Consider the following 288,358-nt stretch of genomic DNA (forward strand, 5'->3'; position numbering starts at 1 on the left):
TATCCCCACTCCCCATACCGGTTCCATTGGAGCCGGCTGTGCTCGCGTATGGCCTCAAGTGAAATTTGAAAACTTGACGTCATCATTCTTGTGCGAACTATGGTCGAGGCATCATCGGTTCATTTTACGAAATAACACGGCAAAATGTTGACTTGTACTATGAAAACTTGTAAAAATAGATGTGAAAAAGAGAATAAACCCAATTGTCGTATTACATTCCATATATAAGCATTATTTTACTTTATTTTAAGCATATTCACATCGTATAATATAGATCAGTTTTAGAAACATATACTATCACATCGAGAAACGTCTGGACGCGAAACACAAAGCTGGTTGGTTGCTGGGAAGTAAATTATGAACATTTATAAAAGTGTCTTAACTAAATACTCTGAAACTAACTACGACTCTGAATATAGAAGCTGCCTTACTTTGCCGAATTTGGACTTCGCAAATTTGTTCATAACGTGGCGAGTAATTTGCGCTCCCATGTAAAAATGTCTATTCATTCAAAGCAGATTTTACTTTTAAGAAGTAAATGGTGATATTATAATGCGAGATGCCTATTTACTGTCAGATTGATTTATTGACGAATCACAGTCATCTTCACTCCCTTCGTTCTTCAACAGTTGATTTTACCCCTCGCCTTTATCTTCTCGTCTATTAATTCCTATGTCTGTGCCTATTACCTACAATACAAGGTATACCAAGAATATGCACATTTTTGGCTTGTAGCTTGCTCTTAACATTCATTTTCCCATACAGAAATAAAAATAAACGCACAAATTCTAATTTACAATTTCCTGGTTACGAATAAAACTGAAATATGTTATATATTGAAAAACTACTTCCGTCATACTAAGTGGAAGTGTTACTCTTGTCATGATGGAGGAGGTAACCCGACGCCTTTGAAAACTCAGCCATTAACCGTCAAGATTGATATTTCATTTGTCTTTGTGTTTGATTCACATGCTTCAATTCATCCGTAATTAGTATTTTTACATCATATTATGACACATTTCACATTTTATAAACTGTTGGGAAGCTTTGTAGATGTACGCACAGATGGCAGTGCATAGAGCTTGCGTGGAAGTCCGCAAGATGGAGCCAGTGGCCAGTTTTCGCCAGGGCCAGTGCGAAGGCTCTCAGACAATCTCACTGTTTCAGATTCCAATTAGCCAGCTTATAGTTAGGTCGACTATCGAGTCACCAATATAATACGCGGATTATTAATAAATCGTTGATTAATATAAAAGAACCTATTATTTATAAAACTCCTTCCAAGACGAGTTGGAGACTGTTGGCTGTGCGAACACAAACCCATTTGTGAAAAATGGTTTTCAATCATAGACATATGAATATTAGTAGACCTGCCCTAAGTGATTAAAAGCGTATTATCCCCACTCCCCAGACCGGTTCCATTGAATGAATAATAATTTTTGAATGAATAGACATTTTTACATGGGAGCGCAAATTACTCGCCACGTTATGAACAAATTTGCGAAGTCCAAATTCGGCAAAAAAATTCGGTTCTATTTTCAGAGTCGAATATTTCGTTTTAGTATTTAGTTAAGACACTTTTATAAATGTTCATAATTTACTTCCCAGCAACCAACCAGCTTTGTGTTTCGCGTCCAGACGTTTCTCGATGTGATAGTATATGTTTCTAAAACTGATCTATATTATACGATGTGAATATGCTTAAAATAAAGTAAAATAATGCTTATATATGGAATGTAATACGACAATTGGGTTTATTCTCTTTTTCACATCTATTTTTACAAGTTTTCATAGTACAAGTCAACATTTTGCCGTGTTATTTCGTAAAATGAACCGATGATGCCTCGACCATAGTTCGCACAAGAATGATGACGTCAAGTTTTCAAATTTCACTTGAGGCCATACGCGAGCACAGCCGGCTCCAATGGAACCGGTATGGGGAGTGGGGATAATACGCTTTTAATCACTTAGGGCAGGTCTACTAATATTCATATGTCTATGGTTCCGTACTTTAAAAGAACTAAGCTTACAAACAGATAGACGCGGATAGCGGCTTTATTTCATACTATTTAGAGATTACTCTAGTATTAATAACGCAATAAACACTTAACGTAAGTCGTATTTTTTCAAAGAATTGACAAATTATATTCAGGATCCAAATTGACAACATTATTACTAAAAAAAAGTTGGGATATTTAAAGATAAATGACGTATCGTACAGATCGACTAAAAACATGGACCTAAAAAGCCTTAGATAAAGTATTGTTGTAATTTTGTACGAGCCGCATCGAGGTCAAATTTAAAGTGAGGGGAAATTGTCTGGCAGCCATCTTGTATGACAACCTTTTGAAATGATTTGTATGCAAAGTTGTATATAATTAACTATTTTAACGATATTTTTCTATTGATAATGCAATTATAACAGCTTATAAATATTTTTGAGTATTTGACGAGACAAGGAATGAGATATAATATAAAAATTTATGTAGATTTAAGCATTTTCACACTTCATATTCTCCCTCATCCCTTGGCTTCATTTTTTTCTTGAATAGTTCCGTCCTGGGCTTGTTAGATCCATGACTAAAGAGATATAAAGTAACTATTTTTTAAAACCGATTTTTTGTAATATACACTGATAGTACCTAACGACATTTTTATAATTATTTCCTGGCAACACAATAATACATAGTACTTATTGTCTATGGTAAAATTATCTCCTTTTTGTCTGTGACCGTAATCACCGGAACCAACGTGAAGATAGCCGATAACCGGTAGTTCAATCGATTTTAGCATCAAAACCTTGGAGAAAGGGTGGTCATAATGACTATTATTGCTTCAGCATCAATAAAATTCCTATCCTTTTACTCACAAAGGTATTACTCAGAGAATTTGGATCGAAATATCTATGAATTTACCTGTAATTAGAGACTATTTTCGCGTGTTGCTACTCATTTCATTTTGCTGATGTTATTTGTAATTATTGCTGAGGGAATTTAGATCTTAGCGTATAGAGATTTGACTATGCTTAAAGACTTTTTTCGCGTTTCAGTCCCGCATGACTGGTTTAAGTACCAACAAAATTGACTCACACCAATTTGACGTCGCTCACCGTTCTAATGGTTGACACACCCGTTGATTATATTGTTTTTATTTGAAAACCCCCACAAACAAGCCATTATTAAAGTGATTTTACTGCAGTAAACTAGTTTTTGGATCAATTATTAACTCTGCCAACTCTTTGGATATTAAAACTGAGCAAAAATCACGTAAGTAGTGATAACATTTCTATCAAATGTCATTGTTTTTAAAAATCTCAAGCTCGGTTTTTACTGAAATATCTGCAATTAGTGCAGTATTTTTATGATAAAATCGCATCTTGACTATTACACAATGCTTGGAACATAATTTGAAACTATTTTGCGTTAATTTTTTCCATTTTTTCTTATGTTTTTAAGACGAAAACGAAACGTCTATAGTTGCTTTGTAGCCATCGCGATAAAAAATGTTTTTGTGCAAATTAATAACTTAGTACACAACCAATTGCGAGTATTATCGTTTTAATAATCTTATCGAATTCCGCTGCACGCTTAATACGCAAAAAAACATATAAATAGCACCTGGTTTCAGTTACTACAAGAAACAACTATTTATGTGGTGGGAGATGGTAAAAGATTAATTAAAGTTCCATTTTTCTCCAGTTATATTTGAAGGTTAGGAAATACGCACAAATTATTGAAATAACCCAAACTACAACCTATTTTGTGCGTGTTTACTTAAACCCCTTGCTTAAATAGTTATCTCCATTAGATATTTAAGTTAAAATCAAGTATTGTTTTTTTTAAGAGCCTTTTCCATGCAGCGGAATTCGACAGGCTTACCATTTTTTCATTTGGATTTTATCTTATCTTTGAAGTATGTATTTACATTGTAAGGTACGATTGATTTCTTTGAAATAGTATTTCAAGATATAACATATCTACTGATTACAATACAGTGTGGAGAGTCTTTTTGAAGAAAGGAAGAAGTCTTGAAGATACCCATGTTTTAGGTGGGATTTTGTATTCCACAGGCGAGCAGTTAAACACAAAAATAAGTAATAAAAACGACTTGTTTTTATATGACAATTTTAATGTCAGCGGTGTACAATGTGCACCAGTGTCAACGGGATCAGTGACATTAGTTCCTCGGAGTATCTCGCTTTGAAATACCCATAGAACAAGTACTACATTCCCATCTGAAATCTGTGCTTATAACACTAAGTAGACAAAGGCTGTTTCTCAGTGACGTTGAAAGGACATCGCTGTGGGAAGTGTATAAACTTATACTAATACTAACTATCCAACCATCATGTCGTTTACCCCAGGGGTAGGCAAAGAGGATGGACCGCCAAACAACTAGGTCTTGGCACACACTTCTTGCCTCATTCACATTCATACATCGTCTCATCTTCTTCTATTATTCTGACTTTTGACATGGCCCGACTCGAGTATCTGTTTCACTTGGTCGTGCCATGTCTTCCTCGGGCGTCCCCGACTTCTGCTACCATTCGCGTCCTTTCTTCGCTCATTCGCTCTACATGCCCAAACTAAGTGTCCCTTGTGTACATTGTGTTATTCACTTAAACTCTAATGGGGTTTTTTCACAAACTATGAATACTGTTATAAATATGTGGGAGATTTAAATGTTATATTTCTGATTATCATTATCCTACTAAAAATATGTAATTTCAATATTTTCATTAATTGAATTAAAAAAACAATCTAAAACCTCACATTTTGAAATGGTTCCAACTGGCTACAACCTCATTATGACATAGAAAACGTTAATGTCTGGTAAGACGGCTGCCACCAACGTCGTCCGGAGTGACGTCAAAGCCCCGGAATTCACAAATAAAACGAACATGTCGTTTTGGCGGCAATTCGATAATGGCACATTTTAAATCATTTAAAAAATATTTGTCCACATAAAAATAAACCAAAAATACCTTCATTATCGTAATTTTATTTTTAATTATTATTAGAATATAAAAGCAGTGAAAATACCCTATTGCATGACCACAAAAATAGTTATTTCCTTTGTAACCCTTCAGTAATTTCAACACTTTCTTTCAGTTTGCAATGTTTTCTATGTATTTGAAATGCGCTATATATATTTTATTTTTCAATTTACCGTAAAAACAAATACTGTTTTAGAAACTAGATAAAATCTCTTATATGCATTTAAAATTAACATTACTATTTCTAAATAATAAACGTTATAAATATCAAATGTGAAAAATGTTTTCGAAAAAGCTTACAACATTTTTACCTAATTTTACTCCAATCGTAGAAAAATTGAGAGAATTCGATATTTCGAAAACACATTCGTTTTGTTTGGGGAATTTCTTGGAAAACTGGAAAACTAAAAAATAAGATATAATTTTTAAAGTTAACCCGATTGTTACGATAGCTGCGCGAAATATGAATTATCCATTTTGGCTATTTTTAGGATTTTATTAATGGCATTCAGTATATATATTTGAGGCAAACTGGAAAGAATTATTATTTCTCTTTCTAACATCAAAAAAATTATGTATTTCCGCATGATAGAAAAAAAACACTTTCATAAAATATAGACACCCGGTCAAATATGACCATCAAATGCTGGAGGGATTAATGTTGTAATTGTTTATTTTGTAGCTTAGCTAGCCATGCAAATCAGCTACCTTAATTTACCGCACACTCATGCTTTTTATTATTATTAAAAGAGTGACAAAGCTTTCCAGGTTACGAATCATTACGTTTGTCTACATCAGGGGCTCCCAAACTTATTTATGTTGCGCCTCCTTTCTATCAAAAGAAAATCTACGCGCCCCTACGCATTTAATTTTACGTTGAGATCAGGTTAGAAAAAATAACATCAAAGTTCTATTTATTGCTTATTAACCTTTCCTTATCTGTGGTGTGTATTTACTACACATTGCTTCTAATAACTTTAATAACTCTATAAATATAACAAAATTCTAGGTTCAGGTTTTAGGTATTCCTCCGTTATACATTTATGCACTGAATTAAAAAATAATATATTACATAGTTTTCAAATTCAATTAAAAATCAGAGTTTATTGTTAAAAATCGGGAACAAATACACAATACAATCAACCGTGTGATACTAAAACGCGAAGAGTGTGCGAGAAAATGATACGCTATTGATGTCCCGCTTTAATTCGATATGCGGGAACATGAGACATCCACATTTCTGCAGTTGTATTTTGATTTAGACCATCGATACCTACGACCGCACAGCTGTGTTTGTGCCAGCCGCCAGCCGCTAGCCAGTTGGCCGCGAACCGTCGTTAGATGTGGACCCCTCGCACGTTTCTTTAGCATCTGCCGATAGTTTTTTCATGTTTTCAGCAATTAAATTATTATCATTTTTGATATAAAATATTATAAACATAATCGATTAGCTATGAATATTCATATTTTTCCGATATTAAATGGCTTATTTTAAGATGTGTATTGACTACACAGCACCGGAATGCGTGTATTTTTTTAGCACAGTAAGGGAAAGGTTAAAGATACACAAAAAACTATTGGCTTATACTTAACAACTTTAGGGGGTTTTTCACTCTCTCTGATTATGTTCTGACCAAGCACTAATCCGCGGATTAGTCATTTTTTCGTTTTCACTATATCTGAATAACGCCAACGCTCGGGTTAAAGTTAGATTTGACTAATCAGTGCTCTAACCAGACGTTAGGCGCTATTCCTCGAATCAAAGATGGCGTCAAAACATTCCGAGTTTAACAGCTGAGAAGTGAGTCGAATTTTGTAGAATGAATTTGAATGCTTGTATGATCCATCCTGAATTATTTGATTGTGTTCAAAATAAGAAACATTGTATTAATTCGACACGAATCTATCTAAAATGACCTGATAATCAACATAACATAACCAAAAAAATGCACACTTTGCGGTGTGCGGACTGTGACGCATGACAGCCGTGGCAGTAGATGGAGAAACAGCAAACATTTTGCGATGTTGTCAGACTATTTCGAGTGTTATCTATCCGGCAGCTCGAAACAATGGTGAAACGGTCGCCGTTGAATAACGAAGTTATTCTGAACTTTAAAGCCAGCCAACGGATAGCTATTCAGATATTTAGCCCGACATAGTGAAATACCCCCTTAGTGTGATGGTTTACGAAGTCTCCGATTCTTGGCTTAGCATTAGAAATCACACAGCGTAAATCGCTAGCAGTATTAATATTACTTCAAGAGACTCCAATTCACCTATGGTGACAATGTCCCGCCCTGTTGGGAGCAAGGCGCAGATACCTGGGGAGACATACAGTAGAACCAGAAGACATAGCCACATACCCAATAACAACCCTGGTGAACTTTATTAAAGGGACTGGGTTGTTGTTAAAGGATTGAGGTAAAATGAGAGGTAGCACAATGGGCCTATGGCCTAAGTGCTCACGGGAACTACATGTAGACTGTCTCCGCTCTATAAAAAAAAAGCTTACTTCTCTTTCTTTCTCTGCTATTTTGGGTAAAACTGTGAAATAATTGACCCAAAATAACGTTTTATCGATATTTTAGAAATCGTATTTGGCAGCAGAACAATTTTTCATTTTTGAGGCTCGTTCTTAAGCACTTCTGGCGCAGCATCTACGTTAACATGGAATGGATCCGTCGCTAGTCAATAAACGTTTTCATCACACGAGTTAGGGAAATAGCGGTGAATGAACTCATCAGTGAGGCGCTGAAAATGATTTGATATTTATTTATTATTATTACACGCCCTAATGGGCTTTTACACACTACCAAGTTTAATCGAGTATCACAGTTATTATAAATTCTACAAAATTAAAACAATAAAGGAAACATAATACAACGAAAAAAGAAAAAATATTAAATGTTACAACAAAAGCATTCAAAAAAATAAGATACATTAGTAAAAATGATAAGAAGTCTCACATAAATAGATATTCAAAATAAAAATATATATATTGCGGAAATTATAGATGTCTATTTGTGTCTCGATATATAAAAGAATTGAAATAAACAATATTTATATTGATTATTTTTAAGATGAAATATATCTCCCAGATCAGAGTATTTATTTCCGAGACTGTGAAGTCTTGGAATCGGGGAATTTTGATAAGACAGTGTCCTGGTGTTGTAAAAATAAAAGGGTAGTAAATTTCGGCAAGATCTTTTGGGTATGTGGATGCTGATTAATTGGAGTAACTCAGGACAGTCAATTTTGTAATGAAGTATTTTATGTAGTGCTATTAAGTCTGTGTTTATTCTTCTTTCTGAAAGTTTTAATAGGGACAATTTATCTAGTAAGTAGTTATAATCAATGTTTTCTACAGGAATGTGCAATTTATAGTTTATATACTTCAGGAACTTAAGGCGGCGATACACATGCCTGTAAAATGGAACAGTAGCTTGCATGCATGTTAATGGCATGTACAAGTTACTGGCGCAATGAGAATACACATGCAAGTTAAACTTGCATGCAAGTTGCGTCCTTGCATGCCTGTATTTGCAAGACGTATACACATGCCAGTCACTAGACAGTACGTGTCTCAAATCACTCTGAGACTGAGTAGTCTCAAGCTTTTTGGCAATGGAAAACATTCGAAGTGAATTAAATATCATCGTATTGCAATTGGCAGTACAATGTGTGGCTAATTTAATGAGAGAAAAGCTACTGGCATGCCCGTACCTGTCGCGACGTTCACACATGCCGGTTTCATAGCCCCCCTCGTCCCCTCCCTCAACTTGCATGCCAGTAAATCAAATGTTGTGCAATCTACTTGCAAGGCAGGTACAGGCATGCAAGTTAGCGTATACACATGATAGTAGCTGGCATGTGCAAGGAGCTTGCATGCAAGTGTGCCAGCTACAGGCATGTGTATTCCCGGCTTTATGTTGAATCTTTTCAATGTTATCGGAATGAATATATCATTTATCCATATAAATAAAAATGTTTGTTTGTTCAAAATCTTAAATCTCCGAAAGTTCCTCACCAATATTGCTGAAAATTTAAAACGTTATTCTTATTAGTGCCAGGAGTGTTTATAGAGTGGTTATGAATGGTAAAAGAAGACGGGGGACGCCCGAGGTATACTTAACGTAATATCTCTCCACAGGAATGAGCTACGGAGACGAATTAAAATCCATGTAATGTAGTTTTTTAACAGTAATATTGTCATATACAGTAGTAAATGGTGGAAAAAGTCAGACACGCCCGAGAAAGACATTAGCTATTTGTTGGACGTACAAGCAACACGAGCTATTGTTTCTCTATCCGTACAGAAAGACTGAACCATAGCAACGGGTAGCGGGGTACAGCTAGCAGTGTTGCCAAGTTAGCATATTATATGCTAAATTTGGCATAATTACTCCATGTTTAGCATAACTATTATGCTTTTAGCATATGGCATATTTATTTGGCTTATTTTTACAGAAACATGAAAATAATAAAAACCAATTTTTTAACTAACAAAAATGATATCGATTGAAAAACTGGTGTCTCAATGGAGAATCATAGTTCACATTAAATGGGAATCCTTGACTTCCGCTGTAGAGTTTTGGAATGAAGTCATGCAATATAAAGATGCAGCTAATAATAACTCCTTCGGTGATTTATGTCAGTTTGCAATGTCTATTTTAACATTGCCGCATTCAAATGCGGACTTTGAACGTGTATTTAGCCAAATGAGTCTGGTCAAAACAAAACTCCGAAATCGGCGGTGAGAACCCTGAATGTCATTTTATACGTGAGATTTGGCCTAAAGAGAGCAGGAAAGTGCTGTTATTCTTACACTGTTCCTGACGAAGTACTACGCTGCATTGGGACCAAAGAAAGTTACGACTCCGTCTCTCAGCCTTCCACATCAGCCGCTGTTAATGAAGAAGAAGAAGATGAAGATATTGATATTTTATTTCACTGATTTTAATTCTAAGTTAAATTTATGTTAGCTTTTTTTGGCATTTTTTAAAGTAATTTAGCATTTTCTGGCATATTTTTCCCATCACTCTATTTCTCAACAAATACTAAGTTAAATTTATGTTGGCTTTTTTTTGGCATTTTTTAAAGGAATTTAGCATATTTTGAAGTAGTTGAGTTGGCAACACTGACAGCTAGTATGTAAATAAGATCCATAACTACACTTTTAAAACCCTGGTCTACATTGATATAACTGATTGTTTTTGCATAACTCATTAACACATTTCAGCCTGGTATATTTGCGCTGGCACTATGCTGAGTCCAGCGAAAATAAAGGTCCTGTGCGAATTTCTTTAATTAGTTTTAAATCTCTATATCTTCGGAAATAATTAAAATATTTTAATATAAATTTCTATATAGTAACTCAGCATACCCAAGCTATAAAAGTACTAAACGAATTCAAATATTATTTGAAATGCAACTTAATTAACCTTGTATTATGTTTATTACGGTCCGCATATCGGTATTTGCTCATACCTGCTTTCTTTAAATATGCCCGACATCTTTCGCTCGCTTGCACATAGGAGTTGAGTGGGTGCGGAACATAGATAGAGATTTGAATCGGGTTTCACTGTCATAAAAATCCTCATTCCAGGAATTGAATTATTTCACTAACAAATAATATTCTATCCTTTTGTTGAAGTGCCGATGTAAACGAAAGGCACGAAAATAAATTTAAAAAGACTTGCATTACGATTGGATAATTATGTACATATTGTTGGGACCTTTACAAAGAGATTGGTATATAATATTCATGTAAAAACATTGAATAATTGCGTCTTTTCTGCTGTAGCAGCGTGTTTTGTATAGGGCTGCAATTAGCTGTAATTTACGGCGCCTGCCCAAACCGTAAATTGTGTTCAGGAGATGGGAGATTGAAACGAGTGTCTGCACAATTGATTTAGTTTATTCGCGAGGACGAATATTATAATTTATACAGAACGCGGTGACGGTGGCAGAAAGAGTGGTAGTACTGGCGGTTGAATCGAACGCTAAAACAGGAATTAAGATTCCTCTTCTCATGCTCGCTTGCGTATAGCAGCGGATTAATTCGCATTAGTATTGCCACATGGGGGGACATAAAGTAGTCCCACACTGCCATTGAAATGAGGCCGGAGCAAAAGGTAAAAATACCTTTCCCGTCCTTAAGCAACAATCGACCGAACGGGTAGAAATACCTTTCCCGTCCGAAGTGTGTTAATTTTATGTTTATGCCTTATAACTAGTTGCAATCATCTATAGATCTTACCCCACTTTGCCCCTTGTCTCCTTTCCTGCTAATCCGGGCCAAACGAATAGGTAACATTATCATTGCATTTTGGTCACCACGAAAATTTCACATCTGCCCTGATGATGGACACTGCAATGCTGTCCGAAATGTTGGCTAAAGAAGGAGTTAGCGCAACACGGCATAACACCCCAAAAACAAATCACTATAATACACAAGGCAACTGTAGGTCTAGTACTGCCATCTATGGTTGAGATTTTAAAATGATTTTTGCCGTGAACGTAAATGGATTTATGGCGTATATTTTGACAAAAATGGCAGATTGATGATTTAATAAGCAGAGCATACAGGCTTCTCGGCTTCGTAATTAGGAACTCATATCCGTTTCGTAACACAAAAACACTGACTTTATTATAAAACACACTAGTCCTAAGTGTACTTGAATCAAACTCGATCATCTGGGCTCCACATGAATTAACATACACGTAACGCATTGAAAGAGTCCATAAATTTTTTTTAAGGTTTTTATTCTCGCGGCTCTTTGGACGTTACCCTTGGCTTTACCCATCGATTTATATATTAGGCATGACCAATTACCACTCCGTAGAGACACGTAGAGATATTGCTTTGCTTATATATTTTTTTCAACTAATAAACGGTCACTTATCTAATAATGACATTCTGGCCCAATTAAATTTTTTTGTACCAGAGTCTCACTCTCGAGGACGTCATCACAATCTTCTATATAGTAGAGCAAGCCGCACTAATTTATTTATGAACTCACCTGTGGGGAGAGCTACGTGCTTTTTGAATGTGGTAGATAAAAAATTTGTATCCTATAGCGAATTTGCGAGATTTTTGGCATTGCATATACACTGCATAAATGGTACAATTATAACGTCTTAGGCTATATTACCTGTAATTGTTATAAATAAATGTACAAATTATATACAGGGTGTATCGGCACTAACCCGACAAACTTTAACCAGCTATTCCTTAGCACATTTGGAGTAAAAAATGTTATGGGCACTTTGCTGTCCGGTAGCATTTTTTTTTCAATTAAAAACAAAATTAAAATTTCCACACTACATCACTGTCATTGGCATTGCGTTTCGTGTTCAACAGCTGTTATAAGCAAGTATGTCAAAAAGCGTCTTCGCTCTTTCGCACACACTAAATAATAATAGTTAAAAATGAGACGAATGGTGCCGTGCCATTTCGTTGTGATTGTAGAAGTGCGCCAATATAGGTACACACGTGCATTATTCAACGGAATTCGAATAAAATATTTGCCAGATGGGTTTTCAAACTTTGACAAAGGTTAAAACAGTGGTGACATGTGGTGAAAATATGAATAGTAAATTTTTTATTAAAAAAAAACGTTACCGGACAGCAAAGTGCCCATAACATTTTTTACTCCAAATATGCTAAGGAATAGCTGGTTAAAGTTTGTCGGGTACGTGCCGATACACCCTGTATAAGTAAATAAATAAATAAATTACCGAAATAACTCAGTTTTTCCGCATTAAAGCTCAATTTCATTATGATTTGTATGTGTATAAATTTGATGGTTTTGTTTGCACATTTCCAGTGAAATCTCATCTCCTTGACTGATCAGCCGCTTCTCCGATCGCTGCGAGGATGCTGGGAGACGGAGTGAAGATGGACGGAGGCACTCTCAGCCTCAAGTGGGATCCCAAGAACCTGGAGATCCGCACCATGTCGGTGGAAAAGACGCTGGAGCCGCTGGTGCTCCAGGTCACCACGCTTGTCAACACCAAGGGACCCAGCAAGAAGAAGAAAGGTAACCTAGAGCTACACTTATAAGTCTAAGGGGGCATTTCACTATCTCTGATTATGTTCTGACTAAGCACTAATCCGCGGATTAGTCATTTTTTCGTTTTCACTATATCTGAATAACGCTAACGCTCGGGTTAAAGTTCGATTTGACTAATCAGTGCTCGAACCTCACGTTAGGCGCAATTCCTCGAATCAAAGATGGCGTCAAAACATTCCGAGTTTGACAGCGGGGAAGTGAGTCGAATTTTGTTGCGAATTATTATGGATACCGAGGTTTTTGATTTACAGAAGCAGGTGAAAGGGCGGCGATGCGAAGGCCGCGAGTTTTAAGAGCTCGAATGAATTTGAATGCTTGTATGATCCATCCTGAATTATTTGATTGTGTTCCAAATAAGAAACAATGTATTGATTCGACACGAATCTATCTAAAATGACCTGATAATCAACATAACATAACCAAAAAAATGCACACTTTGCGGTGTGCGGACTGTGGCGGGAAACTTGTCAATTGGCGTTGACGTTAGCATTCCATAGACATTGCGGCAAAACATGACAGCCGTTGTAGTAGATGGGGTAACTGCAAACATTTTGCGATGTTGCCAGACTATTTCGAGTGTTATCTATCCGGAAGCTCGGCAACAATGGTGAAACGGTCGCCGTTGAATAACGAAGTTATTCTGATCTTTAAAGCCAGCCAACGGATAGCTAGTCAGATATTTAGCCCGACATAGTGAAATACCCCCTAATTGATACGTTATAAGTATAAGTGATAATTAATAAATGATAATTGCCTGTATGGAGGTCAAATCAACTTGGTTCAGAGTGTTGATAGATTAATCACCCATTTACCGTACAAGATTTATTCATTAAATTTTATAAACATTTGGGAAGTTAGTTATACATAAAAATTTTAAGGTTATTTAACACTTCTATATAATGGCAATATAGCTGTGAATGAGGAATACTTGGAGCAGGTGGATGAGTTTGTGTATTTAGGAAGTATGTTCTAGAGAGATGGGAAGGCTGACAGAGATATTGAAACAAGGGGAAATGCAGGGAACTCCACTCATGGAGGACTGAACGCAGTTGGCGCTAACTAAACATTGTCCAAAGAAGCGAAGCTAGCAGTCCACAATGGAGTGCTGGTACCTTCCCTGATGTATGGAAGTGAGGCATGGAACTGGCAAAGAAAGGATGAAAGTAGATTGAATGCTGTTGAAATGAGATCCCTGAGGCGTATGTATGGTAAAACCATGTTTGATCGTGTGAGGAATGTGGAGATCCGCAAAGAGTGCAAGGCTGATTGTAAGCGTAATGAGTAAGATTAGAAAAGGGACGCTTTTGGGTATGTAGAGCGAATGAGCAAAGAAAGGAGTGTAAGGAGAATATACGATGCAAATATGAATGGTAGCAGAAGTCGGGGACTCCTGAGGAAGACATGGCACGACCAAGTGAATCAGATACTCGAGTCGGGCCATGTCAAGAGTCAGAATAATAGAAGAGTTAGTATGAGACGATGTATGAATGTGAATGAGGCAAGGAGTGTGTGCCAAGACAGAGTTGTTTGATGGTCCGTCCTCTCTGCCTACCCCTGCGGTGAAACGGCGTGATGGTTAGTTAGTTATATAATGGTGTTAGAAAGAGAACACACCACGCTTTATGTTCAAATCTAAAAATTAACCATAGAAGAATTAAAATGTGCACCTTTATGAAACCAAAGGCTCCGAATGCATTTGAAAAAATAATTATTATACTTTGTGGTTTTTTTATTCATTTTTTTGCTTTAATCTTTTTATTTTTAATGATAAAATTTGAAAGACTATTTTATCAGTTTTTAGTTTTCGGATACGTTCAGAAATAATCCATTTATCCGATCTTCCGTCAAAATATGGCAGAGGTCCGAGGAGTTAACGAGTAATTGGAGTAAAGAGAAATTTCATTAAATATCGACATTCTTCTCGTCATGCTATGTTGTGCTAGAACATCTGTTCTCCTGTGTGGTATCTTGAACATGTCATGGTGACGACTACTACTGAAGTTTTCAGGCATGCAGACACATTTATAGTGAATTGTCTATAGTCGGCTGCGTCTACACTGAGTTAAAACTTATCATCTACTACTGTCATACTAAAATAAAGTCCGCGTCTGTCTGTTTGTGCGCTTAGTTCTTCTAAACTAAGCAACGGATTTTGATATGATTTTCACTATCATTTAGAGAATTTCTTCCGGAAGGCTTACGTATATAAAACAAGCATATTATATTTATAGAAAGTAGAGAAAAGTCAATGTTTTGAAATCAAGTCGCAAAAAAAATATTTTCGGGCGCTTACATTGCCAACGCTGGCTAAACCTCATGAGATATATCAAAATAACGTAGTACGGAATTGTATATCATAAAAAGGCCTATAGAAAAGTCCTCTCAGCAACGCTGGGTGACGGGTTCACGTCAGCTAATAACAAACTAAATTAAATTGAAACAATGAATAACGGTGTATTAAAATAAATAGCCATGAATGCTGAAAAGCAGCCGTAGGCCTAAAAATATAGTTTGATAGGATTCGCCTAACGTTTTTGCTATGATTGTTGTTTTCAGGCAAGTCGAAGCGTGCCAGCGCGTTAGTCGGCACCGTGGAGAAAGCCACGGAGAATTTCATCGAGAAAGGGGAGATCATCGCCTACGAGAACCCCGACATCACGCAGGAGATGCTGGCTGCCGTCGAGGAAGTGCGCAAGACAGGTAAGGACCCTGTTTATTCATTTATTTGTTTACGAACTGTATTTTTTTAAAAGACAGAACATTTCTGATAACGAATAATCTGAGAATATGATAACTCCTAACTACCGTCATTATTATTATTATTTGATAAACAGACAGTATTCTGTTGATGTGCTAATGTTTAATTTCATTTCAATTAAAAAATAAGTCAATACTTTCTTCTCTCCAAATAATAATCCAATAGAACATATTATATCGGGATGTTCTATATTAGCACCGTCCGAGTATACATTTAGGCACAATCAAGTTTTAAAAATGATTCACCAAAATTTGGTAATTAAACATAACTTGATTGACTGCCGTAATGTAGTACCATATTATGAATACGAACCAAATTCATTTTTAGAAAACGAATTTTATAAAATATATTATGATAAAACTATACAAACAGACCGAACGATTAGTCATAATAGACCCGATATAGTTTTACATGACAAAATTAAAAAAAATAACTTGTATCATTGATGTCGCTATTCCAAATTCCTGTAATATTCAAAAATCTGTTAATGAAAAAATAAGAAAATATACAGATTTAGGAAACGAAATAAAAAGAATTTGGCATTCTCAGACTATAAAAATATTACCATTTGTTATTTCGGCTACTGGAATCATACCTAGCTCTCTCATTCAAAATTTAGGCGTATTAGATCTATCAAAAAATTTATATATAAAGATGCAAAAGTCGGTCATTTTGAATACATGTAGGATAACGAAAGATTTTTTAAATATTTATGTTGAGGGATCAGTAGGATTTATAGGCCCTGTTAGGAGTTCTACCGAGCCGAACCCTCTGATATGAAAATATCTGGAGTCGGTGAATTATTTTCCCATTTGATCTCTGGTGAGTTGACGTGTTGTTCTTGTATTTATTTTGCTTATATTAAAATGCACTTGCATAATGTTGATTGACTTGATGATCATTTGTGGAAAAGTGTGTGGAAGGGTTTAGTTTTTCCTGTGGGGAAGATTTAACCCGTACATAAAATCGGAAGTTATTATTTAGACAGATTATATCTTTGTACAGATTTATATAAGGAGCGTAGATGGCACGTTGTGGAAGTTTGATCCATGCTTCCACTGCTATATCTGCAAGGAAGTGTCTCCTAGACATTCAGGAACAACACATATTTATTTATTATTTATTTATTTATTTATTTTTCATGTTCTCCGTAAAACGGTTATTCACCAATACATTATGGAGAAGATTACAAATTAGACAAAAAGTATAGCAAAACACATAAAAAGGTCAGTTTCACTACTTTGTGACATACGTCAAAAGATAATTGTTAAACTGCCTGTAGGTTACGTTAAAAATGTTGATGGTCAATGCAGACTCGTTGAGCAGTTCAGTCGCTCTGTTGACTGGGGCGTTCTGATAGGCAGAAGTCCTCGCTTTTGGAGCATAAATGGGATAAATTATGGGACCTTCCACGAGTATACTTGTCTGGGACATATAAGTTAATCTCTTTCAAAATAGGTGGATTATGTATAGTTCCAGAGATTATCTTAAAAAAATGTTTTCCTAAAAATATTTTTCGGCGGGCTTCTAATGTATTAAGATCGAGCATTCCTGCTAAGAATAAGGATGGATACAGGAAAGGGTAGTACATATATTCCCTCATATATAGGTAACGCATGAATCTCTTTTGTACTTTTTCTATTTCGAGAATATGGTTTTGCTCAGAAGGGGCCCAAATAATGGAGCTATATTCCAAGATACTGCGAACAAGTGCTTCATACGTCTTCATATGGTCTCACAGAAATTGTTATGTCTCCCTTTCTATTGTGGTGAGAAATATGATCTAGATCAGTGATTCCCAAAGTGGTCTATATCGACCCCCAGGGGTCTATGACAACCTGCAAGGGGTCTACGTCAGCGAAAAAAAAAATTGGGGGTCCATGAAATGATAATGGGGGTCCACGATAGTGGATCTCAACATACACTGATAGTACCTATTTACTTACACTTAACCGACACTAAAGGTGAATCAATATTTCATGTTTTGAAGGATTACTTCATTGAAAAAGCAATCCCTTTATCAAATATAATGTCAGTAGCTACAGATGGAGCACCTGCCATGGTTGAACGTTATCGTGGATTTATAAGCTATTTAAAACAAAATGTGCCAGGGGTGTTATCAATACATTGTGTCATCCATCGACAACATTTAGTTGCTAAAAATTTGAGTGTTAGATTACATGATTCTCTTCAATCAGTCATTGATGCAGTAAACCGAATCCGAAGCAACGCGTTTAATACGCGGTTATTTGCGCAGTTGTGTAAAGAAAATGACGAACACTTTCATCAATTACTCCTTCACACTGAAGTACGCTGGCTGTCGAAAGGCAAAACTCGTAAATAACACAAAAATTATCACGTTTTGACAGTTCTCAAAGGAACACATAGTAGATAAAAGTCTTTGTCTGAGAGGTTAATGTTACGTTTATTTTATATAACAGATACAAAATTTTATTTTGAGTAGTTTTAATTTAAATTCAATTAATAAATGTATAAAACTGAAAATGTGTTTTTACTTTAAGTTTTTAACACTAAACTTCACTACAGTTAGAAATTTACAAAAAATCAATATCAGGTAAGTAGGGGGTATACCAAAAACAGAAAAACATTGCAAGGGGTCTACGACACAAAAAAGTTTGGGAACCTCTGATCTAGATAGTGTTAGAAAAAGAAAACACCACCCTTTATATTCAAACCTAGAAGTTAGCAATAAATGTAATAATAACTAGTAATTAAAATGCACGCCTTTATGAAATCAAAGGTTCCGATTGCAATTGGCAAAAACTTGTAACACTTTATCAATTTTTTTAAAATTATTTTTATATTAAATCTCAAGAAAGTGAGGTGATTTTAATATTTGTTATACATTTTTCTAAAAAAATATGTGTGTTTTTATTTACAGTTTTAATTTTAGTTACAAAAAACGTAAAGTGAGCCAGTTTAATTTTTTTTAATGTTTGGATTCAAAATTTCAATATTTCAAAAAATATATATGTATTTCTAATAATAAAACATGTTAATAATAACATTTTAGTTTTTGGATACATACAGAAATATTACATTTATTTGGATTTTATTGCAAAGCGGAAATTCTCCGACAGTCTATCAAAATATGGCTGAGCAACTATAATCTCAATCAAGTCACCCCTTTCTCTTCTTTCTTTTAACATTGGTATCCTTAGTTCCTCGAGTCTATCTTCATATTACCGATGTTTCAAAGCTCTTAGTGTTTTTGTGAATCGCCTAATCGGAAATATTGCTAGTGCAACGATGGAGGAATTTAACAAGCAAGTGTGTTTCCAGGAGCCGCCATGTCACTGGCCGCGCGCGAGTTCTCCGAGGAGCCGTGCGCGTCTGCCAAGCGCGGCGCCATGGTGCGGGCGGCACGAGGCCTGCTGTCGGCGGTCACACGCCTGCTGGTGCTGGCCGATATGGTGGATGTGCATCTACTACTGAAGAGCCTTCGCGTGGTAAGTCACCGTGGGAAGGATACACTGAGCGCTTACACAGACGTATTCAGTGTGACTCCTTAAAATTGTACGCAAATTTGGAGTTAGGGCATGTTTATTCTGTGTCAGTGGATGCGGTTTAGTAATGGGTTTTCCAATAAGAGTTGTTATTTTGAATAGCCCGCTATTTCGGTAGATGTTACTTTTGAAGCTGTCATTTTTTGACATTTGACAATTAAAAACTACGCCATTAATAAAAATGGAACGATACACGCTTCAACAACGCATTGAAATTATTAAAATTCACTTGAGTGAATCAAATGCAAATCATCTTGAGTGATGAGGCCCATTTCCACCTCGGTGGCTTTGTCAACAAGCAAAATTGTCGCATCTGGGGCTCGGAAAACCCAAGAGTTATTGTTGAAAAGCCTCTTTATCCTCAACGTGTGACTGTTTGGTGCGGTTTATGGTCCGGCGGAGTCATTGGACCTTACTTTTTCGAAAATGAGGCTGGAGCAACAGTTACGGTGAATGGATTGCTCTATCGAGAGATGATTAATGATTTTTTATGGCCGGAATTGGATGGTATTGATCTGGACAACGTTTACTTTCAACAAGACGGCGCTACGTGCCACACAAGCAACGAAACCATTGATCTTTTATGATTGAATATCAAAATAACACCTCTTATTGGAAAACCCTGTAGTTCGTCACCTTGATTGGCAAGGTTTTAACTTCACTTTACCTTGTTTTGAGATATGAGATGTCAAAGTTTGCAAAGACGATCTGTCATTTTGAGGTCTTAAGTATTTTAGTTTAACATTTTTAAACAGGACGTATACGTACCATTTTAGAACATATCTAAACGTGCAGATAGAACCATATGGGGTTAGGGCATAATAATTCATTGCATAATGTTCTAACTGCATTTCCCTAATGCCATTTCAAGAGAGGGCCCTGTTCTAAATATTTTCCTTTAAAATATGTTAAAGTAAAATACTTAACACAAGATTGAACCTCAAAATCAGAAAATGTTAAATAGATTACGAGAACTCGTCTTAGCAAACTTTGACACCAGAACATGGTAAGTGACAAACTACAGTGTGTTCCGTAAAAACAATCATATGTCAGGTTATTTATTTTTTTATAGAGCGGAGACAGTTTACATGTAGTTTCCGTGAGCACTTAGACCATGGGACCATTGTGCTATTTCCCATTTTACCTCATTAATTTAACAATAAACCGGTCCCTTTAATGAAGTTCACCAGGGTTGTCATTGGATGTGTGGCTATGTCTTCTGGTTCCACAATGTGTCTTCCCAGGTCTCATCTCTCGTCTCCAATACCCCTTGGTTCCGTGAAGGCCCCACAAGGGAAGTTTTCACAGAGGTGGCTTCATCTCTCCTCTCCACTCGTCCTTGGTTCCCTAAAGGCCCCACTATGGAAGAGGACTTCGTCTCTCCTCTTCGGTCCTGCTTGGTTCCCTGTAGGCCCCACGACGGAGGAGTCTACTCTTCCTTGGTTCCCTGAAGGCCCCATGGCGGAAGAGTCCACTCCCCCTTGGTTCCCTGAAGGCCCCACTATGGAAGAGGACTTCGTCTCTCCTCTCCACTCCTGCTTGGTTCCCTGTAGGCCCCACGACGGAGGAGTCTACTCTTCCTTGGTTCCTTGAAGGCTCCATGGCGGAAGAGTCCACTACCCCTCGGTTCTCTGAAGGCCCTACGAGGGAAGAGGGTCTTAAAACTCATTAAAAATAACATATAGTATATTTGCGGCACGTTCAAGAACGGAAGATATTATCAGATTCGCCCTAGTGTAAGGCAACCGTTCAGAATTGAAACGTTGCTTGAAATGGCTTTGGCGGCTGTGTTTGGTGACCAAATCTGAAAAGCCACATACATCCCCACCTTCCTCTTACCTATCTTCTTCTTCTCGCCACTATCTTCGACCTCACAACACACCCCAATTGAGGATGCCATAGTCTCACTGGCTCCAGACGGTTGGGAGCAGTTGGGACTGATTTAAAAAATATAAAATTCATCAGTTGCATTAAGCAAGCCTGTTTCAAATTACTTCCTCATCGTGTTTTTGTTGTGTAATTTTAATAATAAACTTTTTTAACTCTACTGTTATACAATATATCAACACCTGTAACTGTCGGTGAGTTTAATATCTAAAATGGTGACCCCGATGTGATCATAAATGTGTAAAAAATATAGTGAACTGATATTAAAATGTTGACAAATTGAGACACATACACCTTTTGCTAATTTATTAAAAATCTTTCTGTTTTATTCGTGTTCCTTTTAACAACGGTATTGTAGGCAATTAAACACACAATGTTTGCATTTCATTCTGATATATTATTAAGACCAACACAGGTGGATGAACGCATGTTCCGATATTATTACAAATTTACTTAATTTAATTTATCAGGAAGTGGCTTGCAGTCCCTATTTTAACAGGATGTCTAACAATTTGAAGAGATAGTAAATCAGCATTAGTAATTTTTCTCCGTGTGATTACTGAAATGCTGATGATGCTTTTGTTATGTCTGCAGGTGGAGAACGACTTGGACAAGTTGAAGAACGCCTCTTCCCAGGGAGAACTGCTGGAGAACATCAAACAGTTTGGACGCAACGCCAGTGAGTACTCTTTAGTTCTAGATTCCTAGTGTCGAGCATATTGCCTGGAGCACTCCTGTCCCGGTGAGACCGGTACATCAGGAGACACTGATTTATTAGGACTTGGAACACGTGCTTTGAGGATTGGAAGGAGGTTGGAGTTTAATCGACCGGTATACAGGCAAGCTAATAAGCCAATATTGGAATTTAGGATGGGCAGGAATAAAGGAATTGATTGAACATTCTTTTTTCCCTTATGTCTTAATTCTTCTTGCCTCTTTTTGGCTTTTCTTGGCTCTTCCTGGTTCTTCTCGACTCTTCTTGTTTCTTCTTTGCTCTTCGTGTTTCTTTTTAGTTCTTCTTGACTCTTCTTGGCTCGCTTTGACTTTTCTTGCATCTTCTCGCTCCTTCATGTTTCTTTTTTACTTTCTTGCTTCTTCTGGCTTCCTCTTGCTCTTCATGCTTTTTCTTGACTCTTTTTGGCTTTCCTAGTCTCTTCCTAGATCTTCTTGCATTATTCTACTCTCTCTTTGTCTTTCTTGGCTCGTCTGGGCTATTCCTGGTTCTTCTTGACTCTTCTTGTTTCTTCTTGACTCTTCCTGGCTCACCTTGAATTTTCTTGCATCTTCTCGCTCCTTCATGTCTCTTCTGGACTTTCTTGCTTGTTCTTAGTTTTTCTTGCTTCTTCTGGCTTCCTCTTGCTCTTCATGTTTTTTCTTGACTCTTCTTGGCTTTCCTAGTCTCTTCCTTGATCTTCTTGCATTATTCTACTCGCTCTTTGTCTTTCTTGGCTCGTCTTGGCTCTTCCTGGTTCTTCTTGACTCTTCTTGTTTCTTCTTGACTCTTCCTGGCTCGCCTTGACTTTTCTTGCATCTTCTCGCTCCTTCATGTCTCTTCCGGAATTTCTTGCTCGTTCTTAGTTTTTCTTGCTTTTTCTGTCTTCCTCTCGCTCTTCTTGCTTTTTCTTGACTCTTCTTGGCTCTCCTAGTCTCTTCCTGCATCTTCTTGCGTCATCCTGCCCTCTCTTTGTCTTTTTTGGCTCTTCTAGTCTCTTCTTCAAAGTCAATTAGGAGAAGAGAATGAGAGAGTGAAGAGGATTTATTGTGTAACGGAAGAAATGGAGTATTGCATGCAGTAAACATGCTGTGTTGTTGCAGACGAGCTGATGAACCAGGCGGCCAAGCGGCAGCAGGAGCTGAAGGACCCGCAGATGCGGGATGACCTCGCCTCCGCCCGGGCAGTGCTCAAGAAGCATTCCACCATGCTGCTGACCGCCTCCAAGGTCTGTATACTCGCAATCTTCCTTGTTCTTTAACTGCAGACCGAATAAACAGTCAGGCCATAGGCCCATTGTCAATTACATCGCAACATATTATCCATTCTACTTGTTGAATTCTTATTTGGAGAGAAGAATGAACTTATTTTTTAATTTAAAACAACTCAATTACTATGTATTAGACTTTTTGTGAAATCAGATTGTATAGAGTAGTTGCTTGTAGGAAACAGCATTAATGGAGGACTGAATGACATTAATGCGGTTGGCACTAACACAAACTTGTCCAAAGAAGCGAAACTAGCAGTCCACAATGGAGTGCTGGTGCCTACCCTGTTGTATGGCAGTGAGGCATGTAACTGGCAGAGGAAGGATGAAGCAAGACTGAATGGTGTAAAAATGAGATACTTGAGGCGTATGTGTGTAAAACCATGTATGATTGTGTGAGAAATGTGGAGATTCGCAAAGAATGCAAGGCTGATGTAAGCGTAATGGGTAGGATTAAGAAAGGGACGCTTAGATGGTTTGGGCATGTAGAGCAAATAAATGAAGAAAGGAGTCTAAGGAGAATATATTATTATTATTATTTTTTTTTTTTAACTTCCGATTTAGTTGTCCGGGTTAAATCTTCCCCAAAGGAAAAACTTAACCCTTCCACTCACTTTTCCACAAATGATCATCTAGTCAATCAACATTATGTAAGTGCATTATATAAGCAAAATAAATTTATTATTATTATTATGTGCAGAGCAGGCAGCATTCTGCTGATGCGCTCATATCTAATTTCACAACAAGTTTGCCAGTAATTGAGTTGTTTTAAGTTTGAACTAAGTCCTTTCTTCTCTCCAAATGTGAATCCAATAGAGCTTTGAATTGATTTATATTTGTTGCATCCATGACATGTTGTGGGAGTTTGTTCCAAGCATCCACTACTCTATTTGCAAGGAAGTGTTTTCTAGGATTAGATGCAAAAGGCGTTTTGGTAATGTGAAGATTTGTTGGATGCTAGGGCAACTGTAATGTCCAGATAAAAGTCTCGATCAAGTCACCCCTTTCTCTTCTTTCTTGTAAGGTTGGTAATCTTAGTTCCTTGAGTCTATCTTCGTATCGTAGATCTTTCAGAGCTCTTGGTATTTTGTCTCTGTACTCTCTCTAACAGATTTATATCCTTTGCGAAGATAAATCTTTTATATATGACGCGAATGGTAGAAAAAGTCGAGGACGACCGAGAAAGACATGGCACGATCAAGTGAACCAGGTATTTGAGTCGTATCAAGATGATGTATGAATGTGAATGAGGCAAGTAGTGTGTGCCAAGATCGAGTTGTTTGGCGGTCCGTCCTCTCTGCCCACCCCTGTTAGTATTCCTATTGAATTGATCTCTGTTCCAGGTGTACGTGCGCCATCCCGAACTGGCGGCCGCTAAGGCTAATCGCGACTACGTGCTGCGCGCCGTGTGCTCCGCCGTGGGCGCCATCGCTAACGTGGCGCAGGGTCGCAGCGCGCCCATCACGCGGCCCCAGGGCCCCGGCGAACTGGCCCACGCTCTTGACGACTTTGATGTGAGTTCCTTTCTTTATCTTGTCTATGCGACTGTCGCATAAGAGATCCATCGACAACTATAATTGCGGAAGTGTCATATGTGATAAGTTAAGTTTTACTAAAACACATATGTTGTGTGGGATAGATTGCATTGAAAGGTTGATTAGCTGGAAAAACTACAATATTTCAACCCATCGAGTATTTTTGTGCCCTTTATGGCACACACTGAGGCGGACTCATAAAAGTTTGCCCAAGTTTGTGCCATAAAGGGCACAATATTTCAACCCCTTGAGTATTTTTGTACCCTTTATGGCACAAACTGAGGCAGACTCATAAAAGTCCTTTTGTATTGCAGTGAGATGTACAATTGAAGCAGTGTTAGAAAGTGACAACAACCCATACAATAAATTTGTGGAATTAAATATGTAATTTAGTTTCGTATGAAGTGCCATTTTATAGTTTACAAGAAAAAAAAAAGTCAGTAAGCGACAATCTTAAGAAAACTCTTGATTGTATATCGTATACAGGGTGTCCGGGGGTAAAGTGCGCTAACTTCGAGAGGTGATTCTACATGATGGTAGAAGTAAAAAACACAAATAACTTTTTTCGAAATTCCAAAGTTCATTTTCCTGTTCAAAAATATTATTCAGAGAGTAGAATCATCCCCCGAAGTTAGCGTAATTTACCCCCGAACATCTTGTACATTGTCTTTCAACTGTTGTCTAAATCAGTTTTTCGTTTTTGCGTACATTCGAAAACTGCAAATCTATTTGAAAACTAATGTTAACCGGGAATATTTTTAAATAAATCATGAATCTGGGAAGTTACTCAAAGTTACTTGACGATAAGGCGTTAATTTTATGAGGAACATATTATGTGTGAGTCAGGAGCAGTATATTGCTCCCCACCGGGAGAAGCATTAACTGGCAGTCCGCAGGGTGAAGATTTCCCCGATGATAGCTATCCTCCGATAGGACCAGAAAAAGACTGGTCTGCTAGTCTCGTTGCCAATGTGATAATATTGATTGGTGTGTTCTGGTATTGCAGGAACGCATGGTGATGGAGCCTCTAGCCTACAGCGAGGTGAGGACCAGACCTTCGCTGGAGGAACGCCTCGAGTCCATCATCTCCGGAGCCGCCCTGATGGCCGACTCTTCGTGCACCAGGTATGTGCTAGGCAATAAGTGATTCTTTGAGGTTAAGAATATCTCATCTTGTTCAGACATTTGAAGTGGCTATTAAAAGGTTTTACAAGGGAACGAAAAACAAATCTTCTTGTGTAGTGTTTGGTAGGACACGATTTCATAATGAAATATTTTGGTAGGACACGATTTCATAATGAAATATTTTGGTAGGACACGATTTCATAATGAAATATTTTGGTAGGACACGATTTCATAATGAAATATTTTGGTAGGACACGATTTCATAATGAAATATTTAGGCCCTGAGGAAAATAATTTGTCTCAGAGCCTATGTAATCTTTGGGGATGCTGTGTGGAGGGTCTTTTTAAGGAGGGGAAGTTCTGGAAAGAAAAAAGGTATGAGGGGTGGGTAGGAATTTAGGGGTGATAGACGTATGAATCTAGCCTTTAGCAAACCGCTTGGGGTGACCTATGGCAGAGGTGTTGGTTATCCAATAAATGGTGCCCGAGGCGGCGGTAATCATTCACGCCACCCAAATTGTAAAGTTTGTACGAGGTATTCAAATACTGAAATAAGGTGTTGAGGTGTCCTGTGAAGTTAAAATCCTATCTTACCAAAGTAACGAATTAGGCCTCGTAAAAATGATCAACTGTCAGATACTAGCAAAAAGGCAATTGCAAAAGGTTCAAAGTGATGTTAACCACTCAGAACATTAGAACGTCAAAAGACGTAAATATGATAATAGCGGTCAAGACATTAGAACGTCTTTTCACGTAAACGCGCGAGATTTTACAAAAATCGATTTATTTCCATCACTAGTATACGGATTGCCATGATTTAAAAAACAGAGTATCGATAATGAATAACGCTACGCGTCTGTATTCAAGAATATCTATGGAACGTAGAAGTGCATTATCTAAGCCGATTGAATCTGTCATCTTGTTCGTTCATAATTTATTGCGTTTCTAAATAATTTATTAAAAATATTTTAGTTTGGACGGTTGATATTTTGAGGTGACTAATAGTTTTTAATTATATTTCTTCAATATATAAAGTGTTATTTCTTTATGATACTCAGAAAAAAGTACATTTTTCACGGCTTTGAAATAATGGTAAGCGATTCTTACATATTTTTGACGTTTTCATAAAATGTATATTTAGAAACGCAAATATTTACGTATAACAACACAATGCGATAGTGGATTTCATAATCTTTCCAAAACATTTTTTAGAATGAGACTACGTTTCCCAAAACGTGAGTTATGAAGCTTTTAGCAAAACTCGTAAATAACACAAAAATTATCACTTTTGACAGTTCTCAAAGGAACATATAGTAAATAAATGTCTTTGTCTGAGAGGTTAAAACCTTTAAAATAAATGAAAGTTTTAAAAACTTGTTGTATAACTTCGTCATACAAGTATCTACGGAAATATGAATCTCTGACAGCCATGAATTGTTAATGCCAAGTTGCGATGCCAACTCAGCTATTCCAAGTACAATTAATTTTGTGGGTAACAATAAACTCACTACTGACTATTATCATAGACATCTCATACTTTGACTTAAGACAGGTCTTATACAAGCCTAGTATAAAGTAGTTCAACTATTGTTACACTGGTATATACATATTGCTTTTGAATTATGCATTGTCTTACTGCACTTATACTAATAACTAACTGCATCTCTTGCAATAGTGTTTTTTTGTACACATTAATTGCAACTGTACGCTTGTAATTCGATTATCACTGTATTGTAAAAGCCATTTTATGGCGTTTGAATAAATAAATAAATATAGCACAGCAGCTCTGAAAATTATTTTGGCTATAGTAATTAGCAAAAAAAAATGGTTTTACATTCAAAGGTCATTTATAAATAAAAATGTCAGTTAGAACCTTGTCCAAGTAAGGTGATGATATGTAAATTACCCACCTCGGAACAGACTTTGTGTCTAGAGAGGCGGATAACGAAACAATGTAAACAAATTTGTATTGCAGCTTTTTTTTATTTTTATATTTCTAGTTCTAGGCCATCATTTCAAATTATAGAGAAAGGGAAGGTGTATTTATGTATTAATATTGTTTAAAGGGACGAATTTCAAAATTATATGGAAGATTGGAGTCAAATTCAGACCTAGAAGAGATGTTGAATGGAGGGGAGGCAATTTTAGATAAAGCTTGATAGAAGAGTTTTAAAATATTAATTTATTGTTTAATCTTCTATCTATTTCTACACTTCCTTTCAATTTCTTTTCTTTTTTATATATTTTTGATTCTCTGTCGCATTAATTTCACCAAATCAAAAGTAAGATTTCACGGAATGGTTGAAAAGCTTACATGTTTCTATTTTTTTTTTTAATAAATTTATATATACATATACTTTTTTCTTTTTTTGCATATTTTTTAATTCCCTATTTTTATTTTTTTGCTTATTTTTATTCTCTATTTTCTTTTAATTTCAATTTGATAAACTCACATGTTAATAATTTTTTACTACATATATTGCTATTTTTGAATTATCATATTTGAATGTTCTTTTAGTCTATTCTCTACGTTTATATTATTTAAAATATATAGTCAGCAACTTCTTGAATCAACCAAGAAAACTTTTCAAATTATTTATAAAATGCAATAATTAAGTAAAAGTCAATACACTAGACAAAATAAGAATTGCATTTAATAAATCTGCCTATTTCTGACTGTCCTAAAACAGGTTAATCTCCTAGTTGGACAGCCAAAGATCACTGTAATATATAATGTTTTTTAAAAATTAATAAATAAATAAAAAAAAATAAAGAGAGGATATTTGTTTAAAGAGGGGCAGCCAAAAAATATGTAATCTAAAGTTCCCACTTCTAGACCACAGAATGTACAGTCTGAGAAGGTGAGAAGGAACGGAACAATGTCCAATCCTGATTCGAATAAGTGAGGAAATTTATTTTTTGGAGAAATGGGGGAGTTGTTGAAAGCACGGTTTTGTTATGGTAATCCTTTGTATTGAGGCATAGCAGGTTCTCTAGGATTGACTAGCAATGTGCCAGTGGCCGGTATTGAAATTGATTTTATGTAATGTATCGTTGTTTTTAACACGTTTGTGATTTAATTAGTAATAATATGAATTATGTCACGTTCCAGGGATGAACGTCGTGAGAGGATTGTGGCAGAGTGCAACGCCGTGCGCCAAGCGCTGCAGGATCTGCTGCAGGAGTACATGACCAATGTGAGTAACAACTTGTTAGTTAAATGTCCACCAATCTTTTGAGTTAACTGTTAACCTTAACGAGTTACCGTTAACCTTAAGAGTTTCTGTTAACCTTAACGAGTGCTATACAGTAGAACCTCGTTAATTCGAAATCCAGCGGACATCAAAAATCAAATTTCGAATTAACGAATTCCCACGTAATTCGAAATTTTAAGAAAAAAAAAAAAAAAAAAACGCCGAAAATCGATTTTCTCGGCCGCCTCTTCAAATCCGGGTGGTATTTTATTGTAAATTCGTATTCATACCAATTATTTCTTTATTTTCGCTGTCGATTACCGTAGCGGCCGGCCCTGTAAATTCAGATATTCGAAATAAATTCATAAAAATGCTATATATTTACGCGTAAAATGCTATATATTTGCTGCCGATTTCGGTCGCGGTCTACCCTTTAAATTGAGATATTCGTAAAATTACGATATATTTCCGCGTAAATCGAGATTTAGCGGTAATTTTCCGTCGCGGCCGGCCCTTTATTTCAAATATCTGAATTTGAATTCGTAAAAATACGATATATTTCCGCGTAAAACGAGGATTCGCGGCCGTATTCCGTCGCGGCCGGCTCTTCAAATTCAGATATTCGAAATAAATTCGTAAAAATATGATATATTTCCGCGTAAATCGAATTTTGTCGGCAGTTTTTCGTCGCGGCCGGCCTTTTAAGTTCAGATATTTGAAGTAAATTCGTAAAAATATGTCATATTTCGGCATGGATCGAAATTTTTCGGCCGATTTCCGTCGCGCCGTATTTTTTCAACGCAGATACCGAAGTAAAGTTAGTAAAAATACGATATATTTACGCGTAAATCGAAATTACGCGGCCGAGTTTCGTCGCGGCCGACCCTTTAAATGCAGATATTTGGCGTAAACTCGTAAAACTACGACACATATCCGCGTAAAATGTATATTCTCGGCCCTTTAAACTCGGATATTCGAAATAAATTTGAAAAAATACGACATTCCAGTGTAAATCGATTCAGATTTACAAAATAATAATACTAATTAGGACGATGTATAACCACGTAAAAATACATTTTTCGGCGTTTTACCGCCACGGCTGACTTTTAGATTCAGATTTACGAAATATTATGATTTATTTTCGCAAAAATCAAATTTTTTCGAATTACACGAACAAATTTTCGTGCGCGGACAAAAATAAATTTCGAATTACGAATTAACGAATTTCGAATTAAAAAAAAATTTGTATGAAAAAATTTTTCAGCGGAAATTTTTTTTGCGAAAATTTCGAATTACGCGTTTTTTCGAATTATCGGGGTTCGAATTAACGGGGTTCTACTGTAATATTATTATTATAATTTTTTTTAATGATTAACTAACGTTTATAAGACAAGGTTTTTATGCATAGCACAATGGATAACAAATTATTATAAGCAATAATTAGTCACTTGAAATATCCATACAAATTGAAAATATCTCCTGAGAAATTATTGCTTTTATTAATTATTAAAATTTATTTATTTGTCCAAGTTATTGCATTTTTATTTACACACATACCTACATGCAAAATAAGCACAACACTAAAAAGTTCATTGTAAGGTTAATTTGATTTTAAACGTTTTAAGGGTACATTGGAAAACATCAATATCTCTTTTTTTTTGTTTGTACATATTTCGATTTGAAATGTTGCATATAAAATAAGTATTTAATCGTTTCCATTTATCTTCTGGAGTGAGAGATAACCGAGGAGACGAGAGGAGCCTCTCTCCTTCATTCCAGAAGGATTTTCGGAACTTCAGGCGTTATTGTTGCATTATTTTGCAGCACCTTCTTGTATTCAGTGTTGCAATCTCTCGCTTAATTTTTGTATTGTTATATTTGCGATGCCAGATGTTTATGTGGAATATGTTTGCAGGCTGGCAACAAGGAGCAGTCGGACGGGCTTGATCGCGCCATCGACCAGATGGGCCGCAAGACACGTGATCTCAGGAGGCAGCTGCGCAAGGCTGTCGTTGACCACGTGTCCGACAGGTATGTCTTCCATCGTTGCACACGCAACTTTTTCCCATTGCAATAGAACACCGTCGATTTATGCGAAAATAATTCATAAAATTTCGTAAACCTGAATCGAAAAGACAGCCGCGGTGGTAAAATGCCAAAAGATTTATTTTTACGTGGTTATACATTGTCCTAATTAGTTTTATTATTTTGTAAATCTGAATCGATTAACACTGGAATGTTGTATTTTTTCCAATTTATTTAGAATATCTGAATTTCAAAGGGCCAGCTAGGACGAAAATCGGATGGATGTGGAAATATATCGTATTTTTACTAAATTTACCTCAAATATCTCTTGTTAAAAGATCCGGTGCGATGGATATCAACCGCAAAATTTCGATTCACGCGAAAATATGTCGTTTTTTTAGGATTTTACTTCAAATATCTGAATTCAAAAGGCCGGCTGTTACTATATTTAATTTTATCTGCCGAAAAAATTAAATTTATGTGAAAATATATCATATTTTTACGAATATTTCAATTTAAAGGGTAGGCCGCGATGGAAATCAGCCGTAAATTTCGATTTACGCATAACTATATCGCACTTTTACGAATTTATTTAGAATATCTGAATTTCAAAGGGCAGGCCGCGACGGAAACGAGATGCGAAATTTCAATTTAGGCGGAAATATATCGTATTTTTACTAAATTCACCTCGAATATCTCTCGTTAAAAGATCCGGCGTGGCGGAAATCGTCCGCAAAATTTCGATTCATGCGGAAATATGACTTATTTTTACGAATTTGCTTCAAATATCTGAATTTAAAAAAAGGCCGGCCACGACGAAAATCTGCCGAGATTTTTTACGAATTTACTTTGAATAACTGAACTTGAAATGCCGACCGCAGCGGAAATCGTCTGCGAAAATTTTATTTACACGGGAATAATTCGTATTAATACGAATTTAAGTATTCATATTGTTGGCTTGAATACGATTTCATAAAAAAGTAACATTTGTGTCAAAGTCACCAATATTTATGACAAATCGCGGGCTTTAGGTTCATAGGTGAATAGTTGATTTCTCTATGTCTGAGGTTCTATTGAACTGAACCAATTGAAATTTTGGATTTGTACCCAGAATGGGTATTGAGATTAGATTTTACTCACAACTGTTAGAATTAAAATTAGACCTCCTTAAACTGCCTTTTAGAATTATTACACATGTTGAAAACATTTATTTTTTTAATTGGTTTAAATTTTAGAGAGTATAATGCTGCCTATACATTCGCGAACCGTAACGCGAGATGAGTCTCAAATTATGGGAAGGGAACGAAGCAACCGCAAACGGTGTTTCGCGCCATTTGCTGTTGCTTCGTTCCTTTCCCATAATTCGAGGCTCGGCTCGCGTTGCAGTTCGCAAATGTATATGCAGCATAATATGCCATAATCTTACTGGCTCCAGATGGTTGGCACTTACAGCATTCACATGAGAAAAAACAATGCAAAATAAAATTTAAATTGAAAAAAAAATTTTGGCTATGTTTCTTTTTGACGTTTGTATTTCCTGTAGGTGTAATTTAAGTAAATGTAATTATTCTTTCCATGTGTAATTTCATCCGTGTGTAATTCCGGCAATCTGAAATTCACATCTGCGTAATTTTTTCATGTGACCCTAGGAATGACGGTCTGAGAAATATTTTCCTAAAAAAATATTTGTAAAAATTTCATCAATTTTATTAACCCTTTCACACCCACATTATTGTTTCCACACATTTAAAATATGTAATGCTTGATAATAAATACCTCAGAAAATTATTTGAAAATTTTTGGCATTTAATTTTTTTTTTTTTTTTAGAAATTTTTCTATGTTAATTTGGATTAACGTTGGGCGTCAGAGGGTATTTTTTACATAGTAACGTAAAATAAACATAACACAAAAGTAATACAAATAACTGTTTCATGTCAAAAATGCACATTGACAATGTAGTGATAATCATTAAGGTACAAACAAATATCATTTTAACTAAAATTCATTCATAAATAAAGAAATAATCTAGGATAATAAATCTTTAAAAATTCGCCACTGTGCCAGACGTAATGTGTGACACACAAGACTGTAAACAGGGCGGTGATCCCAATCCGTGGAGGCGTATGATGCCTTCCTTCAGTGGCGTGGAGGGGTAGAACGGGGCGTCTCTGTAGCCGTTGTAGCTGGTCCGATGCTAGTACTCGTCCTTGCTGTAGAGTCCGGGTCTTTCGTAGGGGCAGAGAGGTCCGGGGTGAGGCGAGGGTCAGAAGAAGAAGAGAAGGCGAGTAGAGTCAGAAGTCGGAGCGAGGTAGAAGGCTGAGCAGAGAGAAGTGTAGAGCTGGTGGTGGTTGCTGGATATCTAATGTTTCAAGGGACTGTTCCCGTTTTATAAGACCCCGGCGGCCTTCGCTGGCCGAGCGACGCTCACACGGGCCTGCTTTCTCTTTGATTCCTGGAATCGAGGCCCGTGTTTTGTGGCGCGCCCGCGGCCCGCCGCCGGGTTAGCTACCGCCTCTCGGCCGGTAATTTCGGGCCCTGTGGTCGAACGTGACCACGGCCTCTCTTTGTTCGGGCACGGTCCTCAGAATCGCGCTGGTGGAACGTTCGGGCGGCAAACCACCTCGTACGCTATGACGGCGCACGGCCCTTTGCTTCGGGTCGCGGCCGAACGTTCCCTCTCGTATAAGCACGATTCTCATAACCGTGCCCGAATTAAATGCTATACTAATTAAATGCTACTAATCCACCAGCTCTCTCGGTATACTTCTCTGCCCGTGTCTCCTAGCCAAGCTCCGACGTTTCATTTATTGTTTATATATTCATTTACATTACATTTTTACAAACAGAGGGTTATACAAGTTATCTTTTCATACATTGACATTTTCATTTTTACATAATTTACTCCAGTTTATTAAATTTAAAGACAGGCAAAGTTAAGGAAAATAAAGGATTTTAATATGGGGCGACCGCGTCCGATCACGGAGCAGTACGTCCGTTACAGCCACACTAGTCGAAAACATGTCCGTCACTACCAGTGTTAATTTGAATGAAGATTGAAATTCATTTACAATATTCTGTGAAATGTCTGCGATCAGTGAATTGAACTGATGTTATTATTATAGAACACATCTTTATGAGTGAAAATATTTGTAATTCGAGTAGAAAATATTGATATCTCACCTTAAATTAAGTAATCAATGACGGCAGAAATTCAATGAAACTTACAATCAGCAGATGTCAAAATATTGATCGTTGTTGTGGCGAGAATAAGGATTTCAACGGAGCGGAAAAAATAGACGCCACAGAAAAGACTACAAACTATAATAAAACGAAAACATGGCTTTTCTAAATCGCTACAGTTACGGTAAAAAAATTCACAAAGTTCATGTTAATTTGAATTAACACTGGGGCTGAAAGGGTTAACAAGCTCTCTTGGGCCTTATAAGCCTAATGATTTTACCAATGTTCCTTTACAAGGTGATTAATTTGGTTATGTTCGTTTGCAGTTTCCTGGAGACCAACGTGCCGCTGCTTGTGCTGATGGAAGCCGCCAGGAACGGGCAGGAGAAAGAAGTCGAAGAATACGCCATCGTGTTCACGGAGCATGCCAACAAGCTGGTCGAGGTACGTCCTATGCCCTTCTTCTATTCTTTACGAAACATATGCTCATGCGTACATCACTCGTTCATCCTACATAAAAAAACCAAGCACCGAATCTAATCGTGGTGTCTTTTAAAATAATTTCAAAGCTCCACATCCAATGAAGAGATAACTGAAGTGTGTGTTGCAGGCGTTTCTCTGTACCCAAAATAAGCTCAATTTTATCTTGCCTCGGTTGAAATACATCAATTTTATCTTGCCTCGGTTGAAATTGATCACTTTTATCCTGCCTCGGTTGAAATTGATCATAAGAGGTAACCGATAGAAGTGTGTGTTGCAGGCATTTCTCTGTACCCAAAATAGGCTCAATTTTATCTGGCCTCGGTTGAAATTGATTCCTTTTATCCTGCCTCGGTAGAAATTGATCATGAGAGATGACCGATAGAAGTGTGTGTTGCAGGCGTTTCTCTGTATCCAAAATAAGCTCAATTTTATCTTGCCTCGGTTGAAATACATCAATTTTATCTTGCCTCGGTTGAAATTGATCACTTTTATCCTGCCTCGGTTGAAATTGATCATAAGAGGTAACCGATAGAAGTGTGTGTTGCAGGCATTTCTCTGTACCCAAAATAGGCTCAATTTTATCTGGCCTCGGTTGAAATTGATTCCTTTTATCCTGCCTCGGTAGAAATTGATCATGAGAGATGACCGATAGAAGTGTGTGTTGCAGGCGTTTCTCTGTATCCAAAATAAGCTCAATTTTATCTTGCCTCGGTTGAAATACATCAATTTTATCTTGCCTCGGTTGAAATTGATCACTTTTATCCTGCCTCGGTTGAAATTGATCATAAGAGGTAACCGATAGAAGTGTGTGTTGCAGGCATTTCTCTGTACCCAAAATAGGCTCAATTTTATCTGGCCTCGGTTGAAATTGATTCCTTTTATCCTGCCTCGGTAGAAATTGATCATGAGAGATGACCGATAGAAGTGTGTGTTGCAGGCGTTTCTCTGTATCCAAAATAAGCTCAATTTTATCTTGCCTCGGTTGAAATACATCAATTTTATCTTGCCTCGGTTGAAATTGATCACTTTTATCCTGCCTCGGTTGAAATTGATCATAAGAGGTAACCGATAGAAGTGTGTGTTGCAGGCATTTCTCTGTACCCAAAATAGGCTCAATTTTATCTGGCCTCGGTTGAAATTGATTCCTTTTATCCTGCCTCGGTAGAAATTGATCATGAGAGATGACCGATAGAAGTGTGTGTTGCAGGCGTTTCTCTGTATCCAAAATAAGCTCAATTTTATTTTGCCTCGGTTGAAATTGATTCCTTTTATCCTGCCTCGGTAGAAATTGATCATGAGAGATGACCGATAGAAGTGTGTGTTGCAGGCATTTCTCTGTATCCAAAATAAGCTCAATTTTATTTTGCCTCGGTTGAAATTGATCACTTTTTTCCTGCCTCGGTTGAAATTGATCAATTTTTAGTTGAACATGTGTGAATTTCATTAGCTTGTCTGGGACTGAGAGTCAAAAGGTCAGCGGTTGATGTGGGCAAATTGAAAGTTAGTCGACATTCAAATCAATAGTCGACCCAATCAGGGAAAGAGGAACAAACCAACTTCTCGGAGTGCAGGAGGCAGCATGACCTTCCCACTTTACAGGCAACTAGTATCGTAATATCACCATTTGGTCCTCATAAACAAAATCTGCTTATGAATTACTAGTCCTTTCCAAATGGCATGCAAATTGCTGGCTGTGTAAAAAACAAAAGTTCGGGATTGTTTCAAAAATATTATATTTTGTTACACTATTTAGTTTATTTTAGACACTTTTACAAATGTGTTATAATTTACCAAACTCACTCAATTTTAGCGTCACTACGCCGAACATTCTGATCCTATGCAGAAAAGTCCCACATTTAGAGAGAGTACAGAAAAGATTTAAAAAAATACAGAGAGCTTGGAAAAACATCATCTTCACCATCAACACAAATATAAATATCCATGGACACTCACACAAAATTAATATAACATCTTTTCATCCAATCCTATGAAACACTTCCTTGCAAATAGAGTTGTGGAAGCCTGGAACAAACTTCCACAACATGTCATCCATAGAGTAGTGGAAACATGGAACTAACTTCCACAACATGTCATCCATAGAGTAGTGGAAGCATGGAACTAACTTCCACAACATGTCATCCATCCTACTAATAAAGTAGTGGAATCATGAAACTAACTTCCACAACATGTCATCCATAGAGTAGTGAAAGCATGAAACTAACTTCCACAACATGTCATCCATCCTACTAATAAAGTAGTGGAATCATGGAAATAACTTCCACAACATGTCATCCATAGAGTAGTGAAAGCATGAAACTAACTTCCACAACATGTCATCCATCCTACTAATAAAGTAGTGGAATCATGGAACTAACTTCCACAACATGTCATCCATAGAGTAGTGAAAGCATGAAACTAACTTCCACAACATGTCATCCATCCTACTAATAAAGTAGTGGAATCATGGAACTAGTTCCACAACATGTCATCCATAGAGTAGTGAAAGCATGAAACTAACTTCCACAACATGTCATCCATCCTACTAATAAAGTAGTGGAATCATGAAACTAACTTCCACAACATGTCATCTATAGAGTAGTGGAAGCATGGAACTAACTTCCACAACATGTCATCCATTCTACTTATATAGAGTAGTGGAAGCATGGAACTAACTTCCACAACATGTCATCCATTCTACTAACATAAACCTATTTAAACTCCAATAGATTCTTATTTGAAGAGAGGAAAGGATTAACTTATTTTAAATTTATTTTTGCATAATATTATAATTTATATTGTTAACGGAAATGTATGTAATCCATCATTGTATTCAATTCCTAGGAAATGTATGTAGTTCCTAAAATCGCCTGGAAATGTGTGAAATAAATTATATTCGACACATTTCCTAGGAAATCTATGCATTTCCTAAATAGCAATCTGAAATGTAAAACATTTAAGATATCAATGGGTACGCGGGGATAGCGGGGCAAGGGGAGGGTATTGCATCGTCTGATCAGGCGATTGCGCTAGTGCCGCGTAAACCTAACCTAACCTAACAGGCTGAAAAAATGTTGAAATCGAGTGAAAAGAAGTTTGCCCCTGTACCTATTGGCACTTCTGTACAAATTGCAGTTCCAGAGGTTGATAGAGGTTATAGAGTTTATACATTTCCTAATACGATATTGGAATTATATACAATTTTTAAAACAATATTTTGTACATTTCCCAAATAGCTTCGAAATTGAATACATTTCCTAGGAGTTGTATACAATTCCTAGATATCATACATTTCCGGTAAGGGGCCGTTCAAGTATTACGTAAGCAGATTTATTACAATTATTTACCCCCTCTTCCCCCTTGTCACCAAAAGTAAGCAAAGCTCTTACACCCCCTCCCATGCTTCCGTAAAAATTGGTACCTATATGCATTTTTCTGTTAATGCATTCTGTTTTTTAAGCGAGTACCTAAACGTATTAATTATTTGTGGGAATCCCCGAATATGTATTCGGTTTTCAAACATAGACAATGTGTGGGTTGACAATGTGTAAAAAAAAATAACTACTGCTGAGCAGTGCTGACGTAATCACTATCTCGACCCCCCATGTCATCAAAAATAAGCAAAGCAAAGACCCCCCTGTCCCCCTATAGTGCTTACATAATACTTGAACAGCCCCTAACGTATATTCATCTTAGGACGATCGTCGAAGACGTCGCATTCATCCCCTCGCTGGGACGGCGATACATACTTTTGCTAAATTATTTTGGTGTTCTGTCATACAATGATTGTTTGTTGTTTAGGTGGCCAACCTGGTCTGCTCCATGTCCAACAACGAGGACGGCGTGAAGATGGTGCGCCATGCTGCCACGCAGATTGAGAACCTCTGTCCGCAGGTAATAACACCGCCATCTTACCCTATTGATTAAGTTGCTTGCATGACGGAGGACTTAGCAGAGAACCTGCATAGCCGCAGCGGGAATCCTTGGCTTTGGCTACTCTTCCGACTAACCGATAGTGTTAATATAAACAGCAGGGCAATACTAGAAGCTATTCTGTCCTGCATTGTGAAAGTAAAGCTAGCACAGAATTGAACCCACAAATGAACCAGAAACCAGAGGCAGCCGCTCTCTCGGGTAATATGGTCAATGATCCCCCAAAATTATAAGACAACAATAAGTTAATGCTGTGATGTCTCAGATTACAGTTAGAGCTGCTCATCATAGGACATTGGCCTCATTAACTCTTTGCACGCGGCTGTATCAACTGTTGTTACGGCAAAAAGTCCATACTCACACGCGGCTGTATCAACAGTTGATACTGAAACTTTGACGGCCGATATTCCAGCGCTCTTTCATCATAAATGTATTTCTTGCTCACTTGGACATTCGTAGAACTATCACGATGCTGACATCTACAAGAATTACTCAAAAATAAAATTGTATTTCATAAAAAAAGATCGATAATCAAGTGCGGCTCTTCACGCCTTTTAGTCCTTTAGTTTACATTTTTGTCAACGGATGGCGTTAGTACTAGTATGTCATTCACAACTTTTCATAACTAAAATGATAAGTGCTCATGGTGTCCCACTTGTGTCTATCACCTAAGTACACACACGCCGAGTGAATGGCGGGACCACATTCATAAGATACGGTACGTCTTTGTATGAAATTTTATGTTTTTGTTTTTATAAACATCTAAGAGTGTTGACACACAAGGATTTGTTTTCATATTGTGGAGAATAATCTGTTCTGTCTATATAGTCCAATAAATCATGCCAGAATGCTATAATTTGACATTTAATTGCGTGCATAGGTATTTGAAAACATGTACCGCGTACGGGTGTAGATAAAACGGAGCAAATTAACGCGTTCAAAAGGTTAAACAATACTCCTTTATATTCATAAATATAAAACACAAGAAATAACAGCATATCCAACAAGCATCAACAAATACAATATTTGGGTAAAATAGCTTCCCGTACTATGGCACTAAACTCTACAACAAAATCCCACTCTCATTTAAAACTCACAACAATATTTTAAAATTTAAATCTCTAATGAAAACGCTGGATACAAAATATAGGGAGATCAGAAATAAATAATATACTGACACTAAATATGGACTGAAACCGAAACCACTCAACTGAACAAAAAAAACACCATGTATGTTGGTATGTTTATAATTATTTCAGAAAAAAACACTATTTAAAATATTTTATAATTACTTTATATTATCCATACTGCTAAATTAAAAAAAAAAAATGTAAATGAAATCCTCAGCACGGGAGATCCCTATGAAGATATCATTATATCTCTTTCAGAGATGTGCAAAATGGGTACCCAAAACCATTTGAAATGCAAAATGGAAATGGGTCAAAACTTTTCCATTTGAAAATGCAAAATGGTTTTTAGAAAAGCATTTCAAATGCAAAATACCTATTTTCAAAATGCATTGAAAATGCAAAATGGTTTCTCAGGTCAAACAATTAAAATAATTATAGAATTTTTAAACAATTTTGTCATTTAATAATGGACATCAATGTAGAACAAACATATTACATGATGGTAAATCCAAAAACACCACGACTACAGATTATAAAACCACAAAAAATTTGAGCGTGACTAATGTTGCCAACGTAAAAACATAGAAACTGCTATCTAACATTTATTACAGCGTCATGGCCCCATGTTCAGTATTTTTTGTAATGGTATCACTCAATTACTCTCCTACCAGGGAGCAACTTGACAAATGTAAATTATCTCTCATAGCGAGGTTGAGGACCGACTGATATTTGGGGCTTATGAAAAAAAGATGAGTGGAGATAGTAGGAAGAATGTTGCAAAAAAGCATTTAAAATGGAAAATGCATTGAGAAAAGCATTTAAAATGCAAAATGCAAAATGGTTTTTAGAAAAGCATTTAAAATGCAAAATGCAAAATACCCATTTTGCATTTTGAATTTCCATTTGAAATGGATTTATTTGAAATAAAGCACATCTCGGATCTCTTTGTTACAAAAAAGGAAGATAATAAAATATTTATTATTATCATCACAAACAATTCACAGTGTTATGTTGATCGTGGAGTTTTTTTTATCACAAAGTTAAAACAAACGAAAATACTTAATGATTCTGGATTTATTTGAATACCGCCAAATACGTAGTGAAAAGCGATGATTAGTGACGTCTAACATGTCAAATAGAAGCTCCCATTTTCACTTATGTACCTAAACCTCGCTGGGTTAATTTATTCATAAAATTTGCACAAATATGATTTCTTACATACCATAAACGATTACTGCAACGGCATTTATGCCAGCCTTCCAAAATATCAAGTTGACAAGCTTCAATTAGTGTTTAATGCAGCAGCGCGGCTCATAACTGGGATTTCTAAATATTCGCACATTTCAGAACACCATCGTAACCTTCACTGGCTCAAGTGCCCTGAAAGAATCCAGTACAAACTGTGCTGGATGGTGTTTAAATCCATCAATGAAATGGCCCCACCCTACATCTCTGAACTGTGCGTCCCGGAAAACACTGGTCTGAGGCAGTCAACTCTTAGATCAGCAACATCATCAGCTGTAGGCAGACTGATGGAACCTAAGCGCAAGCCAAATACTAAGTTTGGTGATCGCGCTTTCGGAGTATCTGGGTCGAAGTCTTGGAATAAACTCCCTCCGGAACTAAGATCCATAACAAGTCCTACAGAATTCAGGTCTAAACTAAAAACTTACCTTTTTAAGCTGTCGTACCCTTAAATTAAATGTACCATTCCTAAGAGAAAGTCCAGTTATATTAAATTTTCCAATTATGTCCTAAATCCTGTATCTAAATTTCGCAAATAAACGATTATATAATGTTAATTAAGTGTTAATCTCAAATGACCTACCAGGTAAGTTTGGTACTGTATAATATTATCTCCATAAATAGTTAAGTAATAACATAGATCACTGTAGAGATGTATTATAAGTTTGTACAGCGCCCTTGAGGTGATTTTGCACAAAAATGGCGCTATACAAGTCATCCAATTATTATTATTATTATTAACGTGTCAAATAGAAGCTCCCATTCTCACTTATGTACCTAAACCTAGCTGGGTTAATTTATTCATAAAATTTGCACAAATACGATATCTTACACACCATAAACAGACACTATTTGCAACAGACATTATATTTGTATATTTCCGGCAGGTTTAGGAGTGGAAGATGCCCTCAGTATCGCCGTGGTGTAAGACCACCATTCAGAATTGAAACTTTGCTTGAAATGGCTAGCTGTGTTTGGTGACCAGATCTGAATACCCACCTTCTTCTTAACAACTTCTTCCCCTCGCCACTACCTTCAGCCTCACAACATACCCCAATTAGGGATGCCATAGTCTCATTGGCTCCAGACAGTTGGGAATCTTGTGCAGTATTGACATAAAAAAGTAAATAACTAATTGATTATCTCCTGTGTTTGTTTGCAATAGGTGATAAACGCGGCTCGCGTGCTGGCGGCCCGTTCGCGTAGCCGCGTGGCGCAGGAGAACGCTGAGGTGTTTTCGCGCGCCTGGGAGCAGGGAGTCAGGGTGCTCACTGACGCTGTAGATGACATCACCACCATCGATGATTTCCTGGCCGTCAGCGGTAAGTTGATGGTTTTAAACATACATTCAAACATATATTGCAGTCTGTGCAATCTTTCGACAAAACCGAAAGTTTACCTGTAGCTAACCTAACTTTAATCTGTGCTGGTTTGTATTCCAGAGAATCACATTCTGGAGGACGTGAACAAGTGTGTGGTGGCTTTGCAGGAGGGTGATGCTGATTCTCTGGACCGTACTGCCGGAGCCATCAGGGGTCGAGCTGCTAGGTAACCTATTCTTAATATTATTATTGTAAGCCACCGTTGTGTCCACAATGGAGTGCTGATGGAGGCATGGTGTAGCAGTCTCGCTTGTTAAGTACCTACCGTACCGACAGACAGCATTCTCAAGTTGCCGTCTTGTTTTGCGATCTAGTCTGAAGGGCGCTGCGCAGCATTTGGAATTTGTTCCGTCAGTTGTGGCTCGAGACTCGTGTGACAAAGAACGGTGCTGAAGATTTGCCGACCGTGGCGGACCTTGAATATACGTAAGAGGCCCTCTAAATTGAGATTGATATTTTATACTTTAGTTTCTTAGGGATTACTCTGATAATATATAAATTTGTTCAGAATTATCTAATTCTGAGCTGGCGCCCATTTAATTCATATAGCATCATTTATTCTTTCGTAATTTTCAACTGACATGACTTGCATTTTTAACTATCGAGATAGATTTCTCAGAGAAAGGAGCCAAGTAGACTGAAGCTGTAGGCATATGTGTGATATGTGACCGTAATACAAATGTGAGAATCTTAATAAGATGAAGGATGGGTTGTATTTACTATAGGGAGTGTTGCGAACCTATCGCTCGGCGAGTGTAAACGCATTCTGCAATAGCCAACCGAAGCAAAGGTATGAGCTACTGTGCTCAGGCTGGATAACTCCCTGTACAGTGTTACAAACCATGCATTCTGAAATACATGGTTGCATCTCCCATCATTTAGATCTCACCCGAGCAGTCGGGGCTCTGCTGGGATGAACCTTCTGTTCAAAATGGACATTCAAACAGAAAGCTAACAACGATTGGCCTGTGGGGAACCGGAGGGGGAGTGAAGAGGAGAGCTGAAGCCACCTCGGTGGACTCTTCCCTCTTGGGGCCTTCAAAGAAGGACTTCTTGCAAAACTCTTGCTGGGAATAAATTCAGAAGAATAAGGTGAAATAAGACAGGTCTCAGTGCTCACGGGAACTATCCGTAAACTGTCTGAAAGTTTGTTCTTATTAGTGCCAGGTGTGTTTAGAGACTGGTTTAAATGGTAGAATAAGTCGGCGAATGAGGGAAGAAAGGAGTGTTAGGTAAATATATGACCATATTGTAGAAGAGGTCCCAAAAACCTGATAAAGATATGATGCAATCAAGTAAATGAAATACTTGTCAATGGTGAGTAACAGAAGAACATGTAAGAATATATTAAATAAATGAAACGAAAATGCTTGGTTTTAGGTCACTTTTTTTGATATATTTTCACTGTCTACCGAATAAATCATCACATCTTTAAAAAGTTATATAAAGTCATGGAAAGTTATGAAACAAAAACCTTATTAATATGGTTAAGTAGGTTAGGTTAAAAATTTTTTTTTCATTGTTTCTAATGACTTTATATCACTTTTTAAAAGTGTGTTGAATTGTCACTGTGTTGAGTTATCATTGAACCATTTTCACTGTCTACCGGTTTCGGTACCTCCGTACCATCATGCGTGCTGTTAAAATGAGATCCCTGAGGCATATGTGTGGTAAAACCATGTATGATTGTGTGAGGAATGTGGAGATTCGCAAAGAGTGCAAGGCTGATGTAAGCGTAATGATCAAGATTAAGGAAGGGACGCTTAGATGATTTGGGCATGTAGAGCGAATGAGCAAAGAATGCAGTGTAAGGAGGATATATGATGCAAATGCTAATGGTAGCAGAAGTCGGGGACGCTCGAGGAAGACATGGCACGATCGAATGAATCAGATACTCGAGTCGGGCCATGTCAAGAGTCAGAATAATAGAAGAGTCTGTACGAGACGATGTATGTGAATGAGACAAGAAGTGTGGGGTGTGGCGGTCCGTCCTCTCTGCCTACCCCTGCGAAGAAACGGCGTGATGGTTAGTTAAGAAATCCACTGTTAGTAACACACCGCCCTCTCCTCGATTTTATGGTATTTTGAACCTTAAAAACTCCCAGCATACTAAAATAAATGTTATTTACATGGCAAAGAAATAATGTACCTTAACTTTTTCTGGCTTGACATTTCGTCACTTGCAAACACGGGTTTTTTATCTGAATAACTAATGAGTATCGCAAATTCCGCGTCAAATTTTTAATTCAAAAGTCATAGTACTGTATTTTTTACAGGATAACCTCATATTAACATCTACGCTTATTTAGCTGGGAAATATGTAAAAAAATCTCGTATGTACAGGGTTTTCCAATAAGAGGTGTTATTTTGATATTCAATCGTAAAAGATCAATGGTTTCGTTGCTTGTGTGGCACGTAGCGCCGTCTTGTTGAAAGTAAACGTTGTCCAGATCAATACCATCCAATTCCAGCCATAAAAAATCATTAATCATCTCTCGATAGCGCAATCCATTCACCGTAACTGTTGCTCCAACCTCATTTTCGAAAAAGTACCAAACAGTCACACGTTGAGGATAGAGAGGCTTTTCAACAATAACTCTTGGGTTTTCCGAGCCCCAGATGCGACAATTTTACTTGTTGACGAAGCCACCGAGGTGGAATTGGGCCTCATCACTCAAGATGATTGCATTTGATTCACTCAAGTGAATTTTAATAATTTCAGTGCGTTGTTGAAGCGTGTATCGTTCCATTTTTATTATTGGCGTAGTTTCCACTTGTCAAATGTCAAAAAATGACAGCTTCATAAGTAACATCTACCGAAATAGCGGTCTATTTAAAATAACACCTCTTATTGGAAAACCCTTTATAAACTTCTTCATTATATTAGATATATTTTTTATAACATCAGAATTTTTTTTTTGGGTGAATATATAAACACATTATGTGGGAAAACGGTACAATTTACAAAAAAAAAACTAGTAAGGTATTACGAAAATAGTGTCAGCCTGTGCATGACGGACTGCTTTGTTTGTAAAAGACTCTCTCACTGTTGCCTAACTTGTTGTGTGTGTCTCCTTCCGTCCAGGGTGTGCTCCGTGGTGACGCAGGAGATGGACAACTATGAGCCGTGCATCTACACTAAGCGCGTGCTGGAAGCTGTGAACGTGCTCTGCGACCAAGGTAGGACTTTTAGCTTTAACGTCAACGCAACTTACCCTGTGTTATTATCTACAAATGTTTTATTTTATAGATAATAACCCCTTGGGCAATTTTGGGAGATGTTCTTCACAGTGAACAAACATCCGTGCAGTCTTTTTGGGAGGAACATCTCCCAGCCTGACACGGTCATTCAAAAGTTTACCATAGATGTTCCCGAAAAATTTGAAATAATTCTATAAAACAACATTTGGGATTTGTCGAGGTTTGGTTCATTTAAAGTAGTAATTACAGTTTACACCAGAGGTTCCCAAAGTGGTCTATATGGACCCCCAGGGGTTGATATCGGCTTGCTGGGGGTCTATGTCAGCGAGAAAAAAATTTGGGGGTCCACAAGATTCAAATGGGGGTACAAATGAGCGGACCCCCATTTACCTCAAGTCAATATTTAGGAGTTCCGTAAATGACATAATAGACCTAATGCAAATATACTAGACTGAGAAATTACTTATTTGATATTTGTATTTTTATATTTCGTAAAGTTTTTAATTGGGGTATATAAATAGAGTCTACGTTCCTTTTCTCGTCAGAATTAATATATTCAAGCAAAACATTGCACATTGGAAGCCGCGAATTTTCCTAGATCCCCAACTTGTTTTTGAAAACGTCCAGGGTAATAATGACGTTCAACATTTAAATGCACTTCACACAGACTTCAAAACTAAGTTTGAGGACATTTTGGCTATGGAAATGGAATGTTGAAAAATCGGATATCATGTGACAAGAAGAACTCACCGGAATAAGCACTGACAAAGAACTTAAGGGGCAATTCTGCAGGACCTACAGAAAGCTACAGAAAGAAATTCACGTTGCTTATCCTGCTTCATTTTCATTTGGTGTAATACCTCACAAGGGTGCCCCTGTCTGCACAATGTAAAGACAGAGGAACTATATCGCCATCCCGTTGTTGGACAGGCAAGGGAAGGGAATCTTTTTACGAAAAAATAAATGATTATCATATGGGATGTTAATAGTTTTAAGAAAATTCAATATTCGGAAAAAATTTTTTTGCAAGTGGTCTATGGGGCAAAAAAGTTTGGGAACCTCTGGTTTACACGATAAAAACCATCGGTAAGGTATTTCAACCGTTTGAGTGCCAATCGTCGATTTTCGTCGATTCGTGTTTTAACGAAGATTGCCGATCGTCGATTTCCGTCGATTGCGTCAGTCGTGTTCTGATTCGCGCGTACGTCTGTACGTAAAATTCTCATTTTTTCCAAACGCCTGGACTTCGGGATCCTCCTCCGCGTGATTCTAAACCAATATTCTTTAATAAATCACCGAAAAAATCATCGAAATCATTGAAAATTCAAAGAATTTATGGGGTTTTAAAAAAATTTATAGTTTCATAAAAAATAATGTTTTTTTGGTGGCATTTCACAAGCAACTGTATGAATTTTTTTGGCACTCAAACGGTTAAAAACGAAAAAATTTGATTTTCGATTTGTAATACAACAATCTGCTTTCGAAATCATTATTTTATTTTGAAAGTAGCTGAACTCCGCCACGCGTTGCAGTGGCTCAGTTTGTCTGTGCAGATTGAGAAACATTAGCGTGCGTTGCTTTTATGTTCAATGGATGGCGCTGTTTTAAAAAAAAAGCATGTTTTTAACTATCGCGTATTCGAATGCAACGTTGTGTCAAAATTTCAAAGCAATCGGAGAAGAACTTTTGGAGATTTAAGATATTGAACAAATGAACATTTTTATTTATATAGTTAGATAATTCAGCGTGCGTATGTTTGTGCTACGGCAAAACTAGAAAAAAGCAGTCGACTGATATCGCTGAAAGTTGTTTGAATGGGAGAAGAAATCGGGGACGCTCGAGGAATACTTAACGCAGTATTTCTACACCGGAATGAAATACGGAATTCAATTAAAGTCCATACAATGTAGTTTTTGAACAGTTACATTGTGGTTTACAGTAGTGAAAGACTTGTTACAACATAATAACAAATAACACAATGCAGAAATAAAACTTTATCGCCGTAATAATTTATTTAATCTGAAAGTATGTTGCCTGTTGTATGCTGATGATGCGGTGCTGATTGCTAACAGTATGGAAGATCTACAGTCTCTCGTGTCTAGGATAAACCAAGTATGTATGAAGAATGAGTTAATGATGAATGTAAGTAAGTCTAAAGTAATGGTGTGCGATATAGCTGTGAATGAGGAATACTCGGAGCAGGTGGATGAGTTTGTGTATTTAGGAAGTATGTTCTAGAGAGATGGGAAGGCTGACAGAGATATTGAAACAAGGGGAAATGCAGGTAACTCCATTCATGGAGGACTGAACGCAGTTGGCGCTAACTAAACATTGTCCAAAGAAGCGAAGCTAGCAGTCCACAATGGAGTGCTGGTACCTACCCTGATGTACGGAAGTGAGGCATGGAACTGGCAAAGAAAGGATAAAAGTAGATTGGATGCTGTTGAAATGAGATCCCTAAGGCGTATGTGTGGTAAAACCATGTATGATCTTGTGAGGAATGTGGAGATCCGCAAAGAGTGCAAGGCTGATGTAAGCGTAATGAGTGAGTTCAAGAGAGGGACTCTTAGATGGTTTGGGCATGTAGAGCGAATGAGCGAGGAAAGGAGTGTAAGGAGGATATATGATGCAAATGTGAATGGTAGCAGAAGTCGGGGACGCCCGAGGAAGACATGGCACATAATTTATTTATTTATATATATATATATATATATATATATATATATATATATATATATATATATATGCCTAAAAAGGCTTTTACATAAAAGTGATACATGATGCAGTGTACATGGGAGAATATCTGTATTATACAGGAGATACTGACAGTAAATAGATGTAATCCATTGTAAAGTAGGTACAAATACACAATTGTAAAATTGTGATTACAAATATAATGAGAAAATATTAAGAAATAATTAAAAGAAAAACTCAATAAAAAAAAAAAAAAACTAAATATGAAGCAATATTAGTAAAACGTAAGAGTAACATAAAGTAAAAAAGAAATTACAACAACACTACATATAAGACAAAACATTAAAACTAATTTACCAACGCTACTCTAATTTGTAGGATTCGACAAAGTGTTGGTATAGATTATGCTTAATTCTATAAATGGAGTCAATAAATAAATCAATAGTACCCCCAATCTTGTTGCCCAGATCATGCATCCTATTGGTCAGTGATTGTGTCTGATGGTTGGCCGTGTATGCATTGCAGAAGAATGTTATATTTTGTCTTGTATTCCAAGTCGGCACATGTAGTGTAATAATGTCACGTATGCCAAGTGCCGATCGCTTAAACCGTCAGTTTCAATCAAGCAATGGCCGACTTTTATTGAGAGCGCGTCACCATTGGCTTTGTACTGTCATCTGTGGTTAAGACTTTAAAACGATTTTTGCTGTGAACATTGTTGAATATATTGCACACAATTTGAAGCGTCACAAATTAATTAAATGAATTTTACTTGCGCACACAATTAACTCATGTCACATGTTTGTGAATTGAAATAATTTTTATTGCTTTACATTTTTGCATTCGCATTTTACAGTGGAAGATGCTCTCAGAACCAATTTTCTAAGACAACATTTATAATAAAATATTGCATATCTATACATTTTAATCAATCACGACAGATTCATAAATTGCATCGATAGTCTGTCTATGCAGATGGAGAAACAATAGCGCATGTTGCTTTTACGTCACAGATGGCGCTGTTCTTTATAAAAGCATTTTTTTTCCTGTCACAGATGACATTTATATAATATAGGTATGTAAAAACACATGCGTTTCCAAATTCAACGTTGTGTCAAAATTTAACCCTATATAACTAAACTGTTTTCATTGTTTCATTGTAACTACACTTTCGTCGAGTGAACTACGCAATAAAACACTAGAAATAAATCAAAAATATTTAATTAAGGCGATGCACTACGTCGTGTAATATTTTAAATTGAGCCGCTATCAATAACAACCCTATGGCGATAAGGTTTAAATTCCCGCTTAACACCATCCGCCTGTTTTGATTTATGCAAGAAAAAAACATGGCCAAAAATTGCCTTTTATTTTATTTTGTGGATGTTCAGGCATAAATATTTAATTTTTTTTCTATCATTTTATAAATAACTTAATTTGCCACATTATACAATAAAATCACAACCGAAAATGGGTTCGTAAGTAGGAGATTTTGAACTTTAAAGCAGTTTTCATAGGCCTTTTCACTATTTTTTTCTGGGCTTATAAAAAGACTTATGTAAAAAATACTGGATTGTTTCAAAGGCCAAGATGTATTCTACTCGCAGTATTTAATTAAAGTATCTGAAACATTTCTAGGTAACCAAATTTTCAAACCAAAAACACATGATTTTGCATTACTACGTATGGCATCGCCTTAAGATAGGAACTTGTTACATGGCACAAAAGTAAGGTTTATAATGAACAAATTAATATCAAAATATCAGTCTACACAGTGACCACACATGTCAACATTATGTGGACCACAAATAGCCTTTCTAGATCTGGTGCAACGGTGTTTGGTCACCCTCCAGGCCTTGGATGGACACATGTAGCAAATGTTAGGCACATTTGACGTAGATGGAACCAGAGCTTATATTGTAGAAGATTCACCAACATTAACAATAAATTTAAGAATATATGAATGTACGTACCTTAAAAATAAAAATTGTTGTTATAACTAAAGTTTCGTCCAGCGGACGACGAGATGGTAATAGGGCACGTCCTAGTATGCGTGTGGCCGCAATCGCGTCACGTTTTACACTGTTTACTCAAATGATGAAGGTAATGAAAGAGTCAAGGTCGTGGAGCGGGGGGAAGTAGGTGATTTCGAATTTCGCCGAGTAGCGCGTCGTCGCCTCGACGAGCAATTAGTTATCTATGGTCAAAAGCAATCAGCGAAGAACTTTCATAGATTTAAGATTTTGAACAAACAAACATTTTTATTTATATAGAAAATAAATAGATTGTTTTTGCTTCAGTGAATTGTCAAATTCGGTATCGACATAGTACCTAATCTTTCTCTTCCCTTTATCCTTTACTAGACCAGATCTCAATAGGCGGGTTCTTATCAACTCCATCTTCTTCACTTCCCATTATAAGCCTTACAACATTCTTCTGAAAGTGCATTAAACTTATAAAAAACATAAAAATTAAACAACTTTTTTCAGTATCAGAATTATTTTAATCATTAATAGTTAAAATTACATACAAATAAACATGTAAATAGTTCATTTATCAATTCAACCACAGACTTGCCATCTATGGGGAAAAAATAAAATTATTATTTACAGTAAATATTATATATATATTTTTATAGCATTATTTGGCGTATGGTCGTGTTTTGGGTATAGTTGTATCGGGGTGTCCATCGTTTAGAACTTCTTTGGGCCCTTGGCTTCTTGTTGCTGGATGAACTCGAGGGAGCGCAGGATGTAAGCGGGGATGGCTGGAATGTGGTCACCCTGGTGGGAAAAAATGTAACTAGATTAGTTTTATATTCTGGCAATAGATAAATTAAGACTTCGTTGAATTGCTTTGGAGAAAGTATGTAAGGCCTGTTCAAGCATCGGTATTCCTGGTTTCCAACAAACTGGACGTCTTGTATAGGGTTAGCAGGTTCTTCGATAGTGACCAGCTGCTAACCGTGTGCAAATCAAGCACCAGCATCCAAATGCGCGCCTAACGTTTGTATAAGACTAACATTTGTCATTGTTCTTGAGTTCAAAAGCTCGGCTGTGGAACGATTTGCCAGCCTCTGTGTTTCATTCCTCCTACAACGTGGGTCTCATTTTGTAGGAGTTGTGTCCTAAAAAAAAAACCCTCACAGCATCACCAAAGTAGACAGGTGAAGAAAAGTCCCCTGTTGGATTGTTAAGTAGTTGCCTATAAGTTACACAGCTGCCGTTAAGTAACACTGTTGCCTATAAGTAACACCATTGCCTATAAGTATTACCGTTGCATATAAGTAACATATTTAGTTGCCTATAAGTACACAGTTGCATATAAGCAATACAGTTGCATATAAGATATACAGTTGCATATAAGCAATACAGTTGCATATAAGCAATACAGTTGCATATAAGCAATACAGTTGCATATAAGCAACACAGTTGCCTATAAGTCATACAGCTGTTATGAAGTTAAGTTACACTGTTGTCTATAAGTGAAACCGTTGCCTATAAATATTACCGTTGCATATAAGTAACATGTTTAGTTGCCTATAAATTACACAGTTGCATATAAGCAACACAGTTGCATATAAGCAATACAGTTGCCTATAAGTAATACAGCTGTTATGAAGTTAAGTAACACTGTTACGTATAAGTAACACCGTTGCCTATAAGTAATACAGCTGTTATGAAGTTAAGTAACACTGTTAGGTATAAGTAACACCGTTGCCTATAAGTAATACCATTGCATATGTAAGTTACACAGTTGCGTATAAGCAACACAGTTGTCTATAAGTGACCCCGTTGCCTATGATCAACATGGTTGCCTATAATATTTAATATTTGGCTAATTTATATAGCGCCGTTTTCGTGAGAAATCACCTCAAGGGCGCTACTCAAAGCCACAAAGTAACATATAAATAACACCGTTGCCTATAAGCAACACAAATGCATATAAGTAACAACGTTACATATAAGTAACACCGTTGCCTATAAATAATACTATTGCATATGTAAGTTACACAGTTGCGTAAAAGCAACACAGTTGTCTATAAGTGACCCCGTTGCCTGTGAGCAACATGGTTGCCTATAAGCCACATAGTAACATAAATAACACCGTTGCCTATAAGCAACACAAAGGCATGTAAGTAACAACGTTACAAATTAGTAACCCCGTTGCATTTAAGTTACAACGTTGCTTATAAGCAACACTGTTGCCTATAAACAACACAATTGCATATAAGTAACAATGATACCTATAAGTAACACCCTTGCCTATAAGCAACACTGTAGCCTATAAGCAACACCATTGCGGATAAGAATCCCAGTTGCCTGTATGTTGCACAATTGCTTATAAAAGTACTGGGTGGTTGCTCGCTTACCTGTGCACGGAAACCGTTCTCATCAGCGATGTAGGTAAGGGTGATCTTTTGGCCCCCGGGGGCGATGTAGGAAGATTCTCCAGTCACGACTGCGGGTCCAACTTCTCCCTTCTGCAATGGAAACGTTAGCGTTAATTATTGTTGTTTTTATCAAAAGCCATAACGGGCCGAGAAACAAGTCGGCGTCAGTCTCACCTGGGTCTGCTTGAAGGTGCCGACCTCCTGCGCGCTGATCTTGTTCTCCGTGTCGAAGGCGAATTTGTAGTTGCCATTCACGTCGGAGTCCACTTGGGACTGACGCAGGATCTGCGCATGCTGCTCAGGATTCTTCAGGAGGGACACATCAGCGCAGGCAGCCGCCACGAGGCACAGGACGATCAGGAACTTCATCTGGAATCAATGACGACATCAAGATTGAAATTGATCCCCCAGATCGAAAATTGGAACTGAAATATTGTGACGTCATATGATTGCCCAACAATATCCACCAATGAAAAACTCTGAAAGTCTGGAATAAACTTTCAGAGTTTTTCATTGGTCTATAACATAATAGGTAGGCTCTGAATGAGAATTTCGCTGTCTATATATTGGCATATCTATGGTTTTTTAGGGCCAATTTGTTTCATACGAAAAGCCCGATGTTAGCACATTTGGAGTAAAAAATGTTATGGGCACTTTGCTGTCCGGTAGCATTTTTTTTTCAATTAAAAACAAAAAAATTTAAAATTTCCACACTACATCACTGTCATTGGCATTGCTTTTCGAGTTCAACAGCTGTTATAAGCAAATATGTCGAAAAGCGTCTTCGCTCTTTCGCACACACTAAATAATAATAGTTAAAAATGAGACGAATGGTGACATGCCATTTCGTTGTGATTGTAAAAGTGCGCCAATATAGGTACACACGTGCATTATTCAACGGAATTCGAATAAAATATTGCCAGATAGGTTTTCAAACTTTGACAAAGTAAAACAGTGGTGACATGTGGTGAAAATATGAATAATAAATGTTTTATTAAAAAAAACGTTACCGGACAGCAAAGTGCACATAAGATTTTTTACTCAAAATATGCTAAGGAATAGCTGTTTAAAGTTTGTCGGGTACGTGCCGATACACCCTGTATATAAACCTTCCGGAAGAAATTCTCTAAATGATGTGAAAATCCGAAAAATGAAAATACAGGAAGACAGCAGAGAAGACCGACAGAAAAGAAAGCATTTTCTAAAAAATGGGCAAGGCATGCCGCAAGGTTCGGATAATAGAACTTTCTAAAATAGGCTTCTTTATGATAAATAACGAGCTTTTAGAGTGAAATTAGTAGCGAATCGCTAATATTGTCTTCAATAATTAAATATTACAATTTGAGGTTGTACTCAATAAAGTTATTCCGAAAAATAAATATTCATTCTAGACTTGCAGAAAAGTCAATAGATGTCGCACATTAAAAATAAAAAAAATAAGATAGGTTTATCTAAAAAGACGCTGTCTAGATTGCACTTAGTTCGGGTTGAATCTTGCGATCATACATAAAGATAGTTGCCAGTAAAAATGTGCGGTGAAAAAATGAAGACAATGTTGGTAGTTCTTATTCGAAGTATGATACAGTTAAAAGTGACCGAGGGGGATAGGGTTCCATTAGCTCAGTGGTAGAGCGGTGTCCCGGCAAGACAAGGGTCCTGGGTTCGAGTCCTAGATGTGACCGTATCCTTTTCTGATTTTTCTGTTTCAGATTTTCGTTTAGAAATCGCTAATATTGTCTTCAATAATTAAATATTACAATTTGAGGTTTTACTCAATAAAGTTATTCCGAAAAATAAATATATATGTGTGTTATTTGTTTGTAATGTACTTACTACAACACGTAATACCTATCATAATATTAATTACTTATAAATAACTACAATAATGGTGCACTCCTCTTCCAAATACAAGCTAAGGCTTCTATGGAAGAGTAGTATTCAAATCTCTTAATATGTTAATGTAATACTTAGCTTCCTTGGAATATAAGAAATTAGAGGAAGACAGCAGGAGACTGGCAGAAATGTAGAGATTTTTTTTTAATTTGGCAGGGCATGCCACAAGGATCGGATAATGGACCCTTCCAAAATAGGCTCATTTATGAAAAATAAAGAGTTTTCATAGGCCTAAGATTTAATAAGACGGTATGGAAGCAAACGACACAGCATCCTTGCAAGAAAAGAAATTAGAAGAAGACAGCAGGGGATTGTCAGAAAAGATTTCTAGGGCATGTCACAGAGATGGGATAGAACCCTTCCAAAAGAAATAAGTTTATTAAGTTAATATTCTCCAAAAATATTTGCACTTTTAGGTTGTGTAAATTGAGACTTGATGATGATTATTTGAATGACTTTGACGCACAGTAGAAAACAATAGAACATTACCTTAATGATACTGAATTCACAAACTTCAAATTGAAACTGTACCTTCTAACAAAATGTCAACCGAATTTATACTAAAAATCTTCTTTCAGAAACATTTAATTTATGCTTCATTTTTTTTAATAAAACCTGCTCGTGAATTTTTCAGACCAGATCTATAATTTATGAAATGACAAATTAATTTTCATTATTCGCTTTTACCACTGAATAGATAGTAATTCTAGAATTTTTTTTAATTGAATTTCGCACAACAGTCCTAATCGCTCCCAACTGTCCAGAGCAAGTGGGATTTCGGCATCCACAATTAGGGGTATGTTTTTTTTTTAATTTCTCTGAAATGTTCTTGGTTTTCCATGGGACACACATGTCAAGTGTGTCCATCTATTCGATTTCCGATATCCTTCCAATTACAGTCCTTCCCAAACATGAAATCACTTGCACCATCCTACAAATTACCCAACAATCAACCCACCTAACATCAAGCTACTTTACAATCAAGACACACACAATCACAATACTCGGAATGACAATAAAATACGCATTACTCTAACACACTACGAAATATGGAATAAAATCTATTAACTATATTGCCTACACACTCTATAACTCTCTTCCAGATATGTATAAAAACAGCAAACAAATACAAAAAAAATCAAAGTAAGGCTTTAAAAGAACATTTATTTAAAACGAAAATACGTAATTCTTGTCGTGTTGTATTTTGTCTTGTTTCTTTCTCTCTCCTTTCCTATTCCATGTACCTATTTGTAATTGAGTACAATCTATTTTTATCAATGTATTAGTGGGTAAGTACCTTCTTATAAATTCCTACGTTGGCTCTGTGCTTATGTGTATATCCCTGTCTGTTTCCTTTTTTGTTTGTTCTTGTTTGTTCTACTTAACCTCCCCTTTTCTATTTGTGTACTGTTTTTTATGTGAAACTTATAATTTTGATATCAAAATACCAATGTAAAATTGTACCTATTAACTCTCATCTCTATGTATTGTAAGTTCCTCTCGCCCTACAATGAGTTTTGTAACTCATCGGGATTGCTCTAGCAAGAAATAAAATTCTCCCAGATAATTGTCGATTATTTCTATCTTTTGTTGTCGTTTATTTTTATGATATGTAGGTACATTTTAAACTACATCTAAAACGTATTCTTTGTAGCATTTAGGCATAACCCACGAAAAGTTGGAAGGCTTTTAGCTTCTTTAACATCCATTAGTTATTGAATAACTTGAATTCTTTAAAATAGAGATTATTTTAAGTTACAAAATTGTTTTCGTAAGTCTAAATTCTCCACAGCTTCTCGTGTGGTAGCAATGTATTTAGAAATTATAATTTACATTCTTAAACATGCATTTCGGGAGCATCGTATTTTTAAGCTTAAATATAAATGTTAATTATTCTGTATTTAGGGTTACTGTATGGAAGGTCTTTATCATAAAAGCCTATTTTAGAAAGGTCCCTTATCCGAACCTTGCGGCACGCCTTGCCCATTTTTTAGAAAATGCTTCATTCATTTCTGTTGGCCTTCTGCTGTCGTCCTCTATTTTCATTTTTCCATGGCGATGGGTCGAGGGAGTCCGGCTGGAGAAGTCTTAAGGACTCCCTCGACCAGTCTCTCGCGATCCGGTCCGCCACGCAGCAGGTGGGCAGACCTAGACAAACCTCACTCCAGTAACCCGGGCATCCCTACCATGTCACCAAACGTATCAAATCACCTGTGGGCTGACATATGGCAACTAAATGCAATTTAGATAGTGTATTGGATAAATATTGACTGATTTTTTTTTTGATTTTTCCGTTTCAATTTTTCGTTTGAGAGTTGGTAATATTAAAAGAAAAATTGAGATTATTTCTGTGGCACTGACACGCCCACGACGCATTTCTATCGGCAAATCTCTTCAGTGGTTTTTATTTGTCTGTAAAGTGGCAGTTGACCTTTTGACAGAGTTAATTTATTGCTTTTATTTTATGTTTTTTATTCGGCACATTATTTTTTGAATGAATATTGTTTAAATTTTAAAAAGGATGTTTTGTAAAAAAAAAATACCGTTCGTATGTAGTTCTAGATGAAACCGATTTGTATAATTCGTTGTTTAAAATATGTCTGATTTCAAATTATTACAAGCAATAATTAGTGGCCTGTAATATCAATACAAATTGAAAATATCTCCCGAGTAAAAATAAATGCCGCCGACGGGAATTGAACCCGCACCTTCTGATGTCCGGTCAGGTGCTCTGAACCACTGAGCCACGTCGCCTTATTTGTAACCCACCAAATAATTCAATATGTACTAGTACCTCAATCAACAATTTCTGCTTATTATATTTTTTCACCTGTAAACAAACAACTTTATTTTTGTAGGAAAAGCTTTGTTAGTGCTAAATATCCCACTAGATGGCGTCGAGACATATTATATCTACATTTGATGGTGAAATATTTTGACTTGTCAAATATTATTATTTTTTTTAATGATAAAGTAATGTTTATAAGACAAGGTTTAATGCAAAGCATAAGGAAGAACAAATTATATATTTATTTATAGCTTATAATAATTTGTTATTATTGGTGCTATGCATAAAACCTTTTCTTATAAATTAGTTTATCATTAAAAAAATAATAATTATTGATATTATAATTGAAATGGAAAGTGAAATACATCGGGAATACCCGAGGAAGACATGGCGCGATCAAGTGAATCAAATGGGGTCATGTCGAGAGTCAGAATAATTGAAGTGTATCGGTAGGTTAGGCTCTCGACTAGGAATCTGGAGGTCGCGAGTTCAAATCCCGGCGTGCGCAAGTAAATATTATTTGTTTTTTTTATTGCACAATTTGCTCATTTAAATAATACTCGTATATAGTATATTTATATACACTCAGTATCTCCCTGGTGTAAGATCACAGTTCCGCTTTGGCCGTTGGTGACCACGTCTGAATAGCCCACTTTCCTCTGCCCCATCTCCTTCCGCTCCCCACCATCTTAAACCTCACAACGTACCCCAATTGGGGATGCCATAGTCTCACTGGCTCCAGACGGTCTGGAGCAGTTGGGACTCTTGTGCGGTTTCGGATTAAAAAAATTAGTGTGTGGTGTGACAGAGTTGTTTGGCGGTCCGTCCTCTCTGCCTACCCCTGCGGAAATCGGTGTGATGGTTAGTTAGTTCTCTAAACATTATCTGCACGAAACCAGTTTGTATATTTTTAAATTTTTTGCCAAGCTATTTTTGGTGACTTAAGAATATGTCCGGATTCGTGGGGAGGTCTTGGCGGTAGATGCGTCTGCCCGCCAGCTGCGAGGCGGGCCGGATCGGAAGGGGAATGGGAGGGATGGTTGCCCTGACACCCAGATTCCTACCCACCCCTCATATCTATTTCCTCTCCAGAACATCATCGCCTTTCTATACTTAAAAATATCCTCCACATAGCATCCCCAAAGATGGCAGAGATCCTGGCTACGATTCCCAGTTGCAATCACCACCTTTTTTTTATTTTCTGTGTCTTGTTGTGTTTCATGTTTATTTTAGATTTATTTATATTAACTTCTTCAATGATAAAAAAAATATTCAGTGAGTTTTGGAACAAATTGTAAAAACCGGGTTTTATTCCCTGGTGCCGACCTTGGAATAGAAGACGAACGCAATTCAATGATAAGATATTATCCAACTTCTTATGTAACATTCCTGAAATAACACCAATCTAAAACCGGTTTGCAAATGTATTTTGAAAGGTTAACCTAATTTGGAAAAACGTAATAACGCCATTATAAACTGAATCAGCAACATATAATATACCTATTGTGGGATTTATATGATCGCCAGTATTTTTTTTGAATGTTTTAATTGGTTTAATAATTTAGTAGTGTTTTTTAAAAATTAATTAATTAATTTGTACGCTTTTGAGAACAGCTCATAGAAATCATTGTGTCTTTCTTACTGTCATTGGGAGAAATATGATATAAACGGTGTTAGAAAGAGAAAACTCCACGCTTTATATTCAAATCTAGCAGTTAACTATAGAATAATTCAAATGTACACCTTTATGAAAGCAAAGGTTCCGACCGCAATTTGAGAAAAATTTATGAAACTTCTTGAATTTTTTATTAATTATTTTTATACTATCTGACGTACCCGGCGTTGCTAGGGGTTATCCTCAGGAGACTGGCGGACTTTTCTGCAGGCCCTTTAAAGATATACAATTCCGTTCTACATTATTTTGATGTATCTCATAAGGTTTAGGTAGGGTTTGCAATGTAAGCGCCCGAAAATATATTTTTTTTGCGACTTGATTTCAAAACATCCACTTTTCTCTGCTTTCTATAAATGTGATATACGTGTATTATATACATAAACCTTCGGAAATAAGTTATCTAAATGATAGTGGAAATTTTATCAAAATCCGTTGCGTTGTTTAGAAGAACTAAGCGTACAAACAGACAGACGCGCAAAGCGATTTATTTTATGATATTTAGAGATTAAACGATAAAAATGAGGTGACAACACAGACATAGGAATTAATAGACGAGAAGATAATGGCGAGGGGTAAAATCAACTGTTGAAGAACGAAGGGGGTTAAGCTGACTGTGATTCGTCAATAAATCAATCTGACAGTAAATAGGCATCTCGCATTATAATATCACCATTTAGTTCTTAAAAGTAAAATCTGCTTTTGAATGAATAGACATTTTTACATGGGAGCGCAAATTACTCGCCACGTTATGAACTAATTTGCGAAGTCCAAATTCGGCAAAGTAAATTTCTTCTGTTTGCAGAGTCGTAGTTAGTTTCAGAGTATTTGGTTAAGACACTTTTACAAATGTTTCATAATTTACTTACCCCAGTAAACAACGATGAGCACACTTGAGAATCGCTACATTGTGATGTGATAGTATATGTTTCTAAAACTGATCCATATAATACGGTGTGAATAAGCTTAAAATAAAGTAAAATAATGCTTACTTATGGAATGTAATACGACAATTGGGTTTATTCTCTTTTTCACATCTATTTTTACAAGTTTTCATATCACAAGTCAACATTTTGCCGTGTTATTTCGTAAAATGAACCGATGATGCCTCGACCATAGTTCGCACAAGAATGATGACGTCACGTTTTCAAATTTCACTTGAGGCCATACGCGAGCCCAGCCGGCTCCAATGGAACCGGTATGGGGAGTGGGGATAATACGCTTTTAATCACTTAGGGCAGGTCTACTAATATTCATATGTCTATGGGTGACAACAATGTTTATAATTCATTTGTCTAGTAGCATGTGTGTTTTTCTATATCAGCAGTAATTTTAGTTCACTATTTAGACCAAAAATACTAATTTTTAAAACGTTTTTATGTTTGCATTTAAAATCTTATTTTTTAATATATGTTTATGTCTAATGATAACATTTGAAAGCTTATTTCATCACCTTTCTAAATTAATTTTTAGTTTTCGGATACGTTCAGAAACACTCCATTTATTTGCATTTCATTGCAAAGCGGAAAAACTCCATCCTACCTTCTAACACAATTTTCTTGAGGGGACACAATACCTGATTACGTAATTAATAATATGTATTGAAGAGATTGACTTGTAGAAGTGGTTTTTTGGCGTGCGTTGTCTTGCATGGCGCGGTTTATTATTATACAGATTAAAAAAAAAACTAGGTTATATATGCAACTATTTAACCAAGTTTTTATTTCATCACTTTTCATAATTTTATAGCACTTTTTGGTTCCATGATATTTCATCAAAATGAAAATTCAACACACTTTTAAAAAGTATAGAGTCATTAAAAGCGATGAAACAAAAACTAGGTTTAATAGTTGCCTATGTTACCCATTTAACTTAGTATTTGTTTCATCACTTTTTGTGACTTTATATCACTTATTGTAGGTGTGTTGAATTGACATTTTGATGACTATCTATGGTATTCGTATCGAGAGACTATGGCATCCCCAATCGGGGTATGTTTTGTGGCTGAAGGTAGTTGGAAGGGAAAGAAGTTAGTTATTATGAGGTATTCGTAGGAATGCGTGTTAAATAAATAGCTAAAAGATGACATTAAAATTTGGGATAATAAATCACGCACTCCTTTCGCAGATGACAATATGTCTGACATTCTCGCTAGCCATTGTTTGATTGTTGGTTCAGCTTTTTTTTCACTCGTGCGGTCTGATTATGATATGATGACCCTAGGAGCGGTGACGTAATCGCTACATGTGGTATTCGTAGGAATGCGTGTAAAATAAATATCTAAAAGATGGCATTACAATTTGTGATAATAAATCACGCACTCCTTACGCAGATGACAATATGGCTGACATTCTCGCTGGCCATCGTTCGTCTGTTTTGATTAACGCAAAAATACATCGCCAAATGCATGTTTTATTTTATTTTGGCGTGATTCCGGAAAAAATATCAAAATGTTTTCCAATTATATTCCAAAGAACTTAATTTGCATACAATAAAACCATATGCGAAAAAGGTTTTGTAAGTAGGACATTTTCACTTCAAAGCGTTTCTTATAGGCCTAATACTTTATTATGGCAAATGCTGAGATGTGTTCTACTAGCAGTATTAATCACTATTTTCGATTAATTGGTTTACATTATTGTTGTGTTCCCACAAACAGTTCTCCAACTCGTCTTTGAAGGAGATTATGAAGAATAAGTTCTTTGTGTTAAATCAGGGATTTATTCAATACTTCGCGTATTACAAGAGTGACTTCGATAGTCGACCTAACTAGAAGCTGGCTAAATGAGATCTGAGAACAGTAAGTTTGTCAGGGAGCATTCCCACTGGCCCTGGCGACTACTGGCTACTGGCTGCCATCTTGCGGACTTCCAAGCAAGCTCTTTGCACTGCCCTCTATGAGTGCATATTTGAAGCTTTTAGCTAACTCACTTTCCAACAATTATGAACACCGAAAACAATGCTACAGATTAATTGAAGCTTTGCCTATCGTCTCCCTTGAGTAGAAATCAAATAAAAAATTTAATTACGCAATATAAAATTAACTACTAAACAATGTATTTTTTCAATAGAAATGTATGAACGCATAAATGAAACAACTTTAAAAAATACAATATTATGGCTAAAATTATCTGTGACAGTTTCCCTTGATTCACTTTTTTGCTTATAAAATTGTTTACAAAATAAATAAAAAAACCACATTTTCGCTTGAAATCGAGCGATTCTAGACTGTAATTGCCATGCGATTTTAATGTCTATTACCTATGTTCGTGAAGATATAAGGCATACCAAGAATAAACACATTTTTGCCATGTAACTTCCTCTTAAGGCCCCGCAGTAAGCGCTCAAAGATGGTTTGAAAGGGGGATATGGATAATAATCAAGCAAATATTGTGAAAATATTTAATAAAACACGAATCGTTTGAAATAGAGCAAAAATCTCTCGACAAATGCTTTAGTTGTATTTAAAGATACACTGTGAATTTTTTCATGCCTATAACATATTAAATAACAGAACAAAACGTGTTTTTAATCATTTTTGGAGCTTACTTTGCGATTTTTTTTCTATCGAGGGATATTCATATAATTAACGTTTCGGCATAACAAATTTATAGATATTATTTTCAAAAATAACATATGTATTTTTGTAACTTAAAACCTTAAAGAGTTAACGAGAAACTTGTTATAAATCGGCAGAAATTAGGTATGCGGGGCCTTAATAAAAAAACATCTATAATATTTCTGAACGATCAATATTTCACATCAAAAAGACATGATTTTGCGTGGAAATAAATACATTCATAAACTGGTATTATGCGTTTTGTAAATTGTGCATTTTAAAATTCGAGCTGTTGTCAACTTTGAGTTTAATTTGGGATTGGCATTTAAAAACAGGAACAATTATAATAAATTCAATCTTTATTAATATTGCGGATAGTTATTTGTTTTTTTTTCTACCGTGGCTCCGCTGTCGTGTTGCTAGGGAGAAATTATTGTACAAATAATTTTCCCACAGGAATTAAATGTTTTTACGAGTAGAAAAGTATCCTATATCACATTCCAGTCCTCCAACTATCAGTCACTCCGTTGCGACGTGAAAGAAGGACAAACATTCCCCTATTACGAAAAACATGACTGTATGTATGAATTCCTCCTTTTAATATCATAATAGTGGGAAAATTGTTGCTTGTGCAATGATGGAGGACTTAGCTAGCAGAGGATTGAACCCACATAGCCGCTGTGGGAACCTATAGACTTGGACCACTCGGCGAATTAGTTAATGATGAATAATTTTATTATTGCTAATGGCAGATTGCGTTTGATTGAAATAACTTAAACTTGCGTATACTTTATTACTTAATAGAGAGTGGTAGATACTTTCAGTATCACCTTGGCGAAAGATCACCATTCAGAATAGAAATGTGTTATGAAGTGGCTTTAGTCGATCGTTTTGGGAATGCCACAATCCCCCTGATCTTGGGCAGTTGGGACTATTGTGTGGTATTAAAAGACTACGTGGAAGATTGAACCAGAGCATCCTAGCTATAAACCTGTGGTTTTAGACTTCTCAGCTAGAAAAGAAGGTTCTATTGAAAGATTCATACTTAAGGCGAAGCTTAATGCCAAATCACTACTTTGATTAATCTTTATAACGAATTGGTGTACATTATGAATACCAAAAATATGCTTTAGATAAATTGAAGGTTTTCTTATCGCTTCGCTGGAGTAGAATACAAATAAAAAAATTAATTACTCAATAAAAAAATAATGCAAAATAGAAATGTATGAACGCATAAAGCAAACGACTTTAAAAAAATACAGTATTATGTCTAAGATTATCTGTGACAGTTTCACTTTATTAACTTTTTATCTTTCTTATAAAAGTATTTACAAAATAAATGAAAAACAGTTTTTTTGCTTGAAATCGAACGTTTCTAGACTCCGTTTGTCAAGCGATTGTAAAGCCTATTACCTACGATATAAGGTATACCAAGAATATTCACATTTTAAGCTTGCAGCTTCCTCTTGTTTTTTTCGACAAGAAATTAATTATTGCCATTTTAAAATAAAAAATACCAAATCAATATGCATCTTAATTATTTTATTGTAATTATATATACAATTTTTACGACCTGTCTTGTATATGATACAAAACTGGTCATATTTTAAATTTGGATTATTTTTATATATACATATAATATAATACATTTATATACTGGTACATATACATGTAAATAGTTTTGCAATCAATAGTCCTTTGTAGAAAACTGAGAGGAACAAAAAATGAATGTTTGGAAGAATTTCATTTTTTTATTTATTTTGGTGTTTAGATGTTTTTTCTTCTATCGTATTTTGTAGTTTTATAATGGTGTTGAAATTTTCCCAAATTGTTCTTCGACATCTTCTGCTCAATTTTCGTTAGTATGTTCTCAGTTTGCTTGGACTACATCCTGGTTTGTTTGTTTGAAGGACGTTTTGGCTGGTGTGTTTGTTAGAAGGACGCTTAGTTCTTGATCTGTTCGGGGTGAGCCTTGTTGTACTCGATGGACCTCAGGATGTACTCTGGGATTGGGGGAGGGGTGGGCAGATGGGATCCCTGAGAAATGCAAAAAAACAATATTATTAGATAAATAAAAAAAAAATATTTTTTCTGGAAAAACAGTTTGAAACAACCATGCAGTGCTCGTCATTATGTCAGGTGAATTGTTATTATCTTTCCTGATGATGGACGATTCAAGATTATCCAAAAACTTGGCTCAAAAATAAAGATTACACTTCTTTGTACTACAAGTTTTGGTGTTCCACAAGACACGTTTCTGGGTCCTAGTATTTTTCGATAAATGTAATGTATGTATATATCTTTTGATTATATTTTCAACAAAACGGTATATTACAACATACACATATCATGTTAAATATGATTTGATGAATTTAAGCATAATTTTTAGTATTTTTACCCTGTTTAATTACAATTTAATGCTGATAAACTATGAAATTTGAGAGTTGGTTCTGGTCTCACCAGGGGTTGTTGGAATCTAATCTGTTGATGATATTTTAGACCACATTGTCATTATTTGGACATCCAGAAATACGATTTGAAGTGTTGAAATAATTTTTTACAACATTTGGTGCTGGGAGCACCAAATATAACATAAACATATAATATAAACACAAGGTTTACTAGGTTCTACTGTTAAAATAAGGTTTGAAGGTTTTTTAAGTCTCACCTGTGGTTGGTATCCGTTCTCATTGGCGACGTATGAGAACTGCACGTTGGTACCATCGGGGGCGGTCCACTGGGCTGATCCCTGGACGTTCTCGGCTTCTCCGTCCTACAACACGAATTATACACTCAGTTAATCATGCGCCATGGAGTTTTTAAAAAATTATTGTGTATAACAGACTGCGTCCATTTACTATACATATGAACAGTAACGAAAATATTAAACATACTTATTAAAGTTCAATGAACTTGTAATTTTCAAAATTGGAACTGATTAGTATAAATCGTATCAGACGAGCGATAAAGTAGAAACATATATTATTTTCGCTATTATTATATTTTATTTTGGTCGTTCGGATCACTAATATATTGGTCCTTCTTTCTGCGCTGGATGGTGATGCGATTCATATGGGTTGGTTTTATTTACGCGGTGTTCCCCAAGGTACCTATATGATCCTTAATTTGTTTTATTCGCGTAACCAGGAAATCATTAATGTTATTAATGACCATAACAGTCAAAAGAAAACTCACGGTTCCGGGGTTCTTGAGCTCGCCCTGTTCTTGTGCTGCGATGCCGTTGCCGGTCTCGTAGGCCCACTGGTAGCTACCTCCGGCGCCGACGTCGATGCTTTGCTTCAGGATGGGCGCCGCGGCGTCTGGGTTCAGGTGGGACACGTCGGCCACCGCCATTGACACGCACACAACCAGGAATACGGCGAGGAAGTTCATCTAGAGGAGAAATGCTAATTATTTAAATCTCTCTTCGTCTAAGTTGTGAAAAAACCCTTGAATTTACTACCCACCAAATTGAATTATTTTACTGAAATCCAAAATATCTTGATGAGTGATAGTTCAGAGTCATATTTTCGATTGTCCGTGCGTCCCCCGTAACTCTGGCTCAATAAACTCAAATCTGGTTTGAATTTAAGTTGTCATTAATAGGAACTTATTTGTCAAGAATTCAGACGATCCCGTAAATTTAAGCACATAGTCAAAATTGGAACTGATTGTGCAAAGAATTTAGACAAGCGTTAAAACACCTACCCATAATATAATATTTGAAATTATTTTAATTTGTTTCATTTTGGACAATTGGAACTGATTTGTCAAAAATACAGATTATCCCTTCTGCGCTAGTTATAACATATTTTTTAATTCGATTTCTAAGATAAGTCTGCAGATACATTTTTAAAAATATGTATAAATCTTGATAGCCGGGAGCATGTTAAGAAACCAGAAAATCGGCAAAAATAAAAACGTTTTTGGCAACCCTGTTTTAATAAAAATAAAAATCGTTGATTGCGAATTTAATTATTGTTTTAATGTCATCTTTAAAAGCTGACATTAAATAATGCAAGTTTTGCGTTGCACCTTTTGAAATGCATTGGATGTTATGTAATGATATTAGAATTATAATTATTTATTGTCTTGTGATTAAATTTAATTACTGAAATGAACAGTTGAAATAAATAGTTGTAATGAAGACCTACCTTGATGCTTGAGTTGATACAACTGTACTTTTAATAATTTTGGTTGCACTATTTATACCCTGAAATATTGGAGCTAGGATTTTGCCGAAATCGCCAATAATATTTTTTTACATACCTATACATGATATATATAAATATGAGATTTACTTGCTAAAGTTTTTGACCTTTGTGTGTTTTCGTGTGTTTAGTTTTTGTTAAAAATATCTGTAGGACAGCGTTTACAATTATGACAATTTTAATATTGTTTTCGTGTGTTTGTTTCATTAATATGTCAATCAGGGAGAGAGGAAAAAACAAGTTGCGCAGAGCGCGGGAGGCGGCGTGATCGTCTCCCTTTCTGTAATTTGTCAATATATGAATCTCACAGTATACAGGCAACTCGTATTGTAATATCACTATTCAATCGTACCTACTTTTTACAATGGCGCTCAAATTGCTGGCTGCGTAAAAATACTATAAATCCCAATTCGGGTAGACAAAACACCTTTACAAATGTGTTTTAATTTACCCACCTCACTCATTTTAAGCGGTTCGTTTCAAAACGAACATTCAGATCCTGCGCGGAACGGACTGCGCTGCAAGCCTTTGTCTTACTTTGGATCTCTGTAACAAATGCTCTTATAGATTTTCGAGAAAATTTTCAGAAATTATAAATTCTTCATTACCAGGGGCGGTTCTTCCCTTAGGTCAAATTGTTTTTGACCCCCCAAAATTATAAGATAACAGTAATAATAAATTATGTGCATCAAAACAACAGGTCTAATTCTTAATTTATTTGAAATGTACCGCGAAACAGCAGAGCTGCGAGCGGGGGCGGCGAGTGACGAGCAGTGACATCTATTGTCTCTAATAGAAGCTTTCATTCACAAGTCCACATGATTCGCTGGGTCAATTTAAAGAATGTCCCCGGCTTTGGCATATTTTGTCCCTATGCGCGCCATAGAATAAATGAGATGGCACTATGTCTTTCGGCTAAGTAAAAATTAGGTACCAAAGCATGGTGACACAAACATATGTCGGTTTTTCATTTCACACGCTTGTCGTGCGTGGAACAATGGCTGTTTTTCGATTGGACAGTTCGGGAAAGGTTTTAAATAATTTTTTATGCTGTTATCGATGTAGAATGAAGCTGAAAAATGAACAAAACAAAACAATAAAAGATCATTGTCAAATAGAATCGTCTAAATTTAAATGGAATTGTTAAACGTCGCGTCGCTTCGCACCACAGAACCACCATACTCTTAGCTTCGCACCCAGTATCTTTGGATACTTCGGACGAACGTTTCAAACTCTTATTATGTCTTTAAAATAATTTGCCGTCAGTACATGGATTGTGCAGTTTTTTCCAATTTACTATATTGACATAATATGTAGTTTGAGTTGCGGACTCATGACGTACTTACCTACAAATTGATATAGATACCGATTGACCCCCCAAAATTACAAGACAACATCAATAATAAATTATGTGCATCAAAACAACAGGTCTTATTCTTAATTTATTTGAAATGTACCGCGAAACAGCAGAGCTGCGAGCGGCTGCGGCGAGTGACAGCAGTGACAGTTTGAGTTGTGGAATCATTACGTACCTGATACAAATTGATAATATATGCACATTTTTCACAATATCAAATAAAGAATTTTTTGCCTCTGATTATTGCCATGTAAAATTTCGCCACTTATTGTATTGTTTAAATTTTACTAAAGGTCGTCAAAGTGATGTGTTTCTGAATTGATTTGGATTATTTATCTCCGCAGAACTTGTTTATTAAGGAACTTTTTTGTTATTTATTCAATAATAATATTATTTCAAAAAATATGTATCGCGTTCTACAAATTTAAACTCTAAAACAATACAAATAGTATATTTTGATAAATTTGCTTAATGAAAGGTATCCCCGCCCGATCTGACATCCCACGGCCCATATGTTTGATACAAGTTAGATAGTTGTACCGCAGATATTTCTGCCAAATGGTTGTTCGTCAAACAAAAAGAATTACACATCATTTTTTGTTACTTTTTTTGAAGACTTGACCCCAGAGTGCATCACAATCACCTATTATACAAAGGAAACATGTCCATTTATATTATTTTTTAAAATAATTAAAATATATTTATCAAGCGGTTTCGCTTAGATTTTGGATTATTGTAAACAGGGTTGTCGGAAACTAGTTGTATAAGCGGGAATCAAAACATTTTTTTTCGTTCTGAGTATTTCGAATTTTTAAAAAGTTTTTTCCCTAGTTTCTCGCTTGTACTACGAGTTTCTGGATACCGTGTATAAAATATATATAGAGCATTCTGAAAATATTGGAATAATATACAGCGTTACTGTTAAGCGCACTAATTTCGGGATTTGATTATATAATGTGATTGCAGAAGTAAACAATGTAACCAACTTTTTTTAAATAAATTTTTTTCTCCCGTGTTAAAATATATGGAAGAATATGTTTTATCCGTACAAATTATTAAACTTTTTTTTTTAAATTTTACTTTAGTAATTTGTACATTTAAGGTTAGGTACAAATTACTAATTAATTGTCACATATAAATATACTATATTTTTTCTTGCTTGATGTGGCTCCTACACACCATCTTGAAATTTCCAATAGGGGCAGACTTTAGGTTTTCCGGCAGCGCGTTATAGTATTTCATCCCTTTATATAATATACTATTCTGAGTATTCGCCTTGTCCTTTTTTGGTAGCCTGATTTCATTGCTCGTCCTTGTTTTATGTATGTGTATGTCCTTGTTGTATACAATTTTATTTGAAAAATATTTCGTTAGCAGGTTGTTTACTATTTTATGTATAAATATAATCGTCTTCAAGGGCAACATCCGTTTCACCGTTCCTTTAACATTTTATTTGCTTTTGATTATCTATTTCTCCCAAGTATTGTTCTCATTGCCCTATTTTGGAGAATTTGAAATTTATTTTGTTCTCGGTCGTTACACAGGAAAAGGATAGTTGAGCAGTAGTTAAAATGTGGAGTAATAATGGAGTTATAAATGGTGATTGCAGTTTTCCGGACAGTTTTTGGCGAATTCTTCCCAAAAATTATATCTTTTTTCCAATTTTCTTTTGAGTATATTCAGCATGTTTGTTAAAGTTGAGTTTGGAATCTATTATAACTCCTAAGTATTTTATATCGGTAACATTTTCAATAATTTCACCATCAATTTTTCGGAAAACTTATTCTTTTTTTCCTTTTACGTCCGTGTAGAATTTCGTCCCGAAGTTAGTATAGGTAATTTACCACCGGACATCGTTTATAATAAAAATGAGACCCCTGAGGCGGGTGTGTGGTAAAACTGTCTGTGACTGTATTACAATTTTGGACACCGTGAAATAATGCCACACTTATGTAAGCCTTATGTAATGGACTGAGAAAGGGACCAAAGAATATAGAATAACATAGAAATGACTTCCATATAGATTTGAAAGGAAACCAATGTCGACACTACTGACTTAAGATCCTCTTTTTTTAAATTTCTACCGAAATATAACATTGTTTTTAAGCTCTTAATTTTTTTTATTTCTTGCCAGAGCAATCCCGATGACTTACAAAACTCATTGTAGGACGAGAAGAACTTACAATACATAGATGGGAGTTAATAGGTACAATTTTACATTGGTATTTTTATATCAAAATTATAAGTTTCACGTACGAAACAGTACAAAAATAGAAAAATGGAGGTTAGGTAGAAGAAACAAGATGAAACAAAATAGGAAACAGATAGGGATATACACATCAGCACAGAGCCAAGGTAGGAATATAGAAGAAGGAACTTACTCACTAATACATTAGTAAAAATAGATTATGCTCGATTACAAATACAGGGGATAGAAAAGAAGAGAGAAAGAAACAAAACAAAGTACCTACAACACGACAAGAATTACGTCGATCATACATGTTTTTAAACAATATTCTTTTAGGGCGAAGCTTACTGCTAAATCACTATGTTGAATAATTTTTATAACGAATTGGTGTACATTATGAATACCAAAAATATGCTTAAGATAAATTGAAGGTTTTCCTATCGTTTCGCTCGAGTAGAATACAAATAAAAAATAATAATTTTTTTTTTTTTCAATAGAAATGTATGAACGCGTAAATGAAACAACTTTAAAAAATACAGTATTATATCTAAGATTATCTGTGACAGTTTCACTTGATTAACTTTTTCGCTTTCTTATAAAATTATTTACATAATAAATAAAAACCAGTTTTGTGCTTGGAATCGATCGTTTCTAGACTCCGTTTGTCAAGCGATTTTAATGCCTATTACCTACAATATAAGATATACCAAGAATATACACATTTTTGGCCGGTAGCTTCCTCTTAAAACCTTACTTTGAATTTTCGGATTATGCTGGCTGTTTTTATACAAATCTGGCAGAGAGTTATAGAGTGTGTAGGCAATATTGCTTATTTAAGCGCGTTTCTGTATTATTCGTATTTACATATCTCCGTTTAAAATCTTCTTCTATGTTTTAAAGCTTTCTACAGAGCTTCAAACAATTTGTTTATTCCCCATTTAATACGCGATCTACCTCTCATGCCAATCCCATTTGAATTTCATAATGGTGATGAAACACAGTTTTGTATTGGTAATTCATGGGCCGATTGACCAGACTTTTGTAACACGAAACACACCCACATCGCATTTCTTGAGTTCTTCTTTATTCTATGGGTAAATACAATACTTGTGTAAAATCGAACTCGGTACCTTTCCGCTCTGATCGCCCGCTAGTTCAGAAAGGTCACATTTGGCCAGGACTGTAGATTGGGAGGCTGTATGTTGAATGCTATCTCATCTCGGTTTTTAGCAATTCTAATCGGTGGCTCATTGTTTGTCAAGGTCATTCAAAACCAACCAACACCTGCCTGTATTCTCAGCTAAATCTTTTTTTAACTTTTATTTTATTTTACTCCTAACAAGAACTCCCGTCTGTACAGTGTAAATACAGGAATACTACATGGCCACCCGGTTGGGTGGCGTTGTGAGGAAGGTTATGTTAAGGGCTGTATGAAGTTATTTTATCTCCTTCCCTTACTTCAAAAGACACTCCTCACAACTTATCATCTCTTACGTAGTCTCACGTCTCGATTACTGCAACGGCATTTATGCCAGCCTTCCAAAATATCAAATTGACAAATTTTAATCAGTGTTTAATGCAACAGCGCGGCTCATAACCGGGGTTTCAAAATATTCACACATGTCAGAACACCTTCGTGACCTTCACTGGCTCAAGTGCCCTGAAATAATCCAGTACAAACTGTGCTGGATGGTGTTTAAATCCATCAATGAAATGGCCCCACCCTACATCTCTGAACTATGCGTCCCGGAAAACACTCTGCTCTTAAACAGTCAACTCTTAGATCAGCAACATCAGCAGCTGTAGGCAGACTGATAGAACCTAAGCGCAAGCCAAATACTAAGTTTGGTGATCGCGCTTTCGGAGTATCTGGGCCGAAGGCTTGGAATAAACTCCATGCGGAACTAAGATCCATAACAAATCCAACAGAATTCAGGTCTAAACTAAAAACTTACCTTTTTAAGCTGTCATATCTTTAAATTAAATATACCATCCCTGAGAGAAAGATCAATTATATCCAATTTTCCAATTATGTCCTAAATCCTGGATAAAAATTTCGCTAATAAACAATTAGTTAGTGTTAATCTCAAGTGACCTACCAGGTGCATTATATATTTGTACAGCGCCCTTGAGATGATTTTGCACAAATACGGCGCTATACAAATCATCCAAAAAATTGACAAATTATTCGTATTTTTGTTAAAAACGAGACTGCAGGCCTTTAACGAAAGAATTGACAGGTTTCCTAGCAAACTGTCGGTAAAACACAAATATAGTAGTATACTGAGAAAAGTTACCGGTATGAAATATTGTAAATTTATTAAAAGATATTTGACAAATTTCATAACAAAGTAAAACACGAATATGTCACGAGGAAGTCGGAACACGTGTTCTTCAAAATAAATATATTTTCACATCTCGTCCATTATATTTATTCGGACAAGAGCACTTGCGTTCATACGTGTTTAGATATATTTAAGATATATGTAAGTATTGTGCTGTATATTATCTCCATATATAGTTAGTAATGACATGGATCATTGTAGAAATGTACTATAAATTTGTACAGCGCCCTTGAGGTGATTTTCCACATAAACGGCGCTATACAAATCAATTATTATTATTGATTATACAGGGTGTCCGGAAACTCGTAGTACAAGCGGGAAACTGGTGAATCTACATCACATTTGGAGTCGATTTTGTAGTATATATTTTTTTTATTTGAGCTTTCGTTATCGAGTAAATCGAGTTTGAAGTTGATTTTTTTAAATTTTTTATTTTTTTTTTAATCAAATTCTTATAAATTATTACTGAAGATCAAAGAACCCAACTAATTAAAACTATTTGAAAGTAAAACAAATGAAGAAACTCGGATTTGAAGCATTATTTTGAAATCACCCTTCATTTAACCCGGTGTAATCATAAAATATTTCTGCTCTGCAGGGTTAAAACATCTGTTATTCAACCCTAAACACCAGAAAAAACTTTAACCCTAAAATAGCCGAAAAATATATTTTTTTGGTTTTTTTTTTTTTTTTGAAAATGCTCAAATCAAAAAACTTTATGTTTTTTTGGGTTCCCCATGTGGTGTAGATTCTCCAGTTTCCCGCTTGTACTACGAGTTTCCGGACACCGTGTATTTATTATTATTATTTTTTACATTAACCCCAACAGGTATATATCTATATCATATTTGGGGATGCTGTGTGGAGGATATTTTTAAGGACAGGAAGTTCTGGGAAGAAAAAGGTGCCCAGAAGTGACGGACGTATGAATATATCCCTCCCACTGCGGCGCAAGGCGATGGGTCGAGATATCAGTTGGAGAGGTCAAAGGGTCTACCTAAACAGACTCTCCCGATCTGGCACGCCTCGCAGCTGGCGGGCAGGCGAATCCTGAACATACTTCAGAAACTCTGCTAAACACCAAACGAATCGTACCTCTGGGGGGGTTACCTATGGCAGAGGTATTGGTTATCCAATAAATGGTTCCCGGGGTGGCGGTACCTATAACCCTCTTCCCGAATTGAAAAACGTACATATATTATTGACATTGAGCAATAATGAAACTATTTTCATCAAGGCCTCTTTTGTGAAGTGAATGTAAACAAGTGTAAAATGATGAATCGAAATATGTATTTGAAATTTGAAGGTCACAAAAATATGAGCATATATTCAATTTATTAATCAGCACTAGAATTTGCATATCATTTAAAAATGAATAAATAATTTAAAACATTCCGCAAAATGTAGCTTGGGTTAGGTTACCATTCATTTTTCATGTTAATTCCGGAAGAGTCTCAGTTGGCCAAAACCAGGGTCATGTTAAGAGTCGGAATAACAGAAGAGTATGCATACATGTGCAAGGCTCTCGATCCGGCCCGCCACTCAGCTGGTGCGCAGAAACACCCACCGCCAAGACCCGGGTAGAGCTTACCACATGAAACCGCGCGTCCATGCTAATTTATCTGCCCTAGCTTGTCACTTGAGGTGATCAAATTATATTATATTTACATTAAAATAAATACACGAATGTCTCTTTCATACTTATATCGATGAAACACAATTTTGTATTGGAAATTTAAAGACCGTTTCGACAGACTTTATCACGAAATACGCCCACATCGTATTTCTTGTGGTCTTCTTTATTCTGTGTTTCAGTTCCATATATGTATTTCTTAAATTAATTATTATTTATTACCACGCATTATTCATATCAGTCGTGTTGTGTGCTATGCGAAGTGAGATAGGGTTGTCCAAAAACACGGAACAAATATTCAACGATGACATGATTCCCTCAAGTAAAACTACTTAACTAACTAACCATCACACCCTTTCTCAGCAGGGGTAGGCAGAGAGGACGGACCGCCAAACAACTCGGTCTTGGCACATACTTCTTGCCTCATTCACGTTCATACATCGTCTCATACATACTCTTCTGTTATTCTGATTCTTGACATGGCCCGACTCGAGTATCTGATTCACTTGATAGTGCGATGTCTTCCCCGTCCCCGACTTCTGCTACCATTTGCTGCTACCCTAAAGTATTTAAGAAAAAATAGGTACCCTACCTATTGGGGAAGTATGTTTACAAGAGATGGAAAAGACCATAGAAATATTGAAAGAAATGTAAATGCAGGTAACTCCATTAAAGGAAAAATTATCCAAAGTAGCGAAGTTAGCAGTTCACAATGGAGTGCTGGTACCTACCCTGATGTGTGGCAGTGAGAAATGAATTTGATTACATTCTTTATAAATGAGATCCCTGAGGCGTATGTGTGGTAAAACCATGTATGATCGTGTGAGAAATGTGTAGTTTGAGAAAATGCATAAAATGCAAGGCTGATATAAGCGTAATTAGTGTATTGAGTACGATTAAGAAAGGGACGCTCAGATGGTTTGGGCATGTAGAGCGAATGAACGAAGAAAGGAGTGTACCGGCCACGTCAAGAGTCGGAATAATAGAAGAGTATGTATAAGACGGTGTATGAATGTGAATGAGGCAAGGATTGTGTTTCAACACTGCGTTGTTTTGCAGTTCGTCCTCTCTGCCTACCCCTGCAGGGAACGGCGTGATGATTAGTTAGTTAGGTACCTATCTAGATGAGTTAATATTCAGGTGAGAATGCTTACCTTGTTATACAAATCACAATTGCTTTGAAAATTTCACACAAGGTTGCATTCATGTAACCTGTAACAGGTAAAAACATGATTTTTTAAAAACCAAGTTAATCTTTGGAAAACATATTTATAAACAAAAACAAAACAGCGCAGCTACTAAGTGATCTAAAGTAATTTAATAATCTAGTTTTTGTTTGACTCTTTTCATACTTTATATTACTTTTTGAAATTGTGTTCATTTGTCTTTTTGATCCGGTCACCACTTTTGGCAACCCTGTTTGTACGTAAAATGGCAAAGGCTATATGAACGGACCGGTTATCAAAAATTAGTTAAATGCGGCCTTTATTAGTATTTCTGTACTCTGAACCAAATGTCAAGGATGATCCCACTCGCCTGGACATCATCCTCGCTACTTCATTATTAATAAATTTGATTGATTTTGTCAACATCTTCAACAACCACAGAACAGATAAAACCCTAGAAGTGTGAACTGTAATATATTTATAATCTAAGGCCATTTGGAAGAATTGTTTTGGTGCCAGTGAGATTATGGCATCCTCGATTAACATATGTGGGAGCGATGAGTCGTTTGTGAACGAACGTACTAGGGCTCAATTGAATGCTTACTCTTTTTTTATCAGGAGATATTTTAGAAAAATAGCGTAATTAAAATTATCCAAGTCTTACTTGTTCCATACATACTCAGTGACGTGACCGTGACGTCATATGTACCTAAAACTAATAACTACCTAGCGTCTTATCCGCTGCCAATACATCTAAAACTCATTCTTTATAGTATTTATTTATTTACTTGGCAATTTGTGTAGCGACGCTTTTGTGAGATATCACCTCAGGGGCACTTTACAGTTGATGCAGATATTACAAAAAGAAAGTGAAGTTAAGTAAAATGAAGTACAGGAACATGTGACAGGAATATAGAAGATGGAGACTCTGCAGCAAGAATTTTAGGTGGTGAAGAAACTCTACAAGCTGCTGCAGCGAGAGAGTCCACCACGCCGACCAACAGTGCCAGCACGAGGTTCGTCATCCGTCCAGGTATGTGTCTGCTGCTAATAAAGCGCTGACACAATATCCTCACATAGGAAAACAAACCTTGGCAGCATCGCTGTGACGTTCGGCGAGTCCATCATTCATATCCATATAATCCTGTTCCTGGCGATTGTGTTAGTTAGTGGTGCATTGTGCCCGCAATAAAAGCGACGGTCGGCATAATAAATTATCCTGGGCTTAGCAAAACACTTGCTAGGGCCTTCAGAGTTTCCGCATTTAGGCATAACCCACGAAAAGCAGCCAGGCTTTTAGCTTCTTCGGTAATTCATTAAAAATCTTAATCCTTTAAAATAGCTCCCGCTCTTAATAAAACGAGTCATGAACCATCGCTAGTATGTAGCGAGGCTGAATGAAGTGGGGAAGGGAGAGAGAGGAAGGTGTGGGAGTACCCGGATATTCAGATCTGTTCATCAAACACGGCTAAAGTAATTTTAAGCGACTTTTCAATTCTGAATGGTGGTCTAATACCAGGGCGATACTGAGAGTAACTTCCACCCTAGAACGTGCCGTAAATTTACTATTTATTATTAAATAGCTGACGTGTACCCGGCGTTGCTAGGGGTTATCCTTAGGAGATAGACATATACCACAGCAGACTTTTCTGTAGGCCTTTTTAAGATATACAATTCCGTAGTACATTATTTTGATGTATCTCATAAGGTTTAGCCAGCGTTAGCAATAGTGTAGTGCCCGAAAATATATTTTTACGACTTGATTATAAAACATCGACTTTTCTCTACTTTCTATAAATATAATTTGCATGTATTATATATGTAAACCTTCCGGAAGATATGTTCTAAATGATAGTGAAAATCCTATCAAAATCCGTTGCGTAATTTAGAAGAACTAAGCGCACAAACAGACAGACGCGGATAGCGACTTTATTTCATACTATTTAGAGATGTTGTGAAAAACACAAATTAATCAAATAAAATTTAATTTTCGTACGCCAGGATATGATTTAGATTGGTCTTGTTCTACCGGTGATGCAATGTAAGAAGTTCCGAGGAACTGGCGTCATCTCGGTGTATTTCACACTTCTAGGAATGATTTCTTCAGTGGTATTACAGCATAGGATAGTATTATTTATAGTTTTTTTATAAATACATCATTCGTGAATATATTAAGCAGTCACCACGGTAACATATTTACTATCGTAAAATTCGTCTTCTAAAAGTAAAAGTGGTTTTGAATGTTTTTGAAATATGTTTTGAATTAATTAAATATTGACTTTTACAAACTAGTTAGTGTAAAGTTCGCTAGATGGCTAAAATATGACGCTGTTTATGCCAAGTTCACACGAGTACAATACAATATTGTCTTTAATTGTAATTTACAAAATAATTTTTAAACAAATTCTGCTGTGCTTTTCTTTTTTTTCTCGACTTTTAGTCCGGGTTAAATCTTCCCCACAGGAAAAACTAAACCCTTCCACACGCTTTTCCACAAATGATCATCTAGTCGATCAACATTATGTAAGTGCATTATATAAGCAAAATAAATATAAAACAATACAAGAACAACACGTCAATTCACCAGAGATCAAATGGGAAAATAATTCACTGACTCCAGATATTTTCATATCAGAGGGTTCGGCTCGATAGAACTTCTAACAGGGCCTATAAATCCTACTGATCCCCAACATAAATACTTAAAAAATCTTTCGTAATCCTACATGTAGTTAAAATGATTGATTTTTGCATTTTTATATATAAATTCTTTGACAGATCTAATACGCCAAATTTTTGTATGAGAGAGCTAGGTATAATGCCAGTTGCCGAAATAACAAATGGTAATATTTTTATAGTCTGAGAATGCCAAATTCTTTTTCTCTTTTTTCCTAAATCTGTGTATTTTCTTATTTTTTCATTAACAGATTTTTGAATATTACAGGAGTTTGGAATAGCGACATCAATGATATAAGTTATTTTTTTAAAATTTTTGTCATGTAAAACAATATCGGGTCTATTATGACAAATCGTTCGGTCTTTTAGTATAGTTTTATCAAAATATATTTTATAAAAATCATTTTCTAAAAATGAATTTGTTTCGTATTTATAATATGGTACTATATTACGGCAGTCAATCAAGTTATGTTTAATTACCAAACTTATTATCATTATTATTATGCGTGACAGCTGTTTCGCCTTCTGAAGGCATTATCATACTGTTGAGTATATAATACATAAAACATGATAACAATACATTTTTAAATAGTAGAACAATGTCGCTATCTGCGTCTGTCTGTTTGTGCGCTTAGTTCTTCTAAACTACGCAACGGATTTTGATAGAATTTTCACTATCATTTAGATAACTTCTTTCTATTTTTTAATTTATATATATAATACATGCATATTTTTTTATTTAACGGCAATATAAAGTTAAGTAAAAAAGATGCAATATTAAGTAAAATAAAGATATAAAGTGATGTAGTTTGTTCTCAGTCCTTCTCAATGGGTATTCCTGTTCCGAGGCGGACTGTAGTTTGTTGTATTTGTGTTGATCATGATTTCCTCATCTTCTAATTTATTGGTTCCCACAAAATATAAAATAAATTAAGCAAAAAGTATTTATGTTTGTTGTCTGTAGGTTGCGTTGGGGTTACTTGATAAATTTAATGATTTCCTCATCTTCATGTTTAGTTAGCCATAATTTGAAGTCTTTTTTAAACTTTTCTATATCCATGGTGTTTTTAATTTAAATAGGAAGGGCATTATATAATTTTATAGCATGGAAATAGTGGTTTTTCTGGCCGAAAGATGTATTTAATTTTGGAATGTTTAGTAGATTTGAGGATTTCGTCCTTGTAGTGTAGGTGTGTTGTTCAGCAAGGTACTCATATTTTTCTTTAAAATTGAGTAGTGCATTTTTTTAGTACAGTTTTATAATGCTGAACACGTTAAATTTATTAAAACTTTCTTTTGATGGAGTCCTTATGGGTATAAAATTATAAATATATTATTAAAAATATTTTCGGGCACTTACATTGATAACGCTGGCCATATTTTACAAAAGTATTTTTATCTTTTCTTTCTATCATACGAAATTACATATTTTTTGACTTTAGAAAAATAAATAATAATTCTTTCCTGTTTGCCTCAATACTGCAATCCTAAAAATAGCCTAAATGATAATTCATATTTCGCACCGCTATCGTAAAAATCGGTTTAATTTTAAAAATTATTTTATTTTTTTATTATATGAACGAGATAAAATTGAAGATAGAGTTTTCTTACAAATTCCTTAAACAAAACGAATGTATTTTCGAAATATCCAGTTTTCTCATTTTTTTCTATGATTGTAAAAAATTAAGTAAAAATTTGGTTAGCGTTTTTGACAACATTTTTCACGTTTGATATTACAATTTTATTATTTAGAAATAGTAATGTTTATTTTAAACGCATACACCGACCGGAAATGTAATTTTATCTAGTTTCTAAAACAGTATTCGTTTTTACGGAAAATTAAAAAAAATGAGATGTATATATATAGCGCATTTGAAATACACAGAAAACTGAACAATTGTGATCAATGTACTAGAATAATTTTTCCAAGCGACATTACCAATGACAGGTTATTTCTGCATCTCGATATATAATCTGGTATACAGGTATGTACGTTCAGAACGCTGTGATCAGTGCACAGAAAGGATATAACCTAGATAATACCTGTAGTCTTTAACCCCGCAGGATAATTTGTTCGGTTTCGGGAACAGACTGTTATTACCCGTAGACTCAAATTGTTCGCCTTTGGGAACAGCTTATATGGTCGCATTGAAATCGTTGTATCTCTCTTACTGCCATTGTGAGAAATATGACCTAAACGCTGTTAGAAAGAGGAAACACCACGCTTTATATTCAAATCTAGAATTTAACCACCGAAGAATTAAAATATACACCTATATTCGATCGGTCGGTGGCCGAGTTGACATCGCGTTTGGGTCCCACCCAGGCTTAGTGTGTTCAATTCCTCGGCTGGCTAAGTCCTCCATCACAACACAAGCAACATTTTCAGCTTACTGTGGTGGTAGAAGGAGATTTTCAAATATTGTCAGGTTATTCGTAACCCGTAAATGTTTGTCTTTCTTTTAAAAAATAAAAAAAAATATGAAAAAAATTAATTTATTAATTACTAGCTGTTACCCGCCACTGCTGTGGTTCAGACTGTCTGTTCAGATAGAGAAACAGTAGCGCGTGTTGCTTTTAATCCCAACAGATGGCGCTGTTTTTCACATAAAACATGTTTTTACCAACAGGTGATATCTATATAATATAGTTGTATAAAAAGACACGCGTATTCGAATGCCACGTTGAGTCAATCATTGAAAAAAACAAACATTACATTTTTTATTTATATAGATTTTTTTATATGCAATGTTTAAAAACTGAGGTGAGAGTAATGTTTTCAATACATTTGTCTAATAAAATGTGTATTTCTTTTTTCGTTATCAGTAATTTTATGTTTGCATTCATAAAATTTGAAAACATATTTAATTAGCTTTAAAAAACAGTATTTGGTTTTCGGATACCTTCAGAAATATTCCTTTTATTTGGATTTTATTGCAAACCGGAAATTTACACATATTTTCCGATATTCTGTAAGCGATATAAAAAGGAGCCTGAGAGGTTAAGATATAAATATCTCAGAAACTAGTAAGCAAAATCCACTTGTCCCAATATTGTTGATCCATATAAAATTTTCTAACCCGTAAATGAAGGGTGTAATTGTGTTCATAGAATGGTTAATTAATAATTATGAATAAAAACAAAAAAGTAATTATTAAATCAAATATTTTAATTTGTATACATATATACACTTTGTATTTTTGTTTCGATATAAAATATAAAAACTATTTACAAAACAAGATATTATATAAAACGGTAGAAGATAATCAACGAGAAGATCAAATCATAAAAAAATAATAATTGGTAAAAGTAGATAGACATTGAAAATAAATTGTATAAAACATATTATCACTTTATGCCTCGTGTATGACACGAGACATTTCAACACATAAAAAAAATATACATAAATATATCAGTTACCAATTCATCGTTTTTATACGAGTGCGATAGAGTTTAGAAACAAACGGTTCGAAAATTTTGTCAAAATCGACGGATAATTTTGTTTTTTAATTGGTTGTTATTTTGGTTTTGGTGTCTGTAAAACATCCAACGCAACAAGGTCTAACTAATTATGTAAAAAAAATTGACCTTGCTTTATTGGTTCGACCAATTTCAACTTTGGCTTGTGAGTTCTTGTTGGAATTCTCGTGTTGTTTTCGAGTTTTTTGTGATGTTTATTCTCTGCGATCGATTTACAAATCATTGCTCTATCAAACGCACTCATCATTTCCTTGTTTTCATTGTTAAAAACAACATTCACATGTATATTTTTTTCAAAACTGAACACTGAAAATTAGCGTTTTTTCTTGGAATTTCTCACTGGTCCTTGTCATATGTTCTTGAATAGTTTTGAATCCGTGTCAATTTGGTTGGGTCGTCTTTCCGCCTGGTTTCCGTGCGAGTGTAGTTTGGGTGAGATATAGACTAGGGCGAGTAGTTTACTTGGTGTCGGGCTTTGGGGGGTGGGTCCTGATGTACTCTAGAGCCTTGAGGATGGCCTCTGGGATTGGGGGAGAGACGGGAAGATGAGCTCCCTGAGAAAAAGAAAAAAAACAAACAAATTAACATATAGAAAAAACGAAACGTCATTGTTGAAGATCGTTCAAACTGGTTTTTTGTTTATGAACAGTGTTCAACCTCTAGCATTTATTAGAATCGTGAAAAGTGGTTCTTTATTGATTTTAATTTTATGTTATTCCGGATTTTTGACCTCGAAACCTTTTTTGATTTACCAATTGAATTTGAGATGTTCAATATTTAAAAAAAACGTTAATGTTGATATTTTTTAATATTAATAATTCCTGCTCAGCTACCATTTTCAACTCAAGTTATTAAATATAAAAAATGTCACATTAAAACTGAGTCAATATTTTTTGACCCCTTCAAAAAAATCAACGGTTTTTCGCTCCACGTAAAAAACCAAGCTGACGATTTTTTATTCCGTAAAAAATTTAGATGACACACTTTGAAACTTAATGTCTTTAAGGAAAGTGTTTTCGACACCGTATGAAATGGATTTAACATATTTTGACCAAATTTGGTTGTTACCTGTGGCTGGTAACCGTTCTCGTCAGCGATGTATGTCAGGGAGATGACTTGTCCATCGGGGGCGGTGTACTGGTTGCTTCCCTGAGCGGAGATAGCGGCTTCCTGCAAACAACGCAAACAGACACACACACTCAGTAACAATTTACATAAACAACAAACGTAGATAGATTGGTTTTCTTCACAACAAACCCAATAGCAATGAACTAAACAAACAGCTTTTTAGAATCTCCCCAAAATAACGATAATGTCTTTAGATAGAATTTTTAAAATTTTGTAACCTTTGGAAAGCTGTGAGAGAGTAGCCGCCACATTATATTGCCATCATTTGTAAGGGTGCTGAATTGGTATCCTTACCACATACTGTCAATTATAATGTGCAGCTACAAATCATGGATATTATCTTTTGACTGACGCTGTCAATGTGACTCTGTGTCAGTTGTACGTGAATTTTGGCGAATTCGTCATATTTTGAAGGAAGTTTTACGCAGAATGCAATGCAAAAAATCCGGTAAATACTTTTAATTGAGTAATTTGTATAGTTTTAAGTTGATCTCTAAGCGAAAGTCTATTTTATAATAAGCTCTAAAAGAAGGTTCATGAAAATATGATTGTTTTGTTGTTTCTGTATCATTTTATTATAATATGTAAAAAGGAAAAGGTAAAGGGAGATTATTTACAAAATTATGTAATTGCAATATCTATCAGGACTTCTAAAGGTTTCAATATGATAACCACGCGAGAGAAACGACTGCTCAGGCCCAGTGCATCTATGATGGGATCCCCGACGAAGGTAAAGGGATTGGGGAAGGCTGGGATTTGACCACCAGGCTAATCAGATAGCTTAACACAATGACTAAAGCCGTTGTTAGCAGTTTCGATTCTAAATTGTGGACCAACTTTGTTCGATACTATGCAGACGTTACAACAACTGGATGCCATTTGCATCGATTGTAGAAATGCCATATTGATTTGTAGGCGAGGTGTTTTATTGCGCAATACCATTCAAATGCCCATCTCTTTGACCTTTCACAGTAGTTTAATGCCGGCGCACCATCGGCGTTGCGATTGCGCAACGGAATGTTATTTCTAATAAACGTTAACCATCTCAGGAATAACGAAATATCGACATTTGACATTTATAATCGAAGAGTTGGGGTCGAGCCTTGACCCGCATCGAGCCACTAATCGACCAGTATCGGCTAGACGGATTTATACGCATCGTAGAATAAGAAATTTGGCGTATTGATTGTTACATAATTTTTCACCAGTCTTTGCGTGAATTTCACATGCAGAACTGTTGTGTTGTTTCATCATCAGTCATCACTATGAAATGATGGCTTTATGCTGCTAAGGATAGGGACTATGGGTCATGATATAAACCTTTACTGTAATATATATATATTTACATCGATTAGGTTAGGTTGCAGTTAAATTTGTTGGTTATGTCACTAAAAACTTTTCAGCTTTTGTGTGGTGTTAGGATTTTCAAATTCTACTTTTTTTTAGTTTTGTAAGTCACAGTAGGGTTGCATTTTTACAAATTTTGTTACTTTTCAAAATCTACACGTATTAGTAAAGATGCATTTACAAAAAAAAATCAAGTGCATTTTAAAAAAAAATATTTTTTGAATAAATTATTAGTAAAATTTAGTGTCATTTTTACAATTGTTTTTTTAGTTCTGTTCTCCGAATAGATAATCTGGTATGAGTATGTTGTGTTGGCAGTGTAGGCCAGTGAAATTAATTGATCATCTGCTCATGAAAAAATTTCAATATTTTTAATGGATTTCTGCAGAAGTAATTTGGGCACACCGAAACCGCCCACAACACATTTCTATCAGATTACCTCTTCAGTGTTCAGTTACCTAACTCACAAATGATTAAAATCATACATAACAATATTAACTCTTAGATGTACAAAAAATATTAACGTAGAATTTAGCCTTTAGCGATTATTATTATATATGTACATTTAAAATTTTTACACGATCGGTAAAAACCGCAAGTCACGGTTCTTATCTATTTTTAAGCACGAAGGTAACTTGCGTAGTTAGGGCGCCGGCAATCATCTATCTAATATCAATGTTATGATTGTAAAAAACACTTGTCGTGTTTCTGGTGGCTAACTTGACCCCTTTGTTGTTGCTTCAACACAAAACATCCATCCAAACCACTTTCGATCTTCCGAAACCGGTTTGCGATGATTGCGACCTTCGAAGGCAGACAAACACCCAAGTCGTAATAACGTATTAATTGCTGTATATCAAATGAAGAGGATTTTGATACGTTCGAAAGTGAAAACGATTCCTTGTTCTCCTTGCATTCATTGAATCTTTATCGTGTCAATAATAGACACAATTTTACTTGATTACTGAATTAATGATTGATATGAAGCTAAAACTGTTAGATTAATATTGATGTGTCTAAAATAATGCCCAAATAACTAAATAATATAGTCTAAAATCAAAATACAACCTTGTATCTCCAAACAAGATGTAAGTAAACCCTAATGTATTTGTATATTTTCTATAAAACTAGCTGACATGTACCCGGTGTTACTCGACTTTTCTGCACTTTCAATAAATATAATATTCATGTATTATATATATAAACCTTCCGGAAGAAATTCTCTAAATGGTAGTGAAAACTATATCAAACTCCGTTGCATAGCTTAGAAGAACTAAGCGCACAAACAGACAGACGCTAGTGACTTTGTTTTCTACTATTTAAAAATGAACGATTTTGGTCAATTACTCGTCTTTAACGATATTTATGAAGCTATAACTTGTAAATTAAAATGCTTGGCCATTAGGTGCAAATATTTATAAAAAATATATTAGAAAACGTGAAGTCAAAAACTCGCGTGTCCAAAAATTTTCCGCTGGTTGATGAATTTTCTTCAATCACTGCCTTAAATTTATGTATTACCTATGAAGATAAAAGTAGTATATACAATTTGTAATTTCCCCATGTAACGCATTCTTATCACCTTTTATCATCGTGCAATTATCGATATTACGCATGATGTGATAATATATACAAACGAGATGAAATCTTCGGGAATTTCATTGCAATATTAGTTGGAAATGTTACGCTGTATATTTTGTTCGTTGCATAACTTTAAATGTGTTGATATTGGCTTTCGACAATAAATTAACAGAACATCTTCAAAATGTGAAAGTTTTTGCAGGACTTTGTATACGTTTTTAATTTGAACTATTATGTGGACTTATGTCACATATCTTTGCTTTGACCTATTTGCTTCTAGGATATGTCATTTTTAATTATGTTAATTTGGGTTAGATATGATAAACCCATTTTTGACTGTTTGAAGACTTTTGTTATAAAAAATGTTTAATTTTTAGTCCTTGGATGTTAGATTGGGTCGAATTTAACAGTTTGGATCTTATTTTAGGTCATTTTTAGACCTTCGAAAATTGGTTAGGTCATTTTTCACGACTTCGAACTTGGGTTAGTTCAGTTTTCAGACCTTCAAAGTTAGGTTAGATCGTTTTTCAGATCATTGAACTTAGGTTACTTTAATTTTATAATCCTTCAAGTTTGGTTATTTTGCAATTAGAGACTCTATCCGCAGTTTCTATTGGATGTATAAGATCTCCACATGTTCGTTTAGCAGTTAGTTGGTATAGGTAATATTGACTTACGTTTCCTACGGTCTTGACAGCTCCCTGTTCCTGGGCTGCAATGCCGTTGGAGGTCTCGTATGCCCATTGGTAGTTTCCTTCGGGGCTGATGTCGCTGGCTTGCTTCAGGATCTGGGCCTGAGCGTCCTGGGACACGATGTGGCTGACATCGGCGTTAGCGGCCACGGCAAGCAGCAAGAAGCAGAGGAAGAACTTCTGTGGGAATAACGTTCAGGTTTTTAAAATCAATTCCTTAGTAAGGGGTGGACGTGAAAGGGGGTCCGTGATTTGTAGTCCACACCAGGTAAAGCCTCCGACAGCATAGACTGTTCTATCTCCCAATCTGCAGGACTAACTGATAATGCCAATTGTCATGCCGGTAGAAGAGCTATCTTGCTGTTTGTTACAAGCCAACGTTGGAAAGTATAATTGATCTCAAAAAAGTTAAATCATTAGGATTTTTTTTATTTTAGGAATAAAAAGTATTTTTCAAATTTGTCTGATTTTGATTTTAATGAAATTGTAAAAAAATTATGTATTTATTTTATCAAGTTAAATTTGTAAAAAAAAATAAAAAAATCTATTTTAAATTTTTATACATAAAATTGTGATAATTTTATTTTTGATATTATTTGGGGTCGTTTTAAATTATTTCTAAGTTATAATAATATAGACTTATTCGTTACTTATTATAAATATATGTAAAGGACTAACCATGATTGTTTGATTGTTAGAAGCACAAGACACTAACTGTACCATCTTCTGTTTGGACCGAGCTTTATATAGCATTTCCTTTGAGATCCTAACCTTACGAACTCGCCGCACACTCGTATCCGACAAAGCACGCGAAACTCGCCGCAGTTACGTACAAAATGTTCACTAACAACGCTCAAAATCGCTTGACAACACGACGAAAACTTAAATCGTTATGGTTTGCTAACCTTACGAACTCTCAATAAATGAATGCACGTAAAAGCTCGCTAAAATCGCATAAAATTCATACAAAATGTTCACAATTAAAGTACAAAATCGCTTGCAGACACACGCGGAATTACAACGTTTTGTATTTGTGAATAATTCACATCTGAAACACGTTAAAAAAAGCGGAAATCGCTTTTAATTTCATACCGTCCTTTGGTTATTACGGTCCAAATTAGCATGAAGATGATTGTGCATTTACGACGTTATGCTTTCGCAATGTGTTTGAGATCTTTAACAAAATTACATAACTATCGACATTGTAGTTGCGCAATAACACGCTCTGTGCCAATGGGCATAAAGGTTATTTTGGCTTACAGGTTTGCTAATTACATCATTGCTTTCGTTAGTTCATCTCCGTTTTATCCCATTTCAAAACCGGTCATGTTAGTTTTACAGTTCAACCGATTGTGGTCGTTAAAGATCAATTGAATTAAGACCAAATTAGTTTTCCTGTGTTATGTGCATTTAATTTCTTGATATTTGATAGATTTTTATGATTTGGACGTTAGATTTTTAGCTTAAAAAATCATTTCAGTAGAACGAGTTAGTTAGAACATGCGAATTAACACCTTTACACCCGATAAATAAAAATAATATTTTATTTATTTATTTATAATATGGAGACGTGGAAGATAAAAATGAATGGTGAAGTACATGACTTTTCAGATCTCGTCACGAAATATGGCTAAAGGCATTTCAAATAACCCTTAGCTACCATAACCTAAATTTACCTACACTTTTTAAACATTTTTTTTTAATTATTGAAGACAATATTAGCGATTGACAAACGAAAATTTGATAAGTTATTCGAAAAAATAAAAAAAAGTTAATTTTTTATCCTGGTGAAGTTTGAGCCAAGCGAAACCGGTCAGCTCGCCGAATATTGTTTGTATACGACTTCATGTCGTTAAGGCTACACAAAGACTCTAATAACGGAGATTTGCTCGACGCTTACATTTTAATTATTTCAGATGAACGTATTACTAAAATCTCTAATATTTCTAGAGAAATCCCTACGGATGTAAATTATTTATATTTAAGATTAATAAAAACAGGATATAACCATTCAAATATTTGATGTAAAACTGTTTGAAAATATAAAATTAGTGGTTTATTTTTCTAGACGATGAATTAGTAACTTCCCGAGGGATCTCTCTAGAAACATTTGAGATTTTAGTAATACGTTCATCAGAAATAATTAAAATAAACACCACGGAGAGATTGATTTTCTAGGCCTGCTGGGGAAAAGTCGTCTTTAGATCGCGTCCATTAAACCGGTCCACTTGTCGAATATTGCTTTTACTCAATTTCATCACTTAGGGGCCATTCAAGTATTACGTAAGCAGATTTATTACAATTATTTACCCCCTCTTCCCCCTTGTCATCAAAAGTAAACAAAGCTCTTACCCCCCCCTCCCATGCTTACGTAAAAATTGGTACCTACATATATGCATTTTTCTGTTAATGTATTCAGTTTCTTATTGATTCATAAGCAGCACTTATAAAATAGACTTAGGATAGAGGACTTTAATGCACATGATATTCATTTAAACAAACTTTATTGACACAGTGGGAATCCCCGAATATGTATTCGGTTTTCAAACATAGACAATGTGTGGGTTGCCAATGTGTAAAAAAAAATAACTACTGCTGAGCAGTGCTGACGTAATCACTATCTCGACCCCCCCACCCCCCATGTCATCAAAAATAATCAAAGCAAAGCCCCCCCTGCCCCCCTATAGTGCTTACATAATACTTGAACGGCCCCTTATGTCGTTAAGAATCCCACTTTATTTTAAAGATTTGTTAGGGCAAATTCAACCGTATGTCTGTCCCATACACCAGGGTCGTGCGTCGCATCTCTTTGTGCACGGCTGCGTCACTTACGTCGGATTCTTGTAATTTGGTGGTTAAAGTGTTGATGCGTTTAATGTCAAAGTTCACGTTTCGCCCAACTGAAATCACGTTGTATAATCCGGCCATCTGTTTCCCTCACAATAGTAGGATGACATTATTGCAGATCCATTATTGTCCGTGTTTATTAAGGTTAAACGCAACGCTTGTTATATTCTACGTGTTCATAGATGGCGTTAATTAAATAATTTTATTAAAATACGCTTTTGTATGGGAGATGTCAGTGACGAGCACGGCGAACGTTTTCACCAGGACATTGCGGATATGGAAAAGTGATACCAAGGAAAGTGGAGTCCATCTATGCTAGCAGACTATTGCTGGACCCTGCAGAGAGACTCTCAAAATACTCACAAGCGCAAATCAGGAGCAAAAAAAAAAAAATTGAATTAGTTTTGAAAAGGTTAAACGCAACGCTTGTTATATTCTACGTGTTCATAGATGGCGTTAATTAAATAATTTTATTAAAATACGCTTTTGCAAAGTATTTCTTTACAATATCAAGAAAAATCATTTGTTTGCGCCCGTATATACGCAATATGAATATGAATCAATAGTTTTGTTCGTTTAAAAACTCAATTCTTTCGAGAAAGGCATACAAATACAATATTGTACCGATTATTCAATCCAATATTGTATTTGCATGCCTTTCTCGATAGAATTGAGTTTTTATATAGACAAAACTATTTATTCATATTCATATTGCGTATATACGGGCGCAAACATATAATTTGTCTTAATACTGTAAAGCAATACCTTGCAAAAAGCGAATTTTGATCAAATTAATTAATTACGCCATCTATGAACACGTAGAATATTACGAGCGTTGCGTTTAACCTTAAGGCGATGCCATACGAAGTAATTCAAATCACGTGTTTTTGGTTTGAAAATTTGGTCGCCTAGAAATGTTTCAGATGCTTTAATTAAATACTGCGAGTAGAATACATCTTGGCCTTTGAAATAATCGAGTATTTTTTTAGATAAGTCTTTTTATACGCCCAGAAAAAAATAATGTATAAGGCCTATGAAAACTGCTTTAAAGTTCAAAATCTCCTACTTACGAATCCATTTTCGGTTATGATTTTATTGTATAATGTGGCAAATTAAGTTATTTATAAAATGATCGAAAAAAAATTAAATATTTATGCCTGAACATCCACAAAATAAAATAAATGGCACTTTTTGGACATGTTTTTTTCTTGCATAAATCAAAACAGGCTGATGGTGTTAAGCGGGAATTAAAACCTTATCGCCATCTACGTAAGGGTTGTTATTGATAGCGGCTCAATTAAAAATATTACTCGACGTAGTGCATCGCCTTAAATGGTATTTTCTTAAACTACAGCGAGATTATAAGTCACGGATGACCGAGGAATGACATGGCGCGATCAAGTGAACCAAATATTTGAGTCAGAATGACAGAAGGGTAGGTATGTACGTATGAGATGATGCATGCATGTGAATAAATAAAATGGTTGAGTGATTACGATTCTCAGCTACGAATTCGGATGTCGCTGGTTCAAATCCTGGCGTGCGAAAGTTAATTTCATTTGAATTTATTTATTTTTTTAATTCACCAACCAAATTTTTATTTATTTTTAAAATGGCTGACTGAGGATTGAATCTTTCTGCCCAGGAACTGGAGTGGACAACTTCACCAACTCGCCAAATGCCGATCGGGTAGGGCCGTTATTTATTTCGTATATTAACTGTTGTAATTTCATCCGATTGCAGATAAATGCATGTCTGTGTGTGTGAATATATGTCCGCGTGTGTTTGTACGTGATTGTCATCAAAATAATGCATTGTCACATATGTCATCTATCGTCGAGTCTCTCTGCCGAGTTTCAGCTTGTTCGGATGTCGGGAAGTGGGTCAAGATTTGCAAAACGAAAACAAAAGTAAATTTCAAAAAGGTGTATTTAAAAATAACACATTATATAAGTTCTATATTTGCAGCGGTAACCGGATAAATCATCAAAATGATCATTCATCACATCTTTAAAAAGTTATATAAAGCCATGGAAAGTGATGAAACAAAAACTTTATTAACTGGGTTAAGTAGGTTAGGTTAGGTTTAAATTTTTTTTCATCGTTTAACTTTATATCACTTTTTAAAAGTGTGTTGAATTGTCACTGTGTTCAGTTATCATGGAACCATTTGCAGTACACTAATGAGTGACAGATACTTGCAGTATTGCGCTGGCGAAAATTGCCCTAAATTGCTTTAGCCATGTTAGATGACTAGATCTGAATTGCAACCTTCATCACCTCCTTCCTCTTCCCATTACCTCCAGCCTTACAACATCCAGTCCGGTTCATCCTCTCTCCGTTCTCCTACGGCAAAACAACGATTGGTTAATAGTTTTTCGGGTTTCGTTCTGACCTCTCGTTGACATAATTTTCCTTGTGTAGCTTTTATTTCTGATCGTTTTTATTTTTAAGTTCATTGATTTACTACTTGGTTTCGCCCGAATTTGAACACCTTTTATTGTTTTCTTTATTATTATTTTCTTTTTTATTTAGTAAAAGATTATAGATTTATATACATTATTTAAGAAATGTTTTGACTGCCCAACTAGGAGGATTCCCGTTTTAGGACAGTCAAATTAGGATGAGTATTAACATTTTGATAAGTTGGTTGATAAGTATAGTATTAAAATAATATTGACATAATAGGTATATGTACTTTTAACTGGTGCCTTAGCCTACTAACATATTTTTTATAAATATGAATAACAAAGAGAAGAAATAGAATAAAATAAAATATCCAATTAAACATAAAATAACTGCTGCTTGGGTAGCATTCTACTTTAAAAGTAAAATTAGAAATAGAATTTTGTGGCGAACGTCTAATTAGTGTAGAACGGAAAATGAACGAGAATCCATTTTAGATTTATATTTATTCATCTCGATCATGAGTTCTGGCTTCGTGAAATTTGAACAGCCTTTCTCCATGCAATGTTGTATTGATCAACCATTTTATAAAACCGATTTTTATATTGTTTGTTTCAATTAATATAGTTTAATATTTAACTCTTTTGATGGCCCATTTCTCTTAGAATTCTACGGCTTATACATAGCTGAGTGTTTAATATACCACACCTCAGAACATATGTTCTAGCACAGCATGGCAATGCAAGAAGTGTGGTGTTATCGAATGAAATTTCTAAAGCAGTGGATTTGATTAATCACTCTTTAATTACCTATTTATTATTTATTTTTGGGGTATTATGCCGTTTGCGCTAAATCCTTATTTAGCCAAAGTTTCCGACAGCGTTACAGTGTCCATCATCAGGGCAGTCAGATGTGTGCTTATGCAAGTAGATGTGATACCGTGTTGCCATCTCTAGACCTCTAAGATGCGTGCGACCCGGCGTAATGAATTTTCCCTGGCAGGCCTGGAAAATTGATCTTTCCGTGGGGTATATTTTAATTATTTCTGATGAACGTATTACTAAAATCCCAAATGTTTCTAGAGGGATCCCTCGGGAAGTTATTGATTCATCGTCTAAAAAAATAAAATTTGGTGCTTACCGCCAATTTTATTGTTGAAAAACGTTTTATAAAATTTTCAAATTATATATACAGGCTGTATCGACGTACCCAACAAACATTAACCAGGTATTCCTTAGCACATTCACATCACTGTTCACGCATTGTTTCTCGTGTTCAACAGCTGTTATTAGCAAGTGTGTCAAAAAGCGTCTTCGCTCTTTCATACACACTAAATAATAATAGTTAAAAATGAGACGAATGGTGCCATGCCATTTCGTTGTGATTTTAAAAGTGCGCTAATGTAGGTATGTACGTACATTATTCAACGAAACTCGAATAAAATATTGCCAGATGGGTTTTCAAACTTTGACAAAGGATAAAACATTGGTGACATGTGGTGAAAATATGAATAGTAAATTTTTTATAAAAAAAATGTTACCGGACAGCAAAGAGCACATAACATTTTTTACTCCAAATGTGCTAAGGAATAGCTGGTTAAAGTTTTTCCGGTACGTGCCGAAACACCCTGTATAATATATTTACAAATTCGTTGGAATTTCATTCCGCGAGAAAAATCCCGTTATTAGAGTATTGTTTCGCCTAACACGTCCACTTAAATACATTTTAGGGTTTTAAATTTTGGGTTAACCATATTCGTAACAGGTAATCCTGCATAAAAAAGCATAACGAAGTATAACACAAATATAACGAGATCGAGTTATATAATAATTATTTTAAGACACCCGTTTTTACGTAGGTTTCGTTCGTGACCTTTCGTTGACACGACTTTCTTAATCGAAACTTTCGATTGCGATCGCTTTAATTTTTATTATTTGCTTTCTTCATGGAGTTCCAGATATGGCTTTCTGCTAAATTATTCGTCATGATAATGATGGAGGTCATTTAAAATTTCAGTAATGAAGAAATAAGATAAAGAAGATAAAGATGATTGAACTATTCAGATATGGCCATCGAACACTAGTATCCCCAATCAGGGATGTTTGTGAGGCTGAAGTTAGAGGGGAGGGGAACTAGGTAGAGAAGGAGTTGAGGAAGTACCTGGTTCTTCAGATCTGGTCGCCAAACATGACCAAAGCCATTTAAAGCAACGTTTTAATTGTTAATTGTGGTCTTACACTTCTTCCACTCTGGAACGTGCCGCAAATATACTAACTAACTAACCATCACGCCGTTTCCCCGCAGGGGTAGGCAGAGAGGACGGACCGCCAAACAACTCGGTCACACCACACACTCCTTGCCTCATTCACATTCATACATACTCTTCTATTATTCTGACTCTTGACATGGCCCGACCCGAGTATCTGATTCACTTGATCGTGGCATGTCTTCCTCGGGCGTCCCCGACTTCTGCTACCATTCGCATTTGCATCATATATCCTCCTTACACTCCTATCTTCGCTCATTCGCTCTACATGCCCAAACCATATAAGCGTCCCTTTCTTAATCTTACTCATTAAGTTTACATTAGCCTTTCACTCTTTGCGGATCTCCACATTCCTCACACGATCATACATGGTTTTACCACACATACGCCTCAGGGATCTCATTTCAACAGCATTCAATCTACTTTAATCCTTTCTTTGCCAGTTCCATGCCTCACTTCCATACATCAGGGTAGGTACCAGCACTCCATTGTGGACTGCTAACTTCGCTTCTGCGCCAACTGCAGTCCGTTCAGTTCTGTTCGTTCAGTCTATTATTATTTATGTATTATTTTAAATGAGTAATTAGTCAAATAATATTTACTTGCGCACGCCAGTATTTCAACACGCGGCCTCCAGCTTGCGCGGAGAAAACTTACGTAAAATATTGTTAATTTATTAAATATCTGGTGAAATTTTTCGTTTTCCTGTTAAAAACGGGACTGGATGCCTATAACAAATGTAGATATTGAAAAATTTCATAAACAGTACAGAACGAATAAATATAAGGAAAGTCGGAATACGTGTTCTTAAAAAAAAAACAAAAATTTAATCTCGTCCGTAATTATTCGGACAAGGCCACCTGCGTTGAACACGTGTTCAGATATATTCTGAATGGCTAAAATTTTACTAGGATTTAAACAGTATGGTCGTGCTCATTTTTCTCCGTGTGCTAGTCGAAGGCCTTATACCTTGACCGCGGATGCCATGGAGCAAAAATGTTTTTTAAATTATGCTTTTCTCACAAGGAAATTCACTTGTCGATAATGTCATAATTTAAGTGGATAATTAATCGATTTTATTATGTTCGCATAAATTATATCTTGGACTGACACACTACGCTATAATCTTCCTCAGGAGAGGGGGTCAGATAAATTTGCAGGACTGCCGCGGAATATCATTTCTTTGTATAGGATCTGTCACTTTGACAAATGACAGCCGCGTAATTATGGCGCTCCGTAAATTGTTCTGACCACTTCCCCTAGAGGGGATCGCATAATTTTCAAAAATAGCCTGGCTAGCAGGTCACAGCGCATACCGTCGCCACGCCCACACTTATAGCACATCATCTTTTTAGGTGTGACAGGTCTGTATGGGATTGTTTGTCTAGCAATATGGAGTTACATACAAAGCTTTGAAATTGTAGCGTAATCTTTCACCCCCTTTAATGTCGCTAGGACGTTTTCCTTTTGCGGCAGAGGTGCCACATCGTTGGATGTATCGGTGCACTATGTTCTTCGGACATGGCATGGCTTCGTCTTCCATGGTGCATAAGATATACTGACGTACTGATGACACACTCGTCAGTATAGCCACCACAAACTGATAGGCTGTTCCAAATATCTACATGCGCATCAGTAATGGGGGACTTACGTACTTTCCAAAAAAGAATTGATAAATGCATCTAATTCTAACATCTTTACTATCTAATCTTGACCCGTGACATTTTACGCAGATAACAACCGACCAACGGGTCGGCCTTGTGGATTTCAGCCTGTGGATTGTGGAGTCACCTTGATGGTTTCAATATATGTATTAAAAATATCATCGATGTTTGGACTGCCTGTCTCTGTCGCTTCTGCCCAAATCACCTTTCTACAATATCATCCATTCCATAGTAATGTTGGTTGCAGTCAGCACCATCTTCTTCCTTGCGTTATTAATTAAATTAAATGTCTTCTTCAATAATTGTGAAATTACTTTGTGGCGTCATTTAATTGAAATAATATAAACCAGTTCAGACCGTTACCTGTTTATGTCTTGTTCTGTTTCATGTTTCGTTTATTACAATCTAGTTGGAATATTAATAGAAAAACAGGTACAGACAAAAATATTTCAATGGCGGTGACTAGTAAATTACTTATTTTTATGTAATAAAAAAATGTATGAAATAGTTTGAATTATCATAAAATAGGTAATTATTGCATTTATGCATATGTTACAGTGAAAACACAATTTTAGTTAGAACGCGTTCTTACTAGTTACATCTAGATTTTACTACATTATTAACTAGTTTTAACTAGATTATTAACTAGTTTTAACTAGATTATTAACCTATTTTAACTAGATTTTACTAGATTAACTAGTTTAAACTAGATTTTACTAGATTATTATTATTAGCTAAAGAAAACGCGTTCATATAAAAACCGGTTTTGACTGCAAGAAAAAAACTTTTGTAAACTAACACATTTATTAATACATCAATAACTTTTATAAACGAACATATTTATGTATACATCAATAGCTTTTATAAACGGCCGGCATAGTCCAGTGGTAACGCATTTGACTGCCATTCCGAAGGTCGCGGGTTCGAACCCGGCGTGCGCAAATAAATTTTATTTGATTAATTTGTGTTATTTCACAATTAATTAATTAAAATAATATATAGTATATTTGCGGCACGTTCCAGAGTGGAAGATACTACCAGTATCGCCCTGGTGTAAGACCACCATTCAGAATTGAAACGTTGCTCCAAATGGCTTTAGCCGTGTTTAGTGACTAGATCTGAATAGCCAGGTACTTCCCCACCTTCCTCTTTCCCTTCCCCACTTACCTTCAGCCTCACAACATCCCCCAATTGGGGATGCCATAGTCTCACTGGCTCCAGACGGGAGCAGTTGGGACTCTTGTGAGGTATTCACTATAAAAACAAAAAAAAAAAAAACTAACTCGTGTATGTTTACATCAATAACTTTTATAAACTAACTCGTGTATGTTTACATCAATAACTTTTATAAACTAACTCGTGTATGTTTACATCAATAACTTTTATAAACTAACTCGTCTATGTTTACATCGATAACTTTTATAAACTAACTCATCTATGTACACATCATAATCTTTAAAAAAATTAACAAAACATAATCAAGAAGTAACTAAGATGTTTAAATAACAAAAATGGAAAAAAAAATATCAAAGAGAAGATAAATTAAAAATATATGCACATGACACATGCGCATTTCTCTGAAATTCGATGACAGTGCAACAGTTAATATACGTAATAAATATCTGTCTTATCAAATCAAGATTTGGCTCAGTTGGTCGACTCCAGATCGTAGGTAGGAAGGTTCAATTCTTAGTCTTTAGTAAATTCGTCATACATCGGAACACGTGTTCATGCACCTGAATTGATAATTCACAGTAACGAAATGCGGAAATATTGAGATTTTTATGAACATCGTAAGAAGTTTATAAGGAGACATATAAATTCATTCTTTAAGGGCCTAAAATCCCGTTTTTAACAGGATTATAAATAATTTGAAGAGAATCTTAAGAGGAAGCTACAAGCTAAAAATGTGTATAATCTTGGTATACCTTATGTTGTAGGTAATAGGCATTAAAATTGCTTGACAAACGCAGTCTAGAAACGTTCGATTTCAAGCACAAAACTGGTTTTTATTTATTTTGTAAATAATTTTATAAGAAAGCAAAAAAGTTAATCAAGTGAAACTGTCACAGATAATCTTAGCTATAATACTGTATTTTTTAAAAGTTGTTTCCTTTAAGCGTTCATACATTTCTATTGAAAATATATTTTTTGTAGTAGTTTACATTTATATTTTTTATTGAGTAATTTATTTTTTATTTGTATTCTACTCAAGCGAAACGATAGGAAAACCTTCAATTTATCTTTAGCATATTTTTTCGATTGCCCTCATCTAGAAAAAACAGAACAAATAAAGTATCTAGGAATCGTAATTGACTATAACCTTAGATGGATACCTCACATCAAACAAATCACAAATAAACTTCTCAAAACAATACACATTTTCCTAAACATAAGAAACATATATAAAATAAAACAATTGAAAACAATATATTTTGCACTTTGCCAATCAATAATAGAATATGGAATTGTTGCTTGGGGAGGAGCAACAAACTCGTCTATCAATTACATAGAAACCGCACAGAAAACGATCTTAAAGGTAATACTAAAAAAACATAGACTGACTGATACAGACCAAATATTCAACAGCTGTGACGTACTAGATATACGCCAATTATACCTTAAAACACTACGAAACTACATTTTTGACAAAAAAAATAATTTTCAACATACACAAAATAACACTAACAGACCAGTTGGACAAGCGTACAAAGAAAACTTAAAAACTCCGACAGTAAATTCAAGCTTTGGACAAAGACACTACCAATACCATGCTATAAAAGCTTTCAACAGTGTAAAACTTGAAATTAAAATTGAGGAAAATAAAAATAAATTCACACACAAAATTACAAAATGGATTAAAGAACAAAAAAGACAATATTACCAAAATGTCATAGCATAAAATAAAAATAAAACCTACACGTAACACACAAAACCAATATAAACACACATCACTCACAAACACACAAGATTATTTTCAATGTTATTATTTTTTAATTTTAAATATATTATTATCATAGACATATGAATATTCCTATGTCTGTGATTATTATGTATTTTTAATTTTAAATGTATTATTTTCTCTTTAAATGTATTATGTAGATTATATTTTCTTATTATAAAATGAAGGCCTCAGCACGGGCAAGCTACCCAGTGAGGCCTACATTACTGGAAAACTTATAATGTAAAAAATATTGTGCCAAATAAATAATAATAATAATAATGTACACCAATTCGTTTTAAAGATATCAGAGAAGTGATTTGGCATTAAGCTTCGCCTTAAATTAGCAATATCCAATATTAGTCATTTTTCTCTTTCATGTTTCATTGAGATTGGTTAATAATATCGTCTCCAATGATTAATTTAATAAATCCCTGACTTACGACCCCCCTGTATCTATAAAATGATAATCATGCTATTTGAGCAAACATTTATCAGCCGATAGTTTGTGCAATCAAATTTGTATAATAATTATTCTCTAATTTTCTAAAGGCCGATTTTTTTAACATTTGAGAGGTGCTTAGAATGACCGCCACTCTTGTATTTTTATCTCAGTTGTGAAATCCTGTAAAAAATCACGGGATATTATAATTGCAGGATTTGTGAAGCTGACAATATTTGCCTCAGGGTTGAAGAAATTTACTACCTATCCGAATTTTAGTAAACTTGAACAAATTACGACATCTATTCAATGACAATTTACACAGAGAAAACTTACTGATATCAAATATTGTTAATTTATTGAGAATGACGTGTACCAGGGGTTGCTGGGGTTTATCCTTAGCAGATAGACATATACCATCGTGGACTTTTTTGTAGGCCTTTTTAAGATGTACAATTCCGTAGTACATTATTTTTATGTATCTCATAAGGTTTAGCCAGCGTTAATAATGTAAGCGCCCGAAAATATTTACGACTTGATTGTAAAACATCGATTTTTCTCTACTTTCTATAAATATAATGTGCATTTATTATATATGTAAACCTTCCGGAAGAAATTCTCTAAATGATAGTGAAAACCCTATCAAAATCCGTTGCGTAGTTTAGAAGAACTAAGCGCACAAGTAGTTAGAACTAGTTTTTAATTTCCAAAAAAATATGTTATTTTTGAAGATTATTAATCATATGAAATTACCTCGATAGAAAAAAATCGCAAAGTAAGCTCCGAAAATTATTAAAAACACTCTTTGTTGTGTTATTTCATATGTTATCGGCATGGAAAAATTCACAGTGTATCTTTAAATGCAACTAAAGCATTTGAAGATAGATTTTTGCTGTATTTCAAACGAGTCGTGTTTTATTAAATATTTTCACGATTTTCGTTTAATTATTATCGTTTTTTTATTATATTTATATCTCTCTTTCAAACCATCTTTTAACGCTTACTACGGGGCCTTAAGTATAATTTAAAGAAGCCTTGTAAATTTTTTCAAAACTATAACATTTTAAATAACAGAATCTTATGTGTTTTTTGTTTAATTTTCTGAGCAAAATTTTTTCTATCGATTTAATTTCATATAATTAATTTTTCATCTCGTCATTGAATATAGTGATTATCTCAAAAATAACATGGTATGTTTTTTTAGGAGCTTAAAACATTAATATTTTCAAGGGAAGTAAGTTATATTTCCTTAGAAATTCGGAATGCGAGTCTCAAATAGGACAGCCTTATAAAAACGTGATTCTTTTAATTTTTTTGTTATGCGGAACCAAGGCCCCGATGAGAGCGGAACGGCGTTTCTACATGGAGGGCAAGGCAGTCTGGTGGGAGATCTCAACCTGCTCAACTGTCTAATGATGATTAACCTTTCGGAGAGAAGTGTTAATGTACCAATCCCACGATATAAAAAATGCTAGATTGGTCTTTGGCCTAATAAAATTGACATAAACACTCACCGTCAGAATAATGACATTATCAGTTTAAATATTTTATAATAAACCATATTCTAAAACTTCTTTTATATTCTAATACCTAATCAAAAAGTAAACAACACGATCGTATTTGTACTGTAGTGAACTCTTCTTCTGAAGTTAAGGGGGTATTTCACTATGTCGGGCTAAATATCTGACTAGCTAGCCGTTGGCTGGCTTTAAAGATCAGAATAACTTCGTTATTCAACGGCGACCGTTTCACCATTGTTGCCGAGCTTCCGGATAGATAACACTCGAAATAGTCTGGCAACATCGCAAAATGTTTGCAGTTACCCCATCTACTGCCACGCCTGTCATGTTTAGATAGATTCGTGTCGAATTAATACATTGTTTCTTATTTTGAACACAATCAAATAATTCAGGATGGATCATACAAGCATTCAAATTCATTCGAGCTCTTAAAACTCGCGGCCTTCGCATCGCCGCCCTTTCACCTGCTTCTGTAAATCAAAAACCTCGGTATCCATAATAATTCGCAACAAAATTCGACTCACTTCTCCGCTGTCAAACTCGGAATGTTTTGACGCCATCTTTGATTCGAGGAATGGCGCCTAACGTGAGGTTCGAGCACTGATTAGTCAAATCGAACTTTAACCCGAGCGTTAGCGTTATTCAGATATAGTGAAAACGAAAAAATGACTAATCCGCGGATTAGTGCTTAGTCAGAACATAATCAGAGATAGTGAAATACCCCCTAAGTATCTCGGTGTGATCATTGATCAAAACCTGAAGTGGAACAGCCACATTACAGAGCTTGTAAAGAGAATCAGAGAAGAGAGAAGTAAAGAGAAAGAGAGAAGTAAAGAGAAAGAGAGAAGTAAAGAAGTGAAAACAATAAAAAATGTGTACTATTCCCTTGTCCACTTTTTGCTTATCTACGGAATCATAGGCTGGGGAGGATCCTATAAAAATCTCAACTCTGTAAAAGTTTCACAAAGAATCATCAAAAAGGTAATACTAAAAAAATCTACCTTCTCAACAGAGTCACTATTTAAATTGTTTCCAGTACCAAATGTCAATGACATATTTAAGCAAGCTTTTCCATTGTAAAAATGTCCAAAGAAAAACATAACAAAGAATACCAAGAATTTTACAAACTAAAGATAAATAGAAATCAATTTCTTCTTCTAACACAGCAAACTTATTTTGTGGCACCATTTTAATTGAAATTAGTAAAATACTTCGTTTTTACCACTTTTATTATTTATTACCAACATGTTTCATGGGCAACGCTCACTTCTTCAGGGTTTTTTAATAATAGTATTATTACGCTCACTTCTTCAGGGTTTTTTAATAATAGTATTATTAAAAAAAACTGAAGAAGTGAGCGTTGCTCATGAAACATGTTGGTAATAAATAATAAAAGTGGTAAAAACGAAGTATTTTATTAATTTCAGAAATCAATTTATTACACCTAATTTTAAAACAACACAAATGCAAAACCATTATATTTACCAAGCCATAAAAAACTACAATAATCTCCCTTCTGAACTGCGCTGTATTGTCAACCAATCAGAACAAATAAATGAAATAAACATTAAACATTACATTGAAAAATCTATATTATTACAACATAAAACCTATGTAAGAATCGTGGCTCCCATATCAGGCACAAGAACTCCTCTTTTCTGATGAGGTGTACATAACCAATGATGATCTAAAATCTAATATTGTTAAATATTTGTGTATCTATATTCCTTATATTACAATAAAAAAAAGTTTGGTTTCGGTTGCCTCCTTATTGTACCCTTTTTAAATGTCTGCTCAGAACATTCTCATTTTTGAGCACAAACTGCCTCCTGTTTTATATTATGTTTTTAGTTTTAATATTCTTGTTTTGTCCTGTCCTGCTGTTATTGTTATTCTAAGTTTTGTCATCACTTTGTATAAACAGTATATTTAGTGTTATAATATTAGATCTGTATTGGGTAAGGCACACTGTAGGAATAATTTAAAAAACATGACCATTTATACTAAATTACCGTTCTTAAGTTTGATATAGTTAAGCGCACTTGAAGTGAAATGACACTAAACTGCGCTATATAAATGCCATGTTATTATTATTACTATTAATATCAGAATTACACGGAGACAAATGAGTATGGCTGATTTATTGAAATTGTGTTAAAAACTTGATTGCAATTCATTTCCCAAAAATATATTTGTCTATTAAGAATATATCGGAATGCTGTGCTTTTCCTGATAAATTTAATGACGAAATGCGACAATATTACAATTTTTATGAACACGTGTTCCGACATCCTACGCGGAGAAAAATTGGTACAACGTTTTAAAAATCAAAATACTGTTAAATGCATGACTGCATGATCATTTCCCAATAAAATATAAGTAATTTTAAATATATCTGAACACGTGTTAACGCAGGTGCTTTTGTCCTAGTAAATATAATGGACGAGATGTGAAAATATTTTTATTTTGAAGAACACGTGTTCCGACTTCCTCATAACATATTTGTGTTTTTCTTTGTTATGAAATTTGTCAAATATATTTTAATAAATTAACCATATTTCATATCGGTAACTTTTCATAGTATACTAATATATTTGTGTTTTACCGACAGTTTGCTAGGAAACCTGTCAATTCTTTCGTTAAAGGCCTGCAGTCTCGTTTTTAATAGGAATACGAATAATTTGACCGTTTTTTTGGATGATTTGTATAGCGCCGTTTTTGTGCAAAATCACGTCAAGGGCGCTGTACAAATATATAATACATTTCTACAATGATCTATGTTATTACTAACTATATATGGAGATAATATACAGTACCATGCTTACCTTGTAGGTCACTGAGATTAATTAATTGTTTACTAGCGAAATTTAGATACAGGATTTAGGACATAGGTAATTGTAAAATTGGATATAATTGAATTTTCTCTCGGGAATGGTATATTTAATTTAAAGGTATGACAGCTTAAAGATGTAAGTTTTTAGTTTAGACCTGAATTCTGTTGGACTTGTTATGGATCTTAGTTCCGGAGGGAGTTTATTCCAAGCCTTCGACCCAGATACTCCGAAAGCGCGATCACCAAACTTAGTATTTGGCTTGCGCATAGGTTCTATCAGTCTGCCTACAGCTGATGATGTTGCTGATCTAAGAGTTGACTGCCTCAGACCAGTATTTTCCGGGACGCATAGTTCAGAGATGTAGGATGGGGCCATTTCATTGATGGATTTAAACACCATCCAGCACAATTTGTACTGGATTCTTTCAGGGCACTTGAGCCAGTGAAGGTTACGAAGGAGTTCTGAAATGTGCGAATATGTTGAAACCCCGGTTACGAGCCGTGCTGCTGCATTAAACACTGATTGAAGTTTGTCAATTTGATATTTTTGCCATACATCAGAGTTGGTATGAGCACGCAATCGTAGACTGCCACCCTAGTGTTTATAGCATTGCTCCCACATAAATATTACAGACAAATCTTAAATAACTATATTTATCCGACATCGATATTCGTTAATTCCACAGTGATGTTACAACTTCTCTCTAGCCCCGAAGATGTGGGCGAGGCTGCGTTGCGAAACGCAACAGCATCTAAATGTTAAGACGGTCACATTTAGCCAGTGTTTCCTCGTTTCGGTGAAGGCATAGTTTCATCATCGCACCAGTTGATCAATAATACTTAGAGCAATATAATTTTAATATAATTACTAGGCGATGCTGGGGGTTATCCTTAGGAGTTAGACATATACCATAATATAATTCTCTGTAGGCCTTTTTAAGATATACAATTCCGTAGTACATTATATTGATGTATCTCATGAGGTTTAGCCAGAGTTAGCAATGTAAGCGCCCGAAAACAAATTTTTACGACTTGATTATAAAACATCGTCTTTTCTCTACCATCTATAAATATAATATGCATGTATTATATATGTAAATCTTTCGGAAGAACTTCTCTAAATGATAGTGAAAACCCTATAAAAATCTGTTGCATAGTTTAGAAGGACGAACCGCACAAACAGTTTCCTGAAAATTTATTCAGGCCTATATTCCCGAAATGAATCTTTACTAAAAAATAAGTTTAAATTATGAAAACCAAAAATATTATTTGAATAAAATGAAGTTTTTCCTATGGTTTCCTTCGAGCAGAATTCAAATAAAATTATAAATTAATAAATAAAAAATAAAAGCGTAAACTACTAAATTTTTTTTTTTTAATTAAAAATTTCAGAGAAATAAGTATATCTCCTCGTGTGTGTGCGTGATTGCCACCAAAAGTAGATAGAATGCAATGTCGCCGACAGCGAGTCTCTCTGCTGAGTTTCAGCTCGCTCGGAGGTCGGGAAGTGGGTTAATTTCCAGTTTCAACATATTATTACATATTATTGGGAATCCGGTTAAAAACGGGATTGCAGGCTTTTAATGAATGAATAAACAGGTATTATAATAAATTTCGAATAAATTATCACGATGTCAAAACACTAAGGACGGGTTGTTTCGAAGAATTTGAACAATTCATCAAATTTCAACGTTCATTTTCCAGTTATGCGAAAGATTTTTTCAAGTTCTGTTTTCATTTCAGTTCTGACAAGCAAATAGCCTATAATGATATGTTAACAGAACTTAAATAGGACTTTCACAGAACCCGGAAATAAACGTTGAAATTTGATGAATTGTTCAAATTCTCCGAAACAACCCGTCCTAGGAGATTTTTAATAAATCAGCAATACTAATTTTTCTCCGTGTAAATACGAGTATTATTTTAAAATAGAACATAAGACGGGATAATACCCTAAAATAACTTCAGAATCATAACGACGTACGTGAAGAAGCAGAAATATGCGACGCGCGGTCCTGGTGTATTGGACAGACCTACGGTTGAGTTTGCCTTAGCAAATATTTAAAATAATGTGGTAATCTTAACGGTCATAATGAAGTCGAATTTATCCTAGCAGCACTAGAAATTTGATATTGAACGTATTACTAAAATCTCAAATGTTTCTAGAAGGATTCCTTAAGAAGTTACTGATTCATCGCCTAGAAAAAATAATCTGGTGCTTACCGTTAATTTTGTAGTTGAAAAACGTTTTATTAAATTTTTAAACCGTTTAAAGAAATATATTTTAATTGTAAGGTACAGTTTTTATTAATCTTAAATATAAATAAATTACATCCGTAGGGATCGCTTTAAAAAATACGTGTATTGTCGTTACGAATTCGTCGGAATTAATTTATTTATTTATTGCATCTCACTATACATAAAACACTTTTTTTTCACATAAAAATCAACCTCACGAGGACTAAGCCTGTATCGAGGTTAACAATTTACATTTGAGTGAAGCAAACATAAGAGTATCACAAACATAAAGTAATTCTACATACAAACACAAAATATTTCAAAATTAAACAAAAAATGAGTATTAGATGTGTTACCAGATGGGTAATTTGACAGTATATTGTAACAATATTTGAACCATAACTAATCATTATTCAAAAAAAGAAGCAAAGTAGATAATAAAGGCAGATAGGGTGACATTCTGTTTGCAAATGGTACTTATATAAAATCTTATTATTTAAGAAAGGACAAGGATGAAAAAATATTAAGACAATCGTCTGTCAATACATAAACCTAAATTAACTTTTTAAATTTAACTAAGGAATTGGTAGACTTAATATGATTTGGAAGAATATTAAACATAAGTGGTGCCTGATATAAATAATTTCTTTGACCAAAATAAGTTTTAGTATGTACCGCCACAAAGTTCAATGTAGAGCTAATTCTAGTTGTACGCATTTGTTGTGTTCTTTCAGCTAATTTAATATTGATAAAAAATCGACAGTGTATTTGAGTGATATATAGCTGTTTTATGCACATAACATTACATTCCTTATAAAGTAGGTTGGATGGATAACAGAATTTTTTTTGTACATCACTTTAAGGATCAATTTTTGAGTAATATTTAGGGGGTATTTCACTATGTCGGGCTAAATATCTGACTAGCTATCCGTTGGCTGGCTTTAAAGATCAGAATAACTTCGTTATTCAACGGCGACCGTTTCACCATTGTTTCCGAGCTTCCGGATAGATAACACTCGAAATAGTCTGGCAACATCGCAAAATGTTTGCAGTTACCCCATCTACTGCCACGGCTGTCATGCGTCACAGTCCGCACACCGCAAAGTTTGCATTTTTTTGGTTATGTTATGTTGATTATCAGGTCATTTTAGATAGATTCGTGTCGAATTAATACATTGTTTCTTATTTTGAACACAATCAAATAATTCAGGATGGATCATACAAGCATTCAAATTCATTCAACAAAATTCGACTCACTTCTCCGCTGTCAAACTCGGAATGTTTTGACGCCATCTTTGATTCGAGGAATAGCGCCTAACGTGAGGTTCGAGCACTGATTAGTCAAATCGAACTTTAACCAGAGCGTTAGCGTTATTCAGATATAGTGAAAACGAAAAAATGACTAATCCGCGGATTAGTGCTTGGTCAGAACATAATCAGAGATAGTGAAATACCCCCTTAGTTGTTCAACATTGAATTAAAATGTGAACCTCGTACAAAAACCCCGTTGTTATAGTCGGGATTTGAACCCGCGAATTCCGAATTCGTACACACGGATTGTAATTTTCTATAAACGTACATTTGATAATAGCATTCTTGGGATGATATTTAAATTCTTGTGGTTACAAACATTGACTATTTAAACCGCATTGTGTGAGTGTTCATTATTCATCTGCGCTCGTCGGTAGATCGTTTTTACCATCTTACTTCTTATGGGATTTTTTATGTGAACACCTAGTCCCAATTGCTAGGAGACGGTGGGACTACTGCATCCACAATTGGAGTATGCCCGAGGGCGAGAAGAGTGGGGAAGGGAAATAACTTCCTGGTTAAATTTCCTTACTAATAATAATAATAATTGGATGACTTGTATAGCGCCGTTTTTGTGTAAAATCACTTCAAGGGCGCTGTACAAACTTATAATACATTTCTACAGTGATCTATGTTATTACTTAACTATTTATGGAGATAATATACAGTACAATGCTTACCTGGTAGGTCACTTGAGATTAACACTTAATTAACATTATCTTATTGTTTATTGGCGAAATTTAGATACAGGATTTACGACATAATTAGAAAATTGAATATAACTGGACTTTCTCTCAGGAATGATATATTTAATTTAAGGGTACGACAGCTTAAAAAGGTAAGTTTTTAGTTTAGACCTTACTAATAAAAAGCACGTCACAATCGTCAAACAGTGTTTTTGTTACATATTGTATAAAGACTGTACAATTTCTATTTCGAATTATTCCTAGTAAAAAATGTATTTAACTGTGCTGCGAAAGAACTGGCAACATTATGGCGAGTTTCTCTGCAAATTTCATTCAGACTTGAAACGATGCTTGAAATAGCTTTATCGGTGATCGGTGACCATATCTGAATAGCCAGGTACTTCCCCACCTTCCTCTCCCCCATCTCGTTCCCCTCTCCGCTACCTTCAGCCTTACAACATACCCCAATAGGGGATGTCATGGTCTCGCTGGCTGTAGACGGTTGTGAGCAGTTGAGACTCTTGTGCGGTCATCTAAATATTTGAATTTTGTGTAAATTAGGCAATAATATTATGGTGACCTTTTCGCTGTTATAAAACCAACAAATTAATTTATTATATAATATTTATTGCTGTATTATGTCACGTGACGTCTTAGTTTTTAGCCCACCTGTCAGTTTTGACATTTGACATTTTGGAATAACGTAATTTTGAAAATGGAACCGCGCGTTCTATTTTTAAACGTTGGCCGCTGATTGGCCGTAGCCACTGAACATGTCATTCATAGAAATGTGATTTATGTCCTTATGAAAGAAAACATTTGTCCACAGTTTATAATTTAAAGCCCCGTAGTGAGCGTTCAAAATGAAGAAGAAGATGGTTTGAAAGGGAGATAGGTAAATATGAATGATCATAATAATTTTATATGAATTCTGTACAAGAGTCCCAACTTTTCCCAACCGCCTGGAGCCAGTGAGACTATATATTATTTTAAATGAATAAATTATGAAATGACACGTCTAATTAATCAAATAAAATTTACTTGCTGACGCCGGGATTTGAACCGGCTACCTTCAGATTGCTAGTCGATAGTTTTACCCAACAGCCACGGAGGTCGTCGATTACCGTAAGCGACTTTAATAATGGATTACTTATTTAAAGTGAGTACCATTTAAACAAGATTAATCAAAATAGTGATTTGGCTTCGCCTTAAGGTGATGCACTACGTCGTGTAATATTTTAAATTGAGCCGCTATCAATAACAACCCTTACGTAGATGGCGATAAGGTTTAAATTCCCGTACACCATCCGCCTGTTTTGATTAATGCAAGAAAAAAACATGGCCAAAAAGTGTTTTTTATTTTATTTTGTGGATGTTCAGGCATAAATATTTAATTTTTTATCGATCATTTTATAAATAACTTAATTTGCCAATTTATAGAATAAAACCATAACCGAAAATGGGTTCGTAAGTAGGAGATTTTGAACTTTAAAGCAGTTTTCATAGGCCTTTACATTATTTTTTTTCTGGGCTTATAAAAAGGCTTATCTAAAAAATACTCGATTATTTCAAAGACCAAGATGTATTCTACTTGCAGTATTTAATTAAAGCATCTGAAACATTTCTAGGCGACCATATTTTCAAATCAAAAACACATGATTTTGCATTATTACGTATGGCATCGCCTTAATATAAATGTGTTTATCTGGAGTGACCAGCTGAGTAAGTATTTTTTGTTGTTTTCGTTTGTAAATAATTATATTAGATAGAACGGGTTGTTTCGGAGAATTTGAACAATTCTTACAAATTTCAAAGTTAATTTTCAAGATCTGTGAATGATTTTTTCAAGTTCTGTTTTTATTTCAGTTCTGTCAAGCTACTAGCCTGTAATGATATAATAACAGAACTTAAATGGTACTTTCACAGAACTCAAAAACGAACGTTGAAGTTTGATGAATTGTTCAAATTCTCCGAAACAACCCGTCCATAGAGTAAACGATAAGCAATAATTATTAGCCTGAAACACTCCAACAAATGTAACAAGCAGTAATTGTTGAATGAAACACTAGTATATATTGAATTATTTCGCGGATAAGAGATAAGCCGCCATAGCTCAGTGGTCAGAGCTGTCGACCGGAAATCGAAAGGACACGGGTTCAAGTCCCGTTGGCGTCATGTATCCTTTATCAGGAGATTTTTCAATGTGGATGAGTGTTTCAGGCTAATAATTATTGCTTATAAAATAATTATCGATTTATTATTATAATTTTTTTAAAAGTATTTGTGTGCAATTGTGCGCAGCGGAGAGGGGTGACAGTCTGGCGCATGCGCAGACGTGGGATTCAGATTCAATATGGCGTTTACCCGTATATAGCGTGTTTATCTTGGCCCATGTTATTAAAAATGTTTCTATTCCCACGTATGCAAGAGTTTTTATTTTGTAATGGGTAGAATAATTTGTTGTAATCTTAATTACTGTGGATCACGTGATCTTTTAATGCGGCTAAATTTAGAATTTATGTTCAGATGTTTTATCATCATGTCACAATAAAAAAGCTAACATTCTTGCAGAACTTAATGATGGCATTATTAACAGACATTTACAGGGTGTATTTACTGATGTAATTGCATCCTGATTGCCACCAAAAGTTAATAGAATTCATCGTCATCGAGAACGAGTCTATCTGCCGAGTTTCAGCTCACTCGGATGTCGGGAAGTGGGTTAATTTCCACTTCCAAGATTCCACTCATTCATTTAGGCTGGCCGCATACATACGTTTTTCGTATTCGATTTCCGAATTCGTTTTCCGTATTCGGACATCCGAATGCACGGAATCAGTAGAAAATACATTAACTGCCGCACACGTTCGTTTTAGTTCCGAACGGAACAAATTCCTTACGCACGTTCCGAATGCGAGCCGGCGCGTTCGGAGAAACCGAATGGAAAAAACCTAATGACGTCATAAGCTGGGTCCAGACATGTTCTTTTGTCCGTACCGTACCTCCGTTTCGTACCAGCGTCGCGATCCAAAAACTCTGGACGCATCATCTTTTGTCCGTACCGTACCTCCGTTTCGTATCCGCGTCGCGATCAAGAGCCCGTATCTCCGTAACGTCGCTCCGATCATCGCGTGTTCATTTCCTCCCACCATGTCGTCGACTGTGGAAGTGTTTGAGAATTTTACGATTGCTTGCGCGTCCTTCATTGTTATTCACAATAATATAACGAAAAAAAAACAAAAAAGGCGACGTTGGTGGGAGTTAGAATTGTTCAAAAACAGAGAAAGATGTAAGACGCCGCGAACACGTCCAGACTGGCGCAGACCCGTACCGTATCGCCTTTGAACGGGTCGAAAAACCGACTCGCGATGGATCGGAGCGTACCTCTATCCGTATCGAGACGCCGTACCACCGTACCGTACCGAACGGGCGTCCAAACTAGCGTTCTTGATCGCGACGCTGATACGAAACGGAGGTACGGTACGGAGAAAAGAACATGTCTGGACCCAGCTTTATGGAACGCAGCTATTGCATACAGTTTGTTTGTGCCGACGCAAACGTACGGAAATATCCGTTCGTAATTCAGTGTTGCCAACGGATCTTGACCTAATATCGCCGTTTCTCATACATAAGGTAGCGTAAAGTAGCCGAATTTGCTGTTAGGTGGGACATGTTTAAAATTGATGTTTTTGAAGTAGCTTAATTGGCGACCAGTCGCCTTTTAGATTTTTTCGGCGCCGCCGATTCTCGCATTTTTTCGGCGCCGATTCTCGCTCTGAGTAGCCTAAATGGCGATATATCGCCCTTGTTGGCAACACTGGTACTGACGTTTATACAGTCCGAATGAAGAAAAACGAACGTTTGCGCTAGTCTCACGGAATTCCGAATACGGAAAACGAATTCGGAAATCGAATACGGAAAACGTATGTATGCGGCCAGCCTTAATCGGGAAAACAAAGTCGAAATTCAAATATATTCCTATATATTATAATATTTCAGCCACAGAAGCGTTCATCGCAATGAGAACAATTGGAGACTTAGGATCACAGGGGTCTAACTACAAAAACTGCGGTTTTGAGTTAACCCTTCAGGGTTTTAAATATTTTTACCAACGACATGGTGAATTTTCTGGGAATTTCGGAAAACTCCCGATTCATCTAAAATGTGCTACACATTACTTATTTGTGAAGTTGTCTTTTAAAGAAATGCTATTTTAGAAACTAGATTAAATTATTTGCATTTGAAAAAAACCTTGATCTTTCTAAGCAATACATTTTTAATATCAAACACGGAAAATGTTAACAAAAAACTTACCAGGATATTTTGACTCGGAACGTCCATAATTTTGAAATAATTCGATATTTATAAAACGTATTAATTTTGTGCAGATAATAAGTAATAAAAGCATCACTTCACTTTTTATAGCGTTTATACAATAAAAAAATATAAATTATTTTTAAACTTTCAATTGTCAATGAAAAAATGCCTAAATTCATTAGCATGCAATTTTGACAATTTTTTTAATTTTTATCCATGTAATAAAGTATAAATATTTGATACAAACTGTGAAGGATTATTATTATAGAAAAAGAGATAGAAATACTTTAATAATGTATTGACGTCCCGGTCAGATTTGTCCTTCAGAGGCTTTAATGGAATATAATGTTTGTGGCTAGATATATATATGTCCTTTAGATAAATTGAAGGTTTTGCTATCGTTTCGCTTTGAGTAGAATACAAATAAAAAAATAAATTACTCAATAGAAAATATAAATGTAAACTACTAAAAAAAACACTTTTTTAATAGAAATGTATGAACGCGTAAAGGAAACAACTTTAAAAAAATACAGTATTATAGCTAAGATTATCTGTGACAGTTTCACTTGATTAACTTTTTTGCTTTCTTACAAAATTATTTACAAAATAAATATAAACCAGTTTTTTGCTTGAAATCGAACGTTTCTTGACTCCGTTTGTCAAGCGATTTTAATGCTTATTACCTACAATATAAGGTATACCAAGAATATACACATTTTTGGCTCGTAGCTTCCTCTTAAGCTTGGTTTTGGTTTACATACAATTATGCATGAGTATATTGAGTATGCCCATCTTTATTTGCGTTTATTTTAAAACTGTTTTTGTAGATATGCCCCATGATGCTTTGATGCGGAATTATGACATTTTGCGACGCGCTTTTTCACAGATAAAATAAGCACGTTTGCGAGTGTCGAAACGACGAGCTGGAAAAAATATTATTATTTTCTTGCCAAGCGAATAAAACATATTTTAGTACGCTAGGAGCATTTTTTAAGGTTCAAAATACAATAATATCGAGGCGAGTGCTAGCTATTTCACGGTGTATTTTTTGCATTCACACAAAGCTCATACTCCTTGCCTCATTCAAATTCATACATACTCTTCTGTTATTCTGACTTTTTACATGGCCGGATTATAGTACTTGGTTCACTTGATCGTGCCATGTCTTCCTCAGGCGTCCCAGACTTTTTCTACCATTCACATTCGGTCCATATTCGCACTCCTTACTTCGTTCATTCGGGATTAAATTAAACTAGGAACACAAGACAAAATGTAACATTCTTCTGAACCAAATATCAGACAACTTACCAACCAATAGGTTGCATGATCTGGGCAATAAGTTTGGGGGTACTATTGACATGTTTATTGACTCCATTTATAGAATGAAGCGTAATCTATACCAACACTTTGTTAAATCCTACAAATTCTAGTTGCGATGGTTATGTAGTTTTAGTGATTTGTCTTATATGTAGTATTGTTCTAGTTTCTATATTATTCGATGCAACTATAAAGTAATTAAAGTAAATAAAGTGATTCTTCATATGTTGTGTCTGTATGTTGCTTCTGTGAAATGTTTTGTAAATGTTTTCTTCATACATTGTGTCTGCACATTGGGTTGGGTTGGGTCTAATTTTTCTGTACAAAACTCTTTTTTTATTTTTTTACTCTTCTATTTCAAAACTACCAATTGGCGATCCCTTAAGGCGATGCACTACGTCGTGTAATATTTTAAATTGAGCCGCTACCAATAAAAACCTTTACGTAGATGGCGATAAGGTTTAAATTCCCGTTTAACACCATCCGCCTGTTTTGATTTATGCAAGAAAAAAACATGCTCAAAAAGTGCCTTTTATTTTATTTTGTGGATGTTCAGGCATAAATATTTAATTTTTTTTCGATCATTTTATAAATAACTTAATTTGCCACATTATACAATAAAATCATAACCGAAAATGGGTTCGTAAGTAGGAGATTTTGAACTTGAAAGCAGTTTTCATAGGCCTTATACATTATGTTTTTCTGGGCTTATAAAAAGACTTATATAAAAAATACTCGATTATTTCAAAGGCCAAGATGTATTCTACTCGCAGTATTTAATTAAAGCATCTGAAACATTTCTAGGCGACCAAATTTTCAAACCAAAAACACATGATTTTGCATTACTACGTATGGCATCGCCTTAATGAGTTTGATAACTCATGGGAGTGCAACATCGTTTGTTGTATGTTTTAAAAAAAAAAAAACTGTTCATGTTTACTGTTACATACTAATATTGTTTCATATTCAGTTTATCAGTTTACTGTAAAATCATTCTTTCAATTTTTTTTTATTAATTTTCGATAGCTCACTAGGAATATTATGTTCTTAAAATCCACATAAAAGCCCGACTTGGCGTAAAACCAAATTTTAAAAAATAGTAAGAGGTTCACCTCTTCAATTTTCTAAGAATGGTTATAAAACTTTAGTCAAGGTTACCAATAATAGTTAATAGTTAGTGTGTAAAAATATTTAAGGTCATGGCCGACCAGTTTGACATGTTGTCACTTCTCTTCTTTAGATTTTCTTCTTCCTTTTCTAATCTCAACATTTGAACGCTGTTGAAAATAAATTTAATTTATTGCCAATTTTTATTTTTACGATTTTTTGATTGCGTTTTATTTTGTCTCGTGATTTGCATAACGGGTGTGAGAATGACATTGTTTTAATAATTCCCCGCCTTCCTCTTTCCTATCTCCTGTTCCCGCATCTTTCGGCCGCACAACTTACGTTTCTTCTGGTAACCGGATAAATCATCACGATGATAATTCATCACATCTTTAAAAAGTTATATAAAGTCATGGAAAGTGATGAAACAAAAACTTTATTAACTGGGTTATGTAGGTTAGGTTAGGTTAAAAAAAGATTATTTTTTCATTGTTTCTAATGACTTTACATCACTTTTTAAAAGTGTGTTGAATTGTCACTGTGTTGAGTTATCATGGAACCGTTTCATCTATGAAAGGTGCATTGAAGAATTATTATCGTGATCCTTTCAATTTGGGTCAGAAAGATTAAATCTGTAATCAGGACCTGGACGAAATTCCGTGTCTGTTTTACTGCTATTTTAGTGAATGGTGTCTTAGACTAATCGCACTTCTTTAAATTTGACTCATCAGAACGATAAATACTCTCTTTTTTCTTCAAGTGACTTAAGCCGTGTTTGTTGACCAAATCTGAATAGTCATTTAATTCCTAACTTCCTCTTCCTAATCTCCTTCCTCTCCCCACTATCTTCAGGCTCAAACAATACCCTAATTCTCTTGCGGTAGGTACTCGCATAAGAAATACCAAATACAGATTAACCTTTCAGGTTAATTTGTTCGTTTTTGGGAATAACTCACAGAAGTCGTTGTGTCTCACTTACCGTTGTGGTGACAAATATGATCTAAACTGTGTTAGAACGAGAAAACACCATGCTTTATATTCAAATCTAGCAGTTAACCAAAATAGAATTAAAAGGTTCACCTTTACAAAATAACAGACTCCGACCGCGATTTAAAAAAAAACTCATGTCTTCGTGAATTCTTCATTGATTATTTTTTATTTATGTTATTCTGTTGTTTTCAATTTAATTTATATGCATCTCGTTTTTAGATTTTCGTTTAGGAATCGCTAATATAAATATAAAATTCAATAATTAAAAATTACAATATGAGGTTTTAATCGTTAAGTTATTCCAAATATAAAAGAATTTATAATCATTATGGCCCGGTATATCAGCCAGTCCTTATTCTCGCTATGTTCGAAATTCCTCGATCAAATTTAAGCGCGCTAAATCGGATAGTTCCCTTTGTACGCACCGAGGCGCTAGCAGTAACAAATGGCAAATATGACGCTTACGTACTTCCATCGAAATGTATGGATATTGTATAATTTTAGCAATTGGACTGTTTTATATTCATCGAGCGATTGGGGATGTTGATCTTATTAAGAGGAAACTACAAGTCAAAAATGTGTATTTTTTTGTATGCCTTATATCGTCACGAATATAGGTAATAGGCATTAAAATCACTTGGTAAACGGAGTCTAGAAACGCTCGATTTCAAGCGCAATACTGGTTTTTATTTATTTTGTAAACAATTTTATAAGAATGCAAAAAAGTTAATCAAGGGAAACTGTCAAAGATAATCTTATCCATAATATTGTATTTTTTAAAGTTATATGCGTTCATACATTTCTATTGAAAAAATACATTTTGTAGTAGTTAACATTTATGTTTTATATTGAGTAACAACATTTTTTATTTGAATTCTACTCAAGGAAAACGATAGAAAAAGCTTCAATTTATCTAAAGCGTATTTTTTGGTATTCATAATGTAAACCAATTCGTTATAAAGATTAATCGAAAATAGTGATTTAGCAATAAGTTTCGCCTTAATTTATAATCGATGTAAAATAGACAAATAGTCTTGTAAGGTATTATAAGATGAATTTTTAACATCATGACAGTGTTTTCAGCGGTCTGTTTTTCATGATTTCATGAATAGTGCATTGACTAAAGAAAACAAATACGACGCTGATTGAAGTGGAGAACTTTATTAACAAAAAAAAGTCATTTGATTTTTCGAAAGCTCTCAATCTCCCGAAGACATTAAAGAGCAAAGATGTACAACTCACGTAGATAGTAATATGGTTTTACATAGATAAAATATTAACATTTCTCTATTAAAATCATAGACAACACGTGTAATATTACTAATATCTAGGTTTCCCACGTATAAACGGATTATATTCCAAGCCGCGCTAAGCTCGCATTCCAACCAAGCCTAGCTTAAAATCAACCGATATACCGGGTAATGTAAAAACCCAATAGATCCAGATTTAATTCTTTACAAGCCATTAAACTATTATACGTATCTCTAGTAAGAAGTCTAATTGAATATAACTCAGTAGTTTGGTCTCCATCTTACAAAATTCACATTTACAACATTGAGCGAATACAAAAAAAAAATTCTATGTTTTATAAATTTGAAATTAAATATCCCTGTCGAAGACTTAAAATACAATTTCTTATTAAATACTCTAAAAATACATACATTAGAAGATAGACGTAAAATAAACGATTTAACGTTCTTATTCAAAATACTTGACTCTAAATTCGACTGTTGTGAACTCCTGCAACTTATAAACATACATACACCCACAGTAACAACACGACAAAATACAATATTCTACAGCAGCACACATAAGCGTAACTACATTGCCCACTCTCCGATACAACGACTTCACACCATGGGAAATCATTACTTGGGTGATGTTGACATATTCAATACCAACTTGGCAAGTTTTGTGGATCATTTAAAACAGAGGTTCCCAAAGTGGTCTATATAGACCCCCAGGGGTCGATATCGGCTTGCTGGGGGTCTATGTTAGCGAGAAAAAAATTTGGGGGTCCACGAGATTCAAATGGGGGTACAAACGAGCGGACCCCCATTTACCTTAAGTCAACATTTAGGAGTTCCGTAGGTGACACAATACACCTAACACAAATAACACAGTTTACGTAATACTAATAATAGACTGAGAAATTACTTATTCGATACTTGTATTTTTATATTTCGTAAAGTTGTTTATTGAGGTATATAAATAAAATTATACGTTCTTTTTCTCGTCAGTATTAATATATTGAAGCAAAACATTGCACATCGGAATCCGCGAATTTTCCTAGATTCCCAACTTGTTTTTAAAAAACGTCCAGGGTAATAATGACGTTCAACATTTAAATGTACTTCACACAGACTTCAAAACTAAGTTTGAGGACATTTTGACTGTGGAAGTGGAATGTTGAAGAATCGGATATCATATGACAAGAAGAACTGATCGGAATAAGCGCTAACAAAGAACTTAAGGGGCAGTTCTGTAGGGCCAGCTACAGAAAGAAATTCCCGTTGCTTGTGCTGCTCCATTTACATTTGGTGTAATACCTCACAAGGGCGCCCCTGTCTGCACAATGTAAAGACGGAGCAACTATACCGCCACCCGGTTGTTTGACAGGCAAGGGAAGGGAATCTTCTTACGAAAAAGGGAGATGATCACACGGGACGTTAATAGTTTTAAAAAATTCAATATTCGGCAGGTAGGAGGTCTACGGAAAAAAATATATTTGGCAAGTGGTCTACGGGTCAAAAGAGTTTGGGAACCTCTGATTTAAAACATTTATTTCAACCATACTCCTAAACACATCATGTAAACCTACAAATAGCTGTAATTTTCTGTTTTTGTTTCTTGTGTTTGTATGAATTGTTGCATAGCTTTTATCAAATGTAATTTTATTCTTATTTTTTATGTTTCAAAGTATCTGTCAAATTAAAATTATACTACCAACCATGTATTAGAAGATAGACGCAAAATAAACGATTTAACGTTCTTATTCAAAATACTTGACTCTAAATTCGACTGTTGTGAACTCCTGCAACTTATAAACATACATACACCCACAGTAACAACACGAAAAAATACAATATTCTACAGCAGCACACATAAGCGTAACTACATTGCCCACTCTCCGATACAACGACTTCACACCATGGGAAATCATTACTTGGGTGATGTTGACATATTCAATACCAACTTGGCAACTTTTGTGGATCATTTAAAACATTTATTTCAACAATACTCCTAAACACATCATGTAAACCAACAAATAGCTGTAATTTTCTGTTTTTGTTTCTTGTGTTTGTATGACTTGTTGCATAGCTTTTATCAAATGTAATTTTATTCTTATTTTTTATGTTTCAAAGTATCTGTCAAATTAAAATTATACTACCAACCATGTAAAAGCCCTCTGGGCGTTAAATAAATAAATAAATATCGCTGAAAATGTTCTTATTAGTACCAGGAATGTTCAGTGCGTGGTTTAAATGGCAAAAGTCGGAGACGCTCGAGGAATACTTAATGCAATATTTCTGCACAGGAATGAGACACGGAGTGGAAACAAAGCCAGTGTAATGTAGTTTTTTTAACAGTAAAATTGTGATATGCATTTAGTGAATGCTGGAAGAAGTCTTAGACGCCCGTGAAAGAAATAAGCAATAGCGGCGTCCACTAGTAATTTATTCCAATTTGATTCGGTTGGATTAATCAGTAATAGGTCGATTAGAGATGAAATGATCAGTCGGTGATGAGTGTTGCATCATTGCCGAGTGGGTGTCTTGTGTCGGGTGTCTGGTGCGGGGGTCAGGAATTAGAAAGGAGGTATTATTGTTGTCTGTCTGCTGTCTGGCGAGGTCAACTTGCCATCAAAATCTCTAATTAATATCTATGGGATGATTAACACCTTCGTGGCCAAACATCCATCTATATAAATATTTAAATTTAATAAAAATTTCAAAGTTATCTATTTGTAAACCAATTGTGCTTGTGTGTTGTGGATTTGCTCAATGAAGCAATCTTTGGATTGGCCTTGTTCTACCGGTGATTCGATAATAATAATAATAATAATAATTGGATAATTTGTAGAGCGCCGTTTTTGTGAAAAATCACCTCAAGGGCGCTGTACAATTTATTTCCTAGGATCTACATTTATTATTTAGAAAAGATACCAAAACATACTTACCTGGCAATGTAAGAAGCTCCGAGGAACTGGCGTCATCTCTGTGTATTTCACACTTCTAGGAATGATTTCTTCAGTGGCATAATGCCTAATATAGTATTATTTATAGTTTTTTTATGAAGACATAATTCGTGAATATATTAAGCAGTCACATCGGTAACACATTTACTATCGTAAAATTCGTCTTCTAAAAGTGGTTTTGAATGTTTTTGAAATATGTTTTGAATTAATCAAATATTGACTTTTATAAACTAGTTTGTGTAAAGTTCGCTAGATGGCTAAAATATGACGCTATTTATGCCGAGTTCACACGAGGACAATACAATATTGTCTTGTCCCAGCTACGTCATTCAATTTACAAAAAAACTGTTCATTTTTAAACAAATTCTGCTGTTGATATGATTTAAGATTTTCACGGCCAAAAGTATTATTGTTATTTGTTTTTGGGGTATTATGCCGTGTAACGCTACCAACGTTTCGGACAGCATTGGAGTGTCCATCTTCAGGGCAGATGTGTAATATAAGGTTGTGGCGTACGTATGTGTGTTTATGTACGAAGATACGATACCGTGTTGCCGGCTCCAACCCTCTAAGAGCTGACATTAACATAGAATTTTAAAGTGGTTGAATTGATGGCTACACCAGAACTAAACGGAGAAAACCATCTATGTCAGAGTCAGAATAATGGAAGAGTATGTATGAGACGATGTATGAATGTGAATGAAGCAAGGAGTGTGTGGTGTGACCGAGTTGTTTGGCGGTCCGTCCTCTCTGCCTACCCCTGCAGAGAAACGGTGTGATGGTTAGTTAGTCAGTTAGTTAAATAACTAATTACTATTACCCTCCATATTGCAATTATTAAGACTTGAATTACATTAATTTATTTATTAAGGTTTGAAGCTAGACTGAACCCCGTTGTCCTACTTATGTTTCACTGATTATATGATAAGGCATATCATATTAATCAGTGAAATTATCTATTGATATGTTCGACACCAATCAGGATTTAAGGCGAAGCTTAATACCTACTAAATCACTATTTTGATTAATCTTTATAACGAATTGGTGCACGTTATGAATACCAAAAAATATCCTCTAGATAAATTGAAGGTTTTTTCCTATCGTTTCGCTTGAGTAGAATACAAATAAAAAATAAATCACTCAATTAATAATATAAATGTGAACTACTAAAAAAAATATATTTCTTCAATAGAAATGTATGAACGCGTAAAGGAAACAACTTAAAAAAATAAAGTATTTTAGTTAAGATTATCTGTGACAGTTTCACTCAATTAATTTTTTTTGCTTTCTTATAAAATTATTTACAAAATAAATAAAAAAAACAGTTTTGTGCTTGAAATCGAACGTTTCTAGACTCCGTTTGTCAAGCGATTTTAATGCCTATTACTTAAAATATAAGGTAAACCAAGAATATACACATTTTTGGCTTGTAGCTTCCTCTCAACTAAACAAAGGCTTCTGTCAGTGCCTTTGGTTATTGTGTATCGCGGAACAAGGTAGTTCTCTTCAGAGCTGGCGGGGGACCGAGCCGTCCTTTAACTGGGTAGTCATCATGTGAATTGTTCCATTGTGAATAAGCTCTGACGAATATTTAAAAACTTCTTGAAGTGACTTTAAATCCTAACAATTTAATTATAATATACTAAATTTAGTCACATTTTTCCGGGCCTCAATGTGTTTATCACATTAAAAAAAACACGTAAAAATCAAATGTCAATATTTTTTAGTAGAATTTTGAAAATGAACATTTTTTCATATAATTATTATAAATATATAATGTGACCTTTTGCAGACGATTTATGTCATTCGGTTAACATTGCATCAGATAAAAGATACGTGCTTTTATATTATATTTATAAAGGAATCACGATGGTAACACGTGAACAAACAACTTTATTTCTTACTAGATGTACTCCGCCACGCGTTTCTGTGGCGTAGTGTGTCTGTGCAGATAGAGAAACAATAGCTCGTGTTGCTTTTACTTCCAACAGATGGCGCTGTTTTTTTTAAACATGTTTTTACCTGTCACAGTTGACATCTATATAATGTAGGTATATACAAACACGCGCGTATTCAAATGCAACGTTATATCAAGATTTCAAAGAAATCGGTGAAAAACTTTTGGAGATTTAAGAATTTGAACAAACGAACATTTAAATTTTTATTTATTTAATTTGTTATTTTTTTGGGGTATTATGCCGTGTTGCTTATAATACCTTTGGCCGTGAAAATCTCAAATCATATCTGATCTTTATTTCTTTTACGCGAATATCACAATCCCATCTGCCCGGAGCCGGGGGGTTTTTTCCACCTCAATTTGTGGTGTTTATTTTTGCAGTGGAGAGGGGAAAGGAAAATGAAGGTTGGATAGTACCGGAGTATTCAGTTATGCGGTTACTAAACACGGTTAATCCCTCAGGCCTCTCGCATATTCTGTCAGAATTTGTGTGTATTTACGCTTTGCAGTAACATCCAAATTAATGGAATAGTTCTAAACCTGTACGAATATTATAAACTGTTTTTGAAAGGTACGCTTTCAAAATAAACAAATAAATTTTAAAATATTAAAATTTAGAAAACATAAAAAAGTTTTATAAATGGCTCACTTTACGTTTTTTCGTCTAAACACTGGACTAAAATTACTGATAACGCGAAAAAAACTCACGCATATTTTTAGACTTATGTATTATAAGCATTTTTTTAGACAAATTTACTATAAACATTTTATTATACAAATGTATTATAAAAGTTTTATTAGACAAATGTATTATAAACATTTTATTAAACAAATGTATTATATTTTTTTTACTAAACAATTGTATAATACACATTTTATTAGACAAATGTATTATAAACATTATTGTCACCTTAATTTTGTCGTATAATAATTATTAATTAATAAAAAAAATTCACGAAGTTTCATATTTTTCTCGAATTGCGGTCGGAACCTTTGATTTCATAGATGTGTACATTTAATTTTTTTTGTGGTTAATTTCTAGATTTGAACATAAAGCGTGGAATTTTCCCTTTCCATCAAAGTTTAGAAGCAACGTTTCAATTCTGGAACGTGCCTCAAATATACCATGTATTATTTTTAAATAATAATTTGTGAAATAAGACAATTTAATCAAATAATATTTTAAATAATGATGATAAAAAAACAACAGCCTTTCTGAAATATACACAACTATTTTGTACCTAATAATGGATTACATCTACATATTGTTATTTTTTCCTATATAATACAGATATTCTCCTCTGTACACTGCATCATGTGTCACTTTTAGGTAAAAGCCTTTTTAAGCGCAACAATAAATAAAAAAACATAAAACACAATTTCTGAAACAATCATAAGATAAAAAGTTTTTTTTTCTGAAACAATCATATCATAAAGAGACCTTTTTCTGAAACAATCATAACACAAAGAGACATTTTTCTGAAAAAATCATAGCATAAATCCTTTTCTGAAGCAATCATAACATAAAGAGACCTTTTTCTGAAGCAATCTTAACATAAATAGACCTTTTTATGAAACAATAATCATAAAGAGACCTTTTTCTGAAGCAATCATAACATAAAGAGACCTTTTTCTGAAGCAATCTTACTATAAATAGACCTTTTTATGAAACAATCATAAAGATACCTTAAATAGACCTTTTTCTGAAGCAATCATAACACAAAGCGAACTTTTTCTGAAGCAATCTTAACATAAATAGACCTTTTTTATGAAACAATAATCATAAAGAGACCTTTTTCTGAAGCAATCATAACATAAATAGACGCTTTTCTGAAGCAATCATAACATACAGAGACCTTTTTCTGAAGCAATCTTAACATAAAGAGACCTTTTTATGAAACAATAATCATAAAGAGACCTTATTCTGAAGCAATCTTAACATAAAAAGACATTTTTTTGAAACAATCTACAGAGACAAAAACGCCACATGTCAGTGATATAATGTTAGTTTGTTTGTTTGTTGCAGTGATGGGCAAGTTCGCGGCGCGCGTGGAGGTGGCGGTGCAGGCGCTGGGCGGCGCGCCACCGGGACAGGCGCCGCCAGTGGATGAGAACGACTTCATCGACGCGTCGCGCCTCGTGTACGACGCGGTGCGCGAGATCCGCAAGGCGGTGCTTATGAACAGGGTGAGTGCACCATCTTTTTTTTTCCTTTCTTTCTTTTGTTTTCTTCTTCTTTTCTTCCTTATTCACTTAATTCCTTTCATTTTCAAATATCGAATTTCTGTCTTGAAAAGTTGATCAATTTCATTTGCCTGTCTATGGTCTAGCAGTCGAAAAGTCAGATGTAAATTGGTAGTTCAGACTATTGTGACACAAGAGATGGAAGACCAAAAATGTGTTGAACTGATCAAGTACCACAGGTTTCTGGAACGTCGGCGATCACAGCTATAAGTAGTGGAGGTCCCAAGATGCTTCCTTGAGGGACGCCATAGTTTATTAGAAGAGGGTTCTTAAACTCTTTTGTTTGCCCAATGAAAACTTCTCTATCCTTTTCTTCTCTTTAAAAGCAAAGGTTCTCAATTCTCAGCAATGCAGTAACGACTCAATAAAATGATTGGGTTAGGTTAAGTTACTTTACTAAACAGCTCTTTAGTAATATAGTAGTCCCCATACAGCGCAGGACCGTGAGGAGTGTGGAAGCCTGTTTTATTAGGGCTGTTGGAGTGGGGGGTCACGATTCACGATCCTCATCAATAAGGCAACAACTCGGAAAGATGTGCCGCAATGATTTGCATATTTTATATCTGTCCCTCTGGTGGTAAAAAGGCGAACCAAGCGTTGTTAACGAAGTTCTCCATTTTACCAACATTTTGAAGAGTTATAAATACATCCGATTTATGTATTTGTGCTACTGGGCGACGGCCTGGACGAGAGTGCTCTCGGATATATTTACCGTTTTCTTGACCAGTGATTGACCTTCTTATCTGTTCCACTGGGCTACAGCCTGAACGAGAGTATTCTCGGATATTTAACTGCTATGTTCATGACTGGTGACTGATCCATTTCCAAAATACAGGATGACGAAGACCTGGATCCTGAGGATGTGGAGCTGGATGAACACTATACTGTGGAAACAAGGAGCAAGTGTAAGGCGAACACTTACAGTTACACTTAAAGTGCAAGTGTGAGGCTAATTGCTGCATGTGTTGCACTCACCAAGAGTTGCGAAGGTCCACTGCTTTGTCCGTGTCCTGGGCTAACAACAACCAACCATTTTCATTGTTGTTATTTGTGCTATTATTATTATTATTTGTGCTGTGTTCTTAATTTAAATGTTTTTGATTGATTGAGATGGGACCATTGTCATTGTTGTTTGTGCTATCATTTGTGTTGTTCTTAATTTAAATGTTTTTTGATTGATTGATATGGGTATTGCCATTGTGTTTTCTTAATTTAAATGTTCCTTGATTGATTGAGATGGGACCATTGTCATTGTTGTTTGTGCTATCATTTGTGTTGTTCTTAGTTTAAATGTTTTTTTGATTGATTGAGGTTGTCATTATGTGTTCTTAATTTTGTTGGGACCATTATCATTATTATTTGTGTTTATTTGTTGAAATGTCTTTAAAAATTTGTGCTATTTTTTTTATGAATGATGATTTCTTGTAACCAAATGTGTCCTAAACTGTTTTTTTGGGAGAATGATTATTATGTGTCTGAAGGCGTCATATAATTGTTTGTTAAGGTAATGAGATATGGAATAATACTTTATTGTGTCCAAACTGTTTGATGAAGGAATGACGCTTTCATGTGTTCAAATGGGTCCCAACTATTTGTTGAGGAATGATGTTTTCATGTGTTCAAATGGGTCCCAACTATTTGTTGAGGAATGATGTTTTCATGTGTTCAAATGGGTCCCAACTAGTTGTTGAGGAATGATGTTTTCATGTGTTCAAATGGGTCCCAACTGTTTGTTGAGGGAATGATGTTTTCATGTGTTCAAATGGGTCCCAACTAGTTGTTGAGGAATGATGTTTTCATGTGTTCAAATGGGTCCCAACTGTTTGTTGAGGGAATGATGTTTTCATGTGTTCAAATGGGTCCAAACTGTTTGTTGAGGGAATCATGTTTTCATGTGTTCAAATGGGTCCAAACCGTTTTCTTGAGGGAATTTTCATGTGTTCAAATGGGTCCAAACTGTTTGTTGAGGGAATGATGTTTTCATGTGTTCAAATGGGTCCAAACCGTTTTCTTGAGGGAATGATGTTTTCATGTGTTCAAATGGGTCCCAACTGTTTGTTGAGGGAATGATGTTTTCATGTGTTCAAATGGGTCCAAACTGTTTGTTGAGGGAATCATGTTTTCATGTGTTCAAATGGGTCCAAACCGTTTTCTTGAGGGAATTTTCATGTGTTCAAATGGGTCCAAACTGTTTGTTGAGGGAATGATGTTTTCATGTGTTCAAATGGGTCCAAACCGTTTTCTTGAGGGAATGATGTTTTCATGTGTTCAAATGGGTCCCAACTGTTTGTTGAGGGAATGATGTTTTCATGTGTTTAAATGGGTCCAAACCGTTTTATTGAGGGAATTTTCATGTGTTCAAATGGGTCCAAACTGTTTGTTGAGGGAATGATGTTTTCATGTGTTTAAATGGGTCCAAACCGTTTTCTTGAGGGAATGATGTTTTCATGTTTTCAAATGGGTCCAAACTGTTTGTTGAGGGAATGATGTTTTCATGTGTTTAAATGGGTCCAAACCGTTTTCTTGAGGGAATGATGTTTTCATGTTTTCAAATGGGTCCAAACTGTTTGCTGAGGAATGATGTTTTCGTGAGATGTGAAATGATGCTTTCTTGTGCTCAAATGCAATAACATTATGTGTTTCACATGTCATTAATTACATTGTTGGAGATTGTTGAATCAAATGTCCAATAGGTCCCGCACGCAGCTTCTGTCCATGTCTTGTGTGTGTAACAATAATGTCATTATAACAATGTATTCTGTGTTTCGTGTCTTGTTGTGTTGATGTATTCCTACACTTTCAAAAGCAATATTGCCATAAATTGCCTGAGAATGTTATGAAGCTATTTGAAGCGGAGACGCGAAAATAAAGTCTTCCCAACTCAAAAAATCACTTGAGTTATTAGCTATTTTGGTAACTTAAATGGCTTCAACCCTCAGTATAGCCCTAGTATCAATATTATTGAAAGTTTCGCAGAATATTTCAACACAGCACAACCCATTTGTCATATTTTTGCAACTACACTGAAAAAAGTCAAAATATGTATTATGTCACACTGGGATGAAAATTAACATTTTTCTATATTAGTCCAAAGTTATTGTTTTTCATTGTGGTGTCACTTGTTTAACTTGACAGGCCAAGACGCCAAACAAAACGTCTGTAACCAAGTGGGTCTTACGACGACCCCATGCATTTTTCTTTCTTATGGGCTTTTAAACTATAGAATTCCCAATTATTCAGTCAATTATTAATGGTAACTAATGTATTTGCAAAGAAATATGTATAATACTAAAATGATATGTCAAGTATTTAAGCTAATATAAGGAGTAAAGTAATTTTGGGTACTACCTACTCCCCCACATAGTTAATCCTCTGCTAGCCATGTCCTTCATCAATGCACAAGCAACATATTCGTAATAAAATTTTAGCAGTAGGATGAATTCTAAGGCCTCCGCGGTTACGATCCTTGGCTACGAATTCAGAGGTCAAGGGTTCGAATCCCGGCATGCGCGTTTAAATTATATTTTATTAATTTGTGTTATTCCACAATTTATTAATTGAAAATAATATGCATGGTGTCCGGAAATTTGTAGTACAAACGGGAAACTGGTGATTCTACCCAAGTTTTTGAACTTTTTGATTTTTTTTACTTTTTTGAATTTTTGGCATCTAAAGGGTTATGAACAATATTGAAATACTTGAAAACTTCTAAAAATCTATCTCTATATACTGCACATTGCAGTGCATCTGAAGGTAGTCAAGATTTCACCGAACTGCTATTATAGTTGGTCGTATACTAAGGGTTAACTAACCCTCAAATATATAATATTAATAACACTATAAAAACGTTCTGTGTATATTCTATAATCCCAGTCTGATACAAATTTTGACTTTTGGCAATTTAGTTGTATTCATATAAATATTATGTATTGTGCCCATAACCCGCATGCGAATGTGTTTGTGTGTTGTACCGCTCTGTGAGTTAACCTGTCTGTGTCCTCCTTCATGTGGGCGGTGTTCCTTGCGTCCACAGACCAGCGAGGACCTAGACACGGACACGGAGTTTGAGCCCGTTGAAGACATGACCATTGAGACCAGGAGTAGATGTGAGCCCGCTTTGTTATCATATTACTCCTCTGCATGAAGAAAAACGTTTTTGGACGAATTGAAGGATATTCTCATTGATCGATTAATTAACTAGAATTGTCGGATTATACTGTTAGTTAAAATTAAAATAAACAGTTGCATCGACACGCTCAATGGCGCTATAAGAAGTTAGCTGGAGTATGCTAGTTGTGTGTGGACTCCGCATTTAACTAAATATGCTGGAACTTATCCGAGATTCATATATCTTCACCTTCTTGACTCACTTGAGGCAACAGATAGATTTAGCCTAGAAATCAGATATTATGCAAATCTTGCAATACTTAGTTATAAAATAGTTCATAACTTTCAATATACCACTCAGCAGAACAGAACATTGTACAACAGAACATTCATTCCAGTTATAGTACAATTTTACATCATAAAATACAGTACAATTTTACATCACATCAACATTTAGCTAAGTGACTCTTCAATAATTGTTTTAGGTCATTTAGAGAACAGTCACTTACATCTAAAAACCCTTGACTCTGTGCAGAAACGGGCGGTCCGTTTGATAGATTCCCCAATCTTAACAAACGGACTGCAATCTTTAGAGCACAGGCGTCAGGTAGGTATGCTGTCCTTGTTCTATCGGTATTACAATTGAAGATGCTGTGAGGAACTAGCGTCATTGATCCCTTCGGCACCGGTGCGTAGTCGGGATACACGCCAAACGCGCGCCCAACATTTGTACACGGTTGACATTTGTCACATGAGAACGGGTCGCTTCTACGATTCGTTCTTACGTTCAACAGCTCGGCTGTGGAACGAACTGCCGGCCTCTGTATTTCCTCCCTCCTACAACATGGGACTCTTCAAGACCCATGTTCACTCCTTCCTCTCCACAAAAAGACCCTCCACACAGCATCCCCAAAGATGACATAGGCCCTGAGGGAAATTATTTTCTTCAGGGCCTCCTGTGTGGAGTTAATATTAAAAAAAAAATCTAAATTCTTTGCTAGTTCGTTCAAAAGCACCACTCCCCTCGTCATGCTATGCTTTGCCAGGACGTCGGTTTTGCCTTTTGGTACTCTGAATAAGTCATGGTATCGACTTCGGCTGTAGTGGTCTGGTACATATAAATGATAGCATCCCAAGAGGAATGGGCTATCGATAAACAAATTTTGAAAGACATAATGGCTAGACTTGCTTTTCGTCTAGTTCCCAGACTCACAGAATTAGTTTCCTCAAGTAAGTCGATATTGTGCATGAACCTGGGATAGGTTCCATGCGTCCGCATATAGACATATCTGAGGGATTTCTTCTGGATTTGCTCTATCATATCAATGTACTTCTGGTGGTACGGTGCCCAAACATCGCTCACATACTCCAGCTTGCTTCTCAGTATGCCATCGAACAATGCTAACATAGCATCTTGGTTATTGAACTGCTTGCATGTCCTAATGACGAACCCAAGAAGTTTGTAGCAAGACTGAGTGAGCTGCGATACGTGGATGTTCGTTAGCACAGCATCATAATATCCGCTTGCTGGCATTTTTTGAATGAGCCGCAATTTGCATTTTGCTGACATTTCTTAAAGTTCTAGAAAAAGAATTGCCAGATTACTAGAATTGGTCAAATTACTAGAATTTCCGTATTACTGCCATTTCTCGATTACCGTTTACTGGCATTTCTGGATTACTGACATTTCTCGATTACCGTGCACTGGCATTTCTGGATTACTGACATTGCCCGATTACTTGAGTTTCTAGTTTACGGGAAATTTCCGATTACTGGAGTTCTCTAATTATATGAACTGCCAACTATGACATAGCAGAGAGCTGTAAAGGATTTGCATGTATCTATAAATTACCATTTTGCATATTTTTAATGAGAAAAACATACAAAAGATTTTTTTCTTCTTTTTAGTTATGATAATATATAGAAATATATCACACAAATTATTGCCTACTTTACAGAAACTTATCTCTAATCTCTAAATAGTATAAAACAAAGTTTCTTTCCGCGTCTGTCTGTTTGTGCGCTTAGTTCTTCTAAACTATGCATTGGATTTTGATAGGATTTTCATTATCATTTAGAGAATTTCTTCCGGAAGGTTTATATATATAATACATGCATATTATATTTACAAAAAGTAGAGAAATGTCGATGTTTTGTAATTGAGTCGTAAAAAAATATTTTCGTGCGCTTACATTGTTAGTATTGGCTAAACTTTATGAGATACATCAAAATAATGTACTAGGGAATTGGATATCTCAAAAAGGCACTACAGAAAAGTCTTTGATAGTATAAGTCTTATCTCCTATGGATAACCCCCACCAACAGAACCAATTAAACCAATTAATAACCAATTAATTAACCCCCCACCCACTCGTCAGCTAGTATATATATATATAAAAAATTCAGCTTGCGTATGTTCCAACGGCTCGGAGGGCTTTGAAGCAGAGAATGGACGGTTATCTCGAGAGTATTTACTCCTGGGGTAAAAATAATCTCAAGACCCAATCCTGTCTGATTACGTCTAAAAGGGATCCAAATGATAATCTAGTCTCCTTCAACGGAAGCAATCTTCCCAACAGGCCTTCCATTGATATGCTTGGTGTAACTATAAGTGACCAGCTCAGGTACGGGGGCTCCATCGAAGCCAGAGTAAAGTTGGCCTCTCAGAAGCTGGGCGTACTGTACAGGGCCCGCAGATACTTTAATAGTACACAACTGCTGACCCTGTACAAATCGCAAGTGCGCCCTACTGTCGAATTTGGCAGCCATCTCTGGTCCGGAGCCCCTAAATACCTGAAAAAAACCCTTGACTCTGTGCAAAAACGGGCGGTCCGTTTGATAGATTCCCCAATCTTAACAAACGGACTGCAATCTTTAGAGCACAGGCGTCAGGTAGGTATGCTGTCCTTGTTCTATCGGTATTACAATGGAAGATGCTCTGAGGAACTAGCGTCATTGATCCCTTCGGCACCGGTGCGTAGTCGGGATACACGCCAAACGCGCGCCCAACATTTGTACACGGTTGACATTTGTCACATGAGAACGGGTCGCTTCTACGATTCGTTCTTAAGTTCAACAGCTCGGCTGTGGAACGAACTGCCGGCCTCTGTGTTTCCTCCCTCCTACAACATGGGACTCTTCAAGACCCATGTTCACTCCTTCCTCTCCACAAAAAGACCCTCCACACAGCATCCCCAAAGATGAAATAGGCCCTGAGGGAAATTATTTTCTTCAGGGTCTCCTGTGTGGAGTTAATATAAAAAATAAAAATAAAATGTTTGTGCTCGCAAAAACTCGAAAAGCAGTTGACCGATGTCACTGAAAATTTAAAAACTTTGTTCTTATTAGTGTCAGGAGGGTTTAGATATTAGTTTGAATGGTAGAAGGAGTCGGGGATGCCCGAGGAATACTTAACGCACCCGATGAGATACAGAGTTGGATAAAAGTCTATATAATGTAGATTTTTAACGGTAACATTATGGTTGGTATGCAGTAGTGAATGGCAAAAGAAATCGGAGACGCCCGAGATAGATATTAGCCACAGCGAAGCGTGGCCGGGTTTAGCCAGTAGAGAATAAATTCCTTTCAATGAAATCCAAAAAACTGTTATTGTTCTTAAATTGATTTTATTTATTTATTAATGTCGCTTTTGTAACAACTAACCGTAGCATGCTTTGCTTGTCGATCATTTATGTGTTCTGTGTTTTTAATATTTACTTTTTTCCTCTCATTTATCAACATTATTTCACTAACTTACCGCAGTAAATCAGTTTTGATATTGCAATTGGTTGCATTATTTATGCCTTGGTTACAATTTTATAGGAAAAATATGATAAATTCATTTATTTATTAAATCATTACCATGTAAACAATAACCTTGTTTTTTTTTTTTTTTTTTTTTTACTAATTCCACACAGGAGGCCACGAGGGTAATCATTTATGTGTCATCTTTGGGGATGCTGGAAGGAGTGAAGGAGAATCTTGTAATAAGCATTTTAACATTCCTGGCTTCCTCAGATTGTATTGTCAGACTGAATTTAAAAATACTTTATGACAATGTATAAACATTTAAATAGATTTTTTGAAATTAATTTTGTTAGCTTTTTATTAATTGGGTTTTCAATAAAATCTTTTTTTTTTTGCTTTACCGTAAAATTGTATCAATGGCAAATAATATTATAAAGTTTTTCCATCACTGGACAGAATTGTTCAAATACGTCTTTTATGTGTTGTTTTGAGATATAATTTGAGTGAGTTGTTTTTAAGATGTTTTCATCTTCCTGCAGCCAGCGCACACACCGGGGAGCACGGAGTGGACGAATATCCAGACATCAGCGGAATTACCAATGCCAGGGTAAGATATTATTTTATTTTGTGATATTAAAACCTCCAAAGATTCAATGTCCAAAGACATAATGTCCAAAGATACGATCTCCAAAAACACAATACCCAGCGACATGTTGAAAAATACAATGTCCAAAGATACAATTCCCAGAGGCATAATGTCCAAATACCCAATGTCCAAAGACACAATGTCCAATAATATGAATTCCAGAGGCACAATGTCCAAAGACTCAATGTCAAAAGACACAATGTCCAAAGACTCAATGTCAAAAGACACAATGTCCAAAGACTCAATGTTAAAAGACAGAATGTCCAAAGACTCAATGTCCAAAGATACAATGTCCAAAGACTCAATGTCCAAAGACACATTGTCTAAAGATACAATGTCAAAAGACTCAATGTCCAAAGACACATTGTTAAAAGATACAATGTCAAAAGAAACAATTTTCAAAGCAATGTTCGAAAATGTGAAATTTAAAGACGCCATGTCCAAATGATGTCTACATATAATGTAATTCAATTGAATTCTGTTTATTCATTTCAAAAACATTACAAAATTGTTAATTTCAATGCGTTTTTAAAATATTTTTGTAATAAAAATTCTTAGATTAATATTAACAGTGTGTATATCAACTATACCAGTAATAATAGAGCTTGCCTTTTAAAGGAATGATATATATTATCACATTCGACTTGTCACAAATCAACCATCAGCTCCTTTTTGCATATTTTTGACATTTGAACGGTTCCCTTTAACAGTCGATTCTCAGTCCGACAAAAATCTGCAGTTTGTCAATTTTTTTGTTGGGTTATTAGATCAGCCACTTATTAGACTAGCAAGCTGGAAGTCACGGGTTCAAATCCCGGCCTGCGCAAGTAAATTTTATTGTAATAATAATAATGCGGCACATTCCAAAGTGGAAGATACTCTCAGTATCGCCCTGGTGTAAGACCACCATTCAGAATTGAAACGTTGCTTGAAATGGCTTGGTGATCAGATCTGAATAGCCAAGTACTTCCTCTTCCCCATTTCCTTCCCCTACCCACTACCTAACGAGGACCTTTCAAATGTCTAAATATTCTGAAGGCTCTGTTCATCACTGAATTAGTTTTTGTTTATTTATTATTTTTTAAATTCAATAAAATTTGCTAAATTGAAAATATTTAATTGTTTTGATGTTGTAATCGCAAGGCGAATCAAGAATGGACTGTAAAATTAATTGTGAACTTGAAGTTGACACAACGATGGTTAGAGATGGTGAACAGGGAGTAAGGAAGGAATCCGACTTACCCCTTTGATGTTCGTCAACGATGTTGCTGGTTGGTTTCACTCACAGGAGATGATTTATTTCACACGCAACTTCCACAACATCTGGGTTGGGTAAGAAACACACTGATGGAACCGAATATGTTCACTGCACAGTATTCTACCCCGAGTTGATATCAATAAAAGCACTGATCATAAAGAGATGTTCATCACACCGGCTTCATCAATAAACTGATTTGACAGTTACGTTTATTGTTGTAAATGTCACACAAACGTGGGTACAGTCGGATAATGACAGGTACTTGTAGGTAATAGGATGGGAAAATTTCAAGGACAATGTTAAAGGAAGATAGTTGCGTCAACAGATGTTATTTCTTGATCTTTTGATGAACTCTGGCTTTGGAAATTTCCAGGAAGCCATGAGGAAGATGACAGACGAGGACAAGCAAAAGATCCTGCAGCAGGTGGAGCTGTTCCGCCGGGAGAAGATGACCTTCGACTCGGAGGTTGGCAAGTGGGACGACGCCGGCAATGACATCATCGTCCTCGCCAAGCACATGTGCATGATCATGATGGAGATGACAGACTTCACCAGGTACGTGTGTGCCATGCGTGGTAGAACCTACGTTGTAAGAGGTAATACGATGGCGTAAGCAATGTGGCGAACCCATCGCTCAGGGAGTTGAAATTGGTTACTAACCTTGGCTCTATGCTATCGACTTTCTTTTGGGTATGCTCGAAATGTACACATTGCTACACATCTCTTCAGACTGATTCGTGGATGGTTTGAAACCTCTTTCATCATTGAGCAGTGGCGGTTCGTGGTCTTTTTAACAGGGGGTTCAGAAATTCAAGAGAAGATAAACATATCTAATTAAAATTTACTTACTGTTGTCCTTCGTCAAATAGTCGAATACGGCAGCAGTCACACAACTTAAATAAAGTTAGTGGGAGGGGTACCTACATATTATTGTTTTTAAATCACTTTACACTAGACACAAATATTAGATAATGAGAAAAGTTTTATAGGAATTAAATTGTTTAATGTTTTTATAGCACTCAATGTATGTTGCTAATTATTATTGTTTTTTCGAGAAGAATAATTTCGTAGAATATATAATAGATATTTAAAACATTAAAAAAAAACAAATAAAGGTGGCACGAAATAAATTTACTAAGTCTACTTCAATAGGTAGTAGATTTGCAAATGCCATAAGCAAACGGTTGGAGAAATGCAGAAACAAGAAAACAAAAATATGTACAAAAATGACTACAAAGTTAAATACCATAATATAACATAAAAAATAACACTTGCTTCCCTATGGTTCAAAGTTCAAACGTCGACCGCGAAGTTCTCGGGTTTCTTCGGTTACATTCGTCAATGTTCGGAGGTCACGTGATAACATAACGCGTGTTCGGCGCACACAATTTGTCTTACTTTTGCAAAGAAAGACCAAATTTTGTATATGTCACCGTCATAGGGTATGTACCGGCTAAAATTCTTTTGTATGAAGAGTTTGGCGCGGATTACAACTCGCACAAAGTTGGAATATGTATCGTATTTTTCGGTGGCGCGGGTTTTGAAGGCGAAATTTTAATAGCGTGCTATCTATAATGTGCTTATATTATTATAAAACAAGTTTGTTTTATTTTCTCATCTTTTTAATGGGGGTTCGCCGCACAAACGCACTTTAGAGAAAACCGCCACTGTCATTGAGAGCATTCATTTCGATGATTCCGATGATTATCTCCATTCAAATTTTTATAATTTTCATTTCTAAGAATAAAAGAGAAGCGAAAATACCCACTAATTCTGACAGAATATGCCAGAGGTTTGCGGGATTAATAAATAATGTATAATAAGAAGTAACTGATGTATTGCTTGTTGATTGCAGAGGTCGCGGCCCTCTGAAGACCACCATGGACGTGATCAACGCGGCCAAGAAGATCTCGGAGGCGGGCACCAAGCTGGACAAGCTGACCAAGGAGATCGCCGAGCAGTGCCCCGAGTCCTCCACCAAGAAGGACCTGCTCAGTTACCTGCAGCTGATCAACTTCTACTGCCACCAGATGAACATCACCAGCAAGGTCAAGGCCGACGTGCAGAACATCAGCGGGGAGCTCATCGTCAGCGGGGTCAGTATAGTAACACATTGTGGATTGATAATTATGGATGATTGATGATTTCTGATGCGTGGCGCTTGACGATTGACGATACCCAGAGTGGAATATACTCTCAGTAGACCTATATACCACCATTCAGAATTGAAACATGGCTTTTGCAATGTTTGGTGACCACATCTGATTAGCCAGGTACTCCCTTACCTTCCTCTTTCCCATCTCCTTCCCCTACCCACTGCCTTCAGCCCCACAACTTACCCCGATTGGGGATGCCATAGTCTCACTGGCTCCCGACGGTTGGGAGGAGTTGGCTCTTGTACGGTATTCACATAATTATGGTGATTGATGATTTCTGATGCGTGGCGCTTGACGATTGACGATACCCAGAGTGGAATATACTCTCAGTAGACCTATATACCACCATTCAGAATTGAAACATGGCTTTTGCAATGTTTGGTGACCACATCTGATTAGCCAGGTACTCCCTTACCTTCCTCTTTCCCATCTCCTTCCCCTACCCACTGCCTTGAGCCTCACAACTTACCCAATTGGGGATGCCATAGTCTCACTGGCTCCAGACGGTTGGTAGGAGTTGGCTCTTGTACGGTATTCACATAATTATGGTGATTGATGATTTCTGATGCGTGGCGCTTGACGATTGACGATACCCAGAGTGGAATATACTCTCAGTAGACCTATATACCACCATTCAGAATTGAAACATGGCTTTTGCAATGTTTGGTGACCACATCTGATTAGCCAGGTACTCCCTTACCTTCCTCTTTCCCATCTCCTTCCCCTACCCACTGCCTTGAGCCCCACAACTTACCCCGATTGGGGATGCCATAGTCTCACTGGCTCCAGACGGTTGGTAGGAGTTGGCTCTTGTACGGTATTCACATAATTATGGTGATTGATGATTTCTGATGCGTGGCGCTTGACGATTGACGATACCCAGAGTGGAATATACTCTCAGTAGACCTATATACCACCATTCAGAATTGAAACATGGCTTTTGCAATGTTTGGTGACCACATCTGATTAGCCAGGTACTCCCTTACCTTCCTCTTTCCCATCTCCTTCCCCTACCCACTGCCTTGAGCCCCACAACTTACCCCGATTGGGGATGCCATAGTCTCACTGGCTCCAGACGGTTGGTAGGAGTTGGCTCTTGTACGGTATTCACATAATTATGGTGATTGATGATTTCTGATGCGTGGCGCTTGACGATTGACGATACCCAGAGTGGAATATACTCTCAGTAGACCTATATACCACCATTCAGAATTGAAACATGGCTTTTGCAATGTTTGGTGACCACATCTGATTAGCCAGGTACTCCCTTACCTTCCTCTTTCCCATCTCCTTCCCCTACCCACTGCCTTGAGCCTCACAACTTACCCAATTGGGGATGCCATAGTCTCACTGGCTCCAGACGGTTGGTAGGAGTTGGCTCTTGTACGGTATTCACATAATTATGGTGATTGATGATTTCTGATGCGTGGCGCTTGACGATTGACGATACCCAGAGTGGAATATACTCTCAGTAGACCTATATACCACCATTCAGAATTGAAACATGGCTTTTGCAATGTTTGGTGACCACATCTGATTAGCCAGGTACTCCCTTACCTTCCTCTTTCCCATCTCCTTCCCCTACCCACTGCCTTGAGCCTCACAACTTACCCAATTGGGGATGCCATAGTCTCACTGGCTCCAGACGGTTGGTAGGAGTTGGCTCTTGTACGGTATTCACATAATTATGGTGATTGATGATTTCTGATGCGTGGCGCTTGACGATTGACGATACCCAGAGTGGAATATACTCTCAGTAGACCTATATACCACCATTCAGAATTGAAACATGGCTTTTGCAATGTTTGGTGACCACATCTGATTAGCCAGGTACTCCCTTACCTTCCTCTTTCCCATCTCCTTCCCCTACCCACTGCCTTCAGCCCCACAACTTACCCCGATTGGGGATGCCATAGTCTCACTGGCTCCAGACGGTTGGTAGGAGTTGGCTCTTGTACGGTATTCACATAATTATGGTGATTGATGATTTCTGATGCGTGGCGCTTGACGATTGACGATACCCAGAGTGGAATATACTCTCAGTAGACCTATATACCACCATTCAGAATTGAAACATGGCTTTTGCAATGTTTGGTGACCACATCTGATTAGCCAGGTACTCCCTTACCTTCCTCTTTCCCATCTCCTTCCCCTACCCACTGCCTTCAGCCCCACAACTTACCCCGATTGGGGATGCCATAGTCTCACTGGCTCCAGACGGTTGGTAGGAGTTGGCTCTTGTACGGTATTCACATAATTATGGTGATTGATGATTTCTGATGCGTGGCGCTTGACGATTGACGATACCCAGAGTGGAATATACTCTCAGTAGACCTATATACCACCATTCAGAATTGAAACATGGCTTTTGCAATGTTTGGTGACCACATCTGATTAGCCAGGTACTCCCTTACCTTCCTCTTTCCCATCTCCTTCCCCTACCCACTGCCTTGAGCCCCACAACTTACCCCGATTGGGGATGCCATAGTCTCACTGGCTCCAGACGGTTGGTAGGAGTTGGCTCTTGTACGGTATTCACATAATTATGGTGATTGATGATTTCTGATGCGTGGCGCTTGACGATTGACGATACCCAGAGTGGAATATACTCTCAGTAGACCTATATACCACCATTCAGAATTGAAACATGGCTTTTGCAATGTTTGGTGACCACATCTGATTAGCCAGGTACTCCCTTACCTTCCTCTTTCCCATCTCCTTCCCCTACCCACTGCCTTGAGCCTCACAACTTACCCAATTGGGGATGCCATAGTCTCACTGGCTCCAGACGGTTGGTAGGAGTTGGCTCTTGTACGGTATTCACATAATTATGGTGATTGATGATTTCTGATGCGTGGCGCTTGACGATTGACGATACCCAGAGTGGAATATACTCTCAGTAGACCTATATACCACCATTCAGAATTGAAACATGGCTTTTGCAATGTTTGGTGACCACATCTGATTAGCCAGGTACTCCCTTACCTTCCTCTTTCCCATCTCCTTCCCCTACCCACTGCCTTGAGCCTCACAACTTACCCAATTGGGGATGCCATAGTCTCACTGGCTCCAGACGGTTGGTAGGAGTTGGCTCTTGTACGGTATTCACATAATTATGGTGATTGATGATTTCTGATGCGTGGCGCTTGACGATTGACGATACCCAGAGTGGAATATACTCTCAGTAGACCTATATACCACCATTCAGAATTGAAACATGGCTTTTGCAATGTTTGGTGACCACATCTGATTAGCCAGGTACTCCCTTACCTTCCTCTTTCCCATCTCCTTCCCCTACCCACTGCCTTGAGCCTCACAACTTACCCAATTGGGGATGCCATAGTCTCACTGGCTCCAGACGGTTGGTAGGAGTTGGCTCTTGTACGGTATTCACATAATTATGGTGATTGATGATTTCTGATGCGTGGCGCTTGACGATTGACGATACCCAGAGTGGAATATACTCTCAGTAGACCTATATACCACCATTCAGAATTGAAACATGGCTTTTGCAATGTTTGGTGACCACATCTGATTAGCCAGGTACTCCCTTACCTTCCTCTTTCCCATCTCCTTCCCCTACCCACTGCCTTGAGCCTCACAACTTACCCAATTGGGGATGCCATAGTCTCACTGGCTCCAGACGGTTGGTAGGAGTTGGCTCTTGTACGGTATTCACATAATTATGGTGATTGATGATTTCTGATGCGTGGCGCTTGACGATTGACGATACCCAGAGTGGAATATACTCTCAGTAGACCTATATACCACCATTCAGAATTGAAACATGGCTTTTGCAATGTTTGGTGACCACATCTGATTAGCCAGGTACTCCCTTACCTTCCTCTTTCCCATCTCCTTCCCCTACCCACTGCCTTCAGCCCCACAACTTACCCCGATTGGGGATGCCATAGTCTCACTGGCTCCCGACGGTTGGGAGGAGTTGGCTCTTGTGATTGTGATGATTGATGTTTGACGATTGATGAATGATATTTACTGACGATTGATGCTTGATGATTGATAATTATTTATGATTTGATCATTGATTATTGATGTTTGACGATTGATGCTTGATGATTGATGCTTGATGATTGACAATTGATGATTGATGTTTGACGATTGATGAATGATATTTACTGACGATTGATGCTTGATGATTGATAATTATTTATGATTTGATCATTGATTATTGATGTTTGACGATTGATGCTTGATGATTGATGCTTGATGATTGACAATTGATGATTGATGTTTGACGATTGATGAATGATATTTACTGACGATTGATGCTTGATGATTGATAATTATTTATGATTTGATCATTGATTATTGATGTTTGACGATTGATGCTTGATGATTGATGCTTGATGATTGACAATTGATGATTGATGTTTGACGATTGATGAATGATATTTACTGACGATTGATGCTTGATGATTGATAATTATTTATGATTTGATCATTGATTATTGATGTTTGACGATTGATGCTTGATGATTGATGCTTGATGATTGACAATTGATGATTGATGTTTGACGATTGATGAATGATATTTACTGACGATTGATGCTTGATGATTGATAATTATTTATGATTTGATCATTGATTATTGATGTTTGACGATTGATGCTTGATGATTGATGCTTGATGATTGACAAATGATGATTGATGTTTGACGATTGATGAATGATATTTACTGACGATTGATGCTTGATGATTGATAATTATTTAAGATTTGATCATTGATTATTGATGTTTGACGGTTGATGTTTGATGATTGACAATTGAATGCATCGCCCGAATAACGTTGCAAACAACAAAAAATCGTAAAGTGATTTTTTGGTGGAATAATGTTCTTTATGTGTATACCTATCTATCCTACTCTTACACATCATGAAAAAAAAAATCTATCTACCTCTTTTAGTAGCATCCAAAGTGCGCTGGGGAGCCAGTCTCAGTGGAATAACGTTGCGCGAGCCGACATGCCGTCTGTACAGCAGGTAGTTTCTGTGTCTCCGCGTATGTTATTTAATATGAATAAAGGGAAAAAACGTAAAATTTCTTTTGAAAACTGGAAGGATAATAAACAGAAGGCATCAAGAAATTCGGGTAAACCTTATACAAGTCGTAAAGGCAAAGCGGTTAGCGGCAAATCGCCCCCAACACAGGTTAGTGGAATAACGTTACACTTATATTTCTTATGTAAATAAGTTTTGTTTGGTTTTTTAATACAAATTTCTTAAGTACTTTGTTTATTATTTACATTATCAAATATTAATATTTTTAAACAAAGTATCCACTTCATTATATTATATATTTTCAAAACTGACATATTTCTATCTGAGAGATAAACAATTCCTTGTCTATTGTCAAGTTATTCAATATGTTTTTATTTATTTCTTATTGACATGTTTTTTTTTGACGTCTTACTGTTGTTGATAATATTGATTTAACTGTTTTTTTTACAGGACTTTATGTGTAAATGTCGATACCCAGATTGTAAAACTATGACGTTGCATAAAAAAAGGAACTTTTTGACCTTTTTTACACTAAAACATACAATGACCAGAACCTTTTTTTGAAAAGCTGTATTGAAGTGCTGGAGCCAAAACGAAGAATAGTACCCGAAAATGTATCGAAAAGACATTGCTTTGTCAAATACTTACCAGAAATCAACAGAAGCTTTTATGAAAACCTACCGGCTCAGTAAATGTATGCACTACAGTGGAAAAACGTTGAAAGTGGCAGCTTAAGCAACGTTATCCCACATTTTTTTTTGTTTTATTTCGATTATTTCCTTTATTTTAATGGTTTTTTAAAATATTTTTTCACATGTACCCTTGTTTATGTCTAAGTAATATAAAACTTATTGAAAAATTGGATGTTTTCAAATAAAAAATCATTTAAAAAACGTTTTTTATTGTTTCTGAAAAATCTTGTTTTTGTTGTTTGCAACGTTATTCGGGCGATACATTCAAATGATGATTGATGTTTGACGATTGATGTATGATATTTACTGACGATTGATGCTTGATGATTGATAATTATTTAAGATTTGATCATTGATTATTGATGTTTGACGATTGATGCATGATGATTGACAATTGATGATTGATGTTTGACGATTTATGATTTGAATCAATCAAATCAACCGATGGTAGCACAAAACATGTAATTAAGTTGACCATTGAATATATTTCAGCTGGACAGCGCCACGTCTCTGATCCAGGCGGCTAAGAACTTGATGAACGCCGTGGTGTTGACGGTCAAGTCATCCTACGTCGCCAGCACTAAGTACACGCGCCAAGGCACCATCGCTGTAAGTTCACACACTTTTTTCACTAATTATACAATATAATTTCCTTGTGCTTACACGAGGGTGACATTTTCTACATTGGAACAGATAAGACAATTATTTTTATTCTTGTTTAGAAATTTAAATACTTTTTGATTCTGCAGAAATAAATTAGTCAAGTATCATCCTGTGATTTTTCTCCCAACTAGCAATGATAACTAGCGTAGACCTGTGAAAAATCACGGGATATAATAATTGTAGGATTGATAGCGTTGTTGATCGCTCGACACCGGTGCGTGGTCGGGAAACACACTAAAAGTACGCCCGACACGGTTAACATTTGTCACATGAGAATTTACCGGCCTCTGTGCTCCCTCCCTCTTATAGGTCTTTTCAAGACCCTCCTCCCCCTCTACTAAAAAAAGAACCACTACACTGTATCCCCAAAGATTAATTATTTACCTCAGGTAAATTATTTTCCTCTCTCCTGTGTGGAGTTAATGTAAAAAAATATGTAATTGCATGTTAGCTAAAAAGCGCAGCCTCATGAAAAATCACAAAATCTGACTTTACTTGTCAAGATTAACTGTAACAAATTTAAACTAAAGAAATACACATTACAAAAATAAAATTAAAATAATTTTTTGATAAAAAAATAATTTTGATGTAGGTAGGTACTTTGTTGCTTGCCTAAATTCTTGACACATCCGTCCCAATTTTGAAAATGACAGTTTAAATAATTTTCTGTTAATTATTCTATTATCGGTAGGTATTTTATCACATATCTGAATTTTTCACACAATCAGTTCCAATTTTGAAAAATTCTGAGTTCAATAACACAGAATGACAGAGATTAGTATTTTTGATGTTCAAAGAGTGAAAAATATGAAATTAACATTGTCTTGTCTTTTTTAATGTTACATAGTTAAATTAATATTTTTGCTATAGTATAATTATTGCAAAATTCCATGGAAACTTGATGGTAATGACATTGCAAGCTGAAAATTGTTGCGTTTCCCATAATAAAGGATGGGTTGTTTCGTTCAATTTGAACAATTTATCAAATTTCAAAATTCATTTTCAGGTTCCTCAAATGTTCTATTCAAGTTCTGTTATTATATCACTGTAGGCCAGCTACTTGACAGAACTGAAATTATAACAAAAGCTGAAAAGAACTTACACAGAACTTGAAAATTAACTTTTAAATTTGACGAATTGTTCAAATTTTTTTAAACAACCCGTCCTTAGATATATACCTAGTTTGTCAAATCTATTTTTTGACATTTTTTTGGAAATTTACTTGTTCGAAAATCCACCACTTTAGTTTCAAATGAATAGAATATAGAACACCAGAAATGCCTGCCAAATAGATTTGATTGGAAAATATATTTAGCACGCACTCTGTCTCTCTTACACTCGTCTAACATCCTATATCACCACCCTCTTTGAATTTTGTAATGATAGTGAAACGCAGTTCTGCGTACAAAATCTAAGCGGAGAATCATCAAATTTTTCGATCATGAAAAATGACACACGGCATTTCTTGTTCTTCTTTATTCTATGTTCAAATTAAAACTGACGTAATAAAGTTTAGGGGCCGTTCAAGTATTACGTAAGCAGATTTATTACAATTATTTACCCCCTCTTCCCCCTTGTCACCAAAAGTAAGCAAAGCTCTTACCCCCCCCCTCCCATGCTTACGTAAAAATTGGTACCTATATGCATTTTTCTGTTAATGTATTCTGTTTTTTTAAGCGAGTACCTAAACGTATTAATTATTTGTGGGAATCCCCGAATATGTATTCGGTTTTCAAACATAGACAATGTGTAAAAAAAAATAACTACTGCTGAGCAGTGCTGACGTAATCACTATCTCGACCCCCCCACCCCCCCATGTCATCAAAAATAAGCAAAGCAAAGACCCCCCTGTCCCCCTATAGTGCTTACATAATACTTGAACGGCCCCTTAACAATAATTATAAAATTTCTGAAATATACCTGCAGATATGATTTGAATTTGACAAAGTACAAGACACAGCCAAAAGTATTATCAAGATTCATTTTTGGGGTGCTATGCCTAATTAAACAAGAGTAGATAGGCTGCGCTTACTTGCCTTGTGTTCACAATGTGACCAACAGAATTGCCAGGATACTGAGAAAAGGAATCGTCTAGACTGTGTTCGGAACTACAACCAAAATACTAGACCTTCTGGGGCTTGCAAAATCCAACTTTCCTTTCGAGACAGATGGAGTTTAAATACTGGGCTGCTCCGGATGTGACAATATGTATTTAGGCCAGACAGAACGGGCCATATCCAAGAGGATATCAAAACACTTTCGAGCAAGCAAACTCGGCCATCCGGACAAATCGGCAATTGCCGGGCATTTAATTGAAACCTGCCATTACTTTGAATTTGTTTCTGAAGTCCTGGGAAGATCCGAAACGCATCGAGCACTCCTAATTACGGAGGCAATCGAAATCTGTAAACATCCCATTAGTATAATTAACCTCTCAGACAAAGACTTTTATTTACTTTGTGTTCCTTTGCGAACTGTCAAAACGTGAAAATTTTTGTGTTATTCACGAGTTTTGTTAAAAGCTTCATAACTCACGTTTTGGGAAACGTAGCCTCATTCTAAAAAATGTTTTGGAAAGATTATGAAATTCACTATCGTATTGTTTTGTTATACGTAAATATTTGCGTTTCTAAATATACATTTTCTGAAAACGTCAAAAATATGTAAAAATCGCTGACCATTATTTCAAAGCTGTGAAAAATGTACTTTTTTCTGAGTATCATAAAGAAATAACACTTTATATATTGAAGAAATATAATTAAAAACTATTAGTCACCTCAAAATATTAACCGTCCAAACTAAAATATTTTTAATAAATTATTTAGAAACGCAATAAATTATGAACGAACAAGATGACAGATCCAATCGACTTAGATAATGCACCTCTACTTTCCATAGATATTCTTGAATACAGACGCGTAGCGTTATTCATTATCGATACTCTGTTTTTTAAATCATGGCAATCCGTATACTAGTGATGGAAATAAATCGATTTTTGTAAAATCTCGCGCGTTTACGTGAAAAGACGTTCTAATGTCTTGACCGCTATTATCATATTTACGTCTTTTGACGTTCTAATGTTCTGAGTGGTTAAGGCGAATTTAACCCGTATGGGGCGGCAAAAAACTTTAATTCATAATCTTGATAAAATGACATTTTTATTTTTGTCTTTAAATAACCCAGTGGAGACAATATACAAAGGCAAAATGAATGTACGAGGTCGACACTGCGATTGCAATACTTCTTACCGTGCGTGTGATTCTTCAACACTGCAAATGCCCTAGGCGTTAATAGTTATTGGTATCCGGTAATTGACAACTACACCAAAAACTATTTTAAATTATATTGTAAACCAGCTCTTAGAAGATTGGAGCGCGCAACAAGGTATCGCATCTACTTACGCAAGCACATATTTCACCACAATCTTCGATTACACGTCTACCCTGATGATAGACACTGTAATGCTGTCCGAAATGTTAGCTAAAGAGGTAGCGCAACACGGCATAATACCCCAAAAATAAATCAGCAGATACCTGCAATAAATTTGATTCAATGTTGCAATCATAACACGCAATTGGTATTTCTATGTCGTGGCGCTGTTTCTACCTGCAATTCGACTTCAGAGCCAATACGTAAGTACAGTTGAAGCTACGATCTCTCTAGAAGGCACTCTCTCTCTCTCTCTCAATACGCACCTATTCACATTCTTAACATACTGATCCGATGCATTCTATAAAAAATATTTTCAGTTCTGTTATAATATTAAATTATTATTAACTATCAGTATTTATTTATTTTTAATTTTTGCACTACATAATCATCCAGTTACTGTCCAAGATTTTACGTTATTAGAGTAATTAAATAGATGTACAGTTTTAGATATTTCATTAAATAGCACCACGCTTCTTCTTGTCATGTTATGTTGTGTTAGAACATCTGTTCTGCCTTGTGGTCTCATGAACAAGTCATAGTGACGACTAAAGCTGAAGTTTTTAGGTACGTTACAAGAGGAATGAACTTATCAATGGTGTTATGTACTATTTTAAAACTATTTTTTGATTATTATGTTTTATTTGATTCGGTTTTGTGCCCAGCTGGGATTTTACCCAGTGAACTTTCTAAAATTATTCAAAATAATTTTAAAGCACGATATAACAGTAAACTGAATATAAAAAAATATTAGTAAAACATGTAACAGTTGCATCAAATAATATAGATACCAGAAAAATACTACATATAAGACAAATCACTAAAACTACATTACCATCGCAACTAGAAGTTGTAGGATTTAACAAAGTGTTGGTATAGATTACGCTTCATTCTATAAATGGAGTCAGTAAATATATCGACAGTACCCCCAATCTTGTTACCCAGATCATGCATCCTATTGGTTAGTTAGTGTGTCTGATAGTTGGTTGTGTACGTTTATAACATTACACAAGAATCGCACTGTTAGCATTCACTGCATCTGTTTCAGGATAAGGGAAAGAAGAAGGGGAAGCTTGGGAAGAACCTTGCTTATCGGATCTAGTTAATAAACATAACCATGTCCCTTCTGCCTTACAACTTTGTAATTAGGTTGTCACAGTGACATTGGCGTTATGCAGTGAAACTATAGTATGAAAAAAAATATGTGCGAATTAAATTCGTTCCACCTTATCATGTGGTAAAATATGTCGCAAGCATATTATATTTCCACTTACATGTGATAAAATATGTCGCAAGTATATTTCGTTCCACTTTAATGTGGTAAAATATGTCGCAAGCATATTATATTTCCACTTACATCTGGTAAAATATGACGCAAGCATATTTCGTTCCACTTTAATGTGGTAAAATATGTCACAAGCATATTAAATTTCCACTTACATGTGGTAAAATATGTCGCCAGTATATTTCCTTCCACTTTAATGTAGTAAAATATGTCGCAAGTATATTTCTTTCCACTTTAATGTGGTAAAATATATCGCAAGCATATTTCGTTCCACTTTAATGTGGTAAAATTGGTTGCAAGCATATTATATCTCTACTTACATGTGGTAAAATATATTGCAAGAATATTTTGTTCCACTTTAATGTGGTAAAATATGTCGCAAGCATATTATATTTCCACTTTCATGTGGTAACATATATCACAAGCATATTTTGTTCTGCTTTTATTTAGTAAAATACATCTTAGCGTATTTTTATTCACTTTTGGGTGGTAAAATCTATCACAAGCATCTTTTCCTCATCTTCAATTGATTTTGCACTATCTTTGTGACAAATATGTCACAGTCACAACTTACTGACAAAAAAACAAATTCTTACAAAAGCATGTTATGTACATATATATATGTATATATATATATATAGTTAACACCTTATCAGCACCTTAGCACTCTAAAAAGATTTTTTTTGTTCATGGCTCGATTTTTGAACACTGCAAATGCATGGCTCCTGCCGCTAGGGGTTAAATCAACTCATTATAGATTTATTCCATTTTAAATTTCACATATAGTTAATGAAAGCAATAATTAATTCATAATTGTTCAATTTTATTGATTAACCACTTGAGCGATAGCTGCGAATACCAAAAAGATGTCACTGATTTTTATCTCCTTTAATCATATATTCTATATAATGTTTTGTACCGTGTACTCTGCATGTAGACGTCATTTTGAATTATTTTCTTACAATTAAACATATGCGTCAATAATTGCATTTTTTAAATGTCGGTGACTATAGTCGTTTCCAGTAGATCATAGACAATATACAGAAATTTATATTTACAATTAATAGTTCAATTCAAATGTGTAGATCCGCAAAGAGTGCAAGGCTGATGTAAGAGTAACGAGTAAGATCAAGAAAGGGTCGCTTTGATGGTTTGAGCATGTAGAGCGAATGAGCGAAGAAAGGAGAATATACGATGCAAATATGAATGGTAGCAGAAGTCGGGTACTCCCAAGGAAGTCATGGCACGACCGAGTGAATCAGATACTCGAGTCAAACCATGTCAAAAGTCAAAATAATAGAAGAGTATTATTAAGAGTGTGTGGTGTGACTGAGTTGTTTGGCGGTCCGTCCTCTTTGCCAACCCCTGCGGAGAAATGGCGTGATGGTTAGTTAGTTAGTTAGTTAGTTAGTTACAATTAATAACATTACATTAGTTATCATTACATTTGAGACACAGCTTTATGTTAAAATAAATAAATTATTGCAATTCTGATATTAGTGAAGTTTAACTGAAAAATGTCTACCTTAGACGAAACGTGGTTTAAGAGTGTAGTCATTCTCCGCAAAGGCATGTTTGTCTGCAAAAAGCCTGTGCTGCCTAGCTCTGGTGAAGTTATCGGCGACATAAAGCGTAATACGTTACAGAATGCGTACATAAATTGATTGATTTATTTTTAATTAACCTTTTAAACAGGATAGACGGTGGATAAATAAATATAGGTGGATACATTGGCTTTAACCTTTTGAACGCGTTAATTTGCTCTGTTTTATCTATACCCGTACGCGGTACATATTTTCAAATACCCATGCACGCAATTAAATGTCAAATCATAGCATTCTGGCATGATTTATTGGACTATATAGACAGAACAGATTATTCTCTACAATATGAAAACAAATCCTCGTGTGTCAACACTCTTAGATGTTCATAAAAACAAAAACATAAAATTTCATGCAAAGACGTACCGTATCTTTTGAATGTGGTCCCGCCATTCACTCGGCGTGTGTGTACTTAGGTGATAGACACAAGTGGGACACCATGATCACTTTTAGTTATGAATGACATACTAGTACTAACGCCATCCGTTGACAAAAATGTAAACTAAAGGACTAAAAGGCGTGAAGAGCCGCACTTGATTATCGATCTTTTTTTATGAAATACAATTTTATTTTTGAGAAATTCTTGTAGATGTCAGCATCGTGATAGTTCTACGAATGTCCAAGTGAGCAAGAAATACATTTATGACGAAATATCGGCCGTCAAAGTTTCCGTATCAACTGTTGATATGGCCGCGTGCAAAGAGTTAAACAACAGTAAGCAGTTTCAATGATTTTTTTAATGAGCGCGGCTGAATCCAAAACCGAAAGCCCGGAAAAATGTCTGTCGCTCAAGATGTTTTTTTTCTTAAATACGCTATCGCTCGAGTGGCTAAACTTACTTAGCTAAAATGTTTTCTTTTGATGTTTTTTTTATTGTTTGTGAACATGGTTGAAGCAATGAGAAATAACATATCTGGTAGTGGTATGGGTGGGGGATTTGTTTTTAACCTTTCCCTTACTGTGCTAAAAAAATCCACGCATTCCGGTGCTGTGTAGTCAATATACATCTCAAAATAAGCCATTTAATATGGGAAAAATATGAATATTCATAGCTAATCGATTATTTTTACTATATTTTATGTCAAAACTGATAATAATTGTAATTTAATTGCTGAAAGCATGAAAAAACCATCGGCAGATGCTAAAAAAACGTGCGAGAGGTCCACATCTAACGACGCTGGCGGCTAGCACAAACTCAGCTGTGCGGTCGTAGGTATCGATGGTCTAAATCAAAATACAACTGCAGACATGTGGATATCTCATGTTCCCGCATAGCGAATTAAAGCGGGACATCAATAGCGTGTCATTTCCTCTCACACTCTTCGCGTATTAGTATCACACAGTTGATTGTATTGGTGTATTTGCTCCCGATTTTTAACAAAAATCTCTGATTTTTAATTGAATTTGAAAACTATGTAAAATATTATTTTTTAATTCAGTGCATAAATGTATAACGGAGGAATACCTAAAACCTGAACCTAGAATTTTGTTATATTTATAGAGTTATTAAAGTTATTAGAAGCAATGTGTAGTAAATACACACCACAGATAAGGAAGGTTTAATAAAGATTTTAAAAACAATTTTGAAGCATCATAATGCGTGCAATTATAATTCAGAATGTTATAAATACTCCTTACTTTGCGCAGAAAGACCCTCCAAAATCATCCCCAAAGATGAAATAGGCTCTTGAGATTGATTCGCAGGACCTGAGATTGATTCTATATGACCCTAAAGGCCGTCTGCCACTTGGGATAAAAGATTTCAGGAATTATTCAGATTAATATTTTCAGTTTGATTTTATGATATTCTTGATGGTTTGTTGTGTGTTTGCAGTCCCCGATAGTGGTGTGGCGCATGAAGGCTCCGGAGAAGAAGCCGCTGGTCCGCCCCGAGAAGCCCGAGGAAGTGCGCGCCAAGGTGCGCCGCGGCTCACAGAAGAAACAGCCGACACCCATACAAGCGCTGTCCGAGTTCCAGAGCCCCACAGAGTCTGTGTAGATTGGTACGTCTCCATATATCTTAGGATTTAATTTTAAGTGATGATCCATTATGTGCTAAACCGAACGAAAAGATAACGATTTACTATGACTACAAAACGCCTGGTTCGATGAGAAAATATGGAAATGCGAAAGTGATGCAAAGTCTCTCCTTCATAGAAGTAAATTTTTTTAAAAACCTAATTTATAGAACTACATATAAGAGTACTTAAAACACCAAAGTGACAAACGACTCATTGATGAAAAGAACAAGCAAACCTAACCTAACCTATACTTTTATCATGTTCTGTTCTATTTTATCTATTTATCATATTATGTGACACTTTACAAGAATTTATTTCATCTTAAATATTATTTTTCTTTATTCCCCAAGGATCTCATCTGGAACCGCTGCTATATATTTTTTTTAACAGTGACATTGTGTCTATAATATCAAGCTCTGAAGAGATAAATCGATAGAAGTGTACTGTGGGGGTGCCTGTGTGCCTGAAGTAAGCTCCATTAACCCCTACTTCTATTCTGTTATTTGTTTTTGGGGTGTTATGCCGTGTTGCGCTAACTCCTTCTTTAGCCAACGTTTCGGACAGCATTGCAGTGTCCATCATCAGGGCAGATGTGTTATTATTATAATAATAAGTTTTTTTTCTGTTTCAGAAGGCGAAATGTCAATTCTACACAGCAGACTGGAAAAAAACTAAGGAAAAAATAATAATAATATATATAGTATTTATATACCTAAGTTGTGATTTTTTAAATTTTTTACCTGGCAACTTTTCAAAACGGTTTACTTCGATCCTTAATAATTTTTTTATAAAAGTTTATAAATTTAAGGACCCATTTTTAAAGTACTTTTAGCAACTTCTTTACGCCACGGAAAAGGGAATTTAATTTGACGTTCATTTGCTACCAATGCAAGTGATGCCAATTTTTTTAACATATAAAATTATCGTGATCGTTTTTTAGAAGCATAAATTTAATCATGTTTTTTTTTGCAGTTGTCACTATTGTTTTGTTTAGGAACAAAAAAAAGTGGTCAGACAAAATAGACATTTTGTATTTATAGGCAAAAAAAAATTATTATTGCAACGTTTTTAGACTGAAAACTTATTGTCTTTGTCACATTTTTAGGCACAGAGTTTTTTCTTGTATTTTTTATACCTACACATAAATTGTATTGATAGAATTTTTAGACACAAAAATTGCTGTCAAGGATTTTTGAACATAAAAAATTGTATGTCTTTTTTTATGTTGTCCCTTCGTTTTATCAGATTTGTCTGATTATTAAAATATTTCAGAAGCGGCTAAAAGTCCATTATATAAATTAGTTGACATAACTCCACACAGGAGGTCTGAGGAAAATAATTTTCTTCATGGTCTGTCTTCTTTCTAATGGAAAAGTAAAATAATTCTAGTATTGAAAACATATTGTTTGAACTAAATTTCAACACTTATGGGTCCGAAATTTCATCCTTAGGCGTAAGGAACAAATGATGTGCCAAGTTAAAGCTTCCTAAATTTGTCAGTTTTTGAATTACAGAATTGAAATTTTACTTACGAAACCATCTGCAGTCACAGTAATCTCAACAAACAAAAAAAAAATCATTCAATGCCCGTGTAAAAAAACTGACTTTAGAAGTTTAAGGATTAAGGAAGTGAAATGTGATGTGTATCATTGGTCGCTGACGAACATTTGAATTTAATTCCCTTTTTTGTGGTTGTGGGTTATGAAGTTTTAAATTACAGTGAAACTCTCTTATAAGGTTTTCTAAGGAACCAGACAAACTTGTTAAAGTAAAAAAGATAAATAAGTTTTTTTGAAATTCCAACATTTTGAGGTAGTTTTTAGTTAAAAATTGTTTTTACGGGAAAATAAATATTCTTCTATGGAAAAATATTTTTGTATTTTAAAACATTGGAATTTCGAAAAAAGTTATTTATCTTTTTTACTTCTACCGCCCTCCCGAAGTTCACACTTTATATAAACACATTATTCTGGTAAGACTGTACAGTTTACAAATACATCATTTTGCACAATGCAAGTAAGGTATTACGAAAATAGAATCAGCTGGCGCCCGGCGAAAATTTAGTATTGGCAATCAAGAAGTTAAAGATTTTGCATTTTCAATTTTAGAGGCAGCTTTGGCAATTTAATAGGAATTAAAAAAAACAAAAACATTGTAAAAAAGGCATTGTTTCGATCAATTTTTTAATTTATTTACGTCAAATTTGTGTTTCAACTTAAATCGGTCATTTTTAATTTAAATCTAAGTTTGTCAAATTTTTTTTAAATTTTTTTGTGGGGCTGGAAAAACTTCTTCTATGGGACAAATTATTAGACCATTGTTTAGTCTCAGTCTTTCAAGGGAATAATCAAATAAAACTTATTAAACATGATAACTTCTTATGTGGGGAATCTTATAAGAGGATTTCACTGCGTATGATTATAGATTTAACCTGCTTTTTTATAAAAAATAAAACTGTATATTAGTTTTAAGGAGTTGAAAAATATTTAATTTTCCGTGCACTTTTTATGTAGACGGCAATTTTCCTCTTATTTTGAACGTCAAGTGTGCAAAATTTCATCAAAAAGTATCAAAATTCTGCTTTGAGGGACATAATTTTAAGTTATCTAAGCATTTTGTCATTATCATTATTGAAATGGATACGGTTTGCATGCTTGCAAACATCAGGCCATAGGTTGTTCATAATTATTGTACGCAAGATTTGAAAGGTGTAGGCTTGGGTGCGGAAATGAGCAATCAGAAACAGCGAAACAAATTTTGGCGCCATTTTGAATTTTTATCATTTTATCCGTCCTCTTTAAATGCTTATTATTCTCGGTCCGTTTCAGCTTTTGATCAAATTGCGATCAACTGACAACCATAACAACATGAACGTTGTGCTTGATAACTAATCGGAATCTAACAAAGACAATTAAAATGTCAAAAAACAAAATGGCGCTGGATAGATGGATACAATGGCTTTTCTTCAAAATTAATAATATGTATATTATTTTGCTATAGTTTATTTCTTGTGTTTTTGAATTACATTAGATGCCATAGTTTTTGTCGTTAACGAAATTTTAAGCCAGCCGAAGAATGGAACGATCAAGTAAAATTTGATTTTTGTGTCCAAACAGATTAGTGAAATTCGTTTTTAATTGAAAAAAATTCAGTACTTACAAAATATTTGATTAATTTCAACTATGATAAAATTGAACTCACTATTTGAAATAAAACTGATGTTGTCAGTTAACATGAGGCATTTCGACTCCTAGGCCTCAAACAGGCTGAAGAAATATTATATCTGATCCAGATATATGCATACTTCGCTGCTAAGCCAGTGGAATTGATAGTTTCATCAGTAATATTAAAAAATAAAACTTATTATGAGGGAAAACTTTATATGTAACAACCTTATATGAGGGTTCCACTGTAATGACGGATTATCTGCTTAACCTTTCAGCGACAATGTGCTGTGGCATTTGTTTTACTGTAAATATTAAATATAGTCGACTAATATATCAATCACACTGTAACGAATTATTATATTATTGTAATTCGCCTAGCTGCGATTTGCCAAATTTTAAAGACGGATTTTGCTAAAGTAGAATTTTCATACGAAAAATACTAAATTTAATTATAGCGGTTCTAGTTGTAAGTTATTAATCTTTGACAAAGAATGCACTGGGCTATCAAGAATATATGCAGTCTGTTCTACTGGTATTTCAATGGAGGGCGCTCTGGAGAACTAATTTTTGCAGAGCGATCGCTTCACAATCAAGAAATAAGTGGTTATAATTTTTTGCTGCGTTCTTACCGGTATTTAAATGGAATGCGCTCTGGAAAACTAAATTTTTGGAACAAGCCAATAATGTTGCTTACTAAACTCTTGATTTCATGTGCTATTGCATTTACATTAAAAGATAAAAATTCATGGCAATCATTTTCTGATGAAAGTTGCAGCCTGTTGATGGCCAACCTCCGATAGGAGAAAGCATAACAAGAAGAAGCAATACTCTATTGCATTTTGCTTTAAAAATATGTCCCATAAGAACAGCAACAACCTTTTTTATATGTGCACAGTGAATCCCTTTTATAAGGTTTTCCGAGGGAACGGAATTATTCTAATTTGGAAAAACGTTGTACATGGGATGACTCAGACTTTATATGTACATACGAGTCAAGCCCTCCGTGCATTCTTTGTCAACTAAACTAAAATAAGTATTTTGATAAAAGTTTTTACAAACTTTACTAATTAAAAATATATTTTGCAAAACCTTGCGACAGTATGTATTATTATTTGTGAGATTTTTTAATTTAATTTTGTATTTAAAAATGTAATTACAGTGGAACTCTTTTATGAGGTTTTTCTAGTGACCGAAAAAAAAGGTTTCACTGTATTTTTTTTTGAATTCTTAATTATTTATCGACAATTTGACTTGGTTTTGGCTTGTGTTACCTTAAATTAATTAGATTATTTAAAAAAATATATATTTTAGTTATTATACTACAAAAATGCTGAAAAATCTGTACACCATACAAATTCATAAAAAAATTTCTAAATTTGTATACTGCTTTATCGACACTGAACAGATAAATTCTCTAGAAGTGTAATCTAAGGCGACTTAAAAATTTATCTTTCCAACTACTAGGTCATCAGTCTTCAAGCACACAGCTTAAACCACTAACTAACCTTAACGCTGTTTCCTGCAGGGGTAGGCAGAGAGGACGGACCGCCAAACAACTCGGTCTTGGCATACACTCCTTGCCTCATTCACCTTCATATTATTAGTTTTATTCTTATTATGTCTTCTATTATTCTGACTTTTGACATGGCCCGACTCAAGTATCTGATTCACTTGATAGTGCCATGTCTTCGTCAGGCGTCCCCGACTTCTGCTACCATTCACATTTGCGTCATATATTTTCCTTACACTCCTTCTTAAAACACACTTCTATGAATAATTTATCTCCTCAACGTCTATCAAGTATTACACGCAATTAGATTTGATGCGAACAATACACATGTCTTTGAGAAAATTCACTGAGAAACAGCCTCTTGTTTGCTTACGCATACTTATTACGCGAAAATAATAAAAAAATGTACAAATGAAAAATACAGCAAAACTCTTTTATAAGGGACTGCAAAAGACTTTTTAAAAACCTTATATAAGGGTTACAATGTTTGGCAATTTAAAATGTGGAAAATTTTCTCATGTATGGTGTATATAAAAAAAATATTATTTATACCTTAAATATATATTGTGTATCTACTTTAATATTGTGAGACAGTTGATGTTAAAAATTAATTTGACTGAGTTTGTAAACAAAATGCTAGAAAGCGTTTCTTCTTTTAAATCATTCCATTTTAAACCATTTTTTTCTTTTCCAAAAATACTTCAATAAATCGAAACAACAAAATGTAACAAATTTTGCAATTCAAATGTTAAATGTTAAATTGACAAAATGAGTCACAATTGATGATTTTCTTATACATATAAGAAAATCTATAGATTTTTCTATAAAAAAATAACTTTTTAAGTGGAAACCTTATAAGAGGGTTCCACTGTAATTTTTTCCAAATTTTTTATGTAATAGTAAACACTCCCTGATAAAAATGTAATAATTTAATCAGTATTAAGTAAACTCGCATTAGAGTAGTTTTAGCATAGTTTAGTATTTGTAACTATAAACAATATGTACTACAATAATTATTATTACTGTAAAAACTTTAAAAATAAAAAAAAAATGAAAAAAAAAACCGTAAAAATGTGTTTGATATCTCAATTTTGGATAACCTAAGTATGAACTAAACCAACTAAATAACCATCACGCCGTTTCTCCGCAGGGGTAAGCAGAGAGGACGGACAGCCAAACAACTCGGTCTTGGCACACACTCCTTGCCTTATTCACATTCATACATTCTCTTCTATTATTCTGACTCTTGACATGGCCCGACTCGAGTATCTGATTCACTTGATCGTGCCATGTCCTCCTCGAGCGTCCCCGACTTCTGCTACCATTCGCATTTGTATCATATATCCTCCTTTCTTCGCTCATTCGCTCTACGAAAAGCGTCCCTTTCTTAATCTTACTCATTATACTTACATCAGCCTTGCACTCATTGCGGATCTCCACATTTCTCACACGATCATACATGGTTTTACCACACATACGCCTCAGAGATCTCATTTCAACAGCATTCAATCTACTTTCATCCTTTCTCTGCCAGTTCCATGACTCACTTCCATACATCAGGGTATGTACCAGCACTCTATTGTTGACTGCTAACTTCGCTTCTTTGGACATATTTTTGCTAGCGCCAACTGCGTAACTAACTAACCACTAAGCCGTTTCACGCAGGGGTAGGCAGAGAGGATAGGTAGGCTTCATTCACATCGAAAGATCGTCTCGCAGTCTATTATTTGCAATAGACATCCAAATGGACATCATCAAATCTGGGTATCATTTCGAAGAGTTGGAGCCAAACCACATGACCATATTTTTGGCACCAGGAAAGCACGAGAATATTTTGAATAAACTTCGACAACTGTCGAAGTGCAAACATTGAAATAACCGTACCCTTCGTAGAAAAGTAAGGCAAAGCTTTGCAGCACGGTACATTGTGGTACTTTTCTATGCAGGATCTGAATGTTCATTTTTGAACAAACCGCCTGGCGTAGTGTAATACATTATAACACATTTATAAAATAAATATATTTAAATTTCGGGAACAAGCCCATAGTTTTGTTTGCCCGATATTTAAGTTTTTACGCCGCCAGCAATTTGCGCCCCATTGTAGTAATTAGTAAACAAATTTTATTTTCGAGGACTGAATAGTGATATTACAATGCGAGTTGCCTGTATACTGTCGGATTGATTTATTGACAAATCACGGAGAGGGAGAACGGTCACACCGCCTCTCCGCTCCGCGCTTGTTCCCGTTTCCTCGATTGGCCTTTGATTCACTTGGTCGTTCCATGTCTTCCTGGGGCATAAACCGACTTCTTTGTACTACTCCTCTCATTGTTCATCCACTATACATGCAAAAACTAAGAGCCCCTTTCTTAATCTTATTCACTACACTTTCTTCCTACATTCTTTCCGGATCTCCAAATAAACATGGTTTTATCACACATACGTATTAGGGATCTCATTTCCAATTCCATGCCTCAATTTCATACGTCGATGTTGGTATCAGAACTCCATTGTGGAATGCTAGCCTAGCTTTTTTGGATAAATCCAATAAGGAGAGGTTACAATAACATAAAACATAAATAATTCTATTTTTTTTTATTTTTATTATCTGGTATAAGTTCGTTGCGAGTTGGATTGCATAGAATAAAGAATAACATAAGAAATGCAATCTGAACGCATTTCACTATCAAAATGTCTGATCATTCTTCGCTTAAATTTCTCAAATACAGAACTGTGTTTCATCATCATTACGAAATTTTCATTTTGGTGTCAGGCAAATGTAAGAGAGACAGAGTTCATGCTAAATGGGATAGAAAACATGCTAGGAAACGAGAGTACTTTATTAATTTCCCCTAGGACACATGTCATCTTTTGGGATGCTGTGCGGGGAGAGGAAGGAATGAATGTGTTGTAGGAGGGAGGAACTGTTTTAAAAATAATTTGCAAGTATTTATGATGTCCATTAAGTTAGGTTTGTTTGTTATTTTTCTTCACCTATCTTCAGTGCCCACAACGTACTTATGTTTATCAGTTCAGTTTTCAGTGTCTAGATGGCACTATTGTCGCTGGCGTGCCGATACTCGGAATAAGTGACGAAGCCGTCCTTGTCCAGGTCTATGACGGAGAAGGCCTCGTCAATGACGGTGGCGATTTGCTTGTCGGTCATCGGCACCCGTAGTCTTTCAGGCATCTCTTCTCCCGGTTCTCCTGTAATCACACAGCAGCCATAATATACAAACTTTAATTAAGATTATTCAACTAGGCAATTACTACTAGGACTATTAATGGAACAATACCACCTCCGGAGAGATTTGGGAGTGAAAAACACCAATAGATGAAGGAAATGTGAAGAGGCTGAAGAGACTCCAATTCACCTTTGGTGCCAATGTCCCGCTCTGTTGGGAACAAGGCTCAGATACCTGGGAAGACACATTGAGTCATTGCCACATATCCAATGACAATCCTGGTGAACTTTATTAAAGGCACCAGATTACTGTTTAACTCTTTGCACGCGTCCGTATCAACTGTTGTTACGGCAAAAAGTACATACTCACACGCGGCTGTATCAACAGTTGATACGGAAACTTTGAATGCCGATATTCCAGCGGTCTTTTGACATAAATTTATTTTCTACATTCGTAGAACTATCACGATGCTGACATCTACAAGAATTTCTCGAAAATAAAATTGTATTTCATTAAAAAACATCGATAATCAAGTGAGCCTCTTTGTGCCTTCGAGTGCTATAGTTTACAATTTTGTCAACGGATGGCGTCAGTTCAATTTTGTTATTATATTAAGTGACATAAAATTTAAGTGTCCAGTTTTAGAAAAAGTTTTCATAACTAAAAATGATAAGTGCTCATGGTGTCCCACTTGTGTCTATCACCTAAGTACACACACGCCGAGTGAATGGCCACATGTGACCACATTCAAAAGATACGGTACGTCTTTGTATGAAATTTTATGATTTTGTTTTTATAAACATCTAAGAGTGTTGACACACGAGGATTTGTTTTCATATTGTGGAGAATAATCTGTTCTGTCTATATAGTCCAATAAATCATGCCAGAATGCTATAATTTGACATTTAATTGCGTGCATAGGTATTTGAAAATATGTACCGCGTACGGGTATAGATAAAACGGAGCAAATTAACGCGTTCAAAAGGTTAAGGAATGAGGTGAAATGGGAGTGAGCACAATAGTCCTGGGTGCTCATGGGAATTGTCTACACTTTATTAAAAACAGGCTGTACTTGTATAAATGTATGCAAAAATTGAAAGACATAGTCTTGGGTGCGAAAATGAACAATCTGAAAGATTGCTGCCAGATGATACGGAAGATCTACAGTTTCTTGTGTCTAAGATGAACCATGAAGAGTGAGTTAATGATCAAGGCAGACCTGCCAAGGTGCTGATAATACCTAGCATCTAATATCAGTGCCCTAGATATTTTTACTAGCGCCAGGTGCTGTAGAATCAGGGCTGGCCCTGTAAATGATAACTAACCAATCAACCATCGAAACTGGATGATGCACCGCCAAACAACTCGGTTTTTGCACACACTCATTGCTTCAGTCACTTTCATATAAATCCATTAGTTTTCTGACTCTTGACAAGGTTCGACTCAAGCATTTGGTTTACTTGATCGCGCTACATCTTCTTCGGACGCCCCCGACTTCTTCTATCATTCACATTTGTGTCACATATTCCTTTCTTCGTTCATCCGCTCTACGTGCCCAAACCATATAAGCATCCCTTTTTTTTCATTCATAATACGGGCGTGTGTCTAGTGTGGTAGTCGAAAAGCATGTAAAAACTGTACACATTAATATTTCATGAATAAAGGAAAAAAAAAAAAAAAAAAAATCTTACTCATTATCCTTCCAATGCACGGTTTTACCACACACACACACACCTCAGGGATTTTAATTCAACATCATTCAGTTATAATTCAGAATTAGAGATGGATATAAATAAGTCCAAAGTCATGCTGTTTGAAAGTGTGCAATATGGTTGTGAATGAGGAATACTTGGAGCAGGTGGATGAGTTTGTGTATTTAGGAAGTATGTTCTAGAGAGATGGGAAGGCTGACAGAGATATTGAAACAAGGGGAAATGCAGGTAACTCCATTCATGGAGGACTGAACGCAGATGGCGCAAGCAAAAAGATGACCAAAGACGTGAAGCTAGCAGTCCACAATGAAGTGCTTGAACCAATCCTGATGTACGGAAGTGAGGCATGGAATTGGCAGAGGAAGGATGAAAGTAGACTGTATGCTGTACACCTATGCTACCTATGTGGAGATCTGGAGAGAATGCAAAGCTGATGTAAGCTTGGTAGATATGTTAGAGAAAGGGACGCTTAGATGGTTTGAGAATGTAGCGCAAATGCATATAGAAAGATGTCTAAGAAGAATAGCAAAGTCAGGGATGTCCGAGGAAGACATGGCACGATCAAGTGAATCAAATACTTGCATTGGGTTATGTTAAGAGTAAGAAAAACAGAAGAGTATGTATGATACGACCTATGAATGTAGATGAAGCGAGAAGTATGTTGCATTCCTCTTTACTTTAGTCAGCGAGTCAGAAAATTAAATACATTTCAAAAAATTCAAACCAAAACCACAAACACTGAAAGCAAGACGTACCAACCTTTATCCAAAGACTGCATTGATGATGGAGCACAATAATTGTAACAATACCATTGTCCTGGTTTTCTCCATATTCCAGTTGCCCACAGAATAATGATTATTTAAGTTACCCACCTCCAACCAATATTTTTATTATTTTTTATCTATATTTGGACACTGTTGAACCTTAATAAATAAAATGTATATGATTAGATGATAAGAATTATTTATGATACTATCCTATTTGAACAATAATTTATGAAATGATCATAACCGAAGGTTTGTTAAAGGAATTAGCAATAGTAATCATAATAGATGAAATTAATTAACCTAATTCCAACTAATAAAATTAGATGAAATTAATGAACCTAATTACACTGGAAGATGAAATGATAGCAATAACTAATCTTATTAGTTGAAATTAATTAACCTAATTACACTGGAAGATGAAATGATAGCAATAAATAATCATATTAGATGAAATTAATGAACCTAATTACACTGGAAGATGAAATGATAGCAATAAATAATCATATTAGATGAAATTAATGAACCTAATTACACTGGAAGATGAAATGATAGCAATAAATAATCATATTAGATGAAATTAATGAACCTAATTACACTGGAAGATGAAATGATAGCAATAAATAATCATATTAGATGAAATTAATGAACCTAATTACACTGGAAGATGAAATGATAGCAATAACTAATCACATTAGATGAAATTAACTAACCTAATTACACTGGAAGATAAATGATAGCAATAACTAATCATATTAGATGAAATTAATGAACCTAATTAAATGAAATGACAGCAATCACTAATTATATTAGAAGAAATAAATTAACCTAATCACACTGAATGATGGCAATCACTAATTATACCAGATGAATTAATGAACCTAATTACACTGAATGATGAAATGATATCAATCACTAATCATATTAGATGAAATTAATTAACCTAATCACACTGAATTATGAAATGATAGCAATCACTAATTATACCAGATGAAATGAATTAACCTAATCACACACTAAACAAGGAAATGACACAGTGTAATCTTGATCCTAATTAAATGCTGAAAGATGAAAATAATGATTATGTATAAATATACAAAATTTTATAACTCACAGATAATGAATAAATAACAGATTTTTTTTGAAGAAATAGAAATAATAATAATTAATAAATAATCATTTAGACTACATTTTAATTAGCAATATATTGTCATCTACCCAAATATATATAAAACAAAATTATACAAAAAAAAACAAACAAAAATTTTCGTTTAATATTTTTATTAATAAACAATTGACTGTTATTTTGCTTTCAGTAAAACTTCCGCCACTGAAACATTAACAGTTGAGCTTTTTCAAAAATACAAAATCGAAATAATTCATTTTTCTGGCTTCAAAAACAAACCATTTAAAAGAAGAAAAATTACTTATAATAAAACAGAATCTTAGACAAGCGCAACTTTTTTTTCCTATTTATGTCTTCAGTGTCAAATTACCAAAAAAAATTGAGAGATTCGTAAATTTATAAAATAATTAAAAATAAATATTTAAACCAATTGGAATGTTTTAAAGAAGTAAATCTATACATGGTGTTCAGAAACTAGTGTTAAAAAAAACATTAACCAAGCCCTTATGCAGAAAAGCAGCGTAATCGAAATAACGCTGTTTTTCACCGTAAGGTTTCAATTATTTACTGACTGGTAAGAATGCTATAACTTTTTAGGTACCTCTAGTATGTGATATTGACAGAATTTCACTAACAGAGTTATAAAAAGGTTGTTATCGATTATCGTATTATAATTTATTTTTTTTAACATGTAGGAGTTTCTCCACTAAAAATAAAAAATCCATAAAAATTTCACACTAAAATATTTGAAAATAAACAACAATAAAAAAACTGTGTTTATAATAATCTAACTAAATCCGAATTGTAAACAATAAAATTTTACTAAATCAGTTACAAAAATAAACGAAAGATTTAAAAATAATTTTACCGTTTCATTTTTATTTTTGCAGCTGACTGTATAAACAAACAACCCTTGCTTTATATAATACACTGTAAATATGTAATAATAATTATAAAAATACATATATTAAATAACAAATAAAAAATATTACTCATGTTAAAGTAATTTAATTTGAGAATCGGAGTTTTGTTTCAAAATAAACATTTTTGTTCACAATCACAACCAGTCTGTAATTTCAAAATGTTTAAGAATTCTCAACACAACAAAACTTCACACCTCGCAGAGTACAGTAACAAAATTTTAATAACTTCTTCTCGGAACAGGAATATCCATTAGCTACCGATTGATGCATGGATTTTTCGTAACCATCAAATTTTATTTAATTTGATCCAATTTGTCTTAATTAGTTGACGAGTCATCAAAAACATCTGTGATAAAACTGTTAAAATAATAACAAAAAATGTTTACACTAATTGATAAATTGTTTACACCAGTTGACATATTGTTTACATCATTTGAAAAATGATTCACATTTGTCGAAAAAACATTTACATCAGCTGTCAAACAGTTTACATTAGTTGATGAGCGATCTACATTAGTAGACAAATTATTTACACAAGATGATCTTTCGTGCACACATATGAGAACTTGTTTACACAAGATGATCTTTCGTGCACACATATGACAACTTGTTTACACAGGTTGATAAAATGTATATAGTCTTTCCCATTAGTCACACAGTCCTTTAATAGAAATTAAGACATCACCAATATTTATTGACACTTTCAGTTTGATATTTACATCTGATAATCGGGTGCATGTGATGGTTAACAAGCTGTTGAATACCATTGACAGGCTGACTAAATAATATCTTGACAACAAATTGTTTACATTAGCTGAATAGTTGCGAAAATCAGCTGAAACATTTCAATATTTGTCAACAAACTCTACATTTAAGTGAACAAGTTACCTAAGTCATTTACATCAGTTGAAAAATTTATTACATCTGTTGACAACTTGTTTACATTAGATATGATTTGAGATTTTCATGGCCAAACGCATTATTGTGATTTATTTTTGGGGAATTATGCCATGTTACAACGTTTCAGATAGCGCTATAGTGTTCAACGTGAGGATGATAAACTTTGGCTAAAGAAGGATAAAGAGCAACACGGCATAGTACCCCAAAAAAGAATCACGATAACTTGTTTACATTGATCAACAAGGCGTCCACGTGGATCAAAGTTTGCCTCCATTTATCGACATATTGTGCATAAGTAGACAAGCTGTCTAGATTAATTAAAAAACTTGTTTACATCAGTCTTAATCCATCAACAGCTTGTCACCATGATTAGACGTGCCAAATCAGTTCTTCTCAGAAGACTGAGCCTTGTGCTGAGCACGCACAAACTCCGGATAGTCTATGAACCCGTCTTTGTTTCCATCGTCCATAGTCAGAATGGGATCTATGAGGTTGATCAATTCTTCATCAGCAAAGATCTTTTCGTCTATCTGGTTGGCATGCTGCTCAGATTCTTTGTGCTTTGCACCTTGCTCTAACGTTTCAAATGTTCAATTTTCAACAGCCAAAACAAAAATTTTATCATCGCAAATTATATTGACGATTTGAAAGCAAAATTAGACAACAATTTCAACACAACATTAAATAAAAAACGAAATCAGCAACAGTGACATAAAAAACATATATTGGACGAAACAATAATGAAAATATGAATAAATAAATGGACCATATTATACCAGATGTTTGGATCAATCGGTTGACGGCGCGATGACAGCAAAATATACCGGAAACAAGGGACACAACAAGGAATGACATTAGAAAATGGCCAGGCAGATAAATCATTAAACCACAACAAACACAATAGACACAAAAACAGGGAATTTGGATTTGATGAAATTGGAGAGACGGAAGATAGGAACATGGAAAAAAATTGTAAGTTCTGTTTCGTCAAGTTCAGTTGTGAGTAGTGCTCTCTCAGTAATCCGCCACTTGATTATTCAACACATGTACTATAATCCACCTTTAGTAGAAAGGCCGTAAAAGCCTATAATTGGCAAGTATTTGTACGTCAAATTCAGTAATCCTTGACGTGCTTAGACTGGAGCACAAAGCCAAGTACACTTAGGGGGTATTTCACTATGTCGGGCTAAATATCTGACTAGCTATCCGTTGGCTGGCTTTAAAGATCAGAATAACTTCGTTATTCAACGGCGACCGTTTCACCATTGTTTCGAGCTTCCGGATAGATAACACTCGAAATAGTCTGGCAACATCGCAAAATGTTTGCAGTTACTCCATCTACTGCCACGGCTGTCATGCGTCACAGTCCGCACACCGCAAAGTGTGCATTTTTTTGGTTATTTTATGTTGATTATCAGGTCATTTTAGATAGATTCCTGTCGAATTAATACATTGTTTCTTATTTTGAACACAATCAAATAATTCAGGATGGATCATACAAGCATTCAAATTCATTCAACAAAATTCGACTCACTTCTCCGCTGTCAAACTCGGAATGTTTTGACGCCATCTTTGATTCGAGGAATAGCGCCTAACGTGAAGTTCGAGCACTGATTAGTCAAATCGAACTTTAACCCGAGCGTTAGCGTTATTCAGATATAGTGAAAACGAAAAAATGACTAATCCGCGGATTAGTGCTTAGTCAGAACATAATCAGAGATAGTGAAATACCCCCTTACTCTAGTTGTATTATTCGTACACACGCAGTCTCTATACCTCCGAGTCTAACTCGCTAAGGCTGACCATTTTAGCATTTATCACCAGAATTTATTTTCATTCGGCCACATTTACAAATCGGGCGCAGTTTACAAAATGGAGTCTTCTTACAAGCGTAAAAACTAAAAAAATGTAAATTTTACGAAAGATCGAGAGCAATTTTTTTTGGTTTATCAAATATCTCTTCTAATTTTTAGCTTATTTTGTATATATGCCCGGTTTTTAGTGTGGTGGATTACTGAAATAGTACTGTACTTGCAACTCACTGGAGAGATAAACCGATAGAAGTACGTTTGAGCGTGTTCGTTTGCCAGTTTTCCTTACAAAGTTTCTAATTGCACTGTCTGACGCCTAAGAGAAGAAACCTCTTATGTAAACTGGTGATATCAGTTATTTCTTCTAGCCATTATCTGTTCAGTGTTGCTACTAGGTACCGAAATACGAGGTGACTTTTGGATTGGGAATCATTCTCACTTAAACTCTATTCGTTTAAGTGATTTTTTTGGGCAACGTGGATTCAATGACGCTTCGAAAATAAATGTCAAATTAGTTGGTGTGTAATATCATATAAGATATTATTATAACACGGAGAAATATGCAAATCAATTTAAATTCAAAGTACGTCAGTGTCTATCCATATATACAGGGTATAACAGCACGTACCCGAAGGATTTTAAATAAGGATTCCTGGACATATTTGAAGTAAAAAACGTAGATGTCACAGACATAGGAATTAATAGACGAGAAGATAATGGCGAGGGGTAAAATCAACTGTTGAAGAACGAAGGGGGTAAGGCTGACTGTGATTCGTCAATAAATCAATCTGACAGTAAATAGGCATCTCGCATTATAATATCACCATTTACTTCTTAAAAGTAAAATCTGCTTTTGAATGAATAGACATTTTTACATGGGAGCGCAAATTACTCGCCACGTTATGAACTAATTTGCGAAGTCCAAATTCGGCAAAAAAATTCGGTTCTATTTTCAGAGTCGAATATTTCGTTTAAGTATTTAGTTAAGACACTTTTATAAATGTTCATAATTTACTTCCCAGCAACCAACCAGCTTTGTGTTTCGCGTCCAGACGTTTCTCGATGTGATAGTAACAACTGATTCATATTATACGATGTGAATATGCTTAAAATAATGCTTATATATATGGAATGTATTACGACAATTGGGTTTATTCTCTTTTTCACATCTATTTTTACAAGTTTTCATAGTACAAGTCAACATTTTGCCGTGTTATTTCGTAAAATGAACCGATGATGCCTCGACCATAGTTCGCACAAGAATGATGACGTCACGTTTTCTAATTTCACTTGAGGCCATACGCGAGCACAGCCGGCTCCAATGGAACCGGTATGGGGAGTGGGGATAATACGCTTTTAATCACTTAGGGCAGGTCTACTAATATTCATATGTCTATGGTAGATGTCATTTTGCTGTCAGATGATTTTTATTTTCAGTTAAAATTTGTTTGTCATATATCCCACCATCACTACAGAATCACGTGATACGCGCTCTGTCTCATCTGTTACCGTTCTACTGAAACGAGATGGAGTGCGTGTAACGTGATCCGATAGGCTGTACCCAACTATTCAGTTATGACGTGTAATGGAATTTTTTGTTTTTAATTAAAAAAATATATACAGTAGAACCTCGTTAATTCGAAATCCAGCGGACATCAAAAATCAAATTTCGAATTAACGAATTCCCACGTAATTCGAAATTTTATGAAAAAAAAAAAAAAAAAAACCCCGAAAATCGATTTTCTCGGCCGCGTCTTCAAATCCGGGTGGTATTTTAGTTGTAAATTCGTATTAATACCAATTATTTCTTTATTTTCGCGGTCGATTACCGTAGCGGCCGGCCCTGTAAATTCAGATATTCGCAATAAATTCGTAAAAATGCTATATATTTACGCGTAAATCGAGATTTTGCTGCCGATTTCGGTCGTGGCCTACCCTTTAAATTGAGATATTCGTAAAAATACGATATATTTCCGCGTAAATCGAGATTTCGCGGTAATTTTCCGTCGCGGCCGGCCCTTTATTTCAAATATCTGAATTTGAATTCGTAAAAATACGATATATTTCCGCGTAAAACGAGGATTCGCGGCCGTATTCCGTCGCGGCCGGCTCTTCAAATTCAGATATTCGAAATAAATTCATAAAAATGCTATATATTTACGCGTAAATCGAGATTTCGCTGCCGATTTCGGTCGCGGCCTACCCTTTAAATTGAGATATTCGTAAAAATACGATATATTTCCGCGTAAATCGAGATTTCGCGGTAATTTTCCGTCGCGGCCGGCCCTTTATTTCAAATATCTGAATTTGAATTCGTAAAAATTCGATATATTTCCGCGTAAAACGAGAATTCGCGGCCGTATTCCGTCGCGGCCGGCTCTTCAAATTCAGATATTCGAAATAAATTCGTAAAAATATGATATATTTCCGCGTAAATCGAATTTAGTCGGCAGTTTTTCGTCGCGGCCGGCCTTTTAAGTTCAGATATTTTAAGTAAATTCGTAAAAATATGTCATATTTCGGCATGGATCGAAATTTTTCGGCCGATTTCCGTCGCGCCGTATTTTTCCAACGCGGATATTCGAAGTAAAGTTAGTAAAAATACGATATATTTACGCGTAAATCGAAATTACGCGGCCGAGTTTCGTCGCGGCCGACCCTTTAAATGCAGATATTTGGCGTAAACTCGTAAAACTACGACATATATCCGCGTAAAATGTATTTTCTCGGCCCTTTAAACTCGGATATTCGAAATAAATTTGAAAAAATACGACATTCCAGTGTAAATCGATTCAGATTTACAAAATAATAATACTAATTAGGACGATGTATAACCACGTAAAAATACATTTTTCGGCGTTTTACCGCCACGGCTGACTTTTAGATTCAGATTTACGAAATATTATTATTTATTTTCGCAAAAATCAAATTTTTTCGAATTACACGAACAAATTTTCGTGCGCGGACAAAAATATATTTCGAATTACGAATTAACGAATTTCGAATTAAAAAAAAATTTGTATGAAAAAATTTTTCAGCGGAAATTTTTTTTGCGAAAATTTCGAATTACGCGTTTTTTCGAATTATCGGGGTTCGAATTAACGGGGTTCTACTGTATATCATCAGAGAGCAAAATGACGTAAACATTTTTTACTACAAATATGCACAGGAACTGCCAGTTAAAATCCTTGAGGTACTTGCTGTTACACCCTGTATAACTATTTGATCATTTTTTATCATAATTTTTTGAAATTGATGTATTATTGTAATACGCTTATAAAATTTGACATATCAAAGTCACCCCACTACGAAAGGTGATTTTAATCACTCAAACACAAACTTTTTTAAAAATATGTATTTCGATAGTTTAAAGAGGTGCAATAATAAAAACTAATAATAATTTTTTTTTGAAAGAAACGTTTTTATAAAAAAAGTTGAAATTTGATAAAGTAACCCCATTCTACGTTACTTAAGATTAAACCGTTTTTTTAAACTGTGTTTTAGGTAAGTACTTACCGTGCCAGTGAATGAGTGACTTGATGAGTTCGCACCCGTCCAGTTTGTTGTTATTGTCTGCGTCGTGCATCTTGAAATAGTGGAATTGTAGTTCCTGCTCCGACATCTTGCTGGTGTCGATGGGAACGTCCATGTGTTCAGCTATGTGCCTGCAATGCGTACAACAAACTTATATTTAGAACTCCTGCAAAATAAGCCGCCATAAGTTGAAAATAGAGTGATTTGAGTTAAATATCACAATATTTTGGACTTTATGTCCGGGTTAAATCTTCCTCGCAGGAAAAACTAAACCCTTCCACACACTTTTCCACAAATGATCATTTAGTCAATCCACATTATGCAAGTGCATTATATAAGCATAATAAATACAAAACAATACAAGAACAACACGTCAACTCACCAGAGATCATGTAATGAAACGCTGTTTGATCAAAGATGGAGAATAGACTATCATTTATTTCATATAAGTTTACATATTAAATACATAGATGGCAGCACTAGTCTTATATTGTTGTTATCATTTCAACACCCCCACTATAACTAACAATATAAATACAATTAAATTAAACAATTTGCACACCTAGTTTATCCAAAAATTCATAATGTTTTGTGGAACCCAAACTTTTGGTGAACAAATCAGCAGGCATTTCAGCTGTTGGCAAATACTTAACATTTACAATATTATTTGCTACACATTCTCTACAAAAATGATACTTAATATCAATATGTTTGGTGCGCTTATGAAAAACTGGATTTGCTGTTAACTTTTGCGCACTCTGATTGTCATTGAAAATATCAATAGTATACATTTTTTGAGTTATTTCATATTGTAAATTTCTCAAATAAATTGCTTCTTTGCAGGCTTCGGTGATGGCCATATATTCAGCCTCACTACTAGATAGTGCAACAGTATTCTGTTTTTTTGTTTCCCAAGATATAACACAACCAGATAAAGTAAAACAAATTCCAGTGTATGACCTCCTATCTATAATGTTTCCGCCCCAATCAGCATCTACAAACCCTTTTAATATTGAGCTTCCACTAGCGGAATACTTTAAACCATAATCTTTAGTACATTTTAGGTATCTCAATAACCTTTTTACATAAGAACAATGTTCTTTGGAATAACAATTATTAAATTGGCTTAAAAAACCAACCGTATATGCAATGTCCGGTCTGGTTAGAACCGCTAAATACATAAGACATCCAATTATTTGTTGATATGGAAAATTACCAACACAATGTTCATTTTTTGACACATTTAACTTTGTTTCCATTGGAGTCTGTGCAGGTTTACTTTGGCTCATATTAAACTTATGCAACAGCTGATCAATATAATCTTTCTGACTTAATATTATTGTTTGCTTAGATTTGTTAACAGTTATGTTAACACCCAGACATTTCTTTATTTCTCCTAAATCTTTTATTTTGAAATGACTTGTTAAGACATCCTTTAAATGCTTAGTTTCATTAGTATCATTTGAAAAAACAAAAAAATCATCTACAAACAATGCGACAATAGTTTTAAACTGATCTTTCATTTTTGTATACATACACGGTTCTATTTTAGATCTAATATAACCTATGCTTAACAAACATTCATCTACTTTTTTATACCAAGCTCTTGAGGATTGTTTAAGCCCGTAAATGGCCTTTTTTAATTTAAGTACTTGACCATTTTGTGTTTTTTCAGAAAAACCTTTTGGTATTTGCATGTAAACAGTTTCCTCAAGTGTACCATTCAAGAAAGCCGTTGTTACATCAAGATGTGTTGTTTTCAAATTTAGTTGTACTGACAATGCAAAAAGTAATCTTAATGTAGTATGTCTCACTACAGGAGAAAATGTTTCTGTAAAGTCCACACCTTCAACTTGTGAAAAACCTTTTGCCACTAAACGTGCACGAAAGCGGACTTTATTTTCACTATCATACTTTTTACGAAGCACCCACTTGCACTGTACAACTCTTCCATCTTTTGGAGCATCACTTAACTCCCACGCATCATTGTCTTTGAAACACTGCAACTCTTCTGTTATAGCCAACTCCCACTGTTCTTTTTCTGGTCCATTTAAAGCGTCATGCAGAGACAAACCAGCCGCATTATCATATGTTTCACTGTCAACGCACAGATTTGATAACCCATACCTCTCTGGAATCTTCCTCTCCCGGTTAGGTCGGCACTGCGGGCTTTCTTTCTCACTGTCTGCATCTTCATAATCACTGGGAACATATGTTTCATCATTATCTATAAAACTGTCCATGAAACTTGAGTGTTCTTGACTAGGCACAGGTTCAATTTCACATTGTTCTGTATCATCAAGTTCCTTACTATCCCCCACTGAATCAACATTCTGACCACATTGTTCTGTATCATCAAGTTCCTTACTATCCCCCACTGAATCAATATTTTGACCTTGCACTTCCATTAAATTTTCAGATTTTGATTCCTTCTCAATGATGATCACATCTCTACTAGTCGTTACATTCCTTGTTTCTGGATTGAAGACCCTATTTCCTTTTATATTATCTGGATATCCTATGAGAATACATTTGGTTGTTTTTTTATCCCACTTCTTTCGCTTTTCTTTAGCTACATGGACCATCACAGTGCTACCGAAAACTCTGATATGACTTATATCCGGTTTGGAGCCAGTCCACAACTCATATGGAGTTTTATTTTCCAATGCCGCTGCCACAATCCGATTCTGCAGGTACACTGCCGTATTGGTGGCCTCACCCCAGAACTCTTTGCCTAACTTTGCATCAAAAAGTAGACATCTTGCTTTTTCAACTATTGTGCGATTAAATCGTTCACACAATCCATTCTGTTGTGGGGTGTAAGGGTTGCTTTTCTGATGAATCACACCGGCACTATTCAGGAAATCATCAAATTCTTTATTGCAATACTCCAGTCCGTTGTCACTCCTTAATACTTTGACTGTTTTTTTTTGTTTGATTTTCCACCTGAGCTTTAAAAATCTTGAAATACTTCAAAGCCTGATTTTTGTGTTTTAAGAAATAAACAAATGTCATCCTACTATGATCATCCACAAATAACAAGAAGTATCTCGAGCCGCCCATAGACACATTCTCCATAGGCCCACATATGTCTGTGTGCACAATATCTAGGAGATTACTGCTTCGTTGGCCACAGCTCTTAAAAGGTAACCGGCATTGTTTGCCTTCACAACATGTTGTGCATGAAGATTTGCTTATGTCAACTTTTTTATCAAGTGACATACCATGCACAGCTTTTTCCATCTGATTCAAATAATCTTTGTTTATGTGTCCTAACCTTCGATGCCAAGTCATTTCTGACACAACTGATGCTGCTAAACAGTCTTGTTTTAGCAAATTCACTTTATATACTCCATTGACCAACACTGCCGTAGCAACCAACTCGTTATTTTTATTATAAACTGAACAACCATTTCCAGTGAAAGATACACGGTTACCTTTCATAATCAGTTGGCTAACAGATAATAAATTCGTTGTTAGACTTGGTACACAATATACGTTTTTCACCATGATGTCATACTCGATTATCTGTTTTAGTCATGATTTTTACATCGCCAGAACACAATACTGACACCTTTTCACTGTTTGCGACAACAATTATTTTTTCTTGTTCATACTGCGCATTTATAATCCAACTTTCATTTGCTGTCAGATGTACACTCGCGCCCGAGTCGATATACCAATCGTCTTTGTTAAAATTTCCACTCAGGAACACTGCGCTAAACGCATTAGACTGCATTCGATCCTTATTTATCTGATTTGACAAGTTATTTTCTGTATTTGTACACTGGTTCTTGTAATGCCCGATTTGTTTACATCTGTAGCACTTTATATGCTTGTTGACGTTTGACTTTGACAAGCCAGTGCTGCCATTGCTGCCAACATAACTTTTGCTGGCCATAGACATATTCGTATTATTTTTTCCTTTGTACTTTGAAGTTGAACGAATTGCTAAAGCTCCGCTAACTTCACTCCCGTCATGACTTGCTGAATCCATATCTAACAATTTTGTTTTTATGGAGTCTGTCGTTATAGGAATTCCTGAATGTTCTAATGCCATAACCATCGGCGAGAAACGATCTGGCAAACCAGCGAGTAGCAATGATGCTGTCCATGTGTCATTAATTTCGAATCCCGTTCCTGAAAGCTTCTGTGCTGTATCGATAATCTGCGTCACATAAGACGTCATCGAACTGCAATTCTCTCGGCGAATCGAAATTAAATTTCTCAGCAAACTTATTCTCCGTGAAAATCCGTTGTCGTCGAATAATTTTTTTAATTTATCCCATAACTCTTTACTGGATGTAGCATCTTTTACGTGAACATATAAAGACGAGTCGATTGTCATAATCAATTTTGCTTTGGTTTTTGCATCATCTGCAGGTTTTATTTCAATCCCGACTTCTGGCTGCACACAATGCTTCATGCCTTCGAGGATTAAAAAATTCTGTGCCGCAAAACACCATATGTCGTAATTATCACGTCCCGTTAGCTTGGGTACGTTGGCAAGATAGTTCGCCGACATTTTTAAACTGCGATATACTTAAGTTGTACACTTTTATTATAACAATCCGTCACGACACAGTTCAATCGCGTTTTGTAATCATGTTTTTTATACTGGTCAAACAAAAAAAACAACAAAATCGCGAAGATTTATAAGCGAACGGCCCATAACCTGTAATGAAACGCTGTTTGATCAAAGATGGAGAATAGACTATCATTTATTTCATATAAGTTTACATATTAAATACATAGATGGCAGCACTAGTCTTATATTGTTGTTATCATTTCAACAGATCAAATGGGAAAATAATTCAACGACTCCAAATATTTTCATATCAGAGGGTTCGGCTCGGTAGAACTCCAAACAGGTCCTATAAATCCTACTGATCCCTCAATATAAATATTCTAATCAAACGTAATAATTTCGGTTGTCTGTGCGTCCTGCTTGAAATCTGGTTCAATGATATCAAATTTGCTTGAAATTTAAGTGTCATTTCCAAAATTGGGACTGATTGTGCGAAGAGCTTAGACAAGAGATATAGTAGATGCCTACCTATAATATAATATGATTTTAAACTGAAAATTACTTTAAATGCAATTTGTAAGGAATTCAGACTATCTCTGCGTTTGTTAGAACATATTATTTGTTCAATATTTTATAAAATTTAACAATTATTATTATTAATTTATTTTTACATTAATTGAAGAGATTTCAACGATAATTTGCAATAACGTACCCAATTTAGCAATGACCGATTTTATAATTTTTGGCCAAATTCGACAAATTTTTAAGTTTTCTGACTATTTTGAAGTTTTCTGACCTGTTTGGTGGTTATTTTACCAGATTTTATAGACAGGAAGAATTTAGAATCAGAAGATGTACTCACTCGGCTTCGTGCTGCATGTTGGAGGGATTGAGGATCTGTGGGTTGTGATGTCCCGACTGGTGGCCCCCGTGCGCGTGGGGCTGCTGCGCCTGCTGCGGGGGCTGCTGCGCTTGCTGCTGGGCCGGAGGGGGGCCTTAAACGGTCACAGTGATTGGTTAAACACGGCAAAATGATGGTGGTCAAGGTAAACGTGATGAAAATTTCACATTAACCTCTCAGACATAGAATTTTATTTATTATGTGTCCCTTTGAGAACTGTCAGAACATGATAATTTTTGTGTTATTTACGAGTTTTACTAAGAGCTTCATAACTCACGTTTTGGAAAACGTAGCCTCATTCTAAAAAATGTTTTGGAAAGATTATGAAATCCACTATCGCATTGTGTTGTTATACGTAAATATTTGCGTTTCTAAATATACATTTTATGAAAACGTCAATATTATGTAAAAATCGCTTACCATTATTTCAAAGCCTTGAAAAATGTACTTTTTTCTGAGTAGTATAAAGAAATAACACTTTATATATTGAAGAAATATATTTAAAAACTATTAGTCACCACAAAATATTAACCGTCCAAACTAAAATATTTTTAATAAATTATTTAGAAACGCAATAAATTATGAACGAACAAGATGACAGATTCAATCGACTTAGATAATGCAGTTCTACGTTCCATAGATATTGTTGAATACAGACGCGTAGCGTTATTCATTATCGATACTCTGTTTTTTAAATCATGGGAATCCGTATACTAGTGATGGAAATAAATCAATTTTTGTAAAATCTCGCGCGTTTACGTGAAAAGACGTTCTAATGTCTTGACCGCTATTATCATATTTACGTCTTTTGACGTTCTAATGTTCTGAGTGGTTAAAGCTCGTAAGAGAACAGTGACGGCATCTGTAGGTAAGTGGTTATAATTCTCGCTTGGAAGCGGGTAAGCGTGCATAAGAAATTTTTATTTCACATATTTGCTACTACAAATTTTTATAACATTAGAGATTTAAAATCTAAGGCCATTCGTACATGCAGATACATACGCGTCGCTCGTTAGTATTCGTCATACTATTTTGTTAGTGTTCGTATAAGACGCAACAAATTTATTTACGGACAAATAGTCCATTAACAATATAATATTTTTTACACGAAAGAGAGATGTCAGTGAAAGGAGAGAATATATAAATGATGAGCAATGACAACATACATAAAATATAAAAAGTACAGATGGAAGATAATTACAAGTGTTACAAGACAATTACAATGCACGAAGAAGGTTTAGAGAGCTTTAAAAATTACACATTACGTATCGACTGTCGAAATTCATTTAGGCTTACACCAAAAAATTCAATGCTTTGACTTGACGTTGAGTTGACAAGTCTCGCCATTCTGGACAAAGGAGAATATAGGTATACATACAGGTTTGACGTCAGTTTTTTTTTATTAACAATATAAAGTTTTTTTACAGGTTTTTTTTCGATGTCGTCTCACTAGGATAAACCTGTGTCGAGACAGACGTATTGAGTACAGAAATTAATGTTTACATATTATTTCATAACATAAATAACAATGTGAAAATGATAAAAAATAACAAATAATAAATGATAAATTGGTTAATCAGCATCTAGTACATACTTATGAGGGATTTTTATAAAATTTTTGATCTTGGATCTATCTTGGCTGATGATCCAAGACTTGATGTCTGTTTTATATTTCTAAAAAAATTCGTTCAGTCTAATGGCTAATGGGAGAGCATTATATTGCCATGTTGCAAAATATCTAAAATTTCTCTGGCCAAAAGTTGTTTTAGCGAAAGCGATTTGTAAGAGATTATGTCCTTTGGTTCTAGTATCATGAGCAGTTTGAACATTGTCAAAAGTAGTTTTGTGTTTGAAGAGGTATGCTAGTATGTTTTTGGCATAAAGTTGCCTAGTGTCCATAACACAGATTTTCCTAAAGATTTCATCCGAACTGCTTGTGATTGGTAGTTTGAGGATAATCTTTATTATAAGTTTCTGAGCTTTAGATATTGGATCAATGGCGGCAGCGTTTGCTCCTCCCCATGCTATGATACCATCCTCACGTAGTTCCTTGGCGGCGACGAATGCCCTACAATTAAGATCTATTTCGTTGCATGGGTTAGCCTAAAACATTCTTTTAGATTGTTTTTAATGCTATATAAAAACCTTCTATATATTGTCTTCGTCGCTAGAGTCACTTGATATCATATTAATTCCACGGCTGCAGTTGAAATAATAATCAAGTTCAGTATAATTGGGGTAGCGCCGCATACAGAAACTAGCTTTAAAGAGTAGCTACTTACGGTTGCGTCACATAGCTTATAAGTATCTTTGTGTACGAAGCAGAGATGTGCTTTATTTCAAATAAATCCATTTCAAATGGAAATGCAAAATGGGTATTTTCCATTTTGCATTTTAAATGCTTTTCTAAAAACCATTTTGCATTTTAAATGCTTTTCTCAATGCATTTTCCATTTTAAATGCTTTTTTGCAACATTCTTCCTACTATCTCCACTCATCTTTTTTTCATAAGCCCCAAATATCAGTCGGTCCTCAACCTCGCTATGAGAGATAATTTACATTTGTCAAGTTGCTCCCTGGTAGGAGCCCTGGCAATTGAGTGATACCATTACAAAAAATACTGATTCAAATACTGAACATGGGGCCATGACGCTGTAATATTAAATATTAGATAGCAGTTTCTATGTTTTTACGTTGGCAACATTAGTCCCGCGCAAATTTTTTGTGGTTTCATAATCTGTAGTCGTGGTGTTTTTGGATTTACCATCATGTAATATGTTTGTTCTACATTGATGTCCATTATTAAATAACAAAATTGTTTAAAAATTCTATAATTATTTTAATTGTTTGACCTGAGAAACCATTTTGCATTTTCAATGCATTTTGAAAATAGGTATTTTGCATTTTGCACTTGAAATGCTTTTCTAAAAACCATTTTGCATTTTCAAATGGAAAAGTTTTGACCCATTTCCATTTTGCATTTCAAATGGTTTTGGGTACCCATTTTGCACATCTCTGGTACGAAGGACCTAAGTCGTTATAACTGTATCGCTTATACAATGTTTTTTCAATGCCTGTAAATGCATTATATCATATCGATCTTTTGATTCGCTCCATTTAAGAAGTACGTGGCTCTCAGTGAGAGAGAGAGAGAGAGAGAGAGAGAGAGAGAGAGAGAGAGGTGAGAGATCATAAATAAATTGGTGCGGCTGGCTTCACGGTAAAAGGGGGTTATGACGACGTCCTCGAGAGTGAGACTTTTGTATAGGGAAATTTATTTGAGCAGGAATCTCCTTGTTCAATGTACATCTGCATATTAAAAGATAAAAGATATTTAATCAGAGCAATACCTCTACTTGTCTCTAACGGCCGTTGTTCCCAACATTTCGAACGATCAATCTCAGGGTCCGATCAGCCAAGTGATTTATTCAGTAACGTTCGATTCGCCTGTTTCCAAACATCTTTACTGTTGATTATCTTAAGTGGCCATGCCCACTTTCATAGACAATAAAATGACATCAAAGTTAAAACTTTCAATGCTAAATTAACATTGACAAATTAATTATTGTATTTATTATTAATGCATATATTTTTTTAAGTACTGTAATACGTAAAAAGATATTTAATATTTAACCTCTCAGAAAAAGACTTTTATTTACTTTGTGTTCCTTTGCGAACTGTCAAAACGTGAAAATTTTTGTGTTATTCACGAGTTTTGTTAAAAGCTTCATAACTCACGTTTTGGGAAACGTATCCTCATTCTAAAAAATGTTTTGGAAAGATTATGAAATTCACTATCGTATTGTTTTGTTATACGTAAATATTTGCGTTTCTAAATATACATTTTCTGAAAACGTCAAAAATATGTAAAAATCGCTGACTATTATTTCAAAGCTGTGAAAAATGTACTTTTTTCTGAGTATCATAAAGAAATACCACTTTATATATTGAAGAAATATAATTAAAAACTATTAGTCACCTCAAAATATTAACCGTCCAAACTAAAATATTTTTAATAAATTATTTAGAAACGCAATAAATTATGAACGAACAAGATGACAGATCCAATCGACTTAGATAATGCACCTCTACATTCCATAGATATTTTTGAATACAGACGCATAGCGTTATTCATTATCGATACTCTGTTTTTTAAATCATGGCAATCCGTATACTAGTGATGGAAATAAATCGATTTTTGTAAAATCTCGCGCGTTTACGTGAAAAGACGTACTAATGTCTTGACCGCTATTATCATATTTACGTCTTTTGACGTTCTAATGTTCCGAGTGGTTAAGCGTATGAAATATGTTAAAAATAAAGTATTAGTTTGACTTTAATGCCACCGTGCCTTGGCCTCGCAAATATGTTCCACTCTGTTGACACTTTTTATAAGTAGTCATTTACTGAGGCAAGCTTAATAATCCAGTAGTTTGGCTTCCTTAAATTGGTTGATCACTCAGTTGTCACTTTTCCGTTGGAAAGAGCATAGTTGTGCGTTTGAGCAGTGTTGAGCCAAAATTTCGGCTCAGCAGTTGATCAGTAGGATTGGGAAGAACGGCCGTAAGGGGTGGTAATTGATCAGGCACAAAATATAAATAGATGAGTATAGCCAGGGGCAGGGTAGGCACTGTGCAGGCGCATTTAGAGCAATCCTTTCCATGCGCCAACGTGCCAAGGAGCTACAGCGTTGAAAATACATTACATCTAATACAGCGCCAGGTGCTGTTTGGCTCCGAGCCGGCCCTGGCCAGGGGTAACATCCATAGAGATGCAAAAATAAAAATCTTATAAATTTCTTGTGGATTCTTTCAATGCAAAAAATGTACGTTAGTTAGTGTGGGGCACAGGTGATGGAATTTGACTCCAATACAGTTACAGACTAATGTGTCCTCAGTGTTTGCGCATTGTTAAAACTAATTTTAATTTCTAACTGCGAAGCCTAGAAGCTTGAATGCTTTGCTGACTAAATGGTTGATATGTTAGTGAAAATTTAGTGGGTAACTGGTGAAGCCACATCACATTTCAACGGCCTCCGCGGTCGAGGTGTAAGGCTCTGGACTAGCAAGCCGGAGGTCTAGGGTTCAAATCCCGGCGTACGCAAGTCAATTTAATTTGATTAATTTGTGTTATTTCACAATTTATTCATATACATTAATATACAGGGTGTATCGGCACGTACCCGACAAACTTTAACCAGCTATTCCTTAGCACATTTGGAGTAAAAAATGTTATGGGCACTTTGCTGTCCCGTAACATTTTTTTTTAATAAAAAATTTATTATTCATATTTTCACCAAATGTCACCAATGTTTTATCCTTTGTCAAAGTTTGAAAACCCATCTGGCAATATTTTGTTCGAGTTTCGTTGAATAATGTACGTACGTACCTACGTTGGCGCGCTTTTACAATCACAACGAAATGGCACGGCACCATTCGTCTCATTTTTAACTATTATTATTTAGTGTGTGCGAAAGAGCGAGGACACTTTTTGACACACTTGCTAATAACAGCTGTTGAACACGAGAAAAAATGCAAATGACAGTGACGGAGTGTGGATTTTTTTATTTATTTTTTGTTTTTAATGGAAAAAAAATGTTACCGGACAGCAAAGTGCCCATAACATTTTTTACTCCAAATGTGCTAAGGAATAGCTGGTTAAAGTTTGTCGGGTACGTGCCGATACATCCTGTATAGTGTATTTGTGGCACGTTCCAGAGCGGAAGATACTCTCAGTATCGCCCTGGAGTAAGGCCACCATAAACGAAAAGTTTCTTGAAATGGCTTTAGCCGGGGTGACCAGAACTGAATAGTCAGATATTTCCTCACCTTCCCCAAACCATCTCCTTCCCCTCCCCACTACTTTCACTGTCACTTAGTGGCTATGTTATAAATCTAATGAATGTTGCTGAGATTACTACCTAATTATTGTCATTACTAACATCGTCATTGTTTTAGTGTTGCTGAGATTACTACCTAATTATTGTCATTACTAACATCGTCATTGTTTTAGAGTTGTTGAGACTACTAATTAATTATCGCTACTATTGAGAAAACTTCTGCTGTTGCCGAGATTACTAATCTACATAAATTACTGCTACTGACCTCCTTGTTGTTGTGGCGCATACTGCTGCTGTTGCTGCTGTTGCTGTTGTTGCTGCTGTTGTTGCTGCAGCAACAGTTGCTGTTGCTGTTGTTGTTGTTGCTGCAGGACTTGCTGCTGCTGTTGTTGCACATGCTGGGGCTGTTGCTGCTGATACTGCGGCTGAACAGGAACTTGCTGAAAATAAAAAATAAAAAAATAATCTTCTCTATCCATACAAAAAGATTGCGTGTGGGTTTGTTTTATATACAATCCTACAGTTTTACTGCGAGATTGATGAAATTTTGCACACATGACCTTTAAAAGAAAAGGAAGGTTACTGTGTATATGAAATTTTTAAAAAAACACTCTCATCCCCATTATCCACCCCTTAACATTTTGTTCGCCAGCATATCCTTCAATGCAGCGCTTTCACTCTGTAAGAGTTACTCACGAATATTGCGACGCAGCGCTATGGCGCTGCATGCTTTAGGGTGCGTTTGTCGGTCCTCGGGAGAGCGCGTGTTACATTTGGGTGCGTTGTATTGCGGTTGGCGCTTGTTTATCCTGTTAAACTAAATACACCCTAAAGTGAATCGATATTTTTCACCATGTCAGATGTTAGTTGTATTGCGAATGAAGTATCAAACGACAGCGGCACTACGAAAGAGATCTGTATTTGATAAGATGTTTTTGCAAAACCAACAACCTATTTCAATTTTTTTTTCACCTCATTACTTCTTGAAAATATTGTCAAAACACAAACCGAATTCACGCACACAAAAGTGGACACCAACGACTGTGAATGAAGTACAAGCATTCATTGCCGTCTTACTGGAAACGGGGATAACAAGACGAGCCACCATTTTTCTTATTGGAAAAGCGATTCCAACGAGTTATGGAGATTCAACCTCATATGCGTTCACAGTAAAAAGAGACTAAATGGACTTTGTGCGGGAAAACACAATTGCAAAGCGAAATAATTTTATATTTTACAATATTTTTTATAGTTGTAAATGATTAGTTTTTTATTATTGGAAGCATAAAATATTGTTCTTTACTTGTTTAATTGCAAAATCAATAATTGAAATATGTTCAAGTTATTAAATTCTTATTTAATACAATAATTTTTTTATCTAAAATCTAAAGCAATCTACATACATACTTGCAAAATAACCATAATGCTAGAACGATTAAATTACTTATAGTAGATTATATACTATTTTTATAAATATATATAACACATTACCTGAAAAGACATGAAGTATTGAATTGTAAAATTACTTACTTGGTGCTGGACTGGCACTTGGTGCTGCGGATGTTGCTGGTGCTAGAAACAGAAAAATAACACTATTAAGTGCCATAAATAGCACAGTAGAGCGAATGAGCGAAGAAAGCAGTGTAATGGTAGCAGAAATCGGGGACGCCTGAGGAAAGACATCAACGGCACGATCAAGTGAATCAGATACTCGAGTCGGGCCATGACAAGAGTCAGAATAATAGAAGAGTATATATGAATGTGAATGAGGCACGAAGTGTACTCATGTTGTGACAAAATGTCAACCGTGTAAAAATTTGGAAGCGCGTTCGGCGTGTTTCTTGCGCAATAATTTCATTGAAATACCAGTAGAACAAGGAGATCATTTCCACCTGACGCATGTTCTCTAAATGTAGCCTGTTTGTTAAGAAAGGGGAATCTGTCAAACGGACCTCCCGTTTCCGCAATTAAGGAGATTTTCAGGTAGAGTACCAGACCAGAGGTGGCTGCCAAATTCTAAAGCAGGCCGCAGTCGAGAGCGGAAGAAGACAAAGTAAGAAGAATATTATCTTTCACATTAATTTGTCCTTTGTAGTTTAGAGTATAATCAGACATAAAGTAAGATGAAAATGCAGTTCAAGCGTCCTTTTCTTATCCTCACCTGGTAATTTTGCGGTGGCACCCCTGGCGCGACGCGCTGCGTTAGACATCCCGCCAGACAACTTAACGTCAACACAACGTAAACAGCGCAATGCATTCTGCGGTCTTTAAAAGGTCACCTGCAATAGTAGTTCATAATAAATGTTTTATTAAAATTTCAAATAACAAACAGCACGGTCCTCAAAGTGTGTAGGTAATGTGTATTCACAATTAGAATTCAGTTTGTTTAAACTTAGAATTCAGTGTATTCAAACATAGAATTCAGTGTATTCACACTTAGAATTCAGTTTGTTTAAACTTAGAATTCAGTGTATTCACACATAGAATTCAGTTTGTTTAAACTTAGAATTCAGTGTATTGACAAGTAGAATAGAATCAAATTGAGATTCGTATAAACTATGCAACGGATTTTGATAGGGTTTTCAGTATGGTTTAGAAAATTTTTTCCGGAAGGTTTATATATGAGTCATGTAATTTCTATACCCGCTATATCAACTTTCATTGATTTGGAGAAAACCGCAAACAACTGTCACATCTTTAGCGTACATAAGTAATTGCATTACAATTTTTTATATAATGAATTGGAGTAATAAAATTTCGAAAAGCATTTATTTTTCTATATATGTCTAGCAATAATTAAGTAATTTCGATAAATAAAATGGATAAAGCGGATTTTGATACTCACTTCGTGATATAGAGGCTTTTGAAAGTCAACTGAACCGACATGGCGGGTTTAGAAACACACGCACCTTCCTCTTTCTCTTTCCCACTTACCTTCAGCCTCACAACATCCCCCAATTGGGGATGCCATAGTCTCACTGGCTCCAGACGGGAGCAGTTGGGACTCTTGTGAGGTATTCACTATAAAAAAAAATAATAAAAAAAAAGATCATTTTGACACACGAGCGTGGCGTCAGAGCGGCGGCCATATTGTATTTTGGCAAAATAACTGCTTGTGATTGGTTGAATCCGATATAGCGCGTTTAGATAGTAACTTTCTGTATGATATAGCGGATTTGGTTTTTCACTCGCAGTTTTAACATGGTTTTTGGTCGTGATAAGGAGGGTTTTGAAACTCAATTTTAGGTTCCTCTTGTTGCTCGCAAAAATGTGAACAAGATGTCATACTCAGATCATTTTGTCAAAAAATCGGATATAGCGGGTATAGAAATTATAGGATTCATATATAAAACATGCATATTATATTTATAGAAAGTAGAGAAAAATGGATGTTTTGTGATCAAGTTGTAAAAAAATATTTTCATTGCTAACGCTGGCTAAACCTTATGAGCAGAGATGTACTTTATTTCAAATGGAAATGCAAAATGCAAAATGGGTATTTTCCATTTTGCATTTTAAATGCTTTTCTAAAAACCATTTTGCATTTTAAATGCTTTTCTCAATGCATTTCCATTTTAAATGCTTTTTGCAACATTCTTCCTACTATCTCCAATCATCTTTTTTTCATAAGCCCCAAATATCAGTCGGTCCTCAACCTCGCTATGAGAGATAATTTACATTTGTCAAGTTGCTCCCTGGTAGGAGCCCTGGCAATTGAGTGATACCATTACAAAAAAATACTGATTCAAATACTGAACATGGGGCCATGACGCTGTAATATTAAATGTTAGATAGCAGTTTCTATGTTTTTACGTTGGCAACATTAGTCCTGCGCAAATTTTTTGTGGTTCATAATCCGTAGTCGTGGCATTTTTTGATTTACCATCATGTAATATGTTTGTTCTACATTGATGTCCATTATTAAATGACAAAACTGTTTAAAAATTCTATAATTATTTTGATTGTTTGACCTGAGAAACCATTTTGCATTTTCAATGCATTTTGAAAATAGGTATTTTGCATTTTGCATTTGAAATGCTTTTCTAAAAACCATTTTGCATTTTCAAATGGAAAAGTTTTGACCCATTTCCATTTTGCATTTCAAATGGTTTTGGGAACCCATTTTGCACATCTCTGCTTATGAGATACATCAAAATAATGTACCATGGAATTGTATATCTTGAAAAGGCCTACAGAAAAATCCACCAACCATATTTTTTAACATTAGCCCCAAACAGTAGGCCCTGAGGAAAACAATTTCCCTTATGGCCTATTTCATCTTTGGAGATGCTGTTTGGAAGGTCTTTTTGAGGAGAGAGGTCTTTTAACACGAGTTGGAAGAGCAGCGCCCCAGCCAGGCAAAGGTCCTAGATTTTTCGGTCAAAAACTCGCTAATAATTTTAATAATTTTATTAGACTTGCAGAAAAGTCAGTAGATGTCGCACATTAAAATAAAAAAATTTGATATATTTATCCAAGATACTATCTAGATTACATTTAGTTTGTGTTGAATCTTGCGATCACACATAAAGATCACCAATAAAAATGTGCAGTGAGAAAATGAAAGATAATGTTGGTAGTTCTTATTCGAAGTATGATACAGTTAAATATGACTGAAACAGATAGGGTCCCATTAGCTCAGTGGTAGAGCAGTGCCCCGGAAAGGTGTAGATCCTGGGTTCAAATAATAATAATAATATTTTGATGATTTGTATAGCGCCGTTTTTGTGCAAAATCACCTCAAGGGCGCTGTACAAATATATAGTACATTTCTACAATGATCTATGTTATTACTAACTCTATATGGAGTAATATACAGTACAATACTTACCTGGTAGGTCATTTGAGATTAACATTAACTAATTGTTTATTAGCGAAATTGAGATACAGGATTTGGTCTCACATGCAACCGTATCTTTTACCGTTTCAAATTTTCGCTAATATTATCTTCAATAATTAAATACTTAATATTTTAATGAGAGAAAGTGCAGCAAATAAAATAAATAAATAATAAAAAGTCATGTTAAATGTGTTTACAATACAAATCAAATCAAAACCACTGAAAATTATTTGATCAGCATTTTGTAAACAGCCAATTATCAAACGCCGGCATATTGTAGCATTTAAGTTCAAGGGAAAACTGACAAAATCAAGAGAAAGCTGAAACATCTGTTCAAATGAAGCGTTATTTGTACAGAAGCCATATGCCAAAAATTACACAAAAGACAACAGAAACCATTAATTATTATTGTGTATTTAAAAATGTATGTTTTTACCTTCGTTTATACAAATTCCACGTTAACATAAGAGCCGCCGCGAAAACAGGTGAAAAATTCATACAATTTATTCTTTTTACCACGTCAGTGACGTTTCTACACCATAGAAAAATAAAGTTTCACTTGATACAGCAATCTCATGCAATAATAAACTGTAAAATTACTGAATAAAGTCTATTATCGTATGACGTCTCTGTAAAAGATAGATCTTTCTTGTTCTAAGGGATCGGTTTGTCAGATACAACGGTAATGACACTTTGTGAGTGAAGCTTTGATAGAATGTTGTCCGCTCTCCTTGCACGCGTATCGTTTTGGTGGGGTAAAAAGAGACAAAAGATTTTCGACGAGTTGTCGAGTGTTTGTAAACAGGTTTCACAAATTTCCGAAATATACAAACGTTGCAATATTATGTATTTTGTTATGAATAAAGCAATGCGTGACGGATTTTGTATAAAAATAATTTTTAAGTAGGTACTTTATCAAAGCCATAATATTTTTTTTATTTATTTGTTTTGTAAATGTATTTGTTTTTATAAAGACGAAGGACCGAACACTACTCTTCACACACACTAATTACTTCATTTATATGGAGACTTCGTCTTATAATAACCGGTCTATGTTTTATTAATTCGTGGACCCTGAATTAATAAGGTTATAAAAGCATAACCCTTTTAGTTTATTTTCATACTTGAGGAAAACTCTAATACAATCAAGTTTAAGATGAATTGTTAACCAACACCTCTGCCATAGGTTATTCCAAGTGGAAAACTATTGGTGCCTGGGTTCATGGGCTGAGGTTTGTCAAGGTCTTGGTGGGGGATGGACGCACCAACTGCGTAGCTGGTTGAATCAGGAGATACCAGTTGATGGAAACTCCTTGACCTCTCCAGCCGGACTCTCTCGACTCATCACCTTGCACGGCAGTGGAAAGGATGGATTCATACGTCACTCTCAGATACCCTAGATTCGTTCCCCAAAAAGACCCTCTGCGATGATATTGGTCCTGAAATTATTTTGCTCGGGGCTTCCTGTGTGATGTCAATAAATGTATTTTTATCTCTCGCAATACCGCGCTGCAGACTCCAAAGTTATGGACGCCTGTGATACTTGATCATTGCAGAGCATCGGTGATATTTCTCCGTCTCATGCCTTTTACCATGCAGTGACCACATTCCAATAAAGAGTAATAACTACAGTAATTGGCTTTGAAGATAGAGCGCAATAACTAATTTTATGTATCTCAATTTTCATGTAAATATCTATGGTAATATTTGATAATTTTTGACGTTTCATTTGACGTTTACAATTTTTTTCTGTATACATCAATGTCAATACCAAAATACTTAAAATGTTTCAAATAACCTGTAAAAAAAATAAATATAAGGTTTATATTTACAACGGTTTTACAATAATGGCAAATACTGTCAGTATTCTTCTGGCGTAAGGCAATCATTCAGAATCTATACGTTATTGCTTGAAATGGTTTTAGCCGTTTAGTGATCAGTTTTGAATTGCCAGGTACTTCCAAACCTTCGTCTCTCCACACCATTCACCCTCACAACATATTCAAGCAAATCTTATGCGGTAATAACATAAGCAAAAACATTCATCAAGGAAGACTTCCTAGCTTTCGTATTGATCATCTCTTTCTCCTCTCCAATCGCTTCAGCTTCACAACATAACCCAAACTAGGGTTGCCATAGATACACTGGCTGTTACACCGAAAGTGGTATTGACCCCTGTGCTGTATTAAAAAGTCAATATATTAAAAAAATGGCTATTTCAAACGAAGATATTATGCCTATCATAAAATCTGAACATTTAGAAGAAGTGATAGATACATATGATAAACAAATAAAAGATAAAGATGATAAACCTATAACAATAAAGATAGAACCTTGGTATCCAGAAGAACAAAAGGATTATGAAATTGGTTTAATTTCTCCCAATAATAATGAGGTACTTGATGTAAAAACCGAACCGGGGTTGCATAAAGATGAAGAAAATAGATTGATATACATAGATATAGAATTAAATTCTAATACAGAGTTAAAGAATGATAATATAAGCACATGGAGTGATACAGAGATAAAGACAGATACACAGAAAAGAAAGAATAATAAAAACTTAAAGAAGAAAATACAATTAAAGAAGTGTAGAGAACCTAAGAAAGATAAAATTGGTATTTATATTTTTATTTATTTATTTATTATTATTAATTAACTTGGAGTACTGTTTAGGGCCCGCAGATACTTCAATAGTAAATCCGTTGACCCTCCACGGTTGAATTTGGCATCCATCTCTGGTCTGGAGCCCCAAAATACTTGAAAAAATCCAGACTCTGTGCAGAAACAGGTGGTCCGTTTGATAGATTCTCCTATCAGTTCGTACTGTACTTGTTCTACCGGTATTTCAATGGAAGATGCTCTGAGGAACTGACATCATTGATCCCAAATGGGTGCCAACACTTGTCCATGGTTGACAATTGTCACATGATCAACGGATTGTTTCTATGATTAGTTTTTGAGTTCAACAGCTAGGCTGAAAACGATTTGCCGGCTTCTGTGTTTCCTCCCTCCCACAATATGGGTCTCTTCACTGCTTCCTCTCCTCAAAATGACCCTCCGCACAGCATTCCAAAAGACAACTGAGGGAGGTTAGCCTCCCGTGTGGAGTTAATGTAAACAAAACAAATTAAACAGAAAGACCAATAACATTCCCGGGTTTCAATTAATCTGACAAAATTAGAATTTTTCTTATTGGCATCATTATAATGGGAAAATGTTGCTTGTGCAGTGATGGGGAACTAGCAGAGGATTGAACCGAGGAACCCATCGTTTGGACAACTCGATTAACTTACCGGTCTATTTAATATCTATTATTTTCTAGATTTTACAATAGTAAATTAAGAAAAATGTTTCCTTTGATACTAACATAATTTATTTAGCTTAATTTTAGTAAAATCTCACCTTTAGAGCCACATTGTACAGGTCAATTTTTTACTTGTGCTTTTCTTGGGTTCAAATCCCGGCATTTAATTTCTATGTTATTATATTTATGTGTAATTAATTCATTTCCCTACTTGAATGGCGGTAAAGACATTGATGTCCGATAATTTTATATTAATATTGTATACCAATCTTTTTGTGCAGGTCCCAACTACAAATATGTATATGTATGATACAAGTCTTCCATTTTGTTATCTTTTTGTTTCTTGTCTCTCGTCTCTCGTCTCTCATCTCTCGTCTCTTGTCTCTTGTCTCTTGTCTCTTGTCTCTTGTCTCTTGTCTCTTGTCTCTTGTCTCTTGTCTCTTGTCTCTTGTCTCTTGTGTGGAAGAATATTTAATCAAAAGGAAAATATATGAAACCTAAATATGTAGAATTAGGGGGTATTTCACTATCTCTGATTATGTTCTGACTAAGCACTAATCCGCGGATTAGTCATTTTTTCGTTTTCACTATATCTGAATAACGCTAACGCTCGGGTTAAAGTTCGAATTGACTAATCAGTGCTCGAACCTCACGTTAGGCGCTATTCCTCGAATCAAAGATGGCGTCAAAACATTCCGAGTTTGACAGCGGAGAAGTGAGTCGAATTTTGTTGCGAATTATTATGGATACCGAGGTTTTTGATTTACAGAAGCAGGTGAAAGGGCGGCGATGCGAAGGCCGCGAGTTTTAAGAGCTCGAATGAATTTGAATGCTTGTATGATCCATCCTGAATTATTTGATTGTGTTCAAAATAAGAAACAATGTATTAATTCGACACGAATCTATCTAAAATGACCTGATAATCAACACAACATAACCAAAAAAATGCACACTTTGCGGTGTGCGGACTGTGGCGGGAAACTTGTCAATTGGCGTTGATGTTAGCATTCCATAGACATTGCGGCAAAACATGACAGCCGTGGCAGTAGATGGGGTAACTGCAAACATTTTGCGATGTTGCCAGACTATTTCGAGTGTTATCTATCCGGAAGCTCGGCAACAATGGTGAAACGGTCGCCGTTGAATAACGAAGTTATTCTGATCTTTAAAGCCAGCCAACGGATAGCTAGTCAGATATTTAGCCCGACATAGTGAAATACCCCCTTAGAATGATAAACTATATTTATCTAAGACACTGTATTTGCATTTAGTCAGAGTTGAATCTTTCGATCATACATAGTTCTTATTCGAAGTATGATACAGTTAAATATGACCGAAGGAGGTCACTGGCAAGGCAAGGGTCCGGTTCTAGTCCAAAAGTCAATGTTTTGTAATCAAATCGTAAAAAAAATATCGGGCGCTTACATTGCTAACGCTAGATAAACCTTACGAGATACATCAAAATAATGTACTACGGAATTGTATATCTTAAAAAGGCCTACAGAAAAGTCTAACATGGTATATGTCTATCTCTTAAGGATAACCCCCAACTTTCTTTCCAGAATTTCTTCCGCATATTATATTTATAGAAAGTAAAGAAAATTCGAGCAACACTGGGTACTCGTCTGCAACTTAATACATATTTTTTTAAAGGTGCTGCAGTGAAGATAGAAAAGCGGCTGCTAAAGGATTGTGATGAATTGGAGAAGCAGGAGTGCGACAGCGATGTGGAATTTAGCCGACCAGGTGTGGTTGTGAAAAAGGAGCCAGGATCTCAAGAAGAAGAGGATGAGAAAGGACACGGAGAAATACATTTTGAACATATTATCGTGGGGCCCGCAGCCATCAAACAGGAGCTTGCGATTAAAATGCCTAACACGGGTGAGAAAAGAATGTTTTATTATTCATTTTAAATTGATGGACGCATGTCACGTGTGTCTGATTTTATAAGCTAGATCATATTTCAAACATGATTGAGTGGTTACAATTATTGGCTACGAATCTGGAGGTTGATGGTTCGAATCCCGGTGTGCGCAAATACAGGGTGCGGCAGAGAGGACGGACGATTTAAAAAAAATCATAAAATAGTTAATTTTTACTCAAAAACAAGTTTATTGATGGAATCAGGTTCGCGAAGAAGCATTTGAAACAGTCAAGTGCGTAAAATCACATCAGGCATGTGGTGGCCGAAATCGTTGATGCAGTGCTGGAGGCGTTCTTGGAAGTTCGCGTAGACTCCCTCCAACATCGCTCTCTCAACTTGGGCTACTTCCACGCGAATTGCGTCCTTCAATTCGTCCAGAATTCGGGGCTTGTTCTCGTATACTCTAGCCTTGAGGTGTCCCCATGTCCTCGTTTTCAGGAGTTCGAACTGTTCGCGGAGCTCCTCTTGGTCTTCTGTTGATCAGTTCACCACGCCTGCGAAGTGATTCAACCCAACGAAGGATGGTGTTTCGAGAGGGAACAGCTCTATTCCGATGAATGTTGAAGTGGCGACGAAACTCACGCTGTACGACGGTGACTGACTCATTATTTCGGACGAAACAATCATAGGCCAAAACGTGGTGCTCCACCGACCACGGCTCCATGACGACAACTGGTAAAACAATGCTAGGAACTAACGAGTCAAGCCGCACCCCCCCCACCTCTCTCGTAGATGGAGGGGGAGAGTACTACCCATCTCAAAAACGTCCGTCCTCTCTGCCACACCAAGTACATTTTATTTGATTAATTTGTGTTATTTCACAATTTATTAATTTATAATGATATATTGTATTTTGAGCGACACATTTACAAGTGGTAGATACTCTCAGTAACGCCCTGGTGAAAGATTACCATTCAGAATTGAAACGTTACTTGAAATTGCTTTAGCCATCAGATCTTTGATGGTTAAAGCAATTCCAAGAAAATATTGAAAATATTTCTCACAATCAAACACGAGGCTACATTTTTTTTTTTTTTTTTTTAATATTGTTAAAGAGTCCTGACTGCCTGGAACCAGTGAGACTATGGCATGTTGTGAGGCTGAAGGGTGTGGCGAGGGGATGGAGATGGGGAGGAGAAAGGTGGAGACATGTGGCTAGCATATCGCTAATCTTATCGTAAAACTTTCATTTCTTGGTTTAAAGATAAGGTGTCATATTTACATATGCAAGAAGACTCCATTTTGTAAACTTATTAACCTTTCCAACAATAATGTCCCCTGGTAAGTGGTAAAATGGTCAGCTCTAGCAAGATATACACGGAGGTATAGAGACTGTACGAGTTAGAAAACCAGAGCATGTATACTTGGCTGCGCCCTTCTGTCTAGGCACACCAAGAACTACCGAATTGGCATAAAAATATCTGTAAATTATAGATCTTCATTTTTTGCTTTCGAATGACAAATACTCGGAGCAGATGAATGTGTTTGTGTATTTGGGAAGTATGTTTACGAGAGATGGGAAGGCTGACAGAGATATTCAAAGAAGAGTAAATGCAGGAAACTACATTAATGGAGGACTGAACGCGGTTGTACTAACTAAAAACTGTCCAAAGAAGCAAAGATAGCAGTCCTTAATGGAGTACTGGTACGTACCCTGATGTATGGAAGTGAGGCATGGAACTGGCAGAGAAAGGATGAAAGTAGATTGAATGCTGTTGAAATGAGATCTCTGAGGCGTATGTGTGGTAAAACCATGTATAATTGTGTGAGAAATGTGGAGATTTGCAAGGGCAGGTTGTTTCAGAGAATTTGAGTTTATTATTAAGTTCTGTGGAGATTCTATTCAAGTTCTGTCATCATTTCAGATTTGTGAAATAACTGGCTAGTAATGATATAATAATAGAACTTGAATAGAACCTCCGCAGAACTTGAAAATCAACTTTGAAATTTGATGAATTGATCAAATTCTGTGAAATAACCCATTCCTAGAAAAGGACACTTAGATGGTTTAGGCACGTAGAGCGAATGAACGAAAAAAAGAGTGTAAGGAAAATATATGTTGTGAATGTAAATGATAGAAGTAGTTGTGAACGCCCAGGGAAGACATGGCACGATCAAGTGAACCAGATACTTGAGTCGGGCCATGTGAAGATTCAGATTAACAGAAGAGTATGTATGAGACGATGTATGCCTACCCCTGAGGGGAAATGGCGTGATACTTAGTTAGTAACTAGTAAAAATAAATAAAAACTTAAATTAAAATAGTAATTGACTGATAATCGGGGAGATTGAAACCGTATAATTTTCTTTTTTCAGACTGTCCGAAAGCGAAAGATGCCGAAACTGAAGAATTAAATCTTTTCCCCGCTACGACCAATTGCCTGAGCAAGAAGGCAATTCAAAACAAACGAAAAGCCTTCAAGTGCAGCCAATGCAGTTATGCCGGCACAGCCAAAAGCAAATTTGAAATGCATCTCGTCGTCCATAGCGACGAAAAACCAGTTTCGTGCACCAAATGTAACTTCACTTGCAAACTGGAGAAGTATTTAAAGAACCATATGAGAAACCACAGCGACGAGAAACCATTTCAATGCCCGAAATGCAATTATTCGTGTAAACAAGAAAAATACATGAAGAGTCATCTTTTAATTCATAACGATCAAAAACCATATTCGTGTTTAGAATGTAATTATACGTCGAACACGAAGAGTAATTTAAAAATGCACATGTATAGACACACTGGTTTGAAACCCTTTCAATGCCACTTATGTGCCGGCGCATTCTCAACGTCGAGCGTATTAAAAAAACACGTATTAACGCACAATAAAGATAAGTCTTTCACGTGTAAGCAATGTAACTTTGCATGCAAAACGGAAACTATCCTAAAAACGCATTTATTAACGCATAGTACCGATAAACCATTCAAATGTTCGCAATGCAACTTTAGATGTATATCGAAGCGTTATTTGCAAGGACACATGTTAATACACAGCGATGTTAAGCCATTTGTGTGTTTGCAATGTGGTTTCGCGTTCAAAATGAAAAAGAAACTAAAGCGGCACATGTTAATACATATCGTAGTTAAACCTTTTCGATGCTTACAATGTAATAAAGGGTTCAGGTCGAAGAGGAATTTAAAGAGTCATTTGACGAGTCATAAAAGCGAGAAATCCTTTATCTGTGCGCATTGTTCGCAGGCTTTTCGCATGAAACACACGCTGATCGTGCATCTTTTGAATCACAGTGATGCAAAACCTTTCTCGTGTTCGGAATGTACGTACGCGTGCAAAACGAAGAGTTATTTGAAAATTCATATGATTTCTCATAGCAAGATAAAGCCATTTCTTTGTCCATATTGCAATTTTGCTAGTAAACTAAAAAGATCTTTAGAAATTCATAAAATTAATATGCACTATGGTACTGTGAAGATAGAATAATAATAGTGTTTGATATTGATTTTTAGAAAAGAAAGATTGTTAGGTTAGGAATAACCTAACAATATTTGAATTTTTTCCTACTGCCTTCATTATACTGCGAAAATGTTGCTTGTGCAATTTACAGAGTATGTAGCTAGCAGAAGTTTCAACCCGCAATACCGCAGTGGGAACCTAACGCATTTGCCAATTCAGCTACTAACTGTGTTTAGTCTTCTTCTTCTTTCGTATGGTGGGGGGGTCAGAGGGGGACATCTAGGTCTACGAGCCATTCTAGGGCCTCAGGCGTCGCCATGTGAACCTCATCAATCCTGCCGGGGAATGAATGGAGCGGGCATTCGTTGACCATACGTTCGGTGGTCTGTACCGCACCACATTCACACATCGCCGACTCTTTAAGGTCCCATCTGTGCATCATGTGGGCACAGCGGCTATGGGAGCACCTTAACCTATTGATGGCAGACCAGGTTTTGCGAGGCAATGAGAACCCAGCCTGTCTCTCGGTGGGGTCCTGTATGAGGTGGGCAGTCAAGGGAGTCAAGGTCTTATGTGGATCGGTGACAAGAGTTTTCTTTCAAATCGGTATAGTACTCACTTCTAAGAATTATTTGTTCACTGCTTTTCTTTCTTTCGCCTTGCTTAAGCACTTGTGAAATAAAACGAATAAAATCAGTATGTAAAAATGTTTTATTTTATTTTCTTAAATATCTGGAGTGTACTGTTTTTTTTTTTACCTTTGAATTGTTATGGTGTTACCATATAAAGCAATTTATATTCTGGAGCAAGTGGGACTATGGCATCCCAAATTGGGATATGTTTTGAGGAAGGAGATAGGAAAGATGAAAGTTAGTAATTAACTGGCTATTCAGATCTGGTCACAAGACACAGTTAAGCCATTATATAAAGTTGATTTGTCAAGATTTTCGGGCAAGGTTGTCATGTATTCCCTTAGTTTTCGATATTACGGCAATTTTGCCAGACCAAATCTATATCCCTCTCGCTCTTTTGCGCATATATGTTTGCCACCTATCCACTATCAAAACTGTCATAATTTCAAATGCGAATAATATCACCTTAATTTCGATTATCAGTACGTGAAATTATTCATATTCAATGAACTCTCGAAACTCAAGTTAGCTTTGAATTTAAGTGTAATTTTCAATATTGGAATTGGTTTTGTGAAGAATGATTCAAACAAGTCATTAGTATTTAAAAATATTTCAAAAGAAAATTATTTTGATTGTCTTTTTAAAAATTGGAATAAAATATAAATATGTTAGTAATAATTTCGCAGTTTTGCTTCCAAGTTTATAGATCGTTTTTTTGTGTTGTGAATTTGTCTTATGCATTACGGCAATCTTGGTGGACAGCCAAGACTGTTGACGGACAAGGCAATAGGCAATAATTGGCAATTTATCTTCGTCTCATTTGTGCTCGTTTGAGTTTAATAATAAGTACTTATATAAATCCATCATCGTACTTATTGTAAGTGTGTAATTTAAATCGGTCAGGCGCAAACAGTTCCCTTGATAGCATCTTCCACTTTAACTCTGAAAAAAAAACAAAATAATTATCTTAATGCACTCTGATTATACAGGGTGTATCGGCAAGTACCCGACAAACTTTAACCAGCTATTCCTTAGCACATTTGGAGTAAAAAATGTTATGGGCACTTTGCTGTCCGGTAACATTTTTTTTCCATTAAAAACAAAAAATAAATAAAAAATCCACACTCCGTCACTGTCATTTGCATTGTTTCTCGTGTTCAACAGCTGTTATTAGCAAGTGTGTCAAAAAGTGTCCTCGCTCTTTCGTACACACTAAATAATAATAGTTAAAAATGAGACGAATGGTGCCGTGCCATTTCGTTGTGATTGTAAAAGCGCGCCAACGTAGGTACGTACGTACATTATTCAACGAAACTCGAACAAAATATTGCCAGACTGGTTTTCAAACTTTGACAAAGGATAAAACATTGGTGACATGTGGTGAAAATATGAATAATAAATTTTTTATTAAATAAAAATGTTACCGGACAGCAAAGTGCCCATAACATTTTTTACTCCAAATGTGCTAAGGAATAGCTGGTTAAAGTTTGTCGGGTACGTGCCGATACACCCTGTATACCTTTCTTATTCTTATTCATTCTACTTACATCAGTCTTGCATTCTTTCCGGATCTCCACATTTATAATAATAATTATTTCTATCATTTAATAAACAAACGGAATTCTGCTGATGCCCTTATATCTGATTTTGCAATACGTTTAACAGTAATTGAGTTGTTTTAAATTTAAAATAAGTTAATCCTTTCTTCTCTCTAATAAGAATCCAATCAAGTTTTAAATAGGTTTACATTAGTAGAATGGGTGACATGTTGTGGAAGTTAGTTCCATGCTTCCACTATTCTATGTTATTAGAATTGATGACATGTTGTGGAAGATTGTTCCATGCTTCCACTACTCTATTTGCAAGGAAGTGTTTCCTAGGATTGGATGCAAAAGGTGTTTTATTATTTCTTTTGAGTGTCCACGGAGATTTATATTTTTATTGGCAACTATAATGTCCAGATAAAATTTTGAAAGTCTCAATCAAGTCACCCCTTCCTGTTTTTTCTTTTAACGTTGGTAATCTTAGTTCTTTGAGTCTATCTTCATATTTCCGGTCTTTTAAAGTTCTTGGTATTTTTGTAAATCGTCTCTGCACTCTCTAGGTATTAGATCTAGTCGCAAAATATTGGCTTCAAATTTTGAAATTTGTATTATGGTCATACATGCTTCACTGCAAATGGACTAGCACACGAGCAACTTTCGCTGCGGATAACTGGCTGCAACAGTTGCGTCGCTGCATCAAAATCCATTAGGTATCTTAATTATGCGACACTAGAGAAAGTTTTTTGAATTTGTACGTATTTTGAAATTGCCGTGAGCCATTGCCGCAACTACAGTGGCTCGTGTGCGTTTGGACTTAAAGATGTGAAGTTACGTTTTACTCCCGAAATTTACAGTTTGAAATTATTTGCAAGAGTTATGTGTACATGGTGTCCTGGCGTACACTCTTGGTACAATCGGGAATCTGGTTAATCTACATCACATTTGGTTCGATTACATAGCATAACGTTGATAAATTACCATGTTCCCTGTAGACCAACTACACTCAAGTCACCTTATTATTGCAACAATACTGGAACTAACGCAGAACAAAATTCAATAATCCATCGCTTGCACAGATTAGGCAATGAATATTCCAACATCGATCACGCTGATTGTCTATTATCATATAAAAGATGCATAAAACAAAAATTGTCGATTAATACCATACCATCATAATGATTATGTACTTCACATTAAAAACTACTAGTACTCGATAGATAGAAGCTGATATCAGTGCATTATTATTATTATTATTTTTTTTTATAGTCGGAGGCGGTTTACTTACGTTCCCCGCGAGCACTTAGGCCATAGGCCCATTGTACTATCTCCCATTTTACCTCATTCCCTTGCCAGTAACCCGGTCCCTTTTATGAAGTTCACCAGGGCTGTCATTGGATATGTGGCGATGTCTTCTGGTTCCAGTTCAGTGCATTATATATCATAGTCATCATATGTACTATGTAAAACTTTATCGGACTGTCAAGCGGTGTCGCACATTATTATTATACACGCGATTCTCCTGGTAGATTTACGTAATTTATTACTTTTGTTTCCTTTTCATATTATAATAGTATATATTTTATTCCTTTCATTTTCTAATAGTATAAACCCTTCTAATATCATTTATTTTATTTTTTACAAACTCTTAATGCCTTTTAGACATTTTATAAGCACTTCATTCTTCCTTATACTACTTTATTGTATATTTTACATATAATTTCTTACTTTGACTTATTACTATACTACTGATTGCTACTTATATTATATTTATATCTCTTTGTTTTTTCATACTTTTAACCTTACTTACTATTTACCGATTATACCATTATACTTAGGGGGTATTTCACTATGTCGGGCTAAATATCTGACTAGCTATCCGTTGGCTGGCTTTAAAGATCAGAATAACTTCGTTATTCAACGGCGACCGTTTCACCATTGTTTCGAGCTTCCGGATAGATAACACTCGAAATAGTCTGGCAACATCGCAAAATGTTTGCAGTTACTCCATCTACTGCCACAGCTGTCATGCGTCACAGTCCGCACACTGCGAAGTGTGCATTTTTTTGGTTATGTTATGTTGATTATCAGGTCATTTTAGATAGATTCGTGTCGAATTAATACATTGTTTCTTATTTTGAACACAATCAAATAATTCAGGATGGATCATACAAGCATTCAAATTCATTCAACAAAATTCGACTCACTTCTCCGCTGTCAAACTCGGAATGTTTTGACGCCATCTTTGATTCGAGGAATAGCGCCTAACGTGAAGTTCGAGCACTGATTAGTCAAATCGAACTTTAACCCGAGCGTTAGCGTTATTCAGATATAGTGAAAACGAAAAAATGACTAATCCACGGATTAGTGCTTGGTCAGAACATAATCAGAGATAGTGAAATACCCCCTAACATTTATATTGTTGGATTCCTTATGTTGCTGTACTATTCTCTGTTAAATTAGTATGTGAATGGCACATGTTGTGCCGTATATGTGAAATAAGTAAATAAATAACGTTGTCAAGTAAATTGAGTCAGAAGTTCCGAGAAAAAAACATCTGTCACTAGGGAGTTAATATAAGCTGCTGTTTTTTTAAAGTGCGTTGAAGGGTAGACCTGGCTGTAAAGATATTTTCAACCCTTTTACAACAATGAGCGTTGGACATGGCCGGTCCTGTGCAGGAACAATTGGAGTAGTCAGCTCCGGGCACCATCTTGCCAAGGATCCAAAGAGCCAAGACGCTGATACTTAACACCTAATACAGTGCCTGTGAGGTTTTTACCAGCGACGGGCGCCGTTTAGAACAGGGCTGGCCCTAGCTTTGGTATGAGGAGCGTGCTTACTTGTAAAGGCGGAAGTTGACAATCTTAGGGTTCAGGGCGGAATAGATGAACATGGGGAGCTTGTTTGTCATAATCCATACGTTGTCTTTCTCAATCTTTAGATCTGCAACAACCAAATAAACAATTAGTTAGTTGACACACAGTGCCGAATTACAAATCAACAGACTTGGATATTTTTTCAGCGTCTCTGTCTGTACAGTGTAAATACATTCTTGGCATTAACCTTTTGAACGCGTTAATTTGCTCCGTTTTATCTATACCCGTACGCGGTACATATTTTCAAATACCTATGCACGCAATTAAATGTCAAATTATAGCATTCTGGCATGATTTATTGGACTATATAGACAGAACAGATTATTCTCCACAATATGAAAACAAATCCTCGTGTGTCAACACTCTTAGATGTTTATAAAAACAAAAACATAAAATTTCACACAAGACGTACCGTATCTTTTGAATGTGGTCCCGCCATTCACTCGGCGTGTGTGTACTTAGGTGATAGACACAAGTGGGACACCATGATCACTTATCATTTTTAGTTATGAAAAGTTGTGAATGATATACTAGTACTAACGCCATCCGTTGACAAAAATGTAAACTAAAGGACTAAAAGGCGCGAAGAGGCGCACTTGATTATCGATCTTTTTTTATGAAATACAATTATATTTTTGAGAAATTCTTGTAGATGTCAGCATCGTGATAGTTCTACGAATGTCCAAGCGAGCAAGAAATACATTTATGACGAAAGGGCGCTGGAATATCGGCCGTCAAAGTTTCCGCATCAACTGTTGATACAGCCGCGTGTGAGTATAGACTTTTTGCCGTAACAACAGTTGATACGGCCGCATGCAAAGAGTTAAAGAAGCCCGGATTATAGAAGGAGGAAAAACAGATATTATATATAAATGTATTTTTTTTTTTTTTTTTTACAATATGTCCACACGGGAGGCCCTGAGGAAAATGATTTCCCTTAGGGTCAATGTCATCTTTGGGAATGCTGTGAGGAGGGTCATTTTGAGGAAAGGAAGGAGTGAAGATGGGACTTGAAGAGACACATATCGTAGGAGGGAGGAAACACAGAGGCCGGAAAATCGTTCCACAGCCGAGCTGTTAAACTCAAGAACGATTCGTAGAAGCGACCCGTTCTCATGTGACATAATGTCAACCGTGTCCAAATATAGGTACATTCTGATATTATACCAGAAAATTCGCGTTATTTGCCTGAAAATTGCGAATTTTGCGTCACTTTCGTGAAAATGATAAAATAAGTGTTTTTCACATTAAAATTACGAATTTCCTTACCGCAAACGAGGATTTTTCAGATCTCTACAAATTATGCATAATTTCGTCCACGAAGCGTAAATGTTTACATTTTTAAATAAAATGGAGACGGTTTTTCTTAGATCCTGTAAGAAAACTTGGAACATGGGCCCATTGTGTTGTCTCCCATTAACAAGGTCCTTCTGATAAAGTTCACCAGGGTTATCATTGGATATGTGGCTACGTCTCCTGGTTCCACAATGTGTCTTTCTAGGTATCTGAGTCTTGTTCCCAACAGAGCGGGACATTGGCACCGAAGGTGAATTGGAGTCTCTTCATCCTCTTCACATTTCGTGTAACTATTGGTATTTTCCACTCCTAACAACTGCAAATGTCTATCTGTCATTCGTACAAAATAATCTTAAGTTATATGAGCATCTGGGTATCCTTTAACAGCGAGTAATATTACCAGAAGGGTACATGAACTTGAGGGCATCCTTGGCCACGATGCCCAGGGTCTTGGGGCTCAGCTCCTTGTGGGTGTTCCAGCACGACAGGGCAGAACTCCCAACCATGGCACCAAACATGACGCCGCTCTCGGGGTGGACGGCATGCATCGTGGTCTGACTGTTGGGGCCACGGTTGCCGATTTGCTGGAAATAAAATCACTTATTACACGAAAACAGATTGATTAGTACTCCATGGATCGTATTCTTTGTGATATTATTAGTTCTGGGTTCCAATTACAATTTGGAAACAAGTACCTTGTTTGCTCAACAATTATATCTGCGGACAAGGCAGTAACAACATCAACTACGCGAATGAAATGGTACTGCTGGCATCATCAATTAAAGTAATGAGATGTCTTATGCATTGTGTTATGATTCACTTTGCTATTCATCGAGAGATTAAGACAATACAAACCCTGAAATCTGCTTCGTGATACGCCCGTGTGGAGGAAGTTTCATTGCGCAGGATCGCAGTGCTCACGGCGCGCTCTCGGTAGCTGGCCATTGCGTGAAAGTAGGCCGTCCTGAAGCCGTCTGGGTTCACGGGACCTAGAGCGATACTGAACACACCGTCGTTCCAGGTGAAGCGGATACCTGGAGGAGAAAGTCAACAAACAAACATTTTATCATTGAAGAAGAAGATAATATTATACTAAGGAAAATAAAGAAGATAATGGTAATGGTCACAAATGGTAATCGAACTCAAGATTTCTATCTTACCGAGACAATGCTCCTAATCAAATACTACCTTCTGCACTTGTGTGCTTTGAATTGATACTACTGCAGTCACGTGTGGGAATTTCTTCTGGCTATTTCAGCGTAAACATGTCCGCTCAGTTTGCACCAAGGAGGAACGACAGCCGGTGATCCTTTTCTCTGTACAGAGGGTGTAAAAGGGAATAAAAACTACTCATGTCCTCGAACGACAGCTATAAAAATTCGGGTTGCTCCTGCCTCTGACATTTTGCAATGTACTTCTCATGTGTGATCTGTCAGAATGCAGATTGCTTGGAAAATATTTTCACATTACTTTAAATTTCAGACGAATTTGCTGTTTTTGAACGTATTTAAAAATAAAATACTGTTCTTAAAAGCAGATAAAAATCTCTTTCAGATTTTAGTATAAACAAATCGAGATATGAAATTAAGAGTATAAGTTTTTGCATCGGCATATTGCCCGCCCCATTACCCATACTCTGGTAGTTAACAATAAAATTTTAAAATATATAAACGCACAAAGAGTGTTTAATTTGGGGTAATGGAGGTGCAATACGTGTATGCACAGATGATGTCACAAATAAAAATTAGTACTCCAATGGGTTTATATTACATATTAAAAAAGTTACAAACTTTGACTTTTTTTTAATATTGTTAAATATTGTTTCATCTCTACATAGTTTCTAAATAGTACTATCCACGTCTGTCCGTTTGTGCGCTTAGTTCTTATAAATTACGCAACGGATTTTGATAGGGTTTTCACTATCATTTAGGCTAGCATTACACTTGTAAGTTTTTTCGTAAATTTACGACTTCTAGCCAATGGGCGCATTGGATTTTCAAAATGCAAGATGCCCATTGGCTAGAAGTCGTAAATTTACGAAAAAACTTACAAGTGTAATGCTAGCCTTCGAATATTTCTTCCGGAAAGTTTACATATATAGGGTTTTCCAATTAGAGATGTTATTTTGAATAGAAAGCTATTTCGGTAGATGTTACTTTTGAAGCTGTCATTTTTTGACATTTGACAAGTAGAAACTACGCAAAACTACGCCATTAATAAAAATGGAACGATACACGCTTCAACAACGCATTGAGATTATTAAAGTTCACTTGAGTGAATCAAATGCAAATCATCTTGTGTGATGAGGCCCATTTCCACCTCGGTGGCTTTGTCAACAAGCAAAATTGTCGCATCTGGGGCTCGGAAAACCCAAGAGTTATTGTTGAAAAGCCTCTCTATCCTCAACGTGTGAGAGTTTGGTGCGGTTTATGGTCCGGCGGAGTCATTGGACATTACTTTTTCGAAAATGAGGATGGAGCAACAGTTACGGTGAATGGATTGAGCTATCGAGATATGATTAATGATTTTTTATGGACGGAATTGGATGGTATTGATTTGGACAACGTTTACTACAATGATTTCTGTGAGATCATGTTAGTTGGCCGAATCTCCGAGGAGTATAAAATCAGTGCAAGACTTACCGTTGAGATTGAAGTCTCCTTCCTCTGGGTTCAGATAGAAGTAATTGTGACGCACCCTCCAGGACGTGTCATCCTTGAGGCTGTAAACCACTACACCGTAAGTGGCGAGGTCGGGAAGGTATGCAAACGCATTGGCGCAGTCGGAAGCGTCTACATCAACAGTCACGCTGGCAAAACCTGAAAGAAAACAGATTATTTTTTTTTTATTATATACTAAAAAATACAATTAAAGAATAATGAATCTTTGACAGTCCAACTGGGAAGGTTTTCTTTTTCAGGACAATCAAATTGATAGGTTTAGTTCACATGAAGTAGGTAATGTAACCAGAGATGTGCTTTATTTCAAATAAATCCATTTCAAATGGAAATGCAAAATGCAAAATGGGTATTTTCCATTTTAAATGCTTTTTGCAACATTCTTCCTACTATCTCCACTCATCTTTTTTTCATAAGCCCCAAATATCAGTCGGTCCTCAACCTCGCTATGAGAGATAATTTACATTTGTCAAGTTGCTCCCTGGTAGGAGCCCTGGCAATTGAGTGATACCATTACAAAAAATACTGATTCAAATACTGAATATGGGGCCATGACGCTGTAATATTAAATGTTAGATAGCAGTTTCTATGTTTTTACGTTGGCAACATTAGTCCCGCGCAGTTTTTTTTTGGTTTCATAATCTGTAGTCGTGGTGTTTTTGGATTTACCATCATTTAATATGTTTGTTCTACATTGATGTCCATTATTAAATGACAAAATTGTTTAAAAACTCTATAATTATTTTAATTGTTTGACCTGAGAAACCATTTTGCATTTTCAATGCATTTTGAAAATAGGTTTTTTGCATTTTGCATTTGAAATGCTTTTCTAAAAACCATTTTGCCTTTTGCATTTTCAAATGGAAAAGTTTTTACCCATTTCCATTTTGCATTTCAAATGGTTTTGGGTACCCATTTTGCACATCTCTGAATGTAACACAAATACAAAACAATAAATTAATATCATTGTGGAAATAACTTTACTGTTTACAATACATATAAGAGATAAGTTAGGTAAGCATCTTAATTTTTTTCATTGTTTCTATGATGTGTAATAAATGTATGTGTAAGAATTATTATTTTAAGTGATTTAAGATATGTTTATAGTAAATATTATTTGTTTCTATGATGTGTAATAAATGTATGTGTAAGAATTATTATTTTAAGTGATTTAAGATATGTTTATAGTAAATATTATTTGTTTCTATGATGTGTAATAATGTATGTGTAAGAATTATTAATTTAACTGATTTAAGACGTGTTTATAGTATATATTATTTGTTTCTATGATGTGTAATAATATATGTGTAATAATTATTATTTTATCAAATTTAAGACATGTTTATAGAAAATATTATTTGTTTCTACTATGTGTAATAATATATGTGTAAGAATCATTAATTTAACTGATTTAAGACATGTTTATAGTACATATTATTTGTTTCTACGATGTGTAATAATATATGTGTAAGAATAATTATTTTAACTGATTTAAGACATGTTTATAGTACATATTATCTATTTCTACTATGTGTAATAATATATGTGTAAGAATCATTAATTTAACTGATTTAAGACATGTTTATAGTACATATTATCTGTTTCTACTATGTGTAATAATATATGTGTAAGAATCATTAATTTAACTGATTTAAGACATGTTTATAGTACATATTATTTGTTTCTACGATGTGTAATAATATATGTGTAAGAATCGTTAATCTAACTGATTTAAGACATGTTTATAGTACATATTATCTGTTTCTACTATGTGTAATAATATATGTGTAAGAATCATTAATTTAACTGATTTAAGACATGTTTATAGTACATATTATCTGTTTCTACTATGTGTAATAATATATGTGTAAGAATCATTAATTTAACTGATTTAAGACATGTTTATAGTACATATTATTTGTTTCTACGATGTGTAATAATATATGTGTAAGAATAATTATTTTAACAAATTTAAGACATGTTTAGTAAATATTATTTGTTTCTGTGATGTGTAAGAATTATTATTTTAACAAATTTAAGACGTGTTTATAGTAAATATTATTTGTTTTTATGATGTGTAATAATATATCTGTAAGAATTATTATTTTAACTGATTTGAGACGTGTTTACAGTCTCTTCTACGATGGGTGATAATAGTATATGTAAGAATTATTATTTATATTTATATAAATCTATATTCTATACAAACATATTATTACAATATTAAACCTATGTAAGAATCGTGGCTCCCTTATCAGACACAAGAACTCCCCTTTTCTGATAAGGTATACATAACCAATGATGATTTAAAATGTAATATTGTTAAATATTTATTTATCTATATTCCCTATATTACAATAAAAAAGTCTATATCCTAAGGATAACCCCCAGCAACCCTGAGTACATGTCAGCTTGTAACGCAATAAATCCGAATTCTATACATGCTGGCAACATTATAAATTGACATTCCTAAATGTTAGAAGGCTACATAAAAGTAAAAAATACTAATAAATTGACAATGTCGAATAGAAATATGAACTTTAATATACATTTGCAGACCGCTTGTATTTTTTGATACTAGGAAGAAGGGCGTTAGAATAGCGTCTTAAATGAATTAATTCAGTCTATGGGTGGTGTATATGATTTCTTTCAGTTCTAAGAGCTTCGTTAGTTCACCTCCACACGGGCGGTCCGTTTGATAGATTCCCCAATCTTAACAAACGGACTGCAATCTTTAGAGCACAGGCGTCAGGTAGGTATGCTGTCCTTGTTCTATCGGTATTACAATGGAAGATGCTCTGAGGAACTAGCGTCATTGATCCCTTCGGCACCGGTGCGTAGTCGGGATACACGCCAAACGCGCACCCAACATTTGTACACGGTTGACATTTGTCACATGAGAACGGGTCGCTTCTACGATTCGTTCTAAAGTTCAACAGCTCGGCTGTGGAACGAACTGCCGGCCTCTGTGTTTCCTCCCTCCTACAACATGGGACTCTTCAAGACCCATGTTCACTCCTTCCTCTCCACAAAAAGACCCTCCAAACAGCATCCCCAAAGATGACATAGGCCCTGAGGGAAATTATTTTCTTCAGGGCCCCCTGCGTGGAGTTAATATAAAAAAAAAAATTCATTAACAAGTGAGCTATTTTGCATAACGAACGAAATTACCCAAAAAATGTGTATATTGACATCATATCCGACACCTTTAGGCCGCGCTGAAAGTAGCGGCTTTTGTCAACGGACTATCGGAATCATGTTCTGACCGTGCTCGCAAATATCGCTAAATGACCATAGTTGACGAATTTCGTCAATATATGGCTTCATCGATAGTCCGTGCTAGACCTCCAGAGGAATATAATTTTTAATTTTTTGGGACTCACCAACGGGATTCTCGTTTACCATGTCCTCTGACCTCAGTGGGTATCTGTGCAACAGCTTGTCCGTTTTCAGATCATAGATGACCAAAGCTGGTGGCTGGATGGCTTGGAAATTACCTGGAACATTCAAAATCACTCTAAAATATTGCAAAAATAGGAAATTACTCGTAAATAAAACAAAAATATAATAAAATATCCTAAAATATTTTAGTTACAAGTCATTTGTAAGATTTAATAACTATGCAGAGGCAGCTTCATACTTAAAAATTGATTCATTGAGTGTACGGAGGCATCATAAGGATGCACTATTCCTATATAAAGTAGTTAACAATAATATTCAATGCCCAGAGTTGCTAAACAAAATTCCATTCAATGTGTACCTGCGCGTTCAACACGCTCTTGCGTCCTGTTCTAGGTTGATCAAAGCAAAACGAACTGTAAGCAGAATTCTCGCCTGAGCAGACTATGCAATAATTACAATAGCGTATTATCCAAGATGGATATTTTCAGTTGCGAACTTACCAAATACAAGAGGTCCATAAAAGAATATTTCTCTGATGGTTTGTGAATAATGTTGTGTCTCTATTGTTTATATTTCTACTATGATTTTATTTATATCTACAACCTCTTTCCATGGCTATAAATGTATTGATAAATCTTTTGTTTTGTAAAAATTTTACTTCATATTCTGTCTCAGTAGAGGTAAAGTCACAAGGAGGAAATCCATACTTGGTTTTATTTTGGCCATACAATATTTATGTTCAAACTGAAATAAATGTGAACTGTCGATTTCCCGAAAATAAAAAATAAAATAATTCCATGGTATTGGTACAATTATTACAGTTATTCAGTGATACTTCGCAAGTGCGTCACTGTAGAACGTTATGCACCAATACACACAAACCTAAGAATAGGTTAAGGAGTTTATGATGGAGTTAGCTCAGTGGTCAGCAAGGAGGGATCCCCGGCAAGGAAGAGGTCCTGGGATCAATTCCTAAATGCGATTTTTTTTAATTAATGTTTATTGTTCTTTAATGGTTTATCCTGTAAAGGTAAAGAAGGAAATTCTCCATATGAAATATGGACAAATAGTAGTTTTGATGTTCATCAACTGAAGGCATTTGGTTCACCAGTGTATGCACAAAAGAGAATAGAAGGAAATGGGATAAGAAAAGTGAGAAGGGTTTGATGGCAGGTTATGCTGAAAACGTCAAAGGCTATAGAATTTACTTCCCTAAGAAAAACAGCGTAGATAAGTGAATATGAACCATGTGATGATGAACTATCAGACCTAGATGAAACATTGTTACCTCAAAATGAAAGAAGCAAGCGGGTGAGGAAACCGACAACATTCTATCAATGTCAAAATGTTGTAAGTGAAGCAAATGAGCCAGTGACATACAAAGAAGCTATGGAAAGAAGCGATGCAAATAGGTGGAAAGAGGCAATAAGTAGAGAATTGCAAACTTTAGAAGAGAATAATACTTGGGATTTTTGTAATGCACCAGTACATGAAAAAGTAGTAAGTAGCAAGTGGGTTTTTAAGCTTAAAGGAAATGGTAATGTAAAGCAGAGAGTTGATTGTAAAACATTTAAATAAGTGTGGTGTTATGGGCAAAACTGTATAACATAATCAATGTTAAAATAGGAATTATTATTAGTTTGCAACTGTATTTACATTGAGAAGGGGTGTTAGAATATGGCAATATAAATGCAATTATCTTAGGTTGGTTTTAAGGTATCTGTAAACATTGTTTTGTTGGCAATACTGTTTAACCTTGTCCTATTGTCTATTACTATGAAGAGACCTGTCAATGTGTACATTTGTAAGAAGAAGAATAAAGTTATTACTGCATAAAACTGAACCCTTTTATTGAAATAATCACACTACAATAAGTCAGTTTGTCAAGAAGATGTACAGATTCAATTACAATGTAAATATGTATACATTATATTTTTTATTATTGGCACACATAATCTAAAATAACACTAAATCTATTGATTGATAGTGATGATTAGTATAAAGTATTTCTACTTATGAATCTGAATCTATTTGGGAATTTACAATTTTTATGTTACTTGGCAATTCGGTTATGTCAGACCTGGTTGTGTTACACAGAGTCATTAACAACTTAATTGACAGTCCTGCCATCGTTTCCACTATTAAATTAAATGTACCGACTAGGAATACAAGTCTAAATGTAACATTCTTCTGCAATCATACACTACCAAGTATCAGACACACTCACTGACTAATATGATGCATGATCTGGGCAACAAGTTTGGGGGTTCTATTGATATATTCATTGACTCCATTTATAGAATGAAGCGTAATCTATACCAGCACTTTGTTGAATCCTACAAATTAGAGTAGCGTAGGTAATGTAGTTTTAGTGATTTGTCTTATATGTAGTATTGTTCTAGTATCTATATTATTTTATGTTACTGTTACATGTTTTAATAATATTATTTTTAATTCTTTAGCTTTAATTTTTTTTGTATAATTTTCGATAGCTTACTAGAAATGTTCTGTTTTAAAATGCATGCCCGGCTGGGCGTAAAATCTAATATAAAAAAATGTTGAATAAGGTTTCATATTCGTATTTATTGTTATATTTTGGAACAAGCATGCCTTCATTCTTTGCGAACCTAGTGTTTGTGTTCATGTTTCTATTTCTTTTTATACTCAGATTCAGATACATGCTGAATCTTTTTCTATATTTTCTGCATCACGTCTTTATTTGAGAGTCACATCGTATCAATGATTAAATATTACAATTCGAGGTTATACTCATTAGTTATTCTAAAGGGTTTTCCAATAAGAGTTGTTATTTTGAATAGCCCGTTATTTCGGTAGATGTTACTTTTGAAGTTGTCATTTTTTGACATTTGACAAGTAGAAACTACGCCATCAATAAAAATGGAACGATACACGCTTCAACAACGCATTGAAATTATTAAAATTCACTTGAGTGAATCAAATGCAAATCATCTTGAGTGATGAGGCCCATTTCCACCTCGGTGGCTTCGTAAACAAGCAAAATTGTCGCATCTGGGGCTCGGAAAACCCAAGAATTATTGTTGAAAAGCCTCTATATCCTCAAAGTGTGACTGTTTGGTGCGGTTTATGGTCCGGCGGAGTCATTGGACCTTACTTTTTCGAAAATGAGGCTGGAGCAACAGTTACGGTGAATGGATTGCGCTATCGAGAGATGATTAATGATTTTTTATGGCCGGAATTGGATGGTATTGATCTGGACAACGTTTACTTTCAACAAGACGGCGCTACGTGCCACACAAGCAACGGAACCATTGATCTTTTACGGGAAAAGTTTCCGGACCGTGTTATCTCTCGAAGAGGTGATCACAATTGGCCACCGATATCTTGTGATTGAACACCTTGCGACTTCTTCCTTTGGGGCCACGTAAAAGAGAAGGTCTACGCCAACAGCCCAGCGTCAATTCAAGACCTCAAAGATGGAATTCGTGAGGCTATCGAGGACATAAGGCAGCCACTTTGCGATTTGGTTATGGAAAATTTCATGAAAAGGATATGGTCCTGTAGGCGTGGTCGTGGTGGCCATTTGACTGATGTAATTTTTTACTACGGCATACCTTTTTCTTTATAATGAAATAAAAATTCGATCATTTATATTAAAAAATGGCATTTTTCTTTGAATATCAAAATAACACCTCTTATTGGAAAACCCTGTACTTACTATAAAAATTAAAAAGAACTTACCGGGAATTTCCAAAATCCCGATGTCCACGAACCAAAGCCGATCGCAGACGTCAACAGTGGTCCGGTAAACGTTAACAAGTGGTGTGTATTCTCCGGTAGTGGCTGCCACAAGGGTGTTGGTCTGCAGGTCCGGATAAGGACGAAGACCGGGAGACTTGTTCCCGTTTTCACCCGTTGGTATTTCCACGTAGTTAAGTGTGGCGGGGATACCTGCAGACCAAATCAATTAAGAGGAAGCTACAAGCAAAAAATGTGTATATTCTTGGTATACCTTATATTGTAGGTAATAGGCATGAACATCGCTTGACAAACGGAGTCTAGAAAGGTTCAATTTCAAACACAAAACAACTGGCTTTAAAGCAAAAAAGTTAATCAAGTGAAACTGTCACAGATAATCTTAGCTATAATACTGTATTTTTTAAAAGTTGTTTCCTTTACGCGTTCATACATGTCAATTGAAAAAATATTTATTTTATAAGCTTAAATTTATATTTTTTTATTGAGTAATTTATGATTTTATTTGTATTCTACTCAAGTAAAACGATAGGAAAACGTTCAATTTATATAAAGCATATTTATTGGTATTCATAATGTACACCAATTCGTTATAAAGATTAATCAAAATAGTGATTTAGCATTAAGTTTCGCCTTAAGTACCATTATTTCATATAACTGTGTTCCAAAATCAATCAATTTTTGATGTAGCATTATAGCTTTTAAAGTATTTTATGTATCTAAAATGTTTTCTATAATTGAACGTAAAAAGCTCCTTGCAAAACGTTCAACTGTTCGCAACCGGGTGGAGCCAGTGAGACTATGTCATCCCCTATCTTATTGTCCCTAGCGGAAGCGGGACAGCAATCATTGCTAGGAAGTTTTAGCGTGTCATATTTATACCATTTCTAGTTCGATCGGGTGCAAGTGAAATAATCACGGTTATTAACAAATTTATTTGTGTCAGTTTTATTCCTTGAAATTTTTATTTTTATTTTTATCTCATTTATTCATTGGACTAAAAATATAAATAAATATGTGTTCCGTTAACCTAATGATTTAAAAATATATATTAACTAGATGACGTGTACCGGCGTTGCTGGGAGTTATCCTTAAGAGATAGACAAATACCATTATGTACGTTTTTGTAGGACTTTTTAAAATATACAATTCCGTAGTACATTATTTTGATGTATCTTATAAGGTTTAGACAGCATTAGCAATGTAAGAGTTCGAAAATATTTTTTTTACAACTTGATTACAAAACATCGACTTTTCTCGTCTTTCTATAAATATATTACGCATGTATTGTACATGTAAACCTTCCGGAAGAAATTCTCTAAATAAATATGAAAATTTTATCAAAATAAATGGCGTAGTTTAGAAGAAATAAGCGCACAAACAGACGGAGATTTCATAAGAAAATAATTATAATTACCGTTTCTTCTCCTTGGTACGGTGATAAAGAGTTTGTTTTTCCAGCGATCTATGCCCATCGGTACGTTGTTATAGGGGATGAAGAAATTGTTCGTCTGACCTCCCGCTGCAGGCTCATTGTTTCCTTCTGCTGGTGTCCAAGAAATAAACACGATACTAAGCAAACATATTGTTAAATCAAACTGTTATAAAACGAAACCCACTTGTAATCACTAGCATATGTGCCAAGTAGCTACAAAACTAATCTATGAGTTAATAGTTAAAAACAAGATGTTGATTATTATTGTCATCTTGCGAACTTCTGCAATTCATAAACTTACGAATACCTGCAATAAAAACACTACAAAATACACTATTCCACTGCAACACACATAAGCGCAATTACATTGCGAACTCCCCAATACATCGGTTTCACACTATTGGGAAACCAATACTTAGGTGATTTCGATATATTTAATATTAATTTTGTGAATCCCGTAAAAGATTTATTCCAACACTCTTCCTAAATAGAAGTTGTATTTTTGTAAACTAGTCACATCGCTGTATTTTTTAATTTATGTTCTTGTTATTTTTATATTTGTTTCTTGCATATATTTCCGATTTTATGTCCGGGTTAAATCTTCCCCATAGGAAAAACTAAACCCTTCCACACAATTTTCCACAAATGATCATATAATCAATCAACATTATGCAAGTGCATTATATAAGCAAATTAAATACATAACAATCAGAGATGTGCTTTATTTCAAATAAATCCATTTCAAATGGAAATGCAAAATGCAAAATATGTATTTTCCATTTTGCATTTTAAATGCTTTTCTAAAAACCATTTTGCATTTCGCATTTTAAATGCTTTTCTCAATGCATTTTCCATTTTAAATGCTTTTTTTGCAACATTCTTCCTACTATCTCCACTCATCTTTTTTTCATAAGCCCCAAATATCAGTTGGTCCTCAACCTCGCTATGAGAGATAATTTACATTTGTCAAGTTGCTCCCTGGTAGGAGCCCTGGCAATTGAGTGATACCATTACAAAAAATACTGATTCAAATACTGAACATGGGGCCATGATATTAAATATTAGATAGAAGTTTCTATGTTTTTACGTTGGCAACATTAGTCCCGCACAATTTTTTTGTGGTTTCATAGGTGTAGCCGTGGTGTTTTTGGATTAACCATCATGTAATATGTTTGTTCTACATTGATGTCCATTATTAAATGACAAAATTGTTTAAAAATTCTATAATTATTTTAATTGTTTGACCTGAGAAACCATTTTGCATTTTGAAAATAGGTAGGTATTTTGCATTTTGTATTTGAAATGCTTTTCTAAAAACCATTTTGCATTTTGCATTTTCAAATGGAAAAGTTTTGACCCATTTCCATTTTGCATTTCAAATGGTTTTGGGTACCCATTTTGCACATCTCTGATAACAATGCAAGAAAAACACGTCAACTCACCAGAGATCAAATGGGAAAATAATTCACCGACTCCAGATATTTTCATATCAGAGGGTTCGGCTCGGTAGAACTTCTAACAGGGCCTATAAATCCTATTGATCCCTCAACATAAATATTTAAAAAATCTTTCGTTATCCTACATGTATTCAAAATGACTGATTTTTGCATTTTAATATATAAATCTTTTGATAGATCTAATACGCCTAAATTTTGAATGAGAGAGCTAGGTATAATGCCAGTAGCCGAAATAACAAATGGTAATATTTTTACTGTCTGAGAATGCTAAATTCTTTTTATCTTATTTCCTAAATCTGTGTATTTTCTCATTTTTTCATCAGATTTTTGAATATTACAGGAATTTGTAATTTTATAATTATCATTTCTTTCTCATGTTTCAAAATTGTCTGTCATCAAAATTGTACCACCTACATGTAAAAGCCCTATGGGCGTTAAATAAATAAATAAAATTAGTTTTTTTTTAATTAATCACTTTGTCTTCTCAATCAATTTACTTCAATATTTGACACAGATAAGTACTTTGCTTGAGAAATCCTAATATACCTACTGTATCTGGTCATTACGTAACTTACACCCTGCACCCTGTTACACAATAATCCTTATCTTTTAATATAATTACAGTACTAACGACTTCTCTTTTTTGCTCTTAGTCTTGGTTAGCTTTTAGACGGTACATACGTACCTATCATTATTTGTACACCTGTTTTAAGTGTGTGTTATAAATAAATCTATACTTTCTGTATAATGTCATTTTGGCGACTTATTTATTTGACACAACTAAACCTGTATACAATGGTCGGTATTCTGCAAATAGAATACTTATTTATTTTTTATTTTTCGGAATAACTTTATTGAGTAAAACCTCAAATTGTAATATTTAATTATTGAAGACAATATTAGCGATTTCTAAATGAAAATTTGAAACAGAAAAATCAGAAAAGGATACGGTCACATCTAGGACACGAACCCAGGACCCTTCTCTTTCCGGGACACAGCTCTATCCTTTTCTGATTTTTCTGTTTCAAATTTTCGTTTAGAAATCGCTAATATTGTCTTCAATAATTCAATTTAAATAAGTTCTCTCAATTATCCCGCAGCCAAGTGGGGGAGTAGGCAGTACCCAAAATTACTATACTCCTTATATTAGCTTAAATACTAGACATATCATTTTAGTATTTTACGTATTTCTGCGCAAATACATAAGTTACCATTAATAATTGACTGAATAGTTGGGATTTCTATAGTTTAAAAGACCATAGATAGAAAATCATGGGGTGGTCGGAAGACCCACTTGGTTACAAACGTTTTGTTTGGCATCTTGGCCTGTCAAGAGTTAAGAGGAAGCCACAAGCCAAAAATGTGTATATTCTTGGTATAACTTATATTCGATTTCAAGCACAAAACTGGTTTTTATTTATTTTGTAAATAATTTTATAAGAAAGCAAAAAAGTTAATCAAGTGAAACTGTCACAGATAATTTTAGCTATAATACTGTATTTTTAAAAAGTTGTTTCCTTTACGCGTTCATAAATTAATATTGAAAAAAAAATTAGTACTTTATATTTAAATTTTTTATTGAATAATTTATTTTTAATTTGTATTGTACTCAAGCGAAACGATAGGAAAACCTTCAAATTATATAAAGCATATTTTTAATATTCAAAATGTACACCAATTCGTTATAAAGATTAATCAAAATAGTGATTTAGCATTAAGCTTCGCCTTAAGAGGAAGCTACAAGCCAAAAATGTGTATATTCTTGGTATACCTTATATCGTAGGTAATAGGCATTAATATCGCTTCACAAACGGAGTCTAGAAACGTTCGATTTCAAGCACAAAACTAGTTTTTGTTTATTTTGTAAATAATTTTATAGGAAAGCCAAAAAGTTAATTAAGTGAAACTGTCACAAATAATCTTAACTATAATACGAAATTTTTAAAAAGTTGTTTCCTTTATGCGTACATTTATTTATTTTATTTATTTATTTATTTATATATAATTTGTACATTTATTTATAACAATTACAGGTAATAAAGCCTAAGACGTTATAATTGTACTATTATAACACACATACATTTCTATTGATAAAATATTTTTTTTGTATTAAAAATGTAAACAAATTCGGTATAAAGATTAATCAAAATAGTGATTTGGCATTAAGCTTCGCCTTAACTCTTGACAGGCCAAATGTCAAACAAAACGTCTGTAACTAAATGGGTCTTCCGACGACCCCATGCATTTTTCTGTTGTATGGGCTTTTAAACTATAGAAATTTCAATTATTAATGGCAATTTATGTATTTGCGCAGGAATACGTAAAATACTAAAATGATATGTCAAGTATTTAAGCTAATTTAAGGAGAATTGTAATTTTGGATACTACCTACTCCCCCACTTGGCTGCGGGATAGTTAAAAAGAATTTTCGACCGAGTAGTTCTAATTAGAATGTTGAAGGTTCAGTAAATCAGGTCTGTCTATAATTCCATTAATAATTTATAATAATAGTTGATACCTGGAGCAGGCGTGTTGTCAGGGGCAGATTCGTCAGGAAAATTCAATGAGTCGACTTCATCGCTAGGCTGGCTGAAGTAACGATTGGACGTGCCTGAAACATAATACATATTAAATACAGTTAAATCTGTTTTTTAATAGCACGCTTAACGCCAAATCACTATTTTGATTAATCTTTATAACGAATTTGTGTACATTATGAATACAAAAAAATTTGCTTTAGATAAATTGAAGGTTTTCCTATCGCTTCGCTTGAGTAGAATACAAATAAATATATAAATTACTCAATAAAAAATATAAATGCTAACTACTAAAAAAAAAAATATTTTTTCAATAGAAATGTATGAACGCATAAAAAAAACAGCTTAAAAAAAATACAGTATTATAGCTAAGATTATTTGTGACAGATTCACTTAATTAATTTTTTTGCTTTCTTATAAAATTATTTATAAAATAAATAAAAACCAGTTTTTTGCTTGGAATCGAACGTTTTTAGATTCCGTTTGTCAAGCGATTTTAATGCCTATTACCGACGATTTAAGGTATACCAAGAATTTGCACATTTTTGGCTTGTAGATTCCTCTTAACACAGACAACAGAGCTGGTAATATGAGGCATAAGTATTGCATTTATATCTCAATAAGACAATTTTACAAGAACACATGAATTAATCTACGGGGAAATGATCGAGCTGTTAACCCTTGGAACGCCTAACTACTGTGAACTGATACCTACGTCGTGTACCGAAGCTAATTTTTACTGATTTCGAGTTATCAAACCAGAATCCCTGCCGGTGCTGTCAACTGAGTGGATTAATAAATTCTCTAATTAATAAATACATTAAACAATGAGTTCATATTTAAGGTATTCCTCGGCAATACATTTATATATCGGATGGGATAATTACAATGTATAAAATGTGTACAGAACCGCTGAATAAGGAGAATTGTGGCCCTGTAGTAAGCATTCAAAGTGACATATGTAAATACGAATGTCAGAGGGAGCAAGTTAATATTAAAAAAACCACAATAATTAAGACTCCCGTGTCTTAATTATGAATGTAAGTGAGTCTAAAGTAATGGTGTTTGAAAGAGAGAGTACGAAAACAGTGTGCAATATAGTTGTTGCTGAGGAATACTTGGAGCAGGTGGATGAGTTTGTGTATTTAGGAAGTATGTTCTAGAGAGATGGGAAGGCTGACAGAGATATTGAAACAAGGGGAAATGCAGGTAACTCCATTCATGAAGGACTGAGCGCAGTTGGCGCTAACGAAACATTGTCCAAAGAAGCGAAGCTAGCAGTCCACAATGGAGTGCTGGTACCTACCCTGATGTATGGAAGTGAGGCATGGAACTGGCAAAGAAAGGATGAAAGTAGAATGAATGCTGTTGAAATGAGATCCCTGAGGCGTATGTGTGGTAAAACCATGTATGATCGTGTGAGGAATGTGGAGATCCGCAAAGTGTGCAAGGCTGATGTAAGCCTAATGAGTAAGATCAAGAAAGGGACGCTTAGATGGTTTGGGCATGTAGAGCGAATTATCGAAGAAAGGAGTGTAAGGAGAATATGCGATGCAAATGTGAATGGTAGCAGAAGTCGGAGACGCCCGAGGAAGACATGGCACGACCAAGTGAATCAGATACTCGAGTCGGGCCATGTCAAGAGTCAGAATAATATAAGAGTATGTATGAGACGACGTATGAATGTGAACGAGGCAAGGACCGAGTTGTTTGGCGGTCCGTCCTCCCTGCATACCCCTGCGGGGAAACGGCGTGATGGTTAGTTAGTAAGACAGTAATTAAGCGAAAATGGTGAAAATATCGTTTGAAATAAAGCAAAAATCTCTCGACAAATGTTGCATACAATGTGATTTTTTTTATTCCTATAACATATTAAATAACAAAACAAAACGTGTTTTTAATAATTTTCGGAGTTTACTTTGCGATTTTTTTCTATGGAGGGAATTTCATATAATTAACGTTTCGGCATAACAATTTTTATTTATTTTTATTTTTTATTTTTTTTAAAGAAAGACAAACATTCCAGGGTTACGAATAACCTGACAATATTTGAAAATCTCCTACTACCACCACAGAAAGCGTAAAATGTTGCTTGTGTTGTGATGGAGGACTTAGCCAGCCGAGGAATTGAACACACTACGCCTGGGTGAGACCCAAGCGCGATGTCAACTTGGCCACCGACCGGTCTATATAGATATTATCTTCAAAAATAACATATATTTTTTTTAAACTTAAAAACTTAAGGAGTTAACTTGTTTTAAATCGGTATGAGGGAGCTAAAGCCAAAAATGTACCTTATATTGTAGGGAATAGGCATTAAAATCACTTGACAAACGGAGTCTAGAAAAGTTCGATTTCAAGCAAAAAACTGGTTTTTATTTATTTTCTAAATAATTTTATTAGAAAGCAAAAAAGTTAATCAAGTGAAACTGTCACAGATAATCTTAGCTATAAAACTGTATTTTTTAAAGTTGTTTCCTTTATACCTTCATTTCTATTGAAAAAAATTTTTTTTTAGTAGTTTACATTTATATTTTTTATTGAGAAATCTATTTTTTTATTTGTTTTCTACTCACGCGAAGCGATAGAAAAACCTTCAATTTATCTAAAGCATATTTTTTGGTATTCATAATGTACACCAATTCGTTATAAAGTTGAATCAAAATTGTGATTTGGCATTAAGCATCGCCTTAAAACGGATTTGTGACATGCATAGACATATGAATATTAGTAGACCTGCCCTAAGTGATTAAAAGCGTATTATTCCCACTCCCCATACCGGTTCCATTGGAGCCGGCTGTGCTCGCGTATGGCCTCAAGTGAAATTTGAAAACGTGACGTCATCATTATTGTGCGAACTATGGTCGAGGCATCATCGGTTCATTTTACGAAATAACACGGCAAAATGTTGACTTGTACTATGAAAACTTGTAAAAATAGATTTGAAAAAGAGAATAAACCCAATTGTCGTATTACATTCCATATATAAGCATTATTTTACTTTATTTTAAGCATATTCACATCGTATAATATAGATCAGTTTTAGAAACATATACTATCACATCGAGAAACGTCTGGACGCGAAACACAAAGCTGGTTGGTTGCTGGGAAGTAAATTATGAACATTTATAAAAGTGTCTTAACTAAATACTTAAACGAAATATTCGACTCTGAAAATGCAACCGAATTTTTTTGCCGAATTTGGACTTCGCAAATTAGTTCATAACGTGGCGAGTAATTTGCGCTCCCATGTAAAAATGTCTATTCATTCAAAGCAGATTTTACTTTTAAGAAGTCAATGGTGATATTATAATGCGAGATGCCTATTTACTGTCAGATTGATTTATTGACGAATCACAGTCAGCCTCACTCCCTTCGTTCTTCAACAGTTGATTTTACCCCTCGCCATTATCTTCTCGTCTATTAATTCCTATGTCTGTGGTGACATGGCAAATCGGCGGCAAGTACATTGTGAAAGATACAGACTAGGACCTTTGTTCTATTCTGAAATAAGAAAACCTTTTGGAAGTTTTATTTTAAAGTTAAATAAGTGTTTTACAAAAAAAAAAAACACTGAAAAAAAATACAACAAACTACACAAACTAGACGAAATGGTAATTTTATAACTCTTTTAAATAGTGAAGTAAAGTTGAGGTAGCTCTGTACGAAACGCAAGAACTTTTGTCTCAGTATTTATTTTGTTGCCAATCAATCATAAGACGTATTTTTGTAAACCAAAAACATTTTTTTACGAAGCAAAATCATAAGAAAATAAAGTGTGTTTTGAAAGTTTCTGTCGGCCACAGTGGTGTTCCATGGGTACAATTTTTTGTGGCCGATAGGCTTTCAAGCACTCAAAGAGTTAATAATGTTCAATTAAAAATACTAATATGTAATTAAGTAAAGATTATCATGGAGAATGACGCAAGTAAAACAAATTGAACGAATCCAAATGAAGAAAATGCATCGAATGAATTTTTATGACTATTTTTTACATTGGTTTCACACAATTAATAAATCTAATGAAACAAAACGAATAAAGCGAATGAAGCAAATGCAGCTACTGAAGTGAATGAAGCGAATGATAAATGATGCGAATGAAACAAACTGAATTAATCGAATGGAACGAATGAAGTAAATGAAGCTGATTAAACAAAACGAATGAAGCGAATGAAGCAAAGGCATGGAATTAAGTAAAAGAAGCGAATGAAACAATGATGCGAATGAAACAAAGTGAATGAACGAATGAAGTGAATGAAAAAAACTGAACGAATCAAATGAAGCAAATGCAGCTCCTGAAGTGAATGAAGCCAATAAAGAAATGAAACAAACTGAATGAATCGAATAGAGCTAATGAACAGAATAAAGCTAATTAAACAAACCGACTGACGCGAATGAAGTAAATGCATGGAATTAAGTAAATGAAGCGAATGAAACAAAGTGAATGAATCGAATAAAGCAAATGAAACAAATGAAGCGAATGAAACAAATGGAGCGAATTAAGCGAATGCATCGAATGAAATAAATTAAGAAAATCCAAATAACACAGCAAATAAAGCCAATGAAGCCAACGTAACAAACTGATGAAGAGAATATCCCTAATGAAGCAAATGAATCGGATGAAACAAACTGACTTGAGCGAATGAAATCTATATACCTATATCGCCGAGGTCGTAGGTCAGCTGTTTCCATGCGAGCACTTCCTCCAGCTTGCCAACTCCAATATCCCTGGCTGCAGAAAGTGAGGAAATCACCACCGCCAGGACAGCCAACACCAAGAGGAACTTCATCATTAGCAAACCACCTTATCTCTGCAAACACATATTTTTTTTTAATATATATATACGCCTAAAAAGGCTTTTACATAGAAGTGATACATGATGCAGTGTACATAGGAGAATAATATGTATTATACAGGAGATATTGACAGTAAATAGATGTAATCCATTGTAAAGAAGGTACAAAATACACACTTGTAAAATTGTGATTACAAGTATAATGAGAAAATATTAAAAAATATGAAGCAATATTAGTAAAACGTAAGAGTAACATAAAGTAAAAAAGAAATTACAACAACACTACATATAAGACAAATCATTAAAACTAATTTACCAACGCTACTCTAATTTGTAGGATTCGACAAAGTGTTGGTATACATTTTGCTTAATTCTATAAATGGAGTCAATAAATAAATCAATAGTACCCCCATACTTGTTGCCCAGATCATGCATCCTATTGGCCAGTGAGTGTGTCTGATAGTTGGTCGAGTATGTATTACAGAAGAATGTTATATTTTGTCTTATATTCCTAGTCGGCACATGTAGTTTAATAGTGGCAAGGATGGCAGGACTATCAATTAAGTTGTTAATGACTCTGTGTAACACAACCAGGTCTGAAATAATAATTCTCCTGTCAGACAGTGTTATTAGATGCAATTGATTCATCAAACTGACATAATTAATGAAATCAATAGGAATTCCGAGCATAAAATTTACGTACTTAAGAAATTTGTGCTGAACTCTTTCTTGTATTATTGGAGTGAACTTTATATAAAGGGGACCAAATAGGTGAATTATACTCCAATTGACTTCTGACTAATGAAATATAGAGGGTTCTCATACAATCTATGTACTTAAAATTAGTTAAAGTTCTGCAAAGGAAGCCAAGCATCTTTAAAGCCTTATTAGTTATATAGTTGATGTGTTCAATGAATGACAAGTTTTCAACGAATATTACACCCAAGTCACGAATATGTGATACTGGTATTTATTTAATGTATATTCATGTAAGATATTATAACGAGTTTTGGAAAATCGTATTACTTGACATTTCTTAATGTTAAAAAAAAAGCATTTTGTTCACACCATTGATGAAGTTGTTCTAAATTACTCTCACTTTTAACTGTATCATACTTCGAATAAGAACCACTAACATTGTCTTCATTTTTTCACCGCACATTTTTATTGGCAACTATCTTTATGTATGATCGCAAGATTCAACCCGAACTAAATGCAATCCAAAAGATAGTTGCCAATAAAAATGTGCGGTGAAAAAATGAAGACAATGTTAGTGGTTCTTATTCGAAGTATGATACAGTTAAAAGTGACCGAGGGGAATAGGGTCCCATTAGCTCAGTTGGTAGAGCACTGTCCCGGAAAGACAAGGGTCCTGGGTTCGAGTCCCAGATGTGACCATTTCCTTTTCTGATTTTTCTGTTTCAGATTTTCGTTTAGAAATCACTTATATTGTCTTCAATATTTAAATAAGAAAAATATTGGGCAAATACTATTATCGAATCATCACTATATATATATATATATATCATATGGTGAACATACATAGTTTTAATCAGGGCTATCATTATTCACACAATCAGTTACAATTTTGAAAATGGCACTGAAATTCAAAGCAATTCTGAATTAATTTTTGTAGAAATCTATTTGGAGTTATTTCCGTCGTGAATAATGGAAGCAGAGGTCAAGGAATCAATTAGTTTTATCAAAGACCATTTGAGGTTATCTCAATTAAATAATGTTAATATTCTGATCATGTCAAATTTTAGCAAAAATCTTACAATTTAATAATATCACTTTTTTATTGAGGTTGTGAATCTTAAGGAGTTATGTTTTGAGGTTTCGAATTCTATGATAAACATCTGATTTTCTCTACTTTCTATAAATATAATATGCATGTATTATATATGTAAACATTCCGGAAGAAATTTCCTAAATGATAGTGAACACTCTATCAAAATCCGTTGCGTGGTTTAGAATAACTAAGCGCACAAACAGACAGACGCGGTTTTTAACTTTTCAATTCTAAATTGTGGTCTTTCACCAGGGTGATACTGCAAGTATTTGTTTATTTATTAATTAACGTTTAATTTTACATAGGTATAAATATTAAGAAATATACATTATTTATTGTACATAACTGGATTGCTTTTATATTTGTTTAGAGACAAATTGAAGATTTCCACTGACTTTGTATAATTGTTTCCCTCCATTAGTATTCTGGGCAAAGAGGAATATATATGGTAGTTAGTCCCAGAATTTCTGCACTAAAATAAATCCTGACTTCTAGTATTACGTTGTGGAATCCGAAAACTTATCAATTCTAGCAATACCGGACTAACAACTAAATCATTTAGAATTTTATATAGAAATACCAAGTCAGAGAAAATTCTTCTGTCTGACAATTTGAGCATATTCATATAATTTAAGGCGATGCACTACGTCGTGTAATATTTTAAATTGAGCCGCTATCAATAACAACCCTTACGTAGATGGCGATAAGGTTTAAATTCCCGCTTAACACCATCCGCCTGTTTTGATTTATGCAAGAAAAAATCATGGCCAAAAAGTGCCTTTTAATTTATTTTGTGGATGTTCAGGCATAAATATTTAAATTTTTTTCTATCATTTTATAAATAACTTAATTTGCCACATTATACAATAAAATCATAACCGAAAATGGGTTCGTAAGTAGGAGATTTTGAAATTTAAAGCAGTTTTCATAGGTCTTTACGTTATTGTTTTCTGGGCTTATAAAAAGACTTATCTAAAAAATACTCGATTATTTCAAAGGCCAAGATGTATTCTACTCGCAGTATTTAATTAAAGCATCTAAAACATTTATAGGCGACCAAATTTTCAAAACAAAAACACATGATTTTGCATTAATACGTATGGCATCGCCTTAACAAATAATTGCTGGAATACCCATTTTAAAATTTTTAAAACGTAAGAATTTGTTTTGTATTCTTTCAACAGCCTGTACACGTATATTATAATGTGGGTTCCAGACAGGAGAATTGTACTCAAGTTGACTTCTTTCATAGGCAAAATATAACAATTTTATACACTTTATATTGTTAAAATTTCTGGTTAGCCTAGTTATAAATCCCAACAGTTTTATGCCCTAATTAGAGATTTCTGTTGTGTGGTTAGCAAATGAAAGATTTGATTGAAAAGTGATGCCTTAGTTTTCCTTGATTCATGTTCAAACAATAATTCTCTTTTTTGGGAATGATTGAAATTAACACACTTCCCGGCATCCGATCGAGCTGAAACTCATCAGATATATTAGTTGTCAATGACACTGCATTCTATCAACTTTTGGTGGCAATAACGCACACACTGACGGACATATACACATTTTTCTGAAATTTCTTATTATACGAAATGAATGTAGGTCCTACCTGATCGGAGTTTGGCGAGGTTGACAGATTTTTCGACTCCAGTTCCTGGGTAGAAAGGTTCAATCCCCAGTCATACCAAAATAACAACGTTTTAAAACATATTAAAATTGATAATATTTTTCTTTTTAAGAGAAGGATAGTTTTTGAAAGAAGGATAGTCTCATAAGAGTGATTATTTTTGTCTGTTTTAAATTAAAATTCTTACATCTTAGAAAAACTTACATAAATATTTTTTACGATCATAATAAAGAAGGCATAAAATAACTTAAATAATAAATAATTTGTAAATCGTGAAGTGATTGTTTCAATTTATTATTTAATTCAAATTCTTATTGGCCCCGAATTTAAAACGAATTTATTTAATTCACTGAATTTATGCCACGAATCCCTGGTCCCAGATAACAAACTAACTATCTAACCATCACGCCGTTTCCCCGCAGGGGTAGGCAGAGAGGATGGACAGCCAAGTATTAGCACACACTCCTAGACTCATTCACATTCATACATCGTCTCATACATACTCTTCTATTATTCTGACTCTTGACATGGTCCGACTCCAGTATCTGATTCACTTGGTCGTGCCATGTCTTCCTCGGCGTGCCCGAATCTGCTACCATTCTATAACTATGCAACAGAAATAAATAAATTTGTTGTGTGACGTCAGATTAGGTAATGTTAGGTTAGGAGAAGAAAGATTATATTTCATACCCTTAAGGCGAAGTTTAATGCTAAATCACTATTTTAATCAATCTTCACAACGAATTGGTGTACATTATGAATACCAAAAAATATGCATTAGATAAATTGAAGGTTTTCCTATCGCTTCGCTGGAGTAGAATACAAATAAAATAATAAATTATTCAATAAAAAATATAAATGTAAACTACTAAAACAATATTTTTTCAATAGAAATGTATGAACGCGTAAAGGAAACAACTTTTAACAATTACAACATTATAGCTAAGATTATCTGTGACAGTTTCACTCGATTAAATGTTTTGCTTTCTTATAAAATTATTTACAAAATAAATAAAAAACAGTTTTGTGCTTGAAATCGAACGTTTCTAGACTCCTTTTGTCAAGCGATTTTAATGCCTATTACCTACGATATAAGGTATACTAAGAATATACACATTTATAGCTTGTAGCTTCCTCAAATTAAATATACCATTCCTGAGAGAAAGTCCAATTATATCCAATTTATCTCCTAAATCCTGTATCTAAATTTCGCTAATAAACAATTAGTTAATGTTAATTAAGTGTTAATCTCAAGTGACCTATCAGATAAGTATTGTACTGTATATTATCTCCATATATAGTTAGTAATAACATAGATCATTGTAAAGATACATTATATATTTGTTCAGCGCCCTTGAGGTGATTTTAAATTTTTGATAAATCATCCTAATATTATTATTAATATTGGTGAGGTTAGGTTCGATTAGAGTTTGATAATGCCTTCAAAATGCCGCAAAACAACTCGGTCTTGGCTAGAAAATTACAACAAAAGCAAGCAAAAATACACGCCTATCTCATCATTATATACTAAAATAAAATTACAAGTAATCAAGTAGGTACCTTTTTAAATATAAGTTGAGAAGATTAGTGTATTAAAGTTATATAGACTTCCGCACAACAAGATGAACAAACAGAGACTGAGTTTGCTTTGCAAAATCCTGTTAAAAAAAAAGCAAAAAATTGATCAGTAGATATTAATTCTTGTTTATCTTTTAAAAGACGCTAAACCTGTTTGGTGTCAACACCTTTATTAGTAAAATACAGTCCATTTTATTTGTTTTGTTAACTTCACAGAAGAAACGAACAAACCTAACCGAACCAAAGGTAATCACAAATAAAAAAACTATTTTTGTATTTATAAACAAGCAATTGCACAGCGTGCATTAAAATAATTACAGTAGGAGAAATGAAAAAAAAAATTGTTTGGTTATTTTTAACATGGGACTGTCTATATATTTCTTCAAAAAATACATAAAAAAGTTAAAAAAAAAAAATTATTTAATTGAGGTGACGATGTTTTTAGTTCAAGAACATCTTCTCACATAGGTACAATACAAGCTTCATATGAAAGCATACTTGTAACACGTTCAGGCGTAAGACAAATCAAAAATATTGAATAATAATAATTTATTTATTTAATACGCATCGGTCAGCATTTCAGCAAATGCTGACCGAGCCTATCTTACTGGTCCATTCTGGGGCCCCGTTGCAGTCCCATCTTTACCCAAGCAACCTTACCTTACACGCGGTAAGGCAAGGCAAGGCACACCTTACACGCGGGGCACGGGCCCAGGGCTCCCGGCCAAAGGGGGCCCTTGAAGTCATGCCTTAATAAAAAAAGTTAATGAAACATAAACAGTAGTTTGGTCTCCATCTTACAAAATTCACATTAACCCTTGGGACCTTCTAAGACCCAAACAGTCCCAAATGCCGTGCGCGCATTATACTCTCCTAAGACCATATTTGTCCCAGAACGACCGCACATTATTAAAATGCATATATCTCTCTTCCTCTCATCTAAAAATTAATTATTTCTTTTATGTCAGAAAGAGAACGAAATAGTGCTTGTTATTGTCTTTGAAAAAATGGAAGCTTGTAGAAGGTTCGATCCGTGCAAATCAACAACGTCTCAAGGGTTAACAACATTGAGCGAATACAAAAAAAAAAATTCTACGTTTTATAAATTTTAAATTAAATATCCCCGTCGAAGACTTAAAATACAATTTCTTATTAAATACTCTAAAAATACCTACATTAGAAGATAGACGTAAAATAAACGATTTAACGTTCTTATTCAAAATACTTAACTCTAAATTCGACTGTTGTGAACTCCTGCAACTTATAAACATACATACACCCACAGTAACAACACGACAAAATACAATATTCCACAGCAGCACACATAAGCGTAACTACATTGCCCACTCTCCGATACAACGACTTCACACCATGGGAAATCATTACTTGGGTGATGTTGACATATTCAATACCAACTTGGCAAGTTTTGTGGATCATTTAAAACATTTATTTCAACAATACTCCTAAACACATCATGTAAACCAACAAATAGCTGTAATTTTCTGTTTTTGTTTCTTGTGTTTGTATGACTTGTTGCATAGCTTTTATCAAATGTAATGTTATTCTTATTTTTTATGTTTCAAAATATCTGTCAAATTAAAATTATACTACCAACCATGTAAAAGCCCTCTGGGCGTTAAATAAATAAATAAAATAATATTAAGATGTTTTCTTGTAAGTTTGTGGCTTTCAAAATGTGCTTCCAAAACTACGTGTGCCTACTGGTATTTTTGTATAAAATTACGGACGCGTTATATTTTTTCTTAAGTGATTTTTTTTGCATTTCTTCCATAAGATGATTTGAAAGGGAGATATATAAATACGAATGTTAGAGGGAGCGCGCTAATATTAAAAAAAACTATAATAATTAAGCGAGAATGTTGAAAATATTTAATAAAACACGACTCGTTTGAAATACAGCGAAAATATCTCTACAAATGCTTTAGTTGCATTTAAAGAAACACTGTGAATTTTTTATGTAATTTTATTTATACGTTCAAATGAATCAGATATTCGAGTTGGGCCATGTCATAGTCAGAATAATAGAGATTGAAGTGTGTTCCAAGACCGAGTTCTTTGGCGGTCCGTATTCTCTGCATACCCCTGCGGGGAAACGGTGTGATAATTAGTTAGTTATTCTGTCTTATATGTTTTATCTATTCTACTTTTAGGTGCTAATGTCTTCAGGGTTGACCAAGCTTCCCACATAGTTTTTCAAAATCTATTGTGGCAGTGATCTTCCAGTTGTTTTTGAGTTCAAGTGTGTAAAATTTCATCGGTCTCGGAAACTCGGAATAAAACTCTAGATTTGTATACAAATAAAATCCATTTAACAAGTTTCCCTTCAACTCTTTAAGTTTTTTGTTTAAAAAAAATAAATCTTATTTTTGAAGATAATATCTGTACATTTATTATGCCGAAACGTTAATTAGATAAAATTCCATAGATAGAAAAAAATCGCAAAGTAAGATCGGAAAATTATGAAAAAAAAGTTTTGTTCTGTTATTTTTAATGATAAACTGATGTTTATAAGAAAAGGTTTTTATACAAAGCACAGAGGATAACACATTATTATAAGCATTAATTACTCGCCTGAAATATCCATACAAAAGGAATGTAGATATAATTTATCTCGACGCCATCTAGTGAGAAATTTAGCACTAACAAAGCCTTTCCTACAAAAATAAATTTGCTTGTTTACAGGTGAAAAAAATATAATAAGCAGTAATTGTCGATTGAAGTGGTTGTACATATTGAATTATTTGGCGGGTTGGGAATAAGTCGACGTAGCTCAGTGGTCCAGTGCACCTGATCGGACTTCACAAGGTGCGGGTTCAATTCCCGTCGGCGGCATTTATTTTTACTCGGGAGATATTTCAGGCGAGTAATCAATGATTATAATAATTTGTCAAAACATATGTTTTTGCATTATTTCATAGTACCTTAGATTTATTTGTGTACAAATAAATTAGGTATAAAAAAATCATTGTTTGCGTTTACGGTATTCAAGGTGTTAATCTGTCAATATCACAACAAGTTTTAAATTCTTCAGAAAAACAGACAAAAGGAAGTATGGATAATATTATTTTTCTTAACTCCTGACCTCGTGTAAAGGAACGGCCAAACAGGCAATCGGTTACCTTGGGATTGGAGAACAAACTCCTGACAAATTTATTTTTTATGCGTGTCTGACTATAACTGCCAGGAGTAAACAGTACTAAGGCATCCCCAATCGCTGTATATTGCAAGGCTGACAGTATTGACAGATTATTGTATTATTGACAGATTATTGTATTATTGACAGATTATTGTATTATTGACAGATTATTGTATTATTGACAGCTTATTGTATTATTGACAGATTATTGTATTATTGACAGATTATTGTATTATTGACAGATTATTGACAGCTTATTGTATTATTGACAGATTATTGTATTATTGACAGGTTATTGTATAATTGACAGATTATTGTATTATTCACAGATTATTGTATATTGACAGATTATTTTATTATTGACAGATTATTGTATTATTGACAGATTATTGTATATTGACAGATTATTGTATTGTTGACAGATTATTGTATTATTGACAGATTATTGAATTATTGACAGATTATTGTATTATTGACAGATTATAGTTTTATTGACAGATTATTGCATTATTGACAGATTATTGTATTATTGACAGATTATTGTATTATTGACAGATTATTGTATTATTGACAGATTATTGTATTATTCACAGATTATTGTATTATTGACAGATTATTGTATTATTAACAGATTATTGTATTATTGACAGATTATTGTATTATTGACAGATTATTGTATTGTTTGTATTATTGTATTCCTGGCTTTCTACATTTTTTTCACACTGAGGATGGGTTTTTTCGGAGAATTTTAAACAAGTTCTGCGAAAGATTTTTACAAGTTCTGTTTGTATTTCAGTTCTGTCAAGCAACTAGTGATGATATAATAACAGAACTTGAACTTAGGACTTTCACAGTAGCCGAAAACCAACGTCGAAATTTGATGTTTTAATCAAATTCTCCGAAACAACCCTTCCTTATTCTACACACTTGTTTCCAAATGTTTTGGTTGACCAAACACAGGACTTGACAAATCTCATCTTCTGTTTGGCATTTTTTAGTAAATACGTGCGGCATCAAAAATCGATACACGGGAGTGATTAGAGTTTCATGTGCTTATTTGCAACTGTTTATTATAACGAAAATAATTATAATCAAAAATTACTTCATCAAAGGATCAGAGAATTAGTTTTTTTGTAAATTAAGGTTGACCGCTCCTCCTAAAGATGTCTGTGATTTTCCTCATTCATTCAATTCAGTCTGGCCAGGTGTTTTTCAAACTAACGGTGTTCAGGTCGGGTCACCAGCTGCGTGGCGGGCCGGATCAGGAGAGGCTGGTTTGGGGAGACTGGCAGACGTCCCTCAATCCTGGACACACTGATCCAAGATCCTCATGCCTTTTTCTTTCCCACAATTTCCTTTCTTTTTAAATATTCCAGAGAATTTCAAAATGTGACACAGGCCTTGAGATAAAATTTAATTCCACACGACTTCCTTTGTAGGGTTAATGAAAAATAATACATTTACGACTCAGGGATCTCATTTCTACAGCATTCAGTTTGCTTTCAATCTCTGTCTGTCAGTTCTATACCTCACTGCCATACAACAGGGTTGGCATCAGCTCTCCATTGTGGACTGCTAGCCTGGCTAAGATTGACAACTGTTTGCTAGCCACTATCGCTTTTAGTCCTTCGTGAATACATAGCGTGACCTGTTCTCACCTCACCCTCCAATATCCTTACAAACCTGTCTGTCTCTCGTCAAAATGTTGCTTCAAGTATTCGGTCAAAACAGATTTCCATTATCAAAATACTTGACCAGAGCTAGAGGAGGGTAACAGTAGCAATAAAACAATATACTTTTTTGGAAAAATTACTTTTATTGTAATTTTTTTATTTTCTAATTTATTTATTATACGCCCATACGAGCTTTTACAAACATGTAATAATATAAATAAAATAATTCAGCGAAACAGTAAACAGTAGGAAAATATATATTTAAAATTATATAGAACCCATGCAGAAGAATGGTATTATGCTAAATTTAATTGTTATTATTACTGAGGTATGTTATTATAGCCTTCTTGCAACTATATTCCGTGCAGCGGAACAAATCTACAATTTCTGCGAAAGTATTGCCAACTGCATGCAATCTAGGTACAAGCGAATATTTAAATGACTCATTCCTGATATATTATTGATATCATATGATACTGAAAATTTTATCAAAATCCGTTGCATAGTTTAGAAGAACTAAGCGCACAAGCAAACAAACTTTGTTTTATACTATTTAGAGATATATATGATAGTTATTTAACGTAATTTTCATATTATAGATACAGTTAGAAGATAAAAAATATTAAATAGAGAGATTTTTGTTTTATAGCACAAAATGAATCAAATATTCAAAGGAAGGAAAGCAAAACAATTAAATGGTTTTTAGATGCGTTGTCAAAACCAAGATCTCTCTCTCTTTCTAATCTCTTTAAATAAAGTCAAACATATAATCAATACACAGTAAGAAAGAATAGAGACGAAAATATTCAAGTATTTATCCCATCAATAAGTACAAGTTATACGAAATCATAGACAAATGTACAATCAAATAAAACAGTACTTATGACTAATACTATCTCAAACATAAGTCACAAAGTATTACATTGAAAAGCATGTTCATTGCAGAATGATTTAAAGATAATTACACTAAATAAAGAAAACATACCCTCAACAATGAGTTATTTTGCAAAACTTGTTTTAAAAATAATGTATTTCATAATAATTAGTAGCCTATATTAATATGCATGTAAATCGAAGAGTATCATTTACAGTTATTATATAACAAGCAGTTCCCTGACACGCGTTGCTATGGCTCAGTCTATCTGTGTAGATAGAGAAACAATAGCGCGTTTTACTTTCACCTCCAGGTGCTGTTTTTAAAAAAAAATGTTTTTACCTGTCACAGGTGACAAATAACATGTTTTTACATGTCACAGGTGACAAATAACATGTTTTTACATGTCACAGGTGACATCTATACAATATATATATATAAAAAACACACGAGCATTTGAACGCAACTTTGTGTCAAAATTTCAAAGCAATCGATGAAGAACTCTCGGAGATTTAAAATTTTTAACAAACAACTTCTAATCCTGGTGCATAGTATTTGGAGTTAATACAACATTGTAACCGAAATTATAACAGTAAGAAACAAAATAACTAAGGGCAGTTAAATAGGAACAAATTTGTAATAGAAATAATTATTTATATATTGATTAACGCCAACTTTCAGGGGCTTTAACATTTGAATAGTAATTATTTTTAATTTTAACTGCGAAACAGTTTGTCAGCACATCAATTTAACAATATTAATTATAGCACACATATACAAGCCACAATATAGAAAATAGGTACAGAAAAAAATAATTTTAAATACTATAATTACAAAGACATAAAATACGTAGACAGAATGATAGAACACACTCAAATACTTAAGAAAATATAAAAATATATTTTTTCTATCTATTTCTCATTTTTCATGTATTGGTATATTATTGATTATACGCATTGGCATATTATTGAATATATTCGTTAATATATTATTGAATATATTCGTTGGTATATTATTGAATATATGCATTAGTATATTATTGAATATATGCATTATAATAATACTGAATATATGCATTGGTATATTGTTGAATATATGCATTGGTAATATTGAATTTATTCGTTGGTATATTGTTGAATATATGAATTGGTAATATTGAATATATTCGTTGGTATATTCTTAAATATATGCATTGGCATATTATTGAATATATTCGTTGGTATATTATTGAATATATGCATTAGTATATTATTTAATATATTCATTGGTATAATACTGAATATATGCATTGGTATATTGTTGAATATATGCATTAGTATATTATTGAATATGTGCATTGGTGTATTAGAATATGTAGTTAGAATACATAACTGAACTGCCTCAGTAATAACATTGTGTATTTGTCTCTTGGTAAACTGAATATCTCCACTGACTCGGTATAATCATTTCCCTCCTTTAGCATTCTGGGCAGAGAGGAATACATATGGTAGTTAGTCCCAGAATTTCTGCACTGAAATAAATCACGACTTCTAGTAATACATAGAGGAATCTAAAAGCTTATCAATTCAAATGATTCTGGGCTACCAAATGTAACATTTAGAAAAGTCAGTGAAAAATTCTCTCTGTGACATTTTTAGCATATTCATTTCATTAAAAATTTAACAAAATTGCTGGAATTTATTTTGTATTCTTTCAATAGCTTGTACAAGAATATTGTAATGTGGGTTCTAGATATGAGAATTGTACTAAAGTTTACTTCTAACAAAGGCAGTATGTAACATTTTAATATTGTTAAAATTTCTAGTTGACTTAGTTATAAATCCCAACATTCATGAGCCATTGTTAGAGATTTCCGTTATGTGGTTAGCAAATAAAATATTTGATTGAAAAGTGATGCCTAAGTCTTCAATAAGTATTAATGTATAAATACCATTCTAATCAATGTTGGAAATGAAGATCGCTTGATTTAAAATGAATCTTTATTATATATATCAAAAAAAAGTAACTTGATGTTTTTTTAAAAAGTAAACATACCATGGAAAATAAAACATAATGCAAGTTAACAATGGTGTGCATTCAGAATTGGTTAAAAGTAAAAAATATGATGAAGGATATAACGAACAACAAATAGAAAAAGTAATGCTAAAGTGCGTTCAGGAGAAACACATTAAGTTATTTCAATACAGCCCCAACTATTACCAACAGCTATTTAGAGCAGAATTGTGGCCAGAAACAAGCACACAGACAACAATTCCTAGTTAGTACCAACGATGCGTGAAAACAACATTGATTTCAGGGCTGTTCAAATGAGTATTTACACTTTTAAATAACAGTTTGCTGCGCGAGTAGTTTAACCATATCGATATGGCCTTTGGCTGCAGCAAAGTGAAGGGCCGTTTGTTTTATGTCGCAATATTCTCGATTGATCAATAAAACGCAGTAACGTTCAATATTATTTAAAAGTAAAACATATAATGAAGGATATAAAGAACAACAAACAGAAGAAGTTATGCTAAAGTTAGGTCAGGAGAAAAACATTAAGTTATTTCAATACAGCCCCAACTATTACCAACAGCTATTTAGAGCAGAATTGTGGCCAGAAACAAGCACACAGACAACAATTCCTAGTTAATACCAACGATGCGTGAAAACCACATTGATTTCAGGGCTGTTCAACTGAGCATTTACACTTAAATAAACTTTGCAACACCTATTAATAATCATCTATCACTTCATTAAAACAATCTCGTTGATCCAACACAAAATTATACTATGCTAATTTCAACAGAATTACTTAGAATTGTTTCGCAGAATTTGAACAATTCATCAAATTTCAACGTACATTTTCGGGCTCTGTGAAAATATTCAAGTTCTGTTATTATAGGCTAGTTGCTTGACAGAACTGAAATAATAACAGAACTAATAACAGAACATGAAGATTAGCTTTGAAATTTACCTGTATTAATCTACCTAACACAGATAATATCGATGTAGATACCTAAGTAATACTTTCTTTAAATAGATATATGTACATTTCTTAATTATTTTGTGCATATTTCATAAAACGTAAATGTAAAAACTTGCACATTTGATACCAGGGTATCAATTCTCTAATCAAGGCCGCTCGCAATCACCGTACATACATTGGTCGATATTATTGTTCTTGAGTCTCCGATAGTAGACTCGTCGTAGATATATCTATCTCACTGCGGTCATGTCCGAAAATCCCTTTAAAATAAATTTTGTATGATACCAAACGTAAGTCGGACATGATATTGTTTACCTCCGTTGTCTGTATAGCAAAGAGAAAGAAAGGAGATAGCTTGGGGACAAAACTTGAAGTGACCCACGGTAGGTACATACAGTAGTTTCTCATTTGGACTCTAGATAGCATTGGAACCCGCTATGACCGTATGAATATTAAACTAAATTAATAATAGGGTTGTTTGTTAAATCCTTTTTTACATTAATACTATTGCAGTATATTTTGGGAGTCATTGACCAAAGGCCACCCGTAGAAGAGCCGCCACTGCTTATCACTCAAATAAACAACTAAATTCACATAAATAACACGACAAATCGGTATGACTAGAACATTGAACTTTGTGACGTATTAAAACATATTTTGGTCAAATAAACTATTTGTATTAGGCATAATCAAAAAGCTTTACGTATAAAAATCTGGTTATAATAAACATAAAAAAAAGTTTTTTTAACATTATTACGCTATGAAGTACAATTAATGCGACCGTATATCCCGTTTTGAACGAGATCGTCCTGTTTTTAAGATACATGCTTTTAATTTAAAATTTACACAAAGTGATACATAATATTATTAATCTGTTTTAAATTTAAAATCCGGAAATTTTTCTCTAAATTCTGATAATTTATACAATACTTGACTTTCTTTAGCGGCTACTCCTCTACGTACTAATTCCTCTACTATAGGCCATTCATCATGTAATACAGCAAGTTGAAAAGCTTCACCACCATCGGCATTAACATCCACTTCCTTCTCCAACAGCAGGCGTACTACATCCCACTTCTTCCCTCGCGATGCTCCAGTTAGTGTGGTTTCTCCCCCCCTGTAAATCCTGTGAGGATTCGCCCCCTGCTGCAGGAGGTATTCTACTACCGGGAGATGTCCCCCTTGCGCCGCGTAATACAATGCGGTCCAACCAACATTATCTGCAGTATGGATATCAGCTTTACTTTCAACGAGATACTTTACAGTAGGTAGTCCTCCATCCGAGGACGCATACATCAGAGCAGACATTCCTGCTCCACTGCGAATATTAATGTCTTCACAGTGACCCACTAAGCACTTGACAATATGCAGTTGACTGTTCGCAGAAGCTTGATGTAAAGGAGTCATCTTCTTATCATCTCTCTGTGCCATCAATACGGTTAATGGGACAGCAGTTTGCTGCTCGAATAGTTTAACCAAATTGATATGGCCTTTGGCTGCAGCAAAGTGAAGGGCCGTTTGCTTTATTTTGGAATATTCTTGATTGGTCAATAAAACACAGTAACGTTCAATATTATTTTCAAAATTCTTGGATAAAATTTCTTTTGCAAGATCTACATTAATTTCTTCAATAGCCTTTCTAAAAGGTATAATTTGTGATTTAACACGTTTTATTCTGGCAAAAATTCTTGAGGTACAATTTAAATATTTTCTAATAAATGATTTGTTACCCAGAACAAATAAAACTGGAAAAAAGATCTGTTCCTTGATTTCATCAACACATGTTTCAATACTTTGTAAAATAGTTTCCATTATTTCTTTCAATACTAAGTCATATTTTTTGATACCATAAAGTTCCGGATTATCCACAATATTCAGTGCTGTGTTATTATTAAGGTCATATTGTGTAATGAAAGAGACAAACGCTTTTTGGGTACTTTCTATGTTTAATCCACTGAGTAGAAATTTGACGATGTGCTTGTTCTTTTCTTGGACTGCAATGTGCAAAGCAGTTTGGTGCTCCTGATTCCTAAATATGGCACTGTCTTCAAGCCACAGTTGACTAAAACATTTGGCATTTGATTCAAATGCAGTCTCAGACATTAGTGTTTCATTCAATTGCGCATTCATAAATAACCGGATTGTTTTGCTATCTGGATGAAGCAGTATTCGAGGCATAAGTATTTCTTTGAACAAATCATACCTGGAAAAGCTGCTTGGTTGATTGACCCAGTGGACGACCATTTGGGAACAGAAATATTCTGCGTAGGTACGGTGAACAAACTGGAATTCTCCGTTTCCAATGGAATGTACTAAACCAAATCTGTTTAATTTATTTAGCCACTCGTCTTCAATGGGGTCAAAGTTTTTAATATAAAATTCAGAAAAAAATGTTCTAAATCCAAGTTCACCGTGCATTGCAGATATATCGCGAATGAATAGTTTCTTTATGAGTTTGTCCGCCGCTTCTCCTAAGAATGTTTTATCATTAAGGTAAATATGATATTTTAATGCAATAAACCTTTTATACAGATATGGGGCACTGACTACATCGAATTGAGTTTTTGAAAGTACTGGGGTCCTGACCAAAAGTTCATCACATCGCGGCCTGAAGACTTCGGCTAACATCCTAAGCTGCAGAGGAACCCCCATGAAACAGCTTATGTCGGGCCCCAGTACTCGCTTCGCCTCGCGCAGCACTCCTTTGGCATATTTCTTGAGTAGTTCCTCCTCTTTTTCTCCGTAATCTCCCTGTTCGAGGGTAAGGCAAGAACGCCAAAACACAACTAAGAAGCTCAGTTGCTCTTCTGCATTGATCGGCACAAATGACGTAGACACATTAAATAGTTTCTCTTCCAATGATTTTTTTAAATATTTGCGAGCGGTCAAGAATATTTGGACTGTTGGTATATTTTTTAAGAAAATAAGGAGCCGGACAATATTTTCTTTGGCACTCTCTTTACCTTTAACGTAGTCATCTACTTCATCAAAACCATCTAACATTAAAACAACCCTCTTGGATCTAACTTTACTTCGTAGCAAATGCTCCAACAATCCATCAGCCTGAGGATGACACTCGCTTAAAAGAAATCTTGCCACCTTTCTAGTAGTGAGCTCTTCTGGTAATTTGTCTACATGGGCTTGGAAGTGTTTTAATTCTATGAAAATGACCCATGGTGTTTCCATGAGCCACGACAAGCTTGCCAGAGAAGTGGTTTTCCCCATCCCGGGCTCGTCTGTAATGATTACCAGATTTCGTTCTGTTTTGCTCAAAGTCGTTTCATCTATAGACTCGCAGGAGTCCATAGATATAAAAGGAAAGAGGCTCTTCAAAGAACCGTGAGAATATTGCCACTCTAGTTTATAGCTTTCCTCGCTTTGACAAATTTTTACAAAATGGATATGTTTATTCACATGTTTTATAACCTCTTCTTTTATGGGCTCAACAAGTACATTCGTTTTGAATGCTTCTCTTTTGGTGGAATTATCTATCAATTCTAATAATGACATCTTGTTCACCTCACTGTTAATAATAAGGAGGTCATCAGCAGGTTTAGTTTCTGCAAGCTTTTGCACATTAATGAATGCTCTATGAAGAAATTTTCTGTCTAAATAAAAATGCCTATTAAATACTTCTTTGCAGTACACATCTTGGCCTAACACTTCAAACATGTAAATGCATTTATCCTGGTTCTTCTTGCAAATATCTTTAAAAGTGGGTTCTGCGTCTCCCTCGATAAGGATGATATTTATCTCCTTGAGCTGCTCCCAGCCGGCCCCAGTCTCCAGGTCCTCGCGGCTCAACCCGCTCATTACCACCAGGATGTTAGTGTTGGGTGGCTTTACACAAGTCACAAAGAATTTCATACTAGTTTGTATGTCTAATTTAAAGAAAGGCATCTGTATATCACCGAGGGTGGGACGCGTGTCCTCTATGTTGATCGAATAGTCTTTGATGGTTGCAAATTTTTTCAAACATTCTGAACTAAGGATCTGACAGATTTCATGGTCAGAACAGTCGTTTCCCAAGAACTGCCGAAAGCTATACGTTTTATCCCCAGTTTTAATAACATCATCTCGTGCTAACATTGTATTCCACGAGTCACGAGTTAGGTTTGAGAAATGAACATCACCAGCAATGGTAATAGTTTTTAATTCAGATGCGTCAGGTGTATAGATTGGCTGCGACACAATCAACACAAGTTTAAGCGATTTAGAATATACTTTATTATTATTACATACGTCTTTAAGCAATTGGAGGATGGATGTAATTGGGGATAATGTGCAGTCTACAACCATCAGGAATTCTTTTTCAATGGGCCAACCATAATTACTAATAAGATTTTGCAGCTGAGACTGTCTAACAAACGTGTAGTGATTTATACTAATATATTTGATAGAACCGTCTGAGGAGTCGTTGTTTTTTTCCTTCTGATGAAGGATGTTCCAAAGTCGGGTCAGCTGGAATGCACCGTCTTTAATGTTCGTGACTAAACAGAGAACTTGCTCCGTGCTGGAAACCAGGAAATCGTGGAATCCCACGGAATCCTCAAAGTCCAGCCAACACTTGGGCAACGAGTCGAGGTAGCTCTGTCCCTCCGCGTAGTAGATGAAGTCTGAAGCTTGGTTAAAAACCTTAATCTGCTCTTCCACTGCCTGCTTGAACTGCGGCTGAAGCCACCGCATCAGCTGCTTCAAGCGCCTGCAGAGTTCCACTAAAGATTCTTCAGACTCGCATGTTATTGTTCGGTTATAATGATCCAAATCAAATTTGGGGAGAAGTTTGGTATCCTTTACTTTAAGCATATTATTATTGAGGAAATTATTTAGAATAGTTAAGTTACTTGTCTGTTCCTGTAGTATTTGCATTCTGTTAAGCATTTGCAATTCTTCTATCGAAAAAACTCTAAGAGAATTTATGTTTTTAGGGGACTCGAGTTCTGCCACCTTATACCGATGAATTTTTTTAAGGGCGTCAGGATTATCAACTTTCGCATGTCCGTGGTAATTATTATCCAAATTCAAGATCTCAATAAGTTTTCTAAATTCTTTGTAGCTTTTCGCCCAATCCGATACTTCACCTATTTTCCAATTATTATCTTTAAAGGCATTAATGAAATTACTTATTGCGTGAGTCGCTAAGGTATACTGTAAAGTACCATAATCAACATAGATGAGCTTTAATACATCACTAGAAATTCGATATATCTTACCGAGATGAACACCGTAAGTGTTGATATGGTTCGGGGCCGACAGGTAGACAGTAATGTCCAGCCCGTCTAACGACACGTTACTCTCGTACCTGTTGTAATGTTCGTCCAGTACCCGGTCCAACATGTCCCGAGCACCGGGACTATCAAAACCAACGGTCTTAGCATGTATCCCAAACTCGGAGTTCTTTTCTAAGCAAATTTGACTATCTTTGATGGCTAAATATTTAGCTGAAAATGTTGTTATTTGCGCAAGCCAGGCCCCCAATGAATGGCCCGTAATTGCGAGGGTGTAGTGCCTGTTGTGTTGGTCGTTTGCTGCATTAATGGCTTGGCGTATTTGATCTACGAATGTTATAGCCAAGTTCATGCATGATGTGTAATTTGTACCGAAAATTCCCTTTAAGTCGGTGTACACTGCTCCAGAGCATAAGAGATCGGTACCGCGGTGTGTCACCACCACTTGCTGGAAATCGGGGTGCACAAATGCTGCACCGAAGTAGCCATTGAACCAACCCTTATTATTGACGGTGATCAGTAGTTTCCAGCCATCTAGCTTACCCGACAGTATCCTGGTTCCGTAAGCTGCGTCATCTTCTTTGGAATTCTTCTTGGTATACACCAACTCAGCAAATAACACCAAGGTCTGGTCGTTGGGGTGCGGCTCCAAATCCAGCAGCTTTTCTGAACACTGCTCGGAGGAATTGAGGAGGGCGGCCATCAGTTCTTGCAATTGCGCAGGTTTAAACAGCAAACTTCTGTCAATATCCATGGTGGATCCTGTTCCTGAAACGAAATGTTTTATCGTGAAATAGACACAATGTGATGCTGACTTGTATCGAAGCGAACAATTTTATTGAATTATAAAATCAAATAAGTAAAGATTAAACTTTATAATTCGCGTTACCTCTTTTGGACATCCCGTATTATTATTACATCAACACACAAATTTACAAAAAATGTTATTTATATTTTGTCGCAACATCCTACTTGGGTTTATGTCGTTACATGTCGAATCGTCAAACAAATAAAAATTGGAATGTTCCGTTCTGTTTTTGTTGTATGTATTATTAATTCTATTTTACCTTATATGTATTAAAATTCAATTTAGATTCTCAATTGAAAACTCTGAAATAAATGAACATTTCGTGTTATCAAATAAGATATATATTTTAAAACAATAACCCCACACAGGAGGCCCCAAGGAAAATAATTTCTATCAGGGCCTATGTCATCTTTTGGGATGCTGTGCAGAAGGGTCTTTCATAAGGAAAGGAAGGAGAAAGTTCTAGGTAGGTAAAAGGTGTGAGGGTTGTGTAGGAATCTAGGGATTAGTGTGTTTCGGAGAGACCCGGACCTGTGGCCGCTGCGCCAGGCGATGGGTCGAGAGACCAAAGGAGAGGTCAAAGGGTCTCACCAACCACTTGTTACTGGTTATCCAATAAATGATTGTCCGGGGCGGCGGTACTCAAACCCGCCTCCCAACCTACCTATTGTCAAATCTTTTATTTGGTCCAATATCGATATTAATCAATAAAAACATTTTTTAAATTTGTTTATCGTTCATAATTTTTAAAAATATTTATTTATGTTATGGTTTGATGAAAGATAAAAGTTTCATAATGGAATAAAGAAAATTGAAAATCGTTAATTTTTTTCCAAATGTTTCTGACTTTCTCCTTTCAAGGGTGTTTTAGGCCATCGTTTCAAATTATAGAGAGAGAGAGAAGGTATGTATCAATTTTGTAAAAACTATATGGTTATGATAACAACAAAAAACATAGAATATGATATTGAACAACACTAATAATGTTCCAGCTAGCGGAAAATCGTTTTCCAAACTAGAATGCTTTGCTTTTAAACTAGAATCCTTTTGAACTAGAATGCTTTTAAACTAGAATGCTTTTAAACTAGAATCCTTTTAAACTAGAATCCTTTTAAACTAGAATCCTTTTAAACTAGAATGCTTTTAAACTAGAATGCTTTTAAACTAGAATCCTTTAAAACTAGAATGCTTTCAAACTAGAATCCTTTAAAACTAGAATCTTTTTAAACTAAAATCCTTTTAAACTAGAATGCTTTTGAAGTAGAATGCATTTAAATTTAAATGCTATTAAATTAGAAGGTTTTTAAGCTAGAAGGATTTTAAACAAGAATGCTTTTAAACTAACGCTTTTAAATTATAATGCTTTTAAACAACAGTGTTTTTAAACAACAGTGTTTTTAAACTAGAATGCATTTAAACTTGAATGCTTTTATACTTGAATACTTTTAAACAAATTATTGTAAGAATTATCTTTGAATCTCTAATGCTTTTAAACTAGAAGGTTTTTATCAAAACCGTTGTATTGACTATAAGACAAGAATATAACTGGAGATAGATATTTATTAAAAGGGCGGCAGCTGAACATAATAATATTTGCTTAATAATTTTTAAGATCAGTGTCTACAAAGAAAGAATAAACAACGAATATTAATATTAACATTTTTAGTTTTATCCAACAACTAAATACCTGCTACCCTTTTTGGACACCATGTATAAGGTAAAATAGAATTATTAATTAATAATACATACCACAAAACAGAACGGAAGATTTAAAATATTTATTTGTTTGACGATACGACATGTGGAAACCAAAATCGAATGTTGCGACAAAATAGGAATAACATTTTTTTGTAAATTTTGTTTGATAGACTATTTTAAATGAAAAACACACTTTGTAATAAACCACTTTTATGGAATTAATAACTGACAGCAGACCAGGTTTTGCTTATCTCAAGCTTCGCCAGGGCTATTATTAGGGCTATCAGGGATATTAATCATAATTACATACAGACACACAAAAATTAAAGAAAATAATTCAACGAGAGAAAGAGACAAATAGAGATGAAGATAAATTATCAGTGACAGAAGAAGACACAAATAGAATAAAGGTAGACAAATTTTTATAGAAGAAATTTTTATAGCCCTTGAGATGATTTTTCACGAAAACGGCACCACATAAATCAACCAAATATTATTATTATGTGAGGAGAAAACAGTTTTAGTGGAGGTTAACAGAATAAATTAATTATTCAGGTTTTAAAATATTTTATCAACAAGTCCCAACGACAGGGTGAAATTTCAAGAAATTTCAGAATGCTCCGAGGTATCTAAAATGTGCAACATTTTGCGTATTTTTAAATTTGTCGTAAAAAGAAATACCATTTTAGAAATAAGATAAAATTATCTTGGAAATGGTAGTATTTAAAATAAGCATTGATATTTCAGAACAATACAGTTTTAATATCAAACATGAAAATTTCATTAAAAAAAACATACCACAAGATTTTGACTAGAAACGTCCATATTTTTGAAAAAATTTGATATTTATATAAAACTTTCCATTTGTGTAGGCATTTAGCAACCATTATGTCAAAAGTATTACATAAAATATAAATTATTTTTAACTTCCAACTGTCCATGAAAAAATCCCGTTAATTAGTAATCATATACTAAACTATTTAAAAAAAATTATCCATGTAAATATTTGAGACAAACTGAGAACAATAATTATGCATCTATTAAATGACACATATTTATAACCTTTTACTAATTATAAGAGATAATTATTGAGTATTTAAATAATTTATGCACATATAATATTCGTCAAGTATATATAAGTAAGATTTATATATTTAATATTTATATACTATATAAGTATAGGTATTTTCAAAGGTATTAGGAACTAACACAAAAATTCTGCATCAACACAGGCTAGCCTAGTGAGGCGGTATTTGAGAAACCTCAACTGTACTTATATTTTCTTTTTACCTTCACAATATTATGTTTGTATTTTTCTGTTAATTTTATATGCTTAAATATAAAAGTTACAAATCAATGTACACCATAATATGTATGTAAGGTTGTAATGCGTAAACTTTCCTAAATAAAGAAAACTTCCGATTTTATGTCCTGGCTAAATCTTTCCCTTAGGAAAAACTAAACCCTTCCACACACTTTTCCACAAATGATCATACTATATAGTCATTCAACATTATGCAAGTGCATTATATAAGTAAAATACATACAAAACAATACAAGAACAACACGTCAACTCACCAGAGATAAAATGGGAAAAAAAATCACCGACTCCAGATATTTTCATATCAGAGGGTTTGGCTCGGTAGAACTTCTAACAGGGCCTATAAATCCTACTGATCCCTCAACATAAATATTTAAAAAATCTTTCGTTATTCTACATGTATTCAAAATAACCGACTTTTGCATCTTTATATATAAATTGTTGATAGATCTAACACGCCTAAATTTTTAATGAGAGAGATAGGTATAATGCCAGTAGCCGAAATAACGAATGGTAATATTTTTATCGTCTGAGAATGCCAAATTCTTTTTATCTCATTTTAATAATAATAATAATAATAATATTATTACTCAAATATTTAATCTTATTTGCAGATAACTAATTCATTATTATCTAAATGTTTCATTTATTTTAAGTGGGTATCGATAAATTTTCAACGCAGCAAGAACCAAATATACGTTATGTTATCAGATACTATAAAACTTTCGTATGGCTTAACACTTAGTTAAATCTTACTTCGTAGTGTCCAAAGTTAATATGACAGTGAAAAGTAGTATTATGTATTGTAGTTTGATAAAACCCTTTTTATCGTATGGAATAGTCTTCACGGTAAAGTAATTTTAACTGATTTAGACATGTTCGGTAATAAAAACTAAATGTTTGCATACATTTTGTTTAGGTTACTTCGAGAAAACAATTGGTGAAATTAATCAACCCTCAAATCTCTCATAATTTTACAATAAAATTTAAAATAACTAATAACCACATGATTTTTTTACAACAAGGATAACACATCTGCCCTGATGATGGACATTGTAATGCTGTATGAAGCGTTGGCTAAAAATAAATCAATATGATTCAATTTCTTTTTATTATAAATTAATGTTTATAAAACAAGGTTTTTATGCATAGCACAAAGGATAATAAATAATTTCCAAAAAAAACAACATATATATTATTCTCACTACAAAAAATACCTAAACACAAAGTAAATATCATAATCCATGATGAAAATTGTGACAATGTCAACTACTTAATCCTATTTGTACTGTAATCAACTCTTATTCTGAAATTAAATATCTTGGTGTGATCATCGATGAAAATCTGAAATGGAAAAGCCATATTACGGAGTTAGTAAAGAGAAAAAGGAAATGTATATATATATTTGTTAGGTTAAGAAATATTTTAAATGTGAAAATACTAAAAAATGTATATTATGCTCTTGTTCACTCCCTGCTTATTTACGGAATCATAGGTTGGGGAGGATCTTATAAAAACAACCTAAACTGAGTAAAAGTCTCGCAAAAAATATTATGAAGGTAATACTTAAAAAAAACTCTACTTTCACAACAAAATTGCTTTTTAAATTGTTTCCAGTACCAAATATTGATGATATATTTAAGCAAACTTCCATTATAAAAATGTGTAAAGAAAAAAATAGCACAGAATATCAAGAATTTTACAAGCTGATGAGAAATGGAAATCAATTTATTACGCCAATCTTTAAAACAACTCAAATGCAAAACCATTATATTTACCAAGCCATAAAAAACTACAATAATCTCCCTTCCGAATTGCGCTGTATTACGAACCAACAAGAACAAATAAATAAAATCAAACTTTTTTCCAAAAAAACGTATTGTAAAAAAACAAAATATATATTATTATATATAGTTTACACATAACATAATATTATAACATAGAATCTAAGTAAGAATCGTGGCTCCCTTATCAGGCACAAGAGCTGCTCTTTTCTGATAAGGTATACATGACCAATTATGAACCTAAATATTATATTTTGCAAAATATGTATGTATTAATGTAACCCATATGATCTATATTAAAATAATTAAAAAAAAATAAATAAACAATAATTTTTCGACTGAAATATCAATAAAAATTGAAAATATCTCCCGAGTAATAATAAATGCCGCCGACGGGAATTGAACTCGTTGAATTGGAATTGAACCCCGGAAATTGGAAATAAGCCGACGTGGCTCGGTGGTCACAGAGCACCTGACCGGACATCAGAAGGTGCGGCTTTAGATTGAAATAAAGATTAATAAAGTAATTGTGAAAAAGATTTTTTTTTTACATTCGTTCAACACAGGAATAAAATCCCTTAGGGCCTATGTCATCTTTGAGGATGCTAGGTGGGGGTGAAAAGAAAAATATCTGGGGGTCAATGAGTCCAGGGGTGACTGACGAAATAATTCATCACTCCCACTGCTTTGCAAGTTGGTGGGTCGAGAGAGTCCGGCTTGAGAGACAAACCTCACCCCATGAACCCGGGCACCTCTGCTAAGTCACTAAACGTAGCGAACCACTTGGGCTGATCTATGGCAGGGGTGTCGGTTATCAAATAAATGGTTTCCGGGGAGTTGGTACCTATACACGCCTGACAAATTAGATTTATGAATTTATAAATATTTTAATAAATTAACGCATTTAAAAAATCAGTATTACAGCTAAGATTATCTGTGACAGTTTCCTTTGATTAACTTTTTTACTTTCGTATAAAATAAATAAATAAAAACCACAGACATAGGAATTAATAGACGAGAAGATAATGGCGAGGGGTAAAATCAACTGTTGAAGAACGAAGGGAGTAAGGCTGACTGTGATTCGTCAATAAATCAATCTGACAGTAAATAGGCATCTCGCATTATAATATCACCATTTACTTCTTAAAAGTAAAATCTGCTTTTGAATGAATAGACATTTTTACATGGGAGCGCAAATTACTCGCCACGTTATGAACAAATTTGCCAAGTCCAAATTCGGCAAAAAAATTCGGTTCTATTTTCAGAGACGAATATTTCGTTAAGTATTTAGTTAAGACACTTTTATAAATGTTCATAATTTACTTCCCAGCAACCAACCAGCTTTGTGTTTCGCGTCCAGACATGTTTCTACAACTGATACATATTATACGATGTGAATATGCTTAAAATAAAGTAAAATAATGCTTATATATGGAATGTAATACGACAATTGGGTTTATTCTCTTTTTCACATCTATTTTTACAAGTTTTCATAGCACAAGTCGACATTTTGCCGTGTTATTTCGTAAAATGAACCGATGATGCCTCGACCATAGTTCGCACAAGAATGATGACGTCACGTTTTCAAATTTCACTTGAGGCCATACGCGAGCCCAGCCGGCTCCAATGGAACCGGTATGGGGAGTGGGGATAATACGCTTTTAATCACTTAGGGCAGGTCTACTAATATTCATATTTATTATTATTATTACACGCCCTAATGGGCTTTTACACACTACAAAGTTTAATAGTAGAGTATCACAGTTATTATAGATTCTACAAAATTAAAACAATAAAGGAAACATAATACAACGAAAAAAGAAAAAAAAATATTAAATGTTACAACAAAAGCATATAATAAAATAAGATACATTAGTAAAAATGATAAGAAGTCTCACATAAATAGATATTCAAAATAAAAATAAAAATATATATATTGCGGAAATTATAGATGTCTATTTGTGTCTCGATTCATAAAAGAATTGAAATAAACAATATTTATATTGATTATTTTTAAGATGAAATATATCTCCCAGATCAGAGTATTTATTTCCGAGACTGTGAAGTCTTGGAATTGGGGAATTTTGATAAGACAGTGTTCTGGTGTTGTAAAAATAAAAGGGTAGTAAATTTCGGCAAGATCTTTTGGGTATGTGGATGCTGATTAATTGGAGTAACTCAGGACAGTCAATTTTGTAATGAAGTATTTTATGTAGTACTATTAAATCCGTGTTTATTCTTCTCTCAGAAAGTTTTAATAGGGACAATTTATCTAGTAAGTAGTTATAATCAATGTTTTCTACAGGAATATGCAATTTATAGTTTATATACTTCAGGAACTTATGTTGAATCTTTTCAATATTATCGGAATGTATATTGTAAAAGGGAGACCATAACGTAGAGTTATACTCTACTTGGCATCTAACAAGGGTTTTGTACAATATGATAAATGTGCCTAAATTATTGAAGTCTTTTGAAATTCTCAAAACAAATCCAAGAGTCTTAAGAGCCTTATTGATAATGTTATTAATATGATACACAAAAGTTAGTTTGCTATCGAACAATATACCTAGGTCAATAATTTCACTGACGCAATTTAAGTTTTTATCATTTAATGTATATTGAAAAAATATTGGATTATTTATTCTGTAAAAATTAATGAACTGACATTTCTTTATGTTCAATGCAAGTTTGTTGATAGAGCACCATTCAAAAAGATTTCTCAAATTAGTTTGTAATATAATGCAATCATTTATGTTATTAATCTCTCTATAAAGTTTCAAATCATCAGCAAAAAGTAATACTTATATGTTAGTAAATATATCAACAATGTCATTTATGAATATAATAAACAAAATGGGCCCTAAATGAGAGCCTTGTGGCACTCCACTTGTGGCTATAAATGTGTAAGAATTTGTGCCATTTATTTTCACACTAAGACTTCTTTTGGACAAATAACTAATAAACCAATTTAATAAACTACCATAAACTCCAAGTGTGGCTAATTTATTAATTAATATTTTGTGACACACCTTATCAAAGGCCTTGCTAAAGTCAGTGTATATTGAGTCAACCTGGCATCTGTTTGCTAAAGAATTGGATATGAAGTTTTCGTATATTAGTAAATTAGTTAAAGTAGATTTATTTGAACAAAAGCCATGTTGGTAGGAAGTTATAATTTTTTGTATGTTGGAAGTTATCTTGGAGAGCACAATTTTTTCAAAAAGTTTGGGTATCGCTGATTGGATACATATCGGTCTATAATTTGTAATGTCCGTTTTGTCCCCTTTTTTAAAAATGGGTGTAAGAAAACTGTGTTTCCATGTATCAGGGAAACAACCTGTTTCTAGAGACTGATTAAAAATTAGGAAAAGAGGAACAGTTAGGCCGTTGAAACATTCCTTAATTAACACCGGTGGAATATTATCAGGACCAGCATTTTTTCTAACATCTAACAAATTTACATGCTTTTTGATATCATTTATTTCTATGCGTATTTCAGATATGTCCAGACTAAGATTTGATGAGAATTTCGTTGCTAGGTATATCCTCTTCATATACAGACTTAAAATAATCGGCGAATAAGTTTACAATGTTTTCATCATTACAACCAATTTTCCCATTGAAGTTCATACAAGGAGGAATACCCAAGTTATTATTTTTTTGAGAATTAGTGTATTTCCAAAAATGTTTTATGTTTACACGAATATCATTTTCAATTTTATCAATATAATTTTTATAGCACAATTTTGAGATTTTACAACACTCCTTTCTTAACAATTGAAATTTATTATAATCACTTGACATTCTGGATCGCTTGTAATTTATATGAGCAATTTTATTTTTATATGTTAATGTGATCAATTCGGGGCTAAACCAGTTTGGAAAATGAGTAATTTTATTATGTCGAATGGGCACAAAATTTGCAATGGCATCATTAAGAATAGAATAAAATGTATTGACATTATTGTTAATATCTGTGTTTTCCAGAAAAGACCAGTCTGTTGAATTTAAGAAATCAGAAATTTTAGGAAAATTTGCTTTATAAAAATTGTAAGGCGACTTGACATTTTTAATATAAGTGTTGTTAATAAATGGAATAGTTATATCAAGAGGAGGATGGTAGAGGTCTACAGGTCCAAGGATTTACATACGGTAGCAGTGGGCTCACTGCAAAACACTAGATCAAGAAGACGACTATTTATATTAGTGATAGTGTTTAATTGTGGGATTGATAAGTAATTCGACATACCCAGAATCTCTCTCTCGCTGAGATTTGTAGTTGACAAATTAACACCAGACAATTCGGGGTCGTCGTGGTTCCAACATATATTTGGCAAGTTATAATCACCTATTATTATAAGTTTAGCACTAGGATATTTAAACCTTAAAATTTCTACATCTTCCACGTGATTCTTATAAAGCTGTGTATTAGAAGATGGCGGGAAATATACACATCCTAATATTAACTTGCCAGCATTTTTATTTTCGAGCAACACGAATATTTGTTCAACATCACTATTTTTAATTTTAAGCACTTTCGAAGTAACCCTTTTGTGGACAGCTATCAGGACTCCTCCGCCTCTTGTATTGGAGCTGGTTTTTAGACTCCGGTCTACTCGATAGATGTTGTGATTTTGAAATCCAAGTTCAGCCGAGAAGATTGATGGGATTAACCAAGTTTCCGTTAACATGATGACGTCGTGTGAGAAAGTCGGAACATTTATTCTGAAATCATTTAATTTAGTTCTGATGCCTCTGATATTCTGATAGTACAGGTTACATTTATTTAGTTGGAGTTTTTTGGCAAAACATTGATAATTTTGGGGAGGTTATTAATATATTTTATAGTTAAATTTGGTTCGCCATTTTTCTTTCTAGTTTCTAGTTCGTCCTGAAGCATCATAAGTTGTTTTCTTTGTTGACTCGTCTGATCGTTGCCGGCTTTAACACCATCTTTGAAATTTTTGTTATTAATTAAGATTGTCCGGACTAAATGCTCCTCATTGAGTTCTATCTTGATTGGTCTACATTTATTTGAAATTTTCTTCGTTCCCAACCTGTACATTTTAATGTCTTGAGTATTAATAGTAATATTAATATTTTTCAGGGCCGTAGTAACTTTTTTAACATCATCGGAAATATTTATAGATGTTAGATCTGACGTACTCTCGGGGACATTGAAGAGAATTACGTTTTTTGCACGAAGCTTCCTCTCTTCAATTTCGGTTAATACTTTACAAATATTAGGTGGAGGATTTGTGGGGTTAGTATCAGTAGATTGAGTAAGAGCTGCACTTTTTAAGGTCGATAATTCTCCTTCGAGAATACCCATCCGGACGGCCATTAATCCTGTTGTTCCCAAGAGTTCCGTTGTTAAAGGTGTTATTTTTCCCATTTGTTCCTTTGTGAATTTGTTACCCGGGTCATTTATAATTTTGATAAGGGAACTAAGTAGATCTTTTTCCTTTGTCATGTAGTTGAGCGAGTTTTCGTTTAGATCCATGTTTTATAAGAATTAAGACGATGTTTACACTATTCTTTGAAAAATTTTATTTAATCATTATAAATATGTCTATGATAAAAACCAATTTTGCGATTTCAATGCTTATTAACTATATTCATGACGATTTCAGACATACCAAGAATGTACACATTTTATGTGTACATTCTTGGTATATATGAATGTAAAATGTGTATATTCTTGGTATACTGTTGGTAATAGGCATTAAAATCGCTTCGATTTCAAGCACAAAATGGTTTTTATTTATTTTTTAAATAATTTTATAAAAAAGCAAATAATTTAATCAAGTGAAACTGTCACAGATAATCTTAGCTATAATAATGTATTTTTTTAAAGTTGTTTCCTTTACGCGTTCATACATTTTTTTAGTAGTTTAATTTTATATTTTTTATTGGGTAATTTATTTTTTATTTGTATTCTACTCAAACGAAACAATAGGAAAACCTCCAATTTATCTAAAAGATATTTTTTGGTATTCATAATGTACACCAATTCGTTATAAAGATTAATCAAAATAGTGATTTAGCATTAAGCTTCGCCTTAAGTGTTCCTCGGGGTACCAGACACCCAAAATAGCTCGAAAATCTTCATGAATACACAAATGTATCCTATTTAAAATGATTTGCAGTATGTACTCATTGTTTGATAAAGGAGAAGTCCTGACTTATCGAAACTTATTCAGGTGTTATTGATAACTTACCTGTCATTGGACAACTCTTTAAAAACACACGTTATTAGGACATTAGCAGACTTTTGATAAAATAATCAACATATCACCCTCCTAGTATCCTTTTTTTTATAGATATAAGTGTATTTTTTAATGTGTATATCGTACAACAGTCCCAACTGCTCCCAACCGTCTAGAGCTAGTGAGACTATGGCATCCCCAATTGGGGTATGTTGTTTGGAATGGGGTAGTGGTGAGGGGGAGGAGATGGGAAAGACAAAGGTGGCGAGATGCCTGGCTATTCAGATCTGGTCACCAAACACAGTTCAAGGAACGTTTCAATTCTAAATGATGGTCTTACAACAAGGCGATACTGAGAGTATCTTCCACTCTGGAACGTGCCGCAAATATACTACATATTATTTTAAATTTTAAATATTCTCGACTAGCAAACCGGATGTCGCGGGTTCAAATCCCGGCGTGCGCAGGTAAATTTTATTTGATTAATTTCAAAATTTACTCATTTAAAATAATATAGTTGAAGATGCTTTGACCACCATTCAGAATTGAAATATTGCTTGAAATGGCTTTGGCCGTGTTTGATGACCAGATTTGAATAGCCAGGTACTTCTCTACCTTTGTCTTCCCATCTCCTTCCCATCCCCACTACCTTCAGCTTCACAACATATCCCAATTGGAGATGTCGTTGTCTTACTGGCTCCAGACGGTGGGGAGTAGTTGTGACTCTTGTGTGGTTTCTTTGGGACTTTGCTTTCTATTCAATTCAAATCAAATTCAATTCAATTCAACTTTAAATTCCTTGAATTTTGATTAAATTCAGTTAATTTTAGTTAAAATTTAATTCCTTTTACTTAATTTCGATTTGAATCAGTTCAGTTCAATTCATTTTGATTCAATTCAAATAAGGCCGAAGTAAGGAAAAAATGATCTTACTTACTAAAATGAGGGCACACTAACACTAGATAACATACTTATATCGGCTTATCTCTTCGATTCATTAATATTGGTTGATGCTTCAAGGGCATGAGATTTTATATTGAGATTGAGATTGTACCTACTAGACGTATAAATGAACAAATTAAAAACTCACCTCAAAAATATATATATCGTCACAGAATTGTCTTCCAAATAGTATATAGGATACGTCACAGGATTTTCTTCCAAATTTTATATCGGACACGTCACAGGATTGTCTTCCGAATTGTATATCGGACACGTCACAGGATTTTTTTCCAAATAGTATATCGGACACGTCACAGGATTGTCTTCCAAATAGTATATCGGACACGTCACAGGATTGTTTTTCAAAATTATATCGGACACGTCACAGGATTGTTTTCCAAATATTATATCGGATACCTCACAGGATTGTTTTCCAAATATTATATCGGATACGTCACAGGATTGTTTTCCAAATTATTTATATCGTACACGTCACAGGATTGTTTTCCAAAATTATATCGGGTACGTCACAGGATTGTTTTCCAAATATTATATCGGATACGTCACAGAATTGTTTTCCAAATATTATATCGGATACGTCACAGGATTGTTTTACAAATTATTTATATCGTACACGTCACGGGATTGTTTTCCAAAATTATATCGGGTACGTCACAGGATTGTTTTCCAAATAGTAGGTATATAGGATACGTCACAGGATTGTCTTCCAAATTTTATATCGGATACGTCACAGGATTGTCTTCCGAATTGTATATCGGACACGTCACAGGATTTTTTTCCAAATAGTATATCGGACACGTCACAGGATTGTCTTCCAAATAGTATATCGGACACGTCACAGGATTGTCTTCCAAACTAATAAAAATATCACTATTGATCTGCCAAAGAAAATCACAAAATTAATTACAAACGAGTGATTAATTCCTCTGGATGAAGGAAGGTCTGTTTAAAGTGTCGGATCAGACTAGCGTAGGAAGTGTCATTTCATATCTTATCTAATATTTATTAATCAAACGTTTAATCAGATAAATAATATTACAGATATAACAAAATTGACTAATCTCTGATTTTATTAGGTTTTACGTCCAGCCGGGCTTTTACATGAATTTTTAAACAGAATATATCTAGTGAGCCATCGAATATATAGCATGAAAATGATAAACTGAAATGAAAACATGTAACAGTAACATAAAATAATAAAGACTAGAACAATACTTCATATAAGACAAATCACTAAAACTACATTACCAACGCTCATCTAATTTGCAGGATTCAACAAAGTGCTGGTATAGATTATGCTTAGTTCTATTAATGGAGTCAATAAATATATCAATAATACCCCAATACTTGTTGCCCAGATCATGCATCCTATTGGTTAGTGAATTTGTCTGATAGTTGGTTGTGTGAATGTTATATTTTGTCTTGTATTCCTAGTTGGCACATGGAATTTAATAGTGGCAACAATGGCAGGACTGCAATTTAAATTGTTTATGACTCTGTGTAACACAACCAGGTCTAACATAATTCTCCTGTCAGACAGTGTTATTAGATGCAATTGATTCATCAAACTGACATCATTAATGTAATCAATTGGAATTCTGAGCATAAAATTTACCTACTTCAATTTGTGCTGAACTCTTTATATATTGTTAGAGTGAACTTTAGATAAAGGGGACCAAATAGGTGAATTATATTTCACTTGACTTCTGACTAATGAAATATAGAAGGTTCTCATACAATCTAAGGACTTAAAATCAGTTAAAGTTCTGCAAAGGAAGCCAAGCAACTTTAAAACCTTATTAGTTACATGATGTGTGCAATGAATGTCAACTTTTCATAAAATATTACACCCAAGTCACGAATTTGTGACACTGTTATTAATTTAATATTATTTAATGTACGTTCATTATAATACACATTCATGTAAGATACCTATTTGGAAAATCGTATGACTTGACATTTCTAAATGTTCAAAAATAAAGCATCTTGTTCACACCATTGATGAAGCTGTTCTAAGTTAGACTGAACAATTTGGCAATCGTATACATTTCTAATATTTTATATATTTTTAAGTCTTCAGCAAATGGCAGAACATAATTTAAATTAATTGATGTTAATTCAGCATACGTCACTCCACTCCATATGTTTTGGTGTTGCCAAGAAATATGTTGCGCTAATTATATTATAAATTACTTGTATCTCTATTTGTGTTTATATTTATGTCTCTATTTGTGTCTTTTGTCTCTCCATTTATGTCTCTTGTGTCTCTATTTGTGTCTCTTGTGTCTCTATTTGTGTTTTTATCTGTGTGTTTTGTAGCTTGCCTTTTCTTGTAGTATTTGTCACTTGAGTGAGCGTTTATATAATTTCATAGTTTGTATTTTTATTTATATTTTATTTTGCAATATCTCGATCTTATACATCAGGGGTGTCCAAACTAGATGGGACCCAGGGCCAATAAAAAAGACTAAATACATTGGTGGGCCGCAAAATATTTATAAAAATAAAATACTGGTAATAATACGTAATATCGTTATTTTATTATCTACTTTTTCATTAATTTGTCTTTTACAATTCTGTCAACATCAACCTCAATACTAGTGGTAGCTAGGCGCAGTGCATGTTTAAGTGAAGTATCTGTCAATGAAGACCTGTATTTCGATTTAATAAACTTCATTGTTGAATATGCACTTTCACAAAGGTAGGTACTGCCCATCATCGAGCCCATTTTTTGCCCGAAATTCGTCAGTTTCGGGAAACGTTCAGCGAGGAGCTTAAAAAAATCAATTCCTGTTTCTGTTCTGCCCTTGTAAAAGGGGTCTGATTGCAGATCACACAGTTCCAATTGATAATCAATCTTCACACTCGCAACTGCGATCGTTAATGGATGAGTAAAGAGAGCTATATCACTCTCAATTTTTTTTTAATCTGCAAAACGCCGCTCAAATTCGACGATTATTTCGTCCATGTATTTGAGGTGGTCCAAAAAATTACATTCTTCAAAATTTTTCATCTCTAAATAATGTTCTTTACAACTTGAAAAAAAAGAAAAATCATTTTGTTGTAGAGACGTTTTGAACAATTTCAGTTTACTTCTGAATCCATTCACATTTCCGTACATGTTGGCTATATTGAGGTTTTTACCTTGCAATTTTAAATTTAATTCATTCAAGTGTTGCGTCATATCAGTTAAAAACGCAAGATCAGCCAGAAACTGAGGATCTCGCATTTTATCTTGTAGTTCAGAAGTGTCAGATGATATCTCATTTTTTAGAAATAAAGGTATTTCTTTTCTTAAGGCGAAAAAGCGTTGCAAGCACTGGCCAGCACTTAGCCATCTGATTTCCAAATGCAATAGTAAATCTCCATAGTTTGCATCGATTTCACTTAAAAAGTCTCTAAATTTTCTATGTGTCAATGCCCTGTTTCCACCTCTAATCGAATTGGTTATCCTTATAACAACTTTCATAGCATTCATTTGACGCAAAGATTTTCCACACAAGGCTTCCTGATGTATAATACAATGCAACAACGGGCAATCAATGCCATTTTGTGTTAGAAGTCCCGCGAATCCTGTCACTGTCCCGGTCATAGCTTTTGCCCCATCGGTCACAATACAAGAACACTTACGAAATCCTCCATATTCTACTATAGTTTTGTTAACCGCTTCAAATATATCACTGCCTTTAGTTGTTCCATGAAATGGTATTAAATCCAGCATTTCTTCCGTGATTGTAAAATCTTTGGAAATGCAACGTATAAAGATTATTAATTGACTGACATCGGTCTGGTCGGTACTTTCATCCAAACATATTGAATAGTATTCGCAATCTACAAAGTAATCACATATTTTTTTTGTAATATAATTACCCATGTCCTCTATTCGTCGCGCCACCGTTTGATGAGATAATGCAACAGATTCAAACTTTTCCGCTAATTTCGGCTGCATAAAGCGTTTAGCCATTTTGACTGCGCATTTTTTTATTAAAACTCCATCACTAAATGGTTTTTTTGCTCTGGCTAATTGTAATGAAACTTCATATGAGGCAGCCAAGCTTTGTTCATTCTCAGTACTTACTTTTGAAAACATACTTGTTTGCTGTATTAGTTTTTTTTTGTACTCAGCCACCATAACTTTTCTTGCTTCACCGACATGTTTTTTATACTTTTCTTCATGTAAAGAAGTATAGCATTATATTCTTTACTTACAGATAAAACTTGCATACAAATCAAACACTGAATTTTATTGTTATTGTTGGAGATAAAGTAGTCTAACTCCCATTTCGCATTGAATGTACGATTTTCTTCACTTAACTTCCTCTTCTTTGTAGACATGATGAAAAGTTCAATATACTCAAACACAAAGCGAACAACGTAATACCAAACTTTAAAATAATGTAAAAGTCTTTAATAACCTGAGAGTAACCTTGCGCAATCAAAACTTTCATTGCGTTGAATGACAAGTGACAAACAAATGCCCAATGAACGATGCGCGGTAGGTACCTATTTTGAGTTCGGGGAATTCTCGAGTCAATAGTGATGTGAGCGACGTGATCGAACATACCCAAAACGTTTGAATTTCGTCGCGAGAAAAATAGTTTGCTCATTAATGTATTTAAAACTTCGAACAAAGAAGATAATGAACTAAAATCTGAATAATAATTGCTTTCATACAAAATGTGACAAGAAATAAATAAAGTAACTAAGTTAAAGCAATTATTAATTAAAATAAATATAGTTTAAAAAAACTAAAAAACACGCTTTTAAATAATATCGAACTAAAGAAAAAACAGTGGGTACACCTACAGACCTCTTTGTAGTCGGTGTAACCGAACCGGACTTTTTTTTGAAGTCGGTTAAAAAAAGGTTCAATGGGCCGCAATAATCTAAACCGCGGGCCGCATGCGGCCCGCGGGCCGTGGTTTGGACAGCCCTGTTATACATAATCATTGAAAAAAATCAAAACCTAGAATTTTTTTGAAAACAACATTAAAATTTGCAATTTCGGAAGCTGGTATGGGTACCGTCGTCCCGGGAAGCATTTGTTAGATAACATACGACTCTGCCATAGGTCACCTCAAATTGTTCACTACATTTGGTGACTTAGCAGGGGTGCAAGTGACGTTTGTCCAGGTCTTGGATGCGTCTGCCCACCGGCTGTGTGGCGGGCCGGATCGGTAGAGACTGGTCGGGGGAGACCTTTTGACCTCTCCAGCAGGAGACAGATTTCTTAGATAACTAACTAACTATATCGGACGCTTGTTCATTATAATTTAAGAATGACTTTATATTGTTTTTGTTTACATCTTTCGCTACTATTTACTACGATAAGAAATAAATAAATATTGTTTGCGTATAATGTTAATCCGTGGATGTGACATTAATAAACTATTTTGAAATTGTCCACATTCACGGAACTCTGCATTGTGTACCTAGCTTTAAGATTGTCAAATTCCTGGAAATGTAAAAAATGTAACTTGTAAAAAATAAACAATAAACAATTGGCCGGCGGGTAGCAAATTAGAAAGTGTGGGGTCCAAGGCTGGCTGGTACGCTCCAACGGCTTTAGAAATCCGACCAATGAGAAGCCATAAACGGGCCGCCGAACCGTGGCCGACCTTTTTTTTATGTGCCGTTGTCGAGTCGGAACTTTGACAAAAAGCACCAATTTTAAATTTTAAATTCTCTTTCTCCATTGGATCACCCTCGCCTCGGACCTTCGCATCTACGAGCTACCTGCCGCTGCCCCTTTCTGCCGAGTTCTGAGAATTTTATTGGCCTTTCTCCTTCAACTGAAGAATCCTGCATCCACTAGATTCCGGCGGGAACCACGAGGCTTAAGAAGCTGACATACTTAACTGCCTTTTTAAAGGCAATCTTTCATTTATTTGCATTTGCACAAAGTCGTCTATATACCAGAAACGTCCTTTTCAGGACGAGGTTCAATTGATTTGCATTTTGCACAAAGTCGTGTATATTCCAGAAACGTCCTTTTCAGGACGAAAGTCAATTGATTGGCATTTACAAAGTCGTTTGAGTCGTGTAACTAACCCCTATTTTTTCAGTCTGTATGCACACGACATTTAGTCGGGTACATAATTGGTCCTTCGTAACCGGGTTCACACGCCTTCACGCCTTCTGGTAACCGGATTCAACACGCCTTCACGCCTTCTGGTTACCGGATTCAACACGCTTTCACGCCTTCTGGTAACCGGATTCAACACGCCTTCAGGTCCACACGCCTTCAGGTCATCAGGTCCACACGCCTACACGCCTTCAGGCCTTGAGGTCCACACGCCTACACGCCTTCAGGTCCACACGCCTACACGCCTTCAGGCCTTGAGGTCCACACGCCTACACGCCTTCAGGTCATCAGGTCAACACGCCTACACGCCTTCAGGTCATCAGGTCCACACGCCTACACGCCTACACGCCTTCAGGTCCACACGCCTTCAGGTCATCAGGTCCACACGCCTACACGCCTACACGCCTTCAGGTCATCAGGTCCACACGCCTACACGCCTACACGCCTTCAGGTCCACACGCCTTCAGGTCATCAGGTCCACACGCCTACACGCCTTCAGGTCATCAGGTCAACACGCCTACACGCCTTCAGGTCATCAGGTCCACACGCCTACACGCCTACACGCCTTCAGGTCCACACGCCTTCAGGTCATCAGGTCCACACGCCTACACGCCTACACGCCTTCAGGTCATCAGGTCCACACGCCTACACGCCTTCAGGCCTTCAGGTCCACACGCCTACACGCCTTCAGGTCATCAGGTCAACACGCCTACACGCCTTCAGGTCATCAGGTCCACACGCCTACACGCCTACACGCCTTCAGGTCCACACGCCTTCAGGTCATCAGGTCCACACGCCTACACGCCTTCAGGTCATCAGGTCAACACGCCTACACGCCTTCAGGTCGTCAGGTCCACACGCCTACACGCCTTCAGATCATCAGGTCCACACGCCTACACGCCTTCAGGTCATCACGCCTTCACGCCTTCTTGAAGGATGTCACCTACTCTACGCAGCGGCCGCGGCGTTTCGAGCTCCTCAGAGACATCCCAGCCCGTCCCCGCTGTCACCGCTGCTCCAGATGGGCCTTCGCCACCTTTAGACTTGGGCCCACTTACCTCGGGCTCTTCTGAGCACGCTGTCGCCAACCGAGGTCTCGATGTTGCCGTGCCCGCGGTCCCGGCCCTTCTTGCCACGGGCCCCGCTGTCCCGGCCCCCCTTGCCACGGGCCCCGCTATCCCGGCCCCCCTGGCCCCGAGCCACGCATCTATCTGCTCCGATGATGTCGCTTCGCCTGGGCTTACGTCAACCGATGACACCGTCCAGAAGTTACGTCGAGAAATGCGTGCCATGCAACAACAGCACGCCCAGCAGATCGCAGACCTGCTGGCGGCCCTGAGGCCTGTGCAACCAACCACCGCGCCGGTGATCGTCCCGGCCACGGTGTCCTACGGAGTAACCACGCCGGTGATCGTCCCGGCTACGGCGTCTCATGAAATAACTACGCCGGTGAACATCTCGGCCCCTACCCCGGCATTCGTCGGAATGCAGCCGGTAGCTTGTGTCGGCCACACGGTATCGAAGCCTACCGTAGTCGAGCGACTCGTGTCTCACGGGGGTACAATGCCAGCCTACAACTCGGCCCCAATCATTACGCCCGTTTACGGCTATACCGACGGCATGCAGCCGGCACCTGAAGTCGGCCACACGGTATTGCAGCCTGCCATAGTTGAACGACCTGTATCTAACATCGGTCACCCTGTTATGAAGCGGTGTTAAGTCTTATTTAAAAGTAATTATTTAAAACACCTCTTCAGAACAAGTACCATTCATAGCATTAATTTTGATTAAAATTATAGAGAGCACGGTCTGGCAACAAATAGACCGCCGGGCAGTCTATTGTTTGTTTCCGTTTCCTTTCGCTGGGTACTCTGGAATTGTTACACGAGCGGGACGGCCGTGTAATGATCGCACAGTCAATTAGATTATAATTCATTTTTACCCTGGATGGGCGATCGTATTAAAAAAGTGTACATCAGTATTCCTGATGCGGGTTATTCGGTTCTTTTTTACAAAAACCAAGTCGGTGCAGGCTCTATTAAATAAACGTCCGTATAATGGATGACCGTGTGTGTGTTCGTGAAGATCACAAATAATGTTCTACTGAAGTTTATATACGCGATCCCTTGCAAATCGTTATTCCGCGGACTCCGGGAAATGAAGCATTCACCTCAAGTGGCGCGATACAAGCCGTATTTTTCTTAATAAGATACGGATAATAAAATCACAAGCCCGGACGGCACCCGCTCAAGTAATCTGCCGATCAGCTCAATGGATGGATTCGCTCCATTAATGTTACATAAACGATAGACCCGATACGCTCCAGAACCGCTTATCAGCCACCTTGTCGGAGACGCTGGACCCGTCTCCTGGACCAAAGCCCTGATGGTGCCAGCTCGATCTGTCTGGGACAGACCACCGCCGGCCGTATGGAAGCTCCCCGCTCACTTTCCGTAATTAAGTGGTTAATCAGTTTTAGATAGAATTAAGAACCAATTTTTGATCCCTGGGGGTAAGTGCCGAGTCATAATATGTAACATGTTTACTTAAATATATTCTCCATGTTTTATAATGTGCAAAAACAAAACTACTGCTTTCATTTCATTACAATCAGTAGAACCTGTAATCCTTTGTGTGCCCATGCCTTGGCGACAGTTTCATGCTCTGCCCATCCCGAACATTACTCGAGGACCGAGTATTGGCGCGCAGAAAATCTGCAAAGTTCGGGATGGCATTTAATATAAAATATGGCCGGTAACAATTGGCGCCTCAACGTGTTTTGGCTCGTGGTGATTGCATGTTGTGCTGATTTTGGTGAAATGTTTCATGATTAATTGACATAATATTGTATCACATATGTCAAGTGATTTGAATATTGTTTCATAACCTCAAATACACTCAGTATTCTTGTAACGATAATTCATAATTTGCGTTATTCTATGGTAAAATCTTGCGTAAACTTTCATCTTTCATGAAATCTATGATTTATCTATGCTTTTGTAGCTGTCAAATTTTATGTCAACACTAATTGGTAAACAAGATGATTATATGGGAGGTTATGTCAAACTGTCTAATTCATAATTATTTACGATTATTTTACGATGTCATTCACTTGTTTGATCAAGGCATATTTGCGTTTTATAATATTATTAGATTTTTACGCTAATATACATAATATTAAAAACATTTATGTCGGCGTTCTACAATACAAATTGTAAGTCCACATTACAATCGATATGCGTTTTAATTACTCGTAAGTCAACAAACACTCAATATTATTTATATACATACCTACGTCATTTTTTTTCGCCCAAATTAAATGATATCTTTGATTGACAATTACATTAGGCCGACGTTTAATAACGTTTCACAATATAATAGGGTGGTCCATTTTTCGCAATTCTCATTAGGGTGGAGCATATTTTTTTTAACAATTTTTTTTTGTTTTTTTTCACAATTGTACAATAGAAGTTGAGCTAATATTACGTCTAATGATACTACAGCCGTCAATGAAGAGTTTCTTTTGTTTTATAAACAAAAAAATTAAATATTTATTTTTCTCTTCTTTTACTTCTTTCTTTCTATCTGAACATCAAAGAACGTAATCATGTCTTCACCAATACCAATACCAAATATCAATGGGGCTTCGAAGGAGGTTCTCATTAAAGAACTTAAAGACAGGAATATTGATCCATCGTCGACTTCTCATGAGTTACGTTTACAGGCGCGCGCTTATAATAAAGAGATTAAAATACCTGCTATAAGTGAAGTGAATTCTGAATCATCGGATTCTGAATTAGACGACACAACCATTAAGAAAGCCCACATAATTAAACAAACGAAGATTATTTATAGGGACTCACACTCAAATAACGTAGACGGTTGGAAACTGAAATATGACGGAAAAAGTAGTGTAAGGGAATTCTTACTATTAATTGAGGAGAAATGTAGGACAAAAAATTTTAACCAGGATCATCTTGTACGCGTTTTTCCTGATCTTTTAGAAGGTTTAGCACTCCTGTGGTTCAGGTCTATTTACACTCAGGATTTGAAATGGGACGATCTTTCAAAACTTTTGATAAGACAATTTGAAGCAAACGACCTTCAAACAGATCTTAAGGTAAAACTATTTAACATGACACAACCTAAAGGTATGTCAGTGCTAGAATTCACTCTCAGAATGAAATCATTAAACAATATGCTTGAAGCTAAACTACCGGAATTAGAACTTTTGCGGTTGGCAAAAAAAGCTTTATTGCCTATGTATACAAATTTACTAGTCTCAAGAGATATATCGACATTCGAGCAATTGACTACTCATGCAGGCAACTTGGAATCTTATGCATCACTGTCGGATGATTTCGTATCTTTCAACGTTTCTCAACCAAAAGTAGACTTACCTGTCACTAATAAACCGGAGAAATTTGATAGTACTGCTAGACAAACACCTAATTTTAATAATAATAATATGCATAGACACCAAGGTTATAACCAAAATCAGTACAGAAAACCAAATAACAACAATTATTCCAACAACTATACTAAAGTTAGTCTTGGAAACAGAGATAATAATTATAAATACAATAAACCGTCTTCTTCTACTTCTAACACATATACAAAAACTGCACACGAAAATTCTAGAACGTTTTACAATAAACCATTCTGTTCATATTGTAAACTATCGGGACACGTTATAGAAGATTGCAGGAAGAAAAATTCAAGGTCTAACAATCCTAAAATGGGAGCTATCAATGACAAAGCTCATAAAAAGTCAAAAAACTAGGTCGGAGTCTCTCTTGCTACAAGCCGTCCTTGGCGCAGAGGAAAAGCGAGTGGGAGAGTTGGCTCCGAATAGTTGATAAATTTCTTTCATCCCCATCAACCGGAACAGTGGGCCCGCTGCCACGGGAGATGGCTATTGAAAATGATAACCGTCCTTATACTAATGTACATATTATAAATAATTTCTACAGTGGAATGCTAGACAGCGGCGCTTCATTGTCATGTCTAGGAGGCAATAGTTATAAAATTTTTAAGGAATTAGGTATTAAGTTAGTTAAAGTTAAGTTTAGTGTTTATACAGCGGACGGTTCAAACCAACCAGTCTTAGGGACAATGTCATTGCCGGTCACGTATAAATCATCCACAAAGGAAATTCTTTTCTACGTCATCCCGACATTGTCGCCTTCAATTATTCTAGGAGTTAACTTTTGGAAGGAGTTCCACATCGCACCGGAACTGTTTTCGAAAGCTACTCTTCCTGTTTCGGAAGGAAATATTAGTGGGTTGCGGGCTATTCGGCCAGCCTCATCCCTAACTATTGAAGAGAACAGGGAACTCTCTAAAATAGTTAAAAAATTCGAGTCAATTTCTTTTGAAAAAAAGGGGTTAGGTCTAACACACTTAGTTAAACACAAAATAATTACAACAGGACCACCCATCAAACAGCGATATTACCCTCTTTCACCCGCACGGCAGAAACAATTAGAAACAGAAGTTGATGAAATGCTAAAATTAGGGGTTATTCAACCTTCTCGTTCACCATGGTCCAGTCCAGTAATAATTGTAACAAAAAAAGACGGAACAGCTAGATTCTGCCTTGATTCTCGAAAAATTAATAACGTCACGGTACGTGATAGTTACCCTCTTCCCTATATTGCGCGTATCCTAGATAAACTGGGCGGTGCCAGATATGTTTCCTCGATTGACCTCTCCAAGGCATTTTGGCAAATAGCCTTGGACAAAAAATCATGTGAAAAGACAGCATTTGTTGTTCCTGGGCGGGGCCTCTTTGAGTTCACTCGCATGGCGTTTGGTTTGAAAAATGCTCCTAGCGAATTACAAAGACTAGCGGATGCATTGTTTGGACCTGATTTCGATGATAATGTTTTTTGCTATTTAGATGACCTTATATTAGTATCGGAAGACTTGAAATCACATTTAAACTTGTTAAATCGGGTGTACGAACGTCTACGAGACGCGGGTCTCACCATTAACTTAAAAAAGTCAGAATTTTGTAAAGCCGAGCTTAAATACTTGGGCTATATGGTAGATTCCCAGGGACTTCGCACTGATCCAAGTAAGATAGATAGTATTAAAGATTTTCCTATACCGAAAAATGCTAAACAAATTCGGGCATTTGTTGGCCTGTGCGGTTACTTTAGACGGTTTATCAAGGGATTTTCAAGCATTGCAGCTCCTTTAACAAGTATTACTGGTTCAAAAAAGGGAATTAGTAATTTTAAATGGTCACCGGAAGCTGAATCCGCATTTATTGCACTAAAGCAAGCACTTACTTCTGCCCCAGTCTTAAGTTGTCCAGATTTTTCGAAACCCTTCGCTATACACTGTGACGCAAGCTCCGTAGGCATTGGGGGGGTATTAATTCAAACTATAGATGGACAGGAGCACCCTATTGCTTATTTTTCGAGATGCTTAAACGTTCACGAACGTAATTATGGAATAACTGAGCGTGAACTTTTAGCCGTACTAGACTCCGTTACACACTTTAGACCATACATTGAAGGAACTCATTTTACAGTTGTAACCGACCACTCAAGTCTAAAATGGTTAGGTTCTCTGTCCAACCCCAGCGGTCGTCTCGCGCGTTGGAGTTCACGCCTATCCCAATTCTCGTTTGACGTAATCCATCGTAAAGGTACTCAACACATAGTCCCAGATGTCCTTTCGCGAATGGATCTTGCCGAAATCTCCATTATAGATTCAGGAAATATTCAAGATGAGTGGTATCAAAATATTTGGAAGGGTTGTCAAGAATTTCCCCAACGTTTTCAGAACTTCCAAATTCGGGAAAACGAACTATTTCGTCACACGAAAACTCGTTTAGCACTGTGTGAAGACACTGCGTGGAAAAAAGTAATTCCTCAAGAAAAAAGATTAGACATTTTAAGTAGTGTTCACGAGTCTATTCGATCTTGTCACCCCGGCGTTTTTAAAACTTATAAAAAAGCACAATTACGGTATTTTTGGCCAAATATGTACAGAGACATTAAACAATTTGTAAATCGCTGTACGGTCTGTAAGGCCCACAAAATCAGTACGGCCTCACCTAACGGTATTTCATCACATCCAAAAAAAGTTACACGTCCAATGCAAATGTTATCGTTGGATTTGGTAGGTCCATTACCGAGAAGTTACTCTGGTTTTACCGTTATTTTATCCTGTGTCGATGTTTTTTCAAAGTTTACCTGGCTGTTCCCGTTGCGCAAAGGTACCGCGCGAAGCATTGTGAAGAGTTTAGAAGAAAGTATCTTTCTTGTACATGGCGTACCGCGCACCATTGTTTGTGATAACGGCCGTCAGTTTGTATCCAAAGAATTTAAGGACTTATTAAATAATTATAATATACCACCTCCGTTTTATAACTCTTATTATACCCCTCAAAATAATGTGGTAGAGAGATATAACCAAACTTTGGGCACCGCATTATCGATATTAGTTGAATCAGACCACCGTAATTGGTCAAAATTTTTACCACAAATACAATCAGCTATGAACAATTCCGTAAATTGCGCTACGGGTTTTACACCTTATTTTCTAATGCATGGTCGGGAGCAAATATTAGACGGTGATTTGCATCGTAACCCTATAGCTGATACGGAATCTAATTCACAAAATTGTACTAGTCAGAGAATCTACGCACAAAAATTAGAAGAACTGTCATCAGTTTATGAGCAAGTCTCAGATGCTTTACTAAAAGCTTATCAAAAAGGAGCAAACCATTATAACCTGCGGAGAAAACATGTTAGTTTTCAAGTCGGAGACAGGGTTTGGCGTAGAAATTTCGTCCAATCAAACGCTTTAAATTACTTTGCACAGAAACTAGCTCCACGCTTTGTGCAAAATATAGTCGTGAAGAAAAAATCAGACTTAATCTATACATTAGCAGACCTCAAAGGTAAGGAAACTGGTAACTTTCACGTGAAAGACATCGTCAAGTCAGAAAATATACCGGATTAATATGTTTCCGATAGTGCTTTGGTGGGTCTGGCCACCCTACCAAGTACTCTCAATTAATTAATATTTCAAATATTTTTCAATGCACGGGAGCACAAAGCGGCTTGATCACCCGAGTTGGAGCGACCCAGCATTATGACAGTCTTTAGTCCTGTCCTAGTTAATTTTCTTTTAGAAAATATAGAAATTACGTAAAATGGTTAGTATAATCGGTAAATAATAGAAAGAAACATAATAAATTTAGTATAACACTCTAGTATCCTACTCGAGTTTGTTACACGACAATGATGTTGTTCAGATAAGCTTATAAGACAATAATTAAAAAAAAAAAAAAAAAAAAACGACGTGAAATATGGCTTTGACTAAACAAGTGAAAGTTAGGTAGCATGGGATATATAAACTGCCCAAATCTTGGAATGCACGGTGATACTTTCCCACTATCCCCGTATATTCTAGGTTTCTTAATATATACTTATGTGCATATTGTATACGTTCGCCCGTTACTTAGAAAGTGAAGATGTACCGGTCCAGTACATCTTTGTTTTCTAAGCAGTTTTTAAAATTTTATTATTAAGAATTGAATTTTACCAAATATATTTTTGTTTAGTTTATTATAATTATCTTGTCATGTTTGGAAATGGTATACTTATGGTAGTACTCTTGATATTTTGTTTAATAATTTCATAGTAATTAATGATACAATTATAAGAGCTGGTTCAGCATATGTCTTTTCCGTAAATTCCTTCTATAACTTTAGTTATATTAAGTAAAAGTAGGTTTTATCTATAAATTAGTACAATAATACAATTTTCTACCAATTGCACCATTTACAACAATGGATGTATACAATTTTCTACCAATTGCACCATTTACAACAATGGATGTATACAATTTTCTACCAATCGCACCATTTACAACAATGGATGTATACAATTTTCTACCAATTGCACCATTTACAACAATGGATGTATACAATCTTCGACCAATGACACCATTTACAACAATGGATGTATACTACTACTAATTGCACCACATCTATAAGATTGGTTGTTGACAGTTCCACTCGATTAAACCACCTTACACACCTGCGTGCGTGTAAAGGTTAAAAGTTTTTCTACTATTACGAAATAATGCTTTCCAAGGATGATTATTTTGTCTTATTGTATAAATTCTCTTCGAAAGACTTACCCAATAACCAGGTCAGGTAGAGTAGATAGAATTTCTTCGAAGTGTGTTTTATCTCCAACGGAGAAGTAGACTCAGTGAAAAGTGAGGGTTGGTTTACCTCCCTAAAAAAAAAAAAAGTGTTGCCTGAGTGGCTTATCGCCCTATTAAAGGGCCAGTGAAGCTTTAACGCTTAAGTTGTTTAGATGTGTTGAGAAGAACAATAATATTTTTTTATATACCTACAGGTTTACCTACAATTTTGTTTAAGAATATTTTCCGTCACAGATGTAACGCTAACGGCAGTCTTCGACAATCGTCAATTTATCATCACCCGGTATTCCGATACTGTGGGTGCTTGCAGACTCCGTTCACGTAATATCTTCTAAAATTTGTAATTAAGTTACATTAATCTTAAGTTATCTTTAAGTTCTAGAATGGATGAATCGCAGGCTCAACCATCCGGCTGCACGCTCGATGGGTGCGATTGAAGCTGCGGCACACCCATTCATCATAAGTTTTGCTATCCAAATCGTAGATTTTGTCTTATTCCTTACTTATCTTACAAATTATGATGCTCATGTATAATTGTTGATTGTTTTTTTAGAAACCCAGAGGATCTTTTCAAGCTTAGTTATTGCAGTTGTAGTTTTTTTTAGAGTTGTATTAATGTTTGGGGACAAACATTTGTGTGGCGCGGGGGGTAATGTTATGAAGCGGTGTTAAGTCTTATTTAAAAGTAATTATTTAAAACACCTCTTCAGAACAAGTACCATTCATAGCATTAATTTTGATTAAAATTATAGAGAGCACGGTCTGGCAACAAATAGACCGCCGGGCAGTCTATTGTTTGTTTCCGTTTCCTTTCGCTGGGTACTCTGGAATTGTTACACGAGCGGGACGGCCGTGTAATGATCGCACAGTCAATTAGATTATAATTCATTTTTACCCTGGATGGGCGATCGTATTAAAAAAGTGTACATCAGTATTCCTGATGCGGGTTATTCGGTTCTTTTTTACAAAAACCAAGTCGGTGCAGGCTCTATTAAATAAACGTCCGTATAATGGATGACCGTGTGTGTGTTCGTGAAGATCACAAATAATGTTCTACTGAAGTTTATATACGCGATCCCTTGCAAATCGTTATTCCGCGGACTCCGGGAAATGAAGCATTCACCTCAAGTGGCGCGATACAAGCCGTATTTTTCTTAATAAGATACGGATAATAAAATCACAAGCCCGGACGGCACCCGCTCAAGTAATCTGCCGATCAGCTCAATGGATGGATTCGCTCCATTAATGTTACATAAACGATAGACCCGATACGCTCCAGAACCGCTTATCAGCCACCTTGTCGGAGACGCTGGACCCGTCTCCTGGACCAAAGCCCTGATGGTGCCAGCTCGATCTGTCTGGGACAGACCACCGCCGGCCGTATGGAAGCTCCCCGCTCACTTTCCGTAATTAAGTGGTTAATCAGTTTTAGATAGAATTAAGAACCAATTTTTGATCCCTGGGGGTAAGTGCCGAGTCATAATATGTAACATGTTTACTTAAATATATTCTCCATGTTTTATAATGTGCAAAAACAAAACTACTGCTTTCATTTCATTACAATCAGTAGAACCTGTAATCCTTTGTGTGCCCATGCCTTGGCGACAGTTTCATGCTCTGCCCATCCCGAACATTACTCGAGGACCGAGTATTGGCGCGCAGAAAATCTGCAAAGTTCGGGATGGCATTTAATATAAAATATGGCCGGTAACAACCCACAGCAAGCGCCTCCACTATATGCGCCGGGCCCTGATCTACAAACACACCTTGCCGCATCGTACAATGAGCCGCGGTCTGTCAACCTGCAGAATGGGCAGCCCGCCAGTCTGTCCCATGCGGATATACCTACTCAGCCAGGGTATAATGTGCACCTCAATCGGCAGCTCCATCCTGGTTACCAGCATCAAACCTCCTCCAGCCAGGAGTTCTCACCAATATTTCCACCACCACCTACTGCCGATGAGACTTCTAGACACACAAGTGAGTGGGCACACCAAGGCGCGGACTCCGTGGCGCAACTTGCTTCTGCAATTACAAATGCAATTCGCGCCTCGCGATCCGAGGATAGCCCCCGTCCCTCCGTAGAGGATGACATAAGAATGGCTGCCCTAATAGCCAGGCAATCTACCGCCAAGGACCTACCTTCCTTCTCGGGGGACCCGCTCGAGTGGCCTACGTGGATGGCCCAATATTCACAATCCACGGCCACCTGCAAGATGACTTCGAGCGAGAATCTCATTCGGTTGCAGCGTGCACTGAAGGGCAAAGCCCGAGAGGCCGTCGGCCCCCTGCTGATGGATCCAACGCAAGTCCCCGAGATAATTGCCGTCCTTGAGCAGCGATACGGCGGCTCGGGTTCAATTGCTGCCTTGATGCTGGAGAAGGTGAAAAAACTGCCGCATCTCACCGCCGAAGCATCACTTGAAGACCTGGCAGATTTTTCTGGAACAATCCAGAACCTCGTGGCGTCGTTGCGAATCTTGCGGACCGACGGGTACCTCACTAATCCTGCCTTGCTGTCTGACGTCACATCTAAAATGCCGTGCACGTTGCGACTAGCCTGGTTGGCGGAAGTGCGCGGACAAACAGTTCCCGCCACCATAACTCAGTTCGCGGCATTTTTGAAAAGTTTTGCAAACGCTATCCCCTTAAGCGGAATGGTTGACCCCGCACGGTCTGCACGTGCCCCGCGCCGCGAACAAGTTCATGCAAATGTGCCCGCTAACTCAAGAGTGAACAATAAAAACAAAAACAATAGTGAAAACATTAATTGTGCGCAGTGTGGCGGGAACCATAAAACTCGTGAGTGCCCGGCATTCTTTGCGAAATCAGTTGATCTCCGCTGGGAAACAGTGCGCGCGAGTTCTTTGTGTCGCAAGTGCCTAGAAAAACACTATACCCGCGAGTGCACCTCTAAAGTGTGGTGTGGAGTAGGAGGCTGCCGCGCCCCCCACCACAGGCTGCTACACAACCCCGCGCCCGCTTCCGCGCCAGTGAATACCGTCGTGAGTGGTGCCGTCAATCTATGACGCCAGAGTACGGATTGCCGTGTACTACTGAAGATCGTGCCAGTAGTACTGAGCACTTCGTATGAAAATGAAGCTTCAGTGTTCGCGCTTCTTGACGAAGGCTCCACGGTAACCCTCATTGATGCTGACACTGCGGCACAAATTGGCGCGAGTGGCCCAGTCCAGGGGCTAAAAATTCATGGAGCAAAGGGAATGTGCACATCTGACTTGCACTCCCGCCGGGTGAAAATAACCATAAGAGGTGCAGGTAGCAGTGATGAGTATCATATTACGGCTCACACAGTGACTGACCTCAGTCTACCGGAGCAGCGTGTCCCAGGAAGACGCGTCACCCCTCGGATACTGATCGGGCAAGACAATGCTCATTTGATAGTATCAAGAGACGTGCGGGAAGATTTCGGCACCACGCGAATAGTGTCGCGGACCGCACTAGGGTGGATTGCCCACGGTGGTACCGATCCTGGCAGCGACGGCCCAGCTACCACCCTGGCCCTGCAGATGGAGACAGCCGCAGACATCCGCCTGAGAGAGTTGGTGAAATCCAACTTTGCCGTCGACTCTCTCGGCGTAACATCTGCGGCCAGAGTCAATGCGAGTGAACTCAAAGCCACAGCCCTGATGGAAAAGACCACCCGTCCTCTACCAAACGGCAGGTGGGAAACCGGGCTATTATGGCGAAACCCGGAAGTCACGTTGCCCGACAATTACCACTGTGCCCTGAAACGTTTACAGTCCCTCGAGAGAAAGCTGGCAGCAGATGCAAGCCTAGCAGCGGCCTATACTGACAAAATGGGTCAGCTGGTAGCTAAAGGTTACGCCAGGAAACTGTCTGATCGCGAGATATCAACACCTGCCCCTCGGAAGTGGTATCTCCCACATTTTGCGGTGCTCAATCCAAACAAACCCGGAAAGATTAGAATAGTCTTTGATGCTGCCAGTCGATGCCGAGGGACTTCGCTAAATGACCAGCTGCTCACCGGTCCTGACCTGCTGTCTTCTCTTCTTGGGAACATCCTTCGCTTTAGAGAAGGGACTATTGCCATAGCAGCCGATATTCAGGAGATGTTCCTGCGCATCAAGATAAGGAGGGATGATCTGCAGTCACAACTGTACCTGTGGAAGTCACCAACATGTCGCGAACCTGACACATACCAGTTGACATCAATGATGTTCGGGGCCACATGCTCGCCGAGTAGCGCCCAGTACGTACGAGACAGGGTTGCCGGGGAATACGAACACGAGTACCCGGCCGCCGCGGCAGCCGTTCGTTCCAAATTTTATATGGACGACTATTTGGATGCGGTAGATACTGCTAGCGAGGCTGCCGCACTAGTACAAAGCGTGAGTGCCCTTCTTGCAAAGGGAGGGTTCCACTTGACGAACTGGGCCTCTAACAGTCCGGAAGCCATAGTTGACATTCCTTCCGGAGACCGGGCGAGCTCCACAGTTCATATCAGCAGCGGGGACAAAGAGATGGAGCGAGTACTAGGGCTAGTGTGGGACCCATCCACTGACTGCTTCCTTTACTCTTTTCAAAATGCAGTCAGCCCCGAAGAAGCTGTACGGCCCACCAAGAGGCAGCTTCTATCCATCGTAATGAAGATCTTCGACCCGGTAGGATTCGTCGCGTGCCTCACAATACGGTCAAAGATCTTGCTACAAGCTGTGTGGCGGTCGAGTGTTGGATGGGACGACTTGATCACCCTTGAGCACGCCGAGAGATGGAGAGATTGGCTAAGCTTGCTTCACGAGAGCAGCGTTTCAGTACCGAGGCGCTCCCTCCGGCACAAGCAGAGCAGCGTCACGTTACACCTATTCTGCGATGCGTCCGAACAAGCTTGCTGCACCGTCGCATACTACACAGAAGACGTGCAGGGAGTTTTACACGCGACATTCCTAGCCAGCAAGTGTAAAGTGGCTCCACTCAAGCCCCTCTCCATTCCCCGTCTTGAGTTGCAAGCCGCACTCATGGCGGCTAGATTAGCCAAGACCATCTTAAAAGAAAGCCAGGCTTTAATAAACCGGACTATCTTCTGGACAGACTCTTCAACCGTTCTGTGCTGGTTACGTACTGATCCACGCGCCTACTCTGCATTCGTGGCAAACAGATTGGGTGAAATAGATGAGATGACCAGCATACCTAACTGGAGGTGGGTGCCGACGAAGTTGAACCCCGCCGACATCGGAACACGTGACTCTGAAGTGCCTGATCTATCACCAAAAGGAAGATGGTTTTGCGGCCCTGCATTTCTTACTGCACCTGAAAGCGAGTGGCCAAAGGAGCGATCTCCCACCAAGAAACCCGACAACGACGTATTGGAGGTCAGGCCCCATTATGTAGGCCTAATAACCACTACAGGAGAGGCGTTCCCCTTAATCGAACGGTTCTCATCTTGGAACCGGCTAATTCGATCTACAGCATGGATACTCCGTTTTGTCAGGCGGTGCCGATTGGGGTCTCACAAACCCGCCGAGGGCACATTACGAGCAGAGGAACTGAAAGAAGCAGAGATCAGATGGGTCAGGAAATCCCAGGAAGACGCCTTCGCAGCTGATCTGCATACCATACGACATGGAAAGGCGCTACCTGCTGGCAGTCGTCTTAATTCCTTGACCCCCTTCCTCGGCCCAGATGATGTCTTGCGGATGAGTTCCCGATTACGAGCCCTGACAAAGACCACGAGCGTGGCCAAGACCCCCATCATATTGGATGGCAACGACCCGTACGCTCGGCTGCTGGTACGCCACTACCATGAGAAGGGAGACCACCCTAGCACCGAGAAGACAGTGGCGGAGATGCGCTGCAGTTTTTTCATTCTACGGCTCCGCACTATCAGCCGGAAAATAACACACGACTGCCCCACTTGCCGCATACGAAGAAGCAAGCCCTCTCCACCATTAATGGGGGCGCTACCATCTTACCGCCTGTTACATCATGTGCGTCCCTTTACTCACTGTGGGCTGGACTACTTCGGGCCAATGGAGGTCACAGTTGGCAGACACCGGGAGAAGCGCTATGGGGCAATTTTTACCTGCCTTTCCACCCGCGCTATTCACCTGGAACTTGCTGTTACGTTGACTGCTGACTCTGCCATTATGGCCTTGCAAAGAATGACCGCCCGAAGAGGTCAGCCCGAAGTTCTGTACTCGGACAACGGAACGAATTTCCATGGAGCAGACGCTGAGATCAGGGAAGCCTTGGATTCACTAAAACAAGATTCTAGAATTATGGACGCCATGGCTACCAAAGGCATTGAGTGGCGTTTCATACCGCCACTCAGTCCCCACATGGGGGGAGCCTGGGAAAGACTAGTACGGTCGGTGAAACGGGCCTTGAAAGCTACCTTAAAGGAAAGGGCGCCGAGGGAAGAGACCCTGCGGACAGCACTGGCAGAAGCTGAGTTTGTTGTCAACAACCGACCACTGACTCACGTCTCTGTTGACCCACGAGATGAAGAGCCCTTGACACCAAACCACTTCCTTCTGGGGTCAGCCGGAAAGCGCCCCCATTTGTCCTTGTATGACAAAAAAGAAGAAGAGGTATGTCTCCGCCGCCAATGGCGTATCGGGCAACAACTTGCAGATATGTTTTGGAGGCGCTGGCTCCGAGAGTACATCCCCACTATGGGCGCCCGACAGAAGTGGCACCACCCAGCCGAGCCCATCAAAAAGGATGACCTTGTGGTGATCATGGATCCTGCGCTACCCCGGAATAGTTGGCCGCGCGGCCGAGTCATCGATGCAAAACCCGCCGCTGATGGTCAAGTGAGGACCGCCCGTATTCAAACAGCTTCCGGGATATATGTGCGGCCAGCCGTTAAGATCGCCGTACTGCTGCCAGCCCCAAAATCCACCACTCCAGAACAATCTACAACACGGCCCGTCCAACTGCGAACCAGGGGTACCGGGCGTCCAGATCGTCGAAACACTTCACGTCCTCCCAAATAGCTTGGCGCAGAGGGCTGCACCGGGGGGAGTATATCGGACGCTTGTTCATTATAATTTAAGAATGACTTTATATTGTTTTTGTTTACATCTTTCGCTACTATTTACTACGATAAGAAATAAATAAATATTGTTTGCGTATAATGTTAATCCGTGGATGTGACATTAATAAACTATTTTGAAATTGTCCACATTCACGGAACTCTGCATTGTGTACCTAGCTTTAAGATTGTCAAATTCCTGGAAATGTAAAAAATGTAACTTGTAAAAAATAAACAATAAACAATTGGCCGGCGGGTAGCAAATTAGAAAGTGTGGGGTCCAAGGCTGGCTGGTACGCTCCAACGGCTTTAGAAATCCGACCAATGAGAAGCCATAAACGGGCCGCCGAACCGTGGCCGACCTTTTTTTTATGTGCCGTTGTCGAGTCGGAACTTTGACAAAAAGCACCAATTTTAAATTTTAAATTCTCTTTCTCCATTGGATCACCCTCGCCTCGGACCTTCGCATCTACGAGCTACCTGCCGCTGCCCCTTTCTGCCGAGTTCTGAGAATTTTATTGGCCTTTCTCCTTCAACTGAAGAATCCTGCATCCACTAGATTCCGGCGGGAACCACGAGGCTTAAGAAGCTGACATACTTAACTGCCTTTTTAAAGGCAATCTTTCATTTATTTGCATTTGCACAAAGTCGTCTATATACCAGAAACGTCCTTTTCAGGACGAGGTTCAATTGATTTGCATTTTGCACAAAGTCGTGTATATTCCAGAAACGTCCTTTTCAGGACGAAAGTCAATTGATTGGCATTTACAAAGTCGTTTGAGTCGTGTAACTAACCCCTATTTTTTCAGTCTGTATGCACACGACATTTAGTCGGGTACACTAACCATCACGCCGTTTCTTCGCAGGGGTAGGCAGAGAGGACGGACCGCCCAATAACTCGGTCTTGGCACACACTCCTTGCCTCATTAATATTCATACATCGTCTCATACATACTCTTCTAATATTATGACTCTCGACATGGCCCGACTCGAGTATCTGATTCACTTGATGTCACAGCGCCCTTGAGGTGATTTTGCACAAAAACGGCGCTATACAAATCATAAAAATATTATTACTATCGTGTCATGTCTTCCTAAGGCGTCCCCGACTTCTGCTACCATTCGCATTCGCATCATATACACTTTTTTTACTTACACTCCTTTCTTCGCTCATTCGCTCTACATGCCCAAACCATCTAAGCGTCCCTTTCTTAATCTTACTCATTAAGCTTACATCAGCCTTGCACTCTTTGTGGATCTCCACATATCTCACACGCTCATACATGGTTTTACCACGCATACGCCTAAGGCATCTCATTTCAACAGCATTCGGTCTACTTTCATCCTTTCTCTGCCAGTTCGATGCCTCACTGCCATACATCAGGGTAGGTACCAGCACTCCATTGTGGACTGCTGCATATCATGGTGAAACTTCATTAATGAAGTTACCTGAATTTACCATTGTTTCAATATCTCTGTCTGCCTTCCCATCTCTCTAGAACATACCTACTTCTTCTAAATTAAAACATCATTAGTAGGAATTTTAACAAATCTCATTTTTTAACACGTATTGCCATATGCAATATAAACTGCATATTTTTCTTAAATAACTAACCTATACAAAGTAGAAGAAATTGATACAAAGAAACAAACGGAAAGGAATAACAAAGTCTCATGACAAACTGGCGCATCTCAATTTTACTGATTTTACAAAAGAGAACGTTTTTCACATTTTGTCAATCGTTTCATGATAAATTGTTTCTGTTCCAATGTGTTACCTGATATGTTATTTTTTCGTATTTGTTCGTCCTTCCAAACCTCTTTCCTTCCAGAATATCCTCTTATCCTTTTCCTTAACACTTCAGTACTTTCAACACATTTGTTAAGTTTGCAAAACGCAAAACGCTTAAGTGAAATCATTTCAACTTTATCCCTACTATCGTTTATAACTTTTGTTTTTTATTACCATTTGTATTACGATATATGTACAATATTTTATTATTATTTTTCTTATTTATATTACCACCATAATACGGACATTTTGATAGTTTGGGGTATTATTTAAAATAAATAAATGTTTTCTGTGTATTTCAAATGCTTTATATACAGCTTATTTGTTAATTTAGAAACAAGATAAATTTATTTTAAACTTAAATTAAATTAAATTATCTTATTATTACAAATGAATAGTAAAATACATATATTAATACGACACAAATTTATTATACACATAACTAAACTGTCTCACTAAGAATCGTTTATATTTGTTAAGTGATAAATTAAAGGTGTCCACAACATAAAAAACATTCTGAACAGTTAGGAATACATATGGTAGTTAGTACCAGAATTTATGCCCTGAAATAAATCCTGACTTGTAGTATTACGTAGTGGAATCCGAGAGCTTATCAATGCAAGAAATTCTAGACTATCAAATGCATCATTAAGAATTTTAAATATTCCTGTCCGACAATTTTACAATTTAAATTTCATTTAAAAAAATGTTTTAGTTTAGTTTTATAACTTGTCATCGTTCCCGAGCATGTCCGCAAATAACCAACGTACAAACAACAGTTCGACATGACTTAATTTATTCGACGTGATCTGTTTTTTATGACAAGTTATCGACAGAATCGACAAAATCTTTATCGATCGTGCTAGCTAGATACTCCGAAACTTTTTTACTACAAGAAACAACTATTTACTATTTATTTGGATTTTTTTTTCAATTTAACCCAAACAAGGAACATATTAACTAATAACCTATTTTGTTCACGCAAATAGTTGTTTCATGTAGTGATCGTTGCTTACCTGCTATAGCATCCTACCTTTTGTAAATTTACAAATCCTTAATTTTACTATTTTTTAACCTTTTTTTCTTAATTATAATTTTGTATAAACGGAATTATTTGTTTTATAAACTGCACTAAACAAAATAAGTATACCCACGAACTGGCGATGCCTATGTGGGATTTTTTTTGGTATATATGCATACTATTCTATTATATTTTTTTATTTAATTGTATCATTTTATTTTTCTTATCTTAAAGCTACCTTTTTTATTTTTTATAGTAACTTCTTTACCTGTGAATGAAATGCTTTTTGTAATAGATACTATAATAATTTTTATAATGTAATACTTGTTTTTGTAATACTTGATTTTTGTAATTATATTTTTATGCATGTAACAAAAGAAAATTATTAATAAAAAAAAAAAAAAAAAAAAAAAAAAACAAAGTGTAATTTCCATAATATGTGCCTAAAAGTGCTGCGTTAGGTACCCAACCAGGCGAGCCAGATCTGATCACTAAACACGGTTAAAGCCATTTCATGCAATGTTTCAATGATGATATTTTACCAGGCGATACTGAGAGTTTACACCACTCTGCAAGCTACAAATTCCGTTAAATAACTGTGTATTTTGTGTATAACTGGATAATGAATATAGCATTAATGCTTAATTCATTTCTTTAAATTGATTCACTTTTCTAATCTCTTCTAATTGCAAATTAAATTATTTTTAAAATACACATTTAGTTATCTTCTGCAATCGAGAAAGATTAATTACTTTAGGTTTGTTTGTTATGAAGTATAAAAGAAATCTTACAAAAAATGGCATTTTTATCTTTACTAGCTGACCGTGTACCCGGTGTTGCTGGGAGTTATCCTTAAGAGATAGACATATACCATCCAGGACTTTTTTGTAGGCCTTTTTAAGACATACAATTCCATAGTACATTATTTTGTTGTATCTCATAAGGTTTAGCCAGCGTTAGCAATGTAAGAGCCAGAATTTTTTTTTAATACTTTCTATAAACAAATATATTTATATAGGTTCATAAACCTTCCAGAAGAAATTCTCTCAATGATAGTGAAAATGCTATCAAAATCCGTTGCGAAGTTTAGAAGAACTAAGCGCACAAACAGACTGTATTGTAGTAACATAGAGATTTTACTGTTATTTTATTATGTATGTCATCCTAGGGATAGTAGTCGAACTGTCCACAGCCACGGGTTCCCACTGTGGTGTTGTGCGTTCATTCCTCCGTTACCTCCAGTCCTTCATCACAATATATCGATGGCTTAGAGTTAAAATGTTGTATCTCCGTTAATCATTATATAACAAAAATATAAGTTTCTAATTCCATGTCATTGTATTTGTATCTTATGTAAACAAAATATTTTGGCATCGACTTTCATTTACCATAGAGATACATATTTTTTAAGGAGGTACAATATCTGTGATCATAAAAAAATTACTGAAGGATTTACTATATATTTCCATATGTTTATATCTTTGGAACGATATGTTTAGGAAAAGCAATGTTTGATCTCAAAAAAATACCAATTATATTTGGTACATTTCAGTACTTTTCGACCTAAATTGGAGATAGAATATTTTAACTCTAAGCCATCGATACATTCATTTATTTTTATTATTTTTTCTAATCAGAAATATTGTATACTCACCAAGCATTTAAAACAAATTAACTTCATGTATACTTATGTTTCCTTTGGGGATGCTGTGTGGAGGATCTGTTTGAGTAAAGGAACGAGTGTAGTCTTGAAGAGACTTAGGTTTCCCAACTGATTGCTCCAAAGATTGCAATCAGTTAGTTAAGATGCATCTAGTCTCCAGACCAGAGGTGGCTGCCAAATGCACACTGTACAGGGTGAACAGTCATGTATTATCTACAGTATCTGCGGTCCCTGTACAGTACGCCCAGACTAACTCTGACTTCGATAAGGTCCATACTTAAGTTATATAACTCATAATTAAGTTATTTGTTTGTTGGAAATATTGAAATGTAGGAATAACAAAGGCACAAATTGCACCAAATACATAAATGTAAAAATAAATAAGACATTTCAAGATAATAAACATTTATTTCAAAACATATTTACAAATTACGAATAATTATTTTCAATCGTTATCGATTTTCATTTGGGAAATACAAAATAATTGAATAGTACCTCTCAAAACTAGTCACATGTGTTACTCCTGAGAGGTAGCTAACTTCTTAAATCATCCCCTTTCTTATCAGCATGGCCACATTGATAACAAAGCAATATGATGTTTACTTTTGTTCATTGAAGTCTCGTTATTGTAAAAACTGTCTGCAATGGCAACACTGACGCATTCTTATTCCATTTGCTGTTTGTAAGACACATCAACATTTTACACAATTCTTTTATAAGACCAAAGAGTGCTAACCTAATGACTTGTGATATTATAAACTGCGTTGTAAAGAACATACTTACAGATAATACAACATTGTTATAGAAATTACAACAGTAAAATAAGAATACATTTGTAATAGATAACAAATACAAACACAATATAAACAACATCCAAAGTAAACAAGATCAGAGAAGTTTTATAAAATGAGAATAATAATGGCAGAAAACAACTTATTATATTTTTAAAAAATATATATATATTTGGTTTTACGCCCAGTCGGGCTTCTACATGGATTTTATGAACAGAATATATCTAGTGAGCTATCTAATAAAGCACGATATAACAGTAAACTGAATATAAAACAATATTAGTAAAACATGTAACAGTTGCATCAAATAATATAGAAACTAGAACAATACTACATATAAGACAAATCACTAAAACTACATTACCAACGCAACTAGAAGTTGTAGGATTTAACAAAGTGTTGGTATAAATTACGATTCATTCTATAAATGGAGTCAGTAAATATATAAATAGTACCCTCAAAACTAATTACATTTTTATATCTATTATTAACCTATTAAAACTTATTTCTATTACATTAAGGACACTTAACAATACATCTAAAACTTATTCTTTATCTATTTTGACATAACCTACAAAAAGCAGTAAGGCTTTTAGTTTCTTTAACATCTGTCGGTAATTCATTGAAAAATATTAAATACTTTAAAATAGAGTTTATTTTGGGTTCCCTAAGTATAAAATCTCCACAGTTTCTCGTGGGGTAGCCATGTATACCGAAATTAAAATTAACATTTTTACACATGTATTTTGGGAGCATCTTATTTTTTACCTTAAATATCAATATTATGGTATTGTAAATTATTCGCTGACTCACAAGTGACATTCCTAGTTTTTTCTGCATAATAATTATCTTAGAATACCTACTACAATTCAATACTGATCGCATACCTTTATTTTGAATTATTTGCAATTTCTCTTTATCTGTGTTTAATTGCTTATACATCTATAGGGTCCGTTAGACTTATACATCTATAGGGCCCGTTAGACTGATACATCTATAGGGCCCGTTAGATTTATACAATGATAGGCGTAACTACTGACAATTCTTTACCGATTCCCGATCATGGTCGCGATGATTGATACACAGACCGATGTTGGTAACGCGATAAATCCGAAACGGTATACACTGACAATACTGGTGCATCTCTTTATGAATTGATATTCCTAAAAGGTTGATATTCTAATAAATTGACAATATTGAAATATTATCTTTAATATACACTGTTAGTCCGCATGTACTATTTGATAATAAAAAAGAATTTAATTAGTTTATGATGTCATTAGCCATAACAAAGATTTTTGTTTCTCGTAGCTGTAACGGAATCAATTGATTGCTTCTTAGTCGAATGAATTGAGTCTGTGGAACGTGTTTACAATTTCTCTCAGTTCTAAGAGCTTAGTTAGTTCACCGCCATTGATTACTAATCCAGGTATTTAGCATAACGAACGACATTATCCAGAAATTCGTGCATATTTCCGCTTATCCGACACCTCGTAGCGAAAAGTAGCGACTTTTGTAAACCGACTGTTGGAAACATATTCTGACCGTGCCCGCAAATATCGCTAACTGACCATAGACGAGGGATTTCTACAATATCGTATTGACAGATAGCTTTACGCTAGACCTCTCGGTGTGGCGGTCTGGACAACGACAAGGTTATAATATTTAATAAGGCTCCGACGAACAAATATATCTATTTTTCATTAATAAATATGATTGACCATGCGTCTTAAGTTCAATTCCTCGGCTGGCTAAGTCGTCCATCACGACACAAGCAACATTTTCCGCTTAGTGTGGTGGTAGAAAGAGATTTTCTAATATTGTCAAGGTTTTCGTAACTCGAGAATGTTTGTCTTGCTTTCTTTCTTAAAAAAAAAATTATAAGAAAATAAAATCATTTTCAACACATTATGTGATGTTACGCAATGTGTTAAAAGAAATTATACATTACACAAAGTAAATAATTAATTTCCATTAGAGATGTTACTGATTAATTAAAAGATTTAACAAAACAGATATATTTTAGGGTAACGGGCAGTAAAAAAATCCATCAGTACGTCCCAAGAAAATAACCATATATCTATTTACTTTCATTGTAAAACTATGGTTGAGTTCAGTCATATAAAGGTAACTCTTGGAGTGTCGAAGCTAAATGTTCTCCATCGTCAGCTGATTCTATTTTCACAATAACTAAATTGTTAATCGCTAATCGTAATGAGTAAGATCAGGAAAGGGACGCTTAGATGGTTTGGGCATGTAGAGCGAATGAGCGAAGAAAGAAATAATGAAAGAGGAAGACATGGCACGACCGAGTGAATCAGATACTTGAATCGGACCATGTCAAGAGTCAGAATAATAGAAGAGTGTGTATGAGACGATGTATGAATGTGAATGAGGCAAGAAGTGTGTGCCAAGACCGAGTTGTTTGGCGGTCAGTCCTCTCTGCCTACCCCTGCGAGGAAACGGCGCGATGGTTAGTTAGTTAGTTATGTTTTTTTTTTATCTATCTATTTTAAAATGTCTTTGAAAATATGTTTTTTTTTTCTACTCAAGATTAAACTTTCTTACCCAGGAACTGAAGTCTACAAGTCTACCAACCTCGCCAAATGCCGATCTGGTAATAAAATTACATTTATGGGATATTTCTGAAAGTACTGGAAAACTGAAAACTGTTTTTGAAAGGTGTGATTACAAATTTTATTATTAGAAACAAACATATAATTTTTTAAATCAAACATAAAAAAGTTTTAAAGATAACTCACCTTTTGTCTAAGCCCTGAACTATAATTACTAATTTTATTAGACAAAACTAATATAAACCTTTTAGCCACCGCAATATTTGTCATTACACATAAAAATAATTAATAAATAATTTTTCTCCAATTGCGGTCGGAACCGCTATCAAGTGACACATCCTCATAAAACTCTTTCTAATTCATTTAGTTTAGACATATTATGATTATAGAAAGCTTTCTCTTTGCATTTAATACAAGAGTTACAAATAACTAGAATGATATTATACTGTCTAGACTCAAGGGGTTAAAGTGAGCAAATTGAAATATAATATTACTCTTTTTTAAATACGTAATTTGGATATTTTTTTTTAAATTTCGGTAAACTTTCAGGATAGCAATCACTTTCTTTAATAGTTGCTCCTATATCTACTAAAGCCTCCACTATAGACCATTCCTCACCATCTATAGCATATTCAAGAGCTTCACTAAGTGTTTCCACGTTAACATTCACTAACATATTTAGCAGCAGTCTCGCCACATTCCACTTCCCATATGCTAATGCGCAACATAGTGCGGTCTCTCTCTCATCAGCCCCCTTCTGCAGGAGGAATTCTACTAACGGGAGATATCCCCCTTGTGCCGCCCAATACAGTGCGTTCTTCTCATTCCGTTTAGCGTTGATGTCAGCACCTTTTTCAAGGAGATACTGTACAGTTAGTAAATGTCCGCCTCTAGCTGCAAATGACAGAGTATTTGGATCTCCTTGAATGCCTGCGCCATGTTCCTCCACGAAGTACCTAACAATATTCAGGTGACCGTTTTCAGCAGCTGTATGCAAGGGAAGGTTTTCCATTCTATTCCTCTGTTCCATCAATACAGTGAAGGGAACAGTTTGCTCTGCGAGTAGTTTAATCATATCGAGGTTGCCGCTTTCTGCAGCGAGATGAAGGGCACATTCCTCGTTATAATCCATGTGTTTCATCATTAATAAACAATTACGTTCAACATTATTTTTTAACTGTGTTGATAATATATCTTTAGCAAGTTCCAAATTTTCATTTCTAATAGCATTTTTAAACGGTTTAATTAATAATTCAACTTCTTTAACTCTATCGATTATTTTTGAGATACAACTTAAATTACTTTTAATATCTCTGTAAAATGAACTGATGAAAATGAGCTTTTCCCTAGATGAATTCGACGTAAATAAATGTCTTACAGAATAGCGAAGATTTAATAATTTTTCGCGATCTGATTTTTCAATATGGCGTAAAGATTTTAATTCGCGATCTTGTAGATGTGACGTTTCTTCATTAAGGACTGAAAGGTGACGATCATCTAATAACGAAGTGTGATAGCTTTTCGTACGGCGATCATTTCGATTTAATAAACACGCACAAAAGAACTGCTTCTCGCATTCATAATATTTGTAAGGGGGTCGGTTAAATAAACTTGCAAACATGACCTGTTCCTTGATTTCATCAGAACATTCTTCAATGCTTTGTAAAATATTTATCATTGTATTGTCCAATACTAAATCATCTTGACTGATATTACGAGATATAGGAATATCCACCATATTCATTGCTGTGTTATTCTTTCGATCATATTGTGTTATGAAAGATACAAACGCCATTTGTGTACTTTCTATGTTCAATCCACTTAGTAGAAATTTGACGATGTACTCATTCTTTTCTTTTATTGCAATATGAAGAACAGTTTGGTGCTTCTGATTCATAAATATTGCACTGTCTTCAAGCCAAAGTTGACCAATACACTTGGCGTTTATTTCAAGTGCATTCTTTGACATTTTTATTTCATTCAAATGCGTATTCATAAACAATCGTATGATCTTGCTGTCTGGATGAAGCAGTATTTGAGGTATAAGTATTTTTTGGAACAGTTTATACCTGTTAAAGCTTTCAGATTTGTTGAGCCAGTGGACAACTATTTGCGAACAGCAATACTCGGCATAAGTTCGGTGAATAAATTGGAATTTTTGGTTTTCCTTTGTTTGTATCAGACCAAGTCTGTTTAATATATTTAGCCACTCGTCTTTACTGGCGCTAAAGATCTCATCAAAGAAATCAGAAAAGAATGTTCTGAAACCAAATACACCGTGAATTTTTGTTATCATGTCAAAAATGTTTTTTTTTATAAACTTGTCTGTCGTTGCTCCTATCAAAGTTTTATCATTAAGGTATATTTCATACTTTAATGTAATATACGTCTTGTAGAGATTTGATACACTGTCTATCTTGACTACCGGAGATTGGCGGAGCAGATCTCTTTGCGGCCTGAAGACTTCCGCTAACATCCTTAGCTGGAGGGGGACCCCCATGAAGTGATTCATGTCCCCCCCCAGTACTCGCTCCGCTTCCTTTAGCACCACTTTGGCATATGTCTTCAGTTCACTCTCCCGATCCTCTCCGTTCTCGAGAGAATCTTCCGGCTCGAGAGAGAGGCAGGAACGCCAGAAAACAAGTAAATAATGTAGTCGCTCTTGTGCAGTAATCCGAACAAAACACGTAGAGGTGTGACTTAATGGCTTTTCTAATGATTGCTTCAAATAATTTCGAGCGGTTATAATTGTTTGAATCGCCGGTGTGCCTTGCAAAAAAACAAAGAGTGGGATAAGTTTTTTTTTGCAATTCTCTTTATTTTTAACGTAATCATCCAGCTCATCAAAACCATCAAACATTAACACGACCCGCTTTGAATGTAACTTACTTTGAAGCAAATACTCTAACAATAGAACCGGGCTGTCGTCAGTGCCACACTCGCTCAGTAAAAAGCTTGCCACGCTTTGCGCAGTGAGCACCTCTGGTAGGTTGTATATATGCTTTTGGAAGTTTTTTAACTCTATATAAATAACCCATAACGATTCAATGCGTCTTGACAGCCTTGCAAGATATGTTGTTTTCCCTGTGCCGGGATCGTCCGTTATGATTACCAAGTTTCGTTCAGTTTTGCTCAAAGTTGTTTCATCGACAGGCTCGCAGGAGTCTGTGGACATACACGGGAACAAGCGCTCCACAGACCCATGGGAATATCGCCACTTCAGTTCATTTCCACTTTTATAATTTTCATCACTTTCATAATTTTCATCACTTTCTTCACTATGGTCAATTTCAGCACTATCATACCTTTTACTTATTTTTAGAAAATGAATATTTTTACTTGAATGATTCTTAATTATATCCATCTCCATTTGCTTTGTGGCAGCTGTAAGTATATTATCTGTTAATGCTTCTCTTTTTGTCGAATTGTCTATCAATCCCAAGAAAGAAGACTTATCTTCCTCACTGAAAATGACAAACAGGTCATCAGCAAGATCAATTTTGGTGAACATTTGTATGTCAATTGATGCTAGGTGGAAAAATTTCCGAGGTAAATAAAATTTTTTATCAAATATTTGTTTGCAGAACACATCTGTGCCTGACATTTCAAACAAGTAAATGCGTTTATCCTGGTTCTTATCGCAGGTATCTCTAAAGGTAAATTCTGCATCTTCCTCGGCAAGGATGATATTAATCCCTTCGAGTTGATTCCAGCTGGCCACAGTTTCCTGGTCCACGCGGTTCAACCCGCTGACCACCACCAGGGTTTTATCTAATTTTACACAACGTATGATACATTCCTTGCTAGTTTTGATATTTATTTTTATAAATGGCATTTGAAGATCACTTATGGTTGGACGCGTGTCTTTCAAAGAAATAACATAGTCTTTATCAGTCACAATGCTTTTTAAGCAATTTGAACGTATGAACTGATCCAATTGACTTACAGGAAAGCTATCTCCCAAAAACTCTTGGAAGCTATGCCCTCCACTTCCGTTAGATTCAAATATTTTCCTTCTAAATATATTTTTTTGTGACTCGACGGATAAGTCCAAGAGATTAATTTCTTGATCAACATTCAATGTTATTACGTTTCCTAAAGGGTCTATTATGTCTATAGGCTGTGACGAGATGAAAACAAGTTTTTTCAAGGTTGGACAAGAGCATTGTGTGTAATAATTAAATAAAGGTTGAAGTTTTGAGCTGTTCTGAGCTGAGGACGAACTACCGTCAACTATCATCAGGTCATTTTGGTCGACGGGGAAACCGTGAATATTTAAAATTGATTCTAGTTCCGGCCAGTCTAAGAAAGTATAATGACCTTCGGTGATATATTTCTTAAGTGGATCTGATTCGTTAACACATGTTTCAATTTGGTTAAATACAATGTTATGAATGCGGGTCATTTCAAACGCGGCATCTTGTGTTACTATCAACATAACACGATGCGTAGAAAGCAAAAAGTCCTTAAATTTGACGGAATCTTTGAATTTTAATTTAGTCGTTTTTATCGATTTCAAATAATTCAGACCTTTATTGCGGTAAATCAAGTCAGTAGTTCTGCTCTGTTCCTCCACTGCCTCGGAGAACTCTGGCCTCAGCCACCGCATCAGCTGCTTTACCCGATTTGTGAGTTCTCTCAACAGTTGTTTAGATTTGCAACTAATTGTTCTACGCTCGAGCAATAATTCAAAATCGGCAAATAATTTATCGTTTTTGAATTCAAGCTTTTCTTTTAACAAAAAATCGTTTAAAATCTTAGTATCCGTTTGCTTTTGAATAATCACCAACTTTTCAAGAATTTGTACTTCATCCTCAGAAAAGACGTTTAAATTACTAACGTTAATTTGAGGATCGGAAGGAACCAACTGATACCGTTTTTCAAGTTTTACGAACTTTTTAAATTTATTTACTTCTTTATTCTCTACATGGCAATCATTGGCCTGATTTAGCGTTTTATCATTAAAAAGGTCTTTATATTCATCGCTGTCCTTAGCCCAGTCCAATACTGCCCTTATATTTTGTGAATTTTCTTTAAAAGCTTCCACGAAATTACTGATTGCGTGTGTCTTCTTATTGTACCAAATTAATGCCATATCTAAGTATGTGTATTTAGATAAATCAATTAAAACACGATAAACTGTTCGGAGATGCGCTCCGAAAGTGTTAATTCGGTTAGGCGCCGATAAGTATACCGTAATGTCTAACCTGTCTAACTTGTCCAAAAAACTGATGCCATATCTATAGTAATGATCATACTGAATTTTGTCCAACATGTCCTTTGCCCCCGGACTGTCGAAGACCACGGTCTTAGCGTGAACTCCCCCACATGTGTTCGGAATCAGCTCTCCGTTAAGCACCTTCACATGTTTAACTGTAAAAGCCGTCACCTGACCTAACCAGGCCCCGAGGGAGTGGCCCGTTATGGTAAGGTTATAACGCATTTTAAAAATTTCTGATTCGGAGTTGACAGTATGTATGACCTGACTAACATAGTCCACGAACGTAACTGCGGAGTTCATGCAACTCGTGTAGTTATTAAGGACTATTCCCACAACATCTGTTATTAGCGATCCTACCTTTGATAGAAGTGTGCCCCGGTGGGCCACCACCACTTGCTGGAAGCCAGTGTGAATAAACATAGCTCCGAAGTACTGGTTGCCTAAGGCTGGATTGGAACCAGTCGTCTGCAGCTGCCAGCCTTCGGGTAGATCAAGTCTCTGCCCGTACGCCTTGTCGACTTCTCCCGAGTTTTTCTCTTCGTAAACAGCTTGTGCAAGCAGCGCCAGGGTGAGCTCGCTGGGATGAGGGTCTGTGTCCAGGATGTCCAGCGTGTGCTCTGCCGAGGATTCCAAAATGGTATCTACCAATTGTTCCTTTGAATACTCCAGTTCCAGTCCGTGGTCGACGTCCATGGTTGGAAAGGTGCGAGTTGAGAAGCTCCTGAAATAATAGTACCAAATGATGGAACATAATGCCACATAAGTCAAGTCCCTTAAAATTGTATCTTTAAATGTATCTTCACAGTGTATCTTTAAATGCAACTGTAGAATTTGTTGAGAGAGTTTTGCTTTATTTCAAACGAGTCATGTTTTAGTAAATATTTTCACCATTTTCGCTTAATTATTATCGTTTTTAAATTAATGTGTCTTGTAGTATGTACATGAAAAAGTGATATTAAATTTTGATAAGTAACGATACTTACTACTATGTTGTGTTTAATGGTATGTCGTTACCAATGGGGGGGAAAGCTATGGGGAATTGAGAAAGAACTGCAAAATCTGTTAAATTAATTTTTGCGTGCCCAACATTATTTTCCTGGCAACACCGGTTTAAGAGCCATGACGGACCCCAACTAATTGTTCGCGAAACAAGCTCCTGTGAACTCCTGTCATTTTAGCTGGGA

At 35.4% G+C, this 288,358-nt stretch overlaps 8 protein-coding genes across 12 annotated transcripts; 3 read left to right on the top strand and 5 right to left on the bottom strand.

Annotated features, from left to right (window-relative positions):
• Nucleotides 1-3,046: 3,046 nt before the first annotated feature.
• alpha-Cat (catenin alpha) lies at nucleotides 3,047-155,815 on the top strand. 2 transcript variants are annotated; one of them, XM_089641502.1, is made up of 23 exons: nucleotides 3,047-3,266; nucleotides 12,826-13,038; nucleotides 15,628-15,771; nucleotides 19,133-19,299; nucleotides 21,838-21,922; nucleotides 23,059-23,183; nucleotides 24,566-24,736; nucleotides 25,764-25,882; nucleotides 28,995-29,079; nucleotides 30,992-31,107; nucleotides 34,609-34,726; nucleotides 38,564-38,656; nucleotides 42,236-42,392; nucleotides 42,513-42,618; nucleotides 45,538-45,632; nucleotides 123,520-123,680; nucleotides 124,573-124,642; nucleotides 132,131-132,198; nucleotides 133,869-134,050; nucleotides 135,351-135,591; nucleotides 141,854-141,970; nucleotides 150,174-150,342; nucleotides 150,992-155,815. In XM_089641502.1, the coding sequence occupies exons 2-22, from the start codon at nucleotides 12,876-12,878 to the stop codon at nucleotides 150,336-150,338; spliced, it is 2,748 nt and encodes a 915-aa protein (XP_089497628.1). In that variant the 5' UTR covers nucleotides 3,047-3,266; nucleotides 12,826-12,875; the 3' UTR covers nucleotides 150,339-150,342; nucleotides 150,992-155,815. The 2 variants fall into 2 exon arrangements, with proteins under 2 accessions (XP_089497628.1, XP_089497627.1); XM_089641501.1 differs by lacking the exon at nucleotides 124,573-124,642 and adding an exon at nucleotides 127,771-127,843.
• Nucleotides 50,828-55,208, bottom strand: LOC149415896 (pupal cuticle protein Edg-78E-like). Its single transcript, XM_089641815.1, has 4 exons — nucleotides 55,123-55,208; nucleotides 52,915-53,109; nucleotides 52,720-52,830; nucleotides 50,828-51,130 (listed from the first exon to the last, which is right to left on the bottom strand). The coding sequence occupies exons 2-4, from the start codon at nucleotides 53,107-53,109 to the stop codon at nucleotides 51,041-51,043; spliced, it is 396 nt and encodes a 131-aa protein (XP_089497941.1). The 5' UTR covers nucleotides 55,123-55,208; the 3' UTR covers nucleotides 50,828-51,040.
• Nucleotides 64,394-66,932, bottom strand: LOC149415897 (larval cuticle protein LCP-17-like). The gene is made up of 4 exons (XM_089641500.1): nucleotides 66,807-66,932; nucleotides 65,848-66,045; nucleotides 65,321-65,425; nucleotides 64,394-64,689 (listed from the first exon to the last, which is right to left on the bottom strand). Exons 2-4 carry the CDS (start codon nucleotides 66,043-66,045, stop codon nucleotides 64,597-64,599), a joined length of 396 nt encoding a protein of 131 aa, XP_089497626.1. The 5' UTR covers nucleotides 66,807-66,932; the 3' UTR covers nucleotides 64,394-64,596.
• On the bottom strand, nucleotides 81,374-87,207 carry LOC149415898 (larval cuticle protein LCP-17-like). Its single transcript, XM_089641499.1, has 4 exons — nucleotides 87,132-87,207; nucleotides 86,439-86,633; nucleotides 82,774-82,875; nucleotides 81,374-82,259 (listed from the first exon to the last, which is right to left on the bottom strand). Exons 1-4 carry the CDS (start codon nucleotides 87,204-87,206, stop codon nucleotides 82,164-82,166), a joined length of 468 nt encoding a protein of 155 aa, XP_089497625.1. The 5' UTR covers nucleotide 87,207; the 3' UTR covers nucleotides 81,374-82,163.
• A 1,836-nt stretch (nucleotides 155,816-157,651) lies between the features above and the next one.
• LOC149415899 (uncharacterized) lies at nucleotides 157,652-185,636 on the bottom strand. Of its 2 annotated transcripts, none has more exons than XM_089641524.1 (7): nucleotides 185,537-185,636; nucleotides 182,422-182,539; nucleotides 181,791-181,832; nucleotides 180,526-180,700; nucleotides 174,383-174,515; nucleotides 168,975-169,123; nucleotides 157,652-158,244 (listed from the first exon to the last, which is right to left on the bottom strand). In XM_089641524.1, the coding sequence occupies exons 2-7, from the start codon at nucleotides 182,515-182,517 to the stop codon at nucleotides 158,084-158,086; spliced, it is 756 nt and encodes a 251-aa protein (XP_089497650.1). In that variant the 5' UTR covers nucleotides 182,518-182,539; nucleotides 185,537-185,636; the 3' UTR covers nucleotides 157,652-158,083. The 2 variants fall into 2 exon arrangements, with proteins under 2 accessions (XP_089497650.1, XP_089497649.1); XM_089641523.1 differs by lacking the exon at nucleotides 157,652-158,244 and adding an exon at nucleotides 162,009-164,221.
• A 1,211-nt stretch (nucleotides 185,637-186,847) lies between these two features.
• Nucleotides 186,848-194,354, top strand: LOC149415900 (uncharacterized). Its single transcript, XM_089641503.1, has 3 exons — nucleotides 186,848-187,718; nucleotides 190,061-190,288; nucleotides 192,648-194,354. Exons 1-3 carry the CDS (start codon nucleotides 187,310-187,312, stop codon nucleotides 193,766-193,768), a joined length of 1,758 nt encoding a protein of 585 aa, XP_089497629.1. The 5' UTR covers nucleotides 186,848-187,309; the 3' UTR covers nucleotides 193,769-194,354.
• A 127-nt stretch (nucleotides 194,355-194,481) lies between these two features.
• Nucleotides 194,482-225,223, bottom strand: LOC149415901 (L-dopachrome tautomerase yellow-f2-like). 3 transcript variants are annotated; one of them, XM_089641506.1, is made up of 12 exons: nucleotides 225,112-225,186; nucleotides 223,534-223,578; nucleotides 219,991-220,144; nucleotides 215,315-215,407; nucleotides 211,322-211,450; nucleotides 209,890-210,099; nucleotides 206,151-206,264; nucleotides 202,732-202,908; nucleotides 200,945-201,123; nucleotides 200,490-200,673; nucleotides 198,758-198,860; nucleotides 194,482-195,315 (listed from the first exon to the last, which is right to left on the bottom strand). In XM_089641506.1, exons 3-12 carry the CDS (start codon nucleotides 220,124-220,126, stop codon nucleotides 195,273-195,275), a joined length of 1,368 nt encoding a protein of 455 aa, XP_089497632.1. In that variant the 5' UTR covers nucleotides 220,127-220,144; nucleotides 223,534-223,578; nucleotides 225,112-225,186; the 3' UTR covers nucleotides 194,482-195,272. The 3 variants fall into 3 exon arrangements, with proteins under 3 accessions (XP_089497632.1, XP_089497633.1, XP_089497630.1); XM_089641507.1 differs by lacking the exon at nucleotides 223,534-223,578 and having other exon boundaries at nucleotides 211,322-211,447; nucleotides 225,112-225,223; XM_089641504.1 differs by lacking the exon at nucleotides 223,534-223,578 and having other exon boundaries at nucleotides 225,112-225,223.
• Nucleotides 225,224-270,316: 45,093 nt separating this feature from the next.
• On the top strand, nucleotides 270,317-274,072 carry LOC149415902 (uncharacterized). The gene has a single exon (XM_089641764.1). The coding sequence runs from the start codon at nucleotides 270,317-270,319 to the stop codon at nucleotides 274,070-274,072; it is 3,756 nt and encodes a 1,251-aa protein (XP_089497890.1).
• The last annotated feature ends 14,286 nt before the right edge of the window (nucleotides 274,073-288,358 follow it).

This window comes from Hesperophylax consimilis, chromosome 17, assembly GCF_061612785.1.
Source record: "Hesperophylax consimilis isolate HC1 chromosome 17, BYU_Hcon_1.0, whole genome shotgun sequence".
Taxonomy (NCBI): Eukaryota; Metazoa; Arthropoda; class Insecta; order Trichoptera; family Limnephilidae; genus Hesperophylax; species Hesperophylax consimilis.

What these genes read in the sequence shown, in the direction of transcription:
- alpha-Cat (XM_089641501.1), top strand. Translation starts at nt 12,876, where the DNA reads ATGCTGGGAGACGGAGTGAAGATGGACGGAGGCACTCTCAGCCTCAAG. An exon ending in ACAGTTTGGACGCAACGCCA is followed by an intron (nt 21,923 to 23,058) that starts GTGAGTACTCTT and finishes GTGTTGTTGCAG; the next exon opens with ACGAGCTGATGAACCAGGCG. An exon ending in GCCGACTCTTCGTGCACCAG is followed by an intron (nt 25,883 to 28,994) that starts GTATGTGCTAGG and finishes GTCACGTTCCAG; the next exon opens with GGATGAACGTCGTGAGAGGA.
- LOC149415901 (XM_089641504.1), bottom strand. Translation starts at nt 220,126, where the DNA reads ATGATGAAGTTCCTCTTGGTGTTGGCTGTCCTGGCGGTGGTGATTTCC. An exon ending in CGGGATTTTGGAAATTCCCG is followed by an intron (nt 206,265 to 209,889) that starts GTAAGTTCTTTT and finishes TGAATGTTCCAG; the next exon opens with GTAATTTCCAAGCCATCCAG. An exon ending in CAAGTTCATGTACCCTTCTG is followed by an intron (nt 198,861 to 200,489) that starts GTAATATTACTC and finishes TGGTTGTTGCAG; the next exon opens with ATCTAAAGATTGAGAAAGAC.
- LOC149415900 (XM_089641503.1), top strand. Translation starts at nt 187,310, where the DNA reads ATGGCTATTTCAAACGAAGATATTATGCCTATCATAAAATCTGAACAT. An exon ending in ACCTAAGAAAGATAAAATTG is followed by an intron (nt 187,719 to 190,060) that starts GTATTTATATTT and finishes ATTTTTTTAAAG; the next exon opens with GTGCTGCAGTGAAGATAGAA. An exon ending in GATTAAAATGCCTAACACGG is followed by an intron (nt 190,289 to 192,647) that starts GTGAGAAAAGAA and finishes TTCTTTTTTCAG; the next exon opens with ACTGTCCGAAAGCGAAAGAT.
- LOC149415896 (XM_089641815.1), bottom strand. Translation starts at nt 53,109, where the DNA reads ATGAAGTTCCTGATCGTCCTGTGCCTCGTGGCGGCTGCCTGCGCTGAT. An exon ending in GCACCTTCAAGCAGACCCAG is followed by an intron (nt 52,831 to 52,914) that starts GTGAGACTGACG and finishes TTTCCATTGCAG; the next exon opens with AAGGGAGAAGTTGGACCCGC. An exon ending in AGAACGGTTTCCGTGCACAG is followed by an intron (nt 51,131 to 52,719) that starts GTAAGCGAGCAA and finishes TTTTCCCACCAG; the next exon opens with GGTGACCACATTCCAGCCAT.
- LOC149415897 (XM_089641500.1), bottom strand. Translation starts at nt 66,045, where the DNA reads ATGAACTTCCTCGCCGTATTCCTGGTTGTGTGCGTGTCAATGGCGGTG. An exon ending in AGCTCAAGAACCCCGGAACC is followed by an intron (nt 65,426 to 65,847) that starts GTGAGTTTTCTT and finishes TTCGTGTTGTAG; the next exon opens with GACGGAGAAGCCGAGAACGT. An exon ending in AGAACGGATACCAACCACAG is followed by an intron (nt 64,690 to 65,320) that starts GTGAGACTTAAA and finishes TGCATTTCTCAG; the next exon opens with GGATCCCATCTGCCCACCCC.
- LOC149415899 (XM_089641523.1), bottom strand. Translation starts at nt 182,517, where the DNA reads ATGCATTGCGCTGTTTACGTTGTGTTGACGTTAAGTTGTCTGGCGGGA. An exon ending in AACATGCAGCACGAAGCCGA is followed by an intron (nt 169,124 to 174,382) that starts GTGAGTACATCT and finishes TACGCATTGCAG; the next exon opens with GCACATAGCTGAACACATGG. An exon ending in GTCACTCATTCACTGGCACG is followed by an intron (nt 164,222 to 168,974) that starts GTAAGTACTTAC and finishes TTGAAACGTTAG; the next exon opens with AGCAAGGTGCAAAGCACAAA.
- LOC149415902 (XM_089641764.1), top strand. Translation starts at nt 270,317, where the DNA reads ATGTGCACATCTGACTTGCACTCCCGCCGGGTGAAAATAACCATAAGA.
- LOC149415898 (XM_089641499.1), bottom strand. Translation starts at nt 87,206, where the DNA reads ATGCTATATAAAGCTCGGTCCAAACAGAAGATGGTACAGTTAGTGTCT. An exon ending in CTGTCAAGACCGTAGGAAAC is followed by an intron (nt 82,876 to 86,438) that starts GTAAGTCAATAT and finishes CGTTGTTTGCAG; the next exon opens with GAAGCCGCTATCTCCGCTCA. An exon ending in AGAACGGTTACCAGCCACAG is followed by an intron (nt 82,260 to 82,773) that starts GTAACAACCAAA and finishes TCTTTTTCTCAG; the next exon opens with GGAGCTCATCTTCCCGTCTC.